This window comes from Oryctolagus cuniculus, chromosome 11 (assembly GCF_964237555.1).
Source record: "Oryctolagus cuniculus chromosome 11, mOryCun1.1, whole genome shotgun sequence".
Classification (NCBI taxonomy): Eukaryota; Metazoa; Chordata; class Mammalia; order Lagomorpha; family Leporidae; genus Oryctolagus; species Oryctolagus cuniculus.
In genome coordinates this window covers 11,345,028-11,557,814 of record NC_091442.1, presented here as the reverse complement: position 1 = coordinate 11,557,814, position 212,787 = coordinate 11,345,028, and the positions used below count along the sequence as shown (strand labels likewise).

The window sequence follows — 212,787 nt, the reverse complement described above, 5'->3', positions numbered from 1 at the left end:
AGTTCTCTGCTGTGGCCTGGGAAAGCAGTAGAAGATGACCCAAGTTCTTGGGCCCCTGCACCCACATGGGAGACCTGGAAGAAGCTCCTGGCTCCTGGCTTCAGATTGACCCAGATCTGGCTGTTATGGCAAACTTGGGGAGTGAGCCAGTGGATGGAAGACCTCTCTCTCTGTCTCTGTCTCTGTCTGTCTGTCTGTCTGTCTGCCTTCCTTCTCTCTGTATGTAACTCTGGCTTTCAAATAAATAAATAAATCATATATATATATGTGTGTGTGTGTGTATATATATATATATATAGAGAGAGAGAGAGAGAGAGAGAGAGCATCTAAGCCCTACCAGCCCACTTTGCACACAAGGTCTATCTCTCTGGCCCTCGTGGCCACTGGGGGTTGCCATGCAGAGCCCTTGGAGAGTCACAGATCGTCACGGCCAGGCCACTCAGGAGCCCAGATGCAGTCCCTGCAGTCAAAGGTCAAAGGCCAGGGCTGCCTGTGGGCCGATTGTCCCCAAACCTGGTTGACCACCATAATCACCCAGGGTGCATGCATGTGTGCGTGCGTGTGTGCGTGTGCATGTGTAAAATGTGGATTCCGAGCCCCTGCTTCGCCCTGTGACTCCCACACTCCATAAGATGCAGCTCCGAATGCGGGTTTGCTTTTTCAAGAGTCTCCCGAGTGCTTCCGCATGACAGGTGGGAAAATGCATTAGCTCAGGCTCTGCAAATGTCAGCTTGGCTGCACCTGTCAACATCACAGGCGCACCCGTCACATGACCCGGCAACTCCATTTCCAGGTCAGTGCTTCTTAAACTTTAATGAGTGCACAAATCCCTGGGCCAAAGTGCAGATCGCGGCACAGCCCGTCGGGAGTGGAGCCGGTAACGCTGCGGTTTCACCGCCTCCCTCACCCGGTGCCGCACCGCTGGTCCCGGACATGCGCAGGAGCAAGGCTCTCAGTCCTGCACGTACCTGCCTGGTGATGTGTGTATCAGATGGTTCATTGTATCGCCGTCTGTGATCACAGGAATTGGAAATAACCTAAATGGCCATCAGTAGGGGACCAATGAAACGCATAACAGTGCATCCCTGCAGCGGAGGGCATCACCCAGCCTCGCCAAGTGCCAGGGCAGCGCTCTGTGTGCTCGCAGGGAATAAGCTCCAGGACATAGTTCTTAACTTTTCACTTATTTATTTGAAAGGCAAAGAGAAAGACAGGGTTTTCATTTACTGGTTCATTCCCCCCCAATGCCTGCAATGGGCAGGACTGAGCCTGGCCAAAACCAGGAGCTGGGAACTCAGTTCTGGTCTCCGACATGGGTGGCAGGGACCCAGAACCTGAGCCATCACTGTTGCCATCAGAGGTCTGCGTTAACAGGAAGTCACGGTCAGGAGCCAGGGGTGGGATTTGAACGCAGACACTGCAATGTGGCTGCCGTCGGCTAACCAGTGCTGGATTGGGGGAGGGGCATTCTTATCGGATTGATTTGACGAGACCATCGGAAAAGCCAAGCAGGTGTCGTGGGGCGGGTCGCCTCCCACCTCTGCACACCATGCCTGTGCACAGGCACACGTGTGCACACACACACATGCACACACTTGTGTCCAGCTTCGAGGACAGTCTGTGCAGAGCGTTGGCAAGCGTGCTCAGCTTAAACTCTGCAAACCTCAGCTGGAGGCCAGCTCCATCGGCCGAGGGACATTGGGCGAGACCCTCGGGGCGACTGCAGTACCTTCAGCTGCCCTGTGGACCTCGGGAGTAGGAAGCCTCTCAGGGACGCTGTCAAGGGCATGCGTGAACCCGGATGATGAGCAGGGCACGGGGCTGTCCCCGCCCGGCCTCCGTGGGGTGCTGCACCCGGGATAAGGATGCAAGGTGGAAACGCAATATCCTGACCTTCGCAGGCAGGCGGCGGCCCGGGAGCCCCTGGCGGTGCTAATCTCCCACTCTCCTCCCCCCTCTCTCTGGCGCAGCTGCCAGGCTGAGTCACACGCACATGACCTGTGTGTGGGGCTGGGGTGAGTGTGGCTGGGGGAGGGCGGCGGAGGCTGCCCTGGCGGTCACTGCCCCTCGGTGCGCAGCTGCCCGCCAGAGGAGATCCAGGCCTGAGCCTGAGCCACAGATGGTGGCTGCTCGAGCTTTCTGAGAATTCCTCCTCCAGGAAGCCCACCGGAGTGTGTGAAAGGCAGAGTGACGGAGAGAGAGGTCTTCCATCGGCTGGTTTTCTCCCCAAATGGCTGCAATGTCTGGGGCTTGTCCAGGCTGAAGCCAGGAGTCTGGAGCTCCAGCAGGGTTTCCCATTTGGTGGCAGGGGCCCAACATCCACTGCTTTCCCAGGAACATTAGCAGGGAGCTGGATCTCTGTCTCTCTGTCTCTCTGTCTCTCTCACTCCCTCTTTCAAATAAATCAATCAGTCTCAAAAAACAAGAAAGCCCTCACAGGGCCTTGTTATTATCAGGACGATTACTCTCCAGTACTGTTGTACAAGGTATTAAAAAAAAAAAAAAAAAAGCAGCTGGCGCTGCGGCTCACTAGGCTAATCCTCTACCTTGTGGCACCGGCACACCGGGTTCTAATCCTGGTCAGGGCGCCGGATTCTGTCCTGGTTGCTCCTCTTCCAGGCCAGGTCTCTGCTGTGGCCAGGGAGTGCAGTGGAGGATGGCCCAGGTGCTTGGGCCCTGCACCCCATGGGAGACCAGGAGAAGCACCTGGCTCCTGCCATCAGATCAGCGCGGTGCGCCAGCCGCAGTGTGCCGGCCGCGGCAGCCATTGGAGGGTGAACCAACAGTAAAGGAAGACCTTTCTCTCTGTCTCTCTCTCTCACTGTCCACTCTGCCTGTCAAAAAAAAAAAAAGGCAGCAAGGGGGCCGGCGCTGTGGCGTAGCAGGTAAAGCCGCTGCCAGCAGTGCCAGCATCCCATATGAACACCAATTTGAGTCCCGGCTGCTCCACTCCGATCCAGCTCTCTGCTATGGCCTGGGAAAGCAGTAGAAGATGGCCCAAGTCCTTGGGCCCCTGCACCCACGTGGGAGACCTGGAAGAAACTCCTGGCTCCTGGCTTTGGATCAGCACAGCTCCAGCTGTTGCGGCCAATTGGGGAGTGAACCAGCGGATGGAAGACCTCTCTCTCTCTCTCTCTCTGCCTCTCCTCTCTCTGTGTAACTCTTTCAAATAAATAAATAAATCTTAAAAAAAAAAAAAAACAACACTGTGAAGGAAAGTCAACACAGAGAAGGAGAGTGATGAGGGGCAGTTATTTTAAATTAGGTGATCAAGCCCTGGGCTGTGGCGCAGCAGGTTGAGCCACTGCCCTTATCAGAGCACTGGTTCAAGTCTTGGCTGCTCCGCTTCCGATCCAACTCCCTGCTAAGGCACCCGGGAAAGCAGTGGAGGACGGCCCAAGTGCTTGGGCTCCTGCCCCCCATGAGGGAGACCTGGATGGAGTTCCAGGCTCCTAGCTGCCGCCTGGTGCAGCCATGGCCATTGCAACCATCTGACTAGTGAACCAGTGGATGGATGGTCTCTCTTTCTCTCTCTGTCTCTCTCCCTCTCTCTGTAAGTCTGCCTTTCAGATAAATAAATCTTTAAAAACAAATAAGCAATCAGAAAAGGCCTTTGGAGACATTGGAGAGGAGAGCTGATGAGTGAGGGCTTCTGGGGAAGAATGCCAGGTTGAGGGGATGGAAGTCGTGTGCAAAGGCCCTGGGACAGAGCCACGGGAATGAAGGGACAATGATGATTTTGGAGCAGCAGGCACGGCCTTGCCTCTCTCCTCCCTTCTTCTCTGCCTGCTGCCCCGCCTCCCTCCCAGAGATGCAGGGAGCTAATGGATGGGCTGGTGGCTTGGGAGTCCGAGCAGGGGCCAGCAGGAGTATTACTAATGGACTCGCTGGACGAAGCCCATGCCCGGGGCACTCTGGGACAGCGTGCGGCTTCTCCCCTCTCCCGGGCAGTGCGTGTTCTCCTAAACGCCAGAGCAGAGAGAGCTCGAGCTTCAAACCTCCCCACACGCCCACCCTCTCGTCTGAGGCGTGGAAAGAGGGGAGGAGAACTGACCGTGGTCACGGTCACGGTCACGCAGCCCGTTCCTGACAGAGCCCCCGTGTGCAGGATCTGGCTCTGTACTGTGACAAACACTGGAGGTCTCCTGCCCAGCTGAGGGTGAGACAAACCAGCTCGGTGGCCCCTGCTTAAGCACAGGAGTGCCCCCCCACCCCGCCTGTGCTCTCAGCAGGCAACTCCTCGGCCTTTGTGCTTTTCGAAACACCTGCTAACGTCCTCGGAGAAGATGCCCCTGGCCCCTTCCCACGGATGGGGAAACTGAGGCCCGGGGCGGGAGAATTGCTCGTGTAAGGCCTACTGACCCCGCTCGGCAGAGCTGAGGCTCTCTCCAGGAGCAAAGACAATAAACACGTGACAAACAAGAGAATTGCAGGGGACACCCAGAGCTGCGGTGACAGGAGACAGATGGCTTGGCAGGACTGATTTAGTGGTGGGCCGAGAAGGGCCACAGGGAGGTGACCGGGGAGCAATCGGAGCCCAGGCAGAAGAGGGTTCAGGACGGGCAGATGCAAAGGGCCTGTGGCTGCGCGTGTCGGAGGGACAGATGCGAGGGAGGGTAGCAGAGAGGCAGGGGCCGCTGAGGGGGATGTGGACTCTGCCCAAGGGCTCTCCGGGTGGGGGCAGAGCTGAACTTCGCGTCCAGACCGCCTTTCCCGAAGCCAATGCGCGCTCTTCCTCAGCTCCCTTGGGGCTTCTGGGCACTTCTGTGGGCACCTGGAAGTTCCTGCTCAGGGTCCCCCCCGTGTCTCTGCCTTGCTTCCCTGGGCTGCCAGGTGACTGCCAGGGCCCTGCGTGCCTGCAGTGCTGGCCGCTCCCAACTGCAGGAGGCGGGGCTTCTTCAAGTTCACACCCCCTGGAGCCTCCCACCCACAGAGGAAGTAGAGCAAGCATCTCCCTCCCTGCTGTACGGCAGCTGGAATTGAGAATGGAGGAGAGACAGAGGAGGAGAGAGAGAGAGAGAGAGAAAGAGAGAGAGAGAGAGACAGAGGCAGACAGAGAGAGAGAAACCAGAGAAGTCCTCCATCCTTGACTCTATCTGCAAACTGGGTAGAAAGGCAGAGAGACGGCCAAGCAGGCCAGGCACGGGGACTGGCCCCGGCCTCCCCTGGTGTGAGGAGGTGGCGGAGAGGACAAAGGGGTGGGGCCGGCCCCAAAGAGCCCAGCAGCAGCGCCTGCCTCTGGGGTGCTCCTGGGGGTCCAGCTCCCCCTACCAAGTTGCCATCAGAGCCACAAAGCCTCCTTGGGTGTTGTCCGCCGTAACGATGGCTCACGTGTACCGAGCGCTCACTGTGTGTTACGCGCTGGACTGACACACGCCCGTGTTAACTCACTTCAGCATGCATGTCATGTGGGGATAAAAGGAAACTTGGGGATTTTTAGCAATCCTGCTAAGTGGTGACAATGACAGAAACAAAACCAGCGAACTCATTCTGCCTCCGAGGCTTCCACGTGGGGCCAGTCCCACAGCCCCAGGCCCAGGTGAGGCCTTGCTGGGACTACCCTGGGGCCATCCTAGGGGAAGACCTTCCAGATACAAGTCAGGAGGCCTTGGCCCTGCCTCATACCCGTCAAGAAGACAGCTGTCAAAAACCTACCATAGGGGTGGCGCTGTGGTACAGCAGGTTAAGCCACTGCCCACATGCCTGCATCCCATATGGGCGCCGGTTCCAGTCCCAGCTTCTCCACTTATGATCCAGCTCCCTAGTAATACACCTGGGAAGGCAGCGAAGATGGCCCCGGTGCGTGGGCCCCTGCTGCCCACGTGGGAGACCTGGATGGAGTTCCTGGCTCCTGGCTTCTGCCTGGCGCAGCCCCAGCTGTTGTGGATTTTGAGGGAGTGAACCAGCGGATGGAAGATCTCTCCCTCTCTCTCTTTCACTCTGCCTTTTAAATAAATAAAATAAATCTTAAAGAAAGAAAGAAAGAAAGATGGGGCCGGTGCTGTGGTGCAGTGGGTTAATGCCTGACCTGCAGTGCCAGCATCCCATATGGGCGCCAGTTCGAGACCTGGCTGCTCCACTTCCGATCCAGCTCTCTGCTATGGCCTGGGAAAGCAGTAGAAGATGGCCCAAGTGCTTGGGCCCCTGCACACGCACGGGAGACCAGGAGAAGCACCTGGCTCCTGCCTTCGGATTGGCGCAGCGTGTGAACCAGCTGGAGAGTGACCCAGTGATGGAAGACCTGTCTCTCTGTCTCTCTCTCACACTGTCTGTAACTCTACCTGTCAAATAAATAAAATCTTAAAAAAAAAAAAAAAGGAGGCGCCGCGGCTCACTAGGCTAATCCTCTGCCTGCGGCGCCGGCACACCGGGTTCTAGTCCCAGTTGGGGCGCCAGATTCTGTCCTGGTTGCCCCTCTTCCAGGCCAGCTCTCTGCTGCGGCCAGGGAAGGCAGTGGAGGATGGCCCAAGTGCTTGGGCCCTGCACCCCATGGGAGACCAGGAGAAGCACCTGGCTCCTGCCTTCGGATTGGCGCAGCGCCGGCCACAATGCGTCGGCCGTAGCGGCCATTTGGGGGGTGGGCCAATGGAAAAAGGAAGACTTTTCTCTCTATCTCTTTCTCTCACTGTTTAACTCTGCCTTTAAAAAAAAAAAAAACTCTCTCTCTCTCTCTGCCTCTCCTCTCTCTGTGTAACTCTGACGTTCAAATAAATAAATAAATCTTAAAAAAAAAGAAAGAGCACAGGAATGGGTGGGGATATGGAGAAGGTGGCGCCACATGCATTGCTGGTGGGGGTGGAAGACGGTGCAGCCACAGTGGCAAACGGTGTGCAGTTCCGCAAGAGTCCAGAACTAGCAGTCCCAGAGGGTCCAGCAGGTGCACTTCGGGGTGCATACCCAGAGGGATGCAAGCAGGGGCCTGAACAGATAGCTGTGCACACACATCTAATGCAGCGTTAGTCACAACAGCCAAAGCCGGGGCGAGCGCGCATCCAGAGATAGAGGAGCAGACAAAGTGTGGTCTGTCCACACACAAAATATTACTGACTGTTGAAAGTGAAGGGCATCCTGGAGTGGGCGTGTGGTCCAATGGTTAAGCCACTGGCTAGGATGCTCGTATCCCACATCAGAGAATCTGGATTCAACGCCAGCTCCGGTTAATGCCCGCCCTGGAAGGCAGCAGTGACGGCTCAAGTGTGTGGGTTCCTCACACCCATGCCAGAGACCCGGCTTGCGTTCCTGGCTCCCACCCCCACCGCCCACCAGCTGCTGAGGCAGGTGGGGAGTGAGCCAACAGGTGGGAGGTCTGTCTGCCTCTCAAATACATACTTACCTTTTTAAAAAAGAGGGAAATCCTGACCCATGCGACAGCACGGATGAACCTGGGGGACACTGTGCTGAGTGAAACGAGCCAGGCATGCAGAGGAGACTGCTGTAGGATTCCACCTGCCCTAGGTCCCTGGAGGACTCACATCCACAGAGACGGGCGCTGCAGGACGCAGGAGCGGGTCTTCCATCCGCTGGTTCACTCCCCAGCTGACCGTAACGGCCGGAGCTGCGCTGATCCGAAGCCAGGAGCTTCTTCTGGGTCTCCCACATGCGTGCAGGAGCCCAAGCACTTGAGCCATCTTCTCCTGCTTTCCAGGCCATAGCAGAGAGCTGGATCCGAAGAGGAGCAGCCCGGACTCGAACCAGCGCCCATATGGGATGCCGGCGCTTCAGGCCAGGGCTTTAACCCCCTGTGCCACAGTGCTGGCCCCTGAAAACCCCTTTTTTAAATGCAGAAGAAAAGAAAAGTAGCCCTGCCTCCTCACTGGGGCCAGAGACACCGCATTTCTTCTGGGAAGGGCAGGCTTTGGCTGTGCCCCGGCCCCCGCGGTGTCCTCCCAGCCTCCAGAGCTGGCCTGTGGCTGAGAGACGCCGTCTCAGACTTCCAGTGACACCTGTGGCTCCAGAACAGCACCGCGGGGTGAGCAGGGTGGGGACCATGGATCGGGAGCGCTGCCCTTGACCTCGGGGGAGTCCTGGGCCGTTCATGCAGCTCTGGGGCCTCAGTTTCCCCATCTCACCAAGTCAGGGCTTCAGAAGCTGCCGCAGAATCCTCTGCACCCCCAGATGTGTCCGTTTGGCTAGCGTGACACATTTAGAGATTTGGAGGTGGCCCACTAGAAGGTCCAGCCCGCTGGGGTCTGTGTTCCTCCAGTGGCCCCTTGGGTGGGATCGGAGCTCCCCAGGCTCCTCCAAAGGGTCCCCCTGCCCACCAGAGCTCCCCCCCCCAGACCCGGGGTCCTACGGTAGCCGAGAATGCAAACCCTGAACGGAAGGACACGGAGGGGGAGCCCACATCTGCGACAGCTGCGTTGGGGTTTCGTGCGCGACAGTTTCTTTGAAAACAGCTCTGGGGGATTTTTGCTCATGGGTGGACTGTCCCGAGACTGCACCTTTATCAACCCCCACCCTCAGGTTGGGCACCTGTTTTCCGAATAGAGGGCCTCCCTGAAGAGGGTCTGAAGACCCCACTCTCACGCCACGCTCGACACCGGCTGGCTGGGATTCCCAGCAGGAAGGAAGAGGCCTCAGGGCACCCCGGAACCTTGCTTGAGGGGCCTTCACACAACAGGCCCCCCCCACTCCCCCAAAGCGTGCAGTAAAGGAAGAAGCAAAACCAACACCCGGCCTCAGTGGAGGCTGGTGACTCCTGCGACCACAGACAGCAGAGTGGGCGACGGCACCCCTCCTCCGTGTGACTTGATGACGGAATGAGGGGTAACGTTTACTGAGGGTTTGCTACACACCGGCCTTCGCCTGAGTGCTGGGCATATGATTTCATTTCACTCCCACCACAGTCCGAGGAGGTAGACGCCGTTAGAACCCCACGTAATAGAGGAGGAGACCGCGGCAGGCCCTGACCGTGGCCATGAGACGGCCTTGGGCGGACTGCAGCTCACTCACCTCTGACCAGGTGGCCCTGGACAGGTCACTGTCCCTCTCTGGGCCTCCATTTTCTGGGAAATCTCCAAATTATATGAGCTTATTGTTGGGATCTGAGCATTCATTCCTCTGAACACGTCTCCTAAAAATCCAAGCACCCATAAAAATAAATTGAAAGCCACACTCCCTGTGTAGGGAATACGTGTGTGTGTTTCAAAAGCCAGTTAATGAAACTTTTGAGTGGACTTGTGAGTGGACTTTTTTGGTAACATTGATTTTATTTTGCACATGGGAACACTGAGGTTCAGCCAGGTCAAAGCACCAAACTGGCCGGTGCCGCGGCTCACTAGGCTAATCCTCTGCCTGTGGTGTCAGCATCCTTGGTTCTAGTCCCGGTCGGGGCACTGGATTCTGTCCCGGTTGCTCCTCTTCCAGTCCAAGGCCCAGGAGGGGAGTGGAGGATGGTCCAAGTCCTTGGGCCCTGCACCCGCATGGGAGACCAGGAGGAAGTACCTGGCTCCTGGCTTCGGATCAGTGCAGCGCACTGGCCATAGAGCCATTTGGGAGGTGAACCAACAGAAAAAGGAAGACCTTTCTCTCTGTCTCTCTGTCTCTCTCACTGTCTAACTCTGCTTGTCAAAAAAAAAAAAAAAAAAAACACCAAACTAAAGTCACAGCTTGAAAGGGGAGGAAGTAGGACTTGAACCCAGGTCATGGGGCTTCCGAGTCCATGCACTTAACCACTGCTCTAAGATACATGGAGAGGGGCTGGTACTGTGGTGTAGCAGGTTAAGCCTCTGCCTGAGACACTGGCATCTCATCTGGGCGCCAGTTTCAAATGGTTTCCAGTCCCGGCTGCTCCACTTCCAATCCAGCTCTCTGCTGTGACCTGGGAAAGCAGTGGAGGAAGGCCCAAGTGCTTGGGCCCCTGCACCCACATGGGAGACCCGGAGGAAGCTCCTGGCTGTTGCAGTCATTTGGGGAATGAACCAGCAGATGGAGGATCTCTCCCTCTCTCTGTCTGGGGAGAGGGGCAGGTGTCATGGTGCTGTGGATCACACTGCCTCTCTGGGCATATCAGAGCATCTGGGTTCGAGTGCCGCCTCTGCTTGTGATCCAGGACCTACTAACGCATCCTGGGAGAAGCAGGTGATGGCTCAAGTGCGGGGGCCCCTGCCACCCACATGGGAGACCTGGATGGAGCTATGGTCTCCAGGCCCAGTGCTGGCTCTTGTGGGCATTCAGGGAGTGAGATGATGAGTGAAAGATCTCTCTAAGCGCTCTTTCTCTCTCTCTCTCTCTCTCATACGGGATGTTGGTGCCACAGGCGGCTCCCAGCCACTGGTTCACTCTCCAGATGCCCTCCATCAGGCCTGGGCCCGACCGAAGCCAGAAGCCCAGGACTCAGTCTGGTCACAGGGAGCCGTCACCCGCCGCCTCCCAGGGTGCACGTTAGCAGGAGGCCAGAAGCAAGAACTCTCAACAGCAAGGGTGAGGGAAATCAGAGGATACAAAACCAGGAATAGCCGTAAGATCGAGCCAGTTAGAGGCCCTGTGGACAAGAACCCATGGCGGTGGATTGATGTGCTGGCTGGCTGTTGTAGTCCTTTGTGTAAGAATTCGGGTGTCTTTGCACTTGCGCTGTGGCCTGGGGAGAATGGGAGTGGTAGCCAGGGGTTTCTGTGAGAGACCTTTCACGTGCGAACCCCACCTGCATTCTCATTGCTCCCTCAAGAACTGCTCATCATAAGACTCGCAAAAACCCTTTTAAGGGGATGCTTGTAGCGCCGTAAAACACGGTGATTCAGTAGCAATGCCTGGGTGTAGCTCTCGGTAGGGGCAGGCGGGAGGCGCTAAATGGTATTGCACTGAATCTAAAAGCCGACCACCTGGCGGCTATTTGGCGAAGTAGTTAAGCTGCTGCTTGGGACACCCGCGTCCTATATTGCAGTGCCTGGTTCAGGTTCTGCCCCGCTCCCAACTCCAGCTTCCTGTTAGCGCACACCGCGGGAAGCAGCAGATGATGGCTCCAGTACCTGGCTTCCTGCCACCCACGGGAGAGATCCAGATCCGTTCCCGGCTCCTGTCTTCAGCCTTGCACAGCCCCGGCCCTTGCAGGCATTTGGGGGAGTGAATCAATGGACAGATCTCTCTCTCTCTCTCTCTCTCTCTCTCTCTCTCTCTCCATTTTTAATAAGTAAAATAAATAAATAAAAATTAGCAATAGAAATGAAAGCTGAGTGCTGAACGAGCGCTCCCCAGGGGCTGGCGTCTCTGCTCAGGCTCTGGAGAGAACACAGACCTTAGACATGCACGGGGTGTCAGGACGGGAGAGAGAGGGAGTCTGGGCTTGATGCACACGGGGAGGCACTCAGCATGGGCACCGTGTGTGTGTGTGTGTGTGTGTGTGAGAGAGAGAGAGAGAGAGAGAGAGAGAGAGAGAGAACTGTTACCGGAGAATGGCAGGGTTCTTGTCTTCGAGCAAGAAAGAATTTAGGCATGAGAAAGAGAGTAGTGGGAGGTAAAATAGCAAGGTTTATTAGGGCAGGGACATCCGCAGGAATGGATGAGCACCTCTCCAGACAGGACCTGAGAGAGAGTGTGCAGTCGCTCAGACTGGGGGAAGGAGCAAAGTTACATGGTTGAGTGGAGAGAGTACACCTGGGCAGGCCCGGCGGGCGGCTCAGCAGAGAGGCAGAGGGCTGAGCGCGCAGTCCGGTTGAGGCCAGGGGTTTTTAAGGAGATGGGTCTTTGTCTTCACACATCTCCTCCTGAAACAAAGGATTTTATGGCTGTAAATATTAAGAAGCTCCTGTCTGAGCTTTCCCCTGAAGGTATCAGACAAGAGGAAGCCTAGCTGGCGCAGCCGTCCTAACCCAGGATCCGAAGCAGGTCCCAAGCAGGGTATTTGAAATGCGGATACTGGGCTGCATCTGGAAGGTTGTCAGGCAGAAGGGGCGGGGACCCCCACCTGGCAGGTTATCGGGTAGGAGGGGGCAGGGCAGGATGCGAATACCGGGCTGCCCCTGAAACGTTATTGGGATGACTTTGAGATGCAGACGCAGATGCTGGACATAGACGTCTTCTCTTTAGGCCTTTGTCACACACACATAAGCTCATATCTGACTTCCTACCTAACAAGATCACGGGGTGTTGATTTAGGGAGGAATCAGGGAGGGCTTCTCGAGGAAGAGGCATTCCAGCTGAAGAAGTGGGGAGGAGATGCTGGCTGGGAGCAGAGTACGAGGAGTCAGAGAGGGCTGGGCATTGCGGCAAGAGAGGGGCTGGAGGTGGGGGTGCGGAGGAGTGGGCTGGGGGTGGCAGGGGCTGCAGCTGGGGGCCGGGTGAGGGCACAGCGGCCTCCTGAGCACGTAAGAGGCCAGACCAGAGCAGCCGCGGGTCCTCGGGCAGGGCTGAGCGGTGCTGTGCTGATCCGGGCATGACTCGGTGTGATCGCGCCTGCTCGGGTCTGTGGGATTCAAAGGTGCCTCCGAGTAGCAAAACCCGAGAGGCCTTTTCTTTCTGCGGAGTCTGAGCAGAGGGCAGGAGGGAAGTTAGATGGGCTCAGGGTGAGGGGAGGGGTTGGTCTGCAAGGGTCATAGGTGACAGATGCATCTTCAGGAGCCAATAGGACAGGAGGAGGGGCACGACCCGCAGGGGGCCCAGCAATGGCCCCGGAAGGGGGTTGAGAAGTGCCTGGCAGGGGCAGGAAGCCAGCTCCAGCCTTAGTCCCTGGAGCGCAGGTCCCAGGGAAAGCTGACGGTTCACCTGGGGACAGAGCCTTGATGCCAGGCATGGGACCTGGGCAGCAGCAGGTGCAGATGGTTCATAATAAGATGGCGGCCTCCCCTCCCGTGCCCTCTTACCCCAGGGACCAGGGCCAGTCACCTGGGCCCTTCCCCCCTCTACCTCCATACAAAGAGGCACCTTTTGGGGAGGTCCCCATGGCAGATGGGGGTGACAGATCCTGTAACCCTATCCCAATCCCGGAGTCAGAAAGCCTCCTTCCCCGCAGGCACCAGCCCAGGCCTGCTATGAAGACGGAGGTTGGAAAACTGTTTTTCTCACCCACTGGTCTCAGGTGAGCGGGAGGGCAGCCAGCCGCGGGGAGCCCTTGAGAGGGTTCGAGTGAAGGCCGATGCAGCAGGAGAGGTAGCAGGAGGCAGCGAGCGCCTATCTCCCCAACCAGCTCCCGCCTGGCATCAGAGGGAGGGAACACAGCTTCCCTGGTTTCTCTCCTTTCACTTCCTGAGTGATCCCGGGCCAGGGGCCGCGGTGGGCGCCGCCCGGGCTGGGCGGTCCCGCCTGGGAAGCAGGCAGCTTTCCCAGTCGCCCTGGACTTAGAACATTTTCTTGTTGGAAGTCACATCCCTCGAGCAAGCTGTGGAGCACTGTGTGGGGAGAGTGAGAGCGCGCCACGGCGTATTTTACGCCCGGAGGACAGCGCAGCTAGAGGGGGGCTTTCCAGAAGCTGCATCGGAGCAGCCACTCCCCTGCCATCTGAGCAGAAGCCCAGGTCCTTACAGTGGCCCACAGCACCATCCCCCCTCGCCCACTCAGCCCCAGCCACAGGTGACACTGAGAAGGACACTCGCGGCAGGTGCCTGACGCCCTGACTGCCCAGTGTCCCCCTTTTCCTGAAGCTCAGGGACATCCTCCCGGTCCCACCCACTCCGTGCATGGTAGGAAGTGTTGACCCCCCCCCCAGACCCAGAGACGGACACTGGGGGCATCCAGCAGCATCCAGAACTTTCCCGGTCTTAGGTCCAGGGACAGGCGTGCAACTCAGTCTACTGACGTTTAGTCCTAACTTTCATTGGAATGGCTGTAAGTCAAAAGCTCTCTTTTTGTTGATATTATTAGAAAGGTAAGGTAAGCCTTGGGCTGCCAGAGAAAGCCGAGCCGTGAGGCAGGAGGGGACGGTGGGTTCTGGGGTGGCTGTCGCCCTTCTGGGTTCAGCCATGCCTGAATCCCACGGGACTGTTCAGGTGCCTATCTTGGTTGGGTCCCTTCCTTGCTCAAGCCAGTTTGAGCTGGATTTCAGCCACTTGAAATCAAAGAAGCCACACTGAGAGCTGCCGGGTTGTAGGAATGAGCTGAGACGGTGGGTTACAGAGCGCTCGCCCAGAAAGTGCTTCCTCCCAGAAAGGAGTCGTCGTCATTGTTACTGCTTTATGATTTCATCTTCCACACGTCTAGGTTTAAATCCTTTCCTGCTTTAAGAAATTCTGCATATAAAACACGTTTCGACTTCTGTGTAACTGGGCTGATCTGCACTGGGGACCAGTTGGTAAAAACCTGCGTTCCTCTCCTGGGCTCCCTGACTCTCCGCACCCGCCCCCTCCCTCCCTGGGGAGCTTCCTGCCTGTCCTGCAGTCCAGCACCTACAAGGTTAACCCGGGGCCCAGCAAGGGCCTTGGGGACCCTGTCTATGATGACAGCCTCATCCGTGCTGTGTGTTTTTAATGTCACCTCTGGGTGCCTCTATCAACTCTTCAGTACGCATGCATTAAATGGAAACACTAAATTATCAACAGCTCCGTGAAATCACCACCTCACCTCTGCCAAGTCGTCCATTACTGTGCCTTTTCTGACCTTAGAAATACCAGAGCCGGAATCCGGCACAGTGGTGACTCAGCAGGTGTGGCGCGCAGCCAAGTCCCGTCTTCCTCCCTGTGGGTTACCCGGCAGCGCCCCTGCCTCATTTCTACCTCCTGGTCATCGTCATCATCCCCAGTGGCCATCCCATAGTCCTTTGTGGTAACGTGCTGAGGCTGGCCCGCCCTTCCTCCGCGCTGGGACATATGTTCCGTTTTTGTTCAGCTTTTCAAATCTTAAAAACTCGCCGTATTGGAAATTGCATTTCCATGTGGTACCCATCTTTCTGGTAATAAGCAACGGATTTCCTTCCTGATGCAAACTTCAGTTTTGCAAATCACAAGACACAGATCAACTTGGCGTCTGCAAATGTTTTCGTTGCTCTTTGAAATAGGAATCCACGGGCTTGATTGTGTAATGCTGTCGTTTAATAAATAATTTATTTTGACTCTAAGTCCATAAAGGATTTAAAGTGGTTTATAAAAATATATACAAAAATGAATCAATGCATGAGGGGCCCAGAGGGAAAGAAAAATAAGGTGTCTATCTGGTCGGTACTATTTTCAACCAGTGGTGAGAGAGACCAGGAATACCAATGGCCTAAACCCCATCGATGTTTATTTGTCTGTTGCCTAAGTGAAATCTGGAAGGAGGAAGTCCGCGGGTGTTGTGGAACCGCCACCAAATCAAGGGCTCGGGTTCCTTCCGGTGCCCGCAAGACTTCTCCCATCTGCCCGTTCACTCTCCAAATGCCTGCCCGAGCTGGGGCTGGGCCAGGCTGAAGCCGGAAGTGAGGAACTCAATCCGAGGTCCCCGCTACCTGAGCCGTCCCTGCTGCCTCCCAGGGTGCACATTCACAGGAAGCTGGAATCGGAAGTGGAGCAGGGACCCAAACCCAGGCACTCCAAAGTGGGATGCAGGCATCTTGATCGCTGAGCCAAACTCCTGCCCCTTAATGTTATTTTATGTGTGTGTGTGTGTGTGTATATATATATATATATACACTATTATACTTATATATACTTATTTATTTATTATACTTATATATTCTTATTTATTTATTATTATACTTATATATATACTTTTTTTATTTATTTGAAAGGCAGAGTTACAGAGAGGCAGGGGCAGAAAGACAGTGAGGTCTTCTATCTACCAGTTCACTCCTCAATTGGCTGCAACGGCCGGAGCTGCGCCAATCTGGAGCCAGGAGCCAGGAGCTTCTTCTGGGTCTCCCACGTGGGTGCAGGGGCCCAAGCACTTGAGCCATCTTCCACTGCTTTCCCAGGCCACAGCAGAGAGCTGGATCGGAAGAGGAGCAGCCGGGAGAATGGGTGTCCATATGAGATCCCAGCGCTGTATGCTGGGTCTTTAACCTGCTGCAGCACAGCACTGGCCCCCATATCAATTTTTAAAAATAGTATGAGGGGCCAGCGCTGTGGCATAATGGGTAAAGCCACTGGCATCCCATATGGGTGCTGGTTTGAGTCCTGGCTACTCCACCTTCTGGAGTGGAGACCCAGAAGAAGCTCCTGGCTCCTGGCTTCAGATCAGCGCAGCTCTGGCTGTTGCAGCCACCTGGAGAGTGAACCAGCGGATGGAAGACCTCTCTCTCTCTCTCTCTCTCTCTCTGCCTCTGCTTTCTGTACCTCTGCCTTTCAAATAAATAAATAAATCTTAAAAAAAAATACTGGTATGGGGGAGGGCATTTGGCCCAGAAGTTAAGATGCCCACATACCATATCAAGAGAAAAAAAATTAAAAAATAAATAAAATTAGTATGAGGCCAAACAGCCACCCTGTAAGGGCCTCTAAAGGGCCCAGCCACCAGCTTGTCCCTGGGTTTCCGAGTGAAACGGTTGGAAGGGAACCCATGACTGAACATGAGTGCATCTCCCAAGCAGACGGTGAACCCTGGGCGGGTGTCTGGGTGGTGGTTAGGACGCCATTTGGGGGGCCCACAGCCGGTACTGACGCGTCTGGGTTCAAGTCTCCTCTATGCTTCAATACCAGCTAACGCACGTCCTGGGATGCAGCCGATGACGGACCCTGCACCCTCATGGGAGACCCCGATGGAGTTCTGGGCTCCTGCCTTCCTCCCGGCCACCCTTCCCTGGCTGTCGTGGGCCTTTGGGGAGAGAGCCAGCAGATGAAAGAACTCTCTCTCTCTCTCTCTTTCTTTACCTTTCAAATAAAAATAAGCAAATAAATAAAACTTAAAAAAGAGAGATAGCAAACCCATGGCTCATGGGGAGAAAAAAACCAACTTTGTCTTTTCCCAGTGCAGTTATTACAAAAGCAAGCGTGCCCACAGGTCTGGATGAGGAAGACCCGGGGCGTGGCTGACAGCATCCTCCCCACGTTTTTGGGATAATGAATGATGTGATTCTGGGATGAGCTTCAAAAATTCCACGCGGGGGAGTGGGTGGGCATGACAATGAAGCCAGATGGGCCGGGAGGTGGTCACTGCTGGGCTGGGTGTTGAAAACGAGGAGGTTTGGTTTCCTTTGGTGCACATTTCAGTTTTTTCTAGAATAAAAGAAGAATTTAAACTCCATAATAAATCCTTTCCTGCAATTGCCTTTTTGAATGTTCCTTTCATACATTTGCTCTTGATGGGTGGTTTCTATCATAGCCTCCCATACTTTGGAGCCTGTTAATCCTCTGTGCTTACTTATTGAAGTCAGCGTAACGGTTGTGTGGGATGATAACGCATGTATCACGTAGTTCACCCTGGGAACGTGTGCCGTGCAAGATTCCTCGGTGGTGCGACCATCACTGAATAATTTAGAACCCTTTGCTCAGGCCCAAAAGCAACTTCATACCTGTTAGCAGTCACCCCCACTTGCAGCCCAGCCAGCAATTTCAGCCCATCATCTGCTGTGTGTCTCCAGGCGTTTGCCTAGGCTGAGGACGCCCTAGAACCGGAATTGCACAGCACGTCTCTTGTGACTGGCTTCTTCCGTAAGCACAATGTCTTCCAGGTTCTTCCTTGTTGTCCCATGTTAGCAGCACCCCGTACCTTTGTACAGCCAAGACAAGTCCACTTTGCTGATGTGCACTCTGGCCCACCATCCACCATGGGCGGCAGTGTTGGTGGCTGTGAGTACCACCTCAGTGAGCCTCCAGGCACAAGTTCCTTTGTGGATGCATCTTGTTCCTTCCTCTGGAGTAGCTCTACCTAGGAGTGGAGTTTCTGCTTACTCCATCTTCAATATTTTGAGGGTTGCCACACTGTTTTCCAAAGTTGCTGCACCATTTTGCTTTTCAATGCAACGTGTAAGGTTCCAACTTCTGCCTAGCCTCGTCAACACTTGTTATTATCTCTGTTTTGTTTTAGCCAGTGGGCGTGAAGAGCTATCTCCTTGTGATTTTGATTTGCTTTTCCCCAGTGACTAAAACTGATGACTTCTGCCATCTTGGAATATGCTTACTGGCCATTTGGGTATCATCTCTAGAGAAATATCTATTCAAAACTTCCACCCACTCTTCAGTTGGGTTGTCTTTTTATTTTTAATTTTTTTATTTTTATAATGATTTATTTATTTGAAAGGCAGAGTTAGAGAGAGAGAGAGAGAGAGAGATCTTCCATCTGCTGGTTCACTCCCCAAATGGCCACAATGGCCAGTGCTGGGCCAGGCTGAAACCAGGAGCCAGGAGCTTAATCCAGATCTCCCACGTGGGCAGAAGAGGCCAAGAACTTGGGCCATCTTCTTCTTCTGCCTTCCCAGGCAGCTGGATCAGAAGTGGAGCAGTCAGGACTCAAACCAGAGACCATATGGGTTGCTGGCATTGCAGGCAGCGGCTTAACCAGTCACACGACAATGTCGGCCCTTTGGTTGCCTTTTTATTATTGGATTGTACATGGTTGTAATATATTCTGGACACAATTCTCTTATCATGTATATGATTTATAAATGCTTTCTCCCATTCTGTAGCTTCTCTTTTTTATTTTTATTTATTTATTTTTTTTATTTTTGACAGGCAGAGTGGACAGTGAGAGAGAGAGAAACAGAGAGAAAGGTCTTCCTTTTTGCCATTGGTTCACCCTCCAGTGGCTGCCACGGCCGGCGCATCGCGCTGATCCAAAGCCAGCTGCCAGGTGCTTCTCCTGGTCTCCCATGGGGTGCAGGGCCCAAGCACTTGGGCCATCCTCCACTGCCCTCCCGGGCCACAGCAGAGAGCTGGCCTGGAAGAGGAGCAACCGGGACAGAATCTGGCACCCTGACCAGAACTAGAACCCGGTGTGCCGGCGCCGCTAGGCGGAGGATTAGCCTATTGAGTCGCGGCGCTGGCCTGTAGCTTCTCTTTTAACTCTCTTGTTGGTATCCTTTGGAACACAAAACATTTTAATTTTCATGAAATCCAGTTTATCTGTTTTTCCCCTTTATCACTTGTGCTTTTCAGAGTCACAGCTAAGAAAGCTTTGCTTTACCCAAAGTAACAAAGATTTGCTACAGTGTTTTCTTCTAAGAAATCATTCAGTCCTTTAACTGGGATCCATGTTCTTTGCGTATGGTGTGATGAAGGACCCCAAATTCATTCTTTTGCCTGTGAATCCATTTGTCCCAGCACTATTTGTTGATGACATTATATTTCCTTTTTTAAAAAATATTTATTTATTTGAGAGGTAGAGTTATAGACAGTGAGAGGGAGAGACAGAGAGAAAGGTCTTCCATCTGCAGGTTCACTCCCCAAATGGCTACAATGGCCGGCGCTGTGTAATCCGAAGCCAGGAGCTTGACCCACTGCGCCACAATCCCAGCCCCAGCACAGAGGATTTTTAAAGCAGCGAAACCGTTCTGTGCGAGACTGCCGTGGTGGATGTGAGTCCCTGTACAGCTGTCCAGGCCCACAGAGTGAACAGCAAGAGTGACACTGAACGCAAGCCATGGCCTTTGGTTGCCACTGGTGTGTCAAGGCAGGGCACCCAGATCCAGCAAACATGGCACCGTGGTACAAGATGGGTATGGGGAGCAGACTGTGGGTGCAGGGACAGCAGTGTGTGGGAACTCTCTGTCCTTACTCCTCGACTTTGCTGTGACCCTAAGAAGCCTCTCAAAAATAAAGTTTATTAATTAAAAAGTACGCATTGGGGGGTGGGCATTTGGAGAGGCTGTTCAGACATTGCATGGGATGCCCACATCCTGCATCAGAGGGCCTAGGTTCAAGTCCCCGCTCTGCTTTCAATTCCAGCTTCCTGCTGATGCCCAACTTGGGAGGCAGTGGTGATTGTTCAGGTCCTTGGGTCCTGGCCACCCAGGTGGGAGACCCACATTCAGTTCCAGGTTCCTGGCTTTGAGGTAGCCCAGCATCAGCTATTGCAGGCATCTGAGGAGTGAACCAGCAGGTGGAAGGTCTCTTGTTTCTTTCTCTATCTGCAAATAAAAATGAATGAATGAATGAATGAATGAAAATTAATATATATATATATATATATATATATAGACAGACATCCCAGAAGCTGCCATGGTCCTGGCTGATGTCCCCAGAGCCTGGTCATCCCGAGACTGGGCCTCTCACTTCCTTCCGCCTCCCAGGAGGCCACTTGCACAACCCAAGTGAGGAACAGCAGCCTGGTGTGGTTCCTGCACCAACCCGGCTGCATGCGCTCAGGACCCACCATGGGAGCGCCCGTGCCACCCTTCCCCAAGCCACTGCTCGGCTGGCGCTGGTCCCCAGCAGTGCTCCCTGAACTCTGTGTGTGAGCAGAACCCCAGTTCTCCAGGCCTCGCTGTGGCGCTTGCTAGGGAAGTCCCGGGAGCTAGGCCCTGACCAAATCAGTGCCCAGAAGGCCAGGGTCTGGCACTGAGCTGCACCCTGCACCCAGCTGCCCTGCCCCCGGTTCAGCGCAGCCCCCTGATCATCTACGGGGACCCAGGTAATGAGAGGGCAGAAACAAGAGAGGTTCACACAGCACAGAGCCAGCGCCCGGGGCCCTGCAGAGTTTTATAAACCAAAACTCATTTGCTTCTCACCACAGTCCCATGAGGTTGGTCCTATTTATAGATGAGAGAATTTTTTATGTCTATTTATTTTCATCACTTGAAAGACAAAGTGACAGAGAAGGACAGAGGAGGGAAGGAGATATCCCTCTTAGTAGTTTTTTTTTTTGTCTGTTCTACTTAATATGACTGGTTTAATTCTGTAATTAATACACAGTTATTCTTAAGTGTTGAAATTTAACTGAAATGTGATCCCTGTTAAACATAAGAGTGGGAATAAGAGAGGGAAGAGATGTACAATTTGGGACATGCTCAAGCTGACTTGCCCCAAATGGTAGAGTTAGAAACATACCAGGGGACTCCAGTTTAATCCCATCAAGGTGGCATGTACCAATGCCATCTCACTAGTCCAAGTGATCAATTTCAGTTCACAATTGATCATAATGAAAGGACTAAGAGTCAAAGGGAGCACATAAACAAGTCTAGTACCTGCTAATACTAACCGATAGAATAAATAAAGGGGAGAGTGATCCAACATGGGAAGCGAGATACTCAGCAGACTCATAGAATGGCAGATGTCCTAAACAGCACTCTGGCCTCAGAATCAGCCCTAAAGGCATTCGGATCTGGCTGAAAAGCCCATGAGAGTATTTCAGGCATGGAAAGCCAAGACACTCTGGCAAAAAAAAACAAAAACAAAAACAAACAAAAAACAAACAAACAAACAAACAAACAAACAAAAAACCTAAATGAAAGATCTCTGTGAGTGAGATCTCAGTGGAAAGAACAGGTCTTCAAAGAAGGAGGTACCTTTCTCTGAAGGGAGGAGAGAACCTCCACTTTGACTATGACCTTGTCTAAACAAGATAAGAGTCAGAGAACTCAAGGGGCTTCCATAGCCTTGGAAACTCATGACTGGAGCATAGGGAGATTACTGATGCCATAAACAGGAGTGTCAATTGGTAAAGTCAACAACAGGAGTCACTGTGCACTTACTCCTCATGTAGGATCTCTGTCCTTAATGTGCTGTACATTGAGACTTAATGCTGTAACGAGTACTCAAACAGTATATTTCACTTTGTGTTTCTATGTGGGTGCAAACTGTTGAAATCTTTACTTAATGTATACTAAACTGATCTTCTGTAAAAAAAAAAAAAAAAAAAAAGAAGAAGAAGAAGAAATTATCAATTCCCAACTTGACTCTCACTGGGATTAAACATGACAATAGGTCTGATCTGATTTAATCATCATTTTAAAAATCATCTATTATTTTTCACTTTATGTTTCTGTGTGGGAGCAAACTGTTGAAATCTCTACTTAATGTATGCTAAACTGATCTTCTGTATATAAAGAGAATTGAAAATGTATCCTCATGTGAATGGAAGGGGAGAGGGATTGGGAAAGGGGAGGGTTGTGGGTGGGAGGGACATTATAGGGAGGAAGCCATTGTAATCCATAAGCTGTACTTTGGAAATTTATACTCATTAAATAAAAGTTTAAAAAAAAAAGACATTATAATATAGCTGTGCTCTTGATCATGCAAGAAAATAAAAATTGCTAAAGAAAAAAAAATCCCTGCAACAGCCACGGCTGGGTCAGCCAGAAGTCAGGAGCCAGGAACTCCATCCAGGCCTCCCACACTGGTGCAGGGGCCCAAGGACTTGGGCCATCTTCCACTGCTTTCCCAGGCCATAGTAGAGCGCTGGATCGGAAGTGGAGCAGCCAGGACTTGAACTGGTGTCCGTGTGGGATGCTGGCACTGCAGGTGGAGGCTTAGCCCGCTATGCCACAGTGCCGGCCCCCAAAGATGATCTTGATTACTGAGTTTTTTGGCATCTCCTTAAATCATGTCTTGCCTCACCCTCATCCTGAGCCTGCTTTGCAAACAGGAGGCGCCCAATCCATGTTAGCTATTATTGCTACTATTTATTGAACGCTAACTGCGTACCAGGAATTGCTGTTAAGAGTTTTATAAATACATACCACCTCAGTAATAACAAGAAGAGAAACCAGAAACTAATTTGAAAGGCAAGTGACAGGACTGGAGAAAATATTTGTAAGCTCATCCAGGCAAAAGATTAGTGCCCAAAATACATAAAGAACCCCGGAGCCGTTTTTCCGAAGACAAACCTCCCAATACAACAGCAGGCAAGTGATAAAATGGGCAGCTCCCCAAAGCGGAGAAGCAGATGGCGGGCAAACACGAGAACACATCCACCTCGCTGGTTATGAAATACGCATTTTGATGTCCAATATTGCGATATTGTTGAGTCCTGGCAAAGGCATAAGGAAACAGGATTAGAAACTGATGAGAAACTGATACAGCCTTTTGGAGGGAAACTTGGCGTATCTGCTAAATGCAAATCTCACACACCCTCCCGCCGAGCTGTTCCGCTTCCTGTCCACCCCCAGGGAAAAGTGCACTCGGACGCTTCTTGGTCCTTGCTCTAAAGGGCAGCACACATGGGAAACACGGGGAGTGCCCCCCAGCCCCCGCCGAGGGAACTGATGAACAAACCACGTGACACGTGTCAGCTGTGGGGTTGCAGCAGACACGGCACTGGGTGCAGGGGGAGGGACGCTGGAGAGCCATGTGGATGCTGTGTGGCCTCTCGCGATGCAGGGGAGAACCCGGCACTGCAGGGTCCCTGCGGGCTCATCCCCCAGCGGCCACTGCTCTCTTCTTCTTTTTTTTTTTCTTCTATGATTTATCTAACAATTATTGATTGATTTGAAAGGCAGAGTGACACAGAGAGAAAGAGAAATCAAAAGAGATCCCGGGGGGCTGGTGCCGCGGCTCACTAGGCTAATCCTCCGCCTTGCGGCACCGGCACACCGGGTTCTCGTCCCGGTCAGGGCGCTGGATTCTGTCCCGGTTGCCCTTCTTCCAGGCCAGCTCTCTGCTGTGGCCAGGGAGTGCAGTGGAGGATGGCCCAAGTGCTTGGGCCCTGCACCCCATGGGAGACCAGGAGAAGCACCTGGCTCCTGCCATCGGATCAGTGTGGTGCACCCGCAGCAACGCGCCGGCCACGGCGGCCATTGGAGGGTGAACCAATGCCAAAGGAAGACCTTTCTCTCTGTCTCTCTCTCTCACTGTCCACTCTACCCGCCAAAAAAAAAAAAAAAAAAAAAAGAGATCTGGGGGGCCGGTGAGATGGTGCACTAGGTTGATCCTCGCCTGCGGCACCGGCATCCCATACTGGCACCAGTTCTAGTCCCGGTTGCTCCTCTTCCAGTCCAGCTCTCTGCTATGGCCAGGGAGTGCAGTGGAGGATGACCTAAGTGCTTGGGCCCCTGCACCCGCATGGGAGACCAGGAGAAGCACCTGGTTCCTGGGTTCGGATCGGCGCAGCTCCGGCCATTGTGGCCATTTGGAGAGTGAACCAACAGAAGGAAGACTTTTCTCTGTGTGTGTGTGTGTCTCTCTCTCTCACTGTCTGTAACTCTACCTGTCAAATAAATGAATAAAAATCTCTTTAAAAAAAAAAAGAGAGAGAGAGAGAGAGATCTGGGGCCAGAGCTGTGACATAATAGTAAAGCCTTCCCCTGCAGCACCAGCACCCAACATGGGCACCAGTTTGAGTCCTGGCTGCTCCACTTCCAATCCAGCTCCCTGCTGCTCCACTTCCAATCCAGCGCCCTGCTGTTGTGCCTGGGAAAGCAGTAGAAGATGGCCCAAGTCCTTGGGCCCCTGCACCCGCATGGGAGACCCGGTAGAAGCTCCTGGTTCCTGGCCTCGGACTGTCCCAGCACTGGCTGTTGCACCCATCTGGGGCATGAACCAGCAGATGGAAGATCTTTCTGACTGTTCCTTTCTCTCTGTAACTCTGCCTTTAAAATAAATAAACAAATATTTGAGAGAGAGAGAGAGAGAGAGAGAGAGAGAGAGATCGTTCATCGGCTAGTTCACTCCCCATATGACCACAACAGCCAGGGGGTGAACTAAACTCAGAAGCCAGGAACTCCATCCTCATCTTGCACATGGTGGCGGAGACCCATGTACTTGATTCATCACCCACTGCTTTCCCAGGCCCATTAGCAGGGAGCTGGGTTGGAAGCGGAGCAGCTGGGACTCGAACCAGTCATCGCTCTTCTTCTCTAACAATCCTCACCCCTGCTCTACGGGGGCACTGTGCCCCCTGCCAAGGAGGGAACCACATGGGTCCCCAGCCAAGCATGGCAAGCCCAGGCCTGATGGGGAGCCCCGGTCTGTAGCAGCGTCTCTTAACCACCATCAGGCCTGACCCATGGAGGCAGCCATCTAACCCTGAAACTGTCATTCACCCACACATCTCTTAAGAGTCTGGTAGAGGCCGGCGCCGTGGCTCAATAGGCTAATCCTCCACCTAGCGGCGCCGGCACACCAGGTTCTAGTCCCGGTTGGGGCGCCGGATTCTGTCCCGGTTGCCCCTCTTCCAGGCCAGCTCTCTGCTGTGGCCAGGGAGTGCAGTGGAGGATGGCCCAAGTGCTTGGGCCCTGCACCCTATGGGAGACCAGGAGAAGCACCTGGCTCCTGGCTTCGGATCAGCGCGGTGCGCCGGCCATTGGAGGGTGACCCAACGGCAAAGGAAGACCTTTCTCTCTATCTCTCTCTCTCTCACTGTCCACTCTGCCTGTCAATAAATAAATAAATAAATAAATAAAATAAAAAATAAAAAAGAGCCTGGTAGAGGCCAGAGTTGTGGCTGCAGTGCCGGCATCCCATATGAGTGCCAGTTTGAGTCCTGGCTGCTCCACTTCCAATCCAGCTCCCTCCTAATGCACCTGGGAATGCATGAGAATGGCCCAAGAATCTGGGCCCTGGTACCCACATGGGAGACTCAGAGGGAGTCCCAGGCCCCCAACTTTGGCCTGGCCCAGCCCTGGCAGTTGCGGCCATTTGGGGAGAGAACGAGCAGATGGAAGATCTCCCCTCCTGAGTCTCTCCCTCTCCCTCTGTAACTGTCTTTCAAATAAATGAATCTTTAAAAAAAAAAAAAAAAGAGTTAGGTAAACGGTGCGTTGTGTGGCCTTTTTGGCAGCAGGGACCTGATGGGCTGGGTGGATTTTCTGAGCTCACACCTGCACCCTCGAGTGCCCGCCCCTCTGGGTCTTGGCCCCCACCCCCGGGGCCATGCTGGGTCTGGGCCAGTGTCTTTCCAAGCTGCCCTCCGAGGAAGAGCATGGGCGCCTCATCTCCTGTGGAAATGTCAGGATGTTACGTGCCGTCTTCTGGGAATGTCCCCCCAAGTGACCCACTCTCCCTTATCCCTTATCCAATACCAGCTTCCTGCATGACCTTGAACCCCTTGATGCAGCACCCTCTGCACCGCCCCATTCTCTCCCCCCCCCCGGCTCCTGTTGCACCTTTGGAACTGACTCTGCAGCCCCCGCCCCCTGAGCAGCCCCCGACATCCCCGCATTGGGGCACTGGGATCTGACTCTTGCTATTATTGGTCTGGTGCCCAGTCCTGGACGTGGAGGTAGGTCCCCTCTGCGGGTCCCCATTTTCTGCAAGGCTTCGGAGAGGTTGGGAGGGTGTTTGACAAGGTGAGTTTTGACCCTGGAGTCAGGCCCTGGGTTTGCGTCCCTACGGAAGCCAGCAGGTGCAGCTCTCTGCTGGACCGTGGGGATTTGCTTGTCCTCCATGATGCCTGCAGTGGCCAGACAAGGAGGGAGGGGAGGGAGGAAGAGCCCACCAGGGCGTTGCGAGGACAAGTGACAGTGCACCCTAAAAGCTCCGCACAGAGGGCCTGGCCGGGCTAAGCCACCTGGAGAGGTCTTGCCCAACCTGGGGCTTTATAAATGGGAAGAAAGCCTTCTCAGAAACCAGAGGGGAACTGAAAGCAGCGCTCAGAGTTGGGTGAGGGAAGCACAGCGCTGTAGGGGAAAAGGAGACGCCAAGGGCCTGCAGCTGGGCAGGGTGCACGGGGCCCTCCCCAGGGAGGGCGCCCGCCTGCTGGGAACCAAGCGCCTCCACGGGGACACACGGTCCTGCCGCTGCCGAGTGCCGCAGTGCGGGGCCGTGGGAAGGGCATGGGCTGCAGTGCAGGCAGAGCTGTGTTGGCTTGAGCCCCTTATGAACATGAACGTGGGGCTTGGGGCAAGTCCAAGGAGAGCTTCTCAGACATGGCATGCTCTTTTCTTTTTAAAGACTTATTGGCCAGCGCCACGGCTCACTTGGCTAATCCTCCGCCTGCGGCACCGGCACCCCAGGTTCTAGTCCCGGTTGGGGCGCCGGTCCTGTCCTGGTTGCTCCTCTTCCAGTCCAGCTCTCTGCTGTGGCCAGGGAGTACAGTGGAGGATGGCCCAAGTGCTTGGGCCCTGCACCCGCATCGGAGACCAGGGGGAAGCGCCTGGCTCCTGCCTTCGGATTGGCGCAGCGCACTGGCCGTCACGGCCATTTGGCGGGTGAACCAACGGAAAAGGAAGACCTTTCTCTCTGTCTCTCTCTCACTGTCTAATTCTGCCTGTCAAAAAAAAAAAAAAAAAAAAAAAGACTTATTTATTTGAAAGGCAGAGTGACAGAGAGAGAATGGAAAGAAAGACAGAGAGAGAGAGAGAGAGAGAATCGATCTTCCATTCTCTGGTTCACTCCCCAAATGGCTGCAAGAGCTAGGGCAGGGCCAGGCTGAAGCCAGGAGCCTGGCACTCCATCCGGGTCTCCTACGTAGGTGGCAGGAACTCAGAGACATGAGCCCTGTTCCGCTGTTTTCCCAGGCGCATTAGCAGGGAGCTGGGTGGGAAGCAGAGCAGATGTCACTACCACTGTGGGATGCTGGCGTCACAGATGGCGGCTTAACCTGCAGCTCCACAGCGCCGGCCCTGTGCCACGTTGCCCTCGACGTGCAGAGCCAGAGACGGCTTTGCTCCTGGGCTTCGGAGACGGATTAGCAGATCCTGACCTCTGCCCCCTGGCTGCCGGGAGCAGCCCAACCCCTGGTTCTGACAGCCCAAAGCGTCCCCAGACGCTGTCCCCTGGAGGACAGAATTTTCCCCAGCTGAGAATCACTGCTGTGAAACCCACGGAGCTTCGCGGTAGAACTGGGATGGTGACGGTCGCAGCCCCGCCTTGTCTGGCCGCTGCGGGCACTGTGGTTTTTAGCACCTGTACCGAGCAGTCACGGTGTGCCACGACTGAGCCGGTCCTGGCGTGCGTCAGCTCGTGTGGCCCATAGCCCACCCGGCGCTGCTGTCTTTATCCTCGCCACACAGCTGGAGAAATTAGAAACACCTCTCTGCTCTTCAAGTTCAAACTCAAACACCTCCCAGGAGTGACGCGCCGAGCCTCGGGGAGGGACGGTTCTTACACAAACTCCCTGCGTCCCAGGTGGCTTTGGGAGAGGAAGGAAGAACCGGGGGCGTTTTCCTCCTCTCCTCGTTCGTCCCATGGCATCTTTAACGACCGCCGTGTCTGATCTGTGGCCCCGGATTCCACGTGCAGCCCCAATCTGCGGTCCTGGCTCCAGCGGGCAGACCTCCAAAGGCTCTGGCTTCCACCAAGCAGCCCTTGGCTTTGAACACGGTGGTACCAACTTCTGCCTTTGCTGCCCGCACCCCTAAGGGGGCAACATTTCCCTTGCCTCACCCGTGCAACCAGTTCCCCGCGGTACGTTGCCAGGTTTGAACACCTTGTGTAGCTTCTGCGTCCCTGGTTGGAAGAGCTTCCTGAACCTGGGCCTTCCGTCGAGTAGCCTCACACCTGAAACAGATGCCAGGCACACATCTCATCTGTCAGCTGAATTAGGGACAGCACTTTCAATCCCAAATGGCCAAAGAGCCAAATGGTTAATAGATCTGAAAGAGGCTGGGGCCGGGATAGCTTCAGGCAAGGCTGGATCCAGGAGCTCGATAGCACTAGGGCTCACTCTTGGCATCTCTTGGCTCAGCTCTCCTCTGGGTTAAGGCACTCACAGGCAGCTCCCGGCTAATTCTCCAGGCGCGGCAGCTGCAGGTTCTCTTCCCTGGGGTTCCTCCTGGACTTGAGTCTCATTGGACATTCCTGGGTCATGTGATCACTCCTCCTCTGTGCCCCTACACCAGCAAGCACTGAAGGATGGAGTGACAGAGTGGCAGCCAGCACAGTGTGAACTTTCTAGAAGCTTCTCTGTGGGGCCCGCCCAGCGACTCTGCCTCCAGCTCACTGGCCAGGACTGGGCCAGGCAGGCATTCCCAGGCTGTAGCCTGGCAGCCATAAGGAGAAAGAGCGTCCTGCGCAGAGTGGCTGTGAGCGGCCAGTGGGCAAGTGGTGCCCGCACAGTCCCCTGCACCCTCACAGACGAGGGGAAGGGGAGGAGAGGGCAGGGACCCGCCGTCGTGCCCCAGCTGCAGCTTCAGGTCCGTGGAATCTCCAGCTCCTCGTGGGGGTTCCCTGCGGGTCCCTCCACCAAGGCCCTGCGCACCAGGTTGTCCGGCAACATCCCTGCAGGCTGCTCAGCCCCGCTGGCCGTGCTCACCGAGCCACGGCCTCTGTGGCCCAAAAGCCCCCCATAGAGGACCAGGCGTGGCTGGAACACGAGGTCCCCGAGAGCAGAGTTCGTCTGTCGTCATCACTGCTGAGTCCCCGGCACGTCCTCTGTGCTCAATAAAAGTTCCTGGGCCAGCGCCGCAGCTCACTAGGCTAATCCTCCGCCTTGCGGCGCCGGCACACAGGGTTCTAGTCCCGGTTGGGGCGCCGGATTCTGTCCCGGTTGCCCCTCTTCCAGGCCAGCTCTCTGCTGTGGCCAGGGAGTGCAGTGGAGGATGGCCCAGGTGCTTGGGCCCTGCACCCCATGGGAGACCAGGAGAAGCACCTGGCTCCTGGCTTCGGATCAGCGCAGCACCAGCCGCGGCAGCCATTTGGGAGGGTGAACCAGCGGAAGGAAGACCTTTCTCTCTGTCTCTCTGTCTATAACTGTACCTGTCAAATAAATTTTAAAAAAGTTAAAAAAAAAGGTTTAATGGAAGCTCCTGAGTCTTTCAAAAAAAAAAAAAAAAGCAGAAACAGGAACCTCCTGCTCCCCCTGCTCCCCCTCAGCAGCAAGTACCAGGGACTCACAAGTCGGCACGCGGGAGGTCACGCCACTGAGCCACAGCGTGGCCTCAGAGAGACCGGCCACGGCGCAGGGCGACAGTCACCGAGTGCACGGGGCGCGAGGCCAGCCTGACGGCGAGACCGCTGGGCAACCTTATGTAAATAATTCAAAGGCTGCAGAAACCCGTGAGTAACAACGTGATGTTTGTGGGATTTTTTTTTTCAGATGTAACTCAAAGGTTAAAATTCACCTTTTAAAAAAAAAGAGTGAGATTTGTCATCCACTGGTTCACTCCCTTGATGGCCGCAACAGACGGGATGGGCCAGGCTCAAACCAGAAGTCTGGAACTCTAATCGGGCCTCCCAGGCTTTCCCAGGCACATGAGCAGGGAGCTGGGTGGGAAGTGGAGCAGCCAGGACTTGAACGGGTGTGCCTACGGGATTCCAGCGTTGCCATGGCAGTTTAAACCACTCTACATGTACTACACGGGTCCCCAAAAGTCACCTTTTAAAATGTACATTTGAGTGGTTTCTAGCATATTCACAGAAGTACGGCAGCATCGCCGCATGGGGACCTTCTCACCACCCCACAAAGACACTGTGCCATGAGCAGTCACCTCCAGTTCCCTGCGTCCCCCCTCTGCCCCGCCCAGCCCCTGGCAGCCTCTCTGCTCTCCGTCGGGGCAGATTTGCTGAGGCTGGGCATGTCCCACGAAGGGACTCTCATCGTGGGGCCGCTTGTGTGTGGCTGCTTTCACCCAGCACAGCGCCCCGAGGCTGACCCACACTACAGCAGGGTGGGTGCTCCCTGCCTTTCCACGCCGAGTGCTGGCGCACTGTACGCTGGGCCACGCTTTGTTTCCCTTTGCCTGATCCCTGGCACCTGGGCTGGGGCTGGCATTTGCTGCCATGAACACTCATCTGCGAGGTTTGACTACCTTGGTTTCACTTCTCTTGGGTGCGGTCCTGGGAGTGGAGTTGCTGTGTCGGACGGGAATTCGGAGTTTTCTCGTGTCTGTTCTGCTTTGGGGGTGGTGCTGGGCGTGGCGGGATGACGGTTTCCAGCCTTTTGAACTTTTCAGGGCCAGAAAAATTATTAAAAACAAAACAGGGGCCAGCAATTGGGTTCTGGTTCGAGTCCCAGCTGCTCCACTTCTGCTCCAGCTCCCTGCTAATGGTCCAGGAAAGAAGCAGAAGATGGCCCGAGTGTTGGGGCTCTGCCACGCCCATGGGGGCCTGGGTGATGCCCCTGGCTCCTGGCTCCTGGCTCCTGGCTTTGGCCAGGCCCAACCCTGGCTGTTGCGGCCATCTGGGGAGTAAACCAGCAGATGGAAGATCTCTCTGTCTCTCTGAAACTCAAATAAATAAATAAATCTTAAAAAAACAACAAAAAAAAACAAAACAAATGATTGGACAATCAGCATAAAATTACTTTTTCTATTGCCAAGGGAAGACTTCAGGCTAAAATAAAGTTAAAGAAGTATTTCTACTATTACTCCACAAAGAGCATCTTAACCCACACCTCTGCCTCGCCCCCTGCAAAAGAAGGGCAGGGGACTAGAACACTGGAATACACAGCAGTGAAGTGTCATTTTATGAAAATGTGAGTGCATTGCTGTGTTCCCCAGTGTTCCTCAAGTTGAGGGGAAAAAAGGCAAAAACAAAACACATAACCTCTCTTCGCACAGTCTGGCCAAGCCCTGTGTGTGTGTGTGTGTATGTATATGTATCTGTGTATATTTGTGTGTTGTGTATATGTGTGTACCTGTGTGTATGTGTTCATATGTGTACATGCATATGTGTATATGTGCTGTGTGCATGTGTGTTGTGTGTATTGTGTATATGTTTATTGTGCTATGTGTTTGTGTGTGTATATGTGTGTGCATGTATGTACATCTGTGTGTATGTGCATGTGTGTATATGTGTGTTGTGTGTATTGTGTGCCTGTGTGTTCATGTGTATATATGTGTATGTGTATATGTGCTGTGTGCATGTGTGTTGTGCTATGTGTACATATATGTGTGCATGTATGTACGTGTGTGTTGTATGTATACGTGTGTTGTATATGTGTTGTGTTTGTGTGTGTATATGTGTGTGCATGTATGTACATCTGTCTGTATGTGCATATATGTGTGTTGTATGTATACGTGTATTGTATATATGTGTTGTGTTTGTGTGTGCGTATATGTGTGTGCATGTATGTACATATGTCTGTATGTGCGTGTGTGTACACGTGTGTTGTATGTATATGTGTATTATGTGTATGTGTTGTGTTTGTGTGTGCATACATGTGCGCATCTGTGTGTATATGTGTTGTGTGTATGTGTGTTGTATGCATATGTGAATTGTGTATATGTGTGTTGTGTTGCGTTTGTGTGTGCATATATGTGTGTGCATGTGTGTAAATGTGTGTTGTGTGTACGTGTGTGTTGTGGATATGTGCATCGTGTGTGTGTTGTGTGGGATGCACCGCTCACACAGCTCTAAGGAACACCGGGCTGTGTAAAGAATGCTCTTGCCCTCCGGAGCCTGGCCGGATCTGAGAATAAAAGGCCGGGGTAACGGCTTTAATCAAGGCGCAAACAACAAGAGAACTCGGAGACAGAAATTAGGTCCCGACCGTGGGAAAGCCGGGGTGGGGGGGCTAAGATGGGGCAGGCTGGGACGACTTCTCCGCGCCCCCCAGTCTGGGAAATAATTCTTACCAGACCAGACAGCATCTGCGATTGCTGGAGTCCCGGCGCCTCCAGGAGCAGAGAGACTCCTGTCGAGTAATCTCTTCCAGTTGGGGCATTCAGGAACGCAGGGGGCGTTTGGACACCTCCCCTCCCGGCCCTTGGAGCTCTGGGCTTAGGAGCAGCCGTGGTTGGGGCAGGTGGAGGAGGGGCGCAGTGGCCCCCAGGAGGTCAGGAGATGAGGGGGTCCTGGAGTCGTGGTCTTGGAGAACAAAGGGAGACAGCAGGCTGGGGGTTTGGGGGACCCTGAGACCCACCGCCCCCCACCCCCCGCTGCTCGGATCCCCTGGAGGGTGCGGTGGGTGGCACCGGGAAGGAATGGCCAGGCATGGCCTTCCTTGGTCTGCAGCTGGGCAGCCCGCTCATGCCCATCCCCACCCTGCTACAGGAACGGGCAGAGGGAAGAGAGAGAGCACGGACGATGGAGAGCACTAACAGGCCTGTGGGCGCACCCGACAGAGCTGCCTGGGTTTTCCCTAGGGCTGGCACCGCAGAATTGGAAAGAAAGGCCCTGGACGGGGTCAGGGGGGCTCCATCCAGCACCCATGGGCCATCATTTCTGATCAGCCCAGGGGGATTCCATACGCCATGATCAAACCTGCGCTCACACAGTCACCGCTGTCAGGTGTCACTCTGGGGCCAGGGTAGCTGGGGAGAAGGATCCTGGGCCAAGCTGAGGGAGCGAACCTCCCTTCTCCCGGCTTGCTATTGTTGTTATTTAACAGAATGAAACAAGACACCCGGGGCCAGTTTGTGGAACCGGCCTGACCATTGGCGCCCTCTGCTGACTACGATGGAACAGCATTAAGGTTGAGGGACCAAGTGCCGGGGCAAAATCTTTCCATTTGGGGAAAAGAGAAAAGTCACACGCACTGAAGAGTCTCAGAGCTCGGCCTTGACTAACAGGAAAGTCCAAGGGGGCCGGGGGCTGGGGCTCAGTGACTTAAGCTCCTGCCTTCAGTGCCAGCATCCCATATTGGCGCCAGTTTAAGTCCCAGCTGCTCCGTTTCTGCTCCAGCTCCCTGCTAATGCTCCTAGGAAAGCAGTAGAAGAAGGCCCAAGTGTGTGTGCCCCGGCTCCCACATGGGAGATGCCGGTAGAGTGCCAGGCTCCCAACTTCAGCCTGGCCCAGTCCTGACCATTTGGGGAGTGAACCAGCGGATGGAAGACCTCTCTCTCCTCTCTCTCTCTCTCTCTCTGCCTCTCTGTAACTCTGCCTTTCAAATAATTAAATAAATCTTAAAAAAAATAAAGTACCCAACCAGTGTGTGGCAAACACTGCCAGTGCCCCCAGACCCCTGCCATGGCACTCAGCTCTACTCTCTGGAGGAGTGTTAAGGCCAGGGTGGGGGTGGGGGGAGGCAGCCTGTGCGTGGGGCAGCGTCAGGATCTATGTCCCCAGAAGCAGCCCCAAGGCAGCAACAGAAGGGAACTCAGAGAAAGGACACCTGCCTCCCTTACCCTCCCCAGTCTAGTCCACACCGGCTCCCAGTGTTCCGCCCTGGGGTAACCGGCTGGCTCCCCTGACCCTGATGGCCTTTGCTGCCAGGCCTTCACCCCCACCCATGCCGAGGAGTCCTGGGGTCACCTTCCCACGACACAAAACCTTGTCACTGGATCATCTGCAGGAGCCCAAACCAAGACACAGAAACAAAAGTAAACGCAAAGGCACAGCAGTGGAGTCTTTTTTTTTTCCCAAAGAAACCTTTTATTTCTTTTTTTTTTCTTTTTTTTTTTTTTTTTGACAGGCAGAGTGGACAGTGAGAGAGAGAGAGACAGAGAGGAAGGTCTTCCTTTGCCGTTGGTTCACCCTCCAATGGCCGCCACGGGCGGCGCATCGCGCTGATCCGATGGCAGGAGCCAGGTGCTTCTCCTGGTCTCCCATGGGGTGCAGGGCCCAAGTACCCACTTGGGCCATCCTCCACTGCACTCCCAGGCCACAGCAGAGAGCTGGCCTGGAAGAGGGGCAACCGGGACAGAATCCGGCACCCCGACCGGGACTAGAACCCGGTGTGCCGGGGCTGCAAGGTGGAGGATTAGCCTAGTGAGCCGCGGCGCCGGCCAGAAACCTTTTATTTCATGAGTACAGATTTCATAAGTACAACTTCAGGAATATCGTGATTCTTCCCCCCATACCCGCCCTCCCACCCCACCTCCTCCTCCCTCTCCCATCCCCAGTCCCATTCTCCCTTAAGATTCATTTCAATTATGTTTATACACAGAAGACAACTCTATACTAAGTAAAGATTTCAACAATTTGCACAAACATGCACAAAAAACTGTTTGAGAACAAGTTTTATAGCTAATTCTCATAATACAATTCATTGAGGACAGAGATCCTACATGGGGAGTAAGTGCACAGTGTCTCCTGTTGTTAATTTAACAATTAACACCCTTCTGGATGATGTCAGTGATCCCCTGAGGCTCTTGACATGAGCTGCCACGGCTATGGAAGTCTTTTGAATTCACAAACTCCATCAGTATTTGACAAGGCCATAAGCCAAGTGGAAGTTCTCTCCTCCCTTCCGAGAAAAGCACCTCCTTCTTTGATGGCCTCTTCTTTCCAACAGTGGAGTCTTAAGCGAGAGGCATCTTCGAAAAGTTTATGGAAAACCTGTATTGTGAAAAAACCATGCATGCACTCCCAAAATGGGTTTTCTTTTCAAAAATATTTATTTCCACCCTTTTAAACTGTTTATTTGAGAAGAAGAGAGAAAGAGAGAGAGAGAGAGAACGCACCCCATCCACTGGTTCATCCCCCAAATGCCTGCAACAAAGCTGGGAGCTGAGAACTCCATCCAGGTCTCCCACATGGGTGGCAGGGACCCAACTCCTGAGCCATCCCTGCTGCCTCCCAGGGTCCGCATTAGCAGGAAGCTGGAATGGGAAGTTGGAGGCAGGGGTCAGACGCAGGTACTCTGACAGGGTCATGAGTATCTTAACTGGTAGGCCCCTAAACTTATCTTTCACTTCTGTTTTTCCACAGAGGCAGCAGTGCAGCTGGACACACACAAACAGGCACAACCGAGGTGCACCTGCTGTGGCTCGCCGACACAGTCCGTCCTTCCTGCTTACCTGCAGGCTTGGCGTCCCGAAGTCAACTGATTCCAGATGGAAAATATTGAGGAAGAATCACCCCTGTACGGATATATGCAGACACGCCCCCTTCTCATGACTCCAACAGCTGTTGGCGCGGCATTGGCACTGTACTGGGCGTGGTGAGCGATCCAGAGACAGACACAGGAAGCTGCACACAGGCTCTGCGCCAGGGACGTGAGCATCCACGGGTTTTGGCATCCTGGGAGGGGAGGGTCCTGGATATGAGGCACGCTCTGCACATCCTCCTCTGGAGAGAACCTCAAATGCCTACGACTGAAGTCCCACTCAACATGAGGCCCAGCCAGCTGCTGCTGCTTCCTCACCGCCCCCCCTCCCCTGGCCCTGACTTGAGGACTGGAGCTGCTGCATTTGCGATTGCCCTTAAACGTGGAAAATGCAGGTGTCCACGGGCTGGGACCAGACTGGCAGCTGGGCAGCTGGACCATGAGGTCGCCACGGTGAGACAGCACTGGGGGAAAGCAGGGAGTTGGAACAGACACCACTGGCTGCCGACTTGGTTAGCACTAGGGTCAGCTGCGCAAGGTGGAAAACCAGCAATAAAAGGTTATTTTGACATTCTGTAGAAGTCACCAGGTAAATGTCCGAAGATGGGCATGGCTCTCCAGAATGCCAGGGACCCAGGCGCCTCCTCTGGTGTCACTCTGGTGACAGCAACTTGTGTTTTGTATTTTTTTTTTTTTTTTTTGACAGACAGAGTTAGACAGAGAGAGAGAGAGAGAAAGGTCTTCCTTCCATTGGTTTACCCCCCCAAATGGCCACTACAGCTGGCACTGCACCGATCTGAAGCCAGGAGCCAGATGCTTCCTCCTGGTCTCCCATGCAGGTGCAGGGCCCAGGCACTTGGGCCATTCTCCACTGCCCTCCTGGCCCACAGCAGAGAGCTGGACTGGAAGAGGAGCAACTGGGACAGAACCAGCACCCCAACCGGGACTAGAACCCAGAGTGCCGGCGCCACTGGCAGAGGATTAGCCTAGTGAGCCGAGGCACTGGCCAGCAACTTGTATTTTGAAGATTTCTTCAGGGAACCCACATGGCTGCTGGACAAGAGTGGCTGGGAATTGGACTGCCAGGTAAACACACGTATCCCGTGATACCTGATGCAGGTAAACAACAAGTCGTTCTTTGGAATAACCATGTCCCAGTTATTGGATGGGACTTACTTATACTAAAAAAAAAAAAAAAAAAAAAAAAAAAAAAAAAAAAAAAGATGGCCGGCGCCGCGGCTCACTAGGCTAATCCTCCGCCTTGCGGCGCCAGCACACCGGGTTCTAGTCCCGGTCGGGGCGCCGGATTCTGTCCCGGTTGCTCCTCTTCCAGGCCAGCTCTCTGCTGTGGCCCGGGAGTGCAGTGGAGGATGGTCCAAGTGCTTTGGCCCTGCACCCCAGACCAGGAGGAGCACCTGGCTTTTGCCATTGGATCAGCGCGGTGCGCCGGCCGCAGCGCGCCGGCCACAGCGGCCATTGGAGGGTGAACCAACGGCAAAAGGAAGACCTTTCTCTCTGTCTCTCTCTCTCTCTCACTGTCCACTCTGCCTGTCAAAAAAAAAAAAAAAAGCACTGGTTGTTTATCTAAAATTCAGATTTAACTGGCATCTTTTATCTTCTACATCTGACCTCTGTAACTGGGTGGGAAACAAACGAGTTACAGACATGGAGACACAGGACCACAGAGGAGAGAGAACACGGACCAACAGGCACACCAAAGGAGAGAGGGACAGATACAGAGATGTGGTCATGGGATAAATACGGAAGGGACAGAGAAGAGGCAAAGGGGGCAGCAGGGCCAGAGGCCACCCCCTAGACGGGGGACAGCTCCAGGAAAAGAGCAGCCGCTGTTTGGGAGCCTGCAGCCCACAGTAGCGCCTGGTTCTAGGCTGCGCCAGTCCAGCTTCCTGCTAAGGCACCGGAGCAGCAGCAAGCGATGGTCCAGTCCCTGCATCCCTGCCCCCGCGTGGGAGACCCAGATGCGGTTCCAGGCTCCTGGCTTCAGCCTGGCCCAGCCCTGGCTGTTGTGGGGATTTGGGGCAGTGAACCAGTGGATGGAAGATCTCTCTCAGTTTCTGTCTTTCTCTGCCTCTCAAATGAAATAAAAATAAAGAAAAGAAAATATCAAAGGAGATCAGTCTAGCCAGGACAGAGACTCAGGAAACCCAGTCGAAGTTCCAGCCCCAGGGCAGACAGGAGCAGGCCACCTGAAGCAGAGGTCATTTTATCTACGCACAGTCCAAAGTCCAGCACAAGCTGGCAAGGGGAGGACTGACCGGAGGGCAGAGTAGGAAAACACACACACACACACACACACACACACACAAAACAACAACAAAACAACGGTTCTGGAGCACCAGCCATCAAGTCTGCGTTCCAGGCAGCAGAAGCAAGAAGAGTGTGTGAAAGGCACTTGCTGAGAGTTGCCTCCAGTCAGTCAGACGTCCTCTTTCACCCGGCTCCGGGGTCTGTGTGGTGCCTCCGTGCCTCTTGCCCCACCACGCTCCTCCTCTCAGAACGAATCCACAGCAACAGTAGGAAGCCAAACATGCAAGAGAAGCTGAGAAGTGTGGTTCTTATTCCAAGCGATAGTGGATGGTCAGAATCCGCACTGCCGTCATTCAGAAAGAGAACGGATACGGGCCCCGTCTCTTCATCTTGCTTGTTGATGGGGCTACATTGCCTGGACAGTGACATGCCTGGGGACCGTATTGTGCCTTTCATGGAAACACAGAGGTTCCCTCCTGCCACTGCTGGTAGAAGGACCCCAGTTGAGCCCCCTCCTTCTGTCCTAGAGGGCTGTGCAACCCCAGTAGACACCACACGTTAAGGGTTCTGAAAGGAAATTCATAGAAGATAAAATCTTCCTACACACAGTTTTGATAAAAGAATGACCTGAAAAGGTGAAACAAAGGGACTGAAATGTATAATTTTTCAGGTTTTATTTCAATACATAAATGCTCAGGTGCAATTACATGAGAAGATGTGAAGAAGTGAGTAGAAGCCAGGAGGCAGAGAGAGAAAGAGAGAGAGGTCTTCCATCCGCTGGTTCACTCCCCAGATGGCCACAACGGCCGGAGCTTCGCCGATCCAAAGCTAGGAGCCAGGAGCTTCCTCTGGGTCTCCCACATGGGTGCAGGGGTCCAAGGACTTGGGCCATCTTCCACTGCTTTCCCAGGCCATAGCAGAGAGCTGGATCGGAAGTGGAGCAGCCGGGACTCTAATCGGTGCCCATATGGGATGCCGACACTGCAGGCAGCGGCTTTACCCGCTACGCGACAGCACCGGTCCCAGGCAAACATGGTTTTAAAGCTGTGCAAAGAACGCCGAGTTTATGTGTAAGGCAGAGCGGGGTCCTGGGTGCAAAGTGTTGTTGTCCCCAGGAACGCCGACTTCTGGGTGTCAGCGTGGGTTCCTTGGGCTTCTCTGGCTCTTGGCAGGGCCTTGTCCAACCTCCCTGACCTCTTCTGAGGATGAAGACGCCCCTGGGGGTGGCACTGCCTTCGGGGAGAAGCAGACAGGGACGGACGTGAATGGACCAAACCCTGGTGAGACCAGAAGGAATCCCAAGTAGCTGGAGAACAATGAGGGCAGAGAAGTCGGCAGGGCCCTGTCACCCTTGGTCACAGGGCGACACGCAGAGCGCCCTCCTGGGTGGACGAGGTCCGCTGGCGAGTTTTCAGCAGGGCGGGGACCTGGTCTGGCCTCGCTGCCGGGCGTGAAACTCGTTCATTCCCTGTCCCCCAGAAAACAGCTGGGGGGTGGAGGGTGGGAGCAGGCATTCGGCCAAGTGGTTAGGACACCCACGGCAGCACCTGCGCCCCACGTCAGACTGCCCCGGTTCCACTTCCTCTCCTGGTTCCTGACTCCAGCTTCCTGCCGCTGCAGGCCCTGGGTGGCTGGGTTCTGAATCCAGTTCCTGGCTCAAGGGAGCGCTTCCGCCCAGCCCCTGCCATTGTGGGCCGTCGAGGAGTGAGCCAGCCAGCGGGAGCTCTCCCTATCCATCCTCTCCCTATCCATCTCTCTCTCTCGCTCACTCGCTCGCTCTCTCTCTCGCTCTAACAGAAACTTACTACTCAGCAGACTGCACCTTTGCACTTTTCTGGGAATTTCACACATTCGTTCATTTGCTCCTTTGCTCGTTCATCACACAAGGGTCGAAGGTGTCCCAGGGCCCTATTACCCCCCGCTGCACTGGTTCAAAATAATGATTCATTCCTCCCCCTCTCCCGGGGGCTGGCCGGGCAGCTCTTCTGCGGGGCTGGCCCAGTTCACTCCAGCTGGTGAGCTGCTGGGGACCGCGCACTCTCCCCTGCTCTTTCCTGCGAGGCAGCTTCTGAGGACTGCACAGCACCCAGGGAGCACAGGGAGCGCTGGGCCGGGCCTCTTGACGCCGAGGCTCTGGGACTCGTGCAGCTTCAGGGCCGTCACATTCTGTGGGCAATGTGAGGCCAGGGCCAGCCCAGATCCAAGGGGGTGAAGTGGACGCCGCCTCTTGCTGGGAGGAGCTACAAAGTCACCTTAGGAGTCGTGGAACTTCTGGGATTCATGGCCATGAACCAGTCTGCCTGGCTCTGGACAGGGCCCTGGGGGTGCAGCCTGCCCCTCCAAGACCTCACTCTAGTGGAGCCACAACATACCAGGAAGTGCTGTGGACAAGGTGGTCAGGCAGGGCCTCCCTGGCACGTTGGGCTGGACTGGAGCAAGTCAGCATGGATCACGGACGCTCCTGAGGCTGCCAGGAAAGACAGCCGTCCTGGAGCGAGCCCCGGGCCCCATGGCTCCCGGGAGGAGGCGGCAGCATGGGAGGAGGTGGGCCGGGGGACATCAGTAATGGCTGTTGCATCGTCATCTTCTTACGTGGGGTGGAATGTTAGCCCACCTGGGGCCGGAGGGTCTGACTTCTCGCCTCCGGCACAGACCGAGTGACACTGGCCATCTCCGACTCCTCCCCTGTCCGACAGCCCCTTAACCCGCCTGGCCCGGTGCACTGCACTGTGGGGAAGCCCAGGGTTATGAAGCAGAGTGGGTTAAGTTCCAGAGCAAGGCAGCACTGGCACAGCCGTGGCTCTGCACAGGCAGGGGTCAGGGACGGGGCAGCCCGTGCCATCGGCTGCACTGCGGTGCAGGAGGGCGGTGTGGGTGGGGCTGGGCGTGGAAAGTGCTGCCACCTCCATCTCCCCTCCTCCCCCTCCCCATCCTCTTTCTCCACTCCTGAACTCCCCACCCCCTGCCCTCCCTTCCTCCCCACCTCCTGACTCCTCCCCCTTCACCTGTCCTAAGTCTTCACTCACTTCCTCCCTGACTACCTCACCCGCTCCTTAAGAAAAGGAGAGGCAGAGAGGCACAGACCTTCCCTCTGCGGGTGCACTCCCCAGATTCCCGCCGCAGCCTGCGCTGGGCCAGGCCGGAGCCAGGAGCCAGGAACCGCATCCTGGTCTCCCATGGGGGTGGCAGGGCCCCCAAGTGTTTCACCGCCGGCTGCCCCCGAGGCGCAGGAGCGGGAAGCTGGCTCCGAAGCGGAGCCAGGACTCCACGCCAGGCACTCCGATGTGGGGTGTAGGCGTCCCACGCAGCCGCTTAGCCACTGCCCTAAAGCACCGGCCCTAACATCTAAGCCGCTCGCTTCCCCTTTCCCCACACCTGCTCTCACGCCCCAGCTCGCTTCCTCCCTCCGCTCTCGCCCTCACCCCTCCTCTGGCTGCTCTGCCATCTCGCACCAACTCTTCCCCTTCCTCCTTACCTCTGACCCCACCACCTCCACGCTCAGGTGCCTGCCAGCCCCTTCCGACCTCACCTCTCACCCGCATCTCCGCCTCCCTTTCTCTCCGGCTCCCCTCCCGCCCTCGCCCCGCCCCTGGTCGCCCACCTGGCCCCGCCCAAGGCCCCGCCCAGCCCCCGCCCCTGCGGGTCACGGGGTCGACGGACGTGCGGCGGCCGTAGCGGCCCTGCCAGTCACGTGGTCACGTGACGCGCTCCAACATGGCGGCGCCGTGGAGCCGCGGCGTCGCTTCCTGACGGGGCGGCGCGCACGGACGCGGCCAGTGCCGGCTGGGACGCCGGGCCCGTAGCTTCGCTTGCCCGTCCTCTCGCTCGTGCCGCGCGCCCGCGGGGCTGCCAGCCCCCGCCGGGCCGGGGCCATGCAGGAGAGCCAGACCAAGAGCATGTTCGTGTCCCGGGCCCTGGAGAAGATCCTAGCCGACAAGGAGGTGAAGCGGCCCCAGCACTCCCAGCTGCGCAGGGCCTGCCAGGTGGCGCTCGGTGGGTGAGCCGCCCCGCGCCGGCCTCCCTACGCCGGCCGTTACCCTGCCCGGCCTCCCGGCCTCCGCGTCCCCTGACCCCGAATCCCACCCTCCCGGCCTGCTCCTGGGGATCCCCCCGGGGGAGCTGACGCCGGGCTGCTCGGGACTGGCCCAAGGTCACCTAGCAAGTTGGTGACAGCCGAGCCTGTTTCTCCAGCCTCCCCGCTCAGGGCTCTTGCCACGACTCCGCGTCCTGCTTCCTGGTTCCTCCCCGCGCCACCTCCAAGCCCTCAGAGCCGGTGGCCCCTGCCCTAAGAGCTTGCTTTACCTGGGCTCTGCTGGTTGGGGTGCCCCCAGGTGAGCAGGGCAGGTGTCGGGAGACCCCTGAGGCTGGCTTTGGGAGAGGCTGCCGGAGGACGTCTGCTTTTCCTTGGGGGCGTCCCGTCGCGCTCTCCAGCAAGGAAGGAATGCAGACGGTGACCCGGCTGTCCCGGGCGTCCTAATGCCTTGTGGTGGACGAGACCTCTGCTTTTTCCGGGCTGTCCCGTGGGCTACGGGGGCTACAGAGCAAACGTACTCGTCTGATTCATCCCCTGTTGTCCCTTGTAGCTGCAGCAGTGCCTGGCGCATAGCAGATGTTCAGTAAATATTTGCTGGTTGAACAGGACCCACGATGACAGGAAGAGACGCCTGGCTTATAGGTCGCCAAAGGCTTTGGTAGTTGATGCCAGCAGCAGTGCCCTGGCTTTCAGTTTTAACCATTCAACAAATATGTATCGAATGGCTGCTGTGTCTGGCAGTGGGTTGTGAATAGGACGGACAAAACTCTGCCAGAGCAGACAGCATAGGTAGATAAGAGAATAAGCGAACACCAGTAAATCCTGGTGCGAAAACAGAAGGGCCGGAGCTGGCAGAGATGCTTTAGGGGGGTGGTCAGGACAGTGACCCCTTCTGCGGAGGTGGCATTTGAGCTGAGTACTGAGAGGAGGAGGTGTCTACCGTGGAAGTCCAGCAGGAGCTGGGCGGAGAGGGTCAGTACCCTGGACCAGAGCTGGCCCCAGGGCCTTTGCTGTGGAGTCAGTAAGAAGGCCCGTTTCCCCTGACAGCGGAGCCGTGGGAAGTTTTTGGGATTGCCATTCCCTTTCTCCCTGCTCTGGGGACCCAGCTGTGTGCTTGTGCGCCTTGCCCTGCCTTTCATCAGGTTGAGGCTCGGCCGAGGGTCCGAGCTCATGATAAGAACGGAGTTGTTGCTTAGATAATCCGGAAACTGCTGCTAGTTCTGTGAAACTCAGGATTACTGGAAGGAATTTACTGAGATTTGGATGTTTAAGGCTTTCCAGTGCAGATACCCAGGGCGGACTGTCGCGTGTTGTTTTCTCAGGAATGTAGGCTGAGCAGTGCAGAGCTGTTTGTTAGCTACGCAAAATCCGGCCACTTGCACGTCCACGCTCAAATCCGCCTAGATTCTGTCCTCTCGACGTCACTTTAAGGGTCCTCATGGAAGTTTGAAAATAGTTATTTGCCAAAAAAGTTGTCGCTCTGCCCTTGAGGAAACTTCTTAACATAAAATGTTCCCTGGATTGTATGAGGGTTCTTCACATAGTTGATGGGGAATGCGTATTATGAAAAGAGTATACATACTTTTCAAAAAATGTTTTGCACCAAAATCAACCTTTAATTTCATTTTCTGTGGGCTTTTTGAAGTGCCTTCACATTGTTGGAACCTGCTTATAAAGTTGTCACATAGGTCATAAAGAACCATCACGTCGAGAGCTTATTCGATGATACTTTTGGATCATCTCTTTATTGAGTTCAGATTTGTCCGTCCCAGGTTGTGGCATGCACGTTTTAAGTGTGTAAGCGATGAAGGCTAAGAAATGGCCTATATGGGAGGAGCTTGACAGCAGCTGTATGTAAGATAGACTTATCATTGATTGTGAGTCACCACTGCTGTGGTGTAATAGGAACTGGCATAAGGACCCTGTTAATGTGGCCATCGTTTTAGGAGAGCAATTGTGTATCACTTGTGTTTCACAGAAATGACTGCTTTGCTTGTGAACTGCAGGAAACCATGAAGTACCTGGTGACATTCACTCCACACTTCCAGGGCCAGTTTGTGTCCAGTCGCTCCATTTAAGGAGAGAATTTTAACAAGCCAGTATAGGTGAAGTGTTGCAATGTGTTCGGTATTTTGGAGATTACTGTGTGTTGATTTCCATTAATTCTGATAAGAGAAACCATAAATGTCCGCTCGAAGTTGATATGCTTGCATGACAGTGAGCGCTTAGAGGCCAGAGCTTCCGTGATAGGACTCTACCAGCGGCAGCAGTTGGGGGTTGGGGGTGGGGATCGGGGCTGCAAGGCTATCCCCGGGTCCCCCGGATGTTAGAGGGTGGGAGCGCGACCCCAGCGACCTCGCACTCCCTGTGTTCAAGTCCCCTGCCTCCCACCTGCTGCCTTTGTCCTCATGGGCAGGTGCTGGATCTTGCAGCTCCTCTTCGGTTCTTGGGAAGATGGAGTTGACGTGTTCTGGTTCTCATTAAGCTGCAACAACCAAATGACGTTGCTTCCTCCTTCCGGAGTGGCTTACTGCTCTGTTTGGTTTGTAGAAGCAGTGAACACAGCTCTAACTGCATAGCTGAAAGACTGCGGAGTGTTAACTTGCTAAGCCCTGTGAGGGCAGGACTTGTCTCTCATAAAGGCAGTGAGGACCAGAGTGGAACGGGCTTGGAGTAATCTGGTGATCAGCCTGTGCCGAATACCTGGTGCATGGACGGGGGTTGCCCAGTCGTGGGATGGTGTCATTCCGGCCTCATTGTGGAGAAATCGGGAGAGCCTGCTGTCCATTGCTCCATGGACGTTGTTGTGTTAACTTGTCAGTGAAGCTTTGACCTGTATTAATGATTGTCAACCCTTTAGCCCACTCTGAGGGACTATTACTATGTTCTTAAAACCTGCCTTTTTATTAAGATTTATTTTATTTATTTGAAAGAGTTACAGAGAGAAGTAGAGACAGAGATCTTCCATCCACTGGTTCTCTCCCAAATGGCCTTAATGGCCAGGGCTGTACCAGGCGCAAGCCAGGAGCTTCTTCGGGGTCTCCCACGTGGGTGCAGGGGCCCAGGTACTTGGGCCATCTTCTACTGCTTTCCCAGGTGCATCAGCAGGTAGCTGGTTAGGAAGTGGAGCAGCTGGGACTCGGACTGGCGCCCATATGGGATGCCAGAGCTGCAGGCCAGGGCTTTAACCCACTACACCACAGCGCCAGCCTCCTCCCTTTTTTTTTTTTTTTTTTAAAGATTTATTTATTTGAAAGGCAGACTTATGACAGGGAGGTAGGGGGAGAGAGAGAGAGAGAGATTGCGATTGCGATTGCAACCGTTGGTTTACTCCCCACATGGCCACAATGACTGGGACTAGGCCAGGCCAAAGCCAGGAGCCTGGAGCCTCATCTGGGTTTCTCATGTGGGTGCAGGGGCCCAAGGACTTGGGCCATCTTCTGCTGCTTTCCCAGGTACATTAGCAGGGAGCTAGATCGGTAGCAGAGCAGTAGGGGCTTGAACCAGCACCCATGTGGGATGCTGGCATTGCAGGCAGCGGCTCAACCGATGATGCCACAACACTGGCCCCTTTTTATAATTGTCTTAAGACCATATGTTGGCCGGCGCCGCGGCTCACTAGGCTAATCCTCCACCTAGTGGCGCCGGCACACCGAGTTCTAGTCCCGGTTGGGGCGCCGGATTCTGTCCCGGTTGCCCCTCTTCCAGGCCAGCTCTCTGCTGTGGCCAGGGAGTGCAGTGGAGGATGGCCCAGGTGCTTGGGCCCTGCACCCCATGGGAGACCAGGAAAAGCACCTGGCTCCTGCCATCGGATCAGTGCAGTGCGCCGGCCGCAGCGCGGCGGCCATTGGAGGGTGAACCAACGGCAAAGGAAGACCTTTCTCTCTGTCTCTCTCTCTCTCACTGTCCACTCTGCCTTTCAAAAAAAAAAAAAGACCATATGTTGCTTTAAATTATACTTCAACTTTTAAACTACATAGGGTTTGGAGACTTGACAAGATAATCTAAATGTTTTAAATTGGATATGCAGAAGTTTGGCTCTGGTATTCACTGACCTGCTCTAATAATCCTCTTAAAAAATAAAGAAATTTATCTTTTTATTTGAAAGGCAGAGTTACAGAGAGGCAGAGGCAGAGAGAGAGAGAGAGAGAGAGAGAGAGATGTCTTCTATCCGCTGGTTCAGTTCCCAAATGGCTGCAATGGCCGGAGTTGGGCTGATCTGGAGCCAGGAGCCTGGAGCTTCTTCCTGGCCTCCCACACAGGTACCTGGGCCATCTTCTACTGCTTTTCCAGGCCATAACAGAGAGCTAGATCAGAAGTTTAACAGCTGGGATTTGAACCAACACCCATATGGGATGCCGGCACTTCAGACCAGGGCTTTAACCCACTGCGCCACAGCGCTGGCCCCTAAAAATCCTCTTTTCACATATATGTGAGATGTGGTATCGTATTTAAGAATGTGCACAGAGTGCTAAGTGTGCTTTAATTGCTAGCTGTCATTCTCATGAAAATCCAAAAAGAACAGGAAACATGTATGTTTTTCATATGAAATAGAGAGGCTTCTAAGAATCGCGTGCTGTGTGGTTTCCGCCATGTACTGTGCCTTTCTGAGTTGCACGCACAGCTCTTGCTATCGTCATCCCCACATCCCCAGTGAAGTCGCTGGGCTGGGGTCGCTCAGCCAGGCCTTCTGAAGGAACCAGGGTGTGAGCACAGGCCCTGTGGCCGCACAGCCAGTCCAGCGCCCTCATCGCGCTTGGTGATGAGGTCAGTGAAAACCTCGCTGTGCTTGCTGGTGTCCCCACGTGGAGGCTCTCACACGTGAACTACTCTGTGAAGCCTTGAAAATGACCGTCCGCTGCCGTTTCAGTGCGGAGACCGCCTTCGCTGTCGCGAGTCGGGAGATGTGCTCGGGAGCCTCCGTTCTGCAGCTCAGTGGCGGGCGTCCTCGGTTTACTTTAGGGATGAGCAGAAAGAACCGGTGAAGAGCGAGCTTGGCGTAAGCGCTGTTGGAGTTCTGTTTTCCTGATTTGTGCGTCTCCTCAGCCACAGTGACTCCCTCTGAGCTGGAATGGTGTCTGTTGAGGGTACAGCAGGCAGTGGGAGACCAAGGCTCTGGGAACAGATTCGCCCACGGCCACCTGGCCTGGAGGGGAAGCAGTGGCAGCACACGCTCTGCCTACTGTAAAGGCTGGAAAATCCGTGCTCGGATCTGCCGCTCTGGCTCTTACATTTGTGGGATTTGGAGACATGCGGGTCATTGGTGACCTTAGCTTGAGCACTTTGGGTGGCATGCGGCAGGCGAAAGCAAGACCAGAGGGGGTTGGAGCAAGAGTGGGAGGTGAGGAACTGACCGTGAGCATAGACAGTGCTTTCCCCAGATTTGGCTGCGCTGGGAACAGGCGGGAGATGCGCTCATGGGAGGCGCTTGCTTGCTTTCTTGTTTGTTTTTCTAAGAAACAACTTTGACTTGTTTAACTGACATTGGGAAGGGAGCCAGTGAAGGGAGTGTGTTCGTAAATCTTAGTTGTACATTAAACTGCATGAAACAGTCAGCGTTTAAGTGTCTGTATGATATATGGCAAATCGTTTTTTCTTCCATATTATATTGTTCTTGTTCTACTAGTTTTGTTGTGTTCGGAAAACAGTCTCTTTATGAAGAACCTTACAGGCAAAAATTAAGAAGTATTTTAAACATTTCTAACTTGATATAGCAAATAGAATAAGGCTTTCAGTTGACGTATGAAACAACAATTTTAGAAAATTCTGGGGCTAGCGCTGCGGCTTACTAGGCTAATCCTCCGCCTGCGGTGCCAGCACCCCAGGTTCTAGTCCCGGTTGGGGCACTGGATTCTGTCCCGTTGCTCCTCTTCCAGTCCAACTCTCTGCTGTGGCCCGGGAAGGCAGTGGAGGATGGCCCAGGTCTTTGAGCCCTGCACCTGCATGGGAGACCAGGAGAAGCACCTGGCTCCTGGCTTCAGATGGGCACAGCACGCCGGCCGTAGTGGCCATTTGGGGGGTGAACCAACGGAAGGAAGACCTTTCTCTCTGTCTCTGTCTCTCTCACTGTCCAACCCTGCTTGTCAAAAAAATAAAATAAAATAAAATAAAAAGAAAGGAAAATTCTGGTGTTGGGGTGAGACATTTGTTTACAAGTGTTCTGCATCAGAGTAGCCTTGAAGGTCATGGCAGGTGACTCTTTGTTGAAAAGTTTCAGGGTGATTCCTTAGGTGGAGGTCTTCATCATAGAAGCAGTGTCTGAAGACTGGTTTGGCATCAGTAATTGAAAAGCACTTATGGGGGCTGCCACTGTCACGCAGCGGGTCAAGCTGCTGTGTGCAACATCGGCATCCCATATTAGCCACGCAGAGGAGCAGGCACTGGCTGCTGTGCTTCGGATCCAGCTCCCTGCTGATGCACCTTGGAAATCCAAGTGCTTGGGCCCTTGCACCCACTTGGGAGACCCAGATGGCTCCTGGCTTCCGCCTTGCCCACACCTGGCTGTTGTGGCCATTTGAGAGGTGAACCAGAGGCTGGGAGAGTCATTCTCTCTCTCTCTCTCTAACTGCCTTTAGAATAAACAAACAAGTAAATCTTAAAAAAAAAAAAAACTTTTAAAATAACAAAAGCATTTGTTTATCAGATAGGTGAGAAGTTTGTTGAAAGCTGAATTTGAAATTTTGCTTTTTGCTAGTCCTGTGATTCCCGGCTGACAGTGGAGAGGTGATGAGGCGCCCCCCCCCCCCCGCCCCATGTCACAGGGTCATGGTGAGGGTTCAGTGAGCTAAGGCAGTGAATAACTGGCACCTACCCGCGTCCGTGTATTCACAGGAAGGCACTGAGGCACTGAGGGCCCCTCCCTGCCCCCCGGGGCTCGTTTATGGACCTTTTTGCAAGCCTGTGGTGAAGCCAGTGGTCGGATGAGTGAGTTTAGAGCTGGCGAGTCTGAGGGGTGACTGCCAGCGGCGCGAGGGACAACAGTGAGCCCATTCTTTGTGGGAAGGAGCGAACTTGTAAAAATGTGTCCTCCATCAGCAGGAACATGGCGTCTCCTGTAAAAATAGCGCGGCTCTGTTTGGTTCTCACTGTGTTCACCAGGCTTAGGGGGCCTGCCAGGAAAATACTTGACTTTCTTTCCAGCGAGGTTATCTTAGCGAACAGTCTCACATTTGCTGATTCATTCCTGGAATCTTCCTGCAAGAAGCCTGTTTTGGTTTACTGTCCTAGCTGAGTAAGTCTTTGAGCTTGGTAGTTTGTTAGGCTTTGTAGATTTCCGAGGGAGAAGGGCCTTCGGGTGCTAGGATGTAAAGCTCAGAAAGTCTCCCTCAGTCCTGGGAGTGGTCTGCTGGGCTTGCTGGGCCGCGTGGAGCCCTTTTGCTGGCCGCCGTGCAGATGTTTATGTGGCTGTCACTCTGGTGTCACAGTGCAGGGGGCAGAGTGCACTGGACCCTGTTCTGACAGGGAGAGGGGTGTGGCTCAGAGAGTGACACCTCTGGGTTAACCTCCCCCCCTTTTAAGATTTATTTATTTATTTCTGAAAGGCATAGTGACGAGAGAGAGAGAGGTCTTTTATCTGCTGGTTCACTCCCCAAATGCCCACAACAACCAGGGCTGGGCCATGCTGAAGCTGGGAGCCCGGAACTCCATCCAGGTCTCTGACATGGTTGGCAGGGCCTCAAGCCCTCGGCCATCACCGCTTGCCTTCCCAGGCTCATTAGCAGGGAGCTAGATTAGACGTTGGGTAGCTGGGACTCAGACCTGCATACTGCATCACAAGTGGAGGCTTAACCCACAGTGCCAAAATGCCATCTCCCCCTGCCCCCAAGGAAATGTTGACATCTGGTTGGAGAATAAGAATTAAGTAGGTTGGGATGGGAGGTGGAGAGAACAGCCTGAGCAAAGGACCTGTGGCAGAGAGGAGCATGACTGTTAGGGGAACTGGAAGAGGCTAGTGTGTGTGTGGAATGTGGTACATGAGGGGAGAGAGGTGGGCCAGACCCCCCACATGCAGGAGCGTGGAAGTCACGATGAAGAGTGATTGTTTTAGGTCAAAAGCAGTGGGATGACGTTGGAGGGTTTGAACAGGGAAGCTGAGAGGATGGCCCAGTTTTTATTCTGGTAAGGTTTTGGGCTGCCATGTTCAGAGTATTTTAGAGGAAGACCAAGGAGAGTGCTGGGGCTTGGGAAGAGGCAGTTGCTGTCACACAGGGAAGAATTCTCCAGCCTGGGCTGGAGTGGTGACAGTAGAAGTAGAGCAAGGTTGGGGGCCTGCGCTGTGGCACAGCAAGTAAAGCCCTGGCCTGAAGCGCTAGCATCCCATATGGGTGCCGGTTTGAGTCCCAGCTGCTCCTTTTCTGGTCCAGCTCTCTGCTATGGCCTGGGAAAGCAGTGGAAGATGTGGGAGACCCGGAGGAAGCTCCTGGCTCCGGATCGGCACATTTCCAGCCGTTGTGACCATCTAGGGAGTGAACCAGTGGAAGGAAGACCTCTCTCTCTGTAACTCTTTCAAATAAATAAAATAAATCTTTAAAAAAAAAAAAAAAGAAAAGAAAAAAAAAAGAGCAAGGTGAGTAAATGCCCAACCTGGTTGGAAGGTAAAGCTAAGGAAACTTGGCAGGGAATTGAGTTAGAGTGTGAGAAAGAATTGTTAAGGCTGACTTTTAGGTTTCTTTCTTTCCTTTCTTTCTTCCTTTCTGTCTGTCTTTCTTTCTGTCTGTCTGTCTTTCTTTCTGTCTTTCTTTCTGTCCTTCCTTTCTCTCTCTTTCTTTCTTTCTTTCCTTCCTTCCTCCTCTCCTCTCCTCTCCTCTCCTCTCCTCTCCTTTCCTTTCCTTTCCTTTCCTTTCCTTTCCTTTCCTTCCTTCCTTCCTTCCTTCCTTCCTTCCTTCCTTCCTTCCTTCCTTCCTTCCTTCCTCCTTTCCTCCTTTCCTCCTTTCCTCCTTTCCTCCTTTCCTCCTTTCCTCCTTCCTTCCTTTTATTTATTTATTTATTTGAAAGGGTTACAGAGAGGGCCTGGAGAGAGAGAGCAAGCGAGCAAGCTCCCATCCATTGGTTCACTCCCCAGATGGCCACAATGACTAGAGCTGGGCCAGGCTGAAAGCAGGAGACCGGAGCTACTTCTGGTCTCCTTGTGGGTGCCAGTACTTGGGCCATCTTCCTCTGCTTTTTGCACGCCATCAGCAGGAAGCTGGATCAGAAGTGGAGCAGCCGGGACACTTAGTGGCACCCATATGGGATGCTGGCACTGCAGGTGGCAGCTTTCCCTGCTACACCACGGCACCAGTCCCCCACTTTCAGATTTCTTCCCACTGGGTAGGCCTATGGGAAGATCAGATGATCGGAATGGGGTTTGGATCTGCCTTTCAGCACCCAGAGGACACAGGAAATAGGTAGTGGCTGCATTTGTAAGCCCGATGTTCCTAAGAGAGACGTAAACTGAAAATAGAAAGGGGCCAGCAGGATTTCCATGGGAATTGCAGGCCTTGGAAGAGAGAATTCAGTTACTGGGGCCGGCGCTGTGGCGTAGCGGGTAAAGCCACTGCCTGCAGTGCCGGCACCCCATGTGGGCACTGGTTCAAGTCCTGGCTGCTCCACTTCCAATCCAGCTCTCTGCTGTGGCCTGGGAAAACAGTAGAGGATGGCCCAAGTCCTTGGGCCCCTGCGCCAGCGTGGGAGACCCAGAGGAAGCTCCTGGCTCCTGGCTTCGGATCAGCGCAGCTCCGGCCATTGGAGCCAGTTGGGGAGTGAACCAGCAGATGGAAGACCTCTCTCTCTCTCTCTCTCTCTTTCTCTCTCTGCCTCTCCTTCTCTCTCTGTGTAACTCTGACTTTCAAATAAATAAATAAATCTTTAAGAGAGAGAGAGAGAGAGAGAAAGGCTGGACCTGGACCTGAGGCTGCCACCTTCCCTGGCTGACCAGAGAAGACCAAGTCTGCTGCGGAAACAGCAGAGATGGGCACAAAGCGGAGGGTGAAGAGGAAGCCAAAGGCAGAGAGAACTTCAAGGCGGGGAGCTCACACCAGCGGAAGGCTGGAAACAGGCCCACCAGGTTTGGAGGCAGTGGATCGTTGGTGGCACTAGCTTGGGGGCTGTGGGGACGTGCTGCAGGTGAGAGGCAGACTGGGACGGCAGGAGCGGGAGGAAGGGAACTGCAAGCGAGGACGCCCTCCCGTCTCGGTGTGCTGTGAGGAGCAGCGGGACCTGTGGCTTGTGCAAGTTTTGCACTGTGCCTTTTCTTTTTTTCAAGTTAGAAGTTGAGCTGCTTAAATACCGTTGGGAAGGGAGCCAGTTGAGGGAGAAGTCAAATAATTCAGGAAAGACAAAGGGCAGAGCATTCATTCATTCGGCAGATTCATTCAGTAACGCCAGTGCCCTGGGCCAAAGGATCCCAGGTGCCTGGGAATTCAGCGGGAGCAGACGGAGTCTTTTCCTGGGGTTGATAGTCTGCGGAGGAAGGCAGATAATGGAGGCGCTGGTGTAAAGTGTGTCAAGGGTGATGAACACCGCGAGGAAAGATCAGAAAGGAGGTGAGCGTAAGATGAGAACATGGAGCAGGAGAGCACGACAGAGCACGCGGAGGTGTGGGGATGGCAGTTTTGCTGTAAGGGACAGCCCGACTCTGAAGGGGATGCCAGCAGAGGGGGAGCAGGCAGTGCCGATGCAGAGGTCCTGAGACAGGAGCACGCTTGCTGTGTGTGAGCACCCGGTGAGTGGGCTGAGGTGCGGGGGGAGGCCAGAGGGAGAGCCAAGGCCACCGTTTCTAATTGTACTCCCCCACTGGGGATTTTGGAGCAAAGGAGTAATGTGATCTGGTTTATATGTGTGTGTCTGTATGTATATATATAAACCATATACATAAATATGTACATATTTTAAGATTTATTTATTTGAAAGGCATAGAGACAGAGAAAAAGAGTTTCCATTTGCTGGATCACTGCTGAAATGCACATTATGGCTGGGGCTAGGCCTGGGCCAGACTGAAGCCAGGAGTCAGGAGCTCCATCCAGGTCTTCCTTGCAGTTGGCAGGGGTCCATGCACTTGGGCCATCTGCTGCTGCTTTCACAGGCCCATCAGTAGGGAGCTGGATCTGAAGTGGAGCAGCTGGGACTCAAACCGGCGCTCCGATATGGGATGTTGGTGTCCCAGGTGGTGACGTAACCCACTGTGCCACCACATGCTGGCTCCGGATTTACATGTTAAGGGGAGCCCTCTGACTGCTGTGTGGGGAAGCTATGGTGGGAGGGAAGCTGCGAGCGGAAGCAGTGAGGCCAGTTAAGAGGCTCAGGGGCTGCAGGTGGGATGGTGGTGGTGGCTAGTGTGTGAGGTTCCAGTGCCGGTGGTGTGAAGCTTCTGTGAAGCCGGAGGGGCGGGAGGCTCCAGAGGTGGAGGCGTGGACACAGCTCTCTCGTAGCAGGAGGGGTGGAGGCTGGGGACGAGGCTGTGGGTAACAGGAGCTGAGCATCTCCTTGCGGCAGCTTCTGAGTTCTGGGTGCAGTAGGAGGCCACAGCCTCCTTGGTGGGGGTTAGAGGAAGGTGATGCAGGGTGATGCAGGGATGGAAGAGGTGTCTAGGGCGCGGGGTGATGGGGGGAGGGAACAGGTGTCTAGGGTGCAGGGTGATAAGGGGAGGAAGTGTCTAGGGTGCAAGGTGATGGGGGGAGGGAACAGGTGTCTAAGGTGCAGGGTGATGCGGGGAGGGAAGAGGTGTCTAGGGTGCAGGGTGATAGGGGAGGGAAGAGGTGTCTAGGGTGCAGGGTGATAGGGGAGGGAAGAGGTGTCTAGGGCACAGGGTGATGGGGGAGGGAAGAGGTGTCTAGGGTGCAGGGTGATGGGGGAGGGAAGAGGTGTCTAGGGCGCAGGGTGATGGGGGAGGGAAGAGGTGTCTAGGGTGCTGGGTGATGAGGGGAGGGAAGAGGTGTCTAGGGCGCAGGGTGATGAGGGGAGGAAGAGGTGTCTAGGGCGCAGGGTGATGAGGGAAGGGAAGAGGTATCTAGGGTGATGAGGGGAGGAAGAGGTGTCTAGGGCACAGGGTGATGAGGGGAGGGAAGAGGTGTCTAGGGCGCAGGGTGATGAGGGAAGGGAAGAGGTGTCTAGGGTGATGAGGGGAGGGAAGAGGTGTCTAGGGTGCTGGGTGATGAGGGAAGGGAAGAGGTGTCTAGGGTGCTGGGTGATGAGGGAAGGGAAGAGGTGTCTAGGGTGCTGGGTGATGAGGGAAGGGAAGAGGTGTCTAGGGTGCTGGGTGATGAGGGAAGGGAAGAGGTGTCTAGGGTGCAGGGTGATGAGGGGAGGAAGAGGTGTCTAGGGCGCAGGGTGATGCGGGGAGGAAGAGGTGTCTAGGGCGCAGGGTGATGAGGGGAGGAAGAGGTGTCTAGGGTGCTGGGTGATGAGGGAAGGGAAGAGGTGTCTAGAGTGCTGGGTGATGAGGGGAGGGAAGAGGTGTCTAGGGTGCAGGGTGGTTGGGGAGGAAGAGGTGTCTAGGGCACATTAGGACAGTGCAGCTGTCCCGTGCAGACGTGAGAAGCAGGCTTCGCTGGCTGTGTCAGGGTTCCTTCTGGTTGGTGACGATGGCTTTCTGGACAGAGGTCCACCTGGACAGGTGAGACGAGGATGGTGCTCTAATCTCCAGGAGGTTAAGACTAAAGGGCAAAGGTGAGGCTGTTGACTGCCTGATAAGAGTCTGCCAAGGGGCTGGTCCTGGGGTGTGAATAGAGGAAAGCTGGCGTGTTGGCCACGTCGCGGGCTGGCAGAGGAGGGTCCCATGGGGACAGTCAGGGCGGGCAGCAGAGAACAGGAAGGAGCTTGAGGTGCTAGCTCCCCAGGGACAAGATTCTGAGTGTGACCAGCACCCCCAGGCTGGCCCGGACTGGGGGAGGAGGAGTTGGGGGACAGTGTGGTCTGCAGCATGGGGCTGGGCGTGGCGGATGAAGTATGTGCAGGGTCCAGAGGTGGAAGGGAGACTGGGCTTTGGCGAGCCCTGGTCACTGCTGGACTTGCTGGAGCAAGGCTAGGCGCGAGCTTTGGTGGTCGACTTCATTTGGGAGTGGAAGGGAGAAAGTGATCTGGTACCCAAGATGCTGATCACTGCAGGCCCCGCCCCCTCCAGTCCCTCCTTTGCAGGAGGCTGTGGACGGCCCCATTGGTGGGGAGGGAGTGGGGAGCAGGGCCTGTTGGAATCTGGAGCGGGGTGCCCCACAAGCACTCCTTTTTCCACACAGCCTCCTCTCATCCTGTAGCAGTTCAGAAGTCTGGCTCCAGAGAGGCAGGGCAGCCTGCATGTGACTCCTGACCACAGTTGCCACCTCCTCGCTGTGTGACCCTGGGCAGGAGGCTTGACCTCTCTGGGCTCCGATTCACCTGTGTGATGGTTAAAGATGAGTACGGTGTTCTTGCCTCTCTGGTTGTGAGGACTGGGGAAGAGGTGTCTAGGGTGCAGGGTTGTGAGCAGTGAGTGCACCGCTTGTGAGCAGTGAGTGTCCGCCGCAGCTTCTGCCTGTGTCAAGGCTCCTCTCGGTTTCTTTCTCCCCTTGGCTTTACTTGGTTCCTCCGGTGGCACCAGAGGCTCTGCACTACGACTCATTCCTGCTGAAAGATCAGAGCAAGAGGACTGGCATCTACCGAGCGCCTGCTGTGTGCCAGCCAGTGCCTTTGTCGTGACTGTCGAGCTGCCTTCGTGGGGTGGTCGTGAGAATCGTGTTCCCCAAGCACGAGTTCTGGGGAGGAGGGGCTGCTTTCTCTCCACGCCTTCTGTAGGCCTCAGGGAGGGACGGTAGCCCCGGCACCCCGCCTGGACTCGAACCAGCGCGGTGTGAATCTCCAGGTGCTTCTCTGCACCATGCTGGGCTGTGCCACGCTGTCTGTGACACACTCTGCCACACACTTTCCTTGTTCCTTTTTCTTCCTCTTTTTAGTAGAGAAAAAAATATTATCCAGATATATCCAGAACTCAGCCATAGGCTGGACCACATGACGCTGGTACCGCTGGCTTAACACTTCCCGCCTGTAACAATGGCGCCCTCACCCGCCTGTGTACCTCCTCGGTGTCCTCCCTGCCCCACGCCCCCCTGCTGGCAGCCTCCTGATTGGCATCCCTGCTTCTCCCCTGGCCACCAACGCCTCAGACTCCCAGCAGCAGTGGAGTGCTCCATCTGGGCGTTGGGTCCTCCGTCTCCCGGCCCCTGCTGTGCTCAGTGAAGAGAAGAGAGATTTTTTTTCTTCGACAAAGGGTACTTAGTATCCCTGCCGCTTGTGGGAATACTGAGGGGTAAATTAGGCAAAACTGCAGGAAATCTGACCGCAGGAGTTGTAACAGGTTCTTGGACTTGGGCAGCTGCTCTCCCCAGAGCGGAAGCGTGCTTCCTCCTCCCCACTTGGGACAGTGCTGCTGTCCACTGTCACTGTGCCCTGTGCCGCTGCTGCCGTAGCTGCACCAGCCCTTGCTCATTTCCCATTTTTTTAAAAAGGTTTATAGTTATTCACCTGAAAGTCGGAAAGAGAAACACAGTTCTCCCATCTGCTGGTTCACTCCCCAGATGGCCGCAACAGCCAAGGCTGGGCCAGGCCAAAGCCAGGAGGTTCATCCCATATGGGAGGCAGAGGCCCAAACATTCAAGCCCTCTTCCACGGCTTTTCCCAGGCCATTAGCAAGGAGCTGGATTAGAAGTAGAGCAGCTGGGGGCCAGCGCCGGCATCCCATGTGGGCACCGGATTCTAGCCCTGGTTGCTCCTCTTCCAGTCCAGCTCTCTGCTGTGGCCCGGGAGGGCAGTGGAGGATGGCCCAAGTGCTTGGGCCCCCTGCACCTGGCTCCTGGCTTTGGATCAGCGCAGCGCCGGCCATGGAGGCCATTTGGGGAGTGAACCAATGGAAGGAGGACCTTTCTCTCTGTCCCTCTCTCTCACTGTCTATAACTCTGCCTGCCAAAAAAAAAAAAAAAAAAAAGTAGAGCAGCCGGGACATGGACCAGTGCCCACATGGAAAGCCTGCGTTGTAGGCAGCAGCTTTACTCACCACGCCAGAATGCCAGCCCCCTTCATTCCCTTTTGAAAATCAGCGTGCACCTTCACTGTGGTCAGGATGCAGCAGGCCGTGCAAGGGCCGGGAGATTCCAGAGCTGTCCCAGCTGGGTGGGGCTCATAGGGTAGTAAAACACCTGGGTTTTAACCTGTGGTTGCGGCATTCCTGGTTTGTATTAGTGATAGCAAAACCATATGTTTATATTGTTCTGCATTTGGAGTTCACAGAGTGAGTCTGTGTGTTTGAGAGTCAGAAATGCAGAAGTTACGAGCCCAGGGCACAGAGCCTGATTTTCCTAGCTGGGAACCTCTGTGGGTCTTGTCTCTTCATCTGTAAAAGTCACAGCAGAATGTGGCCCTGAACTCTGGGCCTCTGGCTTCCCAGCTGCTCTTTAGCTGAGCAGTGTTCAGCTTTTGTCTGTGTCGTGCTGATCATAGCCTTCGGGAGCCACCTGCCTGCAGCCCTGGAAGCTCTTGCGCCTGGTTCTTCTCCGTCCCTTAAAACAAAGGTTGCCAGGGCAGCCTTTACGTCAGTCTTCTTGAACCGTGGTATTTTTAAATAGTTAGAGCTGCTTTGAATTGCAATCTGAGCTTTTACTTAAAGTCTGGATTTTTGATCTCTAGAAAAATCCGAACCACCGGGCTCAGGGTCTCTAGAGGTGCCAGTCAGTGGGGGCTGAGAGGCTGCTGCCCCTCCTGCCCTGTCTATTGGGTGGGGAGGGGGCTGCCCTGCCACTAATACCTCACACCTACCATGTTTCTCCTTGAGGCTGCCTGCCTTTTTTAAAGTTTTATTTTTTATTTTCATCTACTTGAAAGGCAGAGCAAGAGAGAGAGAGACTGACACACACATGTACACAGGCACACAATGCAGGGGTGAGAGGAGAGGGAGAGACAGAGCAAGAGATTGGGATTGAGATTTTCCATCTGTCTGTTTACTCCCCAAATGCCTGCAACAGCTAGAGCTGGGACCAGGCTGAAGCCTGCAGCTGAGAACTCCACCCAAGTCTCCCCTGGGGGTGGCAGGGGTCCCGGCGTTTGAACCATCATTTGCTGTCTCCCAGGATGCATTAGCAGGGAGCTGGATCTGAGGTGGAAGTGCCAGAAGCCTAACTGGCATTGCCAGATGGAACATGGGCATCCCAAGTGGCACCACAGCACCTGCCCCTCCGTGGGCCTTTGGGTGTGTAACCTCTGCCTTTGGTTTTGCTACCCACCGTGCTTCTGTGAGTAGCCGTCCTGGTGACTGGTTGGCTGATTGTGGTCGGTGGCATTCCAGATAGAGATGATGTTAGAGCTCAGAGGCTAGCAGGGACGCCCACAAAAGCTCACTGCTTCAGGTGCGTTAACACTTAAGCTGGTCCCCAGCACTGTGACCGTGATTGGAAGGAAAGTACGTCGTGGGGGCGGCACTGGCCAGTGTGGCGTGTCACAGGGGAACAAGTGATCTTGTCAGCCTGGCAGGTGTAGGCTTCTAGGGCTTGGTCATCAGCCTCGTGGGCTGAGGCTCCTTGGCGTTCCCCAGCTTTGTGGGCCTCTGCCAGGGAAGGGGAAGCCGCTGCTTGTCCCTGGAGGGCAGCATCTCTGCCACACAGTCCCCCGGACAGACCGGCTGTACTGCAGGCCTCTGGTCCAGGAGCGAGATGCGTGTGGGCACTTCTCTCCTGTTTGCTTATGCCTGTAATAAGACAGTGACACACCAGTGGGAAGTTAGACACTGCCACTGTTTACTTGACTTTCACATCCTCAAGTTCAGTCTAGAATAGAGTTGCCTCTCTTGAACCGTGTCCTGGGCTTGCCAGGGTAGCCTCTGGTTCTCAAGAGGCTGTCCTGAGGGAGGTGAGCTGCGTGCGTGGTGGTCAGGGCCCGTGTCCCTCCCCTGCCTGCTCTGGTAGCACCGGCACATTCAGCAGAGTGGGTGTGAGGGTTCTGTGTACAGACAGTGAGACCTGGTGTTCACCCCACAAAGCCGTGTTCCTCTGGAAGGAAGGCTGTCTCTGAGATGGCAGTTTCCGAATAGTGACACTTGATTCGCAGAGCTTTGCCTCTGTAGTTACTGTAACCTCCATGGTACAGATTTTTAAATTAATTGTAGCTCATCAGGATTACACATGCCTAACACCACTGAACTATACACATGTTTTATGATTAAGGTGGTAAATTTTATTACGTATACTTTACCACAGTAGGCTTGAAAAGTGCTGTATAAAGTCTACACGTTTATCATAGAGAATGTGAAAAAAATCAAAAAGTCATCATCCCAGCACTTAGTTTTCTTCACTGTTTTGTTCTGTTCATTCCCAGTCTTCTATGCACATTTTTGCACAGTGGAGGTGTCACCATTTCACAGGTTGAGTATCCCTTACCCGAGATGCTTGGAAACAAAAGTGTTTTGAATTTTGCATTTTTCCAGGTTTTGGAATACCTGCCTATACATAATGAGATATCTTGGGTATGGGACCCAAGTCTAAGCATGAAATTGATTTGTGTTTCGTATATGCCTTACACTCGTAGGCTGATGATGGTTTTATACAGTAATAGCGTTTTCTGTTTGTAGCACACCTGTGTCAGGACAGCGCTTTGAAGTCACTTGTGGCATTTGTCCCTTGCAGCATCATGCCAGCACTTTGAAAGTGTCGGGTTTCGGAGCATTTCAGAGTTTGGATTTTTGAATTGGGTTGCTCAGCCTGTGCCATGAGATTGTGGGACAGGGGCTGCAGAACCCAGGCGCCCAGGTTTGGTTCTGTGCCCTGGTTCCTGCCGTGGAACAGTGGGAAGGCTGCCTGACCTTCTGTGCCTTGGGTTCCCTGTGGAAATTACTGGTTCTCATCAAGGGCAGTTTTGCTCCAGGGACGCCTGGCAGTGTCTGGAGACACTGTTTGGTTTCTGAGACTTTGGGAGGGTGAGGGAATCTACTGACATCCAGCGGGTAGAGGCCAGGGGTGCTGCTGAACCCCCACAACGCACAGAACAGCCTCACGACGGGGTCGCCCACCCCTCACGTCACTCAGCCGAAGCCAGGCAGCCCTGCTCGGTATGAGATGGAGATGGCAGCAGTGCCTCCCTGGTACGGCTGTTGTGTAGAGTGAATGAGAAAACATGTTTGCAGAGTAATGCCCCGCACGTGGCAGTTCCCAGTGCTAGGTGATGCTGCTGCTCTTACCATTTCTTTCGCGTCATGTCAGTATTTCTGTATTTAAATTTCTCGTCAACATTCTTTTTAATGACTTCCAAGTATCTTGTAGCAAAGTTTTAGTAAATGCTGCCTGCTCCTAACACGCTTTTCCTTCTTCCCTACCAGATGAAATTAAAGCGGAAATAGAGAAGCAGAGGTAAGCTACAGCGCTGTGTCCTTAAAGAAAGACTGCACCGGGAGTGGTGTCAGGGGACCCCTTTCTCTGGGCGTGTCCTGCTGTTCTGTTTCGTTTCTTTTTTTTTAAAGATTAATTTATTTGAGAGGCAGAGTTAGAAGCAGACACACACACACACACACACACACAGAGAGACATAGGAAGAGAGAGAGAGAGAGAGAGAGAGAGAGAGAGGGAGGTTTTCCATCCACTGGTTTACTCCCCAAATGGCCACAATGGCCTGAGTTGAACCAATCTAAGCCAGGAGCTGGGAACTTCTTTCTGGTTCCCCCACATGGGTGCAGGGGCCCAAGCACTTAGACCATCTTCTGCTGCTTTCCCTGGCCATAATAGAGAGCTGGTTCGGAAATGGAGCAGCCAGGACACGAACCAGTGCCTGTATGGGATGCTGGCGCCATAGGCAGAGGCGTAACTTACTATGCCACAGCGCCGTCCCCATCTGCTGTTTCTAACCCTGGGGCAGCGCATGCTCTCCTAACGCCGTACTGGGCACAGAGCAGGGTACAGTGTGTTTGAACCAGTGCTAGGTTAGCACTTTACTGCCGTAGCACTTGAAGGAGTGTTAGCCAGCTTTTCTTAGATAGAATACTTGAGAGGAGCTGCCTGGTAAAGAATCAGGTTTGTTTTGGCTCATAGTTGTGGGGGTTCACAGTCTAAGATCTGGTGGCCTCATTGGTCTGGCCTCTGACAGAGGTGGTGGGAGGCAGAACGCGTGTGGGGTGAGGGTCGCATGGAGAGACAGGAGCACTCTCTCCTCATGTACCCAGCCCTTTCATGAGAGCTGCCTTCAAGGATGCACCCCAGGGACCTAAAGACCTGTCTCTGGGCCTGTCTCCCAAATGCCATAACCATGTCAATCTCTACCCTCCATCTTTCAACCATTAACTAAAACGTTAACTGTGAATGTGAGACTTTGGGGTTTAAATGTCTGTGTGTTTGGCTCTCCAGGAGCCAAATCCTGGGTCAAGGTGAAGTAGAAGGGGTTGTCCCATCTCACTTGAGAGCTGTGCCGTCAGGAAGGGGTCATGACGTTTTAGAACTGAAGCTGTGGCACGGCTGGCGCCAGCCTTCAGCCCACTGAGCAGGGAACTCTCTGTGTGGCGCCCTCACGGCTTTCTCCAGCTTGGAGCCGTCTGGCCGGGAGGTGCGGTTTGCCTGCTGTTTAATTAAATGGTTGCCATTGGGAAGGTGAGTTAGAGTCGGGTGTAGGAAAAGCAGCCTCTTTTTTTCCTTTCCCTCCCTCAGCCCTCTCCTGCTTTTTCCTAGGCTCGGCGCTGCTGCACCACCAAAGGCTAACTTCATTGAAGCTGACAAGTATTTCCTTCCGTTCGAGCTGGCTTGCCAGTCCAAGTCCCCCCGGGTGGTCAGCACATCCCTCGACTGCTTGCAGGTACTGCGTTCAAACTTGGCGTAAAGGATTCTGTCCCAGCCCCAGGTGGCCTTCACGCAGAGCCATGCTGGTGACTGCCAGGCACTCAGAATGCACGCGGCGGCCATGGTGAGAGGAGCAGTTCAGCCAGCCCTTGGCTTGGTCTCCTGAGGCAGGGCGGAGCAGGGGCTAAGCTCCTTACTGAAACAAGAATTTGTTTCCCTGGTAATATCTTACTCATTGATCCACATATACATGTTTTTCTAAATGAAACTTTCAGCATTAATTGGAGTATTTGGTTTACATGGGCACAAAAAGCATTAGCTTTGTCTTTTAGAGATTGATTTATTTGAAAGGGAGAGCATCAGAGGGACAGGGAGAGGCAGAGAAAGATCCTCCGTCTACTGCTTCATTCACCAAGGGACTATAACAGCCAGGTCCGGGCCAGATCAAAGGCAGTCGCCTGCAACTCCACCCAGGGCTCCCACAACGGTGTCAGGGGCCCAAATACTGGGGCAGTAGATTTTTAATTAATTAATCAAAATTAAACAAAAAAAGCCTAGAGACAGAGCTCCCATCTGCTGGTTCACTCCCCAAATGGCCACAACAGCCTGGGCTAGGCTGGGGCTGCAGCCAGGAGCTGGGAACATAATCTAGGTTTCCCACATGGGTGGCAGGCACCCAGTTACTTGAGCCATCATCACTGCCTCCAAGGATTTCCATGAGTAGGAAGCTGGAGTGAGGAACCAGAGCTGGCAATTGAACCCAGATTCCCTGATGTGGGACATAGGCACCCTAATTGCTAGGCTGAATGCCTGCTCTTATGACTTGGGTCTCTTCATTCCTGGTCCAATATTTTTTTTCTCAAGACCTATTCCTGACATTTCTTTCTTCCTTCCTCCCCTGCCCCGCCCCGCCCCGCCCCGCCCCGCCCCTCCCCGCCCCTCCCCTCCCCTCCCCTTCCCTTCCCTTCCCTTCCCTTCCCTTCCCTTCCCTTCCCTTCCCTTCCCTTCCCTTCTTTCAAGATTTATTTATTTATTTGAAAGAGTTAGAAAGAGGAGAGGCAGAGAGAAAGAGAAGTCTTCCATCTGCTGGTTCACTCCCCAGTTGGTGGTAACGGCTGGAGCTGTGCTGATCTGGAGCCAGGAGCCAGGAGCTACTTCTAGTCCTCTCATGTGGGTGCAGGGGCCCAAGGACTTGGGCCATCCTCTACTGCTTTCCAAGGCCACAGCAGAGAGCTGTATCGGAATTGGAGCAGCCGGGACTCAAACCGGCACCCATATGGATGCCAGCACTGCAGGCGGCAACTTTACCCGCTACACCACGGCTCTGGCCCCGCTGAGATGTCTGATTACCTTAAAGGACCTTATTCTTGACCTCAGTGGGGAACTCATAACAGTGAGAAGAGTTCAGTAAATGTTAAAAATGTGTTGAAGAGAAGCACAGTTTGCCAGTGTTCTGCAGACCTGGCGTGGTGACTAGGTTCTCCATGACAGCGCTTAGGGGGCTCTGCTGGAAACGTGTCTGAACCCCTGTGGTCTTCAGAAGGAGCCTGGTGGCTGATGGGTGTGCCTGCCGAGGCACGCCTGCGAGGCGGCCGTCCCGTCTAGCACTGGCTCTCCCCTCTCTTCTTTGATACGTGTAGCTGACAGTTGAGGAGTTTTTTCACAGGAGCAGCTCTTCTAATTGAAAACCCATTTTCTCATTCAAGATAATTCCCTGCAGATTGTCCCACGTGAGACGTGCAGTGTGCCACCGTTCTTGAATGCTAGGAGCAAATCCTCCTCTCCTGAAATAGTTGTCGCTGTGAATGTCTTCTGAGGAAGTCTGGCCCAAGCTGAATTTGAGTTGTTTCCTCCCGTGTTGGGGTTGGTTTGGGAGCTGGGGCTGGGAACGCTGGCTGGCTGTTAGCCTGGGGTGAACCCTGTCCGGGTGTTTCCTCCACGTAACAGAGAGCTGCTTGCTTTCCTCCTCATTTTAGAGTTGAGGGAACTAAGCATAGACACTGGTCCAAAGTCCCACCGCCAAGAAGCATTGAAACGGGGTGGGGCTCAAGGACTTTCTCACCCGACATCTATATTCTTACTCAGTTCTAAATAGAGTTTGATTGGGACACAGCTGTCTTAGTCTGCTTGCGCTGCTAATGTAGAATACTGTGGACTGGGGGCTTAAACAGCAGACATTTATTTCTCACTTCTGCAGGCTGGGGAGTCCAGGAACAGAGTCCTCTTTGTGGCTTACTGACGGCTGCATTCCGCTGTGTCCTCACTTACCAGAGAGAGTGAGCGAGCGAGCGAGCGAGCTCTGGTCTCCCTTTATGGGACACTGATCCCATCCTGAGGACCCTGCCCTCATGACTTCATCTAGGCCTGATTGTCTCCCAGAGCCCTGATGTCATCACCTTGGGGCTAGAGCTTCAGCGTATGCATCCGGGGACACGTAGTCACCGAGTCTATGGCAGCAAATGGGCCGTTCACTTATGTGGTACCTGTGGCTGCTTCCTGCAGCCGCAGTGGAGTTGAGGAGTTGTGGTAGAGACCATGTCACTCCCAGCGCCCAAGTGTTAAGTCCCTGCTGTTATGGAAGGAAGTCAGCGGCCCCTGCTCTCAGCCGTGACCCGGCAGTTCAGGCCCCTTGCCTCACGAACCAGTCCTTAGCTGGAGCCGTGTGTGTGAGTGGGCTTCAGATGGAAACACTGGCGTCCTGCTTTTACGACAGCCTGCGGCGAGTCTTGGCTAATGGCCCAAGTTCTTATCTTTTTTAGAAGAAGTTCTGTGGAATTTAATAGGCTCCAGGACTTCTTCATTGAGCATACAAAATACAAAGTATGTCCTTACGACATTAGGAAGTGATTCGGTGCTCCCTGGACTGTTGGAAAAGCTGCCCCTTGGTTGCTGCCCGGCTAAGCCTGATGGACTGGCTTTCCCAGAGCTGGTGAGGAAGCTTCTGTCTTGGAAACAGAGGGCCCGCATCTAGGGATAGAGCCCAGTTTTGCAAGAATTGAAGCCAGCCGCAGACGTGTGATGGTGCTCTGTCATTGCTTGAGCTTGGGGAAGAGATGCGGGCACAGTGCTTCAGTGGGGCTTGGTTTGCCCTGAACACCGTTGGCTCCGCTTCCTTTTCCCCACTGAGAGAAGCTGCAGCTCCCCTTGATCAGGGGAGCACAGGGCTGGCTCTGGCGGGAGGGTTCACATCTCCTTCTCTGAGCTAATAAGTGGTTTTCTTTTCTTTGTTTTTTTTTCTTAACGATTTAGTTAATTGAACGGCAGAGTGACAGAGAGAAAGGGAGAGAAAGATCTTCCATCTGCTGATTCACTCCCCAAATGGACACAACAACCAAGGCTGGGCCAGGCCAGAGCCTGGAGCCTGGAGCTCCATCTGGGTCTCCCACGTGAGTGGCAGGGGCCCAAGCACTTGGGACATCCTCCACCGCCTTCCCAGCTAACGCTGCTTGCATTAGCAGGGAGCTAGATTGGAAGTGGAGCAGCCAGGATTCAAACCAGTGCTCCAATATGGGAAGCCGGCATTGCAGGCTGTGGCTTTACCCACTGTGTCACAACACTGGCTCCTAGTGAGTGGTTTTCAGATTTTTCAACACAGAATCAGTGATTTTAAAAAATTTCTTTGAGTATATCCTCCCAATATATTAATAATTTTCATTTAAAATTATATATATGTACCAGTGTTATTAAAGTACATACATTATAAAACACAAAAATAGAACTTTAAAAGAGCAAGATAGAAGATAGAAGTAACTCCAGTGTGTTCTTCCTGCTTCCCAGTGAAGGCTGGGGGAAGCCATTTGACCAGCCCTGTCCATACCACAGGCATCCACTGTATTTATTACTAGGAAACTGGATTTTTAGCACACATTTAAAAGTTAATTTGTAATTATATGAGTTGTACATGACTGTGAGGGTTTTTTTGTTTATCTGAAAGGCAGAGTTAAAAGAGAGAGAGATCGTCCATCTGCTGGTTCGTTCCCCAAATGGCCACAACGGCCGGGGCTGGGCCAGCGAAGCCAGGAGCCAGAAACTCCATCTGGGTCTCCCACGTGGGTGACTGGGGCCCAAATACTTGGGCTATCTTCTGTTGATGCCCCAGGTGCATTAGCAGGAAGCTGGTTTGAAAACGGGGCAGCTGGTACCTGAACCAGCTCTCATCGAGATGCCCGCGTCACGAGCTGTGGCTTAATCTGCGGTGCTGTAATGACAGGCCCTGGTAAAACTTTCTTTTTAGAGATTTATTTATTTATTTGAAAAGCAGAGCTACAGAGAGAAAGAGTTCTTCCATCTGCTGGCTCACTCCCCAAGTGGCCGCAGTGGCCAGAGCTAGGCCAACCCAAAGCCAGGAGCCCGGAGCTGCTTCCGGTCTCCCATGTGAGTGCAGGGGCCCATGCTTGGGCCCTCTTCTGCTGCTTTTCCCAGGTACATTAGCAGGGAGTTGGATTGGAAGTGGAGCAGCTGGGCCTTGAACCGGCGCCCATACAGGATGCCGGCGCTGCAGGCGGTAGCTTTACCTGCTGTCACAGCACTGGCCCCGTTAAAATGTTTTTAAAACTGCAAAGAACTACTTGAGCTACTGGCCCCAGACCCAGTCGCTGGTTTAGGTGTGTAATTTTATCTTTTCCCTTTTTAAAGACATAGTATCTCTGTGCAGCTTCCTTCTGACATTCAGCAGTGTTTCTAAGGTCGGCTGGGTTGCCACGTGCAGACCCGGTACGTCCCTCTTGACTGGTGCGCCCTGTTCTACGTGACGGTGTCTTTTCCCTAGCCCTCTGAGAGGCACGTACACACGGAGTGCAGTGAGCAGGGCTGTACAACAGAGCTAGGAAGGCCTGTTGGAGTGCTGTGTTTCCTCATCTTCCTCTCCGTGCCAGAACACTCCTGCGTAATCCCCTGGGGTCACGCGTTAGTGGGCCAGCTGCCCACAGGCTCTGCCCTGTCCCCCACCCTCTCATTGCATCAGCAAAAAGACAGGCGGGAACGGGAAGCTGTGGGAGATGGGGATTGGAAGAGAGCCTGCAAACCTTACAAGTCCCTCAAGGATCCCTTAGGGGTTTCTGGCTTTATTGTGGCCTCCCACTCCCCACTCCTACCCCCACCCCCCACCCTGAGAAGAGAAACTATGAGAAGCAGAATCGTGTCCATGTCACTTGCCATTTTATCGCCAGCACCCAGGACGGTGCCTGGCACAGGGAAGGGTGAGCAAGCAGAGCCAGGAAGCCCCCCAGGGCACGGAGCTCTGCTGTCTTCCTGGCCCCCTCACCTCGGGTGGGAGGGAGATAGCCTGGGAGCCTGCTGCTCACGGAGCGGGTGTGCCCTTCGTGGGCCCTGCAGAGGAGCCGTCCTTTCTCATGCTTCACTTAAACTCCCAGCCGTTCGTCTCTGTCTTGGCCTTGTAGCTTCAATGTTGGAGCTTGCTTTTATTTTTCTTATGTTGTTTGTTTGAAAGGCAGAGAGACAGAGTGCTCCCCTCCTCTGGTTCACCCCCAAAATGTCCCAGCCACTAGAACTGGGCTGGGCCAAAGTCAGGAGCTGGAAACTCCTCCGGGTCTCCCATGGGGGTGACAGGGACCCAGTTACTGCCACCTTCCAGCATCTGCATTGGCAGCAAGCTGGGGTCAGGGGCCGGAAATGGGCTTTGAGGCCAGGCGCTCTGATGTGGGAGGCCCGCACCTCGCGCACAGTCTTAGTGCCCCCAGGAGCTTGCTTTCAGCATTCACGTCTTAGAAGTTGGTTGAGCGTCCCTTGTAACCCAGCCTGAGTCCGTCAGGAGTGAGGGGAAGCAAGCAGCCGGGCTGCCTCTCTGAGAGCTGCATCCGCAGCAGCTGGGGGAGGGGTGGGGGAGGCACCTGGACTTGCTCCCCGTCTGGAGGTCCCCGGAGCTGGACGTGAGCTGCACGGTGTGCACACCTTGCTTCTGCTCTCAAGCGCTTGGTCAGCAGTATCATGTTTCTGCTCTCAGCCTCTCTGTCTTGATCTGTTTTTCTTTCTGCTTACTGAATGGCTGTGCTTTTGTAGCTAAGGATGGGGAAGAGTGTTGAGAAACTGCAGTGCTGGGCCTCTGCGGGGTGGCCGGTCGTCTTCCCACCGCAGCAGGAAGCCTCAGGAGCTCCGGTGTGCTGCTTACGGGCAGAGGCGAGAACGTCGCAGCCCGAGCTTCCCGAGATAGAGCACTGCCTGGCGCTTTGCTGGTGCTTGCCAGCCCGCCTGAAGCAGAGTGCCTTAAGCTCACGTGGCTTTCGGGCTGCCATCCACATGGCCCGGAGAGCCGGGAGCCAAACCCTGACTCCTGGGCTCTGCTGCTGGTGCTCTGCTTCAGCGGGTCTGGGTAGTGGTGCAGGAGTCTGTAATTGTGATGAACTCTCAGGTACTTCTGGAGCTGAGCTGCGCTTGGAAAACATCTTGACCTTTGAGGCTCCTTCCGCTCTCCTTTCTCCACGCTGAAATCCAGGTCGCAGGTGAGGTGGTGCAAGCAGCCACCTGACAGGTCACGGCTAAGCAGCCCTCCAGCCATGTGGGTGACGCAGTTTGAAACAGGGGTATGGAATGCAGTTATTATTTTTGGAATAGAAAATATACTGATATGACTCAACACTGAAAAAGAATGGAAAAAAAAAAAAAAAGAAAAAGAATGAAGGGGCCAGTGCTATGGCATAGTGGGTAAAGCTGCTGCCTGCAGTGCCAGCATCCCATATGGGTGTGGGCACTGGTTCAAGACCTGGCTACTTCTCTTCCAGTCCAGCTCTGCTACGGCCTGGGAAAGCAGTGGAGGATGGCCCAAGTCCTTGGTACCCTACACCCATGAGGGAGGCCTGAAAGAAGCTGGCTTCTGGCTTCGGATTGGCCCAGCTCCAGCCATTGCAGCCATCTGGGGAGTGGACCAGAGGATGGAAGACCTCTCTCTCCCTGCCTCTGCCTCTGCCTCTGCCTCTCTATAGCTCTGCCTTTCAAATAAATAAATATTTAAGAAAGAAAGAATGAAGGATGTGTATTGGCCCAGTGGTTAAGATGCTGATTGAGACCCCAGCATCCCATGTCGCAGTGCCTGGGTTCAGTTCCTGGGTCCAGCTGTCAATTTCAGCTTCTTGACTGACACACACCCTAGGAGGCAGCACGTGATCCTCGGGTGATGGGGTCTCCCGTGTGGGAGACCTGGATTGAGTTCCAGCTCCTGGTTTCAGCCAGATTCAGTCTTGACCTTTACTGGCATTTGGGGAGTGAACCAACAGATGGGAACATATCCCCCCCCCCCCCCCCGAACAAATTTTTTTTTTTAAAGTTTTTTTAAAACAGAATGAAGGCCGGCACCGCGGCTCACTAGGCTAATCCTCCGCCTTGCGGTGCCAGCACACCGGGTTCTAGTCCTGGTTGGGGCGCCGGTTTCTGTCCCAGCTGCCCCTCTTCCAGGCCAGCTCTCTGCTATGGCCAGGAGGTGCAGTGGGGGATGGCCCAAGTGCTTGGGCCCTGCACCCCATGGGAGACTAGGATAAGTACCTGGCTCCTGCGAACGGATCAGCGCGGTGCGCCAGCCGCAGCGCGCCGGCCGCGGCGGCCATTGGAGGGTGAACCAACGGCAAAGGAAGACCTTTCTCTCTGTCTCTCTCTCTCACTGTCCACTCTGCCTGTCAAAAAAAAAACAAAAAAAACAAAAAAAACACAACAGAATGAAGACATGAACTTGCCATAAAGTTCCTGCCCACGCTGCTCAGTTCTCTCCTCGAGTAAAGCATGTTGTCATTAGTTTAAGTATTTGAATATTTACATTTAAAAAGTATACTTATGATATTTTCAAATTAGCATACATGTATTTTACTTTTAAAATTTACTTGAGAGGTGCGCAGTGTTTTTACCCACTCTGCTCCCGGGTACCATTGCAGAACGGCCAGGACCGGCCAAGCCGGAGTCCGAAGCTGGGACCTCAGTCCAGGTCTCTCGTGTGGGTTGGTAGCAGGAGCCCACTCAGCTGAGCTGTCACCATTGTGTCCCAGGGTGTGCACTAGCAAGAAGCTAGAGTTAGGAATTGGAGCCAGGGTTTGAACCTAGGTACTGTGGTGTGGGATGTGGACATTTAACCTGGGTCTTAATCACTGGGCTCACTACTTGCCCAGTTCACCAGTACCTTAAGTAGATTCCATGATTTGTACAATAGTGACACTTGTGCAGCCATCGCTACAATCTAATTTTAGAGTAGTTTGTAATCACCGTGGAATGAAGCACTGAACACATTTCTGGTCACCATCCTTGTCCCTCTAACTACCTCCCCCTGGGCTCTGGACAATCCCTGGTCACTTTCTGTCTGGCATGGATGGTTTTTAATCCCTCATGCTTTTGCACAAACCATTGTCTACTGGCAGTGTTCTGGACCCTGCTTTTTTTTTTATCAGACATTGCATTAGCATCACAGGGAGCTTTTGCCATCAGGAGACCGGACGGAAGGCGCTCCCACGGGCTGGCTGTGCCTGCCTGGCTCCCGAGAGCAGGGGCAGCTGTAGGAGCAGGAAGTTAAAGGCTGTGCTGACTGCCTTTCTGTTGCTTCTGTGGGCGGCCTCCACCCTGGCCAGGCAGAAACATCTCATCTGTGTTCTCTCTGTGTCTAGAAACTCATCGCATATGGGCACATCACCGGCAATGCCCCCGACAGCGGAGCCCCAGGGAAGCGGCTGATCGACAGGATCGTTGAAACCATTTGCAATTGTTTCCAGGGCCCTCAGACTGACGAAGGGGTTCAGTTACAAATAATTAAGGTATTTCTGCTTGTTCCCTTGGTCTGGCTTTTAAATTAGAAAGTCGGCCCCCTTTGGGAATGTAGAGTTCTGATTTACCATGTGTGCGTGTCCCAGGTGGCGCTGGGCTGGGACAGGACAAGTGAAGCCTCACTTAGATCTTTGGTTAAGTGTCAGAATTTATTAGTGTAGACGGAGACAAGAAGAATAGAACCAGGTGTGTTTTCAGAGTCAACAGTTCCACTAATAACAATGTCAATTGCCTGTGAATTAAATGGACTTGAAACTCTCTGGTTTCCCCCCTTGGAATTCTGGGTTCCTGGCCTGTCACTCACCAGGAGGTCTTCATGGATGCCCCCCATTCCACTTCCTTGTGCCCTGTTGCTGCAGGAATGGCTTGGCAAAGGATGGGACCATCTGCTTGTCAGCAGCAACAGGATGGGTGTGGCCTTGTTCTGAATATGTTAGCTCTATGAGGGATGACTCCATGTGTTAGCTGCACCTGTCTTTTTCCTTTGTTAAAATTTTTTATATTTTTTTATTTGAGAGAGAGAAATAAGCACAGAGAGATCTCATCTATTAGTTTCACCCCCCAAATGCCTTCAACAGAGGGGCCCGAGTCAGGAGTCAGGGAGCTCAGTCCAGGTCCCCCACGTGGGTGGCAGGGACCCAAGTACTTGAGCTGTCACCTGTGTCTCCCAGGGTGTGCATTAGCAGGAAGCCAGAGTCAGGAGCCAGACCTGAGGACCAGATTCAGAGGTTTTGATGTGTGTCAGCAGCTGCTGTTGTTACTTTGTTGCTGTTGTTGGGGGATGGTATTTATTTTTTAATTTTTCATGTCCTTGACAGGCAAAGTGATAGTGAAATAGAAAACAAGTGCACTCCTTAGAACTGGCCCACTTGCCCAGTGCACAGAAGGCCAATCGCGGGATGGTAGAAGAAAGCAGGCGTTTATTGCCATGCGCAGAGCAAGGAGCTGGGCAGCTGTTGCCTAATTCCCGGGCTCCCTGGGAGGTGGGGTGAAGCTTAGAGGCTGGAATTGGGATGAGAGGCCAGGTTCTTTTTTCTTTTTTTTTTTTTTTTTTTTAAGGAATTTTCATGGTGAACAGTGGGTTTTTGTCAGTCTGGGGTTTACATGAAGAGGGTTGGTACCTTCTGCCTGGACCTAGAATTCCCCCCGAGAAGAAAGCCCTGGAGACACCAGGTGTGGAAGCAAATAACCTCAGGGTCCAGGGACTGGGACCTGGTAGGGCCCATGTGCACTCCCTCAGTTTAGTGAGTTAGTCAAGTGGTTGATTTGCTATCAAAAAAGCAGAGCAAGGACATTTCCAGCTCAGGGAGGGAGGCTGGGAGACTGGGCCTGATGACGTTTAGTATCTATGTTCAAGGCACTATAAGGGGCTCAGTTTCCAGAGAGAGAGAGTTCTCCCATCCACTGGTTCATCTGGGCTGGCTCAAACTGAAGCTAGGAGCCACAGACTCCCTCTGGGTCTCTCGCGTAGTGGCAGGGGCCCAAGCCCTGGAACCATCGTCTGCTGTGGGATGCGAAGCTCTAACTGGCGTTCCTGCAGGGGATTCAGGCACGGCAGGTGGTGGCCACAAGTCCTGACCCATGGCTGCCGACTCCTTAACCAGGAGCCCAAACACCTGCCACAGCTGCGCCTTTCCTAAGCGCTCCCGAAGCCCCGCCAGGGCACTGGAAGGAGCAGCCGTAGCGTGTGCGTTCTCTGGTCGCTGTGGAAGCGATCGAGCTGCAGCCCGCTCCCTCCTGAGAGAAGCGTTCTTTCGTTGTAGGGTTTTCAGTAGTGTTAATATTTGGAAGCTTGGCTTTTTACAAAACGAGCCAGTGGGAAGCCTAATTCAACATCACTTACTTCAAATGATTTGGGTTTTGTGGAGTTTAGTAATTGTTTTTAAACATGGAGCGATAGGAAGTTGGCTGTTGGGACCAGTCCTCCAGTTTGGTTTGCAGGACAAAACCAAACCCCCCAGGAGAGTCTGGCTAGGGGAGGGGCGGAGGGAGGAGGGTGTTTATGGAGGTGAAGGTTTCTGGTTTCTGTTTTAGGCCCTTCTGACGGCAGTGACTTCCCCACACATCGAAATTCATGAGGGCACCATCCTGCAAACGGTGCGGACGTGCTACAATATCTATCTGGCCAGCAAAAATCTCATCAATCAAACCACCGCCAAGGCCACCCTCACCCAGATGCTGAACGTCATCTTCACCCGCATGGAAAACCAAGTGGTGAGTGGCGGCACTTCCGGCCGCCGGGGTCAGGACGCTGTCTCGGCCCTGAGCTCTGTGATGTGTGGCCCTGGTGCCCTGAGAAGATTTGCTAGCACTTCCGAGTTAACCCTTCTGCCTGCGCATTCTCGGTGCTGTGCTTTGTTCTTACTTTAAAAGCAGAGGCAGCATCAGGCATGTGTTTTAAGCATTTGTGTTTGGAATTTTCTTTGAGTTTCTCAAAGGAATTGCCTTCCTTTTTAAAATTTTATCCTTTGGTTGGAATTTTTTTAAACAATAGGCTGGCATGTTTTTTTTTTTTCTTTGCCAAAGTGCTGGGACTATTTAGGTTGAATCCCTTCCTTGTTGCCTTTTAGTTGCAGGAGGCTAGAGAATTGGAAAAACCGATCCAGTCGAAACCCCAGTCCCCCGTGATCCAGGCTGCAGCAGGGTCCCCAAAGTTCAGTCGTTGGAAGCAGAATCAGGCACAAAGCAAACCGACTACTCCTGAAAGAGCAGACTTAACCAACGGTGAACACGCCAGGGGCGGTCCTGGGAGAGTGAGCTCGGAAAACGGAGACGCACCCAGAGACAGAGGCTCGTCACTCTCAGGTACTGGAGTCCGCGGTGAGAGCCACTGGGCCTATGGCTTGGGGACAAGTGAAGGAGGTGTCTGGTAACGTCTCAGGGAGGCCCGGGGGTGCTTGGCTGCTCCTGGGCTTTCCCCTTGTCCTCCCTTCTGCTTTTCTTACAGAGCACCAGCAGCAAGGCACGGCATCTGCTGTCCTGGGCTCTGCCCTGGGCGTCCACTAAGTGGTGCCTGGCGTGTATCTAGCCCTGTAATCTGTGGCGTGTAATCTGTGCCCTCAGGTTGGCCTCAGTGTCAGGGGCTCAGCTTGGGGCACTCGCTTTGGTCATCGGCCACACAGTGTCAGTCTTACCTGTGCACAGGAGGACGGGGTCTCGTCTATCAATTTTTTGTCCAGTACCTGACAGCTGGGAGCCACTCAGACATCTGTGGGGGAATCAGAAGGTGGGTGGGTAGGGAGACAGATGGTTTTGTTTTCTTCTTCTGGTGACCAAGTATATCACTATTTTTAAAGCAAAGAATGTCCCACACCCGATTATAGTTTTGAAGTACAAAGAAATTGTCTGAGATCGTGGGTGCTTTCATGACAGTGAGATTATTTCTGAATGTTTGCCCCTCTTCCTGAGCAATCTGTATAAACCAGATCTTAAATTCTTATTTTTCTGGAATTTGCACTTCCCGAGGTTCAATAATTTAATTAATTTAATTCTTTAAAAAAAAAATAGGTTTATTTATTTATTTAAAGGCAGAGTCAGAGGGCCAGATTGTAAGGGTGATAGGTAACCCTTCACTCACGCTGGTTGTCCGAGCTGCCATCATGGTTGTCCTCATCGCTGCCTCGCTCACGTTCCTGCCGGCGACTCCTGTTCAGAGTCAATTCTGTGTGCGAGTGCACGCATCGGAGCAGCTTTTGCCCTGTTTGGCGTGCCTTGGAACAGACCGAGTGTAGTTAGAGGGAATGCTGTCTATATCTGTTTACTCCAGGACAGGACATAGAGAAAGCTGCCACCCAGGGACGCGTGTGTCTCTGAGCGGGCACAGGTGGCCCTGTGCTCACTCACCTGAATCACGTGTGCCTTGGCGAGAGCAAGAGAGGCAATGTGCTCACCCCACCAAGACGTGCCTGTGTCACAGGTGCAGGCGTTGTGGCCATGTGCTCGGTCCCATGAGAGTCGGGGCAAGTGGGTGGCGTGTCCTTGCTCCTGCTGGCTGCGTCCTCAGGAGGGTGTGCAGAAACTGCTGACCTGCTTGCTCATCTGCCCTCATCTTTGCCTGCGTGACTCCAGGGCAAGGACCAGGTTTTCACTGCAACCCTTATCAAGCTGTGGGCACCAATAAACATTAATATTTAAGCACACGGTAGTGGGCAAAGCTGTGCAGTTAGGAAAGCAAGTCTCTCTGAACTGCATGTAAGCGCTTCTGTTCTAGCCCATTTCCTGTACAGCAGCCAAAGTGATCTCTTAAAAGCATGAATTATGTCATGCTCCTCCCCTGCTCAAACCACTCTGGTGTTTCCCCATTCTGCCCCATTCAGAGTGAAACCCATAGCTTTCGAGACTCCTTTTTAAAGATTTATTTATTTGAGAGGCTGAGCTACAGAAAGAAAGGGAGAGACACAGAGAAAAGTCTTCCATGCACTGGTTCATCCCCCAAGTGGCCACAATGGCCTGAGCTGGGCCAATCTGAAGCCAGGAGCCAGGAGCTTCTTCCGGGTCTCCCAACAGGGTTCAGGGACCCAAGCACTTGGGCCATGCTCCTCTGCTTTGCCAGGCCATTAGTAGGGAGCTGTGTTGTATGTGAAGCAGCTGGGACTCAAACCGGTGCTCATATTGGGATGCCAACGTTGCAGGCGGTGGCTTAACCTGCTGCACCACAATGCCGGCCCCACCTGTTGGTTATCAGTGCCCAAAATTACACAGGTAGTTTTGGTCCTGGTCTGAGCCCTAGGTTTTCCGGTTCATCCTGTATTCCTAGCGCCTGGAAGTGCATTTCCAGCAAGCAACACATTTTTTGAACAAATAGAGGGAAAAAACATGATCTCTAAGTATAGTTTTTTAGAAGCACAGTAACTTGAAGTTCCACACTAATAAAAGAATGATTTATAGTTGGTATATTGCTGTGAATTTTATTTCCAACACTTGATGCACCTCTGGAGGCTTATCCCTGACCATGCAAGAATCAAACTGCAAACCTGCAAACAGTGACTCTGAACGGCATGCCATTCCCTTTAGAGAAGAGTGGGTGGGACAGTGTCTGGCCTGACGGTGTCCCGTGTGGGAGTGCCGGCGTCCCTGCCTGCCTCTGGCTCCCTGCTGTGGTGGGCCCAGGGAAGACAGTGGCGATGGCTTCAGTAGTTGGGGCCCTGCCACCAGGTGGAAGACGGCACTGAGTTCCTGGTTCTGGCTCCTGGCTTCGGCCTGGCCCTGCCCAGCTGTTGTGGGCATTTGGATAGTGAACCAGCAGACAGGAGCTCTCTGTCTCTCAGCCTCTCAAATATATAAATACAAAATAGATGGGGTGGTGCGGGCATCCCATGCGACTGCTGGTTCATTTCCTGGCTGCTCCACTTCCGATCCAGCTCTCTACTATGGCCTGGGAAAGCAGTAGAAGATGGCCCGGCCGGCGCCGCAGCTCACTTGGCTAATCCTCTGCCTGCGGTGCCGGCACACCAGGTTCTAGTCCCAGTTGGGGCGCCGGATTCTGTCCCGGTTGCCCCTCTTCCAGGCCAACTCTCTGCTGTGGCCCGGGAGTGCAGTGGAGGATGGCCCAAGTGCTTGGACCCTGCACCCCATGGGAAACCAGGAGAAGCACCTGGCTCCTGCCTTCGGATCAGCGCGGTGCACCGGCCACGACGGCCATTGGGGGGTGAACCAACAGCAAAGGAAGACCTTTCTCTCTGTCTCTCTCTCTCTCACTGTCCACTCTGCCTGTCCGAAAAAAAAAAAAAAAAAAGGAAGATGGCCCAAGTGCTTGGGCCCCTGCACCTGTGAGGAAGACCTGAGGAAGCGCATGGCTCCTGGCTTTGGATTGGCCCAGCAGTGGCCATTGTGGCCATTTGGGGAGTGAACCAGTGGATGAAAGACCTTTCTTTCTGTCTCTCCCTCTTGGTCTGTAGTTCTGCCTCTCAAATAAATAAATAGAATCTTAAAAAAAAAAAAAGGCTGGCGCCACGGCTCACTAGGCTAATCCTCCACCTGCGGCACCAGCACCCCGGGTTCTAGTCCCGGTTGGGGCACCGGATTCTGTCCCAGTGTCCCAGTTGCTCCTCTTCCAGTCCAGCTCTCTGCTGTGGCCCGGGATGGCCGTGGAGGATGGCCCAGGTCCTGCACCCGCATGGGAGACCAGGAGGAAGGACCTGGCTCCTGGCTCTGGATCAGTGCAGTGCGCCGGCCGCAACGCACCAGCCATAGTGGCCACTTGGGGGGTGAACCAACGGAAAAAGGAAGACCTTTCTCTCTCTCTCTCTCTCACTGTCTAACTCTGCCTGTCAAAAAAAAAAAAAAAAAAAAAAAAAAAAAGAATGACAAGGAGCCACCTAGGCTTGGCTGTAACGGAAGAATGTATCCTTCAGAAGAGAGAGCAGCCCCGGAAGCCAAAGAGGAAGACAACCCAAGAGGCAGATGAGCGGTGCTGCCGGGGGCAGCCGTGCTCCAGCGCCTCTGTGCCCACACGTGCAGACTGCGTCCTGGAGAGAGCACCCTGTGGAGCCACCTGAGCTCACCAGACGCCCGCTGGGCCAGGTGCCCTGCTTGCTGACGCAGCACTTGACATCTGTTTTCCTGCTCAATTAAGTAGGCACCTCCCGCAGCCTCCCTTGGCAGTTTGTCGGTGGAAAGGACTCAGGACAGACAGGAGGGGCGTTTCTCTCCCTAGCGGGTTTTTTTGTGAGCTAAGGAGATGAGGTGTTTGAGCCTGAAGCATACTAGCTTGTGTCAACTTCGGGCACAGCCAGGCAGCCGTCGCTAGAGGACCCCACACGGTGAGCCCTTTGCACTCCCCTGGTCTCCCTGCTTCCTTATCTGTTTTTTGAAAAGCAGCTTTGCTGGGGTCTGGTTCCCTGCGCATGCTCCGCTGTCCCAGAGGTACAGTGCGCTGTGGCTGCACGCACGGGTCAGCAGCACTCGCGTTTTGTCTCCCTCCAAACAAACTGCACCTCTGAGCAGTTACTTCCTCGTTTTCTTAAGAGTGACGTTTTGACTCCCAACGTTAGCCATTAGCATGTTTATGTGTATACAGGTAATATGGGGTATTGCCTGTGTTAATGGGTTTCTTAGCATAATTTTCCTTTTTGCATCTCATTCTTGAAAAGGAAACAACCCAGTCCTTTAAGTTCTGTAAAACAGAATTTGTCTTCTCAGCCATTTCAGAACTCCTGACCACACAGCCTGCGTTCAGATCGTGACGAGATCTTTTAGCAGCTGTGTGATCTTAAGCAAAATGTTGGATGACGCTGAGTCTCAGTTTCCTTGTCTGTAAGAGAGGCACACAGCTAGTACTTACAGGCTTCTGAGAGCTACAGGACAGTGGCTGCTGCATAGGGCTGTATGTGTCCTTGTTTTTGGTTTTGTTTTAGATTTATTTTATTTATTTGAAAGGCAGAGTTACAGAGAGATCTTCTATCTACTGGTTCATTCCCCAAATGGCTGCAATATCTGAGACTGGGCCAGGTCAAAGCTAACAGCCAAGAGCTTTTTCTGGGTCTCCCACATGGGCGGCAGGGGCCCAAGCACTTGGCCATCCTCCGCTGCTTTTCCAGGCAGGATTGGAAGTAGAACAGCTGGGACTTGAACTGGTGCCCATATGGGATTCCAGCACTACAGGTGGTGGCTTTACACGCTATACCACAATGCCAGCCCCGTGTTGTTATTATTTTAAAAGTTAATTTCAGCTTGAAAATGAGTTGGTTCTTTACAAAATAGGATATGTTTCAGATGATAATCCGATGTGAATGCGGTAGAACTATATGGTAGGCTGAAGTGAGCCTGGCTGTTTTCCATGTTAGCGACACCAAATCCTCTGCTTCAGGAGTTTGATTATTTTGTTAACAGAAAGAGGAAGGAGAAGTTTCAGATTGAGACTTGTTAAAAATAACAAAATGCACTCCTCCTCCGGACTTGCTCCTGACAGTCTGCCTCGCAGGGAGTAAGGCGCAGTGGCTTTTCAGCTCATTGGTTCTCAGTGTTTTGATTCGCTGTGTAATGGATTGCATTTGGGGATAGCCTAATGTGTTTCTTCTCGACAGGGCAATGTTTTCTTGTCAAAGAGCCGTGTCAGTTCATGGCTTATATGTGACTACAAAAAGCTTCGCTCTCTTGTTTTTCCCTTTAGCATTCTTGTGTGTGACTGAGTGCTTTGGGCTTTGGACACAAGTAAACCTTTTACTGGGAGACAAGCATGTCACACCTTTTTGTCACCACCACGTGTTTACATCCGCCCCCTCTGCTCCAGATCTCTCTTCCCTCACTGTTAGTCCCTGGCCCTGTAGTGTATAGTAGGATTAACTCACTTATCATCCCAGCCAGGGTATTAGCACCCTGAAGATAAGGGTCTTTGTTTTAGACAGCCACGTGTTCCAAATCCTGGACAGTGCCAGACGCCCAGGCACTTAGTGTGTTGATTGGATTATGGGGGAGTGCTTCTCGCCCCTCATCTGCCCCATCTCCTGTGGTCCCTGCTCCACTGGACAGGCACCTGGGAAGGCCTTGTCTCAGGCTCCTGTTTTTCCAAATTACTCTTAGTTGTGTGACTTCCGTCCCAGGGCCACCTTTGCTTGTGTTCCAGGCAGGAAGGAGGAAGAGGGTGGGGTCCAAAGGAGTCCTGACAGCTCAGTCACTCCCTTTCCTAACGAGGCTTCTTCCTGGAAGCTGCAGCCATGCCAGGAGCTTACCTTATCCCTGATTAGCTGGAACTTGATCGTGTGACCCCTCTTTCTGCAAGGAGGGCTGGGAACTGTAGGCGCTGTACCTTCCAACAGGAAGTTAGTGACCCTCAAGTAGGGAGGAAAGCCCTGAGTTAGGTAACCGGGCAGCAGGGGCTTCTCTCTGGACCTGTTCTAGGTGACTGTCTTATGTTGCATGGAGACAGAATCCATGAAACTGGTTGGGTCTGGGGACCCTGCAGCAGGACCAGAGTTTTCTAAACGTGCTTGGCTGCGCCTTTCAAGTGTGTGCTGCGACTCGGCTGGCACTTGCACAGCTGCGTGGCACTCCGGCACAGCAGACGTGTCAGTGGTTCTGCAGCCTCTCCTGAGCCCTGCTCTGGCTGTAGTCTCAGGAGCAGCTGTCCAGGCTGTGGGCGGAGTCGGCTTCTGCCCCACTGGGATTTTTGGGGGCTGCAGCAGCTCCCTCCACAGGAGCCTTCCGTGAGAATCCAGGCTTTCTGGCCTGCCCCATCTCTTCCTGAGAATGTTTTGGTTGTGCACAGGTGCTGTTGTGGTTGCAGCCTGTGTCCTGAGAGCCTGTTAAGGAAAGTGAGGTGTACCTTGTGCTCCCTGCAGGAAACAGCGTCCTGATGCTGCGACGAGGGAAACCCCTGCTGAAGAAATTTTCTTATTCTCAGGATCAACAGAGAGTGGCAGTTTTGACTAACTGAAACTACTTTGTGTTGCTAGTTGGGAGATTTCATTATGGGCTTAGTAACCAGGGCCAGGCCATGACAGAAGTGAGCAGGCTTCTCTTAGGACCACCGCGCAGATGTCTTCACACAGGTGCGCACTGCACCACAGCCCCAGGAACCTCGGCCTGTAACGACTTACTCTTTCCAGGCACTGGCTTAAGTGTTTTCTCTGTGTGAGAGGACTTAAGAAAGCTATGGAAATGGAATATAAGCTTATTTGAGGGCCAGTGTTGTGGCATCATGGGTAAAGCTGCAGCCTACGATGCCAGCATCCCATTTGGGTACCGACTTTTCTCTCAGGTGCTCCACTTCCCATCCAGCTCCCTACTAATGGCCTGGGGAAAGTGACAGAGGATGGCCCAAGTGCTTGGGCCCCTGCCACCCACATGGGGAGCCTGGAAGAAGCTCTGGGATCCTGGCTCCTGGCTTCAGCCTGGTCCAGTCGCAGCCATAGCAGCCATCTGGGGAGAGAACCAGCAGATGCAAGTTCCATCTCCCTCTCCAACTGTGACTTCTGAAATAGTAGATAAATAATCTTAAAAAAAAACAAAAAAAAACAAAAAAAACAAACTTGTTTTGTCGCAGAAATTTTTGCAAGAGATCTTTGAAAAGGTCATGGAAGATGTGCTATGATAAAACTGCACAGATTTCAAAACTTCGTTAAAATAAGCATCTTTGGATTTCATCTTTCCAGTTTTAAAGGACCCTTGCACAAGAGCCTCCTGTGCCAGTGAGGGGCCTGAGGGCTGGGGAGGTAGAATCGCTTGGATCCCACACCAGGCAGTGGAGGCAGAATCACTCAGATCCCACACCAGGCAGTGGAGGCAGGGCCTGGAGACTCGGCCAGCGTGCTGATGACTGTGATGAGTTCACTTCCACAGGGAATGTTTCACTCTGAATTTTTTTTTTTTTTTTTTTTTTTTTTAAATTTAGGGCTGTCGCTGAGGTGTAGAGAGTAAAGCCACCTCCTGCAGTGCCGGCATCCCATATGGGCACCGGTCAAATCCCCACTTCTCCACTTCCGATCCAGCTCTCTGCTATGGCCTGGGAAAGCCTCAGAAGATGGCCCAAGTCCTTGGGCTCCTGCCCCCAATGTGGGAGACCCAGAAGAAGCTCCTGGCTCCTGGCTTCAGATAGGTGTAGTTCCAACCATTGTGGCCATCTGGGGAGTGAACCAGCAGATGGAAGACCGACCTCTCTCTCTCTCTCTCTCTCTCTCTCTCTGCCTCTGCTTTTCAAATAAAATAAAGAAATATTCTTTTTTTTTAAAAAAAAGATTTATTTAATTTGAAAGACAGTTATAGGGAGAGGTGGAGAAAGGAGAGGTCTTCCATTGTTGGTTTGCTTCCCAAATGGCCACAAAAGCTGAGCTGAGCTGATCTGAAGCCAGGAGCTTCTTCTGGGTCTCCCATGCGGATGTAGGGGCCCAAGGACTTGGGCCATCCTCCACTGCTTTCCTAGACACATTAACAGGGAGCTGGATCAGAAGTGGAGCAGCCAGGACTTGAATCAGTGCCCATATGGGATGCCGGCCTTACAGGCTGGGGCTATAACCTGTTATGCCACAATACCAGCCCCTGATTGATTTCTTTCTTTCTTTCTTTCTTTCTTTCTTTCTTTCTTTCTTTCTTTCTTTTTTTAAAGATTTATTTTTGTTTACTTGAAAAGCAGAGTAAGAGAGAGATTGATTTTTCATCTGCTGGCTCACTCCCCAAATGGCTGGAGCGGCCAGGACTGGGCCAGACCAAAGCCAGGAGTCCAGAGCTTCCTCCGGGTCTCCCATGTCTGTGCGGGGGCCCCAAGCGCCTGGGCCATCTTCCACTGCTTTCCCAGGAGCATTAGCAGGGAGCTGGATGGCAAGTAGAGCAGCCTGATCTCGAACCAGCTCCCAAATGGGATGCTGACACTGCAGGCAGCGGCTTACCCTGCAGCCATAGTGGCGGCCCCCTAAATCACCCTTTTAGATGAAGAAACGCGCTTAGGAGACTGTGACGGTAACTGAGGTGTTTTCCATTTTCCGTTCAAATCCGTTTGCCCTGTGAGAAAAGCACACGGCAGGGTGATCTCCCGCATAGTTTGCTTAGCCCTCGAGATCATTGCACTGTGCTAAGTGCTCACTGGAGACAAAGAATCCTAGAGCCCCTCCAAGACGTTGTAGACGAGCGCTGCAGGACTGTGGCTTTAATGTTCTATTTAAGGCAGAGTTACAGGGCTGTGTTGCTTTATTTAAGGTGATCACTGTGATGTTTCATAAGTAGTTTTGCATCCAAAAGCCTAGTCAAGAGCTGTTTATACTGTTTTCCAGAACTGGTGTTACTACTGTTACTTTTTTAAAAGGATGTATTTATTTATTTGAAACGCAGGGTTACATAGAAAGAAGGAGAGACAGAGAGCGAGCCTCCATCCTTTGGTTCACTCCTCAAATGGCCACAATGGCCAGATCTGGGCTGGACCAAAGCCAGGAGCTTCTTCAGGATTACCCACATGAGTGACAGGGGCCCAAGTACTTGGGCCATCCCTTCATTGCTTTCCCAGGCCATCAGCAGGGAGCTGAATTGGAAGTGGAGCAACTGGGATGCAAACCCATGTCCATACGGGATGCTGGTGTTACAGTCAATGGTTAACCTGCTGAACCACAAAGCCGGCCCCCCAGAACCAGTAGTCCTCCAAAAAATAATGATAAGTGCTAGACTTCTTCTACTTCAGCAGTTAGCGTTTTAGAGAGTAATCTCATTGAAAATTTAGCACATCCCCAAATATCCTACAAGACACCCTGGGCTGAGTTCTGGGCTCACCCTGTGGGGAGTGAGGCAGTAGAGAGCACATTGCTTACCGTGGCGCCGTGGCTCCCAGGGCGAAGGCGCTTGAGGAGGCGCCATCTTCTGTTGGTGCCAGAAACCACAGCAGGAGAAAGAATATCCTGCTCCTCCCCCCAAGTTACGAATCGCGGGGCGGCCCTGGGCCAAGCAACTTGGGGAGAAAGCGAGTACAAATCAGAGGGCTCTCGTGGGCCCCCAAGGGCCCTTGAAAGCAGGGCAGGCGCTGCCTGAGGTTTTGCAGATGGTGAGGGTGTCGTCCACTGGCCACCCGGGAGCAGGACCCCAGGGAACACTGCTGTAATCTCCTCCTTCCTTTCCTTGTCTTCCCTGGAAACGCCCCGTGTGTCCGCTACCGGCCTGTGTGTTCAGGGACTGACAGCGGAGCCCAGGAGGTGGTGAAAGACATCTTAGAAGACGTGGTCGCCTCAGCTGTCAAAGGTAAGAGCTGAGGACAGCCCAGCTGCTCCTCCTGCCTCATTCCTCAGAGCGGTCTTCAGCCAAATACGTCCCCTCTTCACTGCCCAGCAAACTTGGGGAAACTGAGGCTGCTCAGTCTGCCCGTCTTTCTCGAGGAGTTCAAAAGGAACTTGTGTTTTCTTGTCATCTGGGTTGAGTTTTGGGGATCATGGTCTGGGTGGTCCAAAGGAACAGAGGGCCACTTGTATGCCCATCCAGATTTTTCCCGGGCCCTGAGGTCTAGTCCACAGCTGGTGAATTTTTTTTTTTTTTAATTTGAGAGTTAGAGACAGAGGGAGAAACAGAGAGAAAGGTCTTCCATCTGCAAGTTCACTCCAAATGGCCGCAACAGCTGGAGCTGAGTTGATCTGAAGCCAGGAGTCAGCAGCTTCTTCCAGATCTCCCATGCGAGTACAGGGGCCCAAACACTTGGGCCATCTGCTACTGTTTTCCCAGGCCACAGTAGAGAGCTGGACTGGAAGAGGAGCAACCGGGACAGAATCCGGCACCCCAACCAGGACTAGAACACGGGGTGCCGGCGCCGCAGGCAGAGGATTAGCCTATTGAGCCGCGGCGCCAGCCTTGGGCCTTCTTTTACTGCTTTTCCAGGCCATAGCAGAGAGCTGGATCGGAAGTGGAGCAATCACTTGAACCGGCACCCATATGCGATGCCAACACCGCTATGCCACAGTGCCGGCCCCAAGAAATCAATTTTAAAACTGTGCCCCACTACAGATGTGTGCGCTAAAAAACTGAAACACATTTTATATTAACATTCTGAACCTTACTTACATTAGTAATTAGCAGTTATGTACTTAATGTTACTGTATGTGATGCAGTCAGATCATGCACTGCCTTTATACTCTTGTTTTATTCTTTCATTTTAAAAAGATGTTGGCTGCAGCTCACAAAACTTTCTTTTTTTCATCCAATTAATGGTTTCTTGGCACTGGAACTAAGTGTTCAATACACAATGACTAGTCTAGTTGTGGGCCGCAAACAAGTCAACAAACATCTAATAGTCACTCTGAACCATCCAATTTTAATTCCACTGAAACCATAACATGAAACTGAGAGATTTGTGCAGGATGTCTGACAGAATGAACAGCTTCCCTGTGCACCTGACACCTGCTGCTGTGTGCACTACCCCCTCAACACATCAAGGGCTGGCCCTAAAAATTCATCAGCCAGGGCTGGTATTGTGGCACAGTAAGTTAATCCTCTGTCTGCAGCGCTGGCATCCCATATGGGCGCTGGTTCTAGTCCTGTACCCACATGGGAGACCAGGAGGAAGCACCTGGCTCCTGGCTTCGGATCAGCGTGCTGCGCCAGCCGCAGTGCACCAGCCGCAGCAGCCATTGGGGAGTGATCCAACGGCAAAGGAAGACCTATCTCTCTGTCTCTCTCACTGTCCACTCTGCCTGTCCAAAAAAAAAAAAAAGAAGAAGAAGGAGATGGCCCAAGTCCTTGGACCCCTGCACCCACGTGGGAGACCTGGAGGAAGTGACTGGCTTCAGATTGGCACAGCTTCAGCCACTGCGGCCAATTAAGGAGTGAACCAGCAGATGGAAGACTTATCTCTGCTTTTCTTCTCTCTCTGTAACTCTGACTTTCAAATAAATAAATAAATCTTTAAAAAAATAATTTCTTACTGAAGTGATTCAAAAACCACTTGTCTAAGCCCTATTGCTTCATCAAGTTCGGGTACCACAAACTGTAGATTTTTATTTTTTTTATTCCCTGTAGAAATATGTGTAAAATGGAATAATTCTATTTCATAGCTTTAGATTTGTTTCTAGAGTCTGTACAAGTCGTTATCCCCTAGTGAAAGTTTGTCTTGTTCACCATCATAGAGCCTAGTACATAGTAGGCACTTGATGCATATTTGTTGAATGAACAATGCTCTATAAAACTTAACAGAGAAGCCAGCACCGCGGCTCAATAGGCTAATCCTCTGCCTGCGGCGCTGGCACACTGGGTTCTAGTCCCGGTCGGGGCGCCGGATTCTGTCCCAGTTGCCCCTCTTCCAGGCCAGCTCTCTGCTGAGGCCCGGGAGTGCAGTGGAGGATGGCCCAGGTGCTTGGGCCCTGCACCCCATGGGAGACCAGGAGAAGCACCTGGCTCCTGACTTCAGATCGGCATGGTGCGCCGGCCACAGCACGCCGGCCGCGGCGGCCATTGGAGGGTGAACCAACGGCAAAGGAAGACCTTTCTCTCTGTCTCTCTCTCTCACTGTCCACTCTGTCAAAAAAAAAAAAAAAAAAAAAAATTACCAGAGAGATTGTGCTCATTAAAATTTTTGAAGCTCTTTATGTCTATAAAGATCCACATAATAATTGCCACTTCGTTTCATTGTTCTGCTAACCAGCAAATATACTTTCCTTTATTAAATGATGAAATCTAAGTAATTCTTTTTAGAATTCTTTACCATTTTCATGTGGCTGCCAGGAAACTCAGGTTGACATATTTCTCTGTGACTGAGGTTTTTCATCATAACTGGCTCTTCTTTAATTCCTATAATAATGATCCTTTTTAAAAACATCTATACATGTTTAGTGATTTCTAATCTTTTTCAAAACTGGACAGAGTGCGTAGGGCTGGAGCAGCGCACAGTTCTGGGGGCACCGTTGACATGGATTGCAATCAGAATGAAGGCCCTGGAGCAGGTTGTGCGTTGCTGTGGCCCCAGGAGACACAGAACACTTAAGCACCCCTTTGGCCATGCCTTTCCCGGTGTTGTTCAGTCGTGGGCTGACGGTGGCAGCAGCTGGGGGGTCGTGTGAGCGCTTTCTTTCTGGCGTCAGGCCGCCCCCAGGGCATGCGCACACTGGGTGATGGCTTTTGCACTTACATTTTCAGAAGCATCAGAAAAGCGCGGTGTGACAGAACACGAGAGGAGCTTGGGCGAACTGGAGTGCCAGGACAGTGCCGGTCCCCCTGGAGCTGATGAGGACTCACAGACCAACGGCATAGCAGATGACAGGCAGTCCTTGTCCTCGGCAGACAACCTGGTACGTTGGTAGTGATCCTGTCCAGACTCATTTCTGTTTTAACCTTTTTAGAAGTGCGGAACTGAATCCCTGTGAAAAGAAGTGACTGAAAGGAGAAAGCCCTGTTCAGTCCTTGGGCGTGCAGTCCTGGCCTGGCGGTCTGTCTCAGCAGGTCACTTTTGGAATACACTGATGGGGGCCGTGGATCACACTGTTATTAAATGCTGTTTACCCAGACTTGGTTAAACATAAATTTCCGTCCATTTTCTTCTCTCAAAACAACATGCATTCGTAATTGGAAAACAGGAGAATCCAGAGAGGGAAAGAGAGCTGTCTGTGTTCCTCCTCTGTATTGAGAAGTCAGTGTCTGGGAAAAGGTCCTCCATGATCGCAAAACCCAGGGATCACCCGTGGCAACGTTTACTTACATCCTTCTAGATGTTTCTGCCTCTGACATTTTTCTGCACTTAAATGGAATAACAGTATACATACTGTGTTGTAACCTGCTATTGAAGTTTGATGTATACTGTGAACATCCTTTCAGACCCATGGGTATGTCTGCCACATTATGTTTGTAAAATAGCTTTATTCTACTCTTGAAAATTGTATATATTAACATTTAGAACATGGACTAGTGTGACTTGAATATCCACCCAGGTCCTGCTTTCTCCGTCTCCGACCCAGTGTTTCTCAACCTTTTCTTTGCCTTTTTTTTTTTTTAAAGATTTATTTATTTATTTGAAAAAGAGGCCAGTGTTGTGGCATAGCAAGTAAAGCAGCTGCCTGTGATGCCGGCATCCCATATAGGCGCCAGTTCATGTCCTGGCTGCTCCATTTCCCATCCAGCTCCCTGCTAATGGCCTGGGAAAGCAACAGAAAATGGCCTAAATGCTCAAGCCCCTGCCACCCATGTAGGAAACCTGGATTGAGTTCCATGCTCCTGGCTGCAGGCTGGCCCAACCCCAGTCACTGGAAGTATTTGGCGAGTCAAGAAATGCATGGAAAAGCTCTCTCTGTCCATCTGTCTCTGTCTCCATCCTCTGTTTGCTTTTCAAATAAAATGGAAATAAATGAAAGTTGGAAAAAAAAAAAAAAAGATGCACTTTGAGAGTTGTATTTAATTCATACAAGGAACTTGTGTCTGTGCAGTGGCTGGGACTTGCCTTGTTCCTCAACACCACGTCACAGACTTGCTTCCAGTCAGAACATGGAGAACTAACTGAACTCTGCATGACGGCCCTGTAAAATTCTCTGTGGATTACCAAAATCTGTTTAACCAGTTGCCTAATAGGTTCTCAGATTCTTTCCCTTTTATCATTGTGAACAGTCTATGGATAACATAAATCCTTTATTCATTTATTTATTTATTTGAGACACAGAGTTAGAAAGGGAGAGACAAAGGTCTTCCATCCACTGGTTCACTCCCCAATTGGCCGCAGCAGCAGAGGGGGGCTGATCCGAAGCCAGGAGCCAGGACCTTCTTCCGGGTCTCCCACATGAGTGCAGGGTCCCAACTGCTTGGGCCGTCTTCCACTGGTTTCCCAGGCCATTAGCAGGGAGCTCGATCAGAAGTGGAACAGCCAGGACTAAAACTGGCGCCTCTGTGGGATGCCGGTGCCACAGGAGAGGTTTAACCTACTCCACCACAGCACCGGCCCCACGTCCTTCCTTCTTTCCTCAGAGTGAGTCCCGCAGGTGGTGCGGCAGGGTCAGGAGGCAGAAGCGTTGTGTTCTTCCTGCTTGACCCTGAGTCAGCCGTCAGGAGCCTGGGGTGGCAGCTCCAGCCTGCCTTTACGGATATCTGTGCCTGCTTCCCTATTGCCCGCGTGCAGCGGGACAGGAGCATCGCCCAGGCTTTTGCTGGGCTGAGAGGACAAAAATCCTGCCTTAAGTAATTGGTAGTAAAGGCATTTAGAAATAAGTCTCCAGAAAGTCCATGGAAAATATGTATTGTGAAAAAACTATCCATGGATTTCAAAAATTCTTTGTATGAAAATAGGTTTAGTTGAATTTTCCACAGCCTTTTTGAAGTCCCCTCCTATTTGTTTCCTTTTAAGTTTTGCCGTTTACCCTGGGTCATTTGTCGTTTTAAACCATCCATGCCAGCTTCTTCAGGGACAAGGACCAGGGCTCGGGAACTGCGGCAGTGGCTCCCCCAGAGCTCCTGCTTCAGCGACCCTCCCCCACACCCCCCGCCTCCCTGTGGGCGACTTTCCGTGAGATCTTTCTGTTGCCTGTTTTTGAGGCGTTCTCTTTTGTGTTGTGCCTCTGCTCTCTCAGGAATCGGACGTGCAAGGACATCAGGTGGCTGCCAGGTTCTCGCACATTCTGCAGAAGGATGCCTTCCTCGTGTTCCGCTCCCTGTGCAAACTGTCCATGAAGCCCCTCGGGGAAGGCCCCCCAGACCCCAAGTAAGCAGACCGCATAGCCCCGTGATCCCGAAGCACGTGGTACTGTGCCCCCCTCTCCCGTCGCTGCAAGAAGTCCCGCGCCTTGGCCCCTTGGTAGTGCGGACAGGTGGCCGCTTTCCCATCCCGTGTGGTCCCCACAGCCCTCTCAGGCTCCGTTGTCTCTACCCCCACTCAGCGAGATCTTACCCCGTGTTGCTTTTATGCTAGGAATAATCAGTGTATTCAGCAAGCACGGTCTTTAATCTCCTGAGTGGGGATGGAAGGGGCCGGATGCCTGCAGGCTCAGTTCCCTGCCCTGCTTCGTGGGTACAGATTTAAGGCGGAACTCAACCCAGGGAACCTGAGTGATTCTTTGTAGCAGACGTGGTACTGCAAGGATGAGGGCGCCGTGGAGTGAAGAAGGCAGAGGCTTGGCGGGAAGAGCTGCGTTCAGACCCTGGCTCCTCCACTTGGCTCTGTGGCTGTCTGAGTTGCTGAACTGCATCTGCAGAATGGGAATATGAAAATCATACAGGAAGGAGTACTGAGATGGAGTACGGAGCACAGGGCCTTGTACTTTGTAAATAGCTGCGTTGCTCCTGTAATTATTATTAGTTATTCATAAGTACCTTCAAGTCTGCTGTTGAAAAGGCTGCAAACAGTTTCTTTGGGGGAAAAAAAAAGACTACATAAGAAATCTTTATCCAATAAATAAAAGTGTTTTCTGCTATAATTTTCAAAAGAGAAAAGAAGATGCTGCCATTTGGAAAATGGTTGACGAGAGCTTTCCGTGTCTTACCATCCCTGAAGGGGGGGTGGGGCAGAGAGTCAAGGGCACCATCTTCCCAGCGTGTACAGGTAGGGCAAGCAGCAGTCACCCTCACCCGGGGAACACCTTTGCTCCTGCCACGTTCTCTGCTTGTGATGGGCAGGGCTAAATGAAGTAGAAGCCAGTAGTGCTTGTTCTCGAAGGGTCTGCAGATTCTAGGAGGGCCTGTCTCATTCCTAGAGCCCTTACTGCGAACTCTCAGCTCACGGGCTCTTCAGAAAGCCGTGTGCTGGCAGAGGAACGAGGCCGTCTCCACACTGTCCCCCTGGAGTGCTTCTCACCCAGCGCTTCTGCTGTTTTCTGCTCCTCGCCAGGTCCCATGAGCTGCGCTCCAAGGTGGTCTCACTGCAGCTGCTCCTCTCTGTGTTGCAAAATGCCGGCCCCGTCTTCAGGACTCACGAGATGTTCATCAATGCGATCAAGCAATATCTCTGCGTGGCCTTGTCCAAAAATGGCGTCTCTTCAGTGCCTGATGTCTTCGAGCTCTCTCTTGCCATTTTTCTTACTCTTCTTTCAAACTTTAAAATGCACTTGAAAATGCAGATAGAGGTATCAACTCCTTTTTTTTTTAAACTTTCATACCAGATGAGTTCACTGTTGGTGGCACGGTCGCCAGGGCTAGTATTGCACCGTTTAGTGATCCTGATGAGTGATGGGAGAGCGCCTTTTCATGAAAAGTTCCTGCCCCGAAATCTTCTCACTGTCATAGTTCATGCAAAGCTTTAAACGTATGTTCTGTACAGCAGACATACTTGTTTGTGAATTGTTTGAAATCATTTAGATTAGTTGCCAAATCTGGAAATAATATTTCAGCTGAAAAGCCAGATTTGCCATTCCTTTTGAAAAATGGTGACGTACATCCTGTCACCATGTGGCTGGGCTAGTTGGGAGCCAGAGGCCGCTGCCTGCCTAGTGGCCATGCACAACCATCCCCTCCCTGAGGACAGCTTCGATGCTCCCTGGCTGACCTGGGTGCTACTCTTTTCCTTCTGCCCCGGCCACTTTGCTTACTGTAGGTGCGGGCTGCCTGGCTTCTAAGGGCTGTGGAATGTCTGAGCCCTGATTGACACTCGAGTTGTCCTCTTCCTGTCGTACAGGTCTTCTTCAAAGAGATTTTCCTGAACATTTTAGAAACATCGACGAGTTCTTTCGAGCACAGGTGGATGGTCATTCAGACTCTGACGAGGATCTGTGCAGGTAGGTGCCCCTGCAGGCGCCCCTCCGCTGGACTCACTCAGCACGGGTCTGTCATTTGTCAGGGCCCAGATTAAGACCTTCTGCTTCCTTGTAGAGTTTTAATGAAGTGTTGGGAAAAATCGCCTCCCAAAAGGCTCATTCTAACCAGTTCAGGCTGGTTTGCCCCGGACTTTCTGGGTTTTGGACTAAAAACCCTGCATCTCAGAAACCCCCTGTTTCTGGCAAACTGGGACACTTGGTCACCCTAGCTGCAAGCCACATGCTGGAGGGGTTATTTTTTATTTTTATTTTTATTTATTTTTAAATTTTATTTATTTGAAAGACAGAGTTACAGAGAGAGGTCTTCCATCCAATGGTTCACTCCCCAGATGGCTGCAATGCCGGAGATGTGCCCATCCAAAGCCAGGAGCCAGGAGCTTCTTCCAGGTCTCCCACGTGGGCACAGGGGCCCAAGCATCTTCTACTGCTTTCCCAGGCCACAGCAGAGAACTGGATTGGAAGAGGAGCAGCCGGGACTAGAAGTGGCGCCCATGTGGGATGCCAGGGCTTTAACCCACTGCGCCACAGCGCCGGCCCCACTTTGTTTTTTAAAGATTTATTTATTTATTTTTGAAAGAGTTACAGAGAGGAGAGACACAGAGAGAGATCTTCCATCCACTGGTGGCAGGGGCCCAAACACTTGGGCCATCCTCCACTGCTTTCTCAGGCCATCAGCAGGGAAATAGTTTGGAGGTGGAGCAGCCGGGCCATGAACCAGCGTCCATACAGGATGCTGGTATTGCAGGCAGCAGCCTTACCCACTACACCACAGTGCCAGCCCCAGGCACCGTTTATTAATTACAGGACCCACGGCATTGGTGCCGCCCACCTTTGACTGGGTGCTGATCTCAGTCTGCATTTACCTTATACCATGCAGTCGTAGGCTTCAAACGAAGCATCCACTTGTCTGTCTGCCAGAGTGATTTCACAAGGGTGACACAACTCTAAGAGGTGGGTTGGGTATCACCAGCCCCCTTCTTGATGAGGAAAGTAAGCTGTGCAGGGGTGGAGTGAACGGCCTGAGCGTACAGTTAGTGCAGAGGCAGGCCTGGAAGCAGGGCTTCCGACATACATTCCTGAATGGGTGTGGCCACCTGATTTTTTGGGGCAGAGAAGTCTCATTTAATGAGAAAATATAATTGCTATTTGTCTTGGATCATCGCTTCTAACCCATGCTGTATTGTTTTCCCAGATGCCCAGTGTGTTGTGGATATTTATGTCAACTATGACTGCGATTTAAATGCTGCTAACATTTTCGAGCGTCTTGTAAATGATTTGTCCAAAATCGCTCAGGGAAGAAGTGGCCATGAGCTGGGAATGACACCACTACAGGTAAAACACTGAGGACGTTGGTTTATATTTAAAGTTCATTCATCCCGGTGAGCATGGATTGAGCGCCACGGTGTGCCAGGCACCATGCTCCATGCTGTAGACACGGCAATGCACACGAGTATGCACGAAGCAGCAGCAAAGAACTGAGCTGTCAGGACAGTAGGGCTGCGGAGGGGACTAGGACAGGGACGACAGAAGAAGAGTGCTGGCGCTGGGGACTTACCATCCTTACAGGAGTCATCAGGGTAGTTCCCTGAGAAGGTGACACTTGAGCCAGGACCGCCATAGGAAGCAAGTTCATTCCATCACCTTTCCAAAGCTAGTGTGGAAAATAGGATCCCACCTCCGGGACAGGCAGAGGTGGCAGCCTGTTAGAGTGCTGACAAAGAAAATAGGACCTTAAACCAAAGATCTCTGCATGAGTTGGTCAGACTGAGGAGCCCCCTGGAGTTCATTGTGGGGTTTTGGTGCATGGACATTTTTCTTAGAAGAAGTTCGTAGTTCTCAGAGATTCACACAGGGATCTGTGCTGCCTGAGATGCTGTTTTTAGATTATCTGCAACTCAATCTCTTATTTAAAAAATGCCACTTTTCAAAGGAAGACCTTTCTCTCTGTCTCTCTCTCTCACTGTCCACTCTGCCTGTCAAAAAAAAAAATAAAAAAAAAATGCCACTTTTTAAAATTAATTGTTATTTTTATTATAGAGTAAGCCTTAAAATGCAATGCATTGTATTTGTGGGTGTTTAGGGGATAAACTGTATCCAAAATCATTCATTTGCTGCATAAATCAAGGTGTTTTTTTTTCAGTCACTGTTTAAGACCCTGTTTGAAAAAAATTTGGTTTTTTTATTATTATTACACAAGCCATGATGGGAACGCTTTTTAAAAACTCCCTCCTCCAGACTGTAGGCAGCAATCCTCTTCAGCAACACCCTTGCCCTTGATCCCTTGATCGTTATGTCACCCATGACGCCTCCTTGGGGTCATCCCTGGTACCACTGAGTGTCAGCGGTGGTCTCACATCCTCCTGGTGCTCAGGAGCCCTCTGGCTGTGTGCTCTTGACTTTTCAACTTTCCGTGCCTGTTGTGTCCCAATAGGAGCTCAGTCTGAGGAAGAAAGGCCTGGAGTGCCTCGTGTCCATCCTCAAGTGCATGGTGGAGTGGAGCAAAGACCTGTATGTGAATCCCAACCACCAGACCAGCCTGGGTGAGAGAGCAGCATCGCGCCGTTCACGAGGGGCCACTGCTGGGCAGAGCCATCTAGCTTTAGTTATCTCGGAATTGAGCGAAACCTCGCTTGCTAACCTAGTCTTGAAGCTTCTGTGTTTTGATCTGTTTGTTCATCTTAGAGGAATAGTGGGAAGTGCTGCTGTCACTGCTTTTTTCCAGTGGAAGGCCAGGCATGGGTGATTCAGTGGTAGAATTCTCGTCTGCAAGTGGAAGGCCAGGCATGGGTGATTCAGTGGTAGAATTCTCGTCTGCAAATGGAAGGCCAGTCGTTCCAGCATTTTCCTAGTGGTCTCTTCCCTTACTAGTTTGAAGCGTCACTTTATGACGTAGTGAATTCTCCTGTGTCCATATGTCGGCTTCTGGAGTTCTGCCCTGCTCTCTTGAACACTTTTCAAATTATTAAAGTTGTATCAAGAGTGTATTTATGTTTTCCCAGAAAGACAGGGGAGCGACTGGCATTGTGGTGCAGTGGGTCAAGCTGCCACCAACGTCTCTGTCCCATATAGGAGTGCCAGTGTGAGTCCCAGCTCTTCACTTCGAATTCAGTTTCCTACTAATACCTGGGAAATCAGTGGATGATGACCCAAGTGCTTGTGGGAGACCTGGATGGAATTCCTGGCTCCCAGCTTCAGCCTGGCCCAGCTCTGAATGTTGCGGGCATTTGGAGAATGAACCAGCAGATGGAAGATCAGTCTCTCTCTGTCACTACCTCTCTGTTACTCTGCCTTTCAAGTAAATAAATAACTATTTAAAAGAAAAAGAGCACTCCCATCAACTCAGTTTGAGTCTCCCACGCGGGTGGCAGGGACCCAGCACTTGAGCCATCTGTCTCCCAGGGTGCACATAAGGAGGGAGCTAGAACTGAGAGTGCCGCTGGGACTCAACCCGCCTCTGCTGTGGGAGGTCTGGCAGAGAGGCCTGCGGAGCCAGACCCAGCTGCCCCAAGCCTGTGTCTCCACATCTTTGATGGCCTTTGCTTTTGTGTCCCTGCAGGCCAGGAGAGACTCCCGGATCAGGATATGGGGGATGGGAAAGGCCTGGACTTGGCCAGACGGAGCAGCGTGACATCCATGGAGTCCACAGTCTCCTCCGGGACCCAGACAGCCGTTCAGGATGACCCGGAGCAGTTTGAGGTCATCAAGCAGCAAAAGGAAATCATCGAACACGGCATCGAGCTGTGAGTGTGGCTGCTGGTGCAGCGCGGTCTCCTGGGGCCTCTGGTAAAACCGCGTCTCTGGGATCTCAGGGCCGGTTCCAGCAGGGGAGCGAGCGCCTGGCACAGGAGGCTGTGCCGGCCCTTGCAGCCGGGCCTGCGGGAGCCAGGCCGAGTGAGAGAATGGGCGTGTGGATTCGAGCACGGAAACTGAAGTGCCTTGTGTGGTTGTGGGACCTTTTTCCCTTTCTGATGAAAAAGAGTAGACCAGTTTAGAAAGAAAAGGATGAAGCAAGAATGTCAAAGGCACTCCTGAAATTATAACCTGGAGGAGATTGTCAATGATGACATTGTTTTCAATAATATCTTATGAAAAACTGTAACATACAGAAGTTAGTATTTGTCATTTTTTAAAACATTTGAAAGTGATTTGTAGCCATCATGAGATTTTTAACTGGACATCTTCGAAAAGTAAGAACATTGTCCCATATAACCATAGAATCATCATCGCAATTATTGGTCAGTCTTTGCATGTTTCTTTCTAGTCTTTTCCACACGAGAGCGCACGTGTGTGTGCACGCACGCACGCACACACAGTCTGACATCCTGCCCGACCTTCAAGTCCTTGGGCAGCTTAGTGAGCTCAGTTTGTGTGAAGCTTGGTCACCGTACCCGCTTGTCCACTGCAGTGCCGAGCTTGGTCACCGTACCCACTTGTCCACTGCAGTGCCGAGCTCCTCATTTCTGCTTTCACCATCCCTACTCCCCCACAGCAGCTGAAGTCATTTTTTTCCCCAATAAACTGGATTTTTAAAAAGCTGTCTTCATGTATTACTTGAAAAGCCAGAATAACAGAGAGAGGTAAGATATCCCTTCCTCTGAAGAGGCGTTCTGTAACTGTGGTCTAAACAGGTCCCGCATAACTGTGTTATAGCCTGTTATCTAAACAGGACAGCTCTTGTCCCAGCAGTGCATAAACTACACAGTTCTCTCCTCAAGTAAAGGCAGTCTAGGTGTGGACAGTCTGAGGCTGGCACAGTGACGCTCATGCATGTCAGGGAGCCGGGCTTCTTGGATCTGTCCGCTCCACCATCCTTAGCACGTAACTTTCATCTTCAGGGTTGTTATGGTTTCAGATGACAGGGAGCACCGGGCAGCACACAGCTGTTCTGGAGAAGGAGGAGCCAGCTTTGTTTAAAGGTCCTTCCTAGAAGCAAAGCCAGAACTTTGCATGACCCAGGGGAGGCAGGGAAGTGTAGTTTTTATTCCAGGCGGTTATGTGCCGGCTTCTCATCAGCTCGGCTTCTGTTAGTGGTGGTAAAGGGGAGCTTGGGTGACACCCGGCACTCTGCTGTAGCTGGCTCGGAAACTGAGGGCGGCATTCAGAAAAGCGAGCAGGACCCATAGAACCTTTCTGGTTTACATGTCAGGGCTTGTTCATGGGGCTCAATACCAGCTTTTCCTGCCTTCTGGATTTTGAAATCCGCAACCTGTGTCCCATCTCTTCTTGAAACAGATTCAACAAGAAACCTAAGAGGGGAATCCAGTTTCTCCAGGAGCAGGGCATGCTGGGAACATCCGCTGATGACATTGCCCAGTTCCTACACCAGGAGGAGCGCCTTGATTCTGTAAGGCTGGGCTTCAGTGTTCACCATGGGTTCTGGCGGGCGTCTGAGCTGTCACCTTGAGATTGGGGGCAGTGTCTGCTGTCCATCCCTGGCTCCAGCAGTCCTGCTTAGCCCTCTGGCCGATGTAGCCAGAAGTTCCTTGAGGGGAATAAGCAAGGCTGCTGACAGGGAGCTGCGTGCTCTTCTTTGGTGAGACGCTGTCAGAGCTGGAGGTGTCGCCTGACTGCTAGACACTGGTCTGCTGGCTCCCTCCTTAGCATGCCCGCTGTACCCTCCATGTTTAAGTCTCTCACACCGCCGCCTCTTCCTGTGTCTGAGGCAGGACAGCCTGAATCTGGAGGCGTGGGGGCGGCTCAGGGGACCCTGTGGTTTTCCAGCTGTCCAGTCTGTTGGCATCTGGAGTTGGTCTGGGTCGGAGTGTGGCAGTTTCCGGATGGGAGTGTGTGTGTTTCAGACCCAGGTGGGTGATTTTCTGGGAGAAAGCACAAGGTTCAACAAGGAAGTGATGTATGCCTACGTGGACCAGCTCGACTTCTGCGAGAAGGAATTTGTCTCAGCTCTGCGGACGTTCCTGGAAGGTTTCCGTCTGCCTGGGGAAGCCCAGAAGATTGACCGGTTGATGGAGAAGTTTGCCGCAAGATACATAGAGTGCAACCAAGGGTGAGCACCTCATGGAAGTCCTCTCCGTGGCATTGTCGGTCGCGGTGTTTGCCGGTTGGGTGGAGATTTGAGTTTGTTCTTCCTCCATCTGAAAGCTTCTGTTCATGTGTGCCCGGGGCCGTGCTAAGGGACTGTCGCACAGAAGACGTCACAGCAACCCTGTTTGTGTGCCGTCTGCAGACAGGAGATTGAGCATTAGAAGGGTTAATTACCCAGGATCACACAACTGAAAGCCGTGTGGTTAACTTCTGTGAAGCAGTAGTCTTCGGAGTTGAGAGGAGGCATTAGGGCCCTTCTTCCCTAATCAAGGAGAATGCCTTGGGTTAATCTATGGGGTGGATCTCAAGAATTTTGATTTTTCTCTGGTTGTGTACTGCTGAGCAGGTTACAGAAGTGGCTGTGTCACTAATAAAACCACGCAAGGGCGTGGTAGTTTGTATTTTTGTGGAGTTGGAAAGAGAGAAGGGAACTAACGATTGTTAGACCACTGCTGTGTGTCCGCTGTGCCATGGGTGCTGCATGCATTTCATTTCATTAATGGTAAGCCTGGGAGCAGTGCCCCTGGTTTGCTTTAAAAAAAACAGACTCTGGAAGATTGAGCATGCTGACCAAAATCCACGAGCTAGTAAGTAGCAGAGCCAGGCTCGAATGTGAATTTATCTTCGCCCAAAAGCTCCTGCCTTTTCCACTGAACCAGAAATGAAGTGTGTGAAACTCGGTGAGCATAAGGTGGAAAGTATCTAGTGGAAACATTGTCACCATAGTTTGGCCTCATGCACTTTGGTTTTCTTATTAATTGGTCCCTGTCCTCCAAGTGTGTGGCAAGCTGTCCCCAGGGCCTGGCCTGGTCTGCATAGACAGCCCCGGTTATTAGAACCGCATGGACATTAGAGCTCTCTCTGAAGACAGAATTAGGTGTTGCTTATTTTAAACATGTCTGCTGTGTGGGCCTGGAGGCCTTGGCCTGCTGTCTTACTCAGTCCATGACCCAGTTAAATCTCCCAGCAGAACGGGGACCTTTCCCTGTAATTTTTCACAGTTTCCCCGTTGCTTGTTAAGGCCAACTGAGACACACCCTACAGCTGCTGGCTTCAGGCTCACGCACTTCAGGGCTGTCATGCACGTGCCTCTGTCTCTCTCTCCTGGCCTACAGCAGCAGAAGTCACACTCCACCGGTGTGTCTACAACACATTTGTTTTCCCTTGCCTTTCTGCAAATCGGGATTAAAAAGGCTGCTATGAACTGTCGGTAGCCAGTGCCAGCAGGTCCAGCCATCTCTGCATCTGGTGTGGGACACGTAGGTGGCACGGGGTGGGTGCCGTCAGGAACAGGCCATTGCAGCAGTGCAGGAGTGCTCGCCATGGGGCCAGCACCAAGAGGGAGCGTGCTGACACCCTGTGCTCACTTGCCTCACTCTGCCTCAAGGGTCTTTTTAAAAAATTGACTTGAAATTGCTTTATTCAGAGATACCAAGGACCCAACACGTGCTTCAGTTAGCTGCTTCTAAACCGTGGTTCATTTCTGTCACTCAGTGATGGGGAAAGGATGCGGACTGCGCCCCTGGGCCCTGCGTGGAGCACGTGCTGCTTTGAGTGCAGGTGCCCCTGCCAGCGTCGTCCTCCAGCTGCAGCACCGTGCCTGCTGATTACGTGTGGCTCTTCTCTTGCAGGCAGACGCTCTTTGCCAGTGCCGACACTGCCTATGTGCTAGCATATTCCATTATTATGCTGACGACAGACTTGCACAGTCCTCAGGTAAAATGTCTTCGTGATTTATACACTATCATAGTTAAGTAAGTAGCTTTATTTGGGCACTTAGATGTCTTAAATGGATCTTAATTTTTTAAACTTCCAGGTAAAAAACAAAATGACAAAAGAGCAATATATTAAGATGAATCGAGGTATCAATGACAGTAAAGATCTACCGGAAGAATATCTCTCCAGCATCTATGAAGAGATAGAAGGCAAGAAAATCGCAATGAAAGAAACAAAGGAGCACACAATTGCATCCAAATCTACTAAGCAGAGTAAGGTCTAATGGCAAATTATTTCTATTAACTCTAGGTTTTGAGTGTCAGAATGCATGGTTAAGTACTCTGGTGATGAATTTCATTTGCATGTCTGATAACCCAAATAGGATACATGATTAAGTTAATCATTATGATTATGTTGGTGTTCTCTTGATATCACTGTCTTGCTAGATTTGTGATTAGGAGCTGAAGGGAATTTAAGATAATTTATCTGAGAGCTAACTTACCCAAAAAAGAATGCCCCTTAAAACTTGGTTTTAATCCCAGCGTGCCTGTGCTTACCTTGATTAGGGCTCTGTACTGAAGGCCCCGTGGAGCTGTCAGTTTCTGTGTTTGAGATGAGGCAGAGTATAGTGGGGTAGAACCCAGGCTCTGGAGGGTGCTACCTTGGATTCAGTCCCAGCTCTGCCACTTACTAACTGTGTGACTGTAGGCAAGTTCTTAGCCTCTGCCTCATTTTCCCCATCTGCAAAATGGTAATAGTACTTGTAGTAGACTCGTGAGAGGGTTGGGAGGCTTTCTCAGTTGATCACTGTAAGTCTCTCTGTGCCTGGCATATAGCGAGCACTCAGTGAGAGTCCCTGCTGTGTCCTCCTCTTCCTGGCAGGTGTAGCTAGTGAAAAGCAGCGACGGCTGCTGTACAACCTGGAGATGGAGCAAATGGCTAAAACGGCCAAGGCGCTGATGGAGGCTGTGAGCCACGCCAAAGCCCCATTTACAAGTGCCACTCATCTGGACCACGTCCGGCCGATGTTCAAGGTGAGTATCGTGGGAAGGGGGAGAGCAAGTGGCTGAACCTGGTTCGGAGGTGGCCGGCTGATGGCTGTGGTGATGAGACTGAGAAGAGGAAGGGTGAGGTCTGGTGTTTCTGGGCAGGCAGTGGCTGAGCTCGCCCTTCCTCACGACCTTTGCAGCTGCTGGGAGGCACCGGCCCGGCCCGGCCCGGGAATCTGTCTGAATCCTGGCTTTGACGCTCTGTTCATCCCTGTAAAATGGGGACAAATGCAGGGCTGCAGAGCACACTGAATGGGTCATGTATTCAGAGGTGCAGGGACATGGCGGCTGGGACACCCTGCGGCAGTGGCCACAGGGTTACCTCGTCAGGTGAGACTGGGTGGAAGAAAAAGACAAGTTCCTGCGGTCTCTGGGTTTAAAATGCTAAGAAACAGTCCATGAGCTACATCTGTAGCACTTCACTGTTCTCTGAGAAGTCTTCATAGTAACTTAATATGCCATTAGGTGGTCGTGACTAGATTTTATTTCCCAGGAAGTCAGAGAGATTGGAAGAAAAGTAAATGCAACTGATGAGGATCAGGAGCCTTTCCGTGTAGAGCCAAAGGCGCTCATGGCTTTTGCTTTACAGGCTGGCCTCTGATTGATGGTGGCTGTCTTGCGCTCTGCACAGGGTGCCCGTGCCCCCTTGTAGCTTCAGCAGGGGTGGGCGGATGCAGTGGGGCACAGTAGCCATGTACTGACCAGTCTGTCTTTTGAACTGTGTGTAGTAAGCAGCATGTCTGGAATGATGGTTTTAGCGAGTTGCAGGGGTGGGGGGGCCTGCCCCGGGGGCTGTATAAGGCCAGTGAAATCCTTTGGTCTGGCGCTACCAAGGCAATTGCAGGAAGGACTCAAAATTCAGTATATCCGTGGTGGGCTATTTTTTAAGTTAATTTTGTGTGACCTGTAAGTGATGTTATAAATACCTAACTGGCCCTTGGCAGAAATTGATACCCAATGCCTAGTATAGGGGAACTGCTTTATGTTGTGAGTGAAACAGATTAAAATCCAGTAACACTGCACTGGGATCCTGGCCATTCTCTGACAGCGCGACCTCCCCTCGCCCTCCCACACTGAGGCTCTAGGGTCACTGAAAATGTTCTTCCTTGATAGCTGGTGTGGACCCCACTGTTGGCGGCCTACAGCATTGGACTGCAGAACTGTGACGACACGGAAGTGGCCTCGCTGTGCCTGGAGGGCATCCGATGTGCAATCAGAATTGCCTGCATCTTTGGAATGCAGGTGGGTGGACGTCAGCAAAGTGGCCGCGATGCTGGGGGGCTGTGTCTTTTAGAGTTGGCAGAACTCAGGGGCTAGCGGAAAGTGCTGGTTAATGGTTAACCAAGTGCCTCAGCAGATTACTCATGCCCGCTGAGCAGAGCCAGTAACTTTGTGCTGGGACTACTGGCCTTGCTGGGGGAAAAAATGCTGATTTAGATTGAAACTCTCTGTAAAGATGGGTAGGGTCCAAGCCACTTCACTGAATTTCACCAAACAGTCCAACTGTTCCTTGCCTACCTTGCCTGCCTGCCTGCTTAGAATTGTTCTCTCTTGAATCAGCTTCTTCTTTTTTTATTTTTTATATATATTATTGAGTTATTATTAATTTAATTATATTAATTTATTATTAATGTGCCAGGGAAAGGCAGAGTAAGAGTGAGAGAGAGAGGCCTTCTATCCACTGGTTTACATTCTAAATGGTTACAACTGTCAGGACTGGGCCAGGCTGAAGCCAGGAGCCTAGAACTCCATCTGGGTCTCCCACGGAGCCCAAGCACTTGGACCATCTTCCCCTACCTTTTCCTGGCACATTATCAGGGAGCTGGATCAGAAGTGGAGCAGCCAGGACTCAAACTGGCACCTGTATGGCATGCTGGTGTTAATAGGTGGTGTCGTAACCCGCTGGCCCCCTCAAGTCAGTTTTTATTATTATTTCTCTTATTCCCCATTCTTGTCTGGGGAAACAAATAGTTGCATGTAGCCATGCATGTGAAATCGTGAAAAATTCAAACCAATAAATGAAATACATTTCCTAAACTCACAAGAACGGAAGGTTGTTACCAATCCTGTGCATTGCTTTTTTTAAGTCAAAATTTGCCTGCATTCATTTTGAAAAATTCAGCCTTTGTTCCTTACCCAGACCACCACAGGCTTTTATTTTTTTATTTTTTATTTTTTTTTTGAGAGACTTATTTATTTATTTGAGAGGCAGAGTTACAAAGAGAGGTAGAGAGAGGTAAAGGGGTTTTCCATCTGCTGGTTCACTCCCCAAATGGCCGCAAAGGCAGAGCTGGGCCAGTCCGATACTGGTGCAGGGACCAAAGTGTTTGGACCATTGTCGCTGCTTTCCCAGGCCATGAGCAGGGGGCTGGATCAGGATTGGAGCAGCTGGGACCTGAACCAGTGCCGACATGGGATCCAGCATTGCAGGTGGAGGCTCAGCCCACTACACGACAGCACTGGCCCATCTTTGTTTTGTTTTAAAGAAATTTTATTTTACTTGAAAGGCAGAGTTATAGATAGAGGGAGAGTCAGAGAGAAAGGGGTCCTCCATCCACTGGTTCACTCCGCAGATGACTGCAATGGCCAGAGCTGAGCTGATCTGAAGCCAGGAGCTTCTTCCGGATCTCCCACGCGGGTGCAGGGCCCCACGCACTTGGGCCATCTTCTACTGCTTTCCCAGGCCATAAACAGGGAGCTGGATCGGAAGTGGAGCAGCCAGGACTCAAATTGGCGCCCATATGGGATGCCGGTGCCATGTGTGGAGGCTTAGACCACTATGCCACAGTGTCAACCCCATTTTTGTTTATTTAAACATGGAACACTCGGTGAACGTTCGTGTCATTCTTGTGCAGGTGCCGTGGTAGTCTTTTCTGTATTCAGTTTTAGTGTATGTGCTGCTGGCGCAAGAACAGCCATGCACTTTGATTTCAGATCCCAGCTCTGCTCCCTCTTCAGCCACATGACTTTCACCCAGCTTGCCTGTCCAAAACCCCTTTCACTTCCTTGCTGGTGAACTTGAGAGCATGACCCACCTTGCAGGACCGCACGAGAAGGTTGAGCAGTTTAGAAAGTCCCAGATCCAGAATGCTGCCAAATCCAAGCCAGTCTAAGCACGCAGCTCATTCCACGATATCTGAGATGTGGCGTCAGCCAGGGGTCCACCAGCTGAAACCTGGATGCAGAAATGATCATATGTGTGCACCGTGGAATACCACGCAGAGATTAGAAAAACGAAATCCTGTCATTTGCAACAAAATAGGTACAACTGGAAACCGTGGTGCTTAGTGAAATAAGGCAGTCCCAAAGGACAAATACTGTATGCTCTCCCTGATCTGTGGTAACTAATGGAGCCCCTAAAAGGTCATCTATACCAGGGAAATTGACACTGTGAGATGCAGTGACTTTGAACAGCCCTTATCTCTACCGTTGAGGAACAGCTTATTTGTTTTTTCATACTATTTGTTGAACTCTTTACTTAGTGTATGGTTAATCTTACGAGTATAAAGACCTTTGTAAAAAATAAGGGAAAGAGGGAGGACGAAGAAGGGTGGGAGTGCAGATGGGGGGAAGGTAGGCTGGGAGGAATCACCGTATTCCTAAATTTGTCTTTATGAAATACATGAAGTTTGTATATCTTAAAAAAAGTTTCTAGGAAAAAAAATTCAGCAGACATGATACCTCAAATGGAAAATTCCACACTTGACCTCATGTGACAGGTCATAGTCAAAATGCAAGCACGTGCCTGGCGCCGCAGCTCAACAGGCTAATCCTCCGCCTAGTGGCACTGGCATACCGGGTTCTAATCCCGGTCGGGGTGCCGGATTCTCTCCCGGTTGCCCCTCTTCCAGGCCAGCTCTCTGCTGTGGCCAGGGAAGTGCAGTGGAGGATGGCCCAAGTGCTTGGGCCCTGCACCCCATGGGAGACCAGGAGAAGCACCTGGCTCCTGCCATCAGATCAGCGCGGTGCGCCGGCCGCAGCGCACCGGCCACGGCGGCCATTGGAGGGTGAACCAACGGCAAAGGAAGACCTTTCTCTCTGTCTCTCTCTCTCACTGTCCACTCTGCCTGTCCAAAAAAAAAAAAAAGACATATGTAAAACATAGATTTCATGTTTACACTTGATTCTCATTTCCAACATAACTCATGCATATGTAAATATTCAGATATATGAAAAGAATCCAAAACAATAGCTTTTTGGTTAAGGGATATTCAACCTTTGTTAGAATTTATGCCATGGTCCTACTGTTCTGCAGGGAGAGGAACACAAGACAAATAAATGTGCTTCAGGCTGCTTGGAAAGGAAAGGGCTAGGGGCCTAGGGGCCTCCGCGGGGTGGTCCACGAGTTAGACGACCCCAGCAGGGGGAGGCTGGCGCGTGGATGTGCAGAAAGCCAGCCTGTCCCTGTGGGGGAAAGTGTCGGAGAAGCCCAGGGCTCACCGCCACAGGTGTGCAAATGGCCGTGCTGAGGGAGGAGTCAGCGTGCTCTCGCTCTTGTGTTGCAGCTGGAACGGGATGCCTACGTTCAGGCTCTTGCACGCTTCTCCCTGCTGACGGCCAGCTCCAGCATCACCGAGATGAAGCAGAAGAACATCGACACCATAAAGACGCTCATCACAGTAGCTCACACTGACGGCAACTACCTGGGCAATTCCTGGCACGAGGTGTGTATCTGAACCGTCTTTTCTCAGGGTGACTTCTGGCATTCCCTCCCCCCACCCATTTTTTTAGATTTGCTTTTATTTACTTGAAAGACTAAGTTACAGAGAGAGGGAGAGACAAGAGAAAAAGAGAGATCTTCCACCCACTGGTGCACACTCAAATGGCTGCCACAGCTGCGGCTGGGCCAAGCCGAAGCCAGGAGCCAGGAGCTTCTTCCAGGTCTCCCACACAGGTGTGGGGGCCCAAAGACTTGGGCCATCTTCCATTGCTTTCCCAGGCCACAGCAGAGAGCTGGGTTGGAAGTGGGCATCTGGGACTTGAACTGGCGCCCATGTGGGATGCCGGTGCTGCAGGCTGAAACTTAACCCACGACACCACAGTGTCAATCAGTCTCTCTCAGTCGCTTCCATTTTTCTTAAAGGCTGACTTGACTTCTGGGCTGCAAAGGGTAAGACAGGTTCAGATGCACTTCAACTTGTGAGCCCCATACCCAGTGGCCAGTGTCCCCACAGGAGTGCACTTCTGTTGTGGTTTCTTCCCATGTTACTGCCTTGTTCCCCGAGCCCGTGCACAGTCCCTGGGGCTCTCACAGTTACTGCATACGTGCACAACGTGAGGAGCTCGGGTTCTAACTATATCTTCAAAGAAGTGGTCAGTTTTCACAAAGAGCTGTCTGTTAGGGAGAGTGCCAGTGAATATTTTAAGATTCTCACATGAGGCAGTAGGTAATTAACTGTACAAAGATGTGCTTAACAGGATATTCATTAGGGCTGGCATTGTGGTGTAGTGGATAAAGCCACCATCTGCCACCCTGGCGCCCCCTATGGGCCTGGTTTGAGTCCCAACTGCCCCACTTACGGTCCGACTCACTGCTGATGGCCTGGGAAAAGCAGTGGAAGGTGGACCAAGTCCTGGGCCCCTGCCACCCACGTTGTAGGGGTGGCAGCCATCTGGGGAGTGAACCAGCAGATGGGTCTCCCTCCCTCCCTCCCTCTCTCTGTAACTCTGACTTTCAAATAAATAAATCTTTAAGAAAAAGGAGTGATGGGGGAGGGATATCATCAGTTTTAGTTGTTCCAGGGGAAAGATTGGATTTACAAAAGCTTAATACACCAAGAGATTCTTTTTAAAAACAATTATAGTGCAGCATTCCATAGACCATTTTAGGGTTATTTTAAATAATGTTGACAAGGGCTTGTGCTGCGGTTTAGCGGGTAAAGCTGCCACCTGCAGTGCAGCACCCATTGTGGTCACTGGTTCAAGTCCCAGCTGCTCCACTTCCAATCCAGCTCTCTGCTATGGCCTGGGAAAGCAGTAGAAGATGGTCCAAGTCCTTGGGCTCCTGCGCTCTCATGGGAGATCCGGAAGAAGCTCCTGGCGCCTGGCTTTGGATCAGCCCAGCTTGGGCCATTGCGGCCATCTGGGGAGTGAACCAGCAATGAAAGACTGTCTCTGCCTCTCTGTAACTCTCTGCCTTTCAAATAAAAATAAATAAAAAACAAACGAGACTAGAATTTGATGAAGTTAGATATAAAAACAAAAAACCTAGTTTTAAAAAAAATGGAAGGGGAATGGATACTTCAGGAAAAATGATTATGTTGACAAGAGGCAGGCAGGCATTGGGCACTCCCAAATGGACGTGTAAAGCCAGCTGAGAGACCCTTGTCCTGGGGCCAACCTGAGTCAGTCCACGCCTAGCTGCGAGTTTTCAGGAAATGGAAGGGACACGGGAGGATGGTGGTGGGAGTCTGAGAATGCAGCCTCAAACTCTAGGATGTAAGAGGCCCGGGAGCTGGTGACGAGGCCTTCAGCAAGTAAACTGCAGAAAAGTAGCATAAGCATACCTCAACAGCTTCGGGGAAAGTAGAACTAAAAGATAATTTTGGAGGAAAAAATTGTGAAATCCATGCATACAAGGACACTTCAGAAAGTTCATGGACAATGCGTATGGTGAAGAAACTTTATGGGTTTCCAGAGTGTTTGCCCCAAAATAAATCTGCCTTCCTTTTACTCTACTGTCTGTGACTTTCTGACAAGGGGCCTGTGGATGAAGGGAGAGCACGGGAGGGGCGGACAGGCCTCTGGCCAACGGGGAGACCCTGTATCTCCTTTCAGAGTTCCTGGGTCTACTCCTAATTCCAGCTGCCCTCCAGTGTAGACCCTAGAAGGCAGCAGGTGATGGCTCAAGTAGTTGGGTCCCTGCCACCCACGGGAGACCGGATTGAGCTCCTGGCTCCAGCTCCAGCCACTTTGGGCTTCGAGGAGTAAGTCAGCAGAGAGAGCATTCTCGTCTCTCTCCCTCTCTCTCTGCCTCTCACACGTATAAATAAATAACGGAAACGGATGAAGAAGGATGTTGTGGAAGGCTCTGTTGTGGGAAGATGGTCACGGCACAGGAAGGAAAAAGTAAAAGTACTGCGGCATTGTGAACCATCATCCCTCGTGGCACACACACACAGCGAGGGTTTGAAAGGATGTTCGTGTCCTGTCTGCGTGGTGGCATTGTGGAGACTATTTTCTTCTTCTTTTCCCTTAATTTCTACTTTTTCTCCTATCTGCTGAGAGAGAAGACTATGAAAGAGTAGAGATGAGCCATGGACCGTGGCGGGGACTGTGTGACCCAGACTGAACCCTGCTGTTGGCTTCCTGACTGCTCGTGGATCCAGTGGTCCAGGATACAGGCTTGGGAGCCAGGCTGCCGCGGTCCAGTGCAGGGCCTCAGCTCTTCCTGCCTGTGTGATGTGGGCAGGTCACATTCGTCTGTACAACCTTTGTAGGTGGTTGCGAGGGTAAAGGGGCTTAGGACCGTATTTGACATGGTGCAAGAATTCAGCAGTGTTGGTGTTATCATTGTCATCAAGGCACAAAACTCTGTCCCTCTTTTTTATTTTATTTTATTTTATTTATTCATTTGAAAGGCAGTCTGGCGGGGGAAAGCCAATGTAATCCATAAACTATACTTTGGAAATTTATATTTACTAAATAAAAAAAAAAGAAAAAAAATTTAAAAAAGGCAGTTACAGAGAGGGAGAGACAGAAGGAGAGAGAGATCTTCCATCTGCTGGCTGCATCAGCCAGGGCTGGGCCAGGCAAAAGCCAAGAGCCTGGAACTCCAGCCGGGTCTCCCACGTTGGTGTCAGAGTACTCGGGCTTTCTTCTACTGCTTTCGCAGGCGTGTTAGCAGAGAGTGGAGCAGAAGTGGAGCAGCCGAGACTTGAACTGGTACTCGTATGGGAGGCTGGTACTGCAGGCGGTGGCTGAGGCCGCTGAGCCCTGCGCCAGCCCCCATCTCTGCCCTCTTAGCCCTGCCTTTCCTTTCTCTGTGTCAGCTCTGGAGAATCTCTTGACTTGCGTGCTTTTTGAAGAGAGTAATTTCTCCTGAAGAGGCAGAATGCCTAGAGAATCAGTGAACAGTGGCTTTTTCTTCAAGAACTTTTTGTCCAGCCTGGGAGGTGTGGGCCTGTGGGGCTTCTGCTGATTTTCCCAAATACGCCACCACCTGGCAGCCTTAACACATGAGTTAGCCATGTGGGCGGCCGGAAATCTTGAGACATCAGCTTCGAACCACCAAGTCCTTGATCTTGCAGTGCTGTTGACATGCCTGAGATTCTGGCTCTCGCAGGCGTCTGGAAAAGGGAGTACACTGATGGTGATAACTGAAGACCGTAACCAGAGCAGAGCAGTCAGGAGAGTCCCCCTGCTGGAATTAAATACATTTCTCAGTCAAAAAGAGGTGATTTACAGCTAAGACTACTTGGCCACTACCCAGTGGTGTCCTGGAAGCTGGGACGTGGGATGGACTAAGGGCAGCACAGAGTCGCAGTTGGTGGGGGAAGGGTTTTCCCGAGAGCCCCGTGCTGCCAGCGTTTCCGCGGTAGAAGCTGGGGTGGGTTTCTGTTAAGCCGTCACGCCTCAGGTGAGACAGGGCATGTGTGCAGGTGCGCCAGAGCCCCCAGGGCTGGGAGATTGCCTGGCTCCCAGCACACACCTGCTCCGGGGCGCGGGCCCATTCACTCAGTGAACCATGCCGTAACTGCCAAGCGTTCAAGGGCGGGAGATTCAGCTTGAGCAAGAGAGAACAAACCAATAAACCTGTGGTAATAAGGCCAGGGTAAGTGCTGAGGAAGGAAGCCTGACAGCAGGTGGTGCTGGGGGTGCCATTATCTCAGAATGGCAAGGAAGAGCTCTCTGAGGGAGCACGTGTGTCTGCGCTCGGAACTGAGGGAGTCTCGGGGAAGCAGCAACCAGAACAGCGAGTGCAAAGGCCCTGGGGTGGGACCAGAGGTGGCAGCAGTGCCACTGCCGTGTTACTTCTGAGGGGAGAGTGACAGGGGCTGGGGGAAGCTAGATCAGACTGGATGGTGCTCTACCGGGAGGCGTGGTGGGTAGAGTCCCCTGCTCCAGTCACGAACTTTTTATTCTATACTTGCATGAGCATTGTTATGGCTTGACTCCTTTGTACCAGCTTTTCCTGTGCTCGTTTGCTCTTTGCCTTTTTTGTTTCTTTAAATTTCCATTGATCTTATTTGGGATACAGACACATGGAGAGAAGGCCCCAATCCACTGGTTCCCTCCCCAAATGCCATAGTGGCCAGGATTGGGTAGGGCCAAAGCCGCTGGCCAGGATCGCAATCCAGGTCTCCCTTGGAGGTGGCAGGAACCTCATTACTTGAGCCATCACCCCTGCTTCCCAGGATCTGCATTAGGGGGAAGCTAGAGCAGGGTATTGTACCCAGGGAACGTAGACGTTCTAGCCGCTAGGCCCAACATCTGCCCTTTTCCCTTTTTAATAGTTACAAATCATAAATGATGGAATCTGTCTGCAAGACCCACACTTGAAGGGCTGTGTCAACAGGACTCTGGGTACCGCCTGCTGAGTGCTGTAGGGAAGCCGTCCTAAGACCCCCGATGCTGTGTCCCCGTTGAGACACTGCTGGCCTGGAAGAACAGCTGCGTGGCTGACTTAGGATGGCAGCGACCTGTATAGGCGTAAAATGGAGACACAATTCTTTTTTCCTTAGATCCTGAAATGCATCAGCCAGCTCGAGCTTGCTCAGCTGATAGGAACCGGCGTGAAGACTCGCTACCTGTCCGGGTCCGGCCGAGAGAGAGAAGGGAGCCTGAAGGGCCACACGCTGGCGGGAGAAGAGTTCATGGGCCTTGGCCTGGGTAAGTCAGCTGGCCCCAGAGCTGGCCATTGTGGATTCCCGGATTAGCCAGGATAAAACTCCTCTCAGCAGGACTGGCATGTAAACCACTTGGTGGCCGGCCGGCAGGGCCTTCATTTATGCAAGTGAACACGCTGCCTCAGCTCTCTGAATTGTGTTTCCACTGCTGAGTAAACTCTGTGTGTTCCCCAAATCAGCAGAATGCCTTACTTTTCTTTCTGTCCTTAGAACTGTACCGGAGCAGGGAGAGCCGTTTGCTTTAAAAAGGCTACAGCTTTAGTGCCTGAGAGTAGAGGGTGTGTGTGTGTGTGTGTCTGTGTCTGGAATCAAAGGGTAGATGCAGCACCTCCTGTGTTCACCTGGGGAGCTTCCAGGAAGTGGGGCAAGCGAGTGTGCAAGGCCACATTCTGGGCACTGTGAACTCACTTCATCATCCTCAACAGTTCAGTGTTACTGTTCTTCCCACTTTGCGATGGAGAGCACTGAGGCATGGGGTGAAGTGCATTGAGCAAGGCCACACCGCAAGAAGCAGGATTCAAACCCAGACCATCTGCTTGCAGAGAAGGCTGCTGGGTCCCATGCCCAGGGACTGGAATTTACGGTGGGAAGGTGAAAGGCGGGGACTCCAGCAGCAAAGGGAGGCTCCTAGGACAACCCAGATGAGACTGTGAAGTCCGCCAGGCGTCTGGCGGTGTGAGCCGCGACATGGTTTTCTAAAGACAGGCTCCTCGTGGTATAAAACCTAGAGACTAGGGAGAGGGAGCGGCAGGACAGGAGCGTCTGAATACAGATGTAGTTTAAATGCCAGCACGGACATTGGACCTTGTGTCGCCAGTGGGTTCTGCTGCTTCACCTGTGCACCGTTCCCACGTACATCCCTGTCTTCTCTGCCCGTTGACGCAGCGGGACGCTTGGTTCTGAGTGCGTGACCGTTTTCAAGTGCAGCTGATTTTGTGCCTCCTGTTTCAGGTAATTTGGTGAGTGGTGGCGTGGATAAAAGACAGATGGCCAGCTTCCAGGAATCGGTCGGGGAGACCAGCTCTCAGAGTGTGGTTGTAGCTGTGGACAGGTAATGGCTTCATCCTGCAGTGAGGCTAGACTGTCCATCCAGTGGCTTGACATCCTCTGCATCGCATGAGGCATGAACGATTCCTAATTTCACTGCTGTGGTGTTGTCAGCTCCAGATTACTCAAGCTAAGAAAGATTAAAGATAAGGGACAGTGCTGCGTTGTGGCAGGTAAAACTGCTGGCTTCGGCACCGGCATCCCGTATGGTTCAAGTCCTGGTTGCTCCACTTATGATCCAGCTGTCTGCTATGGCCTGGAAAAGCAGCGGAAGATGGCCCAAGTCCTTGGGCCCCTGCACCCACAATGGGGACCCAGAAGAGGCTCTTGGCTTCAGATGGGCCCAGGTCCGGCCGTTGCGGGCATCTGGGGAGTGAACCAGCAGATGGAAAACCTTTCTGCCTCTGCCTCTCTCTCTGTAACTCTGCCTCTCAAGTAAATAAATAAATCCTTAAAAAAGAAAAAAAAAAGGTGAAATATAGTGTGCATGATCTACAACAACTAACTTTCACATTCCTTTGAATTTCAACGTTTAAAAAAATGTGACTTTATATAAACAACATGGTGACAAAGTATGTCAAAAGGAAGAGGTTTTGCTTGTGCTGATTTTTTTTTTTTTATATTTATTTTATTTGAAAGACAGAGTTACAGAGAGAGGCAGAGGCAGAGAGGTCTTCCATCCACTGGTTCACTCCCCAGATGGTCGCAATGGCCGGAGCTGTGCTGATCTGAAGCCAGGAGCCAGGAGCTTCTTCCGGGTCTCCCACATGTGTGCAGGGACCCAAGGACTTGGGCCATCTGCTGCTGCTTTCCCAGGCCATAGCAGAGAGCTGGATCGGAAGCCGTGCAGCCCATATGGGATGCCAGCACTGCAGGTGGTGGCTTTACCCGCTACGCCACAGCGCCGGCCCCAGCAGTATCTTAATTGTTAACATTCTAGTTGCGCTAATTTCAATAGAATAGAAAACTTTGCCTTTCGTGTCACTGCATTTCCTCCCCTGATTTGTGCTGTCACATTATATTTATAAATATATGCCCACCAATACATCTTTGAAATCTCTACATTTCCCATCAAATGGACTTTAAAGAGAGTTGCAAGCAAAGTATATAACCACACCTTTTGTTTTTCCCTCTGTAGTCACCCTCATTAGTCTTCTTTATTTCTTTGTGTTGTTCTGAGTGACTGTTAAGTTTCCTTTCATTTCAACCTGAGGGACTTCCTTTAGTATGTTTTTATAGGCCCGATCTACCAGTGGTGAATTCTGTCAATTCTTGCTTACCTACGGATGTCTTAGTTTCTCCTTCCTTTTTGAAAGATAGTTTTACTGGGTATAGAATTTTTGGTTGCTAATCTGTAAGTGCCCCAGTGCCTCCCAGATTCTGTGATTTCATTAACCTCTCGTCTTTGGCTTTCAGCAGTTTAACTGTGGAATGTCTTGGTATGGTCCTCTTTGACTCCCATCCACCAGGAGTTTGTTGAGATCCTTGGATGTGTTGTCTTCCATCAGCTTGAGAGATTTTCAGCCACTGTTTCTTCAAGTGTTTGTTCAGCCTCATTCTTTCCCTCTCCGTCAGGGGCTTTCTTGATGGTGTCCCACAGGTCTGCAAGGCTCTGCTCATTTTTTTAAATTCTTTTTGATTTTTTAAAAAATATAGATCAGACAGATAACTTTAAGTTCACGTGTCTATTTTTTTTTAATTTATTTGAAAAGCAGAGTGATAAACAGATATTTTCCATTTGCTGGTTCATTCTCCCAAATGCTTGCAACAACCTGGGCTGGGCTAGGCCAAAGCCAGGAGCCCCAAACTCAGAATTTCCCTTACGGATGGCAGGGACCAACTATTTCAGCTGACACCTGCTGCTTCCCAGGGTGCGCGTTTAGCAGGAAGCTGGATTGGAAGCAGAGTGGGGACTCAGACTATAACTCCAACATGTGGACTTAACAACTGTGCCAACGCCCATCTCTCTCTCTCATTTTTGTTCAGCACATTTGACCAGCTCATTCAACTTACCTTCAAGTCCACTGGTTTTTTTCCTTCTGCCAGCTCGAAACTTGCTGTGAAGCCCTCCAGTGAATTTTTCATTTCAGCTTTATAAATCATTTCAACTCAGAATTTCCATTTGATTTTTAAAAATTATTTATTTCTATTAAAATTCTCTATTTGGTAACACATTGTGCTCATGCTTTTCTTTAGTTGTTTAAACATGATTTCCTTTAGTTTTTGAGCGTATTTTAAGTAACTTAAATCGTTGGTACACTCAAGCACCCAGGCTTTCTTGGCAACAGTCTGTGTTGACTGGTTCTTTTGTTTATAAATCATCTCTTTTTGTTTCCTTGCTTGGTTCCAATTTTTTTTTAATTCATAACTGGACATTTAAAACAACATAAGGGAGCAGGTGTTTGGCCTAGCTCCTGCATCCTGCATCAGAGTGCCTGGATTGGACACCTGGCTCCAGCTCCTGCTGGGTTCCTGCTAATGCAGACCAGGAGGCAGCACTGATGGCTCCAGTGCTCGGGTTCCTGACACCCGTGTGGGAGGCCTGGGTTATAGTTTCCCCAGCTTTGACTCCTAGACCAACCCAGAGCCATTGCAGCCTGTGGGGAGTGAACCAGCAGATGGGATCACCCTGTGTCTCTGCTGCTCAAATAAGTAAATTTTAAGATGTTTTTAAAATAATAATATGGTGAAGCAGCATTGGGTGGCCAGCTCCCCCCCCCCCCCCCCGCCATTTGTTGTCATTCTCGCTGTTTCTCTCCTGGCTTTCCTGAACTAACTGTGTCAGGTCTGTGTGCTTTCTGGCATGTGGCCATTCAAGTCTGCTTTGTTGGTCGCTGTGGTCAGAGATTTCCTTAAGTACCTGGGGCCTTTGCTAAGTGTCCAGCCTTGCTTGCTGAGGGACCTTGCAGGAGTGAGCAGGGCTCCTTCAGCACCCAGCAGGCAGCTTACAACGCGGCCTCGCCCTTCCCTCTCGTTCAGACAGAGGGACCTTGCAGGAGTGAGCAGGGCTCCTTCAGCACCCAGCAGGCAGCTCACAACGTGGCCTCGCCCCTCCCTCTCGTTCAGACAGAGCCCCAAGGGCAGCCAGAGGTGAGAGCTTGTCCTCCAGTCTGCCTGCTGGGCACATAGCCTGCGTGTGGGCAGCTGTCCAGATTCCCGGAACCCCTGGAGCTTCTCAAAGCCTCCTGCATTCTCAGATTTTCCTGGTGATTATTTTTGATAAAAATTTCTGTGGGAAAGGCCATTGGTGCTGAGTGAGTTCTGAGTTGGGTCAAATAATGTCAGCTCTGAGAATGGTGGTTTTGGGGAATGTAAAACCATCCTTCCCCTCGGTGGCTGCTGGTTGGCCGGTTTCACAGTAACCATTTTGTGTTGATGCTGTTTTTTGGTTTTTTTTGTTTGTTTGTTTGTTTGTTTTTGTTTTTGTTTTTTTTTTTGACAGGGAGAGTGGACAGTGAGAGAGAGACAGAGAGAAAGGTCTTCCTTTGCCGTTGGTTCACCCTCCAATGGCCGCCGTGACCGGCGCGCAGCGGCTGGTGCACCACACTGATCTGATGGCAGGAGCCAGGTACTTATCCTGGTCTCCCATGGGGTGCAGGGCCCAAGCACTTAGGCCATCCTCCACTGCACACCCTGGCCACAGCAGAGAGCTGGCCTGGAAGAGGGGCAACCAGGACAGAATCTGGCGCCCCGACTGGGACTAGAACCTGGTGTGCCGGCGCCGCAAGGCAGAGGATTAGCCTAGTGAGCCGCGGCGCCAGCCACTCCTTGGATTTTTGTATGCCTTTGGTTAATTTCCAGAGTTCTGTTCTAAGAAAGAAGATTTTGGTCATTTTTTGCCAGCATTCTTGTTCTTATGGAAGAGCAGCCTTGTTTTTTAAGTGGAGCAGTTCTCACTCCACGCTCCCATCAACCGCGTGTCCTGTGCCTTTTCTCTCTCCTCTGCCCCACTCTGGATGCACCACTTCCTCTTTCTCTCCGTGTAGGTTTTCCTGCTCTCAGTCCATTGACCAGTGTGTCTTTGTGGTGCCTCATCATTTATCACTGTGGAGATGCCAGACCTAAACGTTTCGTGCTCTGCCTTTTCTGAGTGCTTAAAGAACTTCAGCTGCTAGAATCTAATTTTTATTCTGTGTGTCTGAAATTGTCTTCCTAGAATCTTTACGGGCTCTACCAGACTGGATGGGAATGCAATAGGTACGTATCTGCCCCGCCTGTGACACCTGCAGAAGCCTCCTGCTGTGGCTGTCTGACTTACTAACGAGGCCTCACGTGTGTTGTTGGGTCTGGCCTGTAGTTGACTTTGTCCGCTGGCTGTGTGCTGTGTCCATGGATGAACTGGCTTCCCCCCACCACCCTCGCATGTTCAGCTTGCAGAAGATCGTGGAGATCTCGTACTACAACATGAACCGCATCCGGCTGCAGTGGTCCCGCATATGGCACGTGGTCGGAGATCACTTCAATAAGGTAACCTGGCACCGGGGAAAATGGGAAAAAATGCAGGCAACTAAATCCAAAACAGAGAGAAGCGAGAAAGAACTGGCCCTGTTTTTAGTGCCTAGGGTTAATTTTCCCTGTGGAGCTAGGACACTTCACAGGAGGATGGATAAAACTCACACGGAATGAACTTTTTTCTCTTCTAGAGGTTTCATTTTTGTAGAGTCAGCTATCTACTCACATATGTTGAATATATTAAAAATGAGGCATGCATTCTACCACAACTTTATGAATTTGAAGAAAAAGCAGTCAGAATATACGTGTGTATGTGTGTATGTATCTGTGATGTCATCTGCTGCTTGAGGGAAATTCATTAGCGTGATGACACTGTTGCCTACCAAAACACATTGCACGATCTTAAGGAAATCCCCCAGACCTGGAGATGACAAGTTATAATACAGACATTTAAAAATAGTGTTAGTGAGGGGCCAGTATTGTGGCGTAGTGGGTTAAGGCACCACCTGGTGATGCTGGTGCCCCATATCAGAGTGCCAGTTCAAGACCCGGCTGCTCTGTTTCCAGTCCAGCTCCCTACTAATGTGCCTGGGAAAGCAGCAGATGATGGCCAAAGTCCTTGAGTCCTGGCCATCCACATGGGAGACCTAGGTGTTCCCAACTCCTGGCCTCCACATGGGAGACCTAGGTGTTCCCAACTCCTGGCTTCAGCTTGGACCAACCTTGGCCATTGCTGCCATGTGGGGAGTTATCTAACAGCTGAAAGTTATCTCTCTCTTGCTCTCTTTGTATCTCTCTCCCTTTCTCTCTCTATCACTTGCCTTTCAAATTAATAAATACATATTTTTTAAAAATACAGTGCTAGTATAAAGCAGTTAATCCCAAAGAGAACAGATCTTTTACACTGAAGAGAAGGAGAGAGGTAGCCAGCCCTTTGTGTGCTCTTAGAATAATCAGTGGGGTGCTGGTCACTGGCTTTGTGGCATCTGCCAGTTTCTGTGGGGAAATACCCCTCCATGGCCAAGTTCAGGCTGGCTTTATGATGTCACCAGATATGGAGTAGGGAAGTTGGGTCCCGTTGGCTCTCACAGGCAGGTGCTAGCACCGTGAAATGGAGCACCCACTGAGAAGGGCCGTTGTCGGAACGTGGTCTTATCCAGTCATTGAGGCACACCGTCTGTTGAACCAATCCCCTGAGCGCCTGTGTCAGGCGGTGGATGGATGAGACCCCCATCTGTGGGGGTTTCACCCACATTTTCTGATCAAGTAACTGCCGGGAAGGGGTGCAGCCATGGAGTGTGTAAGATCCTTGAGATGCACGGTCAGGGAGGCTTCCCTCGGGTGGGAGCCGTCCGAGAGGAGCGAGAGCCACAGGGGCCCGAGCTGTCTGTTGAGCGAATGGTAACGCTCTGCCTTGCAGTCAGCAGGCGACTTGGCATCGTGTTCCCCAGTTCTAGCCACGTGGAGTCTTAGTGGACAGTTGAAATTACTGAGGTGAATTTGCCCAAGAAAACGTGAACCCTTCCTGTTACCAAAGCTTGTTTTCTTGTCCACACCTCTGACAGCTGAGCTAGAGCAGATATTACGCATCTGTTCCTCAAAGATTCTTTCAGGAATTACAATCCAAATGTGCTTTTCCAAATTTTGTATCAACTCTTCCAAATCTAGCTCCCGGGTTCGGCGGGACTGCTGTCTTGGGAAGGGACTCATCAGTTTGTACAAATTGCTTTTCTCACTGGTAGTCGTCTTGTCCAGAGCCACTTACGGGCCAGCTTGGGCCAGAGCCTGGCTGGCAGTGTTTAGGCAATTCGAGGTTGTCAGCCTGTGCTACTAACGTCCATTCCATCTAATCAGGGCAGTTAAAATCTAGTTGCTCGCTCTGGGACTCTCCCGTCTTTCCATCATTGTGGGTGATCTTCTACTTCCCCTTGTAAACTGGTGCATGTGAGATTCCCATGGGTTTGGAGTACAGCTGTAAGTTTGTGCCCGTTTGCAGGCTGGGTCATGTGACCACCCCCAGGATGCTCTTCTGAACCAGAGCACAGGTGCTGTGGCCGGAGTTGAGCACAGTGGCAGTCCGTGGGTGCATGTGCCTGAAGCATCTGCTTCACCGGAGTGTTGGGAGGGGAAACTCTCCTTATTAATGTCTAGTTACATGAGTATTACATGGACACCCTCCCTTTTAAAGAAATTGTAGCTAAAAGGCCCTTGAGCACCTCCCTGCACACAGCTGGCCCTGCCCAAAGCTGTGTTCCCATCCGTTTGGTGCACATCCTCCCATGCATTTTTTCTGTACCTACGTACATATCTACTCACAGAAATACAGATAATAATGTCTTGGTTTGTTTCACAGATTATTAATTATGATAGATACACACAGCGTGAAGTTTACCAGCATGGCCATTATTTTTAAAGATTTTATTTATTTATTTATTTGAAAGTCAGAGTTACACAGAGAGGAGAGGCAGAGAGAGAGAGAGAGAGAGGTCTTCCATCCAATGGTTCACTCCCCAGTTGGCTGCAATGGCCGGAGCTGCGCTGATCTGAAGCCAGGAGTCAGGAGCTTCCTCCAGGTCTCCCACACAGGTGCAGGGGCACAAGGACTTGGGCCATCTTCCACTGCTTTCCCAGGCCACAGCAGAGAGCTGGATCAGAAGAGGAGCAGCCGGGACTAGAACCAGCGCCTATATGAGATGCTGGCACTTCAGGCCAGGGCATTAACCAACTGTGCCACAGCGCCAGCCCCCAGCATGGCCATTTTTAAGTGTGTGGTCCAGTAGTGTTAAGTACATTCACGTTGCTAGGCAGCAGATCTGTGGGACTGTTTGGTTTTGTGAGGGTTTTTTTCTTTCTTTCTTTCTTTTTTTTTTTAAAAGATTTATTTATTGTTTTATTTGAAAGGCAGAAACCAGCATCTCATATGGGCGCCGGTTCAAGTCCTGGCTGCTCTACTTCTGATCCAGTTCCCTGCTCACGTGCCTAGGAAAACAGCAAAAGATGGCCCAAGTGCTTGGGGCCCTGCACCCACATGGGAGACCTAGAAGAAGCTCCTGGCTCCTGGCTTTGGCCTGGCCCAGCCTCAGCCATTGTGGCCATTTGAGAAGTGAACCAGCAGATGGAGAATTTCTCTCTTTGCCTCTCCTTCTCTCTATCTCTGCCTTTCAAATAGATAAAAAACGAATCTTTTTTTTTTAAGGGAAAGACAAAAAGGTAGAGTTACAGAGCGAGCTTCCATCCACTGGTTCATTCCCCAAATGGTCATGGTGGCTGGAGCTGGGCTGATGTGAAGCCAGGAGCTGGGAGCTTTTCCAAGGTCTCCCACATGGGTGCAGAGGCCCAAGCACTGCGGCCATCTTCCACTGCTTTCCCAGGGGCTAATGCAAGGAGCTGGATCAGATGTGGGCAGCCAACTAAGCCAGCACTCACATGGGATGTTGACACATGGCCTTACCCAGTACACCACAGTGCTGGCCCGAGACCATTTTCATCTTGCAAAACCGTAACTCCCCACCCCTGGCAGCCAATCCCTGTGACCTGAACTACAGTATGTCATGATCGCTTCACTCAGCAACAGCTGGGACTGAGCCAGGCTGAAACCAAGAGCCAGACACTCCACCCAGGTCTCCCCTGAGGCTGGTAGGGGCCCATGCACTTGGGCTATCCTCCACTGCTTTCCCAGGCTCATTAGCAGGGAGCTGGATCAGAAGTGAAGCATCTGGGACTTGAACTTTACCCCATTTTAGGACTCTGTTTTCACTGGAGGCTGTTTAAGCCACTGTGCCACAACACTGTGTCTCCCACGTGGGCAGACCCAAGCACCTGCGCCATTATGCACTGCCTCCCAGGGTGCACATTAACAGGAAGCTGGACTGGAAGCGGAGCAGCCAGGACTTGAACCAGATACTTTGATGTTGGATGTGGCCTCCTGAGCAGCAGCTTAACCTGCTGTGCCACAGCGCTTAGCCCAGAAAGGAGACCGAAGAGCCCCAGTGCTTCTCCGGAATCTTCAAGGCTGACGATACCTCATTTGTAACGAGGGGCAGGCGTTGGGAAAGGCTGGAAGGGCTCTCTGTGGACTGGAGGCTTTTGACCCTCCTGTGCAGTTGGGTCGTATTCAGTAGCACCTGGAGTGGGAGTGGGAGTTGAATGGGTATAGACTTTGAGTTCTGCAAGATGAGAAGAGTTCTGACGATGGGTTGCACAGCCGTGTGAATATGCTTAACACCACTAAACTGTGTACTTAAAAATGACGGAGGTGGTAAGTTTTGTGTTGTGTTTTATAATTTTTTGAAAACTAAATATCACATTTTGTGAAAGTATTTCTCCGTAAATGTATAATCCTGACCTTTCATCATTATCCTTAAGTGAAACCGGGCAGATCACCACCAAGAACCGACGTTTCCTCTCCCCCGGGTGTGTCCCCCAGGCCGCCTGTTTCAGCCACGGGCTGTCCACCCTGCTGTGGAGGGGCTGTGCTTGTCACCTGTGCCTGTCTCACCTCACGTCTGTTCTTGCTCAGGTTGGCTGTAACCCCAATGAAGATGTGGCTATTTTTGCTGTGGACTCGTTAAGGCAGCTCTCCATGAAGTTCCTTGAAAAGGGCGAATTAGCCAACTTCCGTTTCCAGAAAGACTTCCTGAGGCCCTTTGAGCACATCATGAAGAAGAACAGGTATGTGCGCATCTCTGGGAGACCCTTGGTCAGGTTCCCCTTGGGGGCCTCAGAGGCCCTGTGGCTGCTGACCCCGCTGCGCTGTGGGTGGAAACCAGCAGCAAGAGCAGACTGCGATGCCCCTCGGCCTCCTTACGAGGGTGTGTGTGTAAGCCTTCCCAGAGGACAGGTGACGCTGCTGTGACCCACAGCCGTCTGCCAGGGCCCTCACTGGGGCTGGTGCCAGGGGAGCTTGGAGAGAGAACTCCTGCGGCAGCTTCCTCCAGCAAGACAGGAGTGACGCCGCCTGCGTTAACTGCCTGGGGAGGCGACAAGAGGTCCCGTCTCTGAAGCAGGCAGCCTGCTTCTGGAGGCCTTGTATCCGCTAGGTTCTGTTGTAAGTGTAGACAACTTAGAAATCCCTGTTCTTGCTCTCTGCTGTGGTCCGGGAGTGCAGTGGAGGATGGCCCAAGTCCTTGGGCCCTGCACCCCATGGGAGACCAGGATAAATACCTGGCTCCTGCCATCGGATCAGCGTGGTGCGCCGGCCACAGCGCGCTGGCCGCGGCAGCCATTGGAGGGTGAACCAACGGCAAAGGAAGACCTTTCTCTCTGTCTCTCTCTCTCACTGTCCACTCTGCCTGTCAAAAAAAAAAAAAAAAAAAAAAAAGAAATCCCTGTTCTTGTTGGGCCTTGAGTTGATCCTGGTTGCAGCTGGGTCTGGGTGTGCGGAGTTCCTCACACTGTCTTCAGACACTGTGGCGCTGTGTCACTCCGTGTGTTTGAATTTCTCTCCATGATAAAATGAGACGTGCGCCCTGTGGTGCTCTGGTGGAACGGGCAGGGTAGCAGTGACAGGTGCTCTGAAGAGTGTCGCACTGCAGGGGAGGGGCAGCAACGGGAGCTGTGCTTCATGCAGAGTAGTCAGCCACAGTGGGTCTGGTCGGGTGACCCCTAGGTGAGACCTGAGCCACGTATGGAGCAACCCCAGAGTGGCCGGCCATTTGCTGTCTTGGCAGGAGTGTGATGATAGGGGGACAAGCGAGAACAAAAGTCCTGTGATAGCAGGTGAGTGGCTTGGTTAAGGGGCCTGAGGAGGCCAGTCTAGCAGGGGTGGTATGAACAAGTCTGGATGTCCAAGATGAAGTCCCTCCCACTGGTAGGAGACTCCCAGTCCACTGTGGAACCATCAGATATTGTGAGTGAGCACCTTGGTTTGCCCTCTGTAGGATGCGAGCTGTTGGAAAAAAAAATTTTTTTTTTTTTTTTGGACAGGCAGAGTGGACAGTGAGAGACAGAGACAGAGAGAAAGGTCTTCCTTTTGCCATTGGTTCACCCTCCAATGGCCGCCGCAGCCGGCGCACTGCGCTGATCCGATGGCAGGAGCCAGGTGCTTCTCCTGGTCTCCCGTGGGGTGCAGGGCCCAAGCACTTGGGCCATCCTCCACTGCTCTCCCGGGCCACAGCAGAGAGCTGGCCTGGAAGAGGGGCAACCGGGACTAGAACCCGGTGTGCTGGCGCCGCAGGCAGAGGATTAGCCTATTGAGCTGCGGCGCTGGCCGGAAGGGGTTTTTTTTTAAAATATTTATTTATTTATTTATTTGAAAGTCTGAGCTACTGGCGCCAGCACTGTGGTGCACTGCATTAAGCCGCCGCCTGCAGTGCCAGCATCCCATAGGGGCACTGGTCAGAGTCCCAGCTGCTGTACTTCTGACCCATCTCCCTGCTAATGCACCTGTGAAAGCAGCAGAGGATGGCTCCAGTACTTGGGCCCCTGCACCCACGTGGAAGACCTGGATGAAGCTCCTGGCTTCGGCCTGGCCCTGCCCTGGCTGTTATGGCTATCTGGGGCGTGAACCAGCAGATGGAAGAGTAATGTCTATCTGTCTCTTTCTTCTCTCTTTCTCTGTCTCTCTGCCTTTCCCTCTCTAACTCTGCCTTTGAAATAAATAAATAAGTCTTTAAAAAAAAAAAAAAAGCTACAGATGGAGAGACCTTCCATCTGCTAGTTCATTCCCTGGATGGCCACAACAGCCTGGGCTGGGCCAGGCTGAAGCCAGGAGCCAGGAGCTTCTTCTGGGTCTCCCATGTGAGTTGCAGGGGTCCAAGTATTTGGGCCATTAGCTGGGAGCTAGATCAGAAGTGGAACAGCCAGAGCATAGATTGGCGCCCATAGGGGATGCTGGCATAGCAGGTGGTGTGGCTTTACCCACTAAGCCAGCCTCCTGTTGGAAGATTTTAAGCTGAGACATGAAATGGGCTGACATATTTTCAAGGCTCATCTGCATTAAGCCGTGGGAAATGAGAAGTACCTGATGAGGTGGGGCTGTTGTCGTTGTCCAGATTTTGGCGTGAGTGGCAGTGGTGGCTTGGATTCTGTGCACGCTTGAAGAAGCCAGCAGCATCTGCCAGTGAGTTGGCAGGGTAAGGGGGGACTCTCGGCCTTGACCCTCAGTGTCTGCTCCACCACTGAAAGGGGTGCCCCTGATGGCAAAGAAAAGGAAAGCCCACGAGCTGGAAGGCCCTGGGCTGCAGTGCACCATTGGAACAGTGAATAGAAAGGCAACAGGGGCTGGCCATGGCTCACTAGGTTAATCCTCCCCCTGCGGCGCCAGCATGCCATATGGGCGCCAGGTTCTAGTCCCAGTTGCTCCTCTTCCAGTCCAGCTCTCTGCTGTGGCCCGGGAAGACAGTGGAGGATGGCCCAAGTGCTTGGGCCCCTGCACCCACATGGGAGACCAGGAGGAAGCACCTGGCTTCAGATTGGCGTAGTTCCAGCCGTAGTGGCCATTTGGGGGGTGAACCAATGGAAGGAACACCTTTCTGTCTGTCTCTCTCACTGTCTAACTCTATCTGTCAAAAAAAAAAAAAAAAGGCAACAGAGAAGTCTGTGTGACATTGTCACTCTTTCTCTTGGAGTCTGTATTCTTTGCCTTCTTGCTTATTTTAAGAGAGCCAAGATAAGCCTATTCTAGTCTGCGTCACCCCTGATTTTAGCAAATGCACCTTTGGGAGCACCCTGCAGAGTGCCGGAGGAGGCCAAGGCCCCCTGTGGCTAAGCAGTTGCCCACAGCTAATGAAGGCTGCAGACCCTCAGCCCCTGGCCCCAAGCCCTTCCCTGTCTGTCCTGCTGCCACCCACCTGGCATTTGGATTGAATTTCCAGTCATGTGCTGCCACCCTCTCAGACTCGGTCAGCAGAACTGTGTTTCAGTGATATTCTTTCCAAAAGAACCTTTTGTGTCCTTTGTTTAGTAATTCCACACTCTCATAAACTTTCCAAATAGGTTACTTTGAAATAGAACAAAATGATGTGAGTGCCACAAAATAGCTTTTACAAAAACTTCACCCACCTACATTTCCAAATGTTTAAATGTTGGTACAGCCACAAAGGGAATGTCGTATGACTGTTGAAAGTGTTCTCGAAGTTCACACCATGGGTAATGCTTAATAATGAAGTAAAAAGGGCAGATGATAGAATTGGACAGTGATACACATTCCACACCATCAGGCCTGAGCCACCTCTGCACAGGACGTCCTGTCCTGTCAGGCCTGCGAGGACCTGTGCACAGGACACCCATCAGACTCGTGATGCACCTCTGCACATGACGTGTTGTGTCTTCAGGCCCCTGACGCACCTCTGCATGGGACGCACTGTGTCCTCAGGCCCCTGACACACCTCTGCATGGAACGCACTATGTCTTCAGGCCCCTGGCACACCTCTGCACAGGACATGCATACCGTCAGGCAAAGGAAAACTTTTATTATGTCTCCTCTGCATTTTCCCAAACTTTTACTGTCATCGTATATACTTTTAACAGTCAGGCAACACCCACTTTGTAGAGTTGTGCAAAAGTGTTGCGCATTCCCCGTGGGGAGGGGACTGTACAGTCCGTCATTCCGTATATTGAGATAACCTAGGTCTGTTGTCAGTCCTGTGTTATCTGCAGGTGGCGTATTCGCGTCATGGACTTTAGCTGATTTTTAACCCTGTGTTTGACTTTTTCCTCGCCTTCTCTGAGTGGCCTTCCTTCCTGTTTTCCGTTAGTTTGGGCCCAGCAGACAGACACGCATGCTGTGCTAAGCCAGATGAAATTGGAAAGTCACGTGTGCAAAGCCAGGAGCACTCAGATGACTTCCACAGTAGTGCTATAGAAGCAGTAGGTGATTCACACACACATTTATTGCTGTTTGTGAGATGGTAATTCCCCTGTAATCATGTATGTCTTAAAAGGTTGCCAAAGGCTGGCGCCGCGGCTCAATAGGCTAATCCTCCACCTGGGACACCAGATTCTGTCTCGGTCGCTCCTCTTCCTGTCCAGCTCTTTGCTGTGGCCTGGGAGTGCAGTGGAAGATGGCCCAAGTGCTTGGGCCCTGCACCCGCATGGGAGACCAGGAGAAGCACCTGGCTCCTGCCTTCGGATCAGCACAGTGCGCTGGCCACAGCGCGCCGGCCGCAACAGCCATTGGAGGGTGAAGCAATGGAAAAAAGGAAGACCTTTCTCTCTGTCTCTGTCTCTCACTGTCCACTCTACCTGTCAAAAAAGAAGGTTACCAACATGTATGCTAATCTGTTGCATATATTCAAGTGATAACTGTGTTCCACCTCGCAGCTCTTTCAGAAAATAGGGCATTCTTTGTATCGTCAGGCTTTGTGTTGTAATAATTAAATTTAAAATATTACATCTTTTTTTTTTTTTTTTTTTGACAGGCAGAGTTAGACAGTGAGAGAGAAACAGAGAGAAAGGTCTTCCTTTCCATCGGTTCACCCTCCAAATGGCCGCTGCGGCCGGCGCGCTATGCCGATCTGAAGCCAGGAGCCAGGTGCTTCCTCCTGGTCTCCCATGCGGAGGCAGGGCCCAAGCACTTGGGCTATCCTACACTGCCTTCCCGGGCCACAGCAGAGAGTTGGCCTGGAAGAGGAGCAACTGGGACTAGAACCCGGGGTGCTGGCACCACAGGCAGAGGATTAGCCTAGTGAGCCACGGTGTCGGCCCATATTACATCTTTTTTTAAGATTTATTTCTTGTTTACTTGAAAGGCAGAGTAACAGAGAGAGAGAGAGATCTGTCAACCACTGGTTCATTCCCAAATGGCTGCAATGGTTGTGGGGGGCCAGGCTGAAGCTAGGAGCCGAGAGCTGCTTCTGGGTCTCCCACGTGGGTGCAGGGGCCCAAGCACTTGAGCATCTTCCACTGCTTTCCCAGGTGCATCAGCAGGGAGCTGGAGCAGAAGCAGAACAACCAGGTCTTGAATTGGTGTCCATATGGGATTCTGGCATTGTAAGCAAAGGTTTAACCTGCTATTCTACAACACCTGTCCCAAAATATCATATCTTAAGTTATGTATGTATTCTCCAGTCCATGTATATATATTTATCATGAATTCCTGCTCAAAAAATCTAAAAGGATACATGCTAAGAATTTAATAACAGTTATCTCTGGATGTTAGAATTATGAGTGTGTTAGTCAAAATGTTTTGGCCCGGAAAAACTGACCAATGACTTAAATCAAAAGGCTACTGTGCCTTTTTTTTGTTTTCTTTTCTTTTTGAAGATTTATTTTATTGGAGCCGACTTTGTGACACAGTGGGCTGAGCTGCTGCCTGCAGTGCGAGCATTCCATAAAAGCACCTGTTTTGAGTCCTGAATGTTCCACTTCCGATCCAACTTCCTGCTTATGTTCCTGGAACAGCAGTGGAAGATAGAAGAGCAGTGGAAGATGGCCCAAGCGGCAGAGCTGCAGAGAGAGAGAGTCTTCCCTCCACTGGTTCACTCCCCGAGGTGGTCACAGTGTCCATTGCTGAGCTAAGCCGTACTAGGGATCTGGATCTCCATCCGGTCTCCCACATGGTGACAGGGTCCCAAGTACCTAGGCCACCTTCTGTTGCTTCCCACGCATGTTAATAGGGAACTGGATTGGAAATGGAGCAGTCAGGACACAAACTGGCACTCACATGGGGTTTTGGCTTAACCCACCACACCACAGTGCCAGCCCCTACTGTGCCAAAGCCAGATGTGGACAGGCCCACCTTTGGCCCTGGGGTCCACATTGTGACAGCAGATGCAGGCTCTTTCCAGCCTTCTGTTCTGTTGTCCACGGGGCCAGATTTTTTTTTTTTAAAGATTTATTTATTTATTTGAAAGGCAGAGTTACAGAGAGGCAGAGACAGAGAGAGAGATAGGGGTCTTCCATCCTCTGGTTCACTCCCGAGATGGCCACAACGGCTGGAGCTGTGCCAATGCGTAGCCAGGACCCAGGAGCTTCTTCCAGGTTTCCCAACCAGGCAGACTTGGCCCATCTTCCACTGCTTTCTCAGGCCATAGCAGAGAGCTGAATGGGAAGCGGGGCATCCGGAACTCAAAGCAGTGCCCATGTGGGATGCCGGCGCTGCAGGCCAGGGCGTTAACCTGCTGTGCCGCAGTGCCAGCCGCATGCTTTTCTTCTTGCAGCACTCTTCGAGGGGATGAGCTGTGTCCGTTTCTCCCCACCCGCTGGCACAGATGACCCAGCTGTCCCATTCCCCCCTCAGGTCCCCGACCATCCGGGACATGGTGATCCGCTGCATCGCCCAGATGGTGAACTCGCAGGCTGCCAACATCCGCTCTGGCTGGAAAAACATCTTCGCCGTGTTCCACCAGGCAGCCTCCGATCACGACGGGAACATCGTGGAGCTGGCCTTCCAGACCACGGGCCACATCGTCAGTAAGTGCCTCTGTTGTGCCGGGCCTGGTGTCCCACAGGCAGGTCTGCAAGAGCGACGGCGCCTCTGCTAGGTGCGTTTCACCGCCTCCAGGGTCTCCCTTGCTGCAGCTCTGCTGTCACGGAGCCAGCCGCGTCCTAATCACGTGCCAGCATGAGTCCCGCAAAAGCCCACAAAGGAACCGCAGTCCGCCTCATTGATGAATCCTGTGTTTGCAAGGTCACTGCCCGACTAGACTGCCGTTACCCAAGCCAGTACTCGTGTTTTCGGGATTATTTGCCAACACATGCACGCACAAAGCAGCAACAAACTGGAGCCCCGCGAGGCACACGTTCCCAGCCGAGGCGGAGCCTGTCAGGCGCTGGGCTGCCGTTTCTGCTGTTTGACGTTGCTCTGTGATTGGTGGAGACTTTGCCGTGCTGTCACGGCCCCTGAGCCCAGTGCGTGTGCTAGCAGGGCTGTGATGGGTGTCACGGAGGAGGTGCCTGTGCTCGATGCACTTCCTGCAGCAGCAGCCAGAGTGCTGTTGGCGTGACTTCTGTGGTGGTGCCTTAGCCAAGTAGATTAAACTCGGTGTCTTTTTTTTCTTTTTCTTTTTCTTTTTTTTTTTTTTTTAAGAATTTGTGTATTTTGAAAGAGTTAGAGACAGAAAGAGAGAGATCCTCCATCTGCTGGCTGCAGTGGCCAGGGCTGAGCCGGGCTGAAGCCCAGGAGCTTCCTTGGGGTCTCCCACATGGGTGACAAGGACCCCAACACTTGGGCCATATTCTGGTGCTCTTCCCGGTTCAGAGTCTTTAAAGAGAAACACGTGCACTACAAGGTTATTTGTTGATTTAGTGGTGAAAGTTATGACTAGAGTTTCTCAGAAGCCTAATCCTACATGGCCAGCAGTGGTTTAGTTTTCTCTGAATCACTGTTCACAGCAACTTTGTAGAACATGAGTGCCGTGAATAACGAGAACTACCACCCTCCCCCGTTTCACCAAAGAGGAAGCTGAGGCCCAGAAAGGTAAAGTAGAACAGCTTGCCTGGCTCACACAGCTAGAAGTGGTAGAGCCAGAACATGTTCCAGGCAGCCTAGTCCAGAGAGTGCGGAGTGCCCTGGCCTGAGCAGGAGAGCCTGGGCCCACCTGTGGTTGTGTGGTCTCCGGGAGATCCTGTGAGCCCTCCATAGATGTTGAGTGGGTGGAGACCTGGGTCTTCACATCATTCCTTTAGCTCAGGAAAGCAGCTTGACCCAAAGTGTAGTCAGTGTTTCCCTCCTGGAATAATTTAACGAGAGGAGCTGTCTTCTACAGATGCCAACATGCTTACATTCCACAAAGATAATCGTTTCTTTGGGGGGGATGTAGCCCCATTCTGAATCTGTTATCAGACGTGTGCCCTGTGCGTTTCTCAGACCCCTTACTGAATATCAGATATGTGCCATGTCTCTGTGTGTGCATGTGTCTCATTCCCCCATTCCAAATCTAAGTGTTAATCAAACATGTGCTCTGTGTATGTGTATCTGTCTCTCAATCCCCACTGTGAATCGAGGTCTTTCCAAACATGTGCCATGTATGTTTGTGTGTATGTGTGTCTTAATCCCCATTCGGAAGCCAGGTCTTTCCAAACATGTGCAATGTATGTGTGTACGTGTGTTTCAGTTCCCATTTGAATCCTGGTCTTTGCAAACATGTGCCATGTATGTGTGTGCGTGTGTCTCAGTTCCCATTTGAATCCGGGTCTCACCAAACATGTACCATGTATGTGTGTGTGTGTGTGTCTCAATACCTATTTGAATCTGGGTCTCACCAAACATGCGCCATGTATATGTGTGTGTGTGTGCGCGTGCGTGTGTGTGTCTCAGTCCCCATTTGAATCCGGGTCTCACCAAACATGCACCATGTATGTGTGTGTGTGTGTGTGTGTGTGTGAATCCCTATTTGAATCCGGGTCTCACCAAACATGCACCATGTATGTGTGTGTGTGTGTGTGTGTCTCAATCCGCATTTGAATCCGGGTCTCACCAAACATGCGGCACGTATGTGTGTGTGTGTCTCAATCCCTATTTGAATCCGGGTCTCACCAGACATGTGCCATGTGTGTGTGTGTGTGTGTGTGTGTGTGTGTCTCAATCCCCATTTGAATCCAGGTCTCACCAAACATGCGCCATGTATATGTGTGTGTGTGTGTCTCAGTTCCCATTTGAATCCGGGTCTCACCAGACGTGCGCCATGTGTTCCCGCAGCAAACATCTTCCAGCACCACTTCCCTGCAGCCATCGACTCCTTCCAGGACGCTGTGAAGTGCTTGTCGGAGTTTGCCTGCAACGCCGCTTTCCCCGACACCAGCATGGAAGCCATCCGGCTCATCCGCTTCTGTGGCAAATACGTCTCCGAGAGGCCTCGGGTACGTTTTTCATCTCTTGTCCATGTGAACATTGAACAGAAAATGAGTCGTGGGGCAGAAAACCCTAGCCAACAAGCTTTCCAGCTACACTTTGAGAAATGTGTGTCTGCCCGGAACCAGGTGTTTACCTCAGAACGCTGCCTTTAAAAAAAAAAAGAGAAGGCTATTTCTTCCTGTTTATTTCTCTTTTTTTAAGATTTTATTTATTTTTTTGAGAGGTAAAGTTACAGACAGAGAGAGGGAGAGACAGTGAAAAAGGTCTTCCACCTACTGATTCACTCCCCGAATGGTCACAATGGCCAGAGCTGTGCCCATCTGAAGCTAGGAACCAGCAGCTTCTTCCAGGTCTCCCAGGGGGATGCAGGGGCCCAAGCACCTGGGCCAGATTCCACTGCTTTCCCGGGCCATAGCAGAGAGCTGGATTGGAAGTGGAGCAGCTGGGACGTGAACTGGCGCCCACATGGGATGGCGGTGCCACAGGTGGAGGCTTAGCCTACTACACCACAGCACTGGTCAGAATGCTACCTTTGCAGGGATTGTACCTCTTCATTTTGTTGTGTGCAGGAAATTACTGATTTTATTCATACTGAACTTTTTTTATATAAAGATTTATTTATTTATTTATTTATTTATTTATTTATTTATTTGAAAGAGTTACAGAGAGAGGGGGAGAAACACAGAGAGAGATCTTGCATCCACTGATTTCATTCTCTAGATGGTCACAAAGGCCAGGGCTGGGCTAGGCCAAAGCCAGGAGCTTCATCTAGATCTCCCATGTGGGTCTCAGGGGCCCAAACACTTGGGCCATCTGCCTCTGCTTCCCCCAGGCCGTTAGCAGGGAGCTGGATCAGAAGTGGAGCAGCTGGGACTTGAACCAGAAGCTTTACCTGCTGTGCCGCGATGCCAGCCCCATACTGAACTTTGTCTGAATGTTCCACAGATTGTTTTTGTGGACGGTAATCACACTTTAGATCTTGTATTTTGGCAGAGTTCAGAGAGCTAAACATTTCTATTTGAAAGAAAACAATCCTCCCTCTTAGGAACTCACGTTCTGCCATTGTCATGCACGTACGAACTCATATTTAGAAATTACCTTGGGCCGGCGCCGCGGCTCACTAGGCTAATCCTCCGCCTAGCGGCGCCGGCACACCGGGTTCTAGTCCCGGTCCGGGCTCCGGATTCTGTCCCAGTTGCCCCTCTTCCAGGCCAGCTCTCTGCTGTGGCCAGGGAGTGCAGTGGAGGATGGCCCAGGTGCTTGGGCCCTGCACCCCATGGGAGACCAGGAAAAGCACCTGGCTCCTGGCTCCTGCCTTTGGATCCGCGCGATGTGCCAGCCGCAGCTCGCCGGCCGCGGCGGCCATTGGAGGGTGAACCAACGGCAAAAGGAAGACCTTTCTCTCTGTCTCTCTCTCACTGTCCACTCTGCCTGTCAAAAAATAAAAAAATAAAAATAAAAATTACCTTTAGTTTCTTCTGCAAATGCCTGGGCTTCTTCTGTTGTGTCTCCTCTTTCTAAAGACATACTGTTGGCCCAGATGACAGAGTTGCACAGCGGTCACGTTGGGTTGGGTGCAGCTGTGTATGCTGCAGCCACGCAGATAGATCCCTCCCGAGATGCTTGTTGGAGAACCAACCGTGCACCTCTGAGATGACAGTGCAGTCCCTGCGCTGTCCGCTGGGCCGGGTGCTGACAGCCGGCGCTGACCGAGTACGTAGAGCTCGCCCGGCACCACTCGCTGCAGGTGTTTCCCTGTGTTCGTGTGCTTACTCCCGAGTCAGACCTGTGGCATGGGTAATTGCATCCAGTTGTGCAGGGGAGGTAACTGGACCAGAGAGGTTGCCTAATGTTTGCTAACCTGAGGTAAAGAAACTTCAGTACCACTTCAAGTGAGGCTACCGAACAGGCAGGTGGAAATCCTAGAGATAAGGCAGAGAGAAGAGCTTCGCGTCCATACTGAAAAGCCTGCTCCTCCCTGGCTGCATGGCCTTGGGCAGCTTACTGTAGCTCTTAGTTACCTCAGTTTACTCATCTGTAAAATGGGATCGTGTCTGGCTGCCACTGGAGACTGCTGTGAGAACTTTTAATGGTTCCTGGCCCGTCACAGTCACCCAGTAAGTAGTGACTACTGCTGTTCCTGGTGTTTGAGTAACCTAAGATGCTGAGTCACCCTGGGTATTTGACCTTCCTTGCCTTTCTCAGTTTGTGATCTGCCTAACAACTTGTTCTAAAGCTCACATCCTCAGGCTCTTGCAGGGAGACTGCCCTGTGCCCTTGGCCAGGGAACTGTCTGTCCCGTTGGCACTCTCTGTTGTTCCCTTGCTAACCGGAGATCTTTGAGAGGAAGTGTGTGGGGCCTTAATCCCTGTACAGTTCCTGCCTCCCGCTTGCTTGGTCGACATCCGAGATGTGACTGTCATCGTAGGTGCTACAAGAATACACAAGTGACGACATGAACGTGGCCCCTGGCGACCGAGTCTGGGTTCGAGGCTGGTTCCCCATCTTGTTTGAGCTCTCCTGCATCATTAATAGGTGCAAGCTGGATGTGCGGACAAGGTAACGTGGCCCTGGCTGGTGGCCTCTTCCCCACAGACGCCCGGCACCTGCTCACCGCCCTGCCGTTCTCGCCACCCTCTTCTCTGTTGTCTCCCCCACACACCCCCCACTCTCTGTACCGTGTCTGCCCATGTTTCTTGCAGGGGACTCACGGTCATGTTCGAGATCATGAAGAGCTACGGCCACACGTTTGAGAAGCACTGGTGGCAGGACCTGTTCAGAATCGTGTTTCGGATTTTTGACAACATGAAACTCCCTGAGCAGCAGTCGGAGGTGAGCGATGCCTGCGGCACCTCCTGGACACCACCGCGGAGGAGCGCCCGGGTGCCTGCGTCTGCCTCTAGGGGCTGTGTCATCAGCTACCCAGAGAATTAAATAGTGAGCACGCAAGATATGTTTTAATCACAGGGACAGGCGTTTGGCCCAGTGGCTGTATTAGAGGGCCTGGGTTCAGTGCCTACCTTTGGCTCCTGACTGTAGCTTTCTGCTCATGCAGCCCCAGGAGGCAGCTGAGGTTCCTGTGTCCTGCGGGAGATCCGGATTGAGTTCCGGGTTCCTGTTTTGGGCCTCAGCTTAAGCCTCATTGTTGCTGATATTTGAGGAGTGAACCAGTGGATGGCAGCTCTCTGTCTCTCTGCCTCTCAATTAATTTAAATTAATTTATAATTTGAAATCAATTGACTCATTTAAAAAATAGAAGTATCCTTCCCCTCTTCCACTGGTACCAGCTGGTCCTAAGAAACCCCCTGCCAGGGAAAGAGTGAGACCCGGTGCCACCACGGCCTGCCCCTGGCTCCGGGCATTGTGCTGCCAGTTCGGGAAGGCTGGGGTGGTCACCCTAGCTGCTCTGTTCACACTGATGTCGTCAGCCACCAGGAAGTGAGCTGTCTGCCCCACTAGGGTTTTTAGTGAGGTCAACCTTGGAGACAATGCTGGCAAATATTAGTCCCCCCCCCCCACTTTTTTTTTTTAGAGATTTATTATTTGAAAGGCAGAGAGCTCATGTCTGCTAATTAACTCCCCAAATGCCCAAAACAGCCGAGGCTGGCCCAGGCCAAAGCTAGGACCCAGAACTCCCTCCAGGTGATCTAGATGGGCAGCAAGGAGCTAAGCACTCTGTCATCCTCTGCTGCCTTCCCAGGCACAATAGCAGGGAACTGGAGCAGAGGTGGAGCTGCCGGACATGAACCAGCGCACATACAGGAGGCCAGTCTTGCAGGCGGCTCTCTGAACCCCCTGCCACCAACAACTGTGCCTTCCATGTAAATAAATACATAACTCATTTTTTTGTTTTTAGTAGGGCTTAATGTTTGCCAGCATCGTCTCCATTCACCAGATGAAAGACCTCGGTCTGTATCACTCTACCTGTCAAGTAGATGCAATAAAAAAAGAAGCATTTAAAATAAAATGTGCTAGCGAGGTTACAGATTTTACTCCTGGCATCAGTCACTTTGTTTCTCATCTGTGTATTGACCTGAGCCTACCTATTGAGTTTTTCATCTTTTTGGTATTGATTTATGAGTTTTTAAGTATAGAAAGAATGTGGCATATCCTTACATAAATTACAGATTATTTTACCCACTTTGTTATTTTTCTTCCATTTTTTGGGAAATTTTTAGCTTGTTTTTTTTTTCAAGGATTTATTTATTTGAAAAGCAGAGTTATATATAGAGAGAGAGACACGGAAAGAAAGGTTGAGAGAGAGGTCTTCCATCTGCTGGTTCGTTCCCCAAATGGCTGCAATGGCTGGAGCTGAGCCCAGCTGAAGGCAGGAGCCCAGAGCTCCACCTGCGTCTCCCACGTGGGTGGCCGGGGCCCAGGTACTTAAGCCATCTTCCACTGCTTTGCAGGCACATTAGCAGGGAGCTGGATCAGAAACAGAGCAGCCCGTACTCAAACCTGTGTTCCAATATGGAAATTTTTAGCTTTTAAGTAACTGAGCCTATTACTTTTTTCCTTTCTGGTTTCCACTTCTGGCATATGCCTGGCAGTCCTTTCCTTTCCCATGGTTTTACAAGTATCTTTATGCATGTTTTCTCTGGTGACTTCAGAGCGTGTTTAATATTGAGCTCTTAGTGTAAGGTGTATTTAGCGTCATCTCGTGTTCATTTTTTCCAGAACAGTAAAACATAAGCATCATTTTCAGTGGCTCTTTCATATTTTTTATCATATGGATATACTTAATTTAATTTTTATTTACTTACTTTATTTGAGAGAGAGAAGTCTCCCATCTGCTGGTTCATTCCCCAAATGCCCATAACAGCCAGGGCTGAACAGACCAAAGTCAGGAGGCAGGAACTCAATTTGGGTCTCATGTGGATGGCAGGGACCCAAATACTTGCGCCATCACATGGTTCCTCCCGGTACCGCATCAGCAGGAAGCTGGAATCTGGAACAGAGCCAGGATTTGGACCCAGGCACTCGAGCGTGGGATGCCGGAACCCCGAGTGGCCTCTCAATGGCTGAGTGCTCGCCCTGGATGTACTTAATTTAATGTACACGTTGGTTGGCGTTAAGTTGTATCTGTTTTCAGTGTTTAAATGCCATTGTGGTAAACATCTTTATTCATACATTCTATTTTAATTTTTTTTGTTCGAGAGGTGGAGAGACAGAGACAGAGCTCCCATCTGTTGGTTCACTCCTTAAATGGCCACAAGAGCTGGAGCTGGGCTCGGAGGAAGCTGGGAGATGGGGACATCATCCACATCTCCCACGTGAGTGGCAGGGACTCTGCTGCTCCCAGAGTCCTCGTTAGCAGGAGGCAGGAGCAGAGACAGGCGTCAACCCAGGTGCTCAAATATGAGAAAGCGGCATCTTACTTGGTAGACTAGACGCCACCCTGTTCGTAAACCTGTGCCCACAAATCTTTGGGTATTTTAGGATCGATTCTTTGAAGTGGTACTGCACAGTCAGTGGGTGTGGAATTTTAAAGACTACTGATGTGGATCACCAGGTTGCCTGCCAGAACAGTTTGCCAGAAGTGTACACAGCAGTCTGTTTCCCTGTGGGGAGAGTGGCTAACTTTGAACATTATCTTTTTACTGTTTCTCCAGAAATCTGAGTGGATGACAACAACCTGCAATCACGCACTTTATGCTATTTGTGACGTCTTTACGCAGTTTTATGAAGCTTTGAATGAAGTCCTTCTTTCTGATGTCTTTGCACAATTGCAGTGGTGTGTAAAGCAAGGTATTCTTTCAGTCTCCAGGTGTCATTGTTCCTACCCAGTCTTAGCAGAAGGCTGATTTCTTCAACGTGAAAAAGCATTCATATGATGCCAGGGAGTACAGTGGATGATGTAACTGGTGAAGATGTGTGTTTTTAATTTTATGTTTTATTTTTTTTGTAAGGGAAAGAGTTTATTGGGGGAAACCCAACAGACCGGAGGGAAAAGGCAAAGAAGGAAAAAGAGAAGGAGAATGTAAGAGAGAGCTCAAGAGACAGAGATCAGGAGATGGAGAAAAAGAGAGCGTATTTTAAAATTTAATTAGAACATAGGAACAGTTCTCTCAAGTCAGCTTATAAAGCATTTCTTTTCTTTTTTCTTTCTTTATTTATTTGTTTGATTGAAAGGCAGAGTTACTGAGAGGCAGAGGCGGGGAGAGAGAGAGAGAAGTCTTTCATCCACTGGTTCACTCCTCAAATGGCCACAACGGCTGGAGCTGGGCCGATCTGAAGCCAGGAGCCAGGAGCTTCTTCCAGGTCTCCCATGAGGATGTAGGGGCCCAAGGCCCAGGCCATCTTCTAGTGCTTTCCCAGGTCATAGCATAGAACTGCTATGTTGGATCAGCGCTACACTGATCCAAAGCCAGGAGCCAGGTGCTTCCTCCCTGTCTCCCATGCAGGCGCAGGGACCCAAGTACTTGGGCCATCCTCGCTGCCCTCCTGGGCCACAGCAGAGAGCTGGACTAGAAGAGGAGCAGCCAGGACAGGCACCCTGCAGTACCAGCTCTTCCCACTATGGCACCATGCCAGCTCCATCTTTTTATTTTTTTTTTAAGATTGATTTATTTATTTGAAAGTCAAAAGTTACACAGAGGGCCGGCGTCGCGGATCAACAGGCTAATCCTCCGCCTGCGGCACTGGTACCCCGGGTTCTAGTCCCGGTCAGGGTGCTGGATTCTGTCCCGGTTGCCCCTCTTCCAGGCCAGCTCTCTGCTATAGCCCAGGAGTGCAGTGGAGGATGGCCCAGGTGCTTGGGCCCTGCACCCCATGGGAGACCAGGAGAAGCACCTGGCTCCTGGCTTCAGATCAGCGCGATGCGCTGGCTGCAGCGCGCCAGCCGCGGCGGCCATTGGAGGGTGAACCAACGGCAAAAGGAAGACCTTTCTCTCTGTCTCTCACTGTCCACTCTGCCTGTCAAAAAAAAAAAAAAAGTTACACAGAGAGGAGAGACACAGTGAGATCTATCTTCCATCCGCTGGTTCACTTCCCAGATGGCCAAAACAGCCAGAGATGAGCCGGTCTGAAGCCAGGAGCCAGGAGCTTCTTCCTGGTCTCCCCCGTGGGTAGCAGGGACCCAAGCACTTGGGCCATCTTCTCCTTTTGAGGCCATTAGCAGGGAACAGGATCAGAAGTAAAGTAGCAGCTCCGGTCGTTGTGGCCATCTGGGGAGTGAATGGTGGACCTCTCTCTCTTAATGCCTCTGCCTGTCTATAACTCTGCCTTTCAAATAAATAAATCTTTAAAAAAAAAAAAAAAAGTGAAGCAGCTAGGACTCGAGCAGTCGCCCATATGGATTGCTATGTTTTTAAAGGCAGTGGCAGCACCTACTGCTCCACAGTGCAGCCTCTGTAAAGTGTTTCTGTAAGGTAGAACCTAAGTTTTTTTGTGTGAATTTTAAAAGATGTGCCTTTTCGTATTATACTGTTCTTTTAAATTTTTATAGCAAAATTTTTATTTGTTTGTTTTTAAAGATTTTATTTATTTATTTCAGAGGCAGAGTTACAGACAGTGGGAGGGAGAGACAGAGAGGTCTTCCATCTGCTGGTTTACTCCCCAAATGGCCGCAAAGGCCAGAGTTGGCTGATCCAAAGTAAGGAGCCAGGCATTTCTTCCGTGTCTCCCACGTGGGTGCAGAAGCCCAAGTGCTTGGGCCATCTGCTTTCCCAGGCCATTAGCGGAGAGCTAGATTGGAAATGGAGCAGCCAGGACTAGAACCGGTGCCCATATGGTATGCCAGTGCCACAGCATAGCCCCTAGTAAAAATTTTTTTTTTAATTTTTTTTATTTGACAAGTAGAGTTATAGACAGAGAGAGACAGAGAAAGGTCTTCTTTCCATTAGTTTACTCCCCTAATGGCCGCTACGGCCGGCGCTACGCTGATCCAAAGCCAGGAGCCAGGTGCTTCCTCCCTGTCTCCCATGCAGGCGCAGGGACCCAAGTACTTGGGCCATCCTTGCTGCCCTCCTGGGCCACAGCAGAGAGCTGGACTAGAAGAGGAGCAACAAGGGCTAGTACCCGGCACCCCAACCGGGACTAGAACCCGGGGTGCCAGCGCTGCAGGTGGAGGATTAGCCTAGTGAGCCACAGCACTGGCCATAGTAAAATGTTTTTAAAATGTACTGTTGGAGTCAAAATCAACAGCTGCTGTAAAGGACTTTTTTTTTTTTTTTTTGAATAGATACATATTTATTTTACTGTGTCAGGAAATCAGACCTGGATTCCGTGAATAATGTTGGCTTGGGGCTAGGCTAAGTTTAATTAAGTTTGTCAAAAAATTACGCAGTTTAAAAATGACTACAGTCACTACTGTTTGGATGCAAAAATTCGAAACGTAGTCTTTGACTAAACTGTTCTAGTATTTTCCCTGTCCTTTTACGGTTTCTCATGTATGAGCCACTTGATTAAAGTAGCGAAACACTGACCTCCTTCCATTCCTGGCAATAGAACTGTGAACAGTAATTCTTCAGCTGTAAAAGTTTTAGCACTGTTTTTGTAGCATTGTCCCCTTAACTAGAAGTCTGCAAACCCACGGTGTGTGGGGGCGGGGGAGGCCTGCCTCACAGCATAAAGCTTCTGGGACCTGTTAGCATCCAGCAGCCCTGGAGGCTTCCTGATGGGCACTGCCTGATTTCGCAGATAATGAACAGTTGGCTCGGTCTGGTACAAATTGCTTAGAAAACTTGGTGATCTCCAACGGAGAGAAGTTCAGCCCCGCCGTGTGGGATGAGACCTGCAGCTGCATGCTGGACATCTTCCAGACAACCATCCCACACGTGTAAGTGTCTGAGCCGCGCAGCTCGCTCCACACCCAGCAGGCTGCCCTCGACACTGACGCTTGTCCCTTCTCTCCGTTCCCTTCAGTTTGCTGACCTGGAGGCCTGCGGGAATGGAGGACGACTCATCAGAGAGACACTGGGTAGGGCTGGCTTTTCTGTTGTCTTTCCTCTCTCCTCGTATCTGCGTGAAAGACGAATCGGTCTGTACTGCTTGTCCTTATTTGGTGGGAAGTGAGTGAAAAAGGTGTAGATCTAAAGTAATCTGTGTTCATTAATGTAGGTTTTGTAAAGCACGAGGAACGATTAAGAAAAATAAGTCACCTCACCGGTAAAGCGCCGTTTGCATTTCTAGGTTTTGTTGTGTGACTGCACTCCCCTAGTGGATCCACACACACATGAATGAGGGCTCACTTGGCACATACTGTGTTAGCAACACTCTGAGTGTTGTTCCCAGGCTTTGACAGTCATTGAGACAGCCTTTTCAGTGGCTACACAGTATTGTACTTTTTTTTAAATTATTTTTAAAATATGTTTTTAAAGTCACAAAGGGACAGAGAGAGAGAGATCTTCCTTCCACTGGTTCATTCTCCAGATGGCTAAAACAGCCAGGCCTGGGCAGGCCAAAACTAGAAGCCAGGAGCTTCATCCAGGTCTCCCGAGTGAGTGACAGGGGCCTGAACACTTGCTGCTTTCCCCAGGCCGTTGGCTGGGAGCTGGATCCGAAATGGTGCAGCCAGGACACGATCAGCACCTACTGCCACCATTCCAGCGGCAGCTTTACCTGCTGCACCACCACGCCTGCCCCTGCGATCTTTTTTAATTAATTAATTAATTTGAAAGGCAGAGCCAGAGAGAGAGAGACAGTTTGATTGAGATTGAGAGAGGATGTATCTCCCATTTGCTGGTTCACTCTCCAAATGACCACAAGAGCCAGGGCTGGGCCAGGCTGAAGCCAGGAAACTGGAAATCCGTCTGGGTCTCCCATATAGGTGGCAGGGACCCAAGCACCTGAGCCATCATTTGCTGCTTTCTCAGGCACCTTAGCAGGAAGCTGGATCAGAAAGGTAATAGCCGGGACTCGAACTGGTGCTCTGATGTGGGATACAGGCTTAACCCGCTGTACCACAATGCCTATAGTTTCTTTTGCTTTTCTTTTTTTTTTTTTTTTTTTTGACAGGCAGAATGGACAGTGAGAGAGAGAGACAGAGAGAAAGGTCTTCCTTTGCCATTGGTTCACCCTGCAATGGCCGCTGCGGCCGGCGCACCGCGCTGATCCGATAGCAGGAGCCAGGAGCCAGGTGCTTTTCCTGGTCTCCCATGGGGTGCAGGGCCCAAGCACCTGGGCCATCCTCCACTGCACTCCCTGGCCGCAGCAGAGGGCTGGCCTGGAAGAGGGGCAACCGGGTCTTTTGCTTTTCTTTTTTTTAAAGACTTTATTTATTTATTTATTTGAGAGGTCAAGTTACAGACAAAGAGAGCAAGAGACAGAAAGGTCTTCCATTCGCTAGTTCATTCCCCAAATGGCTGCAACAGATGGAGCTGGGCTGATCCGAAGCCAGGTGCCAGGAGCTTCTTTTAGGTCTCCCATGCGGGTGCAGGGGCCCAAGCACCTGGGCCATCTTCTGCTTTCCCAGGCCTTTAGCATAGCAGAAACCTGGACCAAAAGAGCAGCCGGGACATGAACCGGTGCCCTTATGGGATGCCAGTACCACAGGTAGAGGCCAAGCCTACCACACCACAGTGCCGGCCCCCACCCCATAGTTTCTTGAACTGATTGTCTCTAGTGAGGCTCTCAGGACAGTTCCAGGGTGGCATTGCTATAACTACTGCTTGGGTGTGCCTTCCTGTGTGTTGCTTTCCAGAGCAAATAGTGCTGTCCTCTTCTCCAGAGAAGGGGAAGTCCTTATGTTATGTATACAAACATTCTAATTCAGTTCTCACGGGTACCATGTGTGCCGTATACAACATTCTAATTCAGGTCTCACAGGTACCATGTGTGCCATGTACAACATTCTAATTCAGGTCTCACAGGTACCATGTGTGCCGTATACAACATTCTAATTCAGGTCTCACAGGTACCATGTGTGCCATGTACAACATTCTAATTCAGGTCTCACAGGTACCATGTGTGCCGTATACAACATTCTAATTCAGGTCTCACGGGTACCATGTGTGCCGTATACAACATTCTAATTCAGGTCTCACGGGTACCATGTGTGCCATGTACAACATTCTAATTCAGGTCTCACAGGTACCATGTGTGCCGTATACAACATTCTAATTCAGGTCTCACAGGTACCATGTGTGCCGTATACAACATTCTAATTCAGGTCTCACGGGTACCATGTGTGCCATGTACAACATTCTTTTGTTTGTTTGTTTGTTTGTTTGTTTGACAGGCAGAGTGGACAGTGAGAGAGAGAGACAGAGAGAAAGGTCTTCCTTTGCCGTTGGTTCACCCTCCAATGGCCGCCGCGGCCGGCGCGCTGCGGCCGGCGCACCGCGCTGATCCGATGGCAGGAGCCAGGAGCCAGGTGCTTTTCCTGGTCTCCCATGGGGTGCAGGGCCCAAGCACCTGGGCCATCCTCCACTGCACTCCCTGGCCACAGCAGAGGGCTGGCCTGGAAGAGGGGCAACCGGGACAGAATCCGGCGCCCCGACCGGGACTAGAACCCTGTGTGCCGGCGCCGCTAGGCGGAGGATTAGCCTAGTGAGACGCGGCGCCGGCCCATGTACAGCATTCTAATTCAGGTCTCACGGGTACCATGTGTGCCGTGTACAACATTCTAATTCAGGTCTCACGGGTACCATGTGTGCCGTATACAACATTCGAATTCAGGTCTCACGGGTACCATGTGTGCTGTATACAACATTCTAATTCAGGTCTCACAGGTACCATGTGTGCCGTGTACAACATTCTAATTCAGGTCTCACAGGTACCATGTGGACTGTATACAAATATTCTAATTCAGGTCTCACAGATACTTTGGTTTAATTGGGGAGAGGGTGAATTATTAATTTCTATTTCCAAGTAATTCTGAGGCCGTTAGATTTTAAAAGGTAATGGAGGCACAGCAACTTAAACTGAAGCGCTGAGGTCGGATTTTGGCCTAGCAGTTACGATTCCCAGGCCTCTATCAGAGTGCCTAGGCTTGGTACTGTTGGGCACCAAAAAATATGTTGTGCCCAGATCGTTAGATCCCTGCAGAGACCCCCAGAAATTCAATCACACCGAACTGCAAAAGCAAGGTTTTTTCGGGAGTACAAGCTGCCACAGGGACCCCATCCAATCAACTGGCACAGCGGAGGAAGGAGTGAGGCCCTGGTCTTTGTTTGGGAGAGTTTTTAAAGGAAAGAAAGGGCTACATCAGCAGGAAAAAAGAGTTACATACAGCACGGGAGCTCTGGGTGCAGGGAGTTACTTTGTTTAGCAATCTCTACTGTGCTGTCCCTGGTAAGCTTTGACATCTCCAGAATAATTGTTTTAAAATGGAGTCACTTTGGTTCTTCAGTACCCCGTTCCGCTCCTGTCTCCAGCTTCTTGCTGAGGCAGATCTGGGAGGCAGTGGCTCGGGAGAGTGGGGCCCTGCCACCCTCGTGGGAGAGCAGAGTCGCAGGCATTTGTGGAGTGAGTCAGCGGAGGAGAGCTTCCTTCCTCTCTGTCTCTGTGTGTCTCTCAAATAAGTTCTAAAAATTTTAACAAAAATGAAGCATATTATTTAAACATTTTGATTTTTAGCCCTGTCTTCTACTGTCACAACAAAAACTAGCTACTATACTACTGATTTATTTTTTAACTTGATTTCATGAAAAATTTGTCATATTCATTTATAAATCATAATATGTAAAGAAATGTTGCCTGAGTTGGAATAGAAAATTGTAAAACTTTAGTGAGGGGTGGGACATATTGAACTTCCCCAGCTCTCCAGGGCTATATAAAGTGTGCAGTGTGATTTTACTTTAGACTGAACAAGGCACTTACATTCAAGCTGAGCCAGCAGTGTTAAACAGGCACGTCTCTGCCCAGGTACAGAGTCCTGATGAAGACAAGTGAGCTCTGTGTTTTTCTCTGGTTTATTCTCAGGATGTGGATCTGGACCACCAGTCTGTAAGCAGTGTAGACAAAAATGCCTCCGAGAGAGGCCAGAGCCAGCTCTCCAACCCCACCGACGACAGCTGGAAGGGTAGACCATATGCAAGTAAGGCCACGTGTCTTTTTTAATTTTTCTTTTTTAAGATGATTTATTTGAAGGTCAAAATTACAGAGAGAGAGAGAGAGAGAGAAAGAGATCTTCCATCCACTGGTTCCCTCCCCAAATGGCTGCAATAGCCAGGGCTGGGTCAGGCCAGAGTCAGGAGCCCAGAGCTTCTTCCAGGTCTCCCACGCGGGTGCAGGGGCCCAGGACTTGGGCCGTCTTGCACTGCTTTCCCAGGCCTCAGCAGGGAGCTGGATCATACTTGAACGGCCAGGACTCAAACCAGCACCCACATGGGAAGCTGGCACTACAGGCCGGCTTTGCCTGCTGCACCACCATGCCAGCCCCAGTAAGGCAACTTTGTTTGTTTTTGTTTTGTTTTGTTTACATTTGTTTTTTATTTATTCATTTTGAACAGGGAGCACACGTGTATGTCATTCACGTGTTCAGAAAGCACAAACCAGTAACCAGAGTGAACTTTCTTCTGCCCCAGGCCTCAGTTCCCTCTGGCAACAGAAGGGACTGGTTTCTCGTGTGCCTTTCCACGGATTTAATCCACGTGCCAGCAGATCCAAGCGGAAATGCCTTTACAGACGTTCACATACGTGCACCTACACCTGGGAACTCTCCTCTCCTATTTATACAGTCACTACTTATGCATAAGCTATGCATTATTCTTTTCTCATTTAACACATATTAGAGGTCACTCAGCATCAATTCATAAAGTACTTTCACATTGTTTGATACTATAATCTCTTGTTCCAGTATGTAGATGTACTTACTACTGTTTAATCGGTCCCCTACTGTATGACTTCTAATCTTAGTATGTGCCATTTGTGAGTCTGTGTATTAAATTCCTAGAAATAGCACGTAGGGTCCATGGATAGATACACTTGCCAGTTGGACATATTTGCAGGGGCCAGCACTGTGGCGTAGCAGGTTAAGCTGCCGCCAGCAGTGCCAGCATCCCATATGGATGCTGGTTTGAGTCCCAGCTGCTCCACTTCTGACCCAGCTCCCTGCCAATACTCCTAGGAAAGCAGCGGGACCTGGCCCAAGGGCCTGGGCCTCTGCACTCATGTGGGAGACTCAGATGAACCTCCTAGCTCCTGGCTTCAGCCTGGCCTGGCCCTGGCCATTGTGGCCATTTGGGGAGTGAACCAGCTGATGGATTATCTCCCTCTTTTTTCTCTCTCTCTCTCTGTGTATTTGTGCCTTTCAAATAAATAAATAAATTTTAAAGAAGGGGGGAAAAAAAGAACGTATTTGCAGATTGCCATCTGTTGAGGTTGTGCCTGTTTACATGTTCTTTGGCAGCACCTAAATGGAATTTGATGTCTTTAAAGGAACTGCGATTTGTGCTTTGCTGTGAGTGAAACGGAGCTGTTTTTCATATGTTTAAGAAGCACTTCTGTGTTCTTTTCCATGAACTCCCTGTTGGTAATCCTCGCTCATGCTGTGCTGTCTCTGGGTGCTTTGTCTTGCTGATTGGAGGAGCTGCTGAAGGATTAGAAATCCTTTCACTAGATACAGGTTTCAAATTACTTTCACCAGTTTGTCTGTTAATGTCGCTTTCCGTGTGTTTGAGTGCCTGTCAATCATTTGTGCCAGGCACCGCACTGTGTTTCATGGGTGTGAGCTTACTGAACCCCAGCACGAGCCTGTGAAGAGTGTTGTTGTACATGTGACCAACCCGGGGCTTGGATAAATGAAGGGACTTGCTAGTGGGTAGTGGAGTTGGGGTTCAGGCACATTTTTGGCAGACTGAGGAATGGGCACGTTTAAAGCATTATTCTGGTCTTTTTAAAGTTGTGTGTCTTCATAGCAGTCCCACCCTGTCTTCAAGATGCCATGCTGCAGGTGTCAACATTGAACTTCTTAGGGCCAGGGTTGTGGAATAGTGGCCAAAAGTGGCCACCTGTGACACTGGCATCCTATATGGGTGCCAGTTCACGTCCTGGCTGCTCCACTTCTGATTCAGCTCCCTGCTAATGGTCTAGAAAAAGCAGTAGATGATGGGTCAAGTGCTGGGGCCCCTGCCACCCACATGGGGGACCTGAATGAAGCTCCTGGCTTCAGCCTGGCTCAGCTTTGGCTGTTGCAGGCATCTGGGGAGTAAGCCAGCAGATGAAAGATCTCTGTCTCTCCTTTTTCTCTCTGTAACTCTTATAAATAAATCTTTTATTTAAATAAATTGAACTTCTTAAGCAGCACATTGAATAAAAGCAATATATGTGACCATTATCTTTTATTCACTATTTAAAGATTTATTTATTTGAGAGGCAGAATCACAGACAGAGGGAGAGACAGAGAGGTCTTTCATCCGCTGGTTCACGTCCCAAAGGGCTGCAATGGCCAGAGCTGGGCTGATCCAAAGCCAGGAGCCAGGAGCTTCTTCCGGGTCTCTCACACAGGTGCAGGGGCCCAATTCACAATTATAAAATCAGGAAGTCTTAAATGCCAGTTTTTAAAAAGTTTTATTTTCCATTTTACGTGAAAGGCAGAGACACAGTGTGGAGCTGTGGCCCAGAAAGTTAAGCCACCACCCATGATGCTGCCATCGCGTATGAGCGCCAGTTCATATGTCCTGGCTTCTACGCTTCCGAGCCAGCTGCCTGTTAATGTAACTGGGAAAGCAGTGGAAGATGGCCCAAGTATCTGGGCCCCTGACACCCATATGGAAGATTCAGTAGAGTCCTAGCTCCTGGCTTTGGCCTGGCTAAGCCTTGGCCACTGGGGCCATTTGGGGAGTGAAACAGTAGATGGAAGACCTTTCTCTGTCTCTCTCCTCTCTTTGTAACTCAGCCTTTCAAATAAACAAATTTTTTTTTTTTTTAAAAGAGAGATGGAGACAGCTCTCCAATCCACTAATTCAGTTCCCAAATGTTTGTAATGGTTGGAACTTAGCCAGGCCAAACCCAGGAGTCTGGAACTCCATCTGGGTCTCCCATGAGTAGCAGGGGCCCAAGTACTTAAACCTTCATCTGCTGCCTCCCATGCCATGCTGAGCATTAGCAGGGAGCTGGAATCAGAAGTGGCACAGGGACTCTACTTTTTTTTTTTTTTTTTTTTATGTATTTGAAGGAACGGTAGATGGGGATCTCCATCCACTGGTTCATTCCTCTAAATACCCGCAACAGCTGGGACTGGGCCAGGCCAGAGCCTGGACCTGGGAACTTCATTCCAGTTTCTCGTGTGGGTGGCGGGGACACAGCACTGGAGCCGTCACCTGCTGCCTCTGCAGGTGCACATCAGTGGGAAGCCAGGGCAGGAGTCTGTGCTTTGGCTGCAGTCATATTAACCAGCAGTGTTACCAAGTGCTTGACCAGGGCCACCTCTGAGCCCGCGGGGATGGAGACGGAGTCAGCCACAGAGAAGCTCAGAACTGGGAACGCGCCCGAGGTTACTCAGCCCTAAAGGGGAAACATTTACTCTTACGAGCTGCAAAGTAGGAAATGCAGAAGGCAGCGGCTGCCTCTGGGGATGATGGAAAGTGGTCCATAAACTAAGAACCACGAAGAGCCGCTCCCCCCACCCCCACACTGAGATGCTAGCCTCTTCAGGGGCTGCTGCCCCAAGGACCTGCCTGCTCCTGGGGGTAGGGGGTGCAGAGCTGACCTGTAGGAGCAGCCCACAGGTGGCAGAGAAACCCGCTGGAGGACACAGGACCTGCGTGGGAGATTCCTTCGTCTTTTTTGACGTCTTTGCTTAGCACATCTGCAGAGACCTTCCCTGACCTGCATACTTAAACTCAGCTTCCCCCCAGTCTCTCCTGGTCCTCGCCTGACTGTCTCTGTTCATGCCTGGAGCAGGGGTGTGAGTCCAGTCCACTCATGGCTGTGCCACGGTGTCAGGCCTGCCTGGCACGTAGTAGAGCGGGTGACTGTTTACTCGGCAGCATCAGCTGAGTCATCGTCAGGGTTCATCTCTGTCGTCTAATGCAGATCAGAAGCTGTTTGCCAGCCTCCTCATCAAGTGTGTGGTCCAGCTGGAGCTGATCCAGACCATCGACAACATCGTGTTCTACCCTGCCACGAGCAAAAAGGAAGACGCCGAGCACATGGTTGCTGCCCAGGTACGACAAGGCCTCACCGTGGGCACCCTTGCCCGCAGGGAGTGGCTCCGCGTCAGTGGCCTGCTGGAGCCGGCTGGGACTGGCTTTCCCAGGCCTGTCGTGTCCGTGACTTCCCAGACCTGCAGACAGGGATGCTGAATCGGTGGCCACAGTGGGAGTTAGCCCTCGGAAACAGGCAGAGCAGACAGGAGAGTCGGGCTTCTGTCCTTGTTCCCGCATTTCAGACTCCGCCCCCACCAGGGTGCTTCCTGAAATGTGCTGCCGTTCCCACAGCTGGCGTGTGTTGTAACACAAACAACTGAGAGGGGAAATCTCTCTCTAAAGATCCTAGTTTTTCCTTCAGAAAATTCACTTTTGTGTTTGTGTATAATAAAGATTCTTGAAAACAGACACCTGAGTGTCCAGAACTTGGACAGTTGGCTTACACCATGGCTTACAAACTGAAGGCCTCGGGGGCCTAGCAGACCCACTGGAATGAGGGCGGCCGACGGGTGGGGCCTGCAGCCAGTCGGAGCTCTCGGGCCCAGCGCTGGTGGTGGTTCCAGTTTCTCAAGGAGAGCCAGAACCAGAGTTTTCTTCACGTAGGAAATTGCCCGTTTTTTTAAATACTGGCTGCTACTGTCAGTCGTCTCATCACTGCTGAACAGCAGGGGCCAGATCCCGCTCGAAGGCGGCCACTTCTCTGTGTGTGCAGTCAGTGGTTTCACAGATTGTGGGCTTGTGCCTGCGTCGCCCCTGTCTGATTGGGGAATATCTTTATCACTGTATGAGGACATGCAGGAAACCATGAGCTGGGCGTGCCCACTCCCCCGCCTTCTGGCCCAGGCAGCCACTAATCTGCTTTTTGTCCCTGTGGATTTGCCTGTTCTCGGTGTTTCGTATAAATGGACTCACAAAATGTGTGACCTTGTGTGTCCGCTTTCCAGACTCCCCCAGGTTAGTGCATGTGGCAGCACTTCCTTCTTTTTATGTGTAGCCAACTAACCTTCCACTGTATGGGTGGAGGTGTGGAGCAGACCTAGTCCGGAAAGTCTGAATCTGGGCTCTGAAACCTAAAATGTCCTGAGCACTGACGAGACGCCACAGGGGAACGTTCCTCTCGACCTCACGTGATAGTTACAGGCAGGGTGCAGGTACACTCTGCTGCACGCTGTGTACTTCACCTGCAGGTTGTGAGTGTAAGGCATAGATGAAACACAGGGGGATCGCTTGTGTAGACCTGGGCCCCATCCCCAATGGATCTCATTGTACGTATGCAAACGTTCGAAAATCCAAAACACGTGTGGTCCCAAGCATTTTGGATAAGGGATGCTCAGCTTGTACTACACTTTGTACCCAGTCATCTGTTGGTGGAGGTTTAGATTAGTTCCGTCGTGATGAGTAATGCTGCTGTGAACACTTGGATATAGCTCCTTATGTGGCCGTATGTCTCCTGGGTGTGTTCAGGGAGTAACTGGACATTCCCCTTCCTGAGAGGTTGCCAGCCTGATTCCCACAGTGGTGGCACAGCCGTATATTCCAGCAGCAGTGTGTGAAGTGTCACATCTCACCAGCGGCCAGCACTGTCCTTTTTAAATTACAGCCATCATCATGGATGTGAAGTGGCATCTCATTGTGGTTTTCATTTGCATGTCTCTAGTGACTAATGATATTAAGCATCTTTTGTATATATTGGTCATTTGTGTGTCTTTGGAAATGACTACTCAAATCCTTTGCCTGTTTTTAAATTGTGGATTTTTTTATTGTTTAACCTTTTTATTTATTCTACATATATAATTTCATATCCGATATATGACTTTGGACCTGTTATCTCTCATTTTGTGTGTTGCCTTTTGGGATTATTGGTGCTGTCTTTTGAAGCCCAAAAGTTCTAATTTTTTTTTTAAGATTTATTTTATTTATTTGAAAGTCTGAGTTAGAGTCCTTCAGTCCAGTGGTTCACTTTCCAGATGACCGTAACAGCCAGGGCTGGGGCAGGCGGGAGCCAGGAGCTTCATTCAGGTTTCCCACATGGGTGGCAGGGGCCCAAACACTTGGGCCGTCTTCCATTGCTTTTCCTACATCATTAGCAGGAAGCTGGATTGCAAAATGGACCAGCCAAAGCACAAACTAACACCCATGTGGGATGCTGGCATTGCAAGTGGCAGCTTTACCCACTATGCCAAAGCACTGGCCCATTAAAGATTTATTTTGTTTACTTGGAAGGCAGAGTTACAGAGAGAAAGAGAAAGCTATCTTCTGTCAGCTGGTTTACATTCCAGATGGCTGCAGCAGCTGGGGCAGGGCTGGGCCAGGCCAAAGCCAGCAGCCAGGAATGCCATCCAGATCTCCCATGTGGGTGGCAAGGACCCGAGCACTTGGGCCATCTTCTGCCTTCCCAGGTGGATTAGCTGGAACTGGAACCAGTGCTCATAGGGGATGCTGGTATCAAAGGCAGCAGCTAAACCCACTACACTACAGCACCTGCCCCAAAAGTTCTAAATTTTGATGAAGTCCAAGTTACCTATGTTCTTTTTGTTTTGTTATGTTTTGTTTTTAAGATTTATTTGTTTGTTTGAAGGTCAGAGTTACAGAGAGGGAGAGACGGAAGAGAAATCTTCCACCCTCTGGTTCCCTCCCCAAATAGTCGCAACAACCAAGTGACCAGGGATGGACCAGGCTAAAGCCAGGAGCCAGGAGCTTCTTCCGGGGCTTCTACATGGGTGCAGGGGCCCAAGCACTTGGGCCATTCTCCACTGCTTTCCTAGGTGCATTAGCAGGGAGCTGGATCAGAAGCGGAGCAGCCGGGACTAGTACCCGTGCCCAGCTGTGTCACAGCACCGGCCCCCACCTGTTGTTCTGTAGTCATTTGTACTTGAGTGTCAAGTCTAAGAAAACATTGCCTGATTCAGAGTCACGTAGATTTAGGCCTGGCTTTTTGTTTGATAATTGTGGCTCTTACTTTTAGGTGTTTGATCCATTCTTTTGCCCGCCCCTTAGTCTGTTCCTGTCTAAGGCGGGGGTGGGGAACCCGGTGTCTTTCCCGTGCGTGTGATGCCATCTTCCCAGCACACTTGCTGTGAAGTCCGTTTCCCCCGTGAGTTTTGCTGAGCCTGTGTTGGAAATCCCTTGACTGCGAATCTAAGGGCTCTTTCCAGACTCTCCATGAGTACACAAGGGGCCTTCAGGGACGTCATGAACCCTGCGGACCATGAAAAACCTAGCTGTGGGTTTCAGATACTTTGTACCAGATTAAGCTCCCGTCTTCCTGCAAATGCTTTGAAGCCCCTGGGTGCCTGTCCTGATGGCTGCAGCTGTCTAGGGAGAGCCTGAGTCCCCGCCTCTGTGTCATGCGTGCTTCTGCGTGGGTTTTAGGGTTAGCCTGTCAGTTTGTGCCAGGAAGTGAGCAGGGGTTTTGGGAAGGCCGCAGTGACTGTAGAATCACAGGGAAAGCACTGGGCGCTGTGGCCTGTTGCAGCCTCCGGCTCTGAGGTGGATGGGCCACCCCTGAAAGTCTCAAGGAATACAAGGTCCCTAAGCAGGTCCCAGATGTGGGGCAGTGCGTGCAGTAGCGTTTCCCAGCATTCCACAGGTGCTGCAGGTTTGTTTTCAGTCGTTGAGCTTCAGCTCAGTAATTACCTGACTGAGGTCCATGACGCACGCAGGCCTTGTTTGCCGGTTTGCACCTTCCAGTTAACGTGCTCACACCTTTGTCACATACATTGCATTGTGGTTTTTTTCTCCTTTTTCAATCCTGGACAAAATGAATGCAGCCCTTTAGTGAAATGAGTGGAGACGCATAACTCGCATTCACACAACACAGCCGAGTTGGCTGGCGTACCCAGCTGGAGAACAGGCCCGGGGTGGGTGTAGTTGAAGACAGCGAGTAGTGCGCTGTGTTTCGTGGGGACAGGTCTGCCTTTGCCTGCTATCAGGGTGCCCCAAACCAGTCCATCCTCTCCACTCTGTGCTCTGTGCTCTGTCCTCTAGCAAGACACGCTGGACGCGGACATCCACATAGAAACGGAGGACCAGGGCATGTACAAGTACATGTCCTCCCAGCACCTCTTCAAGCTGCTGGACTGCTTGCAGGAGTCCCACTCCTTCTCGAAGGCTTTCAACTCCAATTACGAGCAGCGGACCGTCCTGTGGCGAGCAGGTATGGCCACCCAGCGGGTAGACCAGGTGGCCACGTGGTCACCGACTTGAAACGTGAAGGCCTTTGGAAACTCCTGATGTTCTAAATGTGTCTGGAATAACTTCCCTGGTATTTTCCTGCCTGATGCTGGTACATTTCATCCTCATACCAGATATACTGCCTGACACTTGGTAGCTTCTCAGAGCAAGTCAGGAAATTCTGCAGGAAAATATCTAAAAAGGTGCGATAGTCTAGGAGGAACAGAAAGTATTCGTTTCCTGAGATTTAAGGGGTTTTCTCTCCTGCCTCCAAAAATAAATACCTAAATTGCAGCAGTAAATATATTTTATCTGGGGTGGGGTGGAGATTTTTTGTTATTTTGGATGATGCACAAAAGGTGTACTTTTCTCTAACTTTTTAAGAAAGATTTATTTATGTATTTAACAGGGTGACAGAGAAAGACATCTTCCATCCACTGATTCACTCTCCAAATGGCCACAGCAGCCAGGTCTGGGCCGTGCTGAAGCCAGGAGCCAGGAGTGCCATCTGGGTCTCCCACTTGGGTGCAGGGGCCCAAGCACTTGGCCCCATACACTTGGGCTATCATCTGCCGCCTTCCAAGGCACATTAGCAGGGAGCTGGATCAGAAGCGGAGCAGCCAGGACTTGGACTGGCTCTCTAGGATGGGTTGGCCACTTAATGTGCTGCACAACACCAGCCCCTTTTTATATAACTATTGTGTTGATATCATTGCTTTAACTTTTCTCCCAAAATGCCCATTTTTACCCCCAAAGCATCATTTTTCTCCATTGCTTTAAAATATTCAGATGTTTTATATCCTTTGCCTATAATAAGATTAGGTTGAGAATGATTTGCATCCTGTGTGGCTGAATGGTACTCCTTTGTTTTTCGAAACTGTGTTCTTACATGAGCTTTATGGGGAAAAAATATCTTGCCACTTAGAGAAGTGCTTGTGGGCCAGGTGTTGCGGCCCAGCGGCTGGGCCACCATTTGGTTTTGCCCATACCCAAAATCAGAGTGCTAGTTTGAGTCCCAGCAACTCTGCTTCTGAGCCAGCTTCCTGCTGATGTGCCTGGGAAGGCAGCAGGGAATAGCCCAAGTGTTTGGGTACCTGCCGCCCCGGCTCCTGGCTTTGGACTGGCCCAGTCCTAGCTGTTGTGGGCATTTGGGAAGTGAACCAGTAGATAGGAGATCTCTCCCTGTCTTTCCCTCTCTCTGTCACTCTGCCTATTTTAAAAAAATAAATAAATCTTGCAAAGAAAAGTGCTAGAATTCAAGAGCTGTTAATTTGAGAAGACGGAAGTAATGGCTCCCCAGCCAATGAGCAAATTCCAGAGGTGGCGTGAACGGCTCCAGTGCAGAGGATGACGGAGACTGCCTCTGTCTGACGCTCAGCTGAGCCGTGTTTCAGGATTTCCTAAAGCAGCCAGAGCTCTGCACTGTTCGCATGACTGTCTGATCTCTAGGTTTTAAGGGCAAGTCTAAACCCAATCTTCTAAAACAAGAAACCAGCAGCCTGGCCTGTTGTTTGAGGATCCTGTTTCGGATGTATGTGGATGAGAACCGCCGGGATTCCTGGGAAGAAATACAGCAACGACTTCTAACGTAAGAAGGCTTAAGGTCGATTAATGAGAACTGCTCGAACGGGGACGCAGGGACAGCAGGGAGCAGCCCCAGACAGAGAAGCAGGGCACTCTCACCCAGCTTCCCAACTTGCTGGACATCGGCACGATGCCGGGTCTGAGCCACCTTCTACTCCAAAGACTTAAAAACTGTAACACACGGCGCTGGTCAGACACCAGACACACGCCCTCCTGCAGGGCTGGTGGGGGGTGTACAGCGACCGGTCTGTTACACACACCATGAGCCCTAACATGTTCCTTGTGTTTGACAGCAGTTCCACTCTTACAGAATCAGCTTCAGAAAACGTAGAAATAGCAGGATTTCTAGTGAAATATTCAGTGCAAACTTGCAATAGAAAAGTTTATAAACAGCTCAACTGTGGAATGAGTAAATTGTGGTCCAGCCCATGCTGGTATAGCTATAGCCATTAAAAATGAAGTTGAAAAATTAATTTTCCTAAGACTAAGTTTTACCCCCATTAAAAAAAAGCAAAATTATATTTTCTGGCCAATTTCAGCAATAGTTTTTAAGAATAGAAAAAAGACCTAGAAGGAAATAAGCCAAAGTATTGTCGTATATTCTTTAGGGTGATAGGATTATGCTTTTCTCCTTTATAATTTTTTGTGTGTCTGGTTGTCATATTACAATGAGAATATATGACAAACAAGTCAAAAGAGAGTTCATCAAAGGGGCTAGCTCAGTGGCACATTTCTAAAGGAGATGCCCAGCTGTCAGAATTTTAGCATAGCATGTTAAAAGCCATTGGATTTTGAGAGGTGAGAAAGGAGTTACATGAGTGTGGACAGTAGTTCTTGGTGTGCTGCGAGCGGGGCCTGGCCAGGCCGGAGCGAATCTGTCCATCAGCATCCTCACTTCGTTTCGCCTTCCGCACAGCCCCTTGAGTTTGGTACGATTGTGCGTCCCTTTTATGGCTGGAGGAGCTGAGGCGCGGTGACGTGCCCAGGCGGTGCTGAGTGGACACTCGCTGAGGGGCTGGGTGGCGCCCTGACTGTGGGTGCTAACGCACCTGCTCTCGGCCCTTCAGGGTGTGCGGTGACGCTCTCGCCTATTTCATCACCGTGAATTCTGAAAGTCATCGGGAGGCCTGGACAAGTCTCCTGTTGCTGCTTCTAACCAAAACCCTCAAGATAAATGACGAAAAGGTAGGATCGGCTTTCCACCTTTCCCTTGGTTCTCCAAGGTGGTTGCCTAACAGGCCCATCCGGGTTCTTTGGAGAGAAGCTCATTCACTCGAGCCGCGGGTGCCTTTTTCTGTGGAGGACCTCAGCTGAGGAAGGCTGGCGTTTAAACACGCGTGCTGCTGCTGGGAACGGGGCGGTGGCTCAGTGCAGGAGGAGAGGGCTGGGAACCACCGGCGTAGACCTGGGAACTTAGGAAATGCAAGGGCTGGGTGGGCATCTGGCCGAGCAGTGAAGATGTCCAAGTCGCACATCAGAGTACTTGGATTTGAGTCCCATCTCTGGCTCCTGAATCCAGCGTCCTGCAGACCGTGAGATGCAGCTGTGCTGCCTCAAGTAGTGGGTTCCCGCCCCCGACGTGGGAGCTCCTGGTTCCAGCCCCAGCCCCAGCCCGGCTGTTGCAGCATCTCGGGAATGAACTCCCTGAATGGGAGTTTGCTCACTGCCTGTCTGCCTCTCAGATCTTTAAGAGGAAGGAGCAGTTACTTTTGGTAGAAATGCTCTAATATCTCTTTTTAAATATATTTTATTTAAGAAAACTTTTTTTAAGATTTATTTAGCTGAAAGGCAGAGATACAGAGAGACAGAGACATCTTCTACCTGCTGGTTCACTCCCCAAATGGCCGCCAACGGCTGGGGCTGAGACTGGGCCAGGCTGAAGCCAGGAGCCAGGAGTCATCTGGGTCTTCCAGTTGAGTGCAGGGGCCCAAGGACTTCGGCCACCTTCCGCTGCTTTCCCAGGTGCGTTAGCAGGGAGCCGGATCAGAACTGGAACAGCTGGGACTTAAACTGGCGCCCATATGGGATGCCAGCACTGCAGGTGGAGGCTTAACCTTCTGTGCCACAGTGCCGGCCCCTATCCTAATATACTTTTTTTATAACATTTATTTATTTGAAAATAAATGAATGCCCATATAGGATACTGGCACTGCAGGTGCTGGCCCCAAGTGCCTTTTCTTGTGATTAGAAAGTCGCTGCAAAAATCTTGCAAAGTGAAGTGTCTTTTAATTAGATTTAACTTATTTTGTTAAAAATAGATTAGGGGCAGTGCTGTGGTGTAGCAGGTAAAACTGCCACCAGTAGTGCCGGCATCCCATATGGGCACCAGTTCAAGTCCCAGCTGCTCCACTTCTGATCCAGCTCTCTGCTGTGGCCTGGGAAAGCAGTGGAGGATGGCCCAAGTCTTCGGGCCCCTGCACCCACCTGGAGACCTGGAAGAAGCTTACCTGGATCCTAGCTTTGGGTTGGCCCAGGTCCAGCTGTTGCGGCCATTTGGGGAGTGAACCAGCGGATGGAAGATCCTCTCTGCATTTGCCTCTCTCTTACTCTGCCTTTCAGATAAATAAATGAATCTTAAAGGGGGGGCATTTTAAGAAGTTCCAGGGTGAGATGAGTACTTCTGAAAAACTGCTGTAAAAAGAGGCTGTCGCATGACTGACTTTGTCTCTCTTTCTTTCCCGTCTCAAGTTCAAAGCACACGCTTCGAGGTACTACCCCTACTTGTGTGAAATTATGCAGTTTGACCTGATCCCCGAGCTGCGAGCAGTGCTGCGGAAGTTCTTCCTACGGATAGGTGTTGTGTATAAGATATGGATTCCAGAAGAGCCACCACGGGTGCCAGCCACACTGTCCCCAGCGTGGTAGCCCTGGCCCCCGCGGTCCACTGCCGCAGCTCGGCGGAACACTCATCAGGCCGTGTCAGACGGGCGCATCGTGTGAAAGGTCCCACGGAACCCAGGAGGCAGCGTCTCCTCGGCTCTCAGGACGGCCTGGATAAGGATGACCTCTGCGCTGGCCTCGTCCACGTCCCCGGCTCTCAGGTGGGGAGCCGCACTCCGCTCTGCCGCCCCACGTCACCGACGGATCTGTCAGATCTGCGCCCGCACAGGCCGCCATTTCCTAGCAGGCTCCCGTCCTCGGCCGCCAGTGTTTGTCGGAGGAAGTCACTCTCCTGGAAAACAGTGACCATAGCTGTACAGTTCGTGACTATTAGAGAGTGTTAATAAAGTTTCTTGTCACGGCTATCCGCCGCCTCCCATGGGCTGGGCTGTTTGTGTCTGAGTGTGTAAGAGAAGTCTGAGTGTCTGTCAGGAGTCAGCCCGAGTTAGTCTGGGGGAGGGAGCAAAAAGAAGGGTCGTTTTTGTGCTTTGTTCCCGTCTGAGTGATTTTTACAAAGTGTTTGACAAAGACATTACTGAAGATTTGATTGAAGACAGAATTTAGAATTTAGTCATTAACTTAGTGCAATTAAAGAGCTTGCAAGGTTAAAAAATAATGTAGTGCCTCACGGCTCTCGCTGTCTTAGTGACTTGAGGAGAAAAAGTCCATAGGAGAAGCCGGCAGTGGAAGGAAGGTGGTGAGCCTTCCTCCGAGTGAGTACCTGTGGATGGGGGTTCGAATCCCCGAGCAGTGTCCTTGAGCACGCTCCAAGGGCGAGTAGATGCAACAGGAATGAAAGTGAAGTAGTGACTCACCCAGACTTGACGTGTCTTTGAGTAAACCTTTTTATTTTTACCTCTGCAGAGTGCATGTACTGATGGTTAGCGTCACTGTGCGTGAACCCCCTCAGCCAGGAGGCGTGGGTGGAGCCAGGGCTGTCCTGGGGCAGCAGTGGGGAGGGCCGACGCTCAGCACTCGCGTTCATTTGCACCTAGGAGCTGAATTTTTGGGCAAGGTTGGATTCTCGGGTCTTTCTTACGTTCATGTTGGAGCAATACCCTGAGCTGCAGCAGAACCGGGTGCCAGTGCAGCTCGCGTACATGCGGGCAGGACGCACGCGCGGCCCAAGCCTGCGCATTTGATTCAGTCCACGTCTAAGAGAAAGAGAACACTCGCCTCACCGTCTGCCCTCGTCCACTGCTCACCTAGAGCACACGTGAGCGCTGGGGAAGTGTTCCCAGCACGACCGATGTCCAGTCTGCTGCCCACGCCCTCCCATAGCCTTGGAAACCGGGCTGTTTGCTGTCGACGCTGGTGCTTGGACGTTCGTCATCTGGGAGCCTGGCTGTCCGATCAGATCTCTCTTGCGTTCCGGAGGAGGCTTTCCGGTGCTTTTGCTCACCAAGAGACCCATTTCCCAAGTTCTTGTCTCATTTTATTTTGAGCAGCCTCGAGAAGTGGCTGGATGTAGCCGGCAGTATTCTTGTCTACTCGGTTCTTTCCCAAAAAGTGTTTTCATTTTTTTACCAAAGAGAAACAAGAGCAGGTTTCAGGTTTTCCGTCCTTGACCTACAGTGGAGAAAGGGAGCCGTGTGGGTTCGCAGGAGGGGACGCTGGGGGATGTGACTGAGCGAGGTTGGCACCACGTGTCCCGGGGCCCCTGGTGGCTTTCACAGCTCGCCTCAGCCTCCCCAGGCCAGACGCCTGCACCGACACCTGGACTGGAGGCGTGAACGGGGACGCGCAGGTCTGCGCTGACGTCTGCCCTGCCCACGCCGCGTCCCTGCGCCCTCCTCCCCAGGTTTCAGCTGGAATTCTCCTGACCCGCGTTTTCCCAGCGTCTCTGACGCCTCCGGCAGGGTGGGATACGCATCGGTGCATTTTGTCACTTCCCGAAACATTCAGGCTTGGATTTCTTTCTGTCATTCAGAAGATTTCATTTTCTGAGTGAGGCATGCGAATTGTACCAGCAGTGGACTTTATAAAAACTGGACGTAAACTCATTTTTCTCGCCAGTGGCCAGCGGGGGACGTCGCCTCCCGTAATAAGCCAAGCAGCTGTGACTCTTTTGTCGGTGTGATTCTGTCCTGCTTCGTCACGGCGAGCACATGTGATGCGGACGCATTGGCTGCACAGCGTGGGCCTGGGTGCCGCTCGCCTGGCTCATGAAGGGCAGCACGGCGTTTACCAAGGTCTTATCTCTGCCTCGGAAAGCTCTTGGTGTTGGTTCTGCGCTCCAGGTGTCTAAGGGTTTTCGTTGCAATCCTGCTGCTTCAAGTCTGCGTCCTCACTGTTAGGAAACCACCAGCTTTGCCATCTTAACCCACAGTGCGCGGGAAAGCTCATTCCTAACATGCGCCTTTCCCCTGCTCTCCCCACGTACAACCAAAGAACGCAGGCGTTATGAAAATCGTATGATAGGATCTGGAAATACAGCACTTTCCTCTGACATGTGACTTTTGTACAAAATAAAAAAAAATTAAAACTTCTTTTGTTCTTTTATGGAGATGGCGAAACGTTTAGTAGTCTTTCCGGTGGTTAAAGGAGCCTGCTACAAATGCAAGCGCGACTGTCTCATTCAGAAGTCTCCTCTTGGTTTGCAGACAGACACCTGTTTCAGCAGGAGCTGGGCCCGCATCCTGCAGCTCTCGGGTGTGTTAGGGTCTGTGTTAAGGGAGACAACGACCTCGCACAAAGTCCTGGGGTTTTGCTGTCAGCAGTTTGCAATTCGGGGAACAAAGAAACCAAAGCTGAATGTATAAAAGGATGCATCTACCTGGGAATCCTTGCTCTTCAAGAAGGACACTCGTCGAAGGTGTAGTTCTTCTCAGTGTTCTAATTTTTACAAAATTTTATGTGCATATTTGCATCAAATATTTCTTTATGTGCAAAATGTATGTTTTACCTCCTTCAAATGCCTAAAAGTTAGTAGTTACTTTGATTAAATCTACACACAATGATTAAGTGCATTTAATATTGGTAATTTAATGAAAAGCATCCCCTGCCCAACGGATGTAAACATTTTTGAAAGAATAAGCAGAATTATATAATATGAAATGCTATGTAAAGTTTTCTATGTAAAAAATTATGTATAATACTGTTAAAATATCCCATGCTTTGATCAGGTGGTAAATCAATAAAGTTTTAAAAAGTAAATGTGTTTCTTTATTTTAAAACCCTTGTTTTTTTAAGATTTATTTATTTATTTGAAAGGCAGAGCAACAGAGAGATCTTGCATCTGCTAGTTCACTCCCCAAATGCCTGCAACAGCCAGGGCTGGGCCAGGCTGAAGCCAGGAGCCAGGAATTCCATTCTGGTCACCCACATGTGTGGCAGGAACCCAAGTCCCGGGGCCATTTTCTGGTGCCTTCTAGGTGCATTAGCAGGAAACTGCCACTTAACCTGCTGCACCACACCAGCCCCTAAAACATTTTTTAAGCGATCTGTTTGTTTATTTGAAAGCCATAGTTGCAGAAAGAGCAGGAGAGACAGAGGCAGATCTTCTATCCAGTGGTTCACTCCCCAAGTGTCTGCAAGAGCCAGGGCTGTGCAAGGCTGGCGCTCTGTCTGGGTCTCCCATGTAGGTGGCAGTCACTCAAGTAGTTGAGGCATCACCTGCTACCTCCCAGGATGCATTAGTAGGAAGCTGGAGTTGGAAGCAAAGGCAAGACTTAAACCCAAGAGCTCTAGTATGAGATGCAAGGCATCCCAAGAGGAATTGTTGATGTGGAAAATAATTTGTGAGTAAATATTTTTCAGTAAAGCTCCCTCACACACACAGTGAAAGAGGAGAAAAGTCCAGGTGTGAGAAGATTCTGTATATCTTTTGAACACATTTTAACTTATTAATTTTTTTCTATTTACTTTTTTTTTTTTTTTGACAGGCAGAGTGGACAGAGAGAGAGAAAGGTCTTCCTTTGCCGTTGGTTCACCCTCCAATGGCCGCCGCGGCCAGCGTGCTGCAGCCGGCGCACCGCGCTGATCCGATGGCAGGAGCCAGGAGCCAGGTGCTTCTCCTGGTCTCCCATGGGGTGCAGGGCCCAAGCACTTGGGCCATCCTCCACTGCACTCCCTGGCCACAGCAGAGAGCTGGCCTGGAAGAGGGGCAACCGGGACAGAATCCGGAGCCCCGACCGGGACTAGAACCCGGTGTGCTGGCGCCGCAAGGTGGAGGATTAGCCTAGTGAGCCACGGCGCCAGCCAACTTACTAATTTGAGCAATGGTCAGTTCCCAAGAGGAGAAAACTGGACTGGCATTGACAGCAGGATTACGGAGATGACTGGGGGGCACCCAACTGGGCATTGAGTAAGTGGAGGTGACCTTGGGGTTCACACAGGTGGTCACATAAGGCAGCAATAAAATCTAGGGTGGGGGGGGTGTGGGTTTTGTGGAGTAGCTGTGGCTTGGGACACCGCGTCTCCTCTTAGAATGCCCGGGAGGAACTCTTCTGCCTCCTTCCACGACCGCTCCCTGCTGATGCACCTGGGAAGGCAGCAGGTGACGGCCCACGTGCTTGGGCCCTGCCAGCTATGTGGGTGACTTGGCTGGAGTTCCTGGTTCTTGGCTTCAGCTGACCCAGCCTTGCTGTTGCCGGCATCTGGGGAGCGCCCTGAGGGTAGAAGACCTCTCGCTCTCCCCTTGTCACGTCGTCTTTCAAGTACATCGAAGTGTTAAAACTTCAAACGAAAACCAAGACTTGCTCTTTCAGAATCCATTCTTCACTGTGAAGTCCGGCTTTGGCTTTTGCAATGATTGTGCAGCTTCACCTGTCCTCTCTGTCAATCCACTGGCGTGCAAGTGCTGATCTCAGGGGTGCTACATTTCATGGGCTTCCGTGCAGAGCAGACTCCCTCCCTTGGGGAAGAGCCTCTCTAAGGAGACCTCCTCTCAGAGCATGTGGTGGATACCCAGGACAGTGGTTTTCAACCTGGGACAGATGGGACAGTTGGTGGTGTCTAGAGACACTTGCGGTTGTCACAGCAAGGAGGGAGAGTGGCCATGGGTATCCAGTGGGTAGAGGCCAGGGATGCTCCTCCTACAGCCGCACAAGGAATTAGCCCCAGGTGTCAGCGGTGCCAGGGTTGAAGACCAACAGAAGTGACTTTGTCCCTCCAGCAGCAGGACCCCAAAGCCACACTGTGGCAGGTACAGCCTTCTTTGACCTTCTGGTGAAAAAAAGAAAATGAAAACCGAAAACAGAGATCTGCTTACCCAACCTTTTCCGAAGGAGAGCATGCAGGGAACGCTGGTTCAGTTCGGGCCGCCTCAGCCGTGTGCGGGACGCCACTTGTCTGGCACTTGGGAAGGGAGCTGCAGGGTCACAGTACACTTGTGCCGTCCCTGCAGACGGAGATACCACTCGGGCAAAGTGCACTTCCTGAGGACGAGCGTGAGCCTGGGTGGTGTGCCTGTTTCCCGAGACGTCCGCATGGGCAGCGGTCGGTGCAGCAATTAAGATGCTCCTTGCAGCCGGCGCCGCAGCTCACTAGGCTAATCCTCCACCTTGCGGCGCCGGCACACCGGGTTCTAGTCCCGGTCAGGGTGCTGGATTCTGTCCCGGTTGCCCCTCTTCCAGGCCAGCTCTCTGCTGTGGCCCGGGAGTGCAGTGGAGGATGGCCCAAGTGCTTGGGCCCTGCACCCCAGGGGAGACCAGGAGAAATACCTGGCTCCTACCATCAGATCAGCGTGGTGTGCCGGCCGCGGCAGCCATTGTAGGGTGAACCAACGGCAAAGGAAGACCTTTCTCTCTCTCTCTCTCACTGTCCACTCTGCCTGTCAAAAATAAAAATAAAAAAATTAAAAAAAAAGATGCTCCTTGGGACACCCACACTCCATCCCAGAGCGCCTGACTCCAAACTGGGGATTCCAGCTCCCGCTAACGCACGCACACCTTGGGAGGCACCAGTCGCGGCCCCTGCCCCCGGGAGACCCGGAGTTCCAGGCTCCTGGCTTCAGGCCTGGCCCAGCCCTGGCTGTTGCAGGCGTTTAGGGAGTGAACCAATGGATGGGAGCTCCCTCCCTGCCTCTCAAGTGTTTTTTTTGTTTTTTGAAGAGGCGATTTTGTCTTTCTGAGAAAATGCCAAACCTTGCATAAATCTGCAGACTTCATTAACCTAAATCATGTTTGCTTAAAGGATTTCTTTTCATTAATGTTCAAGGAACCCATGTGTTCTAGGAAACTTCTTAGCTTGAGTGAATTTGAGCTGTGAGTGAGAAACAGGAAAAAGCAGCTCCCCGTCCATGGGAGAGGTCAGAGGGCAGATCGTGGGAGCTGGAGAAAACTGTGCAGAAAACCGTACTAACCAGACATTGGCTATAAGCAAACTGGCCTTAAAATTTATTTACTGGAGAGGCAGAGAGAGAGAACTCCAATCCACTGTTTTGCTCCCCAAATGCCCAGGACCTGGTTGGAGCCAGGGGTCAGCAAAGCAATCCCAGGACATTCGTGTGTGTCGTAGGAGCCCAGTTACCTGGGCTGTCACTGCTGCCTCCCGTGGTCTGCATTAACAGGAAACCACAGTCAGAAGCCGGAAGTAGGAGTTGAACCCAGGCACTCTGATGTGTTCCATGGTCGTCTTAACCACGAGGCTAAATGCCCACTTCAATAAGCAAACTACTGATACCGCTTTTCAAAATGTATCGTTCACTTATTTTCACTTTACTTGACAGATCTCGCATCTGTGATTTCACTCGAAATGCCCACGACAGCTGGGTGACAGGGATCCAGGCGCTCGGGCCATCGCCTGCTGCCTTTGCAGAATGCATTAGCAGGGAGCTCAAAGCAGGAAGCAGAGCTGGGACCCAAACCCAGGCTCTCCTTGAAATTACTGCCTTAAAAACCATTTTATGGGGCTGGCGCTGTGGCATGGCGGGTAAAGCTGCTGCCTTCTGCAGTGCCGGCTTCCCATATGGGCGCCGGTTCTGGTCCCTGTTGCTCCTCTTCCAGTCCAGCTCTCTGCTGTGGCCTGGGAAAGCAGCAGAAGATGGCCCAAGTCCTTGGGCTCCTGCACCCACGTGGGAAATCCGGAAGAGGCTCCTGGCTTCAGATTGGTGCAGCTCCGGCCATTGCGGCTATTTGGGGAGTGAACCAGCAACAGCAGACTTTCTCTCTCTCACTGTAATTCTACCTGTCAAATAAATAAATAAAATATATTTTTTAAAAAGATGTATTTATTGATTTGAAAGGCAGAGAGGCAGAGGCAGAAGCAGAGAGAAAGAGACAGAGAGAGAGGTCTCCCATCTGCTGGTTCACTCCCCAGATGGCCACAATGGCTGGAGCTGTGCTGATCCGAAGCCAGGAGCCAGGAGCTTCTTCCAGGTCTCCCACGTGGGTGCAGGGGCCCAACCACTTGGGCCATCTTCTACTGCTTTCCCAGGCCACAGCAGAGAGCTGGATCGGAAGTGGAGCAGCCAGGACAAGAACCAGCGCCCATATGGCATGCAGCACTGCAGAAGGCAGCGGCTTTACCAGCTACGCCAGCACGCTGGGCCCACAAATAAAATCTAAATCAATCAATCAATCAATCAACCAATCTCCTGGTCTGGCCCAGCCCTGGATTATGGGGCATTTGGGAAGTGAACTGGCAGATGTTCGGGGGTTCTCTCTGTGTGTCTCTCTGCCTTTCAAATAAACAAATAAAAAATTAAAGAATAAAATACAGGTCGGCCGTCACCATGGCTCACCAGGCTAATCCTCCGCCTGCGGCGCCAGCACCCGGGTTCTAGTCCCGGTCAGGGCGCCGGATTCTGTCCCAGTTGCTCCTCTTCCAGGCCAGCTCTCTGCTGTGGCCAGGGAGTGCAGTGGAGGATGGCCCAAGTGCTTGGGCCCTGCACCCCATGGGAGACCAGGAGAAGCACCTGGCTCCTGGCTTCGGATTTGCGCAGTGTGCCAGCCGCAACACGCCAGCCATAGTGGCCACTTGGGGGGTGAACCAATGGAAAAAAGGAAGACCTTTCTCTCTGTCTCTCTCTCACTGTCTAACTCTGCCTGTCAAAAAATAAAAAAATAAAAAAGAGTAAAATACAGGGACTGGCGCCCTGGTGCAAAGCCTCCACTTGCAGCGCCGGCATCCCGCGTGGGCACCAGTTTGAGCCTTGGTTGCCCTGGTTCCGATCCAGCTCCCTGGTGGTGCACGTGGGAAGGCTGCGGAGGATGGCCCAGGTCCTTGGGCCCGTGCACCTGCGTGGGAGACCTGGAGGAAGCTCCTGGCTCCTGGCTTCAGCTTGGCCCAGCCCTGGTTGTTGCCATCTGGGGAGTGAACCAGCGGATGGAAGACCTCTCTCTTTCCTTCTCTGTATAAAAAAAGAAGAAAAACCGGAACGTTCTGTTAAAAAATAAAAAGGATAAAAATATAACTTTGGTGGCACTTCTGTAATGGGTTGCTGGCTTCCGAGGCCCACATCCTCTGGCCCCTGCTTTTTTTTTTTTTTTTTTTTTTTAAGATTTATTTAATTGTTTGAAAGTTGGAGTTACAGACACTCTTCCTCGCTGGCTCACTCCACAGACGGAGGCAACGAGCCCGGAGCCCGAGCCCCTCTGGGTCTCGCCCCGGGTCCCGAGGGCGCCTCTATGATGCTCCCCCGTGGCTCTGCACCCCGGGGAGCCCCGAGCAGCTCCTCCGGGAGCCACCACCCCTCCGTCACCCCGGTCTTCATTTTCGTCCACAGCGCTGACCAAGAACTGACTTTTCTGTTTATTCTGTCTCTCCGGCGAGGGGCGGGAAGTTCTCCGCCGAGCTGCTCCGCCCACGCCTCTGTCACTCAGCAGCTATTTCAGACCCACCGTGCGCCAGGCCCGGACACCAAGTAGGCCACCCCCACCCCGCGCCGGCCGCACGAACCCCGGGACTGTGACGCCCACCCACGGCCGCAGCCCAAGGGCATTGTCGTCTGTGACGTCAGCGCAGAACAGAGCGGGGGCGCCATTGGCCGTTCCGGCCCGGAGCCTTCGTGGCCCCGCCTCCCGCCGCGGCTCCGCTCGCGCATGCGCTCCGCCCCCGGCTTCACAGCCGCGCCATTTTGCCGGGGTTTGAATGTGAGGCGGAGTGGCGGCAGGAGCGCGTAGTGCTGGCCACGGCCCGCGGCTGGGATTCCCTCCTCCGAACCCGTCTCCCCACGAGGTGAGGCGCAGGCCGTGCACGGCCCAGCAGGGTGGCTCGGGGGGCCCCGCCGAGAGAGGGATGTGGCGCTGCCGGCACTGCCGAGCGCGGGGAACCCTGCACCGCGCTGCGGGGCGAGGGCAGAAGGTGGGCCTTTGCCTCGGGCAGTGCGCCCAGGGGGGGCCCTCGCCGCCCCGGACGCGCCTCGCCGCGCCCCGCGGGGGCCTCCGGCCCAGGCCCCGCGGCCCGAGACGGGTGAGGGCCGCCGAGGCGCGGCCTAACACGAGCCTCCCCGGCGCCCGCCCCTTCCCCTCCAGCGCCGCTCTGATTGGCTGCGCCGGCGCCTCGCCGCTCGCCGAGGCCGCTGCTCATTGGCCGCGCCGGCGCGTCCGTCCTCGGGCCGCCGCAGCGTGCGCGGGGCGCGAGGCCCGCTGGGCCCGGGGTGCGGGGCCGGGCGCGCGGTCGCGGCTGCCGCGGGGCCGGAGCGCCCCTGAGCTGCGCCTCCTCCGTTCGCCTGGCCCGTGCGGCTGGGACACAGTAGATGCCCCGAGATGCGGTGGGGGGGCCCTGTTGGGGGCGGAGGCCTTGGTATCCGGTCGCCCGGCGTTAACCCACGCTTAGCCCCTCCTGGGGATGCGATTCGGGGCCAGGCACCTCCGTCTCGCCAGGCCTCCGTTTCCTTATCTGCGGAATGCGACTAGCGTCGTCTCGGGCCTCGAGAAGTGGCTTTGAGGACCCGCTGAGCTGCCGCGGCCTGGGCTGACCTGGCCTCTCCCGAGCTCCCTGAGGGCGTTCGCGGGTGCCTGCCAGCGTCAGCAGCCGTTGCCAGGCTCGGATGCCGTGGGCTCTGCCGTCCCTGCAGGCCCTGGCTGCTCCGTTACCCTCTCACTGCTGGAAGCCGCGCCCCCCGGCTTGTCCCAGCTGGGGCGCAGAACGGGCTCCCGGCTGCGGCCCCACCAGCGCTTTTTCCAGCCTCGGCCCCGGCCCGGTCTCTGGCCCTGCTTTCCGTGTGTGCCCGGCTCTTGGTCTCTCTGGCTCCGGATGAACCCAGCTTCGCTCCAGCCCTTTCTCGCCTGCCTCGCGCTCGGTGCCAGGGGTTCTCTCCCTGCTGAATGAGGGCTGGCACAGGGAGAAGCCCTTTCCTGTGCAGGGCTGGGTGGGTGTGAGAATTGCTCTCATTTTGCACATTTCTTTTTCTATCTAATGACTTTATTGAACACAGTGAAAAAGCAAGGATGGACAAGTCCCTTCCCTTGAGGAGCTTTTATTTCAGTGGTGAAAGAGAGGAGAACACAGATGAGTGACACGACAGAATGAAGGTTTTCAAGGTTTTATTTACTTATTTGACAGCTAGAGTTATAGTGAGAGGGAGAGACAGAGCAAGGTCCTCCTTCCACAGGTTCACTCCCCAAATGGCTGCAGTGGCCAGAGCGAGGCCGATCCAGGAGCTCTTCCGGGTCTCCCACGCTGGCGCAGGGCCAAGGACTCGGGCCATCCTCCACTGCTTTCCCAGGCCACAGCAGAGAGCTGGACTGGAAGAGGAGCAACGGGACTAGAACTGGTGTCCATATGGGATGCTGGCGCTACAGGTGGAGGATTAATCTGTGCCACAGCGCTGGCCCCAAGAGGGTGACTTTAAGTTTTTTGTTTTTTGGTTTTTTAATTTGAAAGGCAAAAGAGACAGATCTTCCATCCGCTGGCTTACTCCCCTGATAGATACAACAGCTGAGGTGAGGAGCCTGGAATTTTTAAAAACAATTTTATTTGAAATGCACAATTAGAGATATCTAGCATCCATTGGCTCACTCCCCAAATGGCTACAACCACCAGGACTGGGCCAGACCAAAGCCAGGAACTTTTTCCATTTTCCCAAGTGGATGCAGGGGCCCAAGGATTTGGACCATCCTCTGCTGTTCTAGGCACATTAGCAGGGAACTGGATCTGGACTGGAGCAGCCAGGGTTTGAACCTGAGTCTATATGGGATGCTGGCGTCACAGGCAGTGGCCTTTACCTACCGTCTGTGTTACAGCACTGGCCCCAGAGCCTGGAACTCAATCCAGGTCTCCCTATTTGGGCCATCACTTGCGTTCTGCCAGGGTGCTCATTCGCAGAAACTGGAATAGAAAATGGAGCCAGGACTCAATCTGAGGCACTCCGATATGGACCAGAGGTGACAGACATTAGAGCGGAGATCATACAGAGGAGGTGGGAGCAGAGAGAATAAGAAGTGCAAAGGCTTGAGGACTGGAACAGATTCGGAAAATAGAGGGACATCCAGTTGCCGGAGTGCTGTGTGGTGAGGGAGAAGTACCCAGGGGCCAGGTCACACAGGACTTGGTGGGCTACGTGTGGAGCTTGGCTTTTATTCTAAGTGGTGGAGATCTCTGGACAGCAGACCGTGCGTTGAGGTGTTGGACTGTGTTCTGATGTTTGTGCATGCCAGATAGTTTCCATTCGTTGGAACGCTTACCCTCTCCCCAGATGTAAGCCCCAGGAGTGGTTCTATAACATGGAATAATATCTAAAGGAAAAGGCGCACACCTTGGATCATCTTAAGTCACAGATGGCTGTGAGATGGCCTTGGAAAGCAAAGCTTTTTTTCTCAAAAATCTTTGTCTATAACAAGGCCAATGGGAGAAGGCTAGACTTAGATCCAGCAAGAACTTGGAATTTAGTTAATTCTGTTATAATTGATTTACTGTGGTATGTGAATTTTTTTTAATTTATTTACTTGAGAGGCAGAGTTACAGACAGCGGGAGAGGGGAGAGAGAGAGAGATCGAGAGAGATCGTCCATTCTCAAACGGCCGCAGCAGCAGAGCTGGGCTGATTCAAAGCCAGGAGCTGCTTCCAGGTCCCCCACATGGGTGCAGGGGCCCAAGGACTTAGGCCATCTTCTGCTGCTCTCCCAGGCCAAAGCAGAGCTGGATCGGAAGTGGAGCAGTCAGGTCTCGAACCAGCGCCCATATGGGATGCCAGTGCTTCAGGCTAGGGCATTAATCCACTGCGACAAAGCGCCGGCCCCATCCCACGTGTTATTTTTTAATTGTCTGTTGGTGGAGATTCCAAAGATAGTTCTGTGAAGGAACTGAAATATCCTCTTATTTAAAGGCGATAAGATTTTTCATTTCTAGTTTTGAGTCTTTTATATCACTAACACTTTTTACATTTATATAAAAATGTCAAAGTACTTTCATCTGTGGTCAAATAGATAATTTAAACTTCGATCTTGCCAGCGCCGCGGCTCAATAGGCTAATCCTCTACCTGCGGCGCCGGCACCCCGGGTTCTAGTCCTGGTCGGGGCGCCGGATTCTGTCCCGGTTGCCCCTCTTCCAGGCCAGCTCTCTGCTGTGGCCAGGGAGTGCAGTGGAGGATGGCCCAAGTGCTTGGACCATCTGAAGTGCTTGCAACCAGGGTTTGGAGTTTCTAGGGTTTTAGAATATTTGCATAGACTTCAGCAGCTGAACATTACTTAATCCGAAAATCTGAACGGCTGAGACTTTAAAGAGAGTTTTATTTATTTACTTGCATTTTATCCGAAAAGCAGACACACAGAGATTTTCCCTCTTCTGATTCACTCCCTAAATTCCTGCAAAAGCCAGGCCAAAACCAGGAACCTGAGCCTTGACTGCTGCATCGAACAGCTGCCCCCCCAAATCTGAAACTCCTTGAGTAACAGAATGGCCCTGAAGAGTTTCAAATATTGGAGCATTTTGGATTTTAGGTTAAGGATTCTCAACTGGTGTTTGGTTTTTCTGTCATGGTTTTAAAATTAGTGTCTCCACCTCTTTCTGCATGTCATATTAATCGACCAGAATATGAAGAATGATAACGCTTTTTGATGGAAGAATGGAGGATATCCAGCTTCTTAAAACAGCCCAACAAAAGTAGTAGGTGCCCATTGCTGTGGTGAGGCTCTGGGGGAGGCAGCAGTCTGGACTCTGAGTTGATATCACAGTACGTAAGACAAGGGGCACGCCGTGGTGCAGGATGTTGGGCTGCCACCTGCAACTGGGCATCCAGTGTGAGTGCTGGTTCGGGTCCCAGCTGGTTCACTTCCGACCCAGCTCCATGTTGGTGCACCTGGGAAAGCAACAGAAGATGGCCCCGAGTGCTTGGGCCCCTGCCACCCATGTGGGAGACCTAACGGACTGGCCAGGCCCAGCCTGTGTGTAACTCTGCCTCTCAAATAAAATAAACAAACAAATTAAAAAAAAAAGATTTGTTTGACAGGCAGAGTGACAGGGAGAGAGCGTCCATCAACTGGTTCAGTCCCCAGATGGCTACAACTGCTGGGGCTGGTCCAGGGTGAAGCCAGGAACCTGGAACACCCATCAGGGTTTCCCATATGTGTGGCAGGTGCCCAAGTACTTAGGTCATCATTCCCTACCTTCCCAGACATACGTAGCAGGGAGCTGGATCTGAAGTGGAACAGCTGGGACTTGAATTGGCACTTTGATAGAACCTGCTGTCCCACAATGCTAGCTCCCAGGCAGTGTTCAGATCCTAGGCATAGAGACAGAGGGCCTGCCTTCAGTAGCTTCTAGTCTAGTGTGTGTAAAACACAACAATAAATCAAAGGATTTCAAGTGAGAATGGTTTCTTAACAGTAGTAAAACAGATCTGAAGTGGATATAGTCACGGAAGCTCTGAGATTTTCACTGTGAGCCGAAAGCTGACTGGTGCCCATGGCTAAATTAGAGGAAGTGCCTTGGCACAGTAACGGAGAGCTGTCCTACTGGTTTGAGGAACAAAGACGTCTATGTTTAGAAGATAGAGCCAGGAAGGAGAGAGACCCTTGCCATTCATTGTAAGGAGGTGTGGTTTTGTTTTTTTTTTTTTTTTTTTTTTTTTTAAGATTTATTTACTTGAAAGGCAAAATTAGAGAGGTGAGACACAGAGATCAATCTTCTATCCACTGACTCACCCCCTAAATGGCTGCAATGGCCAGAGCTGGGCCAGGTGGAAGCCAGGAGCTTCTTCAGGGTCTCCAAGCGGGTGCAACGACCCAAGGACTTGGGCCATCCTCCGCTGCTTTCGTAGGTACCTTAGCAGTGAGCTGGATTGGAAATGGAGCAGCTGGAACTCAAACCCGTGACTATATGGGATGCCAGCACTGCAGATAACTGCTTAACCGTCTGCGCCGCAGTACTGGTGCCCGAGTGGGCTTTTGATAAAAGTAATTATGAGAGGTCTGAGAAATTTTGATTGAACATTATATAAGTACTGGAGCACCATAATTAAGAAAGAAAGTGAAAGGGCCAGCATCCTATATAGGTTCAAGTCCCTGCTGTTCCACTTCTGATCCAGCTCCCTGCTATGGCCTAGGAAAGCAGTACAAGATGGCTCAAGTGCTTAGGCCATTGCACCCATGTGGGAGACCTGGAAGAAGCACCTGGCTCCTAGCTTTGGATCTGCTCAGCTCCAGCCGTTGCAGCAATTTGGGGAGTGAACCAGCAGATGGAAGACCTCTCTCTCTCTCTCTCTCTGCCTCTGCCTCTCTGTAACTCTGACTTTCAAATGAATAAGTAAATCTTAAAAATGTTAGTGAAATGCCGATTTATTGAAGGATGTATTTAAACACTGAAAGTAGACCCAGTCCTCTTCTCGTAATATACAGTTTCCAACGTGCCACCTTGGATAGGAACCAGCAGGGTAGCACCTGTCTGTAAATGGTATGGAATCGAGAGGGTCTTGATGTTCGTTCCCATAGAATGGTCTACTTCAGGTCAGAGGGGGTGAGCATATTGGTAAAATGTGTGGAATCAGTCAGAATTTCAGTTTTCTGGTTAGGGGACAGAGCTGCATTGTAAAGATAAAATAGCCAAGTTCAAGCATGTCGAAGGGCATGATTTGTGGCTGCTGAGAAGTAGCCTGCATAAGCACAGCATTAGATAGGACTCTTTTTTTTTGGGGGGGGGAGGCAGAGTTAGAGACAGAGAGAAAGGTCTTCCTTCCGTTGGTTCACCCCCCCCATGGCCACTACGGCTGGCGCACTGTGCCGATCCGAAGCCAGGAGCCAGGTGCTTCCTCCTGGTCTCCCATGCAGGTGCAGGGTCCAAGGATCTCAGCCATCCTCCACTGCACTCCCGGGCCACAGCAGAGAGCTGGACTGGAAGAGGAGCAACCAGGACAGAATCCGGTGCCCTGACTGGGACTAGAACCTGGGGTGCCGGCGCCACAGGCGGAGGATTAGCCAAGTGAGCCACAGTGCTGACCCCGACATACTGTAAATTTCATCCAGGGGCTGGCGCAGCAGCATAGTGTATAAAGCCGTCACCTACAGTGCTGGCATCCCATGTAGGCTCTGGTTCAAGTCTCGGCTGCTCCATTTCCGATTAATCTCCCTGCCTTGGCTGGAAAGCAGTAGAAGATGCCCCAAGCATTTGGGCCCCTGAACCTGCATGGGAGACCCAGAAGAAGCTCCTGGCTCCTGGCTTCAGATTGGCCCAGCTCTGGCCATTGCAGCCATTTGAGGAGTGAACCAGTATATGGAAGACTTTCTCTCTCTCTCTCTCTCTCTCTCTCTCTGACTCTTTGCCTTTCAAATAAATAAACCCTTTAAAAAATTCATCCATTTTGATGTACTGTGATGAGGCTTACTAAATTTTTTTTTTTTTTTTTTTTTTTTTTTTTTTTTTTGACAGGCAGAGTGGACAGTGAGAGAGAGAGACAGAGAGAGAAAGGTCTTCCTTTGCCGTTGGTTCACCCTCCAATGGCCGCCGCTGCAGCCGGCGCACCGTGCTGATCCGATGGCAGGAGCCAGGAGCCAGGTGCTTTTCCTGGTCTCCCATGGGGTGCAGGGCCCAAGCACCTGGGCCATCCTCCACTGCACTCCCTGGCCATAGCAGAGAGCTGGCCTGGAAGAGGGGCAACTGGGACAGAATCCGGCGCCCCGACCGGGACTAGAACCCGGTGTGCCGGCGCCGCAAGGTGGAGGATTAGCCTATTGGAGGCTTACTAAATTTAACCTATTCTTCACCCATCAACACAGTTCAGTTTTTTTTTTTTAATTTATTCATTTATTTGAAAGAGTTACACAGAGAGAGAAGGAGAGGCAGAGAGAGAAAGGTCTTCCATCCGCTGGTTCACTCCCCAATTGCGTGCAACAGCTGGACCTGCGCCGATCCAAAGCCAGGAGCCAGGTGCTTCCTCCTGGTCTCCCATGCAGGTGCAGGGCCCAAGGATCTCAGCCATCCTCCACTGCCTTCCCGGGCCACAACAGAGAGCTGGACTGGAAGAGGAGCGACCAGGACAGAATCCGGTGCCCCAACCGGAACTAGAACCCGGGGTGCTGGTGCTGCAGGCGGAGGATTAGCCAAGTGAGCCGTGGCACTGGCCAACAGTTTAGCTCTTAAACTGCATATTTCCTAGCCTGTGCTGCCAGGTATAGACCTTTTATTTATCTTAAATCTTGTAGTGTTATATGTGAATGGTTTTGGACAGTCAAGCATATTCTGTGATTCTGTGTTATGATTTAGGCCTTTTTTTTTTTTAAGATTTTATTTATTTGAAAGGCGGAGTTAGGCCGGCGCTGCGGCTCACTAGGCTAATCCTCCGCCTTGCGGCGCCGGCACACCGGGTTCTAGTCCCGGTCGGGGCGCCGGATTCTGTCCCGGTTGCCCCTCTTCCAGGCCAGCCCTCTGCTGTGACCAGGGAGTGCAGTGGAGGATGGCCCAAGTGCTTGGGCCCTGCACCCCATGGGAGACCAGGAAAAGCACCTGGCTCCTGGCTCCTGCCATCGGATCAGCGCGGTGCGCCGGCCGCGGCGGCCATTGGAGGGTGAACCAATGGCAAAGGAAGACCTTTCTCTCTGTCTCTCTCTCTCTCACTGTCCACTCTGCCTGTCCAAAAAAAAAAAAAAAAAAAAAAAAGGCGGAGTTAAAAACAGAGACAGAGACAAAGTTCTTCCATCTGCTGATTGACTCCCCAAATGGCCGCATCGGCCAGAGCTGGGTAAATCCAAAGCCAGGAGCTGCTTCTGGTTCTCCCAGGTGGCTGCAGGGGCCCAAGCACTTGAGCCATCTTCTCTTGCTTCCCCAGGCCATAGCAAAGAGCTGGGTTGGAAAAGGAGCAGCCAGGACACAAACTGGCACCTATATGGGATGCTGGTGCTGTAGGTGGCAGCTTAGTCCACTGCACCACAGTGCTGGCCCCTACTTAGGCCTTTTAAAAATGTTAGCTGTTGGCCGGCACCGCAGCTCAATAGGCTAATCCTCCGCCTGTGGCGCCGGCACACCGGGTTCTGTCCTGGTTGCCCCTCTTCCAGGCCAGCTCTCTGCTGTGGCCTGGGAGTGCAGTGAAGGATGGCCCGTTTTCTTGGGCTCTGCACCCGCCTGGGAGACCAGGAGAAGCACCTGGCTCCTGGCTTTGGATAGGCGTGGCGCGGCGGCCGTTGGAGGGTGAACCAACGGCAAAGGAAGACCTTTCTCTCTCTCTCTCACTCTCCACTCTGCCTGTCCAAAAAAAAAAAAAAAAGAAGAAGAAGAAGAAGCTGTAGTATTTTGTAGATGTTCCTTTATTTTGTTTTTTTTGTTTTTATTTTGGAAAAGCAGAGTTAGAGATCTTCTATCCACTGATTCACTCCCCAAATGGCTGCACTGGCTGGCCTGGGCCATCCTGGAGCCAGAAGTCTGGAATTCCTTCTGGGTCTCCCACATGAGTGGTAGGGGCCCAAGCACTTGAGCCATCCTTTGCTGCTTTCCCAGGAGTGTAAGCAGGGAGCTGGATCAGAAGTGGAGCAACTGGGATTTGAACCAGTGGCCATATGGGATATCATTGTTGCAGGCAGGGACTTAATCCACTGCGCCAAAACACTAGCCTCTAAATAAAAGTTATTTAAAAAAAATAGCTGTTTAATTTGGAAGGCAGAGTGAGAAAGAGAGTGATCGTATCTGCTGATTCACTCCCCAGATTCCTGCACAGCCAGGCCTAAGTCACTTGGTCTCATGTCGGTGGCAGAAACCCAAGTCCTTGGGCCATCATACACTGCCTCTCGGGCGCGTTAACAGGAAGCTGGATTGGAAGCACAGAGTAGTTGGTGTTTAACCACATCCTCTGATAGGGTATGTGAGTGTCCCACGCGACACCGTGCTACGCTGCCTGCTCCGGAAAACTGAGAGGAAGGTGATCTCCCTTCTGTTACTCCAGATGCCCTGAAGGGCCAAAGCTGGGCGCTCTTAATGCAGTCCAGGAAACCAGTCGTCTGTCATCACAGCTGCCCAGGGTCTGCATTAGCAGGAAGCTGGAGTCAGGAACCAGGGGCTTTGATATGGGACACAGGCATTTTTTTTTTTTAAGTTTTATTTATTTATTTTGGAAGAGTTATAAAAGAAAAAGGGGGGGAGAGCTTCCATCCACTAGTTCACTCCCCAGATGGCTGCAGTGGCCAGCTGGGCCAGGCTGAAGCCACAGCTTCATCCAGGTCTCCCATGTGCATGGCGGGGGCCCAAACACTTGGCCATCTTCTGCTGCTTTCCCCAGGCTGTTAGGGAGCTGGATTGGAAGGGAGTAGCTGGGACTTGAACCAGCACTGATGTAGGATGCAAGCCTTGCAGACAGTGGCTTTACCTGCTATACCAAAACGTTGGCTCCGCAGGCATTTTAACTGGCATCTCAACCACAAAGCCAAACACTGGCCCAGAAAACTGCTTTCTAATCATAATCACGGATGTCGTCTGTGGAACTCCAGAGTGACGTCCCTGGGTACAGATGCTCAGCATGTAGTTTGTGGTGAGGACTGTCACTTCGTGCTTCGTGTGCACAAAGAAATTTACTCTGCTTCCTTTAATCTCAGTTTCTTATGGAGTCCGTCTGTTCTCACTATGGAATTTTTAATAAAGTTCTTCTAGTGGATAACTTTTCCACCTTATCCAGAGGATTAAATCAGTTAAACATGTTGATGTCTTTGAACAAGTTCTTCAGCTTTAGCTTTCTGTGCCTCTTCTTGAAATTGTGGGGTTTTCTCCTTTATCTCGAAGTTACCTGTTTGAAAAACAGACCATCTTGTGGACTCACTTCGGTTGAGAGTCAAGCTTAGATAGCCCCTATCGAAAATATCAAATGGATGACTGTCGAGGTGGGACCCCTCATGTGAAATGATTCGTATTGTGAATCACTGTGTCCCCCAGTGACCAATTACCCAAAATTCATTTTTTGTTTTAGATTCTATAGCTATGGAGCTCAGTGATGCAAATTTACAAACTCTGACAGAATATTTAAAGAAAACCCTTGATCCCGATCCAGCCATCAGACGTCCAGGTAAAAGAATAAATGTTGGTTTTGGTTGGTTCATTCTTTAAGGACAGATGAGAGAAATCCTTGTGTAGTCTGTCTGCTTGTAAATTCAGAAAAAGGAAAAAAGGGGTTGTACTTGGATCCTCAAGCACAGCTTGTAGTGTTAGTTTGACTACTTTATAGTCATGAATTTTACATGCTTTTGTTTGATAAAAATGGTTTTTATTTGGTGTCTTCTGGCATAAAAAAATACTAGTTTAGGAATAAAAAGTACTGATACATTGAGAGTTCTTTCTGAGTCTTCCCAAACTTAAAGCCTGAAATTGGTCATTTGGTCATAGAGAGGAAAGTAATTGCGTACAGGGTGATTCAGAGCATGGAATCAAATAATCAGGTGTCTCTTAACCTTCCGGTTGGGTTTGGTTTAATTAATAGATTTTAAAACCTAGAATGAGTTCCTTCTTCCTCTCCTGGGTTTTACCAGTTACATTGGTTTTTCTTTTTTAAGATTTATTTATTAGAAAGGCAGAGATAGAGAAGGAGAGAGAGATCTTCCATTTGCTGGTTTACTTCCCAAAAGGTCACAAAGGCTGGGGCTGGGCCAGGCTGAAATGAGGAGCCAGGTGGTTCATCCAGGTCTCCCAGGTGGGTGCAAAGGCCCAAGGACTTGGGCTGCCTTCCACTATTTTCCCCAGGCATATTAGAGGGGAACTGGATCAAAGTGGAGTTGCCAGGGCTCAAACTGGTGCCCATATGGGATGCCAGCATCTTAACCCTTTATACCACAATGCTGGCCCCTGCCAGTTACCTTTAGAAAACTTAAGTATAACCTTAGAATTTAAAACTCAGGATTCACAGGAGTTGGTGTGAAGGTAAGTGGTGTGAGGCAGGCCAAGTCGGAACTGGTAATACATGCATGAATGCCCTGGTTAAGGGGCAAATGCTGTTTGAAGCCACCTAAATTTAGGCATTTAGATCAGTTTTGCAAGAACAGATTTCTAACTTTGAAAAATACAAGATATATCCTCATTTTTTAAATAACAACCACAAAAATTTTTGAAACAAATAAAACCAAACAACTTACAGGGAGTGGAGGTCTTGAGCACTCAGTTAATCCCTGATGTAAGTCATGTTAACTCACTAGTGTGCATCTCGCCTAGAGAACTGTGGAAATGTCTCCTGGCAACATTGAGTGCATGTGCCCATAAAGTTGTGTGTGCTGTAGTAAATAGACTCACAGACATGTTCATGTATACATCTCTATTCTGAAACAAAAACTGATTTTCTCGTTAGTGCTTGATGGTAGTGTTCATGGATAAAGGAAATTAAGTGCTCTAATCTTTGAATTTCCCAGGAAGCCTTTGCCACCCCATTAAAAATTATTTTTAATAGAATGTTTTTGTAAGATGATAATGATATTTCTATATGAATCTAGGACATTGTAGAAATAAACTGGTTTTCTGGAGAAAGTTATGGATACAGCATTTCTCAGGATCGCTTAATATCTGTAAAATGATGTGGAGATGGAAATGTGTAGTGGATCCCAACTTACAGATCCCACTGTGCTCCCTTGATCGTTGAGCTACAGCAGTGTTAAGAATGAACTGGGGGGCTGGTGTTGTAGCGTAGTGGGTAAAGGCACTGCCTGCAGTGCCAACATCCCATTTGGGCCCCAGTTTGAGACACGGTTGCTCCACTTCCGATCCAGCTCCCTGCTGATGGCCTGGGAAAGCAGTGGAAGATGGCCCAAATCCTTGGGCCCCTGCGCCCTCATGGGAGACCTGGAAGAAGTTCCTGGTTCCTGGCTTCAGATTGGCTCAGCTTCAGCTGTTGCAGCCATTTGGGGAGTGAACCAGCTGATGGAAGACTCGCTCTCTCTCTCTCTCTCTCTCCTTCCTCTCTGTAGCTCTGCTTTTCAAATAAATAAATATTAAAAAAAAAGAATGAACTGGAAGACCTTTGAGTGTGTACGGTCACTGTGAATTTTGTGTGTATAAGTTGGAGGAAATGAATACAGAAAGGAATAGACTTCAACTCCTGAGAAGATACTGGTTATGATTAATGAAAGACTTGCCAGTTTATATGGGTTTTCCACATGGATGCAGTGTGTTGCCCTATCTGAAATGCTGACCACCATCTAGGGTTGAAACAGCCTCCTGTACTCATGGAAAACCATGGTATGTCCCCTCCTAAAAAACATTTACAGGGGCCGATGCTGTGGCGTAGCGGATAAAGCTGCTGCCTGCAGTGCCGGCATCCCATATGGGTGCTGGTTGGAGTCCCAGCTGCTCCACTTCCGATCCAGCTCTCTGCTGTGGCCTGGGAAAGCAGTGGAGGATGGCCCAGTTCTTCTGCGTGGGATACCTGGAAGAAGCTCTTGGCTCCTGCCTTTGGATCGGCGCAGCTCCAGCTGTTGCGGTCATCTGGGGAGTGAACCAGCGGATGAAAAACTCATTCATTCATTCCTCTCTCTCTCTCTCTTTCTCTCTCTCCCTCTCTCCCTCTCTCCCTCTCTCCCTCTCTCCCTCTCTCCCTCTCCCCCTCTCCCTCTCTCTCTCTCTCTCTCTGCCTCTCTGTAACTCTGCCTTTCAAATAAATAAATAAATCTGAAAAAAAATTTTACAATTCACTAGTCCTACACTTAAGGCTTAGATTTAGCCTATTCGTTAAGATGCTGTGACCCACATCAGAATACCTGGATTCAATTCCTGATTCCAGCTCCCTGCTAATATGCACCCTGAAAGGCAGCATTGATGGCTCAAGTAATTGGGTTCCTGCCACCCACGTGGGAATCTGGGATTGATTTCCCAGCTCCTGTCTTTGTTTAGGCCAATACTGATATTTGCAAGCATTTGGAAAATGAGCCAGCAGATTGGAGTTCTCTCTGTGTGCCTCTTCATGCCTCTGCCTCTTCCTGTCAGGTATTTTTTAAAAGATTGGTTTATTTCAAAAAGTTATAGAGAGAGGGAGAGACAGAGAGGTCTTCCCTCTGCTGATTCACTCCCCAAATGTCTGCTGCCAGCCAGGGCTGAGCCGGAGCCAAGAGTCAACAGCTGCTTCTGGATCTCCCACATGGGTGCAAGGGCCCAAACACTTAGGCCATCGGCTGCTGCTTTTCCCAGGCCACTAGCATGGAGCTGGATCAGAGGTGGAGCAGCCAGGACACAAACTGTTGCACATAGGGGATGCAGGTGTCGTAGGTGGTGGATTTACCTGCTGTGCCACCAGCCAGCCCCTCAAATAGATATTTTTTGCATTTTCATCAACTTTTAACTTTTTAATGGTTTATTTTTTTGCTTGAAATAATTATGGAGAGAGCGAGCGAGCGAGTGAGATAGAGAACTTCCATCTGCTGGTTCACTCTCCAATGATGTTAATGGCTGGGGCTGGGTCAGGCCAAAGCCAGGAGCCAGGAGCTTCCTCTGGGTCTTGTATGTGAGTGTAGGGGCGGGGACCTACGCCATCTTCCACTGCTTTCCCAGGCACATTAGCAGGGAGGGAGGGAGGTGAAGGGGATCAGGGCAGCAGGACACGGTCGTGGCAGCACCGTTCATGTACTGGAACCCAGAACTGCAGGAAGTGAGTTTGCTGTGGGACCGCTTACTGCACAGTAGAGCTGGTGATCTTCACCAAGGGTTCTGCTTTCACCATTTTTGTTCTCATCCTGTTTCAGATTGACCTCACACATCTTCCTCTGGGAGGCCCTGCTCTCAGCTGCCACAGGAGGAAGAAAAGAAATGGGCTCAAATAGATTTTTTAAAAATTCACAGAAAATGCATATTAAGGAAAGGCATGGATTTCAAAATTTTTTCCAGCAAAATAAGCTTTTTAATTGTATTTTTTAATGAACTTAAAAATTATGTTTTATTTTTTGGAGACACAGAGCTCCCATCCCCCCAAATGCCCAGGTGCCGGCCAGGGTTGGGCTAAAGCCGGGAGCCAGGAACGCAAATCTAAGTCTCCCATGTGGATGGCAGGAGCTCATTTACTTGAGCCATCACTGCTGCCTCCCAGGGTCTGCATTAGCAGGAAGCTGGAGTTTTGGAGCCCAGGGCGGGCAATCTAACCAAAGTGCTCCCCTATAGGACACGTTCGTTGTAAACAGTAGGACAAACCCCCATCATGAACTCTTTGAAATATGTCTTTATGTATTACCATGAACTAACTAATTTGGTCTTCACCATAGTCCTATAAAAGAAGTATTGCTGTATATAGTACCAGTAACATTTGGAATAAGCTACAGGTGTATGACTTTTACCCTGAAGTTATTTATCTCTGAGTATTAAAGTGAAATCCTATAGACCCACATAGGTTTCCTAAGGAAAAATAGCCTAATGTTTTAATTCTCTGATCCTTCAGATACACATACTTTGGTTGTAAGAACAAGTCTTCTAACATTAAAATTCTTTTTATAGCTGAGAAATTTCTTGAGTCTGTAGAAGGAAATCAGAATTACCCATTGTTGCTATTAACATTACTGGAGAAGTCCCAGGATAATGTCATCAAAGTGTGTGCTTCAGTAACGTTCAAGAACTACATTAAAAGGAACTGGAGAATTGTGAGTATTTTGCAAATATTTGTATATAATTTAATGTCCTGCATAAGATTTAAAAGTTTCAGACATGATTTAAAGAAAAAAGCTCCTGTTCTTTTTATTTGAATTCATATAAATTCCTTCATGTTTGTAACTTAAGTTGCTTTAGAGGGTGTGATTTGGTTTTAAACTCTATTATGGTTGAAATGTAACTTGAGTTCCCTGTCTAACGAAGAAACATTTTGTGAGAAGGCAGTCTAAATGAGTAACTGAAGTACTTTCTGTTGTGGACTAGGAAAATTAGGGCTGAAAAAAATCATATTTAAAATGTAGAATGCCAGGGTTGGCGCTGTGGCTTAGTGGGCTGAGCCTCTGCCTGCAGCTTGGGTACTGGGTTTGAGTTCTGGCTCCTCCTCTTCTAATCCAGCTCTCTGCTAATGACCTAGAAAGCAGTGGAGGATGTCTCGAGTGCTTGGTTTGCTGCACCCACGTAGGAGACCTGGAAGAAGCTCCTAGCTCCTGGCTTTGGATTTGTTGAAGCCATTTAGGGAGTGAACCAGCAGATGGAAGACCTCTCTCTGTCTATCCCTCTCTCTCTCTCTGTAACTCTACCTCTAAATAAATAAATAAAACATTTTATTTATTTATCTATTTTTTAAAAGATTTATTTATTTATCTGAAAGAGTTACACAGGAAGAGAAGAGGCAAAGAGAGAGGTCCTCCATCTGCTGGTTCACTCCCCAGTTGGCTGCAATGGCCGGAGCTGCGCCAATCCGAAGCCAGGAGCCAGGAGCCTCCTCTGGTTCTCCTACATGGGTGCAGGGACCCAAGTACCTGGGCCATCCTCCGCTGCCTTCCCAGGCCATAGCAGAGAGCTGGATCAGAACTGGAGTGGCTGGGACGAGAACTGGCACCCATATGGGATGTCGGCACTGCAGGCAGTGGCCTCACCCACTACGCCACAGTGCCGTCCCAAAATTTTTTTTTTTTTTTTTTTTTTTAAGATTTATCAACAGGTAGAGTTAGAGAGAGAGAGAAAGGTCTTCCTTCCCTTCATTCACCCCCCAAATGGCCACCACAGACAGAGCTCTGCCGATCCAAAGCCAGGAGCCAGGTACCTCCTCCTGTCAAAAAAAGTTTTTTTAAAATGTAGAATGCCAAATAATTTAGAATTTAAATATTTGGTTAGGGATTTTGGCCTGTGTCTTGTGGGTTATGGAAATACAAGGGTACTTCAAGGAGTTCATGGAAAAATAAAATTAAAAGGTAAATAAATTTTTGAAATTCATAGCTTTTTCATAATGCACATTTTTCCATGAACTTTTTTTTTTTTTTTTTAAACAGGCAGAGTGGATAGTGAGAGAGAGAGACAGAGAGAAAGGTCTTCCTTTTGCCGTTGGTTCACCCTCCAATGGCTGCCGCGGCCAGCGCATCGCGCTGATCCGAAGCGGGGAGCCAGGTGCTTCTCCTGGTCTCCCATGCGGGTACAGGGCCCAAGTACTTGGGCCATCCTCCACTGTACTCCCGGGCCATAGCAGAGAGCTGGCCGGGAAGAGGGGCAACCGGGACAGAATCTGGCGCCCCGACCGGGACTAGAACCCGGTGTGCCGGTGCCGCAAGGTGGAGGATTAGCCTAGTGAGCCACGGCGCTGGCTTCCATGAACTTAAAAATTATTTGAGAACAATAAAGAAAAAGGGAACTCCCATCCACAAGTTTTTTTTCTCCAAATGCCCAGGTAGGGCTGGGTTAGGCTGAGGTTAGGGATCTGGGAACTCAATCCAGGTCTCTTACATGGGGGACTCAATATATGTCTACCATGTGTGTGGCAGGGACCCAAGTACTTTAGCCATCATCTACTACCTCTCAATGTGCATAGTAGCAGGAAGATGGAATTGGCAATAGAAAGTACTCAGATCCAGGTACTCTGATTTGGGGTGTGGGTATCCCAATAGGTGGCTTGATAAACTTTCTGAAGTACTCTTGTATATTCTGATTTCTCAAAAACTACCTTAAATTTTTTTTTTTTTTTTTAATTTCATTTGAAAAGCAGAGGGGCAGACTGAAATCTTCTATCCACTAATTTACCCCCTAAGTGCCTGCACCAGCCAGGACTGGGCTGGGTTGACACCAGGAGCCTAGAACTCAATCCAAGTCTCCTGCATGGGTGGCAGGGACCAAATTGTTGCCATTCTCTGCTGCCTCCCGTGATGTGCATTAAGAGTAAGCTGGATGGGAAGCAAGGAGCCCCGAGGAGCCAGCACTCAAACCAGGGGTTCCCATGTAGGGTGGGAGTGTCCAAAGCAGCAGTTTGACTGCTCTGCCAATTGCCCACCCCTGTGTGTGCTAATTTTAAGATGTGTCTTAAAATCATAAGTTAGGAAACAGGCATTCTCCGTACATTTATAGGGGTGGGGTCATCCTGCGGGTGGATCTTTATAAGGCCCACAAAATCATTTGGCCTGGCCCTACCAAGATAACTGTGGAACTCAAATCTATAGCAGGCTAGTTTGTGTGTGTGTGTGTGTGTGTGTGTGTGTGTGTGTGTGTTTAATGATTTATTTCATTTATTTGAAAGGCAGAGTTACAGAAAGTGATATCTTTCATCTGCTGGTTAACTCCCCATAAGGCTGCAGTGACTGGGGCTGGGCCAGTCTGAAGCCAGGAGCCAGGAGCTTCTTGTGGGTCTCCAATGTGGTTCAGGGGCCCAAACACTTGGGCCATCCTCTGTTGCTTTCCTGGGTGCATTAGCAGGGAGCTGGATTGAAAGTGGAGCAGCCAGGACTTAACTGGCGACCATGGGGAATGCTGGCATTGTAGGCAGCAGCTTAACCCCTTAGATACCACAACACTGGCCCCATCAGGCTAGTTTTTAAGTTGATAATTTTGCATCGCCCATGAATTGTGTTATAAATATCCAAAGCCCTTAGCAGAAAAAAAGGTTCCTCACCCCTGATGGAAAGTGGTTCTCAACTGGGGACCAGGTGATGTTGGCAATATTTGGAGACTTCACAGCTTGGAGGATTGCTACTGGCATCTAGTGGGTGGAGGCCAGGGGTTCTGCTGTTCATCCCACAATCTACAAGGTAGGTCCTTTCAACAGCTCCTGATCCAGAATGGCAGCAGTACTAAAGCTGAGAAACTCTGGCTCATGATAAAGGAAAAAAAAGTTACTGATAAGTGGTAATAATGTAGAAAATACTAAGATTAACAGAAATGGTCATGTTTTCTAAAAAGTCAACTTGAAGCCGCTCAAGTATTTATTTAGAATCTTGCATTCCATGAGTTTGAAAACTGTAAATACTGTTTTTAAGCTTGTATAATTGGTCAAATATTACCACATGTGGTGAAGAAATGACTTGGGAAGTCTTAGAAATGGTGTTTACACATCCATCCCTCCAAGCAGGCCTTGTGGCTGCTGTTTGGGATGCCTGCATTCCATATTCTGCTTCCGGTCCAGCTTCTTGCTGGTGTGTCCTGGGAGGCAGCAGGTGATGTTTCAAGTGCTTGGGCTCCTGTCTTTGGCCTGGCCTAGCCCTGTCTGTTGTGGCCATTTGAGAAATGAACCGAAATCATGTTGAATGGGAAATCAATCAATCAATCAGTCTCTGTCTGTCTGTCTGTGTGTGTCTCTCTCTCTCTCTGTTGTTCTGCCTTTTAAATAGAATAAAATAAATAAACATTAAAAAAAAATCCATCCTCCACTTGAAAGCTTGCTAGGCCTCTATCCTGATTTGTAAAGCCAGAGTGACTTCTAGAACCCCCTTGGGTGGTGGCATCCAGGATGCATTCTCATCAGTAACAGTCAAAGTAAGAGGGAGACTTTTTGGGGGGAAGCTTTTATTTATTTATTTGAAAGGCAGGGTTACAGAGAGAGATTCCCAAATGGCTGCAGTGGCCAGCGCTGGGCCAGACTAAAGCCAGGAGCTTCATCTGGGTCTCCAGCATGGATGCAGGGCCCGAGTAGTTGGGCTTTCTTTGGCTGCTTTCCCACGTGCATTGTCAGGAAGATGGATTGGAAGTAGCAGAGGCAGGACTTGAACTGGTGCCCATATGGGATGCCAGCACTTTAGGCGGGAACTCTGCTGCACCAGAGCTCTGGCCTCAGAAGGCTTTAGATGAGAGTTAAATTGAAGCTTTTAAAGATGAATATATAGATTATATAGTATATATCAAAATATTTTATTATTATACATTCCTTTTAGCTTACATAAAGAACTGATATTCTTAATTGGCATTAGGAATTCAGAACTCCATTGACTAGCATGTGAAATATTTGCAATTGCGAGAGAGAAGTACATCTGGGGGAAAGGGCTCATGCTTTCATAACATTATTAAAAGAGTCTGTGACCCATGGAAACAGGGAAGGTTCCACCTTCTATTCATGTTAGATAACTAAGAAATAGGAGAGGTAGTTATGACACTGCTTTGGGCACTCTGGAGTTAGTGGGTTCAAGTGCCAACTTTTTGGTAATGGTCTTCTTGGGAAGCAGCAGGTCAAGTGCTTGGGTCCCTGCCACCCGTGTGAGAGACCTGGATTGAGGTCTTTGATCCTGACGTCAGCCTGGTCCAGCCTTGGCTGTTGTGGGCATTTAGGGAGTGAACCTGCAGATGGAAAAAATCTCTCTGCCTTTCAAATAAAATAAATTACTAAAAATGGGAAAAATATCCAGGAAATAAAAAAAAAATAGTTTTGTGGTAGAGGCCTTTGTCTTTATTTAATTAAACTTATTTCTAACTAACATGATTGAAGTGTTGGTCCTTCCTAACGTCAGAAGGAAAGCAAAAAAAGAAGAAAGGGGGGTCCTGTCCTGGGAATGAAATGGTTATCTGCTTGGGTTCCTGCTTGTTGGCACCAGCCGATGGTGTTAACTGACTAAGCAGCCTACAGCTCAGAATGTGTGCGGGGGAACGTCTGCCTGCACATGTGCAGTGTTGTATCAAGTCCTGTGACCGCCATGGGACATAATAACCAATCAGATCATGCAAGTAGTCATATAAGGAAGCTAGAACCATATATAGAAAATACTCCTCTTTGTTTGAGGCTCAGTCTTTTTGGATAGGACATGAAGACTGATTAAGTTGCTAATTCACTGATGTTTGGCTCTTGCTCTTAGGTTGAAGATGAACCAAGCAAAATTTGTGAAGCGGATCGAGTGGCCATTAAAGCCAACATTGTGCACTTGATGCTTAGCAGCCCAGAGCAAATCCAGAAGCAGGTGATGTAGCCTTGCTCTTCAGGCAGGTCCCTTCGCGAGGCTCTCCTCTGATTTCTCTTCTCCTCTCCCAGTTAAGTGATGCTATCAGCATCATTGGCAGAGAAGATTTCCCTCAGAAGTGGCCTGACTTGTTGACGGAAATGGTGAATCGCTTTCAGAGTGGAGATTTCCATGTTATTAATGGAGTCCTGCGTACAGCACACTCGTTGTTTAAGAGGTACTGATGTACTGACACCTGGTCTCTCTTGTGTTTGCTCTATGACCAGTTACATTTTTGTGACTGGTGTTACGCCTGTGAATATGGTAATCTAGGAGCACACGCCTCTCAGTTCATTGTTCCTTTTCAACTTAGGATGTTTATTTCACACTGCCTTCTCACCTGTGAAGTATGTAGATTTGATAGCTTAATTTCTTTAAAAAAATTCCTTCCATTTTAAGTTTACAAAAGCCATTTAGTCACTATTCAGCGTCTAATCTTAATGACCTGAAGTGACCCAGTAAACGTAATCTGTTTTGCCTTTAATTTTCTAGATACCGCCATGAATTTAAGTCAAACGAGTTATGGACGGAAATTAAACTTGTTCTGGATGCTTTTGCTTTGCCGTTGACAAATCTGTTTAAGGTATGAAATGACATTGTGGCACAGGGCCTGTTTGTATGAATTTTAAGAGCACTGTCTGAAAACTGCTTTGATGGGTGGTGTGGAGAGCAGCAGTCTGCCTGGCTAGATCGTGACCTCCCGTCCATCACGGCATTCTGACCTGCTGCCCTGCTTCTGTAGGAATATCACCTCTGGGCTGGCGCCGCGGCTCAATAGGCTAATCCTCCGCCTGCAACGCTGGCACACCGGGTTCTAGTCCCGGTCGGGGCGCCAGATTCTGTCCCAGTTGCTCCTCTTCCAGGCCAGCTCTCTGCTATGGCCCGGGAGTGCAGTGGAGGATGGCCCAAGTGCTTGGGCCCTGCACCCCATGGGAGACCAGGAGAAGCACCTGGCTCCTGCCTTCGGATCAGCGCAGTGCACTAGCTGCAGCGTGCCGGTCATGGCAGCCATTGGAGGGTGAACCAACAGCAAAGGAGGACCTTTCTCTCTGTCTCTCTCTCTCACTGTCCACTCTGCCTTGTCAAAAAAAAGAAAAAAGAAAAAAAGGGGATATCACCTCTCTCACCCAGGTATCTGAGTATGTGTCTACAGCTGTGTTTTGGATTTCATTTATTAATTTATACATTCAGTATCATTTTACAGTGCACAGGCTGCTTTCCTAGACATGCTTTTGGTCTTTGTGAGAATCCATAAGATTGAAAGAAATCTGCCATTAGCCCTTTTCCCCAGGTCAGAAGAGAAGGCCAGTGTAAAAGAGCCAGCCTCCAGCTTAGTTGTACCAATTCCAGAAAAGTCGTTTATTTTTTAAGAAGGAAAGTAGCATCATATCCAACAGTAAAGTGTACAGGGTTTTTCATGGTGAGGATACCTTAGCACATTTTATTTTGAAAGATAAAATTGTACAAACTAAGATCACTTTAAAATACAGTGAAAAAATGCTTTGGTGTTATGCCCATTGGATTCTAATGGAAGCAGTTCTATAGATTTGGGCATGTTACTGAGAAAACCTAAATAGTCCCTAACTCCAGGAGACAGGAAGTAACGTCTGCTGGGGGTCTTTTATGTAACAGGTAGACATAGTACTAGGACATTTTATGTGTTTTCTCATCTAATACTCTGTATGATGTAGGGATTACTCCCATATATCAGTAAGGGTATTGTGACTTAGTAAAATCATTTACCTTTCTCAAAGACTCTTATGCATAAGAGTCTGGGTTGTAAACAGATTTATCTGGCATTTAGAACATGCCTCACTGTGCTGCCTTGCGTTACTTTTTTTTTTTTTTTTTTTTTTTTTTTGACAGGCAGTTAGACAGTGAGAGAGACAGAGAGAAAGGTCTTCCTTCCTTTGGTTCACTCCCCAGATGGCTGCTACGGCCAGTGTGCTGCGCCGATCTGAAGCCAGGAGCCAGGTGCTTCCTCCTGGTCTCCCGTGTGAGTGCAGGGCCCAAGCACTTGGGCAATCCTCCACTGCCTTCTTGGGCAACAGCGGAGAACTGGACTGGAAGAGGAGCAACTGGGACAGAATCCGGTGCCCCAACCGGGACATGAGCTGCGGCACTGGCCCTTGTAGTACTTTTTAAAATTTTTATTTTATTTATTTGAAAGGCAGAGTTACAGGTAGGGAGGGAATGTGTGAGAGAGCAAGCGTGCACTGCCATTGCTGGTTCACTCCCCAAGTGGCCGCAATGGCTGGGGGCTGGGCCAGGCCAAAGCCAGGAGCCAAGAGCTTCATCTGGGTCTCCCACATGAGTGCAGGGGCCTAAGGACTTGAGCTGTCTTCCATTGCTTTCCCAGGTGCATTAGCAGGGAGCTGGATTGGAAGTGGAGCAGCCAAGACTAGAACTGGTGCCTGCCTATCTGGGATGCTAGTGTTGCAGGTGGTGGCTTAACCTTCTATGTCACGGTGCCGCCCCTGCCCCCCCCCCTTTTCAAGATTTATTTTTGTTAATATATTTCTAGAGTGTCAGATCAAAGATAGGAGATGTGCACAGTTTTATAGATAAACCTAGTTCTTGCAGTTAGAATAAACAGTCAGCAACAACATAATGCCTGGTGGCAGAGGAATTAATGAGGGTATCTAGAGACCGTTTTGTATCATGTGACTGCAAATAATCACATAGATGATTGGAAAGATAAAGCTCAGAGTGTTTATATTGGAATATAGTGCTATGATGAGTAATATAAAGATAGTTTTGGGGCCTGTGCTGTGGCATAGCATGTAAGGCTGCTGCCTGTGGTGCTGATAGCCCACATGGGCACTGGTTCAAGTCCCTGCTGCTCCACTTCAGATCCAGCTCTCTGCTGTGTCCTGGGGAAGCATCAGAAGATGGCCCAAGTCCTTGGGCCCCTGCACCTGTGTGGGAGACCCCGAAGAAGCTCCGGGCTCCTGGCTTTGGGTTGGTCCAGCTCCAGCTGTTGCAGCCGTTTGAGAAGTGAACCAGCAGATGGAGGCGCTCTCTGTCTCTCCCCACCCCTGTCACTCTGCCTTTCAAACGAATAAATCTTTTTAAAAACAATTTTTTTTCCAGAATTTCTTAAATGACTTTATGTTATCAATTAAAAGTCCAATTTCTGAGCAGAAATAGAAGTGGTCTTCATGTAGTACTAGTCTTTTTCCCCCGGTCAGCATGTTGGTTACCCTACACTAAAGTCCTGTTCCTGTATTCCTTTCCAAGGCCACTATTGAGCTCTGCAGCACCCATGCAAATGACGCCTCTGCCCTGAGGATTCTTTTTTCTTCCTTGATTCTGATCTCAAAGTTGTTTTACAGTTTAAACTTTCAGGTAAGTTTCATTTGATTTTTTTGCTTCTTTGAAGTTCAGTAGACAGTTTTGCATTTGATAGAGACTTCCGTGTCTGCACGGATTTTCTGAAAGAAAAGGTTTTGTCTGACTCCCTCTATTATTTGTTCATTTTATCTACAATGTTCTCACAGTGGTTACTAGATAAACTGATGGATATTGCATAGGGAAACATTGTGTTTCTTAAATCCAGAAGTTAGGAAAACCCCTTCTCCTAACTCCTTAGGAGAGTCCCCTGTACACTGTTTTCCTGAGGGCATTGAGACCTTCCTTTGTTTGCCTGGGTTTTGACATGGGGAGCTGTATTTTGATTGGGAGATCCTGACTAGCTTACACAAAAAGGCCCTTAATGGAAGTCTGTGGTGGAGACAGAAGGTTGAAGTACTGGACCAAAAGCAATTTAGAATCCATGGTGATTTGGAGGAAACACAGCTACGTGTTAGAGCAGGAGACGCCTGGACACCCTCTCCACTAATGCTTTCTACATTCACTCCAAATGCCCACAGTGGCCAGAGCCACGCCAAGGCCAAAGGTAGGAGTCAGGAACTCAGTCTGGATCTCCCGTAGCAGTAGCAAGAACCCATTACCTGGCCTATGACTGCTGCCTGCAAGGGTCTGCATTAGGAGGAAGCTGGAGTCAGGAGCCAGAGGCAGATGTCAGACCCAGCCGATGCCATCCGGGACACGGGTGTCTTAACTGCACACCATCCTTTTGTCTGTCAGGAGAACATTCCTCAAAGGGAAGCTGGAATGCATTAGCTCAAAACGACAAGCCCCACATCAGTGTTAAGCTGGAGGACAGTTTGAGAAATTCTTCGCTAAATAAATCACTACTGTTTTTGCTTATTGCTTCTTTTGGATTTTTTTGGGGAAGTCAGATGAAGCTGTTGATAACTTGTCAGGCATTGCTAGGGAAGGGAGCATAACTTCATGGTAGGATGGCTTTCTCCTTGTTGAGATCAGTAACTAGGAAGATGGTAAGTTTGAGCTTGATCATGTTAAAATAAATGCAGTAGTCCAGAAAGGAAAGGAAAGGGCGTTTAAGCTAAACTTTGTGAGGAAAAGGTTCACACAGTCTTAGCTGGACCTTGAAGGAATGAATAGATTCAGGCTCGGGGGGAAATTCAGGCAGCATCATTGATGCTGAAGGCAGATAGAGCCAGAAGCCAGAACGACTTGTTCAGCTGCCACCAAGCAGGCAGAGACTTCGTGTCAGACTAGATATGCTGTGATTGGGGTCGTGGACCTGAACCTGTGGGCATGTGTTAAATGTTCAGTTGCTAGGTAAACTTATTAAATAGCTGGCTTTTTTATTTATTTATTTGAAAGGCAGAGCAAGCGGCAGGGTTGGGGGTAGATCTTCCTTCTGCTGGCTCGTTTCCCAGCCAATTCTGGGCCAGACTGAAGCCAGAAACTCCATCCCGGTCTCCCACGTGGATGGCAGAGGCCCAGATCCTTTGTCAAAAGCTGCATTGGGAAGTGGAGCAGCTGGGACTCCAGCCAGAGCCCTAGTACTGGATGCCAGTGTTGCAGGCCGTGGTCCTATGCCACAGCCATGGTACCACACTTTAAAGTCTGAAGTCAGTATTTATTCTTTAGGATCTCCCAGAATTTTTTGAAGATAATATGGAAACTTGGATGAATAATTTTCATACCCTCTTGACATTGGATAACAAACTTCTACAAACTGATGTAAGTATTTAAAATGTTACAGTAGCCCTTTTTGTCCATTAGAAATTAGTTGGTTGCTGTTTGGGAACCTACTAGTCTTACATTATTAAAGATAAAATTCCATTAATGCAAATAGTATTTATTGTATATTCCACATTTGATTGTGTCTAGGTTATAGAAGGTTACAGAATTTTTAAAAAAAAATTATTTATTTCCTTCTACTTGAAAGGCAGAGTGACAGAGAAAGAAATAGAGTTCCTTCTGATGGTTCACTCCCCAGGTTCCTGCGATAGCCATGGCTGCACCAGGCTGAAGTTGGGAGCCTTGAACTGCATCTGGTCTCCCCACATCGGAAGCAGTGGCCTCATCACTGGGACCATCATCTGCTTTCCTTTTTTTTTTAAAGATTTATTTGAAAGATAGAGTTACAGACAGAGGTGGAGAGCGAGCAAGTGAGCATGCGAGCAAGCGAGGTCTTCTATCTGCTGGTTCACTCCCCGAATGGCCGCAACGACTGGAGCTGAGCCAGTTTGAAGCCAGGAGCTTCTTCTGAGTCTCCCACATGGTGCAGGAGTCCAAGGGCTTGGCCTTCCTCCACAGCTTTCCCAGGTGCATTAGCAGGGAACTGGATAGGAAGTGGAGCAGCCAGGACATGAACCGGTGCCCATATGGGATGCTGGTGCTGCAGACTAGGGCTTTAACCTGTTGCGCCACAGCACTGGCCCCACCACCATCTGCTCTCCGCCAGTATGTATTAACAGGAACCTGGATCAGAAGCAAAATAACCAGGCACTCTGGTATACTATATAGGCCTGCCAAGTGGCGGCTTAATGTGCCGTACCACACCACCTGCCCTTGTAAACTTTTCTAGGAAAGGCCAGGCATTAATATTTTTAGTGTTATGGACTGTGTGGTCTGTGTTATAGTTACCAACAGCAGCCAAAGATAGTATTATAAATTGTATACATGGAAAACACATGCAAATAGCTGGCTATGTTTCAGTAACATTTATTTATTTATTTGTTTGTTTGTTTGTTTGTTTTTAATTTGAAAGGCAGAGTTATAGAGAAAGAGGGAGAAACAGAGAGCAAGCTTCCATCCACTGGTTTACTACCCAAATGGCTGCAACGGCCAGGACTGGGCCAGATTGAAATCAGGAACCAGGTCGTTCTTCTAGGTCTCCCATGTGGATACAGGGGCCAAGCACTTGGGCCATCCTCTGCTGCTTTCCCAGTTCCATTAGAAGGGAGCTGGATCAGAATTGGAGCAGCCAGGGGTCAAACCCTGGTGCCCATATGGGATTCTGACACTGTAGGCAGCAACTTAGCCCACTGTATGCCAGCACCAGCCCCAGTAAGCTTTTCTTCTAAAAGTAGGCAGAAGATTGAATTTGATTTGCAGACCAAAGCTGACCTGCTGTTTTGGGTTGTTTAATGTCTTACAACTGAATTATTTGTGAGAATCCTATAGCATAACCTTAGTTGGGTATTAATGGATTTGAAAAAGATAACCCTGTTGGCACACAGCAAGATGATCCAGCTAATCATACTACGGAGAGGAACATGTGATATGGTCATTTAGGTTTCTGTAGGCATGTACTGTCTTCCAGTCTAAACCAGAAGTATCTTCTCCTTTGTCAATGAGACAAAAGGCTTTATTTAACTTGAAAACAGATGCCAAGAGCTGTACATAGAAAGTATTTTGTCTTATTTACCTGGAAGACCTTGTCACTAGATTGATGGTGGCATAGTGTAGCTTACAGTAATTGATTTGGGTTTAAATTTGAGAATCTCGTTTGGAAACAGTAGCTGCTACTCTTACTTATGGTAGCATTAAGTTCATATGTTTGAGTTTTTCTGTTTTCTTTACTGAGGATGAAGAGGAAGCAGGCTTATTGGAACTCTTAAAATCCCAGATTTGTGATAATGCTGCACTCTATGCCCAAAAATATGATGAAGAATTTCAGAGATACCTGCCTCGTTTTGTCACGGCCATCTGGAATTTGCTAGTTACAACAGGCCAGGAGGTTAAATATGACTTGGTAAGATGAGGTTGTGCCAAGTGGTTAAAAGACCTTCTGTCCCTTTCGCGAGAAATACAGCTGTTCAGTTTTGCTTCTAAAAATATTCTTCTGTGTGTTTTATTCCAGTTGGTAAGTAACGCAATTCAGTTTCTGGCTTCAGTTTGTGAGAGACCTCATTATAAGAATCTCTTTGAGGACCAGAACACGCTGACAAGTATCTGTGAGAAGGTCATTGTGCCTAACATGGAATTTAGAGGTAATTATGGCAAAGTATACAAGGTTTTCAGGCGAGTAGGGCTCAGGCTTTTTTTTTTTTTTTTTTTTTTTTTTAAGTACATTAGTATAAATTTGATAAGTATTGTGTTGCTTTTTGTAACATACTCAGGTTTTTTTATTGCTAAATGAAACAGCATGTAGGCCTTTACTGCCTGTTCTCTAAACCAACACAGAGAATGTGGCATCTGTGAGAGTTGCTGAAATGAGCTTCATTGTGTACTGAGGGATTTTGTTTCTTTTTAAATAAAGATATTGAATAAAGACTTTAAAAATCCCATTATATTAAAAAGAAAGTGTCTAGGTTCTCAATTTCAGTAAAGAACTTGGTTTTCTTTGATTTAGTATTGGACCAAGGCAAATTTAAAAGTAGAAGTGAGTGATAACTTTTAAACACAAGCTTGAAGCCCACTTAGTTTGTGTTTAAGGTTAAAACTGTCCTGAGAGCCTGTATTTGTGTATAGACGACTGTCCCTCCGTGAAGAGCAAGTGGTGAATGGGAGAATTGTGCTTTCTGTCGAGGCAGCCATTAGATCAGACTCTCTGATGATCAGTCTGGAACCAGATGAGGAAATTAGGGACAGCACAGGGTGAGGGTCTGTTCCATGTTTTCATCAAACCACATTCAAAGGATAGATCTTTGTCACAATATTTTCCTTCCCAGTTTTCTGTTGTTGACATACTTCTATGAAATAATAGTGATTATAGTTAGATTGTTGGTTTTTAAAATGTTCTTTTACCTATCAAAAAGTGAATAGTCCTACATTGGTCCCCAACGTTTCCTTTTGAATGTTGGAGGTGAAATGCGGTTCCGTCACCTCTCACAGCCCTGCACGTCAGCCCCTGGTGTGCACTTGCTGCTGTCAGACAAAGCAGCTGTGACGAGTGACTTGGCGTCTTTGGGGTGATTTGACATGTCGACTGTCTTTACAGCTGCTGATGAAGAAGCATTTGAAGATAATTCCGAGGAGTACATAAGAAGAGATTTGGAAGGATCGGGTGTGTGTTTTGGTTTTTTGATTATTGGTCTCTTAGCCAGTCTTTTTTAAGGTGGTTCTCTCTGTAATAAATATAGGGAGGAGTGGGAGTTAATAAAGGGAATCATTCAGTTGGCTTTCATGAAATATTTTTGTTATTTTACATGTTAAAAAGCTATGCTTACATAAAGCGTAGAAGTTGAATCATTTATCTTGTATACTTTATCATCATCCTGTCATTTTGTATTTGTGGTGGGGGTGAAAGTTTTCATGATTTATGTTGCTGATAAGTGTCGGGGGACAGTCTGTGCTCTTGTAGACTGCCTGGGTGGGTTGGCTGGTGGAGGTTGCTCCTGTAATGCATTTCCTTCTGGTTTGCAGATATTGACACCAGACGCAGAGCTGCTTGTGACCTCGTACGAGGGTTATGCAAGTTTTTTGAGGGACCCGTGACAGGAATATTCTCTGGTTATGTTAATTCTATGCTTCAGGAATATGCAAAAAATCCATCTGTTAACTGGAAACACAAAGATGCAGCTATTTACCTGGTCACATCTTTGGCATCAAAAGCCCAAACACAGAAGGTAAATCTTTTCAATGTGGTTTTGTTTGTAAAACAGATATTGGTAACCACAGAAATCAAAAAGAAATACATAATCTCCAAAAACAGCTTTATGTTGGTAGTTAAACATGTGAGTTTTTTCAGGTTTTATTTTTTTGAAAGCCAGAGTGACAGAGGAAGAAACAGAGACATCTTCTGTCCACTGATTCACTCCTCAAAAGGCTGCAACAGCTGGGGCCAGGCCAGGAGACAGAAGGTCCATCTGATCTCCCCCGTGGGTGGTGGGGCCCAAGCACTCGCACCATTACCCACCCTTCTCTAGGCACCTTAGCAGAGAGGCAGATGGAAGCAGAGTGGCTAGGACTGGAACTGGCTTCATAAGAGGTGCAGTTGTCTCAAGTAGCAACTTAGCCCTCTGTGCCATGATCGCTCCCCCAAACTTTTAAGCTTAAGAAGAAACTGAAGACTAAGATACTGGACAGATGGTGCTCTTGTTACACCTTAGCTACACTGCGTTTAGAAAACATGATAAATTTAGCTGTTTTAAATTTAGAGGTGTTTCATTACTATCTTGTAGCATAGCAGGTAAGGCCACACTTACAGTACCAACGTCCCGTATGGGCTCTGGTTTGAGGCGCAGCTGCTCCACCCCAGTCCAGCTCCCTGCTAATACACCTGAGAAAGCAGCGGAAGATGACCCAAATCCTTGGGTCCCTGTACCCACACAGGACACTTGGATGAAGCTCCTGGCTCCTGGCTTTGCTCTGGCCCAGTCCTGGCCATTTGGTTAGTGAACCAGTAGAAGGAAGATCTCTGTCTCTCCTCTTTAACTCTGAATTTCAATTAAAATAAATGAATATTTTTTTAAGAAACCTTATACTTTACACAGTTTGTGTTTGGAAATGTTCATCCTTATCTTTAGTGTGGTTCCTAAATTGGCTTAAATTTCTAATGTCACATTATTATTTTACACTGTTACAAATTTGCTTTTCAGCATGGAATTACGCAAGCAAATGAACTTGTAAACTTGACTGAGTTCTTTGTAAATCACATCCTCCCTGATTTAAAATCGGCTAATGGTGAGTTTTGTGAAATTTGTTTCTTATGCAACTCATTTGTATTGTTACACTGTGAAGTAATAATACAGCAGAAATCATGAGAGCTCTGTGTCATCATCAAACCCAAAAACTGGCTCCTGTCCATGTGAAATGGCTTTTAATAAAACAGTGTTACTTATTAGCAGAAAAATAGGAGTGAGTGAGATGGACTGTAACTGGGCTTTGCTATCCTGTTGCATGAACAGGAATTCTATGTGGATTTCCTTTCCCATCTGAAAATTGAGCTCTTAAAAGTATATTTCAAAGTATTAGAAGCTGTTAAATATTACAGATAGTTATGAGAATGTGTTGACCTAGATTCAGATATATTTTCAGGAAATAGGAAATTTTACATGGACTCACAGGTAGAAGGGATATTGTAATGAGCTTCCCAGTGGCCATCAGTCAGCGTCAAGGATTCCTGACAGTTGGCTGGTGCTGTGTCCCTTCCACAGGTTTATTTCCCACTCCCAGAGTGAGGAAGCCAATCCCAGCTAGAAAGACATGGTCTCCGTTCACAGCAGCTTCTGGGGATGCAGATGACAGGGTCATTGGTTGGTGATCCAAATATTTTTCAGTTATGTGAGGAAAGCGTGCTGATTTGTCACAACACTTTTAAAGGGGAAAAATTAAAGTCCTGCAAGAATTAGTGGCTATGTAGTAGATCGCTAGATAATTAACTGCTTTCATTGCTTCCCATTTTTGTTACCATTTAATTGGTAATATTATCACTAATTTGGGGTTAACTCTTCTTAGCACTTAAGTAACTGTAACTTTTTAATTTTTTTTAATAGTGAATGAGTTTCCTGTCCTTAAAGCTGATGGTATCAAATACATTATGATTTTTAGGAATCAAGTAAGTAGCTTTTTTATGTGTTGTGTTGCTTCAGGAATTTATTACGTATCGGCTTCTTTCTATGCCATTGCATTGGTCATTCTTTCCTAACAAAACTAGCACTCTTTAATTTATGATTTCTTACTAGACGTAATTTTCCTCAGTTACCTTAAAAGGTTTTTTTTTTTTTTTTTCTTTTTAGGAGAACCAAAGCATTGTACAAATGTCCGTGTGTTGTTTATCACTGGTTATGTCACGACTCATTTATGGCAGAGGTCTTTCTCATACCTCCTACCTTTTTTTTTTTTTAAAGGATTTATTTATTTATTTGAAAGAGTTACAGAGAGAGGTGGAGACAGAGAGAGGTCTTCCATCCATTGGTTCAATCCCCAGATGGCCACAATGGCCTGAGCTGCACCGATCCGAAGCCAGGAGCCTCCTCCAGGTCTCCCACATGGGTGCAGGGCTCCAAAGACTTAGCCCATCTACTGCTTTCCCAGGCCGTAGCAGAGAGCTAGATCAGAAGAGGAGCAGCCGGGACACGAACCGGCGCCCATATGGGATGCCAGCGCTTCAGGCCAGGACTTTAACCCGTTCTGCCACAGTGCTGGCCCCTCATACCTTTCTTTTTAAAAATTTATTTATTTTTTAAGACTTACTTATTTGACAGGCAGAGTTACACAGAGAGATCTCTTCCATCTGCTGGTTCACTCACCAAATGGCCACAATGGCAAAAAGCTGGGCCAGGCTGAAGCCAGGAGCTTCTTGCAAGTGTCCCACGTGGGTGGTGGGGTCTCAAGCACTTGGGCCATCTGCTGCTGCTTTCCCAGGTGCATTAGCAAGGTGCTGGATTGGAAGTAGAGCAGCTGGGACTTGAACCAGTACCCATACTGGATTCCACAACTCTGGCCTCCTTCATACCTTTCTCTCTCTCTTTTTTTTTTTTTTTTTTATTTAATTAATTAGTTGATTTTTTTTTTTTTTTTTTTGACAGGCAGAGTGGACAGTGAGAGAGAGACAGACAGAGAGAAAGGTCTTCCTTTGCCGTTGGTTCACCCTCCAATGGCCGCCGCGGCCTGCACTCTGTGGCCGGCACACCGCGCTGATCCAATGGCAGGAGCCAGGTGCTTCTCCTGGTCTCCCATGGGGTGCAGGGCCCAAGTACTTGGGCCATCCTCCACTGCACTCCCTGGCCACAGCAGAGAGCTGGCCTGGAAGAGGGGCAACCGGGACAGAATACGGCGCCCCAAACTGGGACTAGAACCCGGTGTGCCAGCACCGCTAGGTGGAGGATTAGCCTACTGAGCCGCGGCGCCGGCCATCCTTCATACCATTCTTAAGCCTGATATTTAGGCCAGAGAAACCAACCAAACTATCTTGGACAATTCCCTGTATTGTGGGGCTGACGCAGTGGCATAGCGGGTAAAGCCACCGCCTGCAGTGCTGGCATCCCTTATGGGCACTGGTTCAAGACCTGGCTGCTTCACTTCCGATCCAGCTCTCTGCTATGGCCTGGGAAAGCAGTGGAAGATGGCCCAAGTCCTTAGGCCTCTGCACCCGTGTGGGAGACCCGGAGGAGCCTCCTGGCTCCTGGCTTTGGATTGGTGCAGCTCTGGCCGTGTCAGCCAATTTGGAGAGTAAACCAGTGAATGGAAGACTCACTCTCACTCTCTCTCTCTCTCTCTCTCTCTCTCTCTCTCTCTCTCTGCCTTTCCTTCTCTCTGTGTAACTTTAAATAAATCTATAAAAAAAAGAAAAATTCCCTGCATTGTAATATGGAGTGATTGTATGTTCCTGGTGTAAACTACTTAATTCTCTGATCTCACGTTTCTGTATTGGGGGGTTTGGGGTTTGATGAGGTTAAGATTCTGTGGGGTGTGTGGGGGAGCTAGGGGAATGAGAGTGGTCAATGTCTGGTTGCCACTTGATAGTGATCAATGGATTCAAGCGAAGAACTTTCTTTCATTGATAATTTTTATTAGCGTTTTTTAATTTGAAGTCTGGTTCACATGACACAGAATCCACCATTTCCAGTATGTGCCTCAGTGGTTTTTAGTACATCCATTCTGTTGTAACCACTACTATCGTACTTTTTTTTCTTTAATTTTTATTATTTTCATTTTCATTTGAAAGGCAGAGAGGGAGAGACAGAGACCTTCTACCCACTGGCTCACTCCCCAAATGCCTGCAACAGCCAGGAATGGGCCCAGGCTTAAGCCAGGAGCCAGGAACTCCATCTGGGCCTCCCACATGAGTGGCAGGAACTCAGGTACTTGAGCCATCGTGTGCTTCTTTCCAGATGCCTTACCAGGGAGCTGGATTGGAAGCAGAGCAGCTGGGGTGCAGCCAGCACTCGGAGGTGGGATGCAGGCAACTTAACCTGCTGTGCCATAGAACCCACACTGGGAGATGTTATTTAAAGATACCTGCATATCATAGACACTGCAAATGACTTGTCATTGGTTTTAGGCTATTTCACAGGGGAGAACGAGGAAGTAGATTTAGAGGAAAATACTATAGAAATCGTTCCCAATTCAAAAAAAAAAAAAAAGGATTACATTTTAACTTTTACATAAAGGGTTTTTAAAAATGTATATTTGATGGGGCTGATGTGGTGGGGTAACAAGTTAAGCAGGCATCCCATACTGCTCAGCTGCTCCAATTTTGATCCAGCTCCCTGCTAATGCACCTGGGAAAGCAGCAGAAGTTGGCTGAAGCCTCTGGGCCCCTGCACCCACGTGGGAGACCAGGATTAAGCTCCTGGCTCCAGCCTGGCCCAGCCCCAGCTGTTGCAACCATTTGGGGAGTCAACCAGCAGATAGATCTCTCTCTCAATCTTTCCCTTTCAAGTAATAAATAAAATAAATCTTTTTTAAAAAAAGTATTCATTTCAAAGATAGGAGGTTCCCTTCCAGCAGTTCACTTCCTCCATGCCCAAGACTGGGTTTGATACAGTGAGTCAGGAATGCAGGTGAGGGAGGGCTCCCTTGTGGATGGCAGGAACCCATTTATTTGGGTTCCTCCCAGGAACTGAATTCATAGGAAGCTCAAGTCAAGAGCCATAACCAAATAAAATACGTTAAAGATTTTTTTATTTATATGAAAGTGTTATAGGGGTATCTTCCATCCATTGGTTCACTCCCTAAATGGCCACAATAGTGAGGGCTGGGCCAAGCTGGTGCCAGGAGGCGGGAGCTTCTTCTGCATCCCTCAAGTGGGTGCAGGAACCCAAGAGTTTGGGCCATCTTCTACTGCTTTCCCAGGTGCATCAGCAGGGAGTTGGATCAGAAGTGAAGCAGCCAGGATTTGAACTGGTGCCCATGTGGAAGGCTGGAGTTGCAGCCTACAGCTTAACCTGCTGCACCAGACACTGGCCCCCTTCAGTTGTGTTTGACTGAAGTATCACCATTGGATTTAGATTGGGCATATAATTCTGTTTTTCAGGTGCCAAAAGAACATCTTTTAGTCTCTATTCCTCTCTTGATTAATCACCTTCAAGCTGAAAGTATTGTTGTGCACACTTACGCAGCACATGCTCTTGAAAGGCTGTTCACGATGAGAGGCCCTAACAGTGCCACGCTGTGAGTATTTGGCTCTCTGCGGCTGGTATTCTTTTAGCTGGGGGTTGAGGCTGTTACTGTGTGGTCAGAGATACCTCTGAATGTAGTTCAGAAAATCAAGGTCGTACTTCTGTTCATTTGTATTCATTCCTGAAGGATTTGAGGCAGCTTCCCAAAATAGATTAAGAAAATAAATTTCTTTTAAAGATTTTATTTATTTATTTGAGAGGTAGAGTTACAGAGAGGGAGAGACAGAGAAAGGTCTTCTATCCACTTGTTCACTCCCCAAATGGCCGCAATGGCCAGAGCTGGGCCGATCTGAAGCCAGGAGCCACAACCTTCTTCCGGGTCTCCCAGGTGGGTGCAGGGGCCCAAGCACTTAGGCTGTCTTCTACTGCTTTCCCAGGCCATAGCAGAGAGCAGGATTGGAAGAGGAGCAGCTGGGACTAGAACCAGTGACCATATGGGATGCCAGCACTGCAGATGGAGGCTTAGCCCACTACACCACAGCACTGTCCCCCAGGACAATAAAACTAAAAGAGAATAAATTGGAGCAGGGGACATAATTTGGATAAGGTTAATAAACTATGTGTGTCAGAGAATCCCATGTAGTTGTTAGGAGAAACTCCAGATTGTATTTGTGGTACTAGCAGCCAACGTAAAAAGGAAATTTGGGAGTTAAAATATTCAGAGTGTCAATTGGGTTAAAATGGAAACCGTCAGTGTGGAGGCATCAGCGTGGTTTTCCCTGGGAACACAGTGCCGTTGCAGGTACTTGGGCACCAGGTAGCCACGAGTCTCACGTGGCTGTGTCTGTGACCTCACGTAGGTCTGAGTGAGAGCAACTTTGCAGGCCCGAGAAAGTAGCTGCCGGCCGGCCTGATCTCGGTATCCGGGTAGAAGGATGGGTGGTCCGTGTGTCTTTCAGGCCATCCTTCAGCAGTGTTGTTTCTTGAAACTGAGCTTTGGGTAAGAGATGGAAAACAGTTCTAGGTTCTGTTCTTCATCAAGAACTTGAAGTACACATACTCTGTGGCCAATTAAGGGTTGAAAGGACATCCTTTGAGGTGAGTCAAGCCAGTACCTGTTTTCTGGCCCAGAATTTATGCAGAAACATTTGTGACTCTGCCCCTTCTCCAGGGAAGAGATGGTGAAGACCTTGCAATCCAGGCTGTTTTCATGGTGACAGACAGGCAGCGAGGGTAATGACCAGGCAGCCTTAGAGGATGCGTCTGCCTGGCTTTTGGTTATTTGTGTCCCAGATTACCTCGGGAGCTTAATGTGAGCACATGTGAGTGGTCTACCAGTGGCCGGCCCGTGGTGGGAGATGCACTTCTCAGTTTCACACTGAGCAGCGTGACCGAGTGGCAGCCCAGGGTACCCCACCGTGACAGGCACAAGGCTTGGCAGTGACTGAAAGCTGTTTTCTCATCTATAGTTTTACAGCCGCAGAAATCGCACCGTTTGTTGAGGTTCTGCTAACAAACCTTTTCAAAGCGCTCACTCTTCCCGGCTCTTCAGAAAATGAATATATTATGAAAGGTAGGCCATTTCTGTGGTGTTCAGCCTCTGTAACTTAAGTACCTTAGCTTCAGAGGGTAAACCCGGAATTCTACCTTGCGACATTGTGAAGAAATAGCGTTAGAGGTTTCATCGTGAAAAATCCTGTTTTGTTAACTGTTTGCAGAAAAAAAAAGTACTCTAGCTGAAGTAGACAGCCTCATTGTGGAACGTGGCACGCTCCCTCTCCTTCCATGTGCCGGCGTTTACTGACCTAGTGCTTTGGGAGGCGTGGCTGTACACGGTGGGTGCCACGCAGATACCGCCACGGATGTGGGCAGCTGGCCCTTCTGCCCGTGCTGCCTTAGGGGCCTGTCCTGGTGCCTGCTCCAACTTCAGGGACATTCTTGGTCCTTTTTTCACTGTTGGATCCCAAAAGCTGAGCACAGAGCCAGGGTCCTAGAACACACTGCTCAGAGAAGCTGATACTGGTCATACAGTTTGAGTCAGGACTCTGGGGGATGTGTGTGTACCCGGCACTCATGAAGTGCGCTCTGGGTGGTGTGAGAGTGTGCAGTGGGTACTACTGTGGGGGTGAATGAAAGACCGACTCACCCAGAGCAAGGGCCCTAACGCACCCTGTAGCCCTCTCCAAGGCGGGGAAAAGCTTTCTCCAGGAAACGATGCTGGCTAAGCCGGGGACAGGTGGCAGTTTGCTAACGGCGAGTTAGTCTTTGGCTCGTGTAAAGGAAACACATGAAGTACAGGATGCGAGAGAAAAATCGCTTTCTGTCCCTTGGTCCTGTGTACATCTGCTCAGTGAGGCTTCCTTCTGGGAACGTTATCTGCAGGTTTCACGCTGAGAAGTGGCTCTCCCCTGCCGACTGGGGTCGGGCACGTGATAATGAGCAGTGTCCGCAGTGTGGACTCTCTGCCTTGACGTGCATTTTTAGTTTTCTTGGGCTGCCAATCTCTTGTTGAGGGAGAGGGGTAGGCGGCCTTTCTTTCACTGTCCTGTGAGCTGGGATCGTGTTTCCTTTAGGCCAGAGATACACACTTCTGCCGCTTATTCCTGAATGAGTGCTCACAGGGCTGTTCTGCCCTCGTCAAGCCATTGTTTCCTCCTCCTCCTCCTCCTCCTGCTCCTCCTCCCCCTCCCCCTCTTTGCCTCTTTATTCACCCTGCTCTTCTCTGTAAAAGGAAATGAGATCTCGGTTTTAAACGGGGCACACTCAGAGGGTTGAGCGTCTTAGATGGGTGTCTGTGTGTAGGTGGGTGGTGACTCTGGCCAGTCTCTGACTGTTTCATGCTGAGGTTTAACCAAGCTGTCCTGCTGTTTTCCTGTGTTGCAGCGATCATGAGGAGCTTTTCCCTCCTCCAAGAAGCCATAATCCCCTACATCCCCACTCTGATCACTCAGCTCACACAGAAGCTCTTAGCTGTCAGTAAGGTAACAGCCACTGGGGAACGTGCGGTTGCTTTTTAACTTACTCCCAACTGTTTGGGCCTCAGAATTCTTTGGCACTAGGTGAGGCTGTGGAGAAGGTTGTGGATTCTTCTGACCAGCAGTTAACATACTCGCTTTCTAAAGTGTGGGGATAACAGTAGGTTGGAGACATTAAATAATGGGAGTCCCCTTGAAGTGCAGACACAGAAACTTTTTTTTTTTTTTTAGATATTTATTTTAAAGGCAGAGTTACGCAGAGGCAGAGGCAGAGGGGTCTTCCATCCGCTGGTGCACTCCCCAATTGGCCGCAACAGCCAGAGCTGCGCCGATCCGAAGCCAGGAGCTTCTTCTGGGTCTCCCACGTGGGTGCAGGGGCCCAAGGACTTGGGCCATCTTCCACTGCTTTCCCAGGCCAAAACAGAGAGCTAATTGGAAGTGGAACAGCTGGGACTCGAACCGGTGCCCATATGGGATGCCGGCACAGCAGGTAGCGGCTTTAACCCGCTGCGCCACAGCGCTGGCCCCGACACACAGCTTGATGTGCAGTTTTATTTTCAGTACAAAAGTCACTGCTCGTACTAGGACGCTGAAGTGCGGCTGAATCCAGAGTAACTGGTGACGCAGACTTCGCAGTCGGTGCCTGCGAGGCCGCGTGCGCATCTCCGCCCTTCTTGTTTCCCAAATCTCTGTGACCCTAAGTTCTACAGATTTTTTTTTTTTTCATATTTAAGCAGTAATACTAAGTTTTAGAAAATAGCAACTGAGTTTAAGCCTAACAGATCCTTTGTGTGTTCCTAATCATTAAGACCATGGAGATCAGTTCACAGGAAGCAAGAGAGGGACGTCAGACACAGGACGAGGGGATGGAGGGGGAATGGGGAGTGATTGAATCAGCTGTGTGGCCGGCCTTCCACACGGACTACTGGACAGAAAATAGAGATTGCGTGGCTTAAAAAGGAAATTTCAGACTGCTGATACTTGAAGGATCTTCATGTGAGACAGACTCAGACCTGTGGACGTTAAGGCAGGTGGCAGAGCTGGGACCTGCTGTTGACCATGATGGCCCTACATGGGCGGGGGGCTTTCAGAGAAGTCCCTTACAGCTCTGGGGCTGAGGCCCGTGTGATCACCTCCCCGTGACTCCAAAGTGGGCAGTGTTTTCATAGCAGACTTTGGCCAATTGAAAAAAAATCTCAAACAAGCTCTAGTTTAGTGCAAGTTATTTCTTAATGCTGATTACTAAGAGTAGATGGTATCTACTTTAAATGTTTTGGAAAGGTCAGTGTGTTCTCCTTTAGATGATATTTAACATAGTTAATAATTAGCATTTCTATTTCAGAATCCAAGCAAACCTCACTTTAATCACTACATGTTTGAAGCAATCTGCTTATCCATAAGAATAACTTGCAAAGCTAACCCTGCTGCTGTGGTAAACTTTGAGGAAGCTTTGTTTCTGGTGTTCACAGAAATTCTACAAAATGATGTGCAAGGTAAGTTAGCGTGGTTTTCCTTGAGAGGGGACCAGGTTCTCGGGTGCTGCGGGATGCCGTTCGTTCGGACGCTGACAGCTCCGCTTCTACTTTCCTGAGCAGAATTCATTCCCTACGTCTTTCAAGTGATGTCTCTGCTTTTGGAAACACACAAGCATGACATCCCGTCGTCCTACATGGCCTTGTTCCCTCACCTCCTGCAGCCAGTGCTGTGGGAGAGGACAGGGAACATTCCCGCTCTGGTGAGGCTCCTCCAGGCTTTCCTCGAACGTGGTTCAAATACAATCGCAAGTGCCGCCGCGGACAAGATCGTGAGTCGGGTTTCTAGGGGAAGCTGGGGTGGCAGGTTCTAAATTTTATTGAAAATGAGTTTAATAGAAGTAGTAGAAAACGTTAATGTGTTTCAGTAGAACCGTATATCCTTTAGTTATGTCCATGGTGGTAGAAAATAAAAATTAGAGGCAGAGGAGCCCATTCAGGAACTTGGCGTCTTGCAGTGGCGGCTTCCCCGCCCTGTGTCTGAGGGAGGGCGCTGGGGCTGTTGGAGCGTGAGCAGGCGCAGCCTGTCTGTGACGACGGCATCTGGTTCCTGCAGCCTGGGCTGCTCGGCGTCTTCCAGAAGCTGATCGCGTCCAAAGCCAACGACCACCAAGGCTTCTACCTTCTGAACAGCATCATAGAGCACATGCCCCCGTGAGTAGGCGCGCCCGTCTCCTCGGGGTCTTGCCAGGTGCGCAGGGCACTCCTGGGCTCAGGCGGCTGCTTCTGTTCATTTCTGCAGTGCGTCAGTCGACCAGTACAGGAAGCAGATCTTCATCCTGCTGTTTCAGAGACTTCAGAACTCCAAAACAACTAAGTTCATCAAGAGTGAGTGAAGTCTGGTATTCTGCAGAAGGAGAGAAAGTACCAGAGTTCCTGCTCTTTGTGGTGACAGACCAGCTGTGGCCAGTCACATCTGGAGAACCCTGGTTTCCCATGCATTGTGTTCCGATATCACAGCTTTCTTTTTAGTAGAAATGTAAATAGGTCGGAGATGGCATTTCTAAAGACAGAAATTCTGTTAAATTGCTTGCACGGCAGATAACGGGCTGGGTGATGGGGCACGGGGGGTTAGGCTGTACTTTGGAGATGCACATCCGTCATTGGAGTGCCAGTTCCAGTCCTGACTGCTCCATCCTGGGAGGTAGCCTGTGCTCGGGTCACTGCCACCCACATGATGGAGTTTGGACTCCTGACTGTTGTGGGCCCAGAACCAGCAGATGGAGACAGATACCTCTCTTTCTCTTTTCCTTTCAAGTAAATGAAAATAAACATTTTTAACAGATTTATTTGACCTGCAGAATGACAAAGTGGCAGACAGAGCTCTTCTTTCTGTAGGCTTACTCCCAAATTGCTGCGACCGCAAGGGCCTGGGCCAGGCCAAAGCCAGGAACCAACTTAGTCAGTGGCTTTTAGTGATCATGCATAGATTTTGACTAAATCCCCTAGTACAGTGATCCTCTCTTCTGACATTGTGTCTTCTTTCAACAGGTTTCTTAGTCTTTATTAATCTGTATTGCATAAAATATGGGGCACTGGCACTGCAAGAAATATTTGATGGTATACAACCAAAGTAAGTTTTGCTTTATCGTTTTATTGTCAGCTGTTACTATCATAGGTGGTGGTATGGGAATAGTATCTCCCGGTTTCCAGAATATTCTTGGGTGTTGAGTAGCTCATTCACCTGATTCCCAGAGCCCCCCACCCCCCACTGCCAGGGGTAGGTGCTGTCGCCAAGAGCCTGCGGACCAGTACAGCTCTGCTTAGACCCACCTGGTGTAGATACTAAGAGGATGCAGGCCACACCTCCCGTTCTGGGATGAAGGACTTGGACAGCCCTGGGCCTGAGTTACATCTGAAAAGGTGTGCCTGGCTGGCGGGAGTGCACCTGCTGTCCACAGCATTAACGTGGCCATGATCCACCGTGTCCACTTGCAGGAGTTCTGGAAGGATTTTGTGTCGTTTAGAATTTGAGAAGTGTTGTTCTTTGTATGTTAGCAGCAGTGATCGCTGGCCAAAACCTTTCCTTGAACAGTCATTAATGCTTAAAGGTAAATAAGCACAGGACGTTGGGAAGTTTATGGATAATCTAGAAATTAAAGTATCAGTGGTTGTTGGAGGGTGGAAGATTCGTTGTTTCCTAGTTTTTCTTAAAAAGCGTATTCACCCTCGTCCCTCAGCAGCTGTGAGGAGTAGGAGATGTTGCTTCTTGAAAAGTAATGATTCGCCCGGGGGGGGGGGGGGGGTCTCTTCAGCCGCCCAGAACCTGCAGCCTTTCTGTTCAGCCCTTTATTCTACTCCTTAGTCTGACACTGTGTATTTTGCTTTAATAGGATGTTTGGAATGGTTTTGGAAAAAATCATTATTCCTGAAATCCAGAAGGTCTCTGGGAACGTGGAGAAGAAGATCTGTGCGGTCGGCATCACCAAGCTGCTGACGGAATGCCCGCCCATGATGGACACGGAGTACACCAAGCTGTGGTGAGCGCCCCGCCGCCGCGTCTTTGCGAATTCACCACGTCGGATCCGAGACGGGGTCGTGGTTCTTCCTGGGCCTAGAAGGATCTTGTTTCCAGGTTCTGGATGAACTCACGAGCCTTTTTTTTTTGACAGAAGCCCAAGTGAGCCAGGGGCTGAGAGAGGCTCTTCCAAGCCCTCACTCGGGGCCCGAAGGGCCCAGCTCCTCGTGTGCTGCTTCCGGCCTGTCCGTTCCTCCTGGTTCTGGGGGGTCTGGCAACTCAGTTCCTTGGTAGACACGGCCACTCGGCAGCTTGGGAGTGGTGGTCTCTGGAAGACACCCTGGGTAGTCACGGAACCGAGCAGGAGGGCGAGAGGCGCCTCCCCCAGGCTCCTCTCGAGCGTTTCTCCTGCCCCCTCCCTCCGTGCAGGACTCCTCTCCTGCAGTCCCTGATTGGCCTTTTTGAGCTGCCCGAGGACGACACCATTCCCGACGAAGAGCACTTCATTGACATCGAGGACACGCCGGGCTACCAGACGGCCTTCTCCCAGCTGGCCTTCGCCGGCAGGAAGGAGCACGACCCCGTGGGGCAGATGGTGAACAACCCCAAGATTCACCTGGCGCAGTCGCTCCACAAACTGTCCACCGCCTGTCCCGGCCGGGTGAGCATCTGTCGTCAGAGGACGGCCCTGTTTCTTTCCTGTTAGGTGCTTTGAGTGCTTTTAGGAAAAAAGAGGGAAAACCCTTCACCTGCATAGAATGACATCACTTACTAAAGTGTGAGTTGAACATAACTCAAATCGTGGCCGCCCTTCAGCTAGTACAGCTTACAGACTCGGGTGCACAGAACCAGCACCCAAGCCTTTCCCACTGTGTTCTGTCCCGGGTGGGAGACACCCCCACCCCCACCCCTCAGCATGCTGCGGGGCGCATCGGCTCGGGGGCCGCAGCAGTCAGTGTCCGCCATCTCCCGTAGGTCCCGTCCATGGTGAGCACCAGCCTCAACGCAGAAGCGCTCCAGTACCTCCAGGGCTACCTGCAGGCCGCCAGCGTGACGCTGCTCTGAGCCGGAGGGGTCCTCAGACACAGCCGTGTCTAAGCGGATTTTCCTCTTGAACTTGTCAAATCCCATCTTGTAAAGGATATTAAATGTTGCTTTAAAGCTGAACCTTGAGCAAATCAGCTGGCTCGTGTGGTCAGACAAAACCGGATTCCCTGGTCTGCAGCGCCTAAGGACGGGCGCCCGCGGTGCAGTGGGTGGGCCGAGCCGTGCACTTTGGATCATTCGGAGTCCCGAGACTTCTCACAACTCGTGGCTGTCCTGTCCTCTGTGGAGCAGGCCCCCGGTGCCAACACTGTCTATAAAACACATTTTAAGTTTCTCCCTTTCCCTCTCTTGGACTTTCATTTTGCCTTTGTTGTTTTTGCAAGAAGAAAGGAGACATCGGTGCAGATTTGGGCTTACCTGCTAGAAGTTTCCACAGACACTGGCAGCCCAGAGGTCGCCAGAGTTCCAACAGCGGGGCCCTGGGAGCCGGGAGGCGGCAGGTGCAGCCCAGCCAGGCCTGTGGGCTTCTCCCGCTGTCTGAGAACGGGAGGCTGAGGATGCCACGTTTCAGGGCACTTTGTGCTCAGGTTAAACGACTTCTCCCAGAAAATCTTAAACATTTTATTTGAAAGGCCAAGGAGGGCTGTTTCATTCCCCAGTGGCCACAACAGCTGAAGCCAAGAGCCGCTTCCTGGTCTCCCGTGGGTGCAGGGCCCCAGCGCATCAGCAGGGAGCGGATTGGATGTGGAGAGGCCGGAGCATTCTGCATTTCCTACTTGCCTGTGTGGTCACTGGCAACCCTGCTGGTTGGGCTCAGTTCTTGGGCTGCCCGTGCCCTTGTCTCGCAGCAGCCGTCGGGCAGTTAAGGACAGGCTTGCCACCTGGTGGACGTCAGCGCAGACAAGAGATGGCTGGTGGTGGTGCGTGCCGGGCCAGGGTGCCCCCAGGGCTGGCCCAGCAGGACCACGCCCCACACAGTTCAGTGTCCCTAAAGAGTTACACAGAGAATGAGAGGCAGAGAGAGAGGTCTTCCATCTGCTGGGTCACTCCCTGATTGGCCACATGGCCAGAGCCGTGATCAGGAGCCAGGAGCCTCTTCTGGGTCTCCCACGTGAGTGCAGGGTCTGAGGACCTGGGCCGTTTTCCACTGCTTTCCCAGGATTGCGAAGTGGAGCCGCCAGGACTCGAACCGGCACCAGCCACCCCAGTTAGTCTTTAAAACCACTTCCTTCCTGAGGTTTCTCTCCATCACCTGAGACGTGGTAGACGGGGGAGTGAGTTTGCGTGCAGTGGGCAGCATGGGGTTTGACAACTCTGCTGCTGATGTGACTCGGAGAAGTGGGCGTGCTCACCGCCAGGGAGGCTGCAGGACAGCAAGAGCACACGTGGAGGTCCGTGCAGAGCGTGCACTGCCCAACAGGACCCGCTGGGGGCTGCCACGGCGGGGCTGGGCGGGGCTGAGCGCGGCCCAGGCTGTCCGGAGAAGCGTGCTCCTCCAAGCCTCCTGCCAAGGGCGCCCGCTCAGCCATACCTCATCATCTCAACTGCAGTCTTTTTAAAATGTGTTTTCTTTGAGGGAAACTTGAAATACAGCAAAATATTTAAAAATTAAAAACGGGCCGGCGCTGTGGCGCAGCGGGTTAATGCCCTGGCCTGAAGCACCGGCATCCCATATGGGCGCCAGTTCTAGTCCCAGCTGCTCCTCTTCGATCCAGCTCCCTGCTGTGGCCTGGGAAAGCAGTGGAAGATGGCCCAAGTCCTTGGGCCCCTGCACACGCGTGGGAGACCCGGAGGAAGCTCCTGGCTTTGGAGCGGTGTAGCTCTGGCCGTTGCGGCCATCTGGGGAGTGAGCCAGCGGGTGGAAGACCCCTCCCTCTTTCTCTACCTAACTCTTTCAAATAAAAACCTAAAAAGCCCCCCCCCCCCCAAGCTAACACCCCTTTGATTCATTTTCTTTATCCCTTCCCAACAACCTGGGGTTGCACACATTGACTCACTGGAGCACCTCGGACGGTTCATCCCTGGGTAGCTCCCTGCCGAATCCGAGGCTCTAAGTGCCAGTGTGGACGTACTGGGAGGCGGCAGCAGCTTGCGAGGTGAGCGTCTGTCCCCGAGCCCCGTGCGAGTCCCACAGGCCAGCGGTTCACCCACCTCTCGGGCTCCTCCAGCACTGCCCCTCCCTCCCGGTCAGCCCCGCCAGCCGGGAAGGGCTCGTGCCGCTCTTCCTCTTGCTGTTTTCACAGCCACGTTTTTGGTTCCTTTTTCCGTTGCAGTATAAACTTCTCCCCTCAACATGGTGAGTCCTCGGTCTTGAGAGGGAGGCGAGGCGCCAGGGTTCCCCTCTGAAGCGGAGACCGGCGAGCACCGTGCTCCACGCCGGCCCAGCAGCGCCGGTGACTTCTCAGGTGCACTGGGCCTTCCCGTGGAGCCGTCAGTTGTGCGGGCGCAGGCACTGGGTACAGTGTCAGTATGTACAGGCAGAGAACACGGACCCCCTCTTCACGCGCGATGGCTGCAGCAGGCTGGGCCGGGCCGGAGTCAGGCGCCAGGAATCCTGTCCTGCTCCGTCACAGCAGGCTGGGCCGGGCCAGGCGCAGAGCCCGGATGCCGGCATTGCAAGGGGCCGCACAACCAGCCCTGGAGCTGCTGTGCCGGTTCTAAGGGGGTTAAGCTTGTTTTTCCGTACTGTTGGGGTGCAAGCCTCCCCCTCGCCTCTGGTCTCATTTCCTGGCAGTCCTGGAAGCTGCCGGGGCCCCCGTGCCCTGCGGGGTGCAGCCTGCTGTCACTGACAAGCCCGGGGTGGCCAGACCTCCCACCACACCTTTCGTCCCAAGGTCCCCTTAGCTTCTTCCCCGGAGCCAAACCTGTCCCACTCTGTCTCCACGTGGGGAAGGCCTGGGAGGCTGCGGAGGAGCGGACAGGTCCACGGTGCGTGTTCTGAGGGGTGGGACCCACGGAGCGGGGTTTCTGGGGCACACCGCAGCGCTGTGGCTTGGCAGCACGCAGACTGCATGGTCGGCTAATGTGAGCACGGCCATGAGGCGCGCTGCCCGTCAGGGTTAAACTGCTTTCTGCCCACGCCCTTGGGCGGTCACGGGCTCTCCCTGCACCCGGCCTGTTGGATACGAGCCACTGGTTCCACTTCACAGGAGCTGAGAGCCCTGCCCGCGGCCTGCTCTGTTCCCAGGAGCTGGGGAACGATGGTGGGCAGCAGGCGGGCAGCAGACTGAAGGCTCCGCAGCCACCATGACCGTCGTTACTGGGTCTAGAGTTTGAAAGAGGCCTCCATCTGCTGGTCCATCCCCAGGGGCTGCGTGGCTGCAGCTGGACTGATCCAAAGCCAGGAGCTCCATCCGGGTCTTCCACGTGGGTGCAGGGGCCCGAGCACTTGGGTCATCCTCCGCTGCTTTCCCAGGCCACTAGCTGGACTGGCAGTGTGGCAGCCGGGCCCCAAAGGCGCTATGGGATGCTGGAGCCACTACGGCACGGCGCCGGCCTCAAGTCTCCTCCTCACAAACTGGATGGCGACAGCCTCTTGCTGGGGCGGGGGCTCCCAGGCTTCTGGGGAGTGGGAGACCATGGAGCAGTCAGCGCTTTGTCTACCTGGCACTAGCAAAAGGGCCACGTCTGTCCATCGGAGGCCCCCTCGCTGGGTCTGGAGGGGAAGATGAGCTGGCTGCACCTGACCTCAGTGAGCCCCGCAGGAGCCCGGTGCCTGCCGGGGAGGCAGGGGCTGGGCATCCCGCACGCCTCCGGCCCTCCTGCCAGGTCCCAACAGTGCTTCAAGGCGGCGAAGGGGAAACTGCCCAGGCCAGCCGAGGCGTGTCCTCACCAGGACCACGGGATGCGTGGTGCCAAGGGAACTTCAGTTACTGTGGCTGTTACACTAGAAGTTCATGGGTGCTCCTGCCCAGGACCTGGTCCTTGGCCCCAGCCCCATCACCCAGGACTGGGGAGCCGGGCCCGCGGCGGGACCCTGGAGTGCAGGTGCGAGCCGGTGAGCAGTGACTGAATCAATTTTAGACAAGGGCAACGTCGTGGAGAGCTGTGAGGGTGGGGTCGGAGGCCACGGCCGCTCTAAGGAGGGGTCATCCGGAAGGACGTCCGGGCAGTAGCACCTGCACCCAGGGAGCGGGGACAGACCGGGGCTGCAGCGGCCGAATCGGCCCTGAGCTGGGCACGGTTCCTCGGCTCAGGTGCAGTCCACCTCCGACCGCCTTCATGCTGTTCTGTCCCGGAGTCTTCAGATCAGCCGCACACATCCACGTGCGGTCCCGGGCCTGAGGGGCAGGCGCTCAAGACACACCGGGTGCATGCTGGGAAGAGTCCCAAGGAACCTGCAAACCGCGGCCGGCCGCTAACAGTGGGAGGTCCTCTGGGAGCCACGGCGCTCGGCAATCCGAAGGCAGACTCCCAAGGAACCGTCTCACGGGCTGCCGGCTGCCGTCTGGATGCAGGGTTTCTGCCGACGTCCACGCTGACGGTGGAATTAGGAATTCTTACAGCTGCCGCCACACAGACCTGCAGGGCTCCGGCAAGGACTGCGATGGGTGGAGGGAGGAGATGCTGTCTCCACTCCACGCCCAAGCTGTCGGCGCGCCGCCTCAGGAACGGCACACGTGGAGTCGGGCGTTCCCACGGTCGCCATTGCACGTGGTAGCCTCCTCGTTTACGCACGTGCTGCGCACCCCTTCAACTCGCGTTCCAGCACACACACCCTGCCCCGCACACGCCTGCTGCAGGCCACGCCGTGTTTGACAGAACCATCGCCAGGAGTTTGGAAACCAAGTGTTTCTGGCCTCACTCAAGCCTCTCACTCAGAGGCTGCGAGCAGTTTCCAGCCACGAGCTGCACACCCGGCCACCCCGGCGGTCAGCACCGGCGACCCCAGCCCAGAGCCCCTCCCGGCGGGTCCAGACCCGGCGGCTGCCACCGAGCTTGCGCGCGCCCCGCGGCCTCCAGTGTCACCGGCTTCTAAGCGACTGGAGCCTGCTCCCCGCTCGGCTGCGCCCGTCTCCCCGCAGAACACGTCTGGAGCTCGCGTGAACACACGTGACAGCAACCCCGAGACGCCGGGAGCTGTGCGGAGACCTCCCCAGCCTGAGGTCTGCCTGTGACACTGTGAGGCCAACCCGTGCCAACGCCACGCACCACTGTGAGGTGACCGCGTGCCACGCCTGCCAGTCCCCAGGCCCAGTCCCGCCCCAGTGTCACACCTACGCCCGCTGCACGGCCTGGGAGGCGGGGCCGGGGCTGCAGCTCCCGTCCTGACCGGGCAGACGGCACCCACCTCGGGCCCTGCTGTGCTCGCGGCTGCTGCGAGCAGGTTCCCCGCGACCGGCAGTGCCGGCCAGCAGGCCTTCCCAGGGGCAGGGCTGGGCGCGAACTTCACATCAGAGGACATCCCAAGACATCGCACGGGCCCGCGTCCCAGAGCAGCCAGAAAAAACCCACTGTAACGCCGGGGATCCCGACCCAGAGCCCTGACGCTGCAGAAGTTCTTCCTGGAGCGCTGCCGAGCGGGCAGAGAGCCGACCGGAAGCTGGGGCTCGCCCTCAGGCTCCTGGCCTGTTTCCCATCTTCCCCTGACCTTGGTGGGCCTACCACGAGGCGGGGGGACGGGGGCCTCTGTGAGCAGCGCCGGTACACCCCCGAAGACACCCAGGAAACCGGCAGGTGGCGAGCTGGCCGACGGCGACACCCCCAGTGCTGGAGCAGCGGCCTGGCGCTGCGCCGCAGCAGGGGTACCGCTGCACCCGTGGGGCTCAAACAGTGGGCGGGAGCTCCGTCACTCAAATAATTAAACACAGAAACAAAAGGGGGGGGCACTGTGACCTGCACACACAGGTGACCCTGACCGCGGCAGCGACAGGCAACGCCAGGGCCGCAGGGAAGAAGGGGACACACGGGCGCCGTTCCGCCGTCAACGGAGGCTGTGGACGCACGGCGGCAGCACCAGCGACCGCGGCCAGGGACCTCTGGGGACTCGCAGTCGCCCGAGCCCGCGGCGGAGCACGCTGCCTGCGGAGCGGGTGCCTGGCGTAGAGCCGGGCTGGGGGTCTCTGGGAGGCGTGCGCTCTCCCACCTCGCCAGGAAGTCAAGGGGAGGAGACGGCGAGGCAGCAGGGCTCCTCCCGGGGACGCCGCGGCGCGATGTGGCGACGCTGGGCCAGGACTAGACGGCAGCAGCGTGTCCACTCCAGCCGGCGGAGCGTCCACCCTAGAGGGTACAGTGCGTGGCGGGGAGGGAGGGGGACAGGGAATGTACACGCGATTCTAACTGGGGCTTTTCTGTTTGAAATTATTTCAAGGCCGGTGCCGCGGCTCACTAGGCTAATCCTCCGCCTGCGGCGCCGGCACACCGGGTTCTAGTCCCGGTCAGGGTGCCGGATTCTGTCCCGGTTGCCCCTCTTCCAGGCCAGCCCTCTGCTGTGGCCAGGGAGTGCAGTGGAGGATGGCCCAGGTGCTTGGGCCCTGCACCCCATGGGAGACCAGGAGAAGCACCTGGCTCCTGCCATCGGATCAGCGCGGTGCACTGGCCACGGCGGCCTCTCTCACTGTCCACTCTTCCTGTCAAAAAAATTTTTAAACATTATTTCAAAACAACTTTTTAAAGGTAGAGAAGGGGCTGGCATGCTGGTGCGGTGGGTTCAGCTGCTGCCTCTGACGCTGGCATCCCACGTGGGCAGCTGTTCTAGCCCCAGCTGCTCCTTTTCCCATCTACCTCCCCACTAATGACCTGGGGAAAAGCAGTTGAAGATGGCCCAAGCCCTTGGGCCCCTGCACCCATGTGAGACGGGGACAGAGGTCAGCCTGGCCCACCCCAGCTGCTGCAGCCATTTAGGGAATAAACCAAAGGATGCAAGATCCATCCCTCCCTTTCTCTAACTCCACCTTTCAAATAAAATCATAAATAAAAGGTAGAGGCAGATTATATTGTAACGTTTTAGTACAAAACAAAGTATTAATGAAAAACTTATTACACTTTAATTTTTAGTAGTGATGTTTAACAATCTGAGACGGAGAACAAAGAGCAAGCGCTCCCGTCTGCTGGTTTCCTCTCCGGATGCCCATGGCCAAGGCCGAGCCGCGAGCTGGGAACTGCGTCCTGGCCTCCCTGTGGGCAGCAGACACCAGCTACTAGAGCCAGCCCTGCTGCCCGCCAGGTTTGCACTGGACCTGGACGGCCCAGCAAAGCCCTGCCCCGGGACTCCAAGCTTCCACTGTGCTTTGCACACTCGAGTCAACTGCTGTAGTCGGCTTGGGCCACGTGTTCCTTCAGAGGACCCCGAGCGCGACTCCAGAGCCAAGAGCCCAGCAGAGTGCAGGACAGCTTAGAGCCGCCGCCCACCAAGTGCTGCCCGTGCGCTCGGTTCCTCCGCCGAGCACCTGGGCCGCAGCAGGTTGTCGACGCCGACTCGCAAGCTCACAGGTCTTTAAGACCCGACTTATTTCCTTCCGCTGCTTTCACTCTCCCGGTGAATCCCCTCCCACTACACTTTCTGATCACACACTGGAGAGCCGCCGCTGCACA

General features: G+C 51.4%; 2 protein-coding genes, 1 long non-coding RNA gene and 1 other non-coding gene across 10 annotated transcripts; 2 read left to right on the top strand and 2 right to left on the bottom strand.

The window, feature by feature from the left end:
- Nucleotides 1–38,226: 38,226 nt before the first annotated feature.
- On the bottom strand, nt 38,227–42,018 carry LOC127490935 (uncharacterized). 3 transcript variants are annotated; one of them, XR_011379845.1, is made up of 3 exons: nt 41,045–41,143; nt 39,942–40,036; nt 38,227–38,802 (listed from the first exon to the last, which is right to left on the bottom strand). It is a non-coding gene; the product is annotated as an uncharacterized lncRNA (long non-coding RNA). The 3 variants fall into 3 exon arrangements; XR_011379846.1 differs by lacking the exons at nt 39,942–40,036; nt 41,045–41,143 and adding an exon at nt 41,872–42,018; XR_011379847.1 differs by lacking the exon at nt 39,942–40,036 and having other exon boundaries at nt 41,045–41,139.
- On the top strand, nt 41,277–156,939 carry ARFGEF2 (ARF guanine nucleotide exchange factor 2). 3 transcript variants are annotated; one of them, XM_051844941.2, is made up of 40 exons: nt 41,277–41,562; nt 59,910–59,940; nt 61,246–61,369; nt 69,951–70,097; nt 72,142–72,321; nt 72,678–72,912; nt 82,693–82,761; nt 85,639–85,790; nt 88,050–88,180; nt 89,303–89,537; nt 90,086–90,185; nt 91,417–91,556; nt 92,656–92,764; nt 93,781–93,964; nt 95,457–95,568; nt 96,023–96,228; nt 97,898–97,982; nt 98,083–98,254; nt 98,865–99,016; nt 100,145–100,273; nt 103,537–103,695; nt 108,715–108,862; nt 109,831–109,930; nt 114,083–114,123; nt 114,224–114,393; nt 118,898–119,049; nt 125,558–125,730; nt 127,958–128,118; nt 130,542–130,672; nt 130,816–130,945; nt 133,726–133,861; nt 136,754–136,892; nt 136,979–137,033; nt 140,978–141,092; nt 142,584–142,622; nt 145,034–145,164; nt 149,134–149,302; nt 150,769–150,907; nt 151,971–152,088; nt 153,592–156,939. In XM_051844941.2, the coding sequence occupies exons 1-40, from the start codon at nt 41,442–41,444 to the stop codon at nt 153,766–153,768; spliced, it is 5,397 nt and encodes a 1,798-aa protein (XP_051700901.1). In that variant the 5' UTR covers nt 41,277–41,441; the 3' UTR covers nt 153,769–156,939. The 3 variants fall into 3 exon arrangements, with proteins under 3 accessions (XP_051700901.1, XP_051700903.1, XP_051700902.1); XM_051844943.2 differs by lacking the exon at nt 82,693–82,761; XM_051844942.2 differs by lacking the exon at nt 142,584–142,622.
- Nucleotides 101,842–101,944, bottom strand: LOC127491204 (U6 spliceosomal RNA). Its single transcript, XR_007919793.1, has one exon. It is a non-coding gene; the product is annotated as a U6 spliceosomal RNA (small nuclear RNA).
- Nucleotides 156,940–162,748: 5,809 nt separating the features above from the next.
- On the top strand, nt 162,749–205,374 carry CSE1L (chromosome segregation 1 like). 3 transcript variants are annotated; one of them, XM_008274808.4, is made up of 25 exons: nt 162,749–162,903; nt 173,048–173,143; nt 177,535–177,677; nt 182,769–182,870; nt 182,942–183,087; nt 183,402–183,492; nt 186,150–186,257; nt 187,875–187,967; nt 189,820–189,987; nt 190,096–190,225; nt 191,176–191,241; nt 191,601–191,803; nt 192,776–192,860; nt 193,673–193,734; nt 197,158–197,294; nt 198,712–198,815; nt 200,126–200,223; nt 201,560–201,710; nt 201,813–202,021; nt 202,306–202,403; nt 202,492–202,577; nt 203,241–203,322; nt 204,083–204,229; nt 204,637–204,868; nt 205,183–205,374. In XM_008274808.4, exons 2-25 carry the CDS (start codon nt 173,059–173,061, stop codon nt 205,270–205,272), a joined length of 2,916 nt encoding a protein of 971 aa, XP_008273030.1. In that variant the 5' UTR covers nt 162,749–162,903; nt 173,048–173,058; the 3' UTR covers nt 205,273–205,374. The 3 variants fall into 3 exon arrangements, with proteins under 3 accessions (XP_008273030.1, XP_008273031.1, XP_051700900.1); XM_051844940.2 differs by lacking the exon at nt 162,749–162,903 and adding an exon at nt 163,934–164,038; XM_008274809.4 differs by lacking the exon at nt 173,048–173,143 and having other exon boundaries at nt 162,760–162,903.
- The last annotated feature ends 7,413 nt before the right edge of the window (nt 205,375–212,787 follow it).

Bases quoted from the DNA above. Each gene is read 5' to 3' on its own strand.
- ARFGEF2 (XM_051844941.2), top strand. From the start codon at position 41,442: ATGCAGGAGAGCCAGACCAAGAGCATGTTCGTGTCCCGGGCCCTGGAG. The intron at 125,731-127,957 runs GTAAGTGCCTCT...GTGTTCCCGCAG, and splicing joins GACCACGGGCCACATCGTCA to CAAACATCTTCCAGCACCAC. The intron at 137,034-140,977 runs GTAGGGCTGGCT...GTTTATTCTCAG, and splicing joins ACTCATCAGAGAGACACTGG to GATGTGGATCTGGACCACCA.
- CSE1L (XM_008274808.4), top strand. From the start codon at position 173,059: ATGGAGCTCAGTGATGCAAATTTACAAACTCTGACAGAATATTTAAAG. The intron at 192,861-193,672 runs GTGAGTTTTGTG...TTTTTTTAATAG, and splicing joins TGATTTAAAATCGGCTAATG to TGAATGAGTTTCCTGTCCTT. The intron at 204,230-204,636 runs GTGAGCGCCCCG...CCCTCCGTGCAG, and splicing joins ACGGAGTACACCAAGCTGTG to GACTCCTCTCCTGCAGTCCC.